Genomic DNA, 273,352 nt, shown 5'->3' with positions numbered 1-273,352 from the left:
GATTATCATGTAAAACAGTTACTCCCCTATTCATGTCAACCGTTTCCCTTAGCTAAATCAGAACTATCAATTATTAATATGTAAGTGCACATAAATATTAAATGTCTGCTGCTACTCCAGAACAGTTACTGATGGAAAAGTCAATGGGGCAACCGAGATAAAGGTACGTTTTTTCATGGGGCTGTTGTGGTTTTTGAAAGAAGCGTGCCAGGTACTGCGAGCCAGCTTTGCACAGGACCAACACAACCCTTTTTGTGGTTGACATATTGAAATGGTATCATGTCCGGTGATGCAGAATTACATATCCTTCTGGTATTTTTGCAGATTTAAATATGCTAAGGATGAATTAAACAGTAAAAAACCTCACTGTTATATGTCATTGGGGCTGTAGACTGGGCTGCTGCTTTTAATATATAAGGGAAGGAGAAGGGGCAGGAGCAGAAATAGGGCAAGATGAAAGAAATGGAGTGTGCCAGGTATTTTGAAAGCTTGCTGCTCCTGGGCCTGCTGGGAAGATGGGAATATTAGGGCTGGTAATGGCTGTTTTTTGAGGCGCTGACTGTCCCAGCAGGAATAGTTATCGCCTCACACGCTGCTGCCCATGAGTTGGCAATACCCGCAGTAGCAGTGACGCCAGCTTTCCAGCAGTCTGGCGTAGGCAGAGGGAGCACTGGACCGCGGCCATTTCGCAGATCCCAGCAACCTGCTGTCTTAAGCAACTTTGCCTGTGCCTAGAGAGAATCCTGCTTCTGGTGGTGGGAAATGAAAACATAAGCTAACATTTTTTCCACTTTATCAATTGTGTCCCAGTTTGCCTGGTGCTGGTAATTATCCTACTGGAAATTTCTACTTCATTTGGTATTGTTTATGTTCTTACATTACATGATGATAATCTAGTGTTCTCTCAAATACCTGATATATACAATAATTAAAGAGCCAATGACAGGTCTAGCCAAGAGAGATTTATTATATATAGCAAAATATAAATATTAAAGGTTTTATTGCTATGTGACCAAAATGCATATATGCAGAAAAAATCCACCCCAAAACCAACTGGCTTTTTCTACTTGGCGAACTAATCACAGAGATTATTTATTTTTTTTTTAACATATTGCTTGTGCTCCTAAAGGCTGTAGATTGTAGAAAGCCGCACAGTCACATTTACTCCCTTTACTAGATGTGGTTCAGGAAAGCATAAAACATTTATGAAAGACAATATCAATATTGCACGTGTAAAAATGAGCAATTGTACATCTAAATGAGCGTGTAATTGTAATTGCACATGATTTTAGTTTTGTAATGGATGGCACTTAATAGCAAAGTGGCACTTAATACCAAAAATGGCTTTGTGCTGAAATGAAAGGACTTCTGGGTCAGCCTGGGGGTAGACCTGTGGTTGCAAGTTCAAAAAGCCATTTTCAGTGTAATTTGTCATTCAGTTGTGCAGTCAAATGTAATCAGCCTATTTGCATATGTAATTGTGATTTATTTAGCAGTACTTTTTTGGGACTTTTTTTTTCTAAAGCCACTTTCAAAGTAATTTCATCACAAAGCAAAAAAAAGCATTACTTCCAATGTTATATGCTTTATTAGTCAATAGAACAAACACTGAGAGACAAGAACGTACATGTAAATGTATATGTGCACACAGAGAATATTTTAGTTGTATGTTTCTGAAGTGGCTACTTCAGCTAAACTAGTGACTTGTCCTGTGATGGCAGCACAGGGAAAGAATGCAAAAGCTTTTTTACCCCCTGCCTGTTCCTGAAGTTGAACCATTTACTATACTGATGCTGTTCTTTCAATAGATTTGAGAATTCAGAATATTAATCATGAGTATTAATTTTGTTCTTTTTGACTAGAGAAACTGTTAAATTAAAAGTGGGAAGCTATTGCTGTATTTAGTGCTTACCACGTGTAACTAAGAAGAGGTTTGAATGTTTATGATCAGCATAAAATACTATGTACATTAATATATGCAAATTATTTTCTTCACATACAAAACTTCTTTCACTTCTGTCAACTGTCATGCTTCTCTTGGATTAGGATTTTGTATTTTTCTGTAAAATTAATTTTCTGGGATCATTAATTATAACAGATTCTCAGCAGTTCTCTTCAAAATTTCATATTTCTGTGAATGTGGAGAAAAATCTTGACACCATGGATCAAAGGCACCATACAAGTACCAAAAAATCCCCAAATGGCAAATAAAACTAATTTTATAAATAAATATATAAAAGACACATCAAAATTAAACATTATTTTGGGGGAGAACTGCCTTGCTCATCTCTCATCACTGAGGGGTGGCAGTACTGAATTGCAGAGGTTAATCACCGCACCTAAACAGAACAGTGCATTCAGGATGTATGAACTGAATGTTCTCAATAACTGCAGACATCAAAATTTCAACTGACCTTATTTTATAGGCTCTGAAAAACCACCTGCACGTCCTGCTTCTCGGAGGGGATCCCAGAAGCTACTGGCAGGAGAATTAAAAGGCAGAAACGCCCATGGAACCTGTAGGCTCTGTTACGTCACAGAGGCTTTACCTGGGTAGCAGGGTCTGCTCTTACTGCCTGGACCAGCACAGGCGCTGCACGCTTCTCAGAGTTGCCCTTTTGGTTTTGGTGGGCTAAACTGTGCCTCTGTTGAAGGAACTAGCATGCGGAAGGCACATCTCAGATGCAAAGCTTTATTTTGCTATGATTGCATGGGATAGTGGAAGAAGATGCTGTGGGACAGTTGATCCCTAGAGAACAAAAACTACTAGACTGCAGCTAACAGCTTGATGAACTAACTTTGTACGTGAAGGAGAATATCACAAAGTATCAAGATATCTGCTGTTTGCTTATTTCTTTGTATTAATAAAAGCATAAGATAAAGAAGTTAGGAAAGATTTGTGGTCCTACATGAATCAATCAATAAAAATTCATCCACATCTATCATTATGCAGAACAACAAAGTTTTATAATCTATGTACACATACACTTAGCAGTAGACAGATTTAAAAAAAACCTCACATATATTTCTCTTGTGTGTTTTTATATATGCACAGGGAAAGAGAATCACGCATTTAATTGTTGATAATAATATCCTGGAAGAGCTCGATTTGCTTTGGGAGACTGGCATTCTGAAATCATGGCTTAAAGAATTTAGTGTGAGTTTTGCACTTTTTTTCTGGGTTTGGGCCAGAATTTCATCTGTTATTTGTCTAGATTCCTTTACGCTGAATTCTTACATCTTATGTATCTATCACAGCTGAATTACAAGACCTAAAAATCTTTATATATGCTGGAGTTAGTCTCTGAACCTGAAAAGAAGCTTCAAGAGAGATCAGCTCATGCTCCGATAGAATGCAGAATTTTGCTTTCCAGTATTTCAGTCATGGGAATTGGGTTTAGTTCTTACGCTGATTGAGATTGTTGTCATAGCTTTTAATACCAGGAGTATATATAGTGTCTATGACTAAGACATTGCTACCTTTAGATTCAGACTAAATCAGCATGATTCAGCAAATGCCACCAAAACTTGTACTGATAAATAAAGACACAGTAAAATGGGGATAGAAGAGTCAGGACCAAGAGCATAACAGGAAAAAAAAAATACCAGTTTGGAATGTGACACAAAGAAACACATATTAGCTGTGCAAAAGAGTAGCAATTATAAAAATTACACACATTAAAACTATGCATTCATGTTTCTCTGGATTGAGATAATCTGTTTATGTTGCAGCTGTAGGGAAAAACGGTTATCAAAATTGTTGACAATTTTAGTTTACATGCCAAATAGGAAATATGATTTCAAGATAATAAAACTGTTCAGATGTGTGTATATACATATGAGGGTAAGAATGACCTAAGTGCAAATTAATCCTTTGTAAATTAATCCATAGTCACGCACCCTGGGAAATCAGATTTGCTTTGTCACCTTGAAATATATTATTGTAAAATTACTAAATGCAAATTACCACATATTGGAATGGAATAATTCTGACCTTGTTCAGCTTTTTCTAGATGCAAGGTATGGCTGATTTATAAGGAATCAGAATAAAGTTTCTTACTTATATTGCCATTTAAATTTTAATTTACTTACAAGAGAAAGATTAATATTTCTATAGCTTTTAAGTTAGTATCTGTCTTAAGTCAGTTCACTTGTTCTAGGTGGTAGTGTGTAGCTTGTAACGATGAACTATCAAGACAGCAGTCAGTATAACTTTAGCACATATTGAGCTTTCTGCATTATGTAATGCATCGTCTCCATCCCTATGTTCTACGTGCATGTGTATCAGGGTTTTAAAAGCTTTGTACAGAAAATGTGCTTTCCAGCCCTTTCTGTCTTTGCACCTGTATGTATGCTGCAGGACAGATAATGCTTCATGTAATGTCCAGCAGATGTTATAATCGTGGAAAAGGACAGGGAGAACTACTGCAGCTTCTTTGCAGTTCACACTCCCCATTCCCTCTGGCAGCAGGACAAGGAAGAGGCAGGGGAAGAGCCTTAGTGTTGTCCTAAAACAGAGTCTGGAGCATACACCTGCCTACAGCATAGAGGTCATCTGGCTGCTGTGTGTGTTGTTGAAGACAGTGAAAATGTAAGAACATAATTCTCTGCTTCACTGCGTGGAACTACGATCTCTTGCCGTGCAAACTAGTGTGAGAGAACCAAGATAGTGCATTGAAGTCATCTGAGAAATAGCAGTTAAGAGGAATAGAGAAGAAAGTCTAGCACTGAAGTTTAGTCTATCCACTTAGCGGCTGCCTTTCCTCTGCCAGCAATAGCAGTTTTATAGTTAGTGAAATTAACTCCTGCCTGGGCAGAGACTCCTTGCAATAGAAACTAATTGCCAGAAGCAGGAAGGGTCTGCCAAGTGAAGACTTGCAGTGGGGTGCACCAAGGGAGAATTAATGCATTGTGGGGCTTGGTTTGGCATTGCCTACTGGAGATTACCCTGCTAATAGAAGCCAGAAACTGTACAGTTTATGCTCCGATACACTCATCGTTTACTTACTCTCAGTTATCTAAGATTGCCACTTCATTGTAGCAGTGGACTCATCAAATTTCAGCTGTGACTTGGGACAGCAGGTTGTTCTGGCCAAGAAGGTTGTTTTTCTCACCCAGATGCTCTGGATCTTATCCTGTAATTTACTATGTGCCTCTTAAACACTGACAAAGGTAGGGAAAAAGCAAAGGTCACCAAACAGCAAATGAGAATATGGAACAGGAGCAGTCCAGAAACAAAATTGTTGCTGTCGTTAACCAAACATAGGATTAATTAAAAAAACACAAAAAAGCAAAAATAGTGCCTAGAAACCCTGTTCTGGAACTGAAGCCCTACAACCACCCCAGGAATCAAAATTAATTTGATTTTTTGAATATGCAAAAGCCTCTTTTTCAGTATATGAATTGGAAAAAGAAATTCACTGCCTGCAAAATGAAGTCTTTGACGTTATTGAGAATAAGCAGACTGTGGCCCCCTAACTGGCAAAAACTAAAGGATTTTCAATTCATCTTACTAAAAATAAAAAGGCAACATCAAAAAAAAAATCAGATCAAGTTCTCCTTTCTATGTAGGAAATACTGTTTGTTCATCAGTCTCTTCTCTGAGCATATGCTTACAGAGGCATTTGGCCACACAAGGTAGTTACAGGTATTCCTTTGTTTTCATTTATAAATCTTATTTTCTGGGGCTTTAAAAGTATTACAGTAATAATATGTCTTGGTCTGGAACAAATTTACACCAGTACATCGTATCTATCTATTTTATATTATTATATCACAACTTATATTACAAGTTTTTAAAAAAATATTTTGGGATAAATATTTTTATGAAGATCTTTAATCTAGATTTAATGTTTCTCATGTTAGTGAAAGAAATTAGTAAAAAAATAGTCTCTGTTTATATAAGATGTAGCAAAAAAATGACATTTTTCCTCAAAGGTTGTAAATATAAAAAAGATTTTTAGGCAAGTATTTCACTTTTCATGCTTTTAACTACCACTACCAATTAAAACCAAAGTTTATGAGAAACCTGAACTTTTCTGGAATAGTCTTTATAAGAACATATCAACTGCAGTTTAATCAACAGCTATAATCAGTTTTCAGATTTATTTAGTTTTTAATCCAAAGTTTTTAATTAAGCATGAAAGCATTTAGGAAGTTGGGATTTTGAAGGGAGTCTTCTCAGCCATTCTTCGCAGAAGTCTATTACTACTCTTCGGAAATCAGTTTCAATAAGAAACAAAACAGCTTGTGAGCTGCTGCAACTCTCTCTCCACGCCTCCCACAACGAGGGGTAGATACGCATAGTTTGAAAGTTAAACACAGATGTAAGTGTCCCATTCTGTACAGTAAGCATGTGCTGCCCTGGGTCAGGAATTTGTTGTTCACTCTGATCTCACTACTGGAAAGCGACTTCCAAGGAGCCCAGTGGTATCAGTCTCTTATCAGCAATACCATTTTTGCAGGATAAGTAAATCCTAACTTTTGATGTCTTCAATCCCAGCAAAGTTAGCAATATGGCTGTCACTGAAACTATATTTTAGATGGTTGTACTAAACAGAAAATGTCATATTTTAACATCTGTTTAACATCTTTGTCAGTGACATGGACAGTGGGATTGAGCGTACCCTCAGCAAGTTTGCTGACGACACCAAGCTGCGTGGTGCAGTTGACACGCTGGAGGGAAGGGATGCCATCCAGAGGGACCTGGACAGGCTTGAGAGGTGGGCTTGTGCGAACCTCATGGAGTTCAACAAGGCCAAGTGCAAGGTCCTGCACATGGGTTGGGGCAATCCCAAGCACAAATGCAGGCTGGGCAATGAGTGGATTGAGAGCAGCCCTGTGGAGAAGGACTTGGGGGTATTAGTGGATGAAAAACTGAATATGACTCAACAATGTGCGTTTGCAGCCCAGAAAGCCAACCGTATCCTGGGCTGCATCAAAAGAAGCGTGACCAGCAGGTCGAGGGACGTGATTCTCCCCCACTACTCTGCTCTGGTGAGACCCCACCTGGAGTACTGTGTTCAGCTCTGGGGCCCCCAGCATAAGAAGGACATGGACCTGCTCAGGCGGGTCCAGAGAGGGCCACGAAGATGATCAGAGGGCTGGAGCACCTCCCCTATGAAGACAGGCTGAGAGAGTTGGAGTTGTTCAGCCTGGAGAAGAGAAGGATCCAGGGAGACCTTATAGCAGCCTCCCAGTACCTAAAGGGGGCCTACAAGAAAGATGGGGAGGGACTTTTTACAAGGGCATGTAGTGACAGGACAAGGGGTAATGGCTTTAAACTGAAAGAGGGTAAATTTACATTAGAGGTAAGGAAGAAGTTTGTTACTGTGAGGGTGGTGAGGCACTGGAACAGGTTGCCCAGAGAAGCTGTGGATGCCCCATCCCTGGAAGTGTTCAAGGCCAGGTTGGATGGGGCTTTGAGCAACCTGGTCTAGTGGAAGGTGTCCCTGCCCATGGCAGGGGGGTTGGAACTAGGTGATCTTTAAGGTCCCTTCCAACTCAAACCATTCTATGATTCTATGATATCACTCTAGTCAAAGGAATATCAAAGAAATGGCTATATTCATTAAAGCATATAGCCCTCATCAATTAGAAAGTATTATAGACTTAGAAGAGTGACAGAGATTCCATAAATAATAATGAAATAGGAAACTTAGGGTTCAGTCAGCTCACATAAATATCTCATTAAATCAGCTCACACCAAGGGTTTCCTTCAAGCCAAGATTAGGATCTGCTGTTATTTGAAAATTCCATTCAAGCTTTCAAGCTCAGCCAGCCTGTGCGCTTACAAGTGTGAAACTAAAAGCAGATAATCCTAGTAGGGAAGTAAATTAAATTTCCCAAATATAAACATTGAAATTGTAAATTTTAGCATTTTCTTCTTCCTCTGCCTACTTTCAGAAACCAAATCAGTATTAGCAACAGTCCAATACACTTAATGCTGTATTAAAAATACATGAGCTATTTTGGGCATAACAAGATTATAAATTGTGCTATGGCAATACTGTCTTTCCTGTCAGTGCTAGAAGTTCTTGCTCCTGTCACTATGCTAATGGCCGGCTACTGTTACAGCCAGGCTACTTCACTGGTGTAGAGAAGGGCAGTGTCACACCCAACACACTGCCATGCTGTCTGTGCATGACGGAAACATTGCTTTTCTCACATGCAGTGAAGCATGACATTGAGTTCTCCACACTCTTGACCTGCTCTGTCTTCTTAACGCTAAAAGCATAGGAGAATTCAATAGTTTGTTTGACAAAGCATGAATTAGAGGAGGCAACAATATTGTTTCTATAATTCATCAGGTAGGAAACTATGGAAAGCTTTCATTTACTGTCTCCCAAAATGAGATATATCCCAAGCTTTCAGTTTGGCTTTCTAAAAAACAAACAAACAAACAAACAAAAATTTAATTTTGTTTCAAGGCAATTGCACTAAATTTTTTGTTTTAAACTAAATTGAAACAGAAGGGCTGCAGAGTGGTTTTGTTCTGGTTTAATGACATTGGTTTAAAAGCACTATATTTAACAGATTGTTTTCTGCTTTTTACTTTAAAACAAAGATGAAGAAAAAAGGTTTATTCTTACTAATTTTTACACAAGTGTGCTTTTAATCTCAGAGGGGAATGTCTTGCTTCTACAGGTCTTCCAGCTCTGATATTACCTGATACAGGATAGACTGATGCAGACAGTGGCGGTGTCAAAGAGTAAGCCCAGAAGACCAGCTTGTAGCCCACGTTCTCTCCATCCTCATCCTTTTGCTGTGAAGTCAGGTAGGTAACGATTGGGAGTACTAAAAGCATCTTCTCAGGGATGCTGCAGCCCTTTGTGGACTAGACATTATGCCAAAAGGCATACCACGCAAAAAAGTAGCAGTCTGTATAAAGGTTGGTTTAAGCAGAATTTAATGTTGTTGAGAAATTGTTAGGCATTTCTTCCTCATTTTCCACAGTGTGATTTCCTCTGTTCACATTCCTTGGTCGACTCTCGCAGATTGTGTTTTCTGCCTCTGTTTTGCATCACTGTCCCCCTCTAGGCTGCTTCTTCATCCTGGCACTCCTTATTACTTTTTTTTCTTCCTTCATGTCGCCCAATTGCCAACAAAATAGTTCGCAGTACTGGAGGAGGCAGGCCTTTTCTTCTTTCAGGTATGGTAGGAAGAGGAGTTACAGGAAAGCCATGTGTGTTTCCTGCACCTCCAGAATGAAGGTACCAATTTGACCAGTTCAGAGGAAACAGATACCCACTATAAAACAGATGTTCTGAGATTTTTAGCTGACTGCTTCTAACAAACGTCTACTGAGAACACACAGGTGAAATTTTTGTAAGTCTCCTAACTCAGCCATATTTCAGCTCACTTTCTCAGGAGAGTTGAAAACATGCCTGACAATGCCAACTGATCCTGCCAAACTGCTCCAAAGCATGGGGCAGGGATAGCTGGAATTTTCTGGCTATGTGGTTTTATTTAAGCATAAACAAACAAACAGTTTTTCCCCTGCTCTCATTCCTGGAAAAACAGTACTATTTAAACTGAAACTGCACAGAAAATATGCCCAAGACAGACACCTGGGATGGAAAATTTTGATCTAACAGGTTAGTGTTTGACATTATAAGCATCAAAACAGAAATAAGAGACAATTAAAGCTCAGAGAATGGAAACATTAGGCAAGTTAAATATTTTTTAAAGCACACTTTCTAGTTCATTGACCTTTCCATCAAAATAACAATAGCATGCATTTATGTTAAAAGGAATGTAAAGTAGTTTTCTTACTCCTAAATAAGAAAGGTACAGAAACTATAAATAGCACTGTAGGCTCTTTCAGCCCTCTTCAGCGCTGATTAGAGCTAGCTGAGCAGTTTTTGATGAAAGGAAAAAAAAAAAAGAAAAAAAAAATCAGAGCATGCCAGTTGGTCAAACTCAGATTTCTGAAGGGAAGACTCCTAGGGTGATTGCATTTTCAATGAAAGACAGCCAGAGAACTCTTGTGAAAACCTGCATGCTCTCTGCTGGTTCATCTGGTGGATGTTTGGGGTTCCTTGCCACACAGCCTGCTCAGGGTGAGAGGCTCTAAGCTTGCAGAGCTTCTCAGGAGGTGTGTTCCACCTTTCAAATTGATGTTCAACAGAAATCCTGTTATTAAAGATTCATTTCTTCAAGGTGCTTTATGTTTTATCTCTTTGAAATGGTTAGAAATCACGTTCAGTATGTTGTAAAGGCATCCCTTAAATAGGCAAGAATTCAAAGTATTTCAAAAGTTTAACTTGAGAAACTGGCAGATACTACACACAGTAGTATCAGTTACAGATATAAAATTAAAAATATCTGAAGAAAAATATGGTAATCACAAAAATAAAGAGGACCCAAAATACTCCAGTAATACTACATAGGCAAAATTTTGAAGGCAAACAATATAAAAATCAAATTCTCTACCTACTTCCTATCTAGGCAACTATGCTAATTTTTTAAACAAATTGAAAGTATGACAAGAAAGATATGTTATACTCAGGTAAGAGACTTCATTAAGTAACAGTGAAAGTTTAAAGGTGTTGCTTTGGAAATACTAGAAATTCAGTCTGATCTTTCTGTGAAGGTAATATGCTGTATGTCATTTGCCCTGGACCACTAAGTCCGATACCAACTTCTTTCTCACACAGTTTTCACTCATCAGCCTTGAAATTCCATCAGCCACATCATTTTCCCTAGTAAATATTGAAAGAAAAATAAGCAGCATGCCCTCAGAGGTGTTTTTCTAACCTCGGTCTCTTTATCCCTCCCCCATTTTTTTATAAACACTAAGCAGCACGCTTGAATTCAAGTAAGCTGGAACTATAACCGTGTCACTACAAATTGATATAAAACTATGCAAAAGAGCTAATATTACATTTACTTTGAAATAAATTGTTGTTTCTCCATTACAAGATACACTGTTATTGCATAAAACCATAATAAACAACTGTCCTTATGAATTCACATTTCTCATCCAATTTTATCTTTTAGCCATTATTTATAATAAGTGTTCTTAACCCCATTTGATAATCATTTTACTAAATCATTGCAATGACATGCAACTTGTCATCTGGATCAGCAATTTCCAGTCCATACTCTGTCCTGTTACTTTTGTTCGCAAGATGTAGCTGAACACACTTCTTGCTAATAACCTGTTAAAAAGGAACCATAAAAACCGCTACACAGGTCCAGATCCAAAATCTGTTTAGCCCAATGTCCTTTTTTTCCCAAAAGCAGCCAACAGTGGATGCCTACAAGTGAATATAAAAGCAGAAAAAGTGATACAGGGATACCTCCCTGGTAGACTTCTCCAGCTTCCAGTGAAGTGTAACATGATGAGTTGCTAGCTAATAAGGCTAACAAGTAGCTTTATTGTTCTAAAATAAAAGCCCTTTTGTGGTTAAAGCTGTAGGAAACTGAGCCTAGATATTCTTTTTTTGTTGGCTCAAATAACCGTAACAAAATCTTGCAAATAACTTAAATCGGATTAAGTTCTTCTCTCCCCTCTCCTTCACGACCTCCAGCCTTTTGTTCCTTCACTGTCATGCAATCTGCTGCACATCAACTGTACCAATAAAATCACTGAAAGAAATCTGAATTAAGGAGGCACTTTTTAAGTTATTTTCAAGCAGGCTTTTTCTCCCCTAGTGATGGGTGTACAGTGCAGTCACTGACACTCCTCTGGCAGTACAGCCCTGCTGCTGAGCCGTGGTATAGGGATGGACACAACTGGAAGGCTGAGAAATGGGGACATCTTAATCTGATACGGCTACTGAGACGAACATGGTTTGTAACTCCACTGTAAAGAAAATAATCTTTGGTATGAAGGGGTATGTAATGAGAGCTCAACTTTCAAACATTACACAGTATACTAAATGTCATGATTACAACTTTCTATTGCAAGTAGTTAAGTGATACTCATTTCTTCAACATTGATCTACTTCTCCACAACAGATTTTTTGAAAGGGAAAGCTCAGTCCCTGGCATTGTAAATCTGAATCACACATAAGAAAAAGAAGTAGGAAAACAGGATGGGTTAACTTAATCCAGTTGTTCAGCTTGCTCTCAGTTTCTATCAGCTAGGAGTGAAATAGAGGAAGTAAACAGCACACTAACTTTACAAAAATATTAAATATTTCTAAATAGCTGGCATGTATTTGCCACATCCTCCAGTTTGATAATCACTATCTTTGAGTAATTTTACTGATATGTTTCTTAAGCTTGCTTGGAAGAACATTTGACAAATATTTTTAGAGGGCATATTGCATTCAGTGCAGTATTTTTGCCCTGTGAGAAAAGGTAGTTAGATTGATCTAACATGACAAATCATCTTTGCTGCTGCTCACCTATTTATTATTCAAGTCCTTCTAGTTAGTTACAGGGATTTTCTAGCACTTGATGTTAAGGTGCTGCCTTGACTTTGCCTCTGTTTGTAAAGGCATAAACTGTTTGAAAGACCAGGAAAAAGCAAATATTACTCATCATCCATTTCTCAGCAGTAACCACTAATGGCTCCATGGCTGCTTCAGCATCTTCTCTAAGCACTTCATGGTGAATTTCTTATCAGGCTGATTTGAAACCTCTAGCTTCTTTCAACATGCTACTCATGACAAAGACCTCCTGATAATCTAATTTTCAGAAACACTACTCTCTAGTCTTTACTTTTAAAAAGACAACATATCAACATGTATGAAGAGTACAAACAAAACTAGTAACACACTCACTCATCAGTAGGTTCCTAATTAAAAAATAAAACAGTGTTTAAGGTCTGAAGTGTTTCCTAGTCAACACCACTCAGTTTTTATATAAACTCTTTGGTGGGAAGGAGTGGAAGGAGAATAGGGAAGGGGGAAGATAAAACCTGAAAGTGCAGAAGCCCTTCATTGTGAATTCGGATAGCTCCTTCCCCCGTCTAACACAAAAATAATACATTGAGGAAAAGACTATCAAAAGTCAACGAAAGAAATGAGTGATTATAAAAGCTGAAAGTTCTTCTAGTGGTCAGTATGCACAGGACAGGATTTTTTAATTTATTTTTTTTTTAACTTGAAGTTTAGAGAAGTTTAATGGATTGAGATGTAGCTCAGCACAGAACATCATGACTGTCTGCAAACAAGCCTGCTCCACAAATAGCCAGAGCCATTCAAGTCCCTTGTAGAAGCCCGTCAGATTCTACCATTAATTTTCCTACATAGTTAAAATATCATGATTCTTATGTACCCAGAACTGGTTGAAATGTAATGACAGAACACATTTCATATTTTATAGAAATAACTACAATGGTTCACTTTGCAAAAGGAAGCAGTAGCAAATATCATGCTATTATCCTGATCCAGACAAAAATACATTACTTTGTCCATGTATCTTCCCTTCTGCTCAAAAAGCTTGAGAAGAAAAAGGAGAAACACAGATAGGAAATAAAGTACAGCTTAACACAGGGGGGGAAAGTACAAATTCCTTTGATTCATTAATATAACATTATACCCAGGCTTCCCACCCCCCACCCTCACTTAAGTTACAAAAGCAGTGGATGATTTTCTGTACAGCCCCAGCCTACTTTATTTCAGGATGCAGAGGGCAGGCAGTATTTTGAAATACAAGACAACTGGGAAGAGTATTCGAAGGTTTAAGATGCAAACGAGCACAGCAAATCCCTACAGTGAAGGGATGCAAACAGCCTTAGGAAAAGAAGAGAATATATTACCATATTCCCTCAATAAGCTATTGACTAAGAACACATAATCCCAACAGTGGTCTCATCCTGTATTTACTTCCACGTTCTTCCCACAACATCAAGAAAACAGCAATTTGTTCTTGCTGTCTTATATTCCTGAGGCTGCCATTTGGCAAAAATGCAGAGCTCACCTCTTCTGCATGATACCTTTGTTGTTGCTGTATCATACTAGGAAATTCTTCCACTTGTGTATTTTTATTTATATATAAATAACAAAATATATATTAAGTTTGAATAATAATCTTTATTTCTTTATTAGTTTATTTGTAAAAGGTACATTGTAATCCTGAGCTACTGCTTTTATACATTTAGCATCATACAAAGACAGTTCATTTACAGTTTGATCATTTACATTTATTGTGCTCCAAAATCCTTATCTGAATATCATTTTGTCCTAGCAGGAACACAGATAATTTAAATTACATGTATCCCTGAAACATCCACATTAATTTACCCATCTGACCCCCTTATCTAATTACTACAGTCGTCTAAATCACTCAGGACATTCCTTCCAAATTTAGCAAAAACTTGTTTAAAACTATAAAGATGGGCAGTGCAAGAACTGGTCCCTCAATCCTTTCTGAATACATCATTAGAAAAAACTTTCTGTTTCCGTATTCTCTTAGCAAGTCAGTGCTAAATTGAGTAGATGTACGTTGATGGAATGGTCCAAGTAATAGTTTACTCATTTTCTTATTACAGCAGTTACTGTGAATTTACAGTGTCTCCCTTTGCAGTGACCAGTGCATAACTCTCCCAAACAGGGAAAATCTGACATGATCAGAGGAAAGTAAGAGGCAACCCATCACCACCTTATTGTCACCTATGTGACACTGAAGTATTATGAAACAAGTCATATGAAATGCTTCCCTTAGACCCTGTAAAGGAACTTGTACGAATAACCAGAGTTAAGTTCCATAATCCGAGCATGGCTTTTAGGATTTGCCAGTTAAAAAAAACCAAAACCAAACACCTAAGTCCCAGGATCCTTGAGAAGAAAGCATTTATCCTAACTGAAATCCAATCCTGGATAAATGGAAATTTAATTGGACTACCAAAATAGCATCTCTCTACCTGAAAAATCTCAAAGCATACAGTGTTTACAAATGTCTCTCTAGCAACAGTGTCAGTCTTTTAAAGTACACTCATAACTTTCATTTTCTGAATAAGGTCACTACGATATTAGGCAAAAGATACAGTAAGCAGTTCAAGCAAAATGCTTATTGCTTAGGTTTTAAAGCAAGCCACTTTAATATAATTTTAGTTAAAATGTTAAGTACAAATGTGAAGCTACTGTAGAAACACTTATAAACACTCTTGCTTTTGAATTCTTACTGATCATCTAGAAAAGTGGCAGACGGATTGTAACATAACAAAGGAAATGTAAAACTTAATACTGTCTGTTGAAATAAAATTCAACACCTATGAAGACAGTTATGAACATGTAAACACAGCTTTAGTATTCAGAGCTAGGGAATCTAGCAGCAAAACAAACTATTTGCATATTATGTAGTGCAATGAACATTTGTTCTTAGAGACCCCCAGTCTTAAAACTACTTTGAACAGAATGGAATCCTTACAGGAAAGGTTTTAAAAGTGTCCAAGATGTAATATCCAGAATTACTAGATGTTCATCTGCTATAATCTAACAATTTCTCTACGCAAAACTGTGCTCTGGATAACTGACTTTAATGGCTCCCCAGTAGCAGGCTCGAATGAGGCAGATTAAACCTAAGAGATAAGCAATAGCCCAAGAAACATATGTTGCGTGAAATCGCCTGGCGAAATCTTGTGTACCAACCTAAAAAGAGAAAAAAGTGTCAAACATACAGCACTATCTGCTCTTCAGGGAAGAGCAAATTATATTAAGAAGCATTTCAGCACCTTTTTTACTCTGATAAGGATAAATCAGATATTTTATTAGCCTAATTTTACACAATCATAGGATAATTGGACTTGGAAGGAACATCAGGAGGTCTCTAGTGCCAGCTTCCTGATCAAAGCAGAGTCAACTCTAAGGTCAGACCAAGTTGCTCAGGGTTTTAGCCCAGCTGGGTCCCAAAAAACTCCAAGGATGGAGGCTACACAAGCCTCTGGGCACACCTCATGGAGAAACGTTTTCATCGTTTTCAAACTCAGTAAGGTTGTTTAAAAAAAAAAAAAAAAGAAATCTGTCTCTCACTTTTTTGTTTCTGGCTGTCACTGTTTTTATTAGGGAAACTGGAAAATCCTTCATAACTCATTTAAGCTCACACATAAAAAATTATTCAGGTTATAACGCAAGTTAGAGGTATAATGAGAATCACACAAATGAATTCAACTGCAGGTATTTCCTCATACGTACTTTTCTGGGACTGCCAGGTAGAAAGTTGGCTCTAGAAACCAATACCAGATACTTCAGAGCCAAGCAAGCCAGATAGTTTTCCAAGTAATAGAGTAACAACAATGTGAGCCTTTTAATTTGTAAACAGGTTATTTATCTGGTTTTATTCCTTATAGCTTGTACAAATTATAAAGGCATATACATGTTTCTAACTTTTGGAATCCCATTCCCCTCCACTGCAGTGGAACTTAGATTCCTGGCTATACAGTAATATGTATTTCTGGAAACCTGGAAGTTTTGAGAGCCCTAGCAAGAACAAGATGTTCCAGTATTTCTACAGTGAAGTAAAATCATTTTTCATAAAACTGAAGTTTTTAGGGAGATGAAGAGTCAAATTTAACATCAGGAAGAAGAGACTCTCAAAGCGCCAGAACATTTTTTTTAGGAACATTTCATTTTTCTGGCTAACTCAGATGATTAAGTCCATGGTTTTAACCCATGGTTTAAGTCCCATGTGGCAAACACCACACAAACTTAGGAGGTTTTACTCAAGTGCTGGGGAAAGAAGAGCTGGTTGACCAAGGGAGTTCCTTTGTACACGCACACCCCTGCACACAGTTGCAAGTATATCATAGTACATCACTCACAGTTAATCCAACTCCAATGAAGATGCATATCATTCCAATTGTAATATATGCACAGCAGCGCCTCCGTGGCAGCGCACTTCCAACAGAAGAACTGTTAGAAAATAAATGGTATTTTAAATTAAAAAAAAAAAAAAACCACACAACAAAAAACCCTACATAAATAGTAACTGTTTGGTCTAAATGGGGGAAGGGGAAGAGAATGGCAATGCACATGCACCATCTTAAGTTTATAAAGTTGTAGGCAAAGTCTACAATTATACCAAGCAGTAAAAGACACAGTCCGCATGTTCATTTTAAAGGGAAACTATTGGTGAAGATTATCTAGTATCTAAAAATCTAGGTGCTTACAACAAAGAGAGTGATGCCACACCTACAGTTTGAGCGTGTCTACCTCCTGTATCGGCAGCGTGCCCAGATAAGTATCTTGAATAGCTTTTGGATTGCAAAACCCAAGTTTGCTTTGCAGCTTCTATGTAGGTCGTAAGACACCCTTTAGACTTTTAATACATCAATACATGGCTTTAATACATTCACTGCATCTAAGCAACTGGAAATCACTTCTACCACCCCTAAATGTCATTAACAATAACAACCTGCACTATCTACTTCCTGGAATAGTTCACTCAATACTGTTGAGTGGCTAAACTCTACCCCATTTCTTGAAGATAAAAAACCCAAACTGTTTTAGTCACAAACATGAAAAATTTTTCATGTTCAACATTTCCAAAGACTGAAATTTTTGAGACACATTTAAGTCAGTTTTAGCAACTTCAAAAACATGACAAGTTCTTTTTACTTTCCAATTTTCTGTTAGAGTTCTACCACAAGTTACATGAGCTGCACAAATCACTGCTGACAACCAAGGTAAATAAATCCCTTGGAAGTTCTGTCACTCATCATCTAGACTATGAACTCCAAGGCAGACAGTTTTGTCTCTACCTGCTGCATTAAGCTAACTATTACAGTGCTTCAGTCAAACAGAATATAAAATGCAAATAAAACATTACATTCTTTACTACAGGTTAGAAAAATTATTCCAGAAGCTCAGCATTGTTTAGCAAATACATCTTGAGTCACACATTTGCGATCACATACAGCTATACTAATGAGGAAAATAGGAACATGATTTAATTCCATTGAAACACAGTGAACATGTGGTCCACTGAAAGGACTAGAGGGGCAGCGTTGCCTTCATGAAACATGTACCATCTATCTTAAACGTAGTTTTGAAGCATCCTGAAGCATGCTATCATTAGTTAAGTACTTCATCTCATTCTGGGAGATCAACACGCCTTTGGAAATACTGGCATGCTTGTACTCTGTGTTCAAACATGCAAAGGAAAGTAATTTTCATCCCATGATAGTTCAACATATTCAAAATAAATGTATAGCAGAAGAAAGCACTGCTGAACTATTGAAGTAGTACATCTGTCATATGACTGACCAAATTTCTGGCTCCAGTTAATTAACCACATAGTAAGGCCTCATACGCTTAGCATGTGACTAGAATTTTTTAAGCATTCATCTTAGAAAGCCTTCAAATAGATTGGTTTAAGCAGCTTTACTCCAATATTATTTCTTTACAAGGAATTTTTAAAATGCTCCAAGAAAAAAAAAAAACCACAAAAAACCAACCAACCCACAGTCCTCAAGCTAACACGCTGAGCTTCATCTTGCAAGGCAAGGGCTGAATACAGTGACCACTCACAAGCTATCTGTTATATATTTTCAGAAGAAGAGGAAAAGTCCCAAACCTGTTCTGGTCATTAATTTCCCCTGGGAAATTACTTCTTACCGAAAGGCTCACCATACACATTTGGGATGGGACTGGGGGGGTGGGGTGTGTGATAAGAGTGGGAGAATTCCCAACTGGGGAGATAATGGTATCTTATCGCACTCTCACACACCCCTACACTCCCCAAAAGCCACCCTAAATACTTCTACAGCCATTCTAGAAGAGGGATATGTTGTCTGATTCCAAGTTACACAGGGAAAAAAACCAAACAAAACAAGTTTTATAAAAGGGGAAAGGGAGGAGACTTCTCCAAAAGCTGAACCGATGAGCGCTGAGCTTGCCAAACTGACCTTAGGTTCCCTCCTTTGCAGGATTTCCTGGCTATGTACTCAGAAAGATAATTCTATTACAGAGCTGGATACCTTAAGATAAGCTGGTAGAAATGTCATGTCCAATACACCTAAAACACGCATGATATTTACTGCCTGTGTGTTTCACACAGAGACAAAGTTCATTTTGGGAAAGAGGCCTTCACTTTCAGAGCTGTCTGACTTATGATCTTGTTTTTGTAATCCTAATATTGCAGGTGCTGTGTGTATTTTCCATCCATATTTCTCTCAAGCTCTGTCCCCTCCTATCCACTAAGAAAGGCCGGTGGAGAAACCATCACCTCAAATACTGCAAAAAGGAAATGTAAAGCATGTCTTAATTTAACTGCCTTTCTCTTTCCACAAAAAGCAAAGATGAAATAAATATATTAAGTTTCTACGGTCACATAACAGACCTGGAAATATTTAGCAATCCCAATAAATCATAATTTATTTTTCATCTCCCGACAGTGATATTAGCCACTGGGCCACTCTAAATGGCAAGGTTTCCCTCTACCCACCCCAAATTACACATAGAAAACCCAAACTAACTTTGAATAAAGAAAGCTGAAACCCTACCCCAAAACCTACCAACTGTGGCAACTTTGACAGGCATATTCAGAAATATTAAAACTGGGGTCAACAGAAGATTTTTTAAAATTGCAGAAGCGTCTTTTTCCATTGTGAGACTAATGAGGGTGAACTCACTACAAAGCTATCCAGAAGGCAGTGGTTCGTTCTTTCTGAGCTGCTACTAAGGAAGCAAAGGCACCTGCCAGACCTTTGGGCAGCGGCAGCAGATATAAAAGACACCGAAGCCTATTTAGCGTCAGGTAGTAATTAGAAGAGGGGAAAACCGCCACAAGGGACAGAGACTATTAAAGGAGTAGCACAGGAAAGAATGTAGGGTCTCTTGTGCTCCAAATAGGAATTATTGCCAGGATTTCAGACATGCTTTTAGAAGGGTTTTTAAGAGGAAGATCAAAACGCCAGTATTTTGAAGGTGAATAGCACTGCTGAAACTAGCCTCCACAGTAGTGACGGGGTTCCAACATCCCTCTCTTTCCTAAAGGTCCTGCAGACTCTATGGGGCGAAAGTGTTATAAATTCATTAGGGTTCATCACTTTGCCAAATCTCTTTTTTTTTTTTTTTAAACCTTCTTATTTTTCTTTTTAAGGTCTGACATTCTGAAATAAAAACTTGTGACATTCAATTCTCTTTCTAGTAACTGAATTCATGATCCTGAAGTTTCTAGATGATTTAATATACAGCTTGGGAAAGAGAGCAGACAACAAAAAACAGTTCCTGCTTCTTCTCCATCCTTAAATGAGAAAAATACCAGAAGCCTTCCTTAAACCTCTCACTCTTTTGGGAAACAAGCTGATAAACATCTGGTATTTTGTATTTTGAAACACAAAAGAACACTAAAACAGTAGAAACAAACAGTTTCTCCCCCATTCCCAGGTGTCATCCTCTACACTATAAAATAAAACTATATTGCGACAATTTCCTCATTAGCTACATTTATTGTCCAAATGCAGCAGATAACGTGCAACTAAGGGCCTGTGTCAGGCAGAACCACTACACATCAGTAGGGCTTCTGCAAACACCTTACCTACACTGGCATGACCAGGTTTGTAGTCCATTTCCAAAGAGATTTGGTCATTTACCAAACAAGTGATTTTATTCTCTGCATCACAACTAATATCCTGTATTTCCCAAGTTATTTTGCAAAAAAATGACTCTTGGCGGGGGAGCATAAGAACATGGGATGATGACACAGACAAAAAAAAAAAAAGTATGTCACAAAATAAATTTGTGACCACAATGGTAACAGGTAGATGGGATTAAAAACAAACAAGAAACCCAAGATCCCGTTTCCCCCAACATCCAGATATGAAAGGTTCCTTTGTTTATGTACTCTGAGGCACGACTGCTTTACTTTCACTGAACATTGTTTTGTTATTGACCTTTTCGTGTAGTAACTCCTAACTTCCCCTGCAGTTTTACAAGGCATTCTTAGTATTAAGATCTAGTCTCCATCAACCAAATAGGTGGTCACAAACAAGCTATTTGCAGAGATTCACTACACTTTGAAACAAAATCATTAAAATTATTTGAGAATCTAAAAGTCTCAGCAGATGTCTTCTTGATAAACCTACTGTTGCAGTAATTCAAGGTACCTTTTGCCTCAGTCTACACTATCCTTTTTTCAGTGACAATCATCAACTGAGTCAACAGAAGGAATGAATAGTTTTGCATCTGACTAGTCAGCTACTAATGAAAGAAGTTTTGCATTAATAAGCTGAAATAAAGAACCCCATGTTCGCTTCTGACTACTTGGCTACAGGTACGACAACCTCTGACAAAGGGCTGATAGAAAGCAGCAGGTCACTGCAGTTATTTATTCCATCATCACAACTCAAAGCTCTGCCTCACCTATGCTGTGCCCTATATCCATGCATTAGAAATGTTTATGCTGCTGGAAATGCAGAACTCCTGACCATCGCATCTCAAAGGCAGCATGCTGGGATAGAGTTATTTTTTTCCATATTAGCTTGTATGGGGCTACATTTTGGATTTGTGCTGAAAACAGTGTTGATCATACAGAGATGTTTTCGTTATTGCTGAGCAGTGCTTACACAGAGTCAAGGCCTTTTCTGCTCCTCACCCCCCCCCCCCACCAGCGAGGAGGCTGGGGGTGCACAAGAAGTTGGGAGGGGACACAGCCGGGACAGCTGACCCCAACTGACCAAAGGGATATTCCATACCATAGGACGTCATGCTCAGCATATAAAGCTGGGGGAAGAAGAAGGAAGGGGAGGACGTTCGGAGTGATGGCATTTTGTCTTCCCAAGTACCCATTACATGTGATGGAGCCCTGCTTTCCTGGAGATGGCTGAACACCTGCCTGCTGATGGGAAGTGGTGAATGAATTCCTTGCTTTGCTTTGCTTGCATGCGCAGCTTTTGCTTTACCTATTGAACTGTCTTTATCTCAACCCACGAGTTTTCTCACTTTTACCCTTCCAGTTCTCTCCGCCATCCCACTAGCGGGGAGTGAGCGAGCAGCTGTGTGGGGCTTACTTGCTGGCTGGGGTTAAACCATGACACGCAGGAAGACACCAAGCAACTCATTCAAAGCAAAATTACAATATTCCATAGTTTGCATCCTCAGCCCAAGGACAGAAACACCTATATGTTAAACTTTGTTTTGTATTCTGCAATTCAGTTGCCACGCAAGCTGTAATTTTCACAAATTGCACTGCAGAGATGCTCCAGTTTTATTACATACAAATAGCATGCTTTGCACTTTATAGACAAAAATACTAAGAAATCCTTAGACTCCAGCTGGATTTTAAAATACAAGCAACATAAATCAACAGAAGACAGACCAAAAGATCACATGGTATGACTTTTGGACTGTTGCTTGGAGTGGGTTTTTTTTGTTATTGTTGGGCTTGGGTTTTTGTTTGGTTTTTTTTGTGGGTTTTTTTCTTTAAGGTTAAACAGCAAATAATTTTGTACCTAAGAAGAGTCAAGAAAAAAGCTGAGGTCAGCTATCAAGTGTGACATGATAAAATATAAAACATAATTGCAATTAGTTTAAAACCAAACAAACTAAACCACAAAACACCAGCCCCTCCCCCCAGGACTGAAAAGACTGAATGCAATTACAGTCAGTAAAAACACCCCTGCAAAGCAATGTCTCATCAGGACTGTGAGTTTATTTGACCTAAGCAAACTAGAACATATCCACTACTCCACACCTGATCGGTTACACTCCTGAGGTTAAACGTACCACTAGACTGACTTCTCTATCAAATACTCCAGTAAAAGATTTCAGTCACTGTTAGAGGCGAGGCCATGCCAACACCTGCACTACATTTATCCTAAGCCTTCTGCTTCCTAAGGGACCTGCTAGTTTTCCTACAACATGCAACACAGCTGTGGTTCTCCATTCCCAGTGGAAAACACATTTGCTCCTTTAACTGGAAGTCGCACTTGCCTATCAAAGGAAAACAAATATTTAAATAAATCAGCAGGACAAGAAAGTCTCTGAAGTAATATTTTTAACTCTTATTTCACACCCTGTGGTTGAGATTCCATACAAATTTGAAGTGTGTTAGTAGCGTAGCTTTTAACAACAATTCAAACCAAGTATTCCTGACCTCAGATAAGAAAGGCCAAATAGTCAGAAAACAAAAAGCCCCAAACAAAAAACAAAACACAAAAAGCTCTTACAGCTCTTGTATTCTAATTTTTCTCCTTATTGAAGTAATAGCAAATGAATAGACAAGTTATTCCATAGTAATTCATAAACATTAAACACGCTAATGCACTAGGATGCTTAACACAAGTTAGTCATTGAGTTTATGAAATCAGTAAAACCTCTTTCAAATTAAGACAAGATTATTTCCTTTTCTCCTTTTACAGTAAGGCAATTCAAGTTCTACATTTAAACATGACACCTGATTAACTGCATGAAGTGGTAAAATTCCAAGGACGTAAGTTGTTAATTTTAGCAACCCATTCCTGTCTATTGTTAGCAGCTTATTTTTGCCTCTAGCAATTCAATCGGAGCATTTTAATAAATGCAGGTTGGATTTGTCAAAGTTACTGATTTGTGCATAAAAAGTGGAGAATTCATGTGCACATAACATGCTCTTTAGCCTTGAAATTCAGATGAGCATGGCAAAATAACCAGCAGGGCAGACACATTTTACTCCAAAGACTTTCATGGAAGAAACACCGGCAACTTATTTAACAGTTAATTTATGTAACCTTGCTTTCAGAGAACTTACATTTTTTTGCAGTGTGGGCATTTTGCTAGTGTGTTAAACCTCAGTTCCATCCACTGTAAAGAGAAAAAATAAAAAGGTTGAAAAACTAGCCTGAGAAAATGTTTGTTGTACTTCATGCTAAATGTCACTGTGAAAACATTTTGCTTCTCAGGCTTTCTTTGACTTGTTTCTTGCTTTCTTCCATAAATGGGATGCCCTTTTGTCAGTGGCAACATAGGATTGGGATTTCCACATGAACACTTCCCATGACTTGCCTTAGTATTACAAGATTTGCTTGACGTAATGTGGTTTCATCCACGGGCGCAGCATGGGCAACATGATAATATTAATACAGTTTTTTCTCTTACTTCCACGACTATGAATATACCCTGAATCAAAATAAATGTGTTTTCTTTGGCACAATTACAGATAGATGCATTTTCCCATCTTTCCCCAACCCTTGCATCATTTCGGAAAACTAAGTTAAGTGTGCACAGAAAGATTAGCTAAAGAATATTTTAGAAAGTAGATGTCTTTGTAAGTTTTATATCAATAAAATACAGAACACTATTGGCTACTTACATGACATTTTAAAAAGGTGATATATAAAACCGTATGTGGTATGGTCATAACCGTCCATGCACAGACTAAAACCTGTGTGGCAAACAGCCTTAGTGAAAGTAATGCCTAGAACTACCCCAACCAGAGGATACAGTCATATACTCATTTAAAAACAGCAGTTTTTGTTAAACTTCATTCTGTGATAACAGAAGTATTAAACAAGCATTTTAAACATGTTTGCCTTGGACAAGGGGATAAGATTGTTTTTTCGCTCTGTAAGCAGTTGCAGAGCAGATACTGTAATTGCAGCTCTCTTCTGCTGCCTTTCTCAACTGGAGGTAGTTAGCAGTTTCCTGGTGAAATACAGTTCTCCTCTCCCCTCCCCTCTTAATTTATGCAAAAGTCACACTGCAAATTCCTGGCAGGGGAAGAAGCCACAGCACAGACCACCAATGCCTCCATTTGGATCCTCCTTATCTCTGTGAGAAATCAGAAGTCAGTCTACTGAAGTGAATAGTGTTGTTATAACTGCTACAAACACAAATCAAAATCAGAGCGCATCCTTGTATGGAGAACAGGACCCAGCTACAGCACAGCACCATTTAAACATTGAGAATGAATTTATGATTTTATGTGCAAAGAAAGAGGATGTGGCTTGTAACGCCTTGCCAGTATGAGCAGGTGTCCTGGTTTCGGATGTGACAGAGTTAATTTTCTTCTTAGTAGCTGGTACAGTGCTGTGTTTTGGATTTAGTGTGAGAATGATGTTGATAACACACTGATGTTTTCAGTTGTTGCTAAGTAGCGCTTATCCTAAGTTAAGGATTTTTCAGTTTCCCATGCTCTGCCAGCAAGCAGGTGTGCAAGAAGCTGGGAGGGAGCATGGCCAGGGCAGCTCACCCGAACTAGCCAAAGGGGTATTCCATACCATAGAACATCATGCTCAGTATATAAACGGGGTGGAGTTGGCCGGGAGGGGTGGATTGCGGCTCTGGCATCAGTCAGAGGGTGGTGAGCAACTGCATTGTGCATCACTTGCCTTTTCTTGGGTTTAATTTCTCTTTTTTTGTTATATTCCTTTTCATTACAATTATTATATTATTATTCTTAGTTAGTAGTATATTTTTATTTTACTTTAGTTATTAAACTGTTCTTACCTCAACCCACGAGTTTTACCTTTTCTTCCCTCCCTCCTCCCCATCCCACTGGGAGGGGGGAGGGGGAAGCGGCTGCGTGGTGCTTAGTTGCTGGCTGGGGTTAAACCACAACAGCAGGTTTTGCAGCGAGCAAGGTTCTGATCTGTAGTATTTAGAGTGCATTTTCCTGCCTCTTGAAGGTCTCCCTCAGTTTTATTTACTTGTATTGGGGCTAATTCTCCCCCAAGAAGAAACCCATCATTTTTTTCCTGGTTCTGAAGTATCCAATTACAATACCAGTTACATAGTTGTTCTTTAAAATTTATTTGTTTACAAAGACTTGGCCAAACTGATTTAGCATAGTTGTATTTTATCCCTTAATAAAATGAAAGCTTCTGTAATACTCCTCACCTGAGCAGTGTGTTTCAGGAACATTAATTCTACTTCCACATTCCTGCCAGAGGAGCAAGTTAGCTATTTGCGTGCATCCCTGTCAAAAACTACTCAGTTTTGCTTAGTTCTACACAGCAAAAGTGGGATAAGGTGCGGTTGTCAGTACCGGGGATGGAGACAGGCCTCTTCAGAGCTGTTCTTTCAGCTTTTTAAACTGCAATTCCAGAAATAGAAGCAAATCTAAATCCAAGACTTACATTTTAGGTATTTGTCATTCAACTTCACTTCTGTGCGCTAGTTTTATTCCAGGGGAGGCAACTCCATTTCCAAAGTTACTCATTAAATGATCTTTCTAGGGTTTTATTTATTTTAAGATCTCTGATTATTAGCCATAATTATTAACGGATACAAACTCAAATGCACTTGCGCTCTAAATATTGATGGAAAAAACAGGGGCATTGATAACCTGTTTTCATTGAGTTACCTGGACATAAGAGAAGCACTAACTGTTATGATGCCTCTGCACATACCGGAAATATTTGCAGAAAAAAAAGCAAAAATGTGACGACATTCAAACTACAAGAATTCAGATCACATTAGCACAGTACGGAAAGGTTATTTTCATGCACGTTCTAATACTTGGAGTTTTGGTGGGTTTAACAAGTAGTTTAAATCATGCTTAAAGCTGGTATTTTTACTTATATTCCAGAGTGCTTTAAAGCACCTAATCTTGTTTCATGTTGTTAAGAAAACCCAAGGTTACAGTTATGTGAAATTTAGCTCCTTGCTGACAATACAAACTGTATTTTTCCCATTGAAACAATACAGTAAAAGATAGCCCAAATCCCTGGTTAGATGTACTGAAACACAGATGAGGATTTCAGGAGCTCTTAAATGTTTCAACTGTGGACAAAACCAAACATCCATCAAGGGATTTACTAGAAGAATATGTCAAACTTTCTTCCTTCTGAGCCTAAAATAGTTCTCAATGCATTCAATACAAGACAAAGAAAAAAAAGACATATATACATATGTACACACATATCCCTACATATAGCTGCTTCTGCCAAAAAAAGCTTCCCCCCCCACTCCTCCCAGGTCCTTTGGGAAAGCAAAATACTTCTGCAGATTGAAACATTTCTTAGTTTTCTAAAGAACTTAAAGGGTTTTCCATTCAATTATTTTAGAAGAAATATTTTTCATATTTGATTAGTTTTAAACACATAAAATCAACAGAACACAACTGACAAACCACAGTGCTTAGCCTATAGCCTGTGGCTTCCATAGCTTGCTCCTGGCTTCTTGTCCTTGAGGGTCTCTCCGAAAGCAGGACGGTAGCAGGACGATGGCAGAGGGGGGAACAACACAGGGACAGCCCTCCCTTGCCCACCACCATTTCCAAAGGCAACTCAGCCTCTGACAGCCACAAATCATCACAGGCAGAGGCCCCTGGAGAGGGGTTGCAGGGAGTGAGTTACTGCTCGCAGAAACAGTAACTCAGCCACAGCCCAAGTCCAGAAGCTCTCAAAAAAGCCCAAACCAGATCCGATTGTGATTTAGCAAGACAGTTAAACCCTCATCCTGCCCTCCTTTTCTATTCTATGACTTTTTCCACTTGTCTGAACTCCAAGTCTGCTAGAAACAGTGGAAACCTTAACACAGAAAAGACCCCTATCAGGTTACCCAAGGAAAAAAATAATCTGACAAACAAAATGTGAATAACTAGTGATAGTTCAGCTACAGTATCACTTCAATACTAAGTAATTCTCCCAGCTGAGACAGAGAAACTTGAAGGCACTCCATAGCATGGAGGATGCTTTTAATAATTTATAAAAAACACCCCCCACATGCAGAGGCAGGGAAAGCACAGCCCATACTTATGCTTTCATATGGGAAAAAAAAAAAATATTGGAAAGGTGCTGAACAAATTGATATTCTTAAAAGAACACAGAACAAGCAACTGACAATTTGACTTTTCCACCCCAGGGATTCTAGTTTTGCTTGTCTATTTTATTTATTTTTTAACTGCCAAGTGAAGTAAAGGGGATACCTTACTGAGTTGCTGAGAGATGTATCTAGCATTACATATTTGCTTTACAATGTGGAGATCTCAAAGGGCAGAAATACCCTCACAGAAGCTGAGTTTCCAGGCTGGCTAAAGCACTTCTGTTTTTTGCTTCTCTGCTCACTCTCAAACCCAAGCAATTTTCTGATTTTTCTTAACTAAAAAATTTATTTGCAGAATCTCAAACTTAGTAACAGAAAAAGGTAGAAGCAAAAGAGTGGTGGGAAAGCTGTATAAAGTGAGAAAAAAGGGTTTGTTTCTTGATAACTCAGCATAAGAGAATACAAGCTTCAAATTTCTAATGATTTTGAGGGTTTCTTTTCAATGTACCATGAAGCGGTAAATTGGTCTTACTGGCAGATAGGACTATGAAGTTCAAAGTGATGCAGTTCCCTAAAGCAACCATCAGATCTGAAGTCACATGCACAAATTCCAAATTAGAAAACTTGGCCTTTTAAGGCATAATCTAGTAGTTATGAGCAAAACCAGCCTTTATGGGTTTGTTGTTTTTTTTTTTTTCTTATGTTCACCTAAAGAAGTTCATACTGTAAACTACAGAATTCATTTGGGCTGCACTTACAGAAAGTAAGTAGGGGATAAAGATAACTAAAATTCCCATGCTTATGAAAGCCCCCAAAGATAGGCCAATAATTTAGCAATGAGAATTTTACTTAATAACACTGATTCTCCCTAATAAAAAAAATTAATTAAAAAAAAACACTAAATCACATAGTAGAGATGGTCTTGTGTTGAGACCACATTAAAACTTAATACCATAACTCTTCTACAGCACTGCTTTTGCCTGTGCAGTTTTAAAGTTGTGCTAAAAACCATAATTGCATTACAAAGTTAAATTATGACTCCATATCAAACTACAGTGTTCATGCAGGTACTTAACAGTTTGTAACATGCTACTATATTTAAAAAAAGCTAAAAGAAAAGGCAACCTTTAATAAAAGATTCCTGGTTTAGAATATGTACTTGAGACGGCCTTTTTGTTCCATAGATCCAGTAGTTTTCTGTTAGTAACATTATTCTATATTGCATACAAAGTTCTTACTAGTTAAGGTCACATATAGACTTGCATTTAAAAAAAAGCAAACAGAAAACCCACTCCAGCTATCTCCAGTTACAGACTACTGTTCTTCAGCAAGGGCTATAATGGGAATATATATATATTTTTAATACATAGGCAAAATTAGTAGATAGAATATTTCTCAAGCATCTCTCTAATGGTTTCTCAGATACTACGTTACTTGTAAATTCATAATCAAATCCCTTGTTCCCCCTTTAAAAAAAAAAGTGTAAGAGCCATCTCCTGCTCCCTGCATTCATCATCTACTGTAGTAGTTAAGCCATTATTGCGCACCTCACTGATCCATAAACCTGAAGTAAAGATTTGAAGGAACAAGTCTATTCCATTATAGAGTCCATCACAAGCAAACCCTTCTCTCACTGCTGATACAAGGCAATATGGAATGCCATCCACTAAGCTTCCTTTTTCCTTTCACAAAATGCCCTTGAGTATTCTCTGGCCTTTACGTATCTTATGATCCTTTGTTTCAGGAACGTAACACCACTCTGGCGACTATGCAGGTCCTTCAGCTGTACTACTTATCTTAGCCATTTCCCATAACTCACAAACCTGACAAACATTCAAGCACTGCTACATGATGAAGCTAAAGCTAACTTACTTGTGTATTGCAGAGACTCTTCCTAAATCAAAATTCAAGTATGGCAGCCCCTTATCCATGTAAAAGGCTGCAAACAGTTCAACAGCAAGAGAGTATTCTTGCATCCTTCCACTTCAAAAATGGGATCAACTGTCAGCCTCACATATAAACCAAAATCTCCAGTTCTGTAACAACTGACAGATATGCTAATGGCAAGTGCTATAATGAACAGCTTTCAGGGGTCCATACAGCAACGGCAGAACTGCTCTCTTAGGCACTGCAGAACATAACCATCACTGCAAGCCTAAACAGAACCAGGAAGCATAACTTCCCTTTCCAGCACTGTCCACTCTCACATCACTAAGCAATAAGACTGACTCTGGGCTTTATCCATGCATGCACAGAAAGACTGTTAAAAGTTTTCTCGAAATACATGTAAAGATAACCAAATACAGACCATACATCCATAGCAGTATGAGCACAGAAGAAGCTTTAGTTCCTCAATGATGCCATGAAGTGAGGCAACATGCTCTTAAAAGCGCTTACAACAAATAGCTTGAGGGATAGCACGGTGAGGTAAGAAGGAGAAGCTGGTGCTTTACTTACAAGGAACGTATTTCCACAGTGCCCACATACCACTCTAGTCCCGTCTGGTTGAACTGGCAAGGCAGGCTGAGCTGGCTGCTCTTCTGGGATCAGCATTACTGGACCAAGAGTAATGATGCGTCTACTGTGTTAAGAACATTAGATGTACATGTAATTAAGCTAGCAAAAGAGAAGGATGATGCGTTTAAGCAAATAGTTCAGTCACTACCAAATATTTTACACTTTTAAACTGTAATCTGCTTTTTAAACAGATGATGCACCCAGTTTTGGTCTCTCTCCAAAGTGTTTTCCTTTTCAGTTTTGAACACATTCTCTTTCACTATAAGATCAGCCAGAACCCTGTAGAGATCAAAGACTTGCCATCATATGGCAGAAACACTCCTCAGGAAAATGAAATCTTACTACCCAGGCTGAGCAAGCCCATGAATTGGAATGTACATACCCATGTGAAACACGCAGGACATGTAAGGACTCTTCCATAACCTAGTTCTCTTTCCCAAGTCAGATACTCCTCCTTCCCACACTACTGACAACCATGTCAATATAAGCAGCATATCTGCATTTGTACAGTAAAAATTCCATTCAGATTGAGTGAACTAAAAAAGAAAACCACCCCAGGCTGACTAAATGCAATCAATTTACTTTAAAAAACAGTTTGTAAGTATTTGCTTTTATGTTCAATGTGTTTCCAGTTTAATTATACAATTTGTCCACCCAAAATGACAGTACCCAAATTAACCAACTCAACGCAGAATGAGGATCAGACTTGCTAGCATGAAAAAAGTGAAGGGAAAAATTAAAGCTTTATTTAACTTGCACTGCATCTCTCTCCATATACAACCAAAATTGTATTCTGGATGGCCTTCCTTCAATCTGGAGCCTTCCATTTAGGGCATACTCCCAACTGCCTCCTTCAAAGTACCCCAATTTTGCTCATCTTCTAGTAAGACAAATACATAGGCTATCTTAGGGAAACTGCTGAGATATATGCTTTTGAGATTATTTTAATAAAATTAGGGAGTTTCTGATTCAGCTTGGTTACCAACCTTATGATGTATTACAACTGAAGTATCCCATGAACATTTTTTCACTCAGAAAATATTTGGAATGTTTTGAAGTTTTCCCCAACACTGTATTAGTTAAAAAAAAAAAAAAAGTCCCCCCAAGTCTCAAACTATGTTTCAAAACCAGAACAGCCAACAGACTGGCGACTAGGGCACTTGGTGTGGTAGAGTTCCATTCATGTATCCGCAGACCTAGCCTTCATCTCAATTTCTCCTGTTAGAGCTGTACCACTTACAGTCAAATTACTCCTACCTCAGTGGGATATTTAACACCCTAAGCCCAACGGTAAGAACGCTCACTACGGCAATCACACCTGTTTCTTTTATAACAAATAGGTAAATTAAAGTTGAGAGGAGATTGAAAACTCAGTGTAACGAAGATGGGAGGACAGGACTGAAGCCAACCTACTGCTCCCTCTCCCATTTCATTCTGAAGCCCCGACTCTGAACTAGGCAAAGTGAGCAACCTGTCTGTTTACAATAATTAAGTTTGCAAGGAATTATGAATGTTAACTCCCAGAAACAAGAAGTGATTTTCTTCTCCATTGTTCTTTACACCATTTGTTCCTTATGAAGTAGCTAAAATGCGAAACACACATTTGAGACTACTACTAAATACAAAAAATAGAAAATTTTCTCCTTTTTAAAGTTAATGTCAAAAAATTGACACTAGCACAACCTGTGTCCGCAGTAATTCAGTAATGCTCTGTAAATGTCCATGTACAGAAGCCCAGGCTTGAACCTCTTTTAGTTTTAAATATTCAACACAAAGAGGACCATTGCTTTAAAGAAAACTATCTCAAAGCACTTACAGTTTTTTATTCTTACCAGTTTGGTCTTGGACAGCCTATTTTCCGAGATGTATCCTTACAGATAAGGAGACAGTTACATTGACATCTGACATACTTCTTCCCTGAAGGAGGGTTTTTGATTGGCTAAACAAACAAAAAAAACCCACCAGAGAACACACATCAGAAGTCATAGCAATTCACTTTTTTCCTCGTAACAGTATGACAAAGCAGAACAACTTCAGTGACAAGTGCTTACTAACAGAGAAATACAGTTCCTCTTACAGAGGAAACTTGAGAATTAAGACAAAATTAGAGAGAGTCAAGACAAAATTCGGAGTTTTCTCTCTCTTCCCAGAGAAAGAAGTGCAAATTTCCTCACTAGAACAAACAAGAGATTCTGCAAACTAATGGAAAAACCATTCATGTTTCAGCAACGAAGAATTCAAGACTTCAGTTTAGTTGTTTTTTAAAATGTGAGATTAAGTAGCGGTATATTTTTTAAAAAACAGTCAAAACATCAAACAAGCCTCCTTGCCTGGTACAATGGCTTTATTCAACAGTGAAAGAATCACACTCTGGTTCTCAGTCACTAAGAGACTATGTAGACATCACTGAACTGTAATCTTATTTTAAACAGTACCGAAATTATCTTTCTCCAACCTGGGAGTCAAGTTTCTAGGTCCCTTTCATACAGCAAATCAAAAGCTGCAAGATACTTTGTTTGGCTTGAAACATTATATATTGGCAGGGAAAGTGAGTAGTAATGGCAGGTTCTCTACTCTCTAAGTGGGGGGAAAAAAAGTTTTCCTACAGTTTTATGGCTTCCTGTTTTCTGGACATAATTTAAAGTTCTTTTTGTAAAATAAATTCAATCTAGTGTTTTTCATGCAAATGCCCCCAGTAGCTGTGGAGTGCTACAGTATCAGAACCCAAAACTAAAACTGGCAGGAAGGAAAAAAATAGAAGCAGGAGACCAAATACTGAAGACTTGAATTAAGAAAAGGGGAGGAGGAGCAAAAACGTCTGTGATCACTGGAAAAGAACCTACAATTTATGCATTTCAAAACTGTTGTGTTGTGGTTTGTTAGCAAGCTAACAAATTGACTGAATAGTATTGCAGGAGGAAAGCATACATCCAGGGAGAGGTGTCGGTTAGTTACTTTGTTTCTTCCACCTTAAAATAATTCAATTCTTCCATTTCTCTTCATCCCACCAAAACCAGTTTCACCCTTCTTTACAGAAGAGTAATTACTTAAACAACATCTTTGCTTTTTGTCCTCCTCAGAAGCAAACATCCTATGCAGTCAGCTCAACAGCACGAAGATTTATTCTAACTGCTTATGACCATCCTTGTGCCAGCAACCCTTGAACTTGCACGCTAGCTGCGCTAGCGGTCCGCTGCACTGACAGGTCCTTTGCAGGGATGGCAGGAAGGGACTCGCGCTTTGTAGGTAAGGACATGAATTCTACCGACGACATACTTCAACCTCCCCCCCGACTTCCCTCGACAAAAAGAAAACGCTAAAAATCCATTTTACCGTAGCTTCATTGCAAACTGTGCACTTAACAACATGTTGGTGTAGCTTGCCATCCAAATTGATTAGCGACTGGCATACGCGGCAGTTTATTACAGGAACACCGCTGGCATCTGGACTTGCAATGGCAGTATACGGAGGAGGAAGCTCTGCTGCAAGAGATCAGGAAATCTCAGTTGAAAAACCAAACAGGGGATCCTAAAACACCATCAGCAAAGATAGTCTCTAGCAGTCACAGCCTCAAAAAAGAAAAAAAAAAATACAAAAATAAAAATCTAAGTGAATGATTAGTATAAACATAAGACAAACCTAAGTTTGCTTTCCCCTTCCCCACAACTTCTGTGTACCCGGACATCAACCATAAAGCATACCAGCAACACAAACACACTGTAAATCACCACAGAAAAGTGGATCAGACAAAAGGCTCATCAATGTAACTTTATTTTCAAACCAACTTTTTATACCTTTTAGAAAGGGGGAGGGAAAAAACCCCAAACAAAGGCCAAACCCACCACAGATTAGTAGCAACCAGACACTGGCTTCTGAAGAAAAAAAACTAGAAGATAAAACAATACACAGGTAGGCAGAAGAGCCATAGCCAGCATTTACAAACATGTGGAGAGGCTGAAACATAGACAAGTGTTTATCATATAGTAACAAATGCTACAGGTAAAAATACAGAAAATTCCTGTTAAGGAAAAAGGTCTTGGATGGGAAGTGGCATGAAGTGCTTCTTTGAGTGCAACAACAGCAAATTTATGCTATCTTGAAGAAAAAAAGATGAACTGAACCCTCAGAGCTTCTGCTTTTAAGGGTTCCAGATATTTTTGTTGTCCAAGAGGCAAAGCACAGATGCACAAGGAGGTCTGTAGTCACTTAGGACAGGCTAACACAAGGGAGAATATAGTGGCCTCAGGCCCCCGTGGAAGAACAGATGTCAGCTTTGCCAGTCCTGAGCCCACAGCAAACTGGGGAGGAAACGCTCAAGATCCTTCTCGGTTTAAGAATCCATGGAATGAAAACAATTCAACACAGCAACCTCTCACAAGCTTATTACCACAATTATTTCGCATGTAATAGCATCGGCTTTTATTTCATCAAGAAGTTCAGGGCTCTTCAGGTAAGCAAATAAGGAATGGGTATATTTAGTAGTTCATAGTTAACTTTTTTTTATACTAATAGTTTGAAATACTCTGCAGCCTTGGACTTCGATAAATTATTTCATAATTACTACCAAGCAGCCAATAAAGTCTTCAGAGAAGCAAGGAGAGATCAGCCCACTTTCAGTTTACAAACAGCACTGAACAGAGCAGTATCTGCTGGAGGGGTGGTGAGGGAAATCACAGGCTGCTATCAAAGCTGACAAGCCCAAGTATTAAATTTAAGCCTGTAAGAAAGCACTCATCGCTCCTTCACTCTGTTTTAAAGTGAATGTCATAGGCTGGAGGGATATAAAAAACCTTGTCTGCCCTTCAGATCCAAAAATCATCACAAACCTTTGAAGCAGCATTGCTGTTCAGTGCTCTCTTTCTTTGCTACTTGGCCTACAAACAATCCGGACCTGTACTTGATTTTAACTCACAGAGGTGGGAGAAGGAAGGTGGACACTTTGAGGGTCTCAGAATCGCATCCAACATACTTGAATCATTTCAGACAAGAAAACAAATTAACTTCTACGCAGCAATGCAGTTCTGAAGCAATCATACAAAGTGATGCTCTGTTACCTGAGCAAGTGAACTTCACACCTTCAGCTTTGATATACCAGTTGCAGAAACCAACATCCTTAAGAAACATCAGGTAACTTAGAGCGTTGTTCTGATTTTTTTCTGTTTCTGAGGAATTACATTCCAAGAAAATACAGCATCCAGTCAAAAATTTTTAAGAATAACAATATTGTGCAGTACTGTGATACCCTATTTTCAGTACAAGGCTGCCACATGCAAGAGAAGAGATATTACAAGATATTAACAAACAAAACAAACACATACAAGACAAAACCCCAACCCCCACACACTTTGGCAACTGGAAACAATCTCAAGCTTACTAGATCACTGCAGAAACCAGATTGGAGATTTGGATGATGGGAACAGCAGTGTCTTAGCTGCGAGTGGCAAAGTCAAGGCTGCTGCAAGGGGGTTCTGGCTGTAAGCAGGCTGCTTAACTGCTCCTGCAGCCAGCAGCTGATGCACTTTCTGGCTAGGAGAATAGGTAGCTATAAAACAAAAGGCATGTCCAGCAGACCAAATACCAAACTCTCTGTCAAGACACCCCTACAGTTCAATCCCAGCTTTGAGGTTGCTGTTCTGAAAAGCAACAATCATGTTACAGAACTTCTTTGCTTTGTCCTCTCCATTTAAAGTGCGACTTCTCAACTCTATCAGCTGGGCACAGGGCAGCTGTACTATGGAAAGGCAAACAGTATCTTCAAGGGTTACTAGGAAGTAAACAGACACACACCCCGCCCCCCAGCCTTTCAGCTTTCCACGATCCTGGAATACTTTAAGAATCGGCAACTATACCCTTTTAGACATTTATAATATTCTATACCCTACTTGTAAGTGACAACTCTTGGGATTTTGCAAGTTAGTTAAATGAGGTGTGTTAGCACCTACAGACACTGCCAGCCACTTCTCCAGCCTCATACTGGAGCTGCTCAGCTTCCAGGTAAGCAGCCTCGCTGTTCCTGTCCTGCTGGCTCAGCAAATTTCAGATAGCAAGCAAATAATGGCTGCTTTTCAGAGTGGTGCTGCAGCAAATAACATTTGCTATGGAGCAGAAAGCCGAAGGTATCTTGGCACTGCAACCTTCATGCTTAAAGAAAAAGTACATTTGGAAGAGCTCCACAAAACAAACCAGCAAAAGCTACCAAAATTAAGTTTAAAGAAAAGGGGAAGTGAAAAGGAAAATAAAGGCATTGTCTCAGAGTTCGCTGCTCATTATCCCTTAATAAAAAGGTTTCAAAGCACATTAACATACTTTAGTATGACTTTTTTTTGACAGCTTGAATTTCAGGCTGACTATAACATCTAAAACCAGTTCATAAAGGTCCATCATGTTGGATGTGACTGGATGGTAGGCAAGTTTCACATACATGCCAGAGGTTTCAGGACACGTTTAAAGAGATACTGAATTCTGCTGCTGACATACCAGTTTACAGCTATGTTATCAGTTTTTCTTTACAAAAATAAAAAAATAAAATCCAACAGTAATTAGTTCAGCAAGATTAGCAGAGTGCCCTACCATGCAGTACATCTGACTCTAATCTACAACTCCCTCCTCATCCTCACAGGATAGAGATGCAGTGGAAGGTATCACATATTCAACCTTTGAAATTCCTTGTGGTGCTTGTGCACTTTCCTCCCTTGGTATTCGAAGGGCAGAAACCACAGGGAACCATTTGCAGCTTACCTGGGTCAAACAGAAATGAGTTTGTTTGGGGGTTTGTTTTATTTATTTGATTAAAAAAAAAAAAGATTATTTATCTTGACCTGGGAGGGGGTGGGTGAGGGAAAAAAGAATGATCAATGTCAGAGACAGGTAGTTAAGAACTGAGAAAGCCTGAAAAAAAAACGGGGGGGGGGGGGGGGGAGAAGCACTGAATAACCACCCTACTACAGGGAGCAGAGCTGATGCTCCCACCCCTTGTCTATGTGAAAAGTTTCTTAAATACTGTGTCCTGCGTCCACATCGAAAAGATTTTTCTTGCTTGCTTCCATCGTTAGGAACAAACACCAAGCCATTACCAGGATTCAACCACCCACCAGCTTACACTGAAAAGGGTCAGCTGGGTCTCAGCTGCAGCCCAACAAGGGATAGAGGAAGGAGGCTGCTTTCAAACCGTGGCCTCTCTGATTTAAAGCTCAGGATGACATATTGGGCACAGTAGATAATTACAGAGATAAATCTATTAATGTACATTCAGGTGGTAGTTTGGAGGGCAAAGGGCTCCTTCCTCCTTCCTCTGCAGCCCCACACCAATCAGGTGATATTAAGCAAGGAAGCTCTGCAGAAAGGGGTTGGGAAGCAAACCCCATCTCCCTACGAGAATGCTTCTTCCTTCTACATCTAGACTTGCGCTAGGGAGAGAGATGAAGACTGCCCGTTAGCTAAAAAGGTGGTTTAGCTTGCATAGATCCTTTCACTAAGGATAACTGACAGAGCAAGGAAACTAGAGCTACCAGGTGTATGTCACAGCTCTGCAAAATTTTGTTCTGCAGATATCTTTTTGTAAGTTTTTGTAAGCAGTGCTACCTAGTATGCTTGCTCATGGACTGCTCAAACAAGAGATCCTCAACTTGTGAAGAGATGTTGGACATTTAAGAAAGCTCTATGGTTTCTCCTCACTTTTGGGAACAAGCCACTTAGCTCAAGCACCACACCCCACCACTGGTGCGAAGCCAGTTAACAGGAGTTAAGACATGCACTGAAGGTGCAGCAGGACATGGCTACCAACTGAAATGAGCATTTGGGGTCCAGCTTGTTTCCAGGTCATGAGTTTTACCCTGGGTTCAAGCAAGAGACACTGATCCGATGCATTTTCATTACTTTTTAAATCTATAAAGACCTTTTTAAAAACCAATTGAAACGTATGCAAAAGTAATAGTTACAGGATAAAGACTATTACGAATAAAAACATTGAATACCAGAATTTAAACTAAGAATTTCTAGATTTTTTGAACTACAAAACTTAAGGGATGATGCCAATCCTATACAATTTGATTCAAAAAAACCAAAAACCCTCTGCTGTTTTTCAGGCTGATATTTGTTTGTGCAATTCAAATGAAAGTGAACAGTCAACACCAGTTACAGGACTAACTGAAATACATTTTCATATCAAGGCAAAGAGGACTACCTTTCCATGAGCTTAACTATTATTCAAAACAGGCAGATGCTCACTCGTAGCATTCTAATTACATACATATGTAATAAAACTATACAATTACATAAAAATCCTTAAGAAAGGGCCAACACACTGGAGCCAGTGAGATCAAGACTGTAATCTTACATTTTAAAGGCTATTGCTAGCAAAGCTACACTAATCTTATTTAGTCTTGATTCCTTCAGCTTTCTCCCCCCCATCGCTTTCTGCTCTAAAATGTTTAACTGGGGGGGAGGGAGGGGGGGAAGCTATTAATGTATTTTGTAAACCTTCTGATTTATATTTTCTAAGTAAAATTTTTTCACCTACTTACTAAATATTCAGTATTGATCAACAAGATGATTTTCCTAAGTCTGTGCAAGAAAGTTAATACCATATTGTTAAGCCACGATTCCAGATTTGTAACCACAGTATCTGACTTGCTTTAAAAATAAAGCCAAAACCAGCTATGGCCTTGAAATGTGTTTACAAGGACATCCTAGTGGTTTTGGACTTCAAGTATCACACTGCACAGAGCCCCTTCGTTATCTAAGCGTGACTGCCAGAACAGGAGCTGCTCAGCTACCACCTCCGGGTTAACGCACTTCGATGCTCACCGCAGATGAAACAGAGCTCTGCGTACTTTATTCTGCTTCCACGCTTCTGCGTTACACTTCTACTAGCTGCCACCCTGCAGCTCGCTGTACTGAGTTTAGCTGTTCATAGCTAAGGATCTTTTACTTAATCCTGCTCCTAATTAATGGGGGAACCGAAGTCCAACAATTACCTTGCAAGCTCCGACATGCGAGTGTGTTATAATAAGCAGACCGGTTCGGGCTTGTTCTGCCACTGCAAACAATTATTTTCATTTTTTATTTTTTTTCCCTTTTGAAGAGTTCACGCCGGAGCGCAGAGCACGGCACGGAGCACGGCCTACCCGGCCCGCAGCGGCGTTACCTGTTGTTCCCCAGCTCGTCTTCCGCCGCTGAGGCAAGACGAGGGCGAGGCCCCCCCCCCACCGGCGGCTCCCGGCCCGGCGCCGCCGCCGCACCCCTGGCCCCGCAGCCCCCGCCGCAGCGGGTAACTTCGCCCGCCGACAAAGGCGAAGGAGGCCCCCGCGCCGCCGCAACCGGGCGGAGGCGCCGCGCCCCCCCCGCGGGCGCAGGGGCCCGGCCCCCCCCCGAGCACCTCAGGGCCTGCCCGCCCCGCCCCGCCGCCAGCCCCGCAGTGCCCGGGCCGGCAGCCGCCCCCCTGCCCGGCGCAGCTCCGGGGGCGGCGGCTCGGCGGTGCCGGGCGAGCGGGGAGGGCGACGGCGACGGCGGCCGCCTTACCTCGAGGGCTGCTGTCCGGCAAATAGGGCGGCGCGGTCGGGGTGACATTGCCGGAGCCGGGCGCGGAGAGCAGGGGGGAGCGCTCGTCCACCCCCTCGGCGGCCATGGCTGCGACGCGAAGAGCCCTTCCCGCTGCCGGGCTCTTGGCGTGGGGCGGGGAGGGCGGGGAGGCGGCCGGGCCGGCAGCGCCGGGAAAGGGGAAGGAGCGCAGAGGAAGGGGCTGGGAATGAATGGGACCGGGGCGGGGAGGAGGGACGGCGGGGCGGGGGCTGGGCTAGCCGGGCCTGCCTCCCTCCCTCCGTCCCGCCGTCATGGGCTAATGAGCGGGGAGGGCCGGCCTTCCTCCGGCGGAGCAGGCAGGGGAGTGCCGCTGCGGCGGGCCGGGCTGCGCCGCGGCGGGGCCTCCCGGGCCGGGGAGCCTCCCTGCGGCGGCCCTGCGGCCTGCCAGCAGCCGCACCGCCGCCGGAGGAGGATCCGCGGCGGGGAGGCGCGGCCCGGCCCGCCACTCGCTGCCCCGGGGAGGCGTGCGGGCTCCCTCCTGCCCCGCCGTGCCCCGGCCAGCCCCGAGGGGGGAGACCGTCAGCCCGTCGGTGATGGCCGGTAGCACGGAGCGGTAAATCGAGGGCGGGTTCAGCAGGAAGGTGTCTGGAGGAGAAGCGTAACAACCTTCTTTTTAAAATATTTTTTTTTTTTAAAAGTGCCTTTTTTTGTTTGTTTCCCCCCCCCCCCCCGAAACGCTGTGGTTGTAAATGTCAATACCAGGGAAGTGCTATAGTTGATTTAACGGCTACCAGTCACCTTTTCCAGGAGTCTGAGGATGCAGACCGGCAGTGAGGGACTCGACTGAGGCGGTACCCATTGAGGTGTGAAAATGGTAGTAACCTTTAAGGGCCCTCTAAAGGTGAGGAGATAAATCTACATGTTATCAAATCTGGTGCTCAACCGAGAAATCTCTCCCCTAGTGTCACTGAGCTCTCTGAGGACATAAGGACTTAATTTCCTTCTGCTAGACAGCCCACTCGGGCACCATCTGGAAGTCTCCGGCAAAGAGGGAAAATAGCCTTCCCTGATGAATTTTTCAGCCTATATTGAGATAAGACAGATGTTTGTCACCCGTGTGCCGTGTCCTTCCATTGTCCGTAGGTCAGAGATTGCCAGGCTGTGGTAATGCCAGAAGATGAGCAGTTACTTTGTACACGAGCAGACATGACTGCCAAGTGCCACCCGGCATCGCCACGGCATGGTTACCCAGAACCAAGCCGCTTCTTGAAACGCGTTACGTGGAAGGTGTGCAAATGTTTTCATAAGAACTGGGTAAAGATGAGATCGTGGCCTGAGAGTTCACGAGCTGTCCATATTCCTTCTTTAATAATACATTCTATAAAATAAAATAGTATTTCTTGTAGCATGTTGAAAATTTTCTGCGGGAGCCTTTTTTCACCAAAAAATTTTTAATCTAGGAAATCAAACTGTTCTACAAAAACCGACTGATGTATTTGAGAGTCTATGAGAAATAATCAAAACATTAAATTAAATGGAGGCTGATGTATTTTATTTCTGTAAGATCTAAATGATTCATTTTTACTTTAATAACTATCATATGGAATTAATAAGCTATGGTAATATTGTGATGGCAAAACACAATGTTTTCATAGATTATTTTAATGTTTCCAAAAAAGAAAAAAAGGTTTATTTTGAAGCATATTTTGAAGCAAATTTTGAAATATTGTCCATTCTTTCTCATTTGGGACAAAATTGCGTTTTTGAATGTGATTTCCTGCAGAAACAAACTCCGAATTTGAGCGAGCTCTGATGTTACCATGTAAGGAATAATATGCTACAAGGCAGCTGGTTGTGTTACGCCAACTGTCTTCATCACGCAAGAAATGCAATCATGACATGTCAAACTGCTCTTCCCTTGGAAAATGTAACTAACTTGGAAGATGCTTTTTTGGTATAAATTACATTGAGGTTTCAGTTTTCAGTCAGCTTACAAAGAACTCTCTCAAGCTCAAATCAATACTTAAAAGCTTTTTTGGTGAGGATTTTTAGGGTTCAAGGTGTTTTGTGCACCCAAGTCCTTCATCTTGATGAGGTACTGTGAGGCTGACCTTGGCAGGTCAAAAGTAGATCATCAATATTACTACTCAGGACGTATCTTCAGCACATCTTAAGCCCATGATCTTGCTATCACATGCCCCGTTTTCAACAAGTACAGAACTGTAGGCTTTCTTTTGGAGTCCTAACGCAGGAACTGGCATTTGCAACCAGATTTCTTTACCATTTTTCTCATTTCGGAAGACAGAAAAGATTTTATATCTTGTTAAAGCTGCCAACTAGGCAGGACTGAGTTCCACCAACGCCCGGTCCATCCCACTGCAATTACAGCAAATGGTCTGTGTGGGACCTCCTTCTCCACTGAACTGCTGTTCTGTGCCTCAGAAGAAGACTGGAAACCTTACAATCACTCCCAGGGGCCCGCAGGGAAAGCTATGTCACAACTCAGTCTGACAGCTCCAGCCTGCACATACAGCTGAGAATTATTGTTATTAAGCATCCCAGCATACTGACCTATTCTTGGAAATATGATTGTCATCTAAATAAGTACCCATTTGGGATAAAAAAAAAAAAGCATTCCTCCAGCCCCTGTGATTTGACTTGTCAGAGTCCTTTAAACCCTATAGTCACCTGAGCCGCTAAACAGTGTAAATAGCAGGAATTTGGTACTAGTTCAGTCATCTGCCTCTGTTTTTCAGTATTTTGAGTCCATGTGTTTAAGGTAGCCAAAGGTCTACAGGACTTTCCAACTCAGATGTTGCAGCCTGACGTGCAGATCTGCTAGCATTGTCTGCAGTATTTACGTGAAGTTGGATGGACCCAGCTAGTAACAACAGAGGGTACCAAAAGGTGTACCGGGAAACAAGGTGATACACTCAGCTGGTAGCAAACCTTCTTTGGATGTTACTCGGGCTGTAAAGGGAAGAATTCAAACATCAGATAATGCCAGGCTGAAGACAACTTAGGCAGTGAGACCTTGCTGCTTTCTTCCTGCTCTTCGTGCTCTGGACACAAATGCCTTGTGATACGTGTTTAATTACACTGCTGTGCAGTTTTCCTTCTGTGAAAGTCCTGCCTTGTCCGCTGGCTAGGATGCTCTGCCCTGAGCAGCCCTGCTTGTGACTGAACTACCCAGAAGATATGTCACTACTTGAGTTCAGTGCCATAGCACAAGCCACAGTGCATGGCACATCCCCGTGGTTTTCTACACTTGGCCTCGTCGCCCCTAGGCTCCTTTGACTGGCGAGTCACAGCACAACCTGCGTATGCCCCACGTTTGTACTATGGTACCTGTTTATGCTGCCAAGGCATCTCGCGGGTTCCCACCAATAAAGGCTGATAGACTATGGATCCAACCATGTGCCTCTATGGGAAGTGCCTCCGTAAGTGCAGGTAAACTGAAAACGTGCTACTACACAGCTTTGAAAATGGCACAAGCAAATGAACCAACTATACCCCTGAGAACAACCTTACAGAAGGTTTCTCAAGGTGTCTTCATCTGTGTCACAGAACTGAATCACACGTGTACCTCTCCGTCCTGCCCCAAAGTTGGGTTGGTTCATATAAGCTTCTGTACCAAATAAATGACGGCTGAGCAAGACAGCACATCAGTTACTAACAAGGCTTACATCAAGTAGAGACATAAAATGAACAGGGTGTAACATATTTTCTTCTACTATTTTTATTAATTTCCCATGCTTAGTGTGATCTTTTGAGAAGCTTGGTAATTCTCAGGTTTTATTTTCCTTCATTTTGAAAATATCATCCTCATTGGTTATTTTCTTTTTTAATTTTCCCTAGATAAAAGAAAGAATCAAATTAGTTTAGTATGAGACAAACCACTGCAAATGTTGAAGCTCATTGTCTAGCGCAAAAGTATTTGTGTATCAATACTATAAACAACTACAACTCTTCGTTAATCTTGCCTCTTTAATTAGTAGTAAGTGCAAAAAAAAATCTTAGGGAGTCTGTTTGTGTTCTGCAGACTTCTCTTCAGGTAACCTTGTAAATTTATGTGTTATATTTAAGAACAAATAACCTCCAATAATGACTTTTTATCTGTCTATTATTTTTATTTTCATAATAATGCTTAGAGACTGCAAGCCTAAATCCATTGTGATAGGAGCTGTTCAAAGACACAGGGGAAGACCCTGACTGTTTAAAAGATAAAAAAGAAAAAAATAACAATTCAGGCATAATACAGGTTATGCAAACTCATGTAACATCTCACTCGTAGCCTAAGAAATGGAATACAGTTTTACTCAAGTCCAGTCAAAGGGCTGTTTGCTAAGCCAAGTTTCTCCCTAATGGCTGAAGGAAGAGGACAGAAAAGCCTGGGATCATTTGTCTCACACATGGCCCAGCTCCATCCCCCACCATGGCCTAAGCACAGTTTTCAGATGCTATGCAAAGAGTATAATAATCTAAGTAGACAGAAATTAAAGTCGCATTATATGTCTAAACCTTTGGATGGTAAAATCTTACTTGAGAGTGGCTGAAAACAATGAAAAGCCTAACTACTGCCGGTTTTGATACTGAATAAGACAGTAAAAGAGAACAATAGAAATCTGCCTTAACAAGTTTGCAGAATTTTTGTCAGTTCAAATAATTTTTGAAGGATCTGGCTATGGTCTATGGCTAACTGGTAAAATAACTGAATTTCTAGAGATGTCAGATATTGAATATGGCCATGCTGGGAAGGAGAAGGTAAATTGCGACTAAAGCTTTCTGAGATTGTTTTCTGTGCCTTTGTATTAATGTCTCTTTCCTGTGTTACTGAAATACGTTAATTTATCTTCTGCTACTTGGTGAGTATATTGAATAAAAATAGAAGGAAAAGTGCTTATTTCCCAGATCTGCCTCGTTAGAAAGAGGCACAGTAAGATAACACAAGACCTGGCTTATCTTTTAAAACTGTAATACAGAGAGGTGCATAGGAGCAGCACATACTGTGTACACAAAATCCTCTCATGATTTTCATATGCAGAGGTATCCTGTGCTGCAAGATCAAGTCTATGACAAGATAAAATTTTATACTGTACATAGTCTGAGAAATGTAATTACATTACTGTGTACTATGAAATGCAGGATATAGTAATTAGCACCAGTTATAAAAATAACTAACTATAGGTTTGCATATATGGTTTCAGGCAAGGTAATGCAACATAATCTAATATAATAACTATGAAACAGTATCCAGGATAGTATTTGAGAGCATATTTTGACAGATGGGCAAGTCTTTTGAAAACACTTCTCACTTCTGTCCTTTGTGCCGTGCCACAACCTAGCGCAGACTTCTGACTCAAGATAGGATTGTAACTTGACATTGATATGCACAACCGTGTGATAACCTCTGGAACTGTTAGTATGTTGGGATCTTTAATTTTTTTTTCTTTTTTCTTTTAATATATGTGTCTCATTTATTCACATGCAAAAGTATACAAGCACCATGAAAATGGGAATGTCATACAATCCCATATTTATCTGTACTTGGGAAAGGGCTGATTCCTCTCCATACAGCAGAAATTAGATAGTAGATCTACAGAGCACAGGAATTAAATAGGAACCTCTTATGTGCAGAAGAATTTTATCTCCAGTCCCATCAACACTGCTCATCCTGTTATGGTTGTGTGATAAGTCACCCTCCCACTGGCAAAACACAGACAAAGAACATTATGTTATTCAGTGATGACTTAGGAGGTTGACAGCAGCTAATGTTGCAGAAAGTGGTTGTTCTTCCAACCCACTCTTTCCCACCTGCAGGGCTACGAGGGCAGGAGAGCGGCACACCAGAGCAGCAGGAAGGGTCATGCTCGCTGCACTGACAGCATCTGCTTGTCGCCACCCTCTGTTCCCAAAAGTGATGGGTAGCATTTGGCCAGTGACTCCATAAGTCTATTTTTGGTAACTTTTTATCCCGTATATTCTATTCCTGTCACTACAGAGCACTCATGCAAATGTATGTATGGAGGCTGCAGTCACAAAGCTGCAATTTACTGGATTGCATTAATTTTACTACAGTAGATTGTGACAGACAGAAATTATCATGGTAAAGATGTCTTCATTTACACAAAGGGAGACCTCTTCTGTTATTCCTAACTGGAATTGCGATTCTTGTAAAGCTTATTCTTGTTATCATCTTTTCCTGATTGCACATCTGTCATTTCTTTTACAGTCTTGGTGCTATTTCTAGTTAACCTTATTTTTAGAATAATAGAGGAATTTTCAGTCTCAATTCAGAAGCAGTTCACATTGGAAAATGTAATCTTGATTGGCAGGTAAATTGTTTAGGGGTTTTAAATTCCTTTCCAGCCCAGCTCCGTATCAGTGTATTACCATAAATGCTAAGCACTTTCTTGGTCATCTTGAAGACATCAGCTGCATTCAAAAATCTTAGTTTAATATATTCATCTCCTCCTAATCACATTACACATACTCAAGATTCCTTTATTATTTGTCAGAGGTTGCAAAATAAATACCTGTATCTAGATCCCTTCCTTCTGTAAAATCATTCCGTTTGTTTACCAATGTTAGTCAAATGGTATTGTACTAGTACCATTTGAATAACCTTTTAATTCCTTTTTTCTACTTTCTTTTCTATTCTTGAATGGATGAATATTACAGACATAATTAGATATTTCTAAATTTGTAGACTCTAAATGTTGGCATCATGTACGATTTTCATTTGATCTCTGATTTTTAGTTCTGAGGGTGGGGGTTTGGGTGGTACAACAGGGAAAAACTTGCCTTACACTTTTATATGAGCATTTTTTTCAGTTTCGATTGGACTTACCTTTTAGCCAGAAACACCTCTGAGTCTTTGGTCACAAAACCAAGCAATATCAGGCTTAGTCAATACCTAGATAAGATACATCCAAGAAAAATAGGTAAAGATGTAAAGTTACTTCTGGTGCTTCAGTAGATGGCACCCTTTGCTCTGAGGAGGAACGGAGCTGCTGTATCCTCCTGGTACCAGGTGGAGACTTCAGTGTAAAGAAGGAAGTTTAAAATTGAATTCAAGGTTACAACAGCTTTTGATCATGAGCTATCCCATGACATATATCACAAGAATAGCAGCATCTTGGTCAAACTTCAGTTTGGATAATTCATCGTCTGACTTTAATTCCCTTTGTCATTTCAGTCTCAATGAGCAGCCTTCTTCACTTTGAACCAGAACTCGTTTCATGTACCATGTTCATTAAAGAGTTGCTCCATTTCAGGAATGGATGAAGCAATTAACATAAAGTTCATGATTTGTCCAGGAGAATAAAAAAAGAGTAACAAGGCCTGTTACTCTAGGTATTTTTATGTGAGCATCGATCTCTATTTCAGATAAGTAACAGCCTTGCTGATGATCTAAGGCTTAGTAGATTCATGACAACATTGCAAATGGTATTGCAAAGACTGTTCCACATAGATATGGATCGTGTGGATTGAAGTGGCACGGTGCTGCTTTTTAAACTTAACTGCATTTGTTAACATAGTGCTCAAATGTGATCAAGACTAGTCATATTGAACTGGCGATCTCTGAATCACCAGCACTTTGGAAGTAAACATTTGAAATCAGACTGGGGGAGTGGAAATGCTGGTGATGGCCTGTCTCCAAGATAAGCTTTACTACTGGGAGGTGCCAAAAGAGATGTTGCTGAGGAAGGAATGCGCAGATGTTGGAAATCCGATTGAATGAAATTCTTAAAGAGCGCCGGGTGCCTCAAGCTTGGCTCCGCTACAGCTTGGGGTTCTGCAAGACCTCTGTGAGTTAGGAAACCTCCACATAACTGGATGGGAAAGAAAAGAGGTTGAGGGGGGATGAGTTTACTGTAGATAGCCAGAAATTAAACTGTTTGCATGTTTGCATCTAAATATTGGCTGCACCTGCAGAACCTCTTTAATTGATTCTTTTCATAAAGAAATAATTTAGTTTTACAGATATGGAGTCCTATTGTGTGTCTCTCAGCATGTGATGCAAGGGTAGCAACAGCTAGTCTAATCACAGCCACCAATAAAGAGGAAATTGTAATTAACTGCAAAATATAGTAACAATGAGAAACCAGACAAATTAGAAGCCTGGAGGGACTCCAGCTACTATAAAGCTGAATTTCCTGCTATAAGAATAAAAATAACATAAATATTTTTTTTGTCTGTATCTAGATCTTATCAGTACAGATTGAAAATGGAAAAGTGGAAACATACATTATTCTTCCATTGATGGAAAAGATGTGAGAAGCATGCCAATAGTATCGTGATCTTCAGCAGAAGAATAATTTACAGCTTTTTGATACAAAACCCAATATCCTCCTGGGAAAGGTCAAAACAGAGCTGGGAGCTACTTATCCTTATCAATCGACCAATCTTAAGATTGTCAGGAAAAGATGCAGGATGCATAACAAGGAGAAAGAATACAAAATGATGCAATTAAGGTAACAACTGAATAGAAAAAAATCCCTTTACCGGTACTACAAACAAGTTTCAAGATCCATACAATTGAAAAAGGTGCAATGAAATGAGTGTACTTAATGCCATTGCAGCATCTTTATAAGTAGTTCTCCTAATGAAGAGCTAAAAAATTTGGAGTCTTTGCACATCGTTACTCAGCACATAATGCATGAAACATGATTCCTTTGATCTTTTTATTTGGGAAAAAAGAGACTTAGTTGCTCCAGTGTATCTCTGCAAAAGCTATTTTGATGTGCATCAGCTTTGGGAGCCAATGACACAATTTTCTTGTGATCTTGCTATCACGTTACTCACTTAAGTTATAATATTTTGCTCTCTCCCTGTAGAGCTGGAAGACCTTGCATCATGCTCCTATTTAATGTGCATATAGCAGTATGGATAGCTTCCACTTCCCTTATTTCCTGCAGGCAGCTATTACAATTCCAGCTCTGCCTTCCTTCCACAACCCCTCCCAGATGACCTGCTATACCATCTGAGGTCTCTAGAATGCTATCTATTACAGATCACAAAAAAACCCAACAACCTTCTGTAAGAAATTTATAGTATCTATGTTCTCCGATATGTCCTTAGCATCTAACAGCAATCAGACATTGCATCATCTCTGGGCACATTGCTAGAACAGATGACAGAGCAAGAATGAATACAATTCTCCAACATATTTTTGAGAGCATGCTATTGGAAGTTGAGGAGTTTGGATTTCAAAGGCACTGATTTAGGATTTCCAAGGAAATGGCAAATTCAGTTCTGCCACAGATTCAAGCCCTAAAAGCAGCTTTCCTCCAAAAAAACCCCCCAAACCTAGAAGGAATAATGTAATTTGTTTCTGTAAGTATCACTTTCTTGCAAGTATGGAAAAGGATTTTTGTTAAATGTTTAGTAAGATGAATGGAAATACACATCAGCTTTGTTTATTTATTGCTTTGGTTTTGGAGAAACTGCTGGATTTTCTTTTTTTCTCCTGCATGATACACTGCAAAGGTATAGAGAGCTCTGGCAGGTGCTTATTAATAGGTTCTATAAATCTAAAGATAAAAATTCATGAAGCAGTTTGAGAGAAGGATTGAAAGATGGCTGATGTTAAGTACCAACACTGGTTTGAAACGTTTGAAGTAGTGCTTTTGTACTTACAGCCCCATAGTTGTAATGTACAGCTTTATGAGTCCTTTGACCTATTCTCTTCATTTACCAAGTGCTGTATCCTCCATATGTTCTGCACCTTTTCAAATAATTCAATTGTGCTTGTCGTCTAATCATTTGTTGTCTTACTCCATCTCACCCCTCTCCACAATTCAGTCATAAATCATTCCATGTAGAGGGTGTTCACTCCAACACACTGCAAAAGCAAACAAAAGTCTGTTGCCAACCTCATCAACTACTTAATCAGCTCTTTGTTTGTAAATGTTGAAGGTAGTGTGATAGTTTTCTTTGGAGTGTGTGCAGCAATGTCTCTGTGTGTTAATCAGAATATTTGTGCAGCCCACTCGCTTTGGGATTGCACTGCAGAGTTCTGGAGTTCGTCCATCTGTTTTGTTAATCTCTTTTAACCATTTCCTTGCCCCGCTACCCTTTTCCACTCCAGGTCCTTACCCTGTTTTACCTCTTGCTTTTGTCCTCCACGTGCACGATTCCTTGATTCTCTCTGGCTTCTCACTCGGCTTCTCCCAATTTTCTTTTGCAGCCTTGCTTCTTGCCAGAGCTATCTCCCAAATCCACCCATCTGTGATAGGGATCAGTGATTCTCTGTTTCTTTCTCTGACTAGTCCCAGTCCCATTGTTCATCCCCTATTTTAAAATTCATAGAATCATAGAATGGTTTGGGTTGGAAAGGTCATCTAGTTCCAACCCCCCTCCCATGGGCAGGGACACCTTCAACTAGATCAGGTTGCTCAGAGCCCTGTCCAACCTGACCTTGAATGTTTCCAGGGATGGGGCATCTACAACCTCTCTGGGCAACCTGTTCCAATGTTTCACCACCCTCATCATAAAAAATTTCTTCTTTATATCTAGTCTGAATCTACCCTCTTTTTGTTTAAAACCATTACCTCTTGTCCTATCCCTACAGGCCCTATTAAAAAGTCTGTCCACCAAATTCCCCCCGCTTTGTCAAACACACCTTCTCCAATTCCCTCTTCCATTTTCTGTACTAGCTCCAGACCTTCCTTCCTCTTGTCACAGCCATGATCTCTCTCTCCAACCATCACCTCTCTAGGCCAATGCTCCTTTCACACCTCTCTGTCAGAGTTTTCCCTTTCCCTTTCCCTTCCCTGTGTCTGGGTCTCCAGACTCCTTTTCTGAATCTTCTGCTTGTCTTTTCCGTGTCCTTAGGGCACTTAAGTTAGGCAGATTCCTTTCTTCCCTCCCCGGGTACCCAGCAGATGAGAGCACTAGAGGTGGGCTCCAGTACTCAGCCCTGTGGAGGGTAGTGGCAGCCCAGCATTGGGATTAGAGGATGGGTCTAGCTTGGTGCTTCATCCCTGGCCAGACTGTGCTCCACCAGCGTGCGGGACCAGTCGTACCCAGCTGGAGCAGCGCCAGGGCTGCTGACGCAATCTCACATGCTGACAAGCAACTTGGAAAAACATTAATCTGAGAATAAAAATTTTCTGGTAATCATACTATCTGCCATGTCCATACTGAAGATGTTTCTGGTATCATACCTAATTAAGGATCTGTTTTGGCGACTTCCTCATTTTTGTGCTCAAACGTTAAATTAGTAGGGCAAAAACTTACTCCTAGCTACGAGTTCTTTGCACGGCATGGTAGGTGAAGGTCCTACTTACAGGTCTAAACATGTGGGGGTCTGTACACTAGGTGGGATTTGAAACTATTCACAGACCACCAGGATTTAGGATTGCCACCCAGCAAGTTTACTCTTGAACCCCCCTATAACCCCCCCATTGCTGTTGATTATGCATGCATGTGTAGGTTCTCTGCTCAAGTACATCAGCAGTTTGTCTGACATGGACAAATATTTTTGGTTGAGTTGTGACAATGATGGAGAGAATTAACCAGTCGTCTGTATGCTGGACAGAAATGGTCTGGACTAAAGTGTAATTGTATTTTATTAATATAAGAAATTATATTGCACAAATCACAGTACAAATATTTAGTCATATATTTGTCTTGAAGTCTATGTACAAGTAAAATGTGGTTTTAGCTGGAATGCTTGCTATTGAATGCCACTTTGAGAGTCTCAGAGATTATAGTAACTGTCCAGTTATACTTTTTAGCAGTTTAAGGAGTACCTATGGTCTCTCTTTTCTTCTCTTTCATTATCATGAGATCTGGGAAGATTACCTGGAAAAAAAATGTCTGCTTAACATGTGACACTCTCTTTCATTGTTTTATAGCAGTAAGATGAGCTATAGTTGGCAACTCCACAGTCTAGAAAGTAAATAAAGAGCACAGTGAAAATGACAGCAGCTTCAAGGGGTTTAGCAGAGCGTGGATTATTGGCCAAGATTCTTGCCAAGACTACACCAGCAAAATGTGATGACATTCAGTGCTAACCCTGTGAAACCTGATTGACAGTCTCTGCTGAATGCATTAAGTGACTGTACTTAAGTACTGGAAATCCCAAGTGTTCTTTTTTTTTAAATTTTTCTACTGAAAAGCAGTGTGAAGACCTGGAGGTGGGCTTTTTCTTTTTGCTTATTGTTTCTGAGCATTTAGGATGCATTCAAGTCACCTCTTGTCAAACATAGGTCACACCTCTCAGTCATATAGCAAGAAAACTGCTTAAAAATCAAGACTCGTGGGTTTTCATGAAATCTCACCATTCCAGCTGCTGAGATTTAAGAAAGCAAAACACTGCAAAGCTCACAATATATTTGCAGAGGTTGGCAAAATTGTGCTAGCCCTAACACACACATTTCCCAATAGCAGTCTTCATAAAAATCAAGGACGTCGCCAGGTAACAGCCACAGTTTCTCTGCATCCCAGCGTTTGTAAGATAACTGTGAATAATGAGTGACCCTGAATTTGTTTGCATTAACAGAGACCTGAGATTCTTTTACACCTTCTGGTGCTACAAATAGAAAAGGTAAAGACATTGGTCTTTGTGAGCTCCAAAATGTCAACTCCAGAAATAAACCCCACTATTTTGTTTAACCGATAACTATGACTTATTACAGATTTTACTAAGTGATTGGATTTGTATTAGGTCCTGACGCTTGTCAGATTTGTGTTGAAAAATTATTAGAAAACAGTTTCACAGATGAGGGATCTTAGCTGCAGATGTCCTGCTGCGAAAATCTGTTAGCAGTGTTACCAGCAAACATAAACGAACAACAGGAAAAGCTCAGCTAGTTCATTTACCGATATAAGTGAACATTCAGACAACAATATATAGTACATATACCATGCTAGGAGATTTTAGGAGCCTAACAGAATGTGCCATATTGATCTTCATGTTCTGTGGAGGCTTCATTGCAAGGTCATGTATACTCCTTAATTCATGTAGAATAATTGCAGATCTTACTACCAGCCAATTTTATGGCATAGAGTAAAGGAAAGTTTAGCTACTTTTGCTTCAATATCTGGGATCAAGTGACCCAGATTGACTGGTTATCATAGAATCATAGAATCATAGAATGGTTTGGGTTGGAAGGGACCTTAAAGATCATCTAGTTCCAGCCCCCCTGCCATGGGCAGGGACACCTTCCACTAGATCAGGTTGCTCAAAGCCCCATCCAGCCTGGCCTTGAACACTTCCAGGGATGGGGCATCCACAACCTCTCTGGGCAACCTGTTCCAGTGCCTCGCCACCGTCACAGTGAAGAACTTCTTCCTTACCTCTAATGTAAATCTACCCTCTTTCAGTTTAAAGCCATTACCCCTTGTCCTGTCACTACATGCCCTTGTAAAAAGTCCCTCTCCAGCTTTCTGGTAGGCCCCCTTTAGGTACTGGAAAGCTGCAATAAGGTCTCCCCGGAGCCTTCTCTTCTCCAGGCTGAACAACCCCAACTCTCTCAGCCTGCCTTCATAGGAGAGGTGCTCCAGCCCTCTGATCATCTCCATGGCCCTCCTCTGGACTCGCTCCAACAGGTCCATGTCCTTCTTATGTTGGGGGCCTCACAGCTGAACGCAGTACTCCAGGTGGGGTCTCATGAGAGCAGAGTAGAGGGGGAGAATCACCTCCCTCGACCTGCTGGTCACGCTTCTTTTGATGCAGCCCAGGATACAGTTGGCTTTCTGGGCTGCAAGCACACATTGCCACGTCATGTTGAGCTTCTCGTCAACCAACACCCCCAAGTCCTTCTCTGCAGGGCTGCTCTCAATCCACTCATCCCCCAGCCTGTATTTGTGCTTGGGATTGCCCCGACCCGTGTGCAAGACCTTGCACTTGGCCTTGTTGAACTCCATGAGGTTCGCACAGGCCCACCTCTCAAGCCTGTCCAGGTCCCTCTGGATGGCATCCCTTCCCTCCAGCCTCCCTGTGGCCACCGCACCACACAGCTTGGTGTCGTTGGCAAACTTGCTGAGGGTACGCTCAATCCCACTGTCCATGTCGCTGACAAAGATGTTAAACAGTGCCGGTCCCAATACTGACCCCTGAGGAACTCCACTCGTCACTGGTCTCCACTTGGACATTGAGCCGTTGACCGCAACTCTTTGAGTGCGACCATCCAGCCAATTCCTTATCCACTGAGTGGTCCATCCATCCATTAAATCCATGTCTCTCCAATTTAGAGACAAGGATGTCATGCAGGACAGTGTCAAATGCTTTGCACAAGTCCAGGTAGTTATATACAAGTTATGTACTACAAGTTATGTAGTACATATATCAGAAAACTCTCAACAAAACCTCAGTGAAACAACAGAGCCACTTTAAAAGAGTTTTGTGTATGGCTACCAGTCTATAATTCACTTTAATGCTCAGCAAGAAACATCTTGGAGGTAATGGAGGGGAATGAGATACACACTGACCTAAAAGTAGTAAGACAGCTTCTTTGCTTGACCAACGTTTTATGTCATTTAGTTGAGTAAGATTTGGATATTTTTTACTGCTGTCATGAAAACTGTCTGCTACACAGCATTAGTTTATTAGTTTTGCAACTGAAGAAACAAAATCATGATTTTTAGAGAGTGACAGAAGTAGCAGGGGTCCCGCCTCGACTTACTTATAAAATACCAATGAACAAACGACCTTCCTGATTTTCAGCATGCTTACTAAGCACTGTAAAACCACTGGGAGAAAGATACTAGAAAGGACGTCAAAGTGTAATACTTTAAATAGCCATGCATGCTTTCCTCCCCAGAAAAGAAATATCAAAGAAAGAGAACACAGCAGCTGGTTAATTCACTGTCCAAGTCAGCTGGTATCAAAGGTAACCCTCAGTCATTGACTTCAGTGACTAACTGACAATGTTCAGTCACATTTCAAAAGTACCCCTTAATTCTGAACGTTTCAATGTTGACAGTGTGTAAGACACAGACTGTGCTTAGTACAGAGCAACCTACAGTTATCATTGATTTCAATGGGAGGTTCAAGTTCCTACAAAACAGATTAATGAAGTCATAAATTTTAATACCAGAAAGGGCCATTATGGTAATCCAGTCGGACTTCTTTGAATTCTGAGAGAACGTCCGTAACTGTTGCTTGCATGGAGCCTATAACTTACAGCTGAGCTAACCCATATCCATAGGAAGGCTTTCAGTCTTGATTTAAAGACTTGTATGACAGTGAACCTATCACATCCCAGATAAAGTGCTTCACAGTTAGTTACCTCAGATTCCAGTTCTCTTTTTTTTTTCATTTTAGCTTCTAACTATTATATTTCATTATGACCTTATCTGTTAAACCACCCTTTCTACCCAGGAATCATAATTAGCCAAGCTGAGCTTACATGCAATAAGGCTCTGTTTAAGTGTTTTGTTTTAAGAGTGTCAGAGAGGAAAAACACACAGAATTTGTGGGGGAAAAAACGCATGTACACAATCCTGATGTACATGGTCCTGATGGGCTGGCAGGTCAAGAGGTCCCTGAGGAGCCAGGGATCCTGGGGCAAGCAGGCAGGGAGAGACAGGGGCCCCGGAGCAGGCAGCGCAGGAGGGAGCGTCAGGGCCCTTGGCGCAGGCAGGGAGAGCAGGTGGCGCACTTGCAGCCCTGGCAATCCCACAGAGACGTCATGAGTGCAGGTCCCCACGATGACGGTTTCCCCAAATTCAGAATTTTTTCCTTTTATAGGAGGATTTCTGAACAGCCAGCAGCCTTTGGTCTCCACCCTCTAAGCCACACACATACCCTGTGATACTGGAGAGCGTTACTTTCTCAGGTCTTAGCAAATGCCTCCTCCTGTTGCTTGGTTGTTTTTCTCTATATCTCAGCTGCCGCTTTCCTTTGGTATGCTCAAAGCAGTCGTCTTCATAACTTCCGATGTTGTGGTTTTTTCAACCAGTAATTGGCCATCAGTTTGTTGTTTATAATTCTGGGTCCTCTGTTTTCAACGATATTTTCAAGGCCTTTCTGTTACCCCACGTTAAACTCCAGTTCATAATAGCTGTCTGGCACAAAGCTCCAGTTCACAGGGCAGGTTCTCACCACAGGTCAATAACAAGCCCCGCAGGCCAGGACTGGGGCCTTGTGAAGTTGGCACTGAGCCTGTGGCCTGCTGCTAGCAAGGGTAGTGCTCTTCTCAATAGCTGTCATTTATTCTAGGTTTCATGGCAGCAGAGGAAACTCATCTTTAGCTGGCTGTGCAGCATGACCTCCCCAGCATTTATCGTACCGCTATTCTCTAAAATGTACTCCCTCATACTTAGTGTGCCCTAAAATCTGCGTTCCTGCGTAACTTTTGAGTTCAACTGTATTAAGATATGTGTTGTTCCAATGAGGCTAAGATCATTTTAATCAATCTACCTTCATCATCACTTAGAACTTCACATTTGGTCACCTATTTATTTATTTGGTCATTGGTATTTATTCTATATTCTTTTGGATTACTGCTAAAGATATGGCAGAAGTCTGGACTAAAACCAGTAGCCACTACAGGGACCTCACTGGATGTATCCCCTTTGACTGGGGATAGCTGCGCTGGAGGGAAGGAGCCTCTGCTACCTTTTTTTCTGAAAGATTTAAGCCTGTAGTCCCCCAAAACACTGGAGGGCTCAGCCTGCTTGAAGGATGGATTGGGTCCTATGTTCAAACATCTAATTGCAGTGTCTTGTTATGGTAAAAAGACGATGTTGTTTTTCTTTGCTGTAATTTTATAAAGTTCTAAAAGAAACTAAAATGCAGAAGGTATAAGGCAGTATTTATTATTTTTAAATAGACAGCATTTTTAAGAACATGTATTAAATGTCAGCATATTCATATATACATACATGTGTGGACAAATATATGTCATTGACAAACTGATACAGAGCACATCTATACATTAGTCAAGGCAATCTAACCTGGATTTGTCCTTATTCTGGATTTGCTGGTAGTATACAGAAATATTTATAGGGCCACCCTAGTCATTTCCAGTGCTAACCTATTTTCCTAGGTAAAAGCCAACTGTCCCCCTCTCATTTTTTTTGGATGAGAGACTTTTTTTTTTCCTAGCTGGTCTGTGATCTGTTTTATTCTAACAGGTTGGAAAAAGCAGGTGGAGGTAAGGGAAAAATATATTTCCAGGTATTGATATACAAATCTGAAAATTATTTACATTTCAACAGAATTGTAAAGGAGATCTAAAAATTGGGTGGTTCTATACAGCAAGAGAGTTCGATCCATCATTTTATGACTCTGCTTTAGATCTGTTTCCTTTCTTTGCACTTGACAGTGTACTTCACAGAATCCTAGAATCATTTAGGTTGGAAAAGATGTTTAAGAGCATTGAGTCCAACCATTAACCTAATGCTGCCAAGTCCACCACTAAACCATGTCCTTAAGCGCCACGTCAACACATCTTTTAAATATCTCCAGGGAGGTATTCTTGTAGAGGTTCTGTGGATAAAAATGTAAAAGAATAATAGCAATGCTGTAACAGTTAAGCACAAACTTACTGTTTCCATTACCAATATTTCTGCTCAATTTGAGTAATTTTAAACCCAATTAAAATATTAAACTTTATAAATTATTTTTCCCACATGAACTGAATGTTCCACAAAACAATGTTGGTGACTGCACTGAACAGAAAAGCATCTCACTCCACACTAGCATTCAACAAGAATTTATAGTTCCTACTCTGAGGTCGGGATTTGACCCCAACCAGGAAGTTTGGATTTTACTGTAATAAAAATGTAACACTTTATTATATATCATGAGACATAATTTCACAGTGGTGAGGAGACACAAATCACGAACATCACAACTTGGAAAATCGGGAGTCTTTCTGGGTATTTTTTAGCTTTAAGTAACTTCGGGTAAAAAACTTGCTCACACAGGGCACTGTGTATCTTGCACGAAAGTGAACAGGTCAAATAATTTTTTTTCCTTAACGTGATAAATCACATAAAAACCCTAACCAATTCCTTTCTCACCTCTAGCCTTCCTCTTTAATAGGATTTACCTCTCGTTGAGCTAAACGTGCCATTTCTTCTTAGGGAAGACATGTCCACAGAAGTCCTTTATTGGGCAGGAGATAGGAGCAAGTAGCTCCGCGGTTATTTTTGCCAGGGGACAGAAATGAGGAGGGGGGTCGCCTTCCCCGTAAAAACGGCCTTTCCCTCCCCCGCTGTTCTCGTGCTCTCACAACCCGAGAACTAAAGAAACGCTTCCCTTTCCTACGACGACCCGAGCTCACGGCCCGTAACGTGCGGACTCAGGAGCGGGATCAAAAGCCGCCTTTCCCGCCGGCGAGGCGCACGGGGCGGCCCCAGGAGACCGGGGCGGCGGCGACACGGAGACCAACCGCTCCCGGAGGGCGGCAGGCAGCACACGGAGGAGCCCGACCGGGCGGGGAAGCCCGCGGGAGGGCCGCGCCGGGCCTCCCGTCCCCCTCACGGCTGCGGCGGCCGCCGAGGGACTGCGGGCGGTGGGCGGGGCGGCACTGACGGAAGCGCGGCGAGCTCCCGCCTCGCGCCGGGGTCGGGGGTCACGCGCGCCGCCGCCGCGGGGTGAGGGCGTCCCGCGGGCGCGGGCCGCCGGGCACCCATGGAGGGCTCCGGCGACGAGGAGCCGGGGGCCGACGGGCCGCTGCAGCGGCTGGTGAAGCGGCAGCGCAAGGAGAAGCGGGAGCTCCAGGGTGAGGGGCGCCACGGCCCGGCGAAGGGCAGGCGGGGGAGAAGGCTCGGGAGTGGGGGAGGGGAGAGCGACTCCCTCAGGTGCCCGCCTCGGCGGGGCGAGGTGGCGGGGAGACGCGGGGCGGGCTCGGCGTCCCGCTGTCAGCCTTGCCCTGGGGGACGCTCCGCGGAAGCGAAGCTGGAAGCCCCGGACGTCAGCGGGAGTAGCTGGGAGGGGGCGGGAGGGCCGGTGGCGGGCGCGTTGGCCACCGGACGGCTTTGGAAAAGGAGGGAGCAGCCCTTGCGCTGCCTTCGCAAGGGGAAGAGGACGTCGGTAACGAAAACGTTGCGTCTTGGCAGAGGTGTCAAAGCCACGCTTTGCTGCTAGGTGTGGTTCTTGTCATGCAGGCGGTCTGCTGAGTTCCCCTTGCTGTAATCTTGGGAGCCTAACGATGCTTGAGAGCCGTAACATAATGCTAGACCATTAACATTATGTTAACGTTGTGGTACTCTTTTTCAGTTAAAGAAGGTGTGTTTTTGTAAGGCATTTTAGATTGAAAAGCCTGCATAAGGGTCCTCGCTGCCCAGGCAGCTACGTTTCTTCGTTCAAAGTGCAAATGATCTGAAATGAACTTTCACATTCTGTCCAGCCACAGTAAAGTGTCTATAGTAGAAGACCCATGTGGCCTTACAGTGCTATGTATGAACTGTTTGTGAGCCATGTTTTACCTACCCTATTACAGTAGATTAATTAAGTAGTTCTGTTAGCTAGATTCTGTTGAGTTGAGTTTTATAGTCAATTATAACCTTTTTGTTAAGCCTTTCTTATTGCTGGTATATTGATATGGCCTTTTTGCTTGTGTGGCTTTTTTGGTATGTAATGAAATAGGCCCATCGGCAGCCTTTTATCAATTAGAGGGTTAAAGAAGAGGAGAGACACTATTGGGCTGCATATTGTCATTAAACCTATCGGCACTTACTGTTTTGAGGTGCCTTTTCCTCCCTCAAATTTGGTTGAAATTGAAAAGAGGGGTAGGAATCAAGCATTGTGGTTAGGTGGCTGGAGCACATGGCACATCGATGGGGAGAGGCTGAGGAACAGAGGGGCTTTCCACCTACAGAAGGTGATAAGGGAGTATCTAGTTGCAGTTCTCCACTACCTAAAGGTGGGAGGGGTATACAGAAGACAGAGCCCCGGTCTTCCCAGTTAGGAGAGGCAGGTGACCTATAGGCACACATTTTCCTACTTGAAAAATACATTCCTCATAGGTGCAATGGTTAACTGTTTGACAGATAGCAAAACAGTTTGTTCGTGTGAATTAACATAAGGTGCATCTCAGCCTCTGAAAATCCAGCATCTCCTCCAGTTGATGATCCTTGTCTCCACCACCCCTCATATACTCTCCTTGTGTATTTGTGTGTGCCTCTTAAGTCCCGGATTTCCTTCTCCCCAATTATGTTAATTTTTATGAAGAGAACTGCTTTTCTGCCTGTCAGACTCAGCTGATTCATCTGTGAGGCTGAATCCTTAACATAAATCTTGCAGTGTGAGCATTCTTGCTGCCTCCTCTTGAAAAGTTTCATTATCATCACCATCATCTTCAGCTCAACTGTGTCAGTCAAGGGTGAAGGACAGGAAAATATACAGGTGATGTTAAATAATTGATGCTGTAACTCTAAAACAGTGAATACAGAAGTAACAAGAGCTAGCAGGGAGTGTTCCTGTAAGAGCACAGGCTTGTTCAGCCTGGAGAAGAAGAGAAGACTATGGGGGATCTGGTTGTCGTTTCCGCTGCGTAATGGATGGAGCCAGACTCTTCAAAGTAAAGTGTAGGGAATGGACTAGAGACAATGGCTGAAAGTAGTAACAAGAAAAAAATTCGTGGGAGGAAAAAGGGAAAATATTTTCATAACAAGAATGGTTAAACATTGGAAAAAAACTGCCCAGAAAGGTTGCAGAATGTCCATCCCTGGCGACTTTGCACAGTCATCTGAATAAATTCCAGATCAATCTGAATTAATGTAACCGGATGTAGCTTTGAATTCAGCCCCACTTTGAGCAGGAGGTTGAACTAGATGACCTCTGGACATCCTTTGGAGCCAAACTATTCTATGATTTGAGAAATGGAGCCTTGACTTACAGCCTAAAAATACTTACGGAATTTAAGCAAGTTGAGGGGTATTTTTCTGCTTGAATACCCGTTTTGCTTTTAGAAACTTTATTTTAAGGACAGGTAAATTCTGTTTTTACTTTTAATCTGCTGCTTGTGTGATTAAAAATTTACACATCTTTCCTGTGATGGGGTTTGAGATCTCAATGCCCAAATAATCTTTTTGAAGGCAACAGGCTGAGGTCTGCTGTGTTGATGAAGTTCATAAGTATTTATAATAGTAACCTGGCACAAGTTTTTCTCTTCTTCAGGTATAAGGTTTGCATCTTTCAAGAAAAATACAGCTGCTTTAAAATGTGATGATCGTAACAGGCAGTCTCATAGCTAGACTGTTAAAACATACTGATATGTTGATATTTGTAAATTTTTTTCTGTATGACTTGCAGTTGTATTTTCTGCAATGACCGTGGAGTATCTATATTTAGAGGTAATGTTTTATTACACTACTTCTCTAACAGCAAAAATTCAAGGCATGAAAAATGCTGTTCCCAAGAATGATAAAAAGAGACGAAAACAGCTGGCTGATGAAGTTGCCAAGTTAGAGGCAGAACTTGAACAGAAACACAAGGAGGAATTAAAGCAGCTGAAGGAAGCTTCACCTGAGCAGAATAAGGTAGGTGCCCTAACTTGAGCTGAAGTTGTACAGATATAATTTGTGTTAGGCCTTCTTTAACTTTTAGAAATTATAATGAAGTAACACTTTAAAGTATTTCTCCTTTTCCTCACAGTATTAGTAACTCTCTTCATCTTTGGAAAGATTCAGCTGTTACGGTGGGTGGGCATTGCTGGAAAGGGCATTTAACAGTGGTGTCTTTTTGTTGCTGCTGTTGTGCAGTATTTGATTTTGCTCTTAAGGCTACGTTAGTAGCTCAGTTGTCTTAAAGAATTTTTTTTTTAAAGTTGCTGTTATATTGTCACTCTATCTTATGTATGTCACTAATTATTTTATGTAGACTACTAGAGTATTGTTGGCCTTCAATAGGCATTTGACTGATGCAGTATGTTTGGTCTTGCAATTCTGTCAACAATGTAACTGACCTTTTTGTAAGAAGACACTTTCTGTGATGATGAGAATTGTATTCTTAAATGCTACTGTTCTGCCATGTTGGCAACATAGCTACGTACTTAAATGCTTCCAGTTTGCTGTTTGATGGCAAACCACTTAATTTTTAACAGAGGCTTAGCATTGTTCGAATTTAGCTGCAGGAAATATGACCACTTGAGTAAACTACATACTATTAAATACTTGTGTGACATACAAAAATTCACCTATGTTTTAGCATTTAATTAATGAGTAGAGTGTTAGAAATTCCCGTCATAGTGAATTTGCAATCCATAGACTTAATTCTGTATATCCAATACTGAAAAGAACTCTATTTGTATCCTGTGCCTGAATTTAAGGACCGTTTGTGCAAGTAGGCCTGTTCGTATGCTTTCTCCTACCTAAATGGGAATAGAGCTTATGGCTAAATTGGTTCAATACAGTTATCTGTGAATGATGCTAATGCTCCATGCTCATACATCTCCTTAAGTGTTTCCCTAACAGTGTGTGTCTTTTGGCTGTTTAAATCTTGTAAAGAAACAAACAAAAACCTGTCTGCCTGATGCTTTCTGGACTAGGAGTTTTCTGATGAGTGACCTAACAAAGAGTTAAGCAGAATGTACTTTTCTTTGAAAATGAGAGTGAAAACATTTCTGAATGACTTTTAGGGGAATAGACTGGATTGAGAAGCATCTGCTGAGAATCCTTGTGAAAAAAAAGTTTTCAATTGCGGGAGTTATGACCCTATAACAATCTTCTGTAGTAGTTTTCAGATGCTTAAGCATGCATTAAAAATAATGCTTCTGTTTACCTGTATCTTAGATTAGTTTCAAGAGTTTCTTTTATTTTGTGAAATGAGCTGTCAAAACTTTACAATAGAGGATGTTTCAAGCTAAAATCCTTGCCCTGGACATAGCTTTGCCTGAGAGGATTTTGAGGTGTATGGTTTCTTTCACTTCTCAACTTTTTTACTTGGATTGAAACATATCCATGCTTCCAAGGGTCCAATCTAGTTCCTACCATTATGGGGTTAGCATTGTCATTTTTCTTGAGAAGTGTCAACTCACTGTCTTTTCCAACTGCTGGTTATGCTTTGGTATGGAAGGTGGAGCCTTCTTCTACTTTAATTGTCACAGAACTTGATAATGGCTGTTTGGGTACTTCGGCTGGCTGGTATGGTGAGGAAAACTTTCCCTCTTAGCCAGTAAGCAGTGTTCACACTTCAGTGTGGAAGCTTGTAAGAGAACATAAAGATTAAATTTAAGCTGTGCAGTTTGTAACTGTCTCTCTGTTGAGACTACAGAAAAAGTAATAAAATGCATGACAGTGGTTTGCGATGTGAAATGCTTTACTTTTGGCTTTGACAGGTTCTGTGCTATACACAGATCTTTGTGGTTAAACTTCATAAATAAACCCTGGAATTACCTAGGAACAGAACTTAAAACTATTTCAGGAGATGCACGTCTCAGTTATCATTAATACTAATAAGAACATTTAACTTTTTTTTTTTTTTCTTTTTAGATAGATTCCATGGCTGATGGGGTTGCAAATTTAGAGCTTGAAGGAGTAGAGCAACAGATTCAGCATCCTCGAATATCAAAAGCACAGAAGAGGCGGGTATGACTTAACATTTTAAAATTTTACAAATACTTGATTGAAGTTATATTCACTTAACTGTAATAACCAAAGTTAAACAATTTTGCAGGGGACATTACCTGGCTAATTCAGTATTGATGCTGTACCTACTGGGTTCCTTGAAAATCTGTAAAGCTGCTACCTAGAGATATGTAAGCATTTTATAAATAGTTGTACTTTTTTTGCCCTCAGCCATGAGCTGGGAATCAGAATAGGTCAGGAGAGATGGGAGCCAGAAAAAACAAATTATGTAAAGCAAATGATTTTAAAAGAATTTCACTAAAAACATTAATAAAGAAATAAAGTAATTTGAATTAAAATAATGTAAAATACTATGTGGAAAATATGCAAGTAGTAGAACTTTACACATTTAACAAAAGAACATTAATACTGAAATTCTTGTAAACTTTTGAGTTGTTAAGAAACACTACCTGGTGTCCAGGCCATTAGGGTTAAATCCTGTTAAGCTTCAGATGTTAAATTGCGATGGATTAACATTCTCATTGTACCTGCATGAGTGTTGGTTCGGGGCCAGAGGAGCACTGCTTTATTGCAGAGTCCATCCCCTGTTACGTGATCACTACTGCAGAGCTGCCTTGTAACAAACATGATAAAAGGATGTTCTTAATTCATCGCACCATGTCTAGGCAAACTAGAAACTCTGTAGTCTGGTTTTCCTATATTGTGGTTGCCTAAATCAGTCTGGTCTTGATTTGTGGTGAAATTTAAGTGTGAAAGTGAAAAGATCATTCTCTGTACTGCTTCTTTTTTTATTTTCTCATTTACTTTGACTCTTATTCCCTTGTTAACTTAAGCATAAACTTACGAAGCATTCTATGAAAGTCATTTTTATGTTATGTATTATTACATCCCCTCTAGTGTTCTCTGTATGCGTTCTTATCCATCCTTTAGGTTAGGAGCAGTCTTTTAAGATGTATAGTACCTAGCCTGAGGGAGTTTCAGTTTCATGACATGAGCGCCATTATGCAATCATATGCGTAAGTGGTAGTTCTCACACTTATTATGAAAGAGCAATATTTTCTGTTGTTTAATTAGAATTCCCATACTTGAGTTGTTTGCCAATGTGGTGAAATAGGTGATCCTGAAGAAATGACTACTATTAATAGCCTTTGTACAGGTGTTGTAAAGTGTTATTTTGCATTTTGATATAATTAAGATTTCTCCTGTCACGTAATTTCGGGTGTGGTGTCAGAGGCAGTTAGGATATATTGGTCACTTACCATTTGCTAAAGTTTGGGTTTAGGAGGTCTCTAAGATTTGGTAGTACTGATTCGGGAGAACATTTCACGGATATGAATGTACTGAGAAAACATTTGAAGAGTTAGAAGCAAGCACTAAGCCAAGAACTGTACAGGCATCATCTACATTTTAACATTTGATGTAATTTTTATGTGTTTTTAATCTAAGGAAAAAAAAGCTGCCTTGGAGAAAGAAAGAGAAGAAAGGATAGCTGAAGCTGAGATAGAAAATTTAACAGGTGCTAGACATCTTGAAAGTCAGAAACTTGCCTCCCTGTTGGCAGCAAGGCACTTCGAGATTAAACAGATCCCTTCAGATGGCCATTGCATGTACAGAGCTATTGAAGATCAGCTCAAGGATCGCCAGAATTCCTGGACTGTGGCAACTCTGAGGAACCAAACAGCAAAGTATATGCAAAGTCACTTTGATGACTTCCTGCCATTTCTTACAAACCCTAGTACTGGAGACATGTATAGTAGAGGTAAGACTTGTGGCATAAGAGATTTTAAAAACTGTTAAAACTATTTCTGATAATTCTTGATCTCAGTTACAGCTGAATTGGGACTCACCCATTATGGTGTTTGTTCCTGAACTTGGTTACTTTGTTGGTTTGGCTGTGTTCTATGGAACACAGAATTATGATCTGCTATGAAACTTGGTACACCTGAATCTTTGTAATTTATCTTTTTTTTTTTTTTAAGTAATCTAGCAAACGTTATTGCCCATGTACAAAAAAAAAAAAAAAAAAAAATCAGAACTTGCTGGTTACCAGATGGTAATCATGTTCTGGGATGTGATTTAAGTTGTATTATAAACAGCTTGTCTACCAGGTTAGGGATGATTTTTTGTCAACTTTTATATTGGTGTTTTCAGTTTACATAGGAAAGCTGTTAAAAAAATGAGTGTGAAATTCAAGCAAATCTATTTTATAATAGTTTGCATAAATGCTTTTTCTTATTCTACCCTTTATTTTCACTGTTTACGCTAGGTCTTTTGGAGCTCTTTCTTATAAACAGACTAAACTGAAAAATATGAAGGCATTTAGTGTGGAGCAATGGTGTAGGCTGAGTAAATGCAGATAAATGGAATTTATATACTTCTTATTTGAGCAATACGTAGTTTATTCATTTCTTACTGCATGTCTGGAACACCATGCAAATGACTTTATACATTTTTTTAACTTACTGCTGCATTCATTTAATGGTTATTGCTGTGGATTTCATTTGGTGACTGGGGGCTGTTGTGAAGTAGGAGGCATCTTTCCCGTGTTGACAGAGATAATTGTCACAGGATAAATGTGCCCAAAAGAAGACTGAATGAAGTTCTGCAGAGCAGCAGGGAATTGTGGTTTTCTTATGTCTCTTAATTCTGTTATGAGGGGAATGTATGAAAAACAATTCTGAGCAGTCTTCAGAAAATCTGTTCTTTATCAGAATCTATTCGTAGGGTTCAGAAGCCTGAAGGGTTGTAATTTATAAATTTGAAGGCTTGGTTTCTGTAGAACATGATCTGCAAAAGGTTTATTTAGCTATTAACAAAGGAACTATTGGCAATAAATACTTCAGAGGTTAAAAACAAGGCAGCTAATTTGGAAATTAAAAAAAAAAAAACCCACAACAGTTGAACTACATACAGTTACAAGATTTTAAAAACATACCAGACACCTAGCTAACGTAAGAACTAAGCATACTACTTGCTATCACATTCTTTTCTAGAGTCTCAAAACTGCACCCTCTGAAACTTACCAGGAAGAAAACTGTAAGCGATTTCATACTTGTTAACAGTTCCCTGAATAAACAGTTTAAAATATAAACCTGTACTTCTTTTTATTCCCATAATTGTTTTTATTCCTGTCTTCAGTCTTAATTTTTCTTTGTAAAACAATTATTGGGTTTTTTTTTGGCCTCCGGTGTTTTTTCTTTTCCTTTCCTTCTGTTCAGTGAACATACATGTTTTCCTGTATAATGTGTTTGGACTTTTCAGGTTCTAGGTCTTCATTGTGCAATCAGTATTTTTCCTCAGTTGCTTGTTCTCAAATAAGAGAAGTACTAAAAGTTGTCTTTTCTTTCCCCGCAGAGGAATTTGAAAAATACTGTGATGATATAGCAAATACAGCTGCATGGGGTGGTCAGCTGGAGGTAAGTATCGTATTGATAATTTTTATTTGTGAAATTCTGAAGTGGGTGTATATACCTTCAAAAAAGGGCTTCTTAAGAAAGAATACCTGAAGGCATAAGGAAACATAATTGTAAATAGTTTATCGAGAGCTTTCTCCTATGGTTATAAATTGTTTTCCCAAATCAGTAGCTTTTCTGATGGTGTGCCGCTGTTGCGATGTATTTGACAACGTGCAAGTTAACAAATTCAGTAGTTCTAAATATCATTAGAAAGTCTGACAGTACAAGTAGGGAAGACTTTCTAAGGAGAAAGCGTTTTATTATGCAGACTTAGATGGTAGCAAAGCTGACTAGAGTGGAGCAATGTTGGATTTTTGTAATGTAAACCAGAACTTGAGCTTGAGAAAACACGTATTTATTTTAGTTTATGTCTTATTTATTGTTTTATGAAAGAGTAGTTACCAAATTACTGAAGCTAGCCCAATGTTACCTGTGTTGTATCATCAAAACAATGATTAATTTAAGGCAGCCTGTTTTCAATTAAAGTTTAAAAAGCTAAAATAATTTTGCTTATTTTACTAACGTTTATTTTCTAACAGTATTTGAAATGTTATGCCTGAACTCATGTCTGCTAAAACTAAATGCCATGTCTTCCTCTTTCCTCCCTACTTTGGATTTAATCCTATTATTGAATTGTTTTTTGTGCCTTCAAGCTAAGGGCTTTGTCACACATTTTGCAAACACCTATTGAAGTAGTGCAAATGGATTCCCCTCCCATTATTGTTGGTGAAGAATATTCAGGCAAACCAATAATACTTGTGTAAGTATGTAACTTTATCCCTTCTTAAAATTAGTGCACTTATTTCTATGGCAGAGGGCTCAGCTTTGATTCTCACGTGCTCTTTTATTTTCTGTTATGTATCTGACATTGAAACACTGCTTGAGTAATGATCTTGCAGGTCAGAAATTATGTTTGTGATTGACACACTTAGTTTAAAGATATTGTAATTAGAGTTCTTAAAATGCTGACAGTCTGAATTGTGATTCAGTCACTGCTTTATGGAATGGTACAAGGTCATTTTACTTGTTAGATAATTACAAAATAATAGTGAAATTGATACAAGATGCAGCAGGAAACTTTTTTTTCCTCTTCAGAGTTTATGTCAATCTGTGCCTGGAAGTCACCAGAATTAAAAACTGTCTTTATTAATACTCTCCTGTTTAATGACCCTATATATTTTCTGTGCTAAAACTTGAATTTGTTTAACCTGTCTTCCAGTGCTGTTAATGTTTGGCATGACATAACTTTTTTTTTTTTTAGGTATATGAGACATGCCTATGGATTAGGAGAACATTACAATTCTGTAAAACTTCTAACAAACACTGCTACAGAAAATGGCAGCTAGCATACAAAAGTCATAAATCCACATGGATAACAGTTGCATCTTGGTGTGTTGGGTTCCAGACAATTCCCAGACAGACTGGAAAGTAAAACTAAAAGGAATGGATTAAAAATGAAAAAAGACACACAAGGTTTGACTATAAATCAGAAATAACTCTTGATTTAAACCAAAACCATACGACAGTATTTTGAACTTGTTGGTATTAATCATGTTTAGAAGATCTTCTCTAAAGTGGTGGCTGTGTAGATCAGATTTTTTTTTTTTTAATAGAGCTTCATCCCATGCTACAGTGAAAATACCGAGTAGTAAATGTTTTGGTTAATCTGCATTTCTGCCGAAGAATTAAGGTTACCTGAAGGTTCCTGTTACATTATTTCAGGCAGATTTTGATGATCATGGAAGAGTTAAGGCATTTAAAATAATTGATTTTATTGTGATTGATGGAATACCCTCTACAGTGTTTCTTTAGTTCTATCAGGATCTAGCTTTAATGCTGTAGTAGGGATCCCCTTCTTTATTTGGGCAGAGAAGAGCTAGAGGCAAATCCAATAGTAGAATATCTTGCTTGGCTGAAGTAATTGCACAATCTTATTTTAAAGATTTTAATCTGAGATTTTTATCAAGGTTTGAGGACTTCACTTTTTTTTTTTGCAGTTGACAGTAGGAACTGAATGCTTGATGCTGTTCCTAGTATTGAATCTGTAGGAAGAGCATTGTTGTTTATGACTATACGTCATAACATTGATGCAAGTTAACTGTGCTGTTCATCCTTCATAGTCTTTCATCTGTGCATTTCGATGATCAGAAATCTTACAAACAAAACTCCTCAATGTCCTCACTTCAGGTAGTGAAACCTGTCTGAACTCATCATTTATGGATCTGCTGATCTAAGCACTTCATGATCTAAAGTGTGATGTTTTTTAATGCTTAAAACAGCTGGTTGCATACAGGTGTAAAAATAACCACCTTGGGTTTTGTCAGTAACTTTAAAGGTGATCTGCAGAAGAATTAAGTTTATTTTCATTGCTCCTTATGATGCACAGAGACTTGAAAGGTGGGGTTTTCTAATACGGCTTGACTTTTTACATTAGAAACGTAGGTTTTTGTCTTTAAGTCACTGTAAATGTGACTCCAAAATTAGCAGCATACTGAAACCAAAGTTGTAATGCAATTGTTTTTTAACAATAGAAGTTGTTTGTTGGTTTTTTTTTTTAAAGCCTTAGTCAATAACGTGACAATTGTCTGTATTTTAGTGCTGATGAGTTCGTTTGGAGAAAAGCGGTTCATGTCAAGTTTAAACACCTTTGCCCTGATTTGAGGATTATGAGCTAACAGTGTGCATCTTGTAAAGCTAGCCAGCAGATTGACGTTCCTGGGACTTATAAATTAGAAAGAAAGATCTGCTCTTACTTAAGAAGAAGGAGATAAGTGTTCACTTTATGGATTAGGTTATGTCTGATTTAAAGCACTTTGAGAGAGAGGGAGGGGAAAAAAATAAGACAATTTTTTGGGGGGTTTTGAACAAGCAGAACTTGAATTATGAGTTCTGTAGACTGGTGCCTGCCAGGAAAACGAAGTATTAATGAGATTAGGAGTTTTTACATCCTTATTTATCTGATACAGTATAGCAAATATAGCCGTATTTATAGCAGCTGGTCTACTGTAGAGTTTGATTTACTACCTTGATTATATAAAACGATGTTTTTAATTTCAAACAAAAAATTGGATACTACAGTATGGAAAAAGTGTCTCTATTCATAATACCACTATGAATTTCACTAAAAATAATAATCTGAAATACTCTTCTCTGTGTTGCTTAGAATTGATGTGATATGAAATGCACATGCTGCATTTTATAGATATCCTGTGAAAAAAGTTCTTTGGTTTATTGGGTTTTCATTCTTGTTTGATTAGCTGACAGAGAAAAGATGCCAGAATCGTGGAACGTGTGTACCAACAGTTTGTCCTGTTGAAGATGTTTACAATTTGTATAAAGCAAAATAATGTTTTAATATAGTGAGTGAAAGATCCTTGCTCATGCTGTATGGGACTTGCCAAAAAGTAATAAATCGGTTTATTTGTGGCAAATCTTGTTGTGGTCACTTTTTATTTTGTACTTAGATTGTTCACTTGTTAATTCCTAGTATTAGTAAGTTTACTCATTTAATTGTTCTGGCTTTAGGGTCCTACTGTAGTATGAATTCTCCAACAACTGACTATTCCTATTCAAGCAGACAAAGCTTTACTCTTTATGAAATGAAGTTGTTTCTAAACAAACTTTATCCTCAGCGTTTTAGCAGTTAAACTTGAACTTTTCTGAAAAGCTGTATTTGAAAATACTATTGAACTTCTCCATACAAAAACTTGATCAAGTGAAACTGAGAGGTTTTTTTCAGAATTTAGCTTTTAACTTCTTTGTCAGATTACATTTTCTCTGCGAAATAGCACTACTGATTTTGAGTTTATTTAAGTACCTTTTCTGGCTTTTATCTGCAATTCATTGACATCAGTTTCTTCAGCCACTATTTCTTTTAAGGGCTCTTAGGTAATTTTGTTTGCAAGATTAATTGAGATTAGTTTCCAGTAGGAATGCTCACATGAATGGGAGGGAGACTGTCTAGTGGTCTGCAATAAATTGTGTACAATATTCTTAAAGGGAAGAACTTATTTGTTGTTGAAAGCAATGGGTACAGTCGGGCAAGTCAGGGCACGGAAGAGATCAGCCTCCTCTCGGAGCCACACACTGCATTTAGCGTTCATCCCTGTCACCTTCACTTAGTCTGCACCCAGTCTCTGCTCTCCCGTGCGTCCCCAGTAGTGTGGGCTGCAGCCAGCCCCAGAAAGTGGGTGTGAGGTGGGTGGCAGCGGGAGGGAGCGCAGGCCTGTCATAAATTATTTAAATATTCCATGACTTAAAGGACTTTTAAAAGAAATAAATAATATAAAATGCAATGAAGCAGTGATGTTCCTTGTGCACATTTATACAATTCTCATAACCTGTTGTGTTTACATATTAAAATATTACACTGAAGCTAAAGCACCATGAAGAGGGGAATTTGCTTCACAACCACTTGCCTCCAGGCAAAATTGTCACTAGAGGCACTTTTTGCCTCCTGTAGATGCTCTGTCCTTCCTGTCTCCTCTTTTTAACAGGCAGTTCAACAGGAGCTGTGACAGGCCCCAGGAAAAAAACAAGGCTGAAATTTTGGGTCTATGCAGAACACATCCCCTCTGCTCCTCTGTCTTGAGGAGAAAGCAGCGCTGGCAGCGGTGTGACTGGGCAGGTCTGATGCTGTGGGATGGCGGCCCCCCCCTGCTGTGTTATGCTCAAGTGTAATATTGTTACGACTTACAACAGTGAGAATTACTGTAGCTAAATGTGCTGGCAGCAGATGGGGTAGGGGCATTGCCTCTTGCGGTTGGTACTGGGGCTATGGGTTTTTCCCAGTTCTCCAGCCTTCTTCCTTCGCCAGTGCTGGTCGCCTTGCAGCTTATGAATTCACTGATGTGACAGTTGTGTTAGTGGAGACAGGCAGCGACTCTTCCAAGGAAAATATGGGCGGTCGCAGTGCAGCCAAATTGTGGTGTATGTTCTGGGAGGTCCTGATCAGACATACTGCATAGGTGTGCTGGGTAAGTGGTGTCTTCAGGGGTGCAGCAGCCTTCATGCCAAAGGAGCGAATGCTGAATGCCCCGGAGATACCTCGAAGGCTGTGGTGAGAGTGGATGTCAGAATGTCCGATCTGCATCATCTGGGTAGACAAGACAACACTTTGGGCCATCATCTTTCATAGGCCATGGAATTGTTGCAAGTACAACTTTTTATTTTTAGTCCTGAAGACGCAATCTGCCCTCTCCTATCTCCCAGCTGATCTCCTGGGATGTATTTATGACTGACAAGCAGCCGGTGTTCATTACTTAATCTATGTGAGTAGCTGAGCAGATTTAAAAATAGGATCTGAAATACAGAAGGCATTTTGTGTGCTTTCCTTGGTTCCAGTAAGAACACTAACCCACCAATTCCTTTGTTTTGAGAGACTAATAAAAGCAGCAGATGGGTTACGATTAATCACTAGAGGCATATGGTGTATGTACTTTTGAATACAACTAAAAGCAATTGCCTCTGTATGTTATAAACAGGTTTATCATAAAAAGAATTGTTCACACAAAAAAAAAGTTTGGTAAAATTCAAAATAAACTGATGTAGTCTCTATGTTCCAGATTAAATAAATACATCAAGGTGTCAGTTGAAAAGCTTTATCCTCTTTACAAATTAGAAAAATTGGAGTGCATAAGCTTAAATAGTAAGAAGATAAAAAATATTCCTAGGGAGCTACATTCTCTGCAAAGGCTCCCTGAACTTCATCAGTCCTGCAAATATTTTGTCATGATACCCGAAGAGATTAGATACATGAAGAGTCTGAAGATGCTGTGTTTGTCCAGAAACAAATCTTCTAGATGTGAGTAATGCTGTTTTATTTTTTAAAGCTTTTTTTTTTCCTTCTGAAGAATAATGTCTTATGAAAACATTTGAGCAAGATATCTTTTTTTTTTTTTTTGAGGTTATTACATAACTCATAAAGATGCACTTTAATAATTGCATTCTGGAAGGTATTTGAATACTCTTCCGAGGAAGCTAAGGACGTGGAGATTGTAATAATTCTTCCTCATATACTTATGTATCCTATAAAACTTAAAATATGAATAAAACCTCAGCAGTATAAATAGGCAATAGTTTGTTGTGAAATCCTAATAAGGGTCCACTGACTGGGAAAGAGCGAGGGACAAAAGATGGCGTATCTAATGAAGAACCATTTTTCTCTTAGCTGTATGCAGAATGTTGGAGTACAAAAAGCCAGAAGCGGAATCGGGAACGTTGTTGCTAACTGGGGGTACCTGCATGAAATGCACAAAAATACCCGGGCTAAGAACAGTGAGGCGAGAGAGAATACAAACGTAAGGGCTAGAATAGCTAGAGGAGTAGCCAAGCAGAGAGATGGCAAACTAAGCTAGTAGCCTGTTTTCCAGAAACAAAACACAGATGGATTGTGTGTGACTCCGTGGGATCTGTTCTTATGCTAAAATATCTTTCTGAAAGAGGAAAGAAAAGAAGGTAAGTATTTGCTGCTTTTTCTAGCTCATAATTTACTTAATAATATGAAAAATATCAATATACATTTTTGTACAGGTCTTACTTGCGTGTGTCTTTACACTTCATGTGCTTCTGAAGAATTGCACCGTATAAACAGCGGTCTCAAACATTCAGGGTTTGGTGAGCTCCCCGAAAGAGAGAGCTGTTTTGTAGCTTCACTGGCAGCTTTCATTGCACCTTCTTCAACTGGTTGGTAGAAGTGCCGATCACTTCAACGGATTTTAAAAACTTTAATTTATTTTAATCTCTGATATATTTATCAGTATTTGACATACTGTGTTTTATGTCACTGATCTAGTTGCTGTAGTTGCTGTCTGCTTGGTCTGCTGCTTGAGTATGTTATCCATCTGCTTCTGAACATTTTATCACAATTTTTGCAGACAACTGCAGACTGAGAGTCGACATGGAGATCTTTGAGCAAACCTACATGGGACAAGAAGCTGGAGAATAATGAAAGAATGCTTTAAGTCCAACTTAAAAAACTGTGCTGTTCGGTAAAAACAATAACGAAAAGATTCTTAAGGAAAATTACCCTGCTGATATTCCAAACCTTTACATTTTAGTTTTTCTGTTTTAGTTGTGACAATCAAGTAAAAGTTTTGTTTGTTTTTAATAGAGAAGAAACTGAATGTCACACCTCTGATATTGTACTCAGGTTTTGCAGACTCTGTTATTTCTAAAAGAATGGTAGCTTTCCCCGACATAACAAGTGATATGCCCCCTCTAGTGCAAGGACACATTACAAAAATTATGATAAGGGTCTTTTTCTAGTTAGACCATTTTGAGCTTCTGACATTTTTTGTGAAACATCCTTGATGCTGTGTGTAGGAGTAGAGCTGTTCAGTTTTTTTAATTTAAAAAAGTGCCTTTAATGGTGGGAGTCTTGAGGGGGGACAAGTAGGACACGGATTGCTTTCCTGAATTAGGCTATAATTGAACTGAGACATTTGGGCACTATGTGGGTGTATCGAGAAAACTGTGTATTTAAAATCTGTATACCACTGTAACTTCTAGACTGTAGGGTATGTGCTGACTTGTCCCACTTGATAGCCCCTTTGGATAAAACTTCTTAGCTACAGAGTTTTGGCACTGGAGCTGGAAGACTGTGGACTGTAGCAGATCTAGGACATCACTGGGAATAAAAAGAAATGTGGAATAGCTTGTGTGACTGGAGCAGTGCATTGGATGGTACAGGCTCTTTAGGAAGGACAGACTGGGAAGGTGAGGAGGAGAGGTTTATCTTAGCGCTCGGCTGTGGGAGAGGTGACAGGTCTGTTCATAGCTTATGGGTCGGGATCAAAGGGGTGGCCTACGTGGGGCATGTTGTAGTGGGTGCCTGCTACACACCAACCAACATATTTTTAATAATTTAATAATAATAAATAGTGGGGGTTTTGCACAGTTTGAGTTCCCTGGCCAACTCCAGAGCCTTAATCTAAAAATAAGACAAAGCAGGCTAAATTCAAAAACTATTGCTTAGTAAATATGTTTGATTATGAAGTCTCTGTTAAATCCTGTGTATGAAACTCAGTGTCTTTTCTCTGCGAGATTTATTTATGTATTTTAAGAAGAACAGACAAGGTCTCGAAGTTGGGCAAAAAATTCTTGACAAGGTTATCAGTGGCCTCAATAACACACATTATTATAAAACTGAGCAAGTACCTTCCAACAGTTGGTTTGCAAATCGTAAAAATTTGACCACACTTTTCTAAAATGCAGTGCAAAACAGATGAGTAAATATGAAGCATGATATTCGTAGAATATTTTAGTTTTGAAGGGATCTCTGGTGGTCTTCCAAACCAACACCCAGCTGAGAGTGGCACTAACTTCAGATAGATCAGGTTATTCTGTCTTTCACTTTATGAGCACCATCCTGTATGTGGAAAAAAGGGAGGAAAGGCTACTGAGAACCTGTAGACGTGGACAGAAGAGAAACGCTTGTTCTGTGTGTTTGCTTCAGGCTGCAGGTCCCTTAGTTCCTGTGGCCATGCTGGTCAAAGGGACCACACTTCTCAGAAATTCTTTAGCTGAGGATTTCCTCAGATTGAGTTCAGTTTTACAGCTGCTTCAGGTTCAGCCTCCTAGGTCACAGTGAGGCAGACATTTGTTTGGGGGTTTATGCTTACTTTGCCTTTGATTGATGGAGCCAGCCGACAGACTAGAACAGCTTTAAAGGTATTTCTGATTATTCAGCCTATTTATGATGCTGGTGTATTGTATTCAGTAGGATTAACTCACCTGATGCTTATTCCTTTAGACAAGTCTTCCATTCCATTCTTATGCTTAGCCGTGCATTTCTCATATGAGCTATCATACTTAGGGCTTTTCAGATAAATCGTCTTACTGGAAAATAGCTGAAGCATTGCAGTGACGGACTGTAGTCTCTTGCTGTTGGGGCTGGGGACTGTTGAAGTCATTACTGAAGAACTTCGCCCGTTTCACCTCAGTCCTTGCTTGAGACTCCTGGAGCTCTCGCCTGTATACCATGGGGGCTGTGAACACAGCCCGTGCAAAGAGCTCTTCTTACCACATTTGGGCAGACGGTGAGCAACGCACCCTTCGTTTTCCACTTGAATTTCGGTTTGTTATTTTTCGTTTGTATTTCCAAGGATCTTTTTATGATTGCACCTCCCTCCAGTTTAGCAGCTGCTGCACGTTTCATTAAAGCATTTTCTACTTCCTGCACCTCATTAAGTGAAGGCTATGTCAGACTGGACTGGACAGCAGTAATGAATTTTGTCACACAGCATTAGCTATCTCACTCAGCGGATGCCTTGAACTTCTGTAATTCACCCTGAGTCTCTCTATGTCACAGAGCACCAGTCCCAACAAGTATGGGGTGTTTCTGGCAGACTTTGTTATGTGGTATCAAATACTTTGTTAGTTGGACATAAACTACACCAGTTATTACACAGAAATCACTTATTTCATATGCCTTTCACCTCTTTTTGAAAGGCCTTCTCCATCTCGGAGTAGATGATGATTTCTCTGCATGTGCGGTTCTTACTGCCTCTGCTGCGACTGCCAGTAAAAGTCCCAACCATATGATGATTTTTTGCAAAATCTAGACTTCATCCATGAGTATCTGGACTCAGGCCAGGGAGCTAATGTCAAATAGTTTGTAGTAACAACTCTTGATTATTACTCATAGAGTACATAATGAAAAGAGTGACTTGGAAATGGAAGGTCCTAAATTCCATTGCCATCTCCCTCAGCCATCCAGTCCTCGAGATACACTTTCATATATATTTACTTTCTGTAGTGCTGATAATCCTAGCTTTTCCCTAGATCCTCTTAAAGTTACAGAGTTTTGGGAGTAAACGATTTGTGTGTTGGATAATGAACTTTCAACCCCATATTAAATGATGTAATGCAGTTAAAAATTGCTCTTGAAAGAGACTGAGGTGGATATGCCTCATTCCAAATGTGTGTGACTTAAAGGGTCCCATTATGGAAAAATAAATGCAGCTTCATAGCCATAATTACTTTAGCTGACACGTTTAGCTGAGCAGCAATAAAACATACATCATCTTAATATGTATTGTTAATCTTGCCAATGATTTATACCATGCAAGCTAAAATTACCTCACCAGGTTAGATAGAATGAAGTCAGTGAAAAGCAGCTAAGCTTGATAATTAAGCTAGACAAAGTGGCAAGTAGGGTTTTTTTACTGCTTAATATATGTTATTGTAATTTATTTAAGTACTAAAAGACAACATGAAATTCCTTTCTTTTAGCTATGATTGGTCCTGCTGTGGATGTGTTCAAACAAAACAGATATTTCAGATATTTCATAACAGTAAATACACAGGGTTTTATTTCATTTGGAGAGCTGCATTGGAACGTGCTAAGATTTTAGGTTAAGAAATACCTCCGGCCTTGAAATTCTTCTGATAACGCATGGAAGCAAAGCAACAAACAAGAGAACTTCGCTGTTGGTTGGAGGTTTTTTTAATATGTTTCTGTCTGTACTGCTTGGGAGAGGACATTTTTGTTTAGGTGTTTTTCTTGCTATCTTTTATCATCTGAGAGAAGTCAGCATAGTGGTGACAGGAAGTGAGAATCTTTGTAATAACAGAAAAATCAAAATGTGTATTCATCTACCTTTTCCATTTGAAGATAATTATTATTTAGATAAAATGTACAGCATTTATACTTATTGGGATATTTTCAAGCACTTTAGCATAAAATGAGATAATTGTATTTCATCAGCCAACAATATCCTTCTTTTCAATTTGGCCTTCAGAACAGTTTTTGTAGCATCGTTGTGCAAGATGGGCTTGTCATTTTTTTTAAGTTTAATTTTTTTAAGCATTCCATAATGGAAATCAGATGAGCAATTTAATTTAAAAAAATAGAAGCAGTAATTCAAACCTAAAATTTGGAAGACAAGAAAATCCATATGTTTTAAATTTTTTTTTCTTGTTGCTTGACATTCTGTAACAACTTGGAGCTATATCTTAGTCCAAGATTTCAAACAGAACACAGTTGGCTTTTTAGTCATGGCTACACAGTTGCTTGAGGGCACTAGCATGTTCTGTATGCCAGTGAATATAGTCTTCAAATGCCAGTAACTGTCTTCAAAACGAAGGCCTAATTTGATAACCTATAGGTGGTTACTCTTAGTTTTTGTTTATGACTGAGTTGTAAAGGATGTGCTCTTACACAAGCCTAATTTTTATGAGACGTTGTGAATTAATGGTTGCTCTTTCAATGCTATCAGTTGAACACAGGTGCATCTTTGTGCTCGTTATACAGGCCACCGATTTGCTGTGGTAGATAAGGTCGTAGATGTTAAATGGTTTGTCTGTAATATGATGAATCGTACAACAGGAAAGAGAATTGGGTTACGCGTGGATGCGGGATGAGAAATTGAGACGGAATTGTAAAGCTCTAGGAAGCATTTAGGTGTGCAATACTGAGAAACAGGAAATCCTGAAGGTGTACTGTTCAGCATCAGCATACATTTCTATGGAAGTAAACAAATTTTAAAGTGCTAAAGTATTTGGATTTTAAAGCTTTGTTGTTTTTCTGGTTCTAGATGATCCTAGATAAGAGGACGTGCAGTGCTTTTCACTGAAGGACTTAATATTTAGTCGGTTTCTTATACAGCAGCCTGAACAAAGGCCTTACTCTGTTTTATAATTTATAGGTTTATAAAGCATTTTTAAGACATCAAGTATGAATGCATTTTGGGTCCCAATGCAGGTGATGGAAATGAGGGTTGAAGATGGTCAACACCTTGGAAAACCGAATCTCTTAAGAGCCATTGGAAAGTGGAACTGCTCCCAGCCAACAATAACAGCTGGATTTCACAACAGCTTAAACAACTTCCCAGCTGGATGTTGCTTCTGCTCTCATTTTTGTAGACACAGGTAATATTATAAAAAAAGAGTGAGAAACTCGAGGATCAGTTTTACGGCATCTTTGTAGTGCTTGCTTCATTATTACTGGCAAGTCATCCGTTTCATGCAGCTGGAGAACTGCAGAATCGTCTCGGTTGGAAGGGATCTCCTGAGATCATCCTGTGTAAACTGCTGCTCAGTCAATTGAAATCTCTTGGTATGTTAACTATGGACAGAAATGGAGTTAGGTTTTTAAAAATGTTAAACTGAATGTTGGATAGGGAATAATATTAACAGTATCTTGAATTTTGAATTGAGGAGTTACTAACCTGCTGGATGCATCACACAGCTAGACCTTGACTGGGAAAGCAGGGCAGCAGACTGCTGCAGCCCACTGCCAGGAGTCAGGGTGGTCTTCCTCTGTTGCCACTCTGACTGTCTGTCTGTCCGTCCTGTCTCTTCAACCTTAGGCTCTTCAGGATCGAAACTGCCTCTAGTTATATGGGTAGACAGCCCCTGGCTGTGAAGCCAAGTGGCACAGGCTGGCTGGTGTCAGTGTTGCTCTTCGCAGCAGCCTGTCCGACGCTGCGTGGCACAGCAGTTGGCTTTGGCTCTCTGCTGGACCCTGCGTGGTGTGCCTGTGGCTCTAAGAAACAGCCATTATTCTTTGTGTGCTCCTCTCATTTTAAAGTTTCTGAAATAAGTTCAGGGCTGTTTGTCCAGCTCACCAGGGCGATGTTTTTATAGGATGGAAGTGAAGGTATGTATGCATGTTTTAGAGTGCAGCACGAGGATTTTTAGGGCTTTGTGGGGATGGAAATACTTCTGGGATATAGCATTGAAGGACTGGGTATGCAGAAAAAGATGGAACTGATGTAACCTTATCCATACTGCCTTTTGGCCGTGTTTTTTGAAGTGATCCCTCCTCCAAACTTTGCTCAGTTACCTGGAACAGCCCAAAAGATCCAGGGAGTGAGCAAAAACTGAAGCAGTGTGGACACTGAAGGGTCTGATGCATAAGTTCATTTTCTGGCCCTCAGTTATTTATCAGTGTAGATGTTTTCCATGAAGTCCAATCCCAGTTAGTACTGTAGTGTGGTACAAATAATAAATTAATTCCTTCTTCCTAAATTAAAAATAATCTAAGTGGCTTTTGTGGTCTCAGAAAACTTCTGTTTTCTGCAGCAACATTACTGTCCACTCCTCACTCAGTGTAGCATATGACGCAGCAGATAACAGTGGTCCCTGTCCTAAGGATCTTTACATTTACATAGTAGTCTTGAAGACAAAATTTGTCTTTAAATTGTGCCCTTGGAAGCCTTTGCGCCTTCTAAACCGTTTGAAAAAACCTAACACTTTACAGATTGTTTGACAGAATAAGAATTCAGCAGTATTTGTGGTACAGCTTTGTGGAAAGTGATTTTGAAATATTGATGTTGCAGCTTTTCTTCAGAAGGTATGTACAGTGTCTCTTATTTTCAGAAGAAAACAAAAATAAGCTGAAATGTACACCTGCTACCTATAGGGACAGTGCCGTGCTCCTGCCCAGCATGGTCACAGACTGGTTGCTGTTGCTGTGCCATAGAGCAAGCAAGGAATGCACTCAGTAGATCAATCAGATTGCTCTCTTTGGTATTGTTTACAATAATTGTTAATTAGTTTCCTAGGATAGTACCTCATTTGTGGTCAAAATAAAATGTACACCAGATGGAGAGAAAATGAATTCCGAAGCAGTAATGTATTCATATACATAATTATTCCTTGTAACTCTGTAATGGTGGTGGTTTTGGCTGTTTAAACTCCAGCAACAGACAGATCAAGCAGATGACATTGCTTAAACATTATTCACGGTTTTATTGGGTAAACCATAAACAATTGATATATGATTGCTTTTTGACTGGCTTCTTCCATGTGTTGTAATTTGATATTGTGATTAACATTTTTTCGTTTAGAGACTTTGAGTTCAAATTTCAAAGTTGCAGAAAATGTTCGGATATGCATAAAGTGTTACTTCTAATACGTTTCAGCATTTTCGTTACAAGTCCTGCTTTACCTTAGTTTTGAAATTGGCTTTTAAAATGTGTATAGATGTCTTAATATAGCAACAGATACATTCTTAAAAATGAAGAAAAAAGATCAAGTTTGAAAAGTTTGGAGGTTTTTGGGTTTTTTTCTGGAACAACTTTAAAGAGGCTCTTATACCTCATGGAAAATATTGAGAAAGCATGAATTACTTTATCTTTAGAAATTTTATATTTATACTCTGCCTTTGTTTTTATTCCTATGGATGATTTAGTGTAGAAGCAAGATTATTGTTACTTTCTTTTATGCTGAGAATCTGATTATTCATGTTATTTCTGTCCCCTGAAATTACAGTCGTTTATTTCTCACCCTTTTGAAATGATCATGATGTTACAAAGACAAAGCTGATTCAGGAAACATATTCCTAAACGTAAGTATATAATTAGTCAGTAATTTCAGTGGGATTCTCAATGTGCTTGAATTTAAGGATGTGCTTAGTAACCTTCTTCAAGTGGTCCAAAGTTACTTATTTTGAAATAATTCTACTAAATCTACTATTCCTATAGTAGATAGTTGTAAGGCTTAAGAATAAGTAAATAAAAGTTCCATAAACAGGTGCAGAATTTTTTTCTATGGGTTTTCTGTTTAGAATAAAGGATCGCTGGAATGCAAACATTTCTGGAGACTTTTGGCTCTGTGATGGAGCCAATGGAGGCTTTTGACATGATCTTTTCACTTTGAACAGTGAGAACAGCTGAGAGATGATGAACTTCTTTTATACTGCTGCGCAAACTGCGAGGAGTATCTCGGTAATGCTCCAAATATGACACCTTCCTGAATCTGAACATTTCAGCAAGAGGGTGTTTTAAAAGTACTTAATTCTTTTCTGATTTTGAGGTAGAATAAAAATGTAAGCATGGCATACTAAATTCATGTCCTTATCACGTTAAAAAGATGTTAAGAAGGCTATGGGAGGTGCCCAAATGTATGGAAATGACAAAACCAGAGTTGGTTGGGGGGCCTTAGTTGTGCTTTCCCTTTAAGGTTTTTAGAAAGCAAGGTTTTATGTGCAATCAGATTGTATTTCCAAATACAAGAAGATCAGAGTCAGACTATTTTCATAGCTGCCTAGTCTAAGATATAACATTACGCATGATATAGAAGCCAATTATTTCAAAAATTTAAAAAGAACCTATGCAGATTTTATTTTTTACATTCAACTAATTTATGTAATGTATATAGCGCTTTTCCTTTGGGTAGGGCATAAATCAAAATCCATTTATGACGAGGAGAAAAATATATTACTGAAGTTTACACAAGTGCTGTCACAGAGCAAATGTCCATGTGGGCGCTTACACAAACTTTGTCTGTATGTAGGAAGACATCCACACATACAGGTTTATCATTTAGAAACCCTGGGAAAATATATATATACATAGAGAATTTGTAGAACTTCCAAAATTCTCTGTAATTTATATAAAATTTTATATTAAAATGTATTAATATAAAATATTAAAATGTATTAATATAAAATATATTAAATATATTTATATTAAAATATATATTTATATTATACATGCAGATAAAATAAGTCTTTGATTGCAGACGAGGCCCTCATTTATCAGACACCGGGGTCTAAGATGGCTCGAGGCAGCAGGAGGTAAAAGAAGAGTTGGAAAATGAAGTCATGGTACGGCAAAGTGGGTACCGGCTGTAAGAGGTGCCCAAATCTTTGGTCTCCCAGTGTAGGTTCCCTTTACTCCTTTTCAGTTCTTTACAGCCTGTGTAAAGGAAGGTCATCAGGCATCTCACTGCTTTACCTTCTCAGGAACTTCTCCGTGACATTCTGGTAACTAGGTTTTCTGTAGAAATTGTCCCAAGATGTGTTTTAAAGCAAGATATTTTTTTAAAATTATTGTATCTTGGAGAAAGCTTCCCCTCCCTCCAGTGAAATCGTATTACAATTTCAGCTTTGGCAAAATGTACTCAAAGTAATTACAGTTTGAAACAACAAATCTGTGCTACATATGCCTTATTTTATGCACTGTTCTGCCTAATGTCTAACCTACAAATATTGCAAATTTCTGAATGAAAGATTAATTTGAGGGAAGTAATTCTAAACTGGGACAGCACAAAACTGATCTGTGATAGAAAAAAAGTCAGTAAATAACTGCATCGGCGCATTTGAGCACATGGGACAGGTTTTAACAGGGTGGAAGGGAAATGCCTGTATGGATTATGAGAGTCAGAACGTAGAAATCTTGCATAAGAGGAAGAAAATGAATTGTAAACCAGTGGAAGAGAAGGCAAAATCAACACAAGAGCTAAAAAGTCTAAATTTCAACAGTAGCAAGAGAAAAGGAACTATGAGGGAAAAAGGCAAAAGAAAATGGTTTGTGTCATTTGCGAAAATAAGGAACTAAACAAAAGCAACTGCTAAGAACCTGAATCAGCAAACTATCCAGCCATATGCTCAAGTGCATTTTTATTTAACAAAGCACTCCACAGTCAATTAAGCAGTCACTGGGGTCAGGAGAAATCTTTCCATAACTGCTATGAGAATTAGTTTAATCTCTTAGACTTTTTTAAATTCAGGAAGATGTAGGTTTTGTGTTCCCATTGTTTATGGGATTACAGAAAACGAGGCTGAGAAAATGATAAAAAAAGATGGTTAAAGTTTCTATGTAAAATTTTAAATGCATATACAATGAAAAGCACAGTCTTCCTGATTACTTTCCAAAACTTAATTGAAAAATTTGCATATAATCAATCTGTTTTCTGTTTTGGCAATACATCTTAAAAGTACAGGTTTTAAAGTATTTAGGAGAGAGCACTGGCACGTAACGATCTCAGCTGTTTGTGCTCCCTCACTGTGACAAGGGAGGGTGACATTTTCATAAGATTTGGAGCTGTCTAGAGCAGATATTGATTATTTTGGAAAACAACTGAACTTCTGCAACAGTTGTCCAGTAGCAGTGGTGTATTTCTCTTGCCCGGATGAGCACGTTTCAAACAAACTTTTCAAGCATCCTAAAAGCGTGATTCAATTAAAGTGTGCACAATTCAGTCATAATAATGAATTAACCATTTCTTTTTAGTGGACCATGGCTGAAGGTCTTATCCTTCCTCCCCGCTCCTTCAAGCAGGATGGGACAGCGTATGCCGCAGCCACGCCAAGCACATCATCCCATCTGTATCGGCTGTTCTCCACCTTCTAGTTGGTGCCATGTTCGTATTCCTAGGAAAAATGAGACATACAGTGTTGTGCGATGTAGATCATTTCCCCAGAACCCCAGGAAAGGGATCATGTTTCAAAGCCGTAAGGTCTTTACTGAGACTACCTAATTTACTACTATCTAATGTTAAACCGTCTAATCTGAGTAACAGCTAGTACTTAAGAAAGCAGCAAAACGACAGCCTTTTCTTTATCAATGAGGTCATTAGCAATCAGATCAGAAGAGAACAGGAGTATATCTTAATTAGCATGTGAAGCATAGATATAAAGACAGAATGCATTGCTCAAGATCACCTAGAAGAGATTTTTCTGCAGGAATTATAGACCAGTAACAATTAGGGCAAAAATGTCCAAATAATAGAGTCCAGGCCATGCAAGTCTGATTGTATATGGAATTAATTTCTTACATCATCAGTTGTATAAAATGTACACAGTTGCATGAAATGTGCAAGTAGCTGCATTTCGTTGGGTTGTTGTCTCAATTATTCTGTATTTTTTTATGCAAATTAAAATGGACTATGGCTTGGGAAGCAGGGAATATGGATCTGTGTAGTGGGAACTTTGAATAAAATATATGGACTCGTCTGGATGGTGTCTTTGAATGAGCAATCTCTTTTTTTAATATATTTTCATGGCTTCTCAAGAAGCTGGCATGCGAGTCACTGTGTTCTGCGTTACTGTACACAGACTGGGTTGTTTTTGTTCCTGACACTTTGGAAGAAAGTGCTGGAGACGTAGCAACAAGGTTCCTGATTTCAGAGCACTTGGCAAGTACACTGGGGGATTTAGTTTGACTCGTTTCTAAACTGCTGGAATTTGGAATTAATTTTTTTTTTTATAATCTGTGGATGCATGTATGGGGTAGTTTAAAATACTTTCTTTCAAACTTAAATATTTTGTGTGTGTCTAGTTCACTAAGTCCCAAGCAAGGATGAGACTTTTTATTAAAGTAAGCAAGATAGTTCAGTGCAACTGTTTGTTGCGTGAGTTTTCTGAGGTTACTATCCTTTTTAGTAGTAAAGTTGTTTAGAAAAATAAAGTTCTTACGCCTCTCTATATCTTTCAGGCTTATTTCTGGAACCGGTAAAAGTTGATGTTACAATTCAGATTATTATTAGCACAGAAGTTTTTGTCTTCTCTCTAACTTCTTAGCCACGAGGGTAGCATTGTGTACAATACACTGGATTTTCATGTGTTCTTGTTGATGATTATTAAGTCAGTTTGGCAAACAACAGTTTTGGGGAGGGAAAGCATTTAAGTCTTTTTGGGCTCATGTTTAAAAAGTAACCCCTTTTTTTATTTAGTATGCACTGTGCTTTCTTCATGTGAAACTTTCTGTAAAGTATGGAGACTACAAGGTAGTAGTCTCATAAAATATCTTTTCAGATACTTTAAATTAATATGAGGAAACAAAGGACTATGTGAATATGTTAATGCTTTTAGATTGGGTTTTTCAAGAACTGTTTTAGCTGTCCCGCAGGCTTCATGGAATTTGCTTGGCTGTGGCCCTGGAATTCCATCGGTTTGCTGTCTCTGAGGGCAGGAAGATACTGGCTATTTCAATACTAGACTTTAATTATTACACTTCATAGGCTTTCCTTTTTGAATGGCCATATTTTCTGTCGTATGTTGTAAAATCTATTACCACAGTGATTTATATTATGACAGCCTACAGATCTGGGTTAATATGCTGCTTTATAAATACACTGTTAACTTAGTTTCCTCAGTGAGGTGATTAAGTATCCATTTCAGCTGGCTGAAATTAAGCCAATGAGTAAAGTATCTAGACAGTCTAAAATTGCAGGTTTTCCTAACTAACACTTGCACCGAATGATGTGTCTGTAAAATACTTAGCAGCGGCACAGTGCATCATAAGAGTGGGTAGAAACAAGGCATTTAGAGGCTTTCACACAGAGAAAAAAGAGTGTGATAAGATTACCATGGGATGCAGAAGAAGGGATTTTATCTGCTGAAGGATCTGGAGGCAAGGTATTGCTGATTATTCAGATAGTGGTGTCTTCTCTCTGTAAGAGTGTCAGAACAAAAACTTACGATTGAAGGAAGGCTGTGTAAATTGGGATAATCTTCAATTTAGTATCCATTCCTCTGCCATAAGATGACGTAACGTTCAAGAGAATGCGAAAAACTTTCTACGTTGCCCACAGTGTTTAATGTAGTGTATGTTTTTGGAAAGAAATGGTAACCCAGAAGATGCTACAGGAAAGGGATTCTTTCTGCACCACTTTCGAAGCAAAAGGACAGTGATATCACATTTCAGCATTCTTTTCCTCTTACTTGAAATTTGTTTTATTGCTCTATTATATGACTATTAAAACTATTCTTTTTCATGATCCTGATGGTAGCTAAGGTTTTCCTGTTTTCAACATACTCACACACAGTAGAGTTACTGTGGCACAGGGGTGGCTTTCTTTTTAGTCACACCTTGCTACTGCTCCACTAAAGTGAAGTTTGTTGCACTTACCTTTAATATACTTTTTGTGTCCGTAGGCTTGGAATTAACTTACGTTGTCTATTGATATAAAAGACAATTAGCATTTTTATTAGCTTCATGTCTGGTTATTTTTCTAATAAGACTGCCTTATTTTCTGAGTCCACTTGAAAACGAAGTTAACTGAAGCAAGGGAGTCTCATGTCTGAGGAACAAGTAAAGGAAGGTAATAGAGAAAAGAGAAGCAGCCCCTTGTCAGAGTTGAACAGCAGAAGGACAAGAGGCAATGCTCACAAGCAGTAGCAAGGGAAATTCTGTTTGAACACATGGCGGGGGGAGAAGAGAGGGGGGTTAAGCACAAGAATAGTTTGTCCCCAGGGCTTGTGGAATCTCCATCCTTGGAGATTTGCAAAATGCTCCTGAGCAAGGTTCCGAGCAACTTGATCTGGCTTTGAAGTTATCCGTTCTTTGAAGAAGTGTTTGGATGAGATGACCTTCAGAGGTCCCTCCCCTCTTAAATTATTCTATGATTCTAAGGATATCTGGAGGTAAAGTTCTTCAGGAATGTTTGTTTCATGATAGTTGTTCCCAAATAATTCTCTCATGAGACAAACCGTAATCAGTGAGCACCTAAATGTTCTGTGGTTGACGAGAACATTATATTCATTCAGGTAAAATATAACTTGATGTATGAACCCTTTGGTTGCTTGGGAACAGTGGGTTGTACTTTTTGAACATAGTTATATTTTAGACCTATCTGCTGTTTGTCTAACTTGCAAGGCTGTTGCACCTGGATTCCAGGAAAAACAGAGCCCTGTCATGGGAGGTCAGGTTTGGTCTTCCCAGCGGCATCAGTGCCTCAGTGTCCCACAGCCTTTGGTGGGCCAGGTCTCAGCACCATGGTTTACAGATTAGGTCTCAGACACGAGGATGGGTACTTCTTCAAGATGTGTTTAAATGCTCAGCACCCACCGATTTGAAATGAAAGGAGATCTGGAGTGAGCAGAGGTTTTGAACCTCATTCTCCAGTGGTCAAGGCTAGAATTGAAACCAGTGAAGAGCTGCTTCTGTGGTGTGGCTGCTCCATTCTGCAGGCTGCTGAGCATCCGCCAGCCTGTAAGGTACGCAAGGGAAGGGGGTCACTTGAGTTTGGATCTGTTGGTTTCCAAAGTTAAAATGGTCTCCTTTCATTGTGTGGCTTATAGGCTGGTTTGTGCACTCAATAATCAGAAAACCTGGTTTATGCACTCTGTCTTAACATGTAGATAAGTGAAATAATACAAAGAAACTGATGCTTGTGATTTAAACATTTTTCATCATGTGGTTTTGATGTTGAGACCTTAAACAGCATCTCTCTTGCACAGATGAGTCTGTGTCAAGGCTAAGGGTTACCACAAAATATTTCTGTGTTTAATGTCAGTGTATGTGTATACATATTTATGTATTTGGGTTATGAAGATGTGTTCTCAAATGTACGAGTTCGTAAATCTCAGTTTCCAGTCCGTTCCGTGACACTTATCCCAGTTTAAAAAGAAAAAAAAATAAGCTTTTTTTACTAATTTGCAGATAAATTTGAAGGTAACCTTCAAACAGCTGGTAGAAACAACCTTAAAAGAGAATGAAAAAATGAGATTTTCTTTACAGATGTTTTCTCTAAGAGATGGACACTATTGGGTTTCTTATGCTCATTTTAGATGTGCTAAAATTATTTAATATAACTTCCCAATAATTTTAATTTTTTCCTCTTCATTAGCACCTGTGTGACAATTTATTAGCAGACAGCTCTAAGTATCTCAACAGGAACGGAGTTTAAGAGGAGGGTTGCATTATCAGATTTTTTTTTTGCCTGTTCTGCACTTGCATTTCTCATTCATTAGGTGAGCTGAGAGCAGACTGTACCTGAGCATTAGGAGCTCCCATGGTTCAGTACCTTGCTAATCTATCAGTCGACCTCCTGTCTTAAATTTCTGACAAGTAAATACATTTGAAATGTTAGTGAGTAAACCTTCTATTGATGCTACAGATCTTTGATTTTTAGCATACTGTGTTATTAAACTACATACTCAATATTATCCAGTTCAAAAACCATCATGTTATGAGGCAGTATCAGATCTAGACAGTGCTCTTGGACCCTGCAATAACCGAAGACAAATACCAAGCAAAGCCACTCGATGTCAGTGTTGCTTCACACAGTTTTGTGCGGCACAGCATCATTAACAGTGCCGAAAAGCCCATTTACAGAGAAGACGTTGAAGTCGAGCCCAAGCCATTTGAGTCAGGTCTGTCTTCTATGTTGCCTGGATGCTCACCTTTATCTTGTGATAATTCTGATTACTCTGTGGCAAAGGAGGTATTAGTGTCATCATAGTGGCTCCTAAACGTCCTGTATGATGAAGGGATGGAGATTTTAGCTTAATCTGTTTTGTGAAGGGCAAGAATCATATCTTTTTCGATTTAGGTCCACATTTAAGTATTTGATGATTGAAATCAGGAGTACTTTTAAAGCTAGGTATTACTGAAAATAAGTGCATTGCATCCAACTGTGGAAGATATATTGGCAAGCTTCGGAGTTTGTGAATTATGTTTGGGTTTGGTGCACCAGAATTTCAGAGGGGGAAGTTCCTTAAATTTCAGTAGTAAATAATTTGCATACTTAAATGTATGCTTCTTCGGTGGCCTAGTTTAATATTTTATGTAATACATGTGATTGATAACCTATTTTTTTACAAATTCTCAAAATTCAGGAATGCTTTTTTAAAGGTGGGGATTTTTGTCACTGTTTTTGTGTTATTCCATTTGTCAGCACTCTCTTATTATTCCAGTAGCTTGTATAATATTCTCATGTGCTGTGTTCTGCGATGTATGAACTGCAGTTTGGTCTCTTTGAACTAATACCTGTCACCCCTTATTTTAAATCTGGCTTCCATTCCCATCCGGCTGTGCTTTGTCAAACATACTTGGAATTTTTCATAGGATTTCTCTTGGAAATTTAGCCATCTTTCCTAAAGACACAAGCTTTGTGTGACCAAGATTTTTGCCTGTCTTTTTTTCTTAAGTCTTTCATCTAGTATCCTCTTAATCCTTTAGCCATTGTTATCTGTATTTGACAGAAAGATAGCAGTATCAAAACTGAGTTCGTAGAAATTTTTGGTCAGGATAGAGGACAAGGATGAACAGAAATTAGTTTCCCCACTGAAGAAAAGGTGAGGAAAGCTCAATCATTATATATTCAGTATATATCCAGAGCTCAATCATATATATATTCTGGCAGTGGCCAGCCAGCCAGAACTGTGCATGTAGCTTTGGATTAATGATAGCACGTACTTTCCCTTGCCCAGTAGGGGTAGACAGGAGAACATGGGGAAGTGACTTGGATGCACTGGCTGTTCTTGGGGAGCAAATGATGTACATCAACAGGAATACAGGTTTAGTTAGTCCAAATTGGTTTAATATTGGATGTTTGCAGATATTTAGTAAGTGATCTGTTTTCCTGAGAAAACTTACAAAGAGCAAGTCACATTATTTCCATCATGGCATCTATGCCTGCCTAAGGTACGAATAACTTCATTTAACTTCTGTGAGCATATGTAAACATAAGTATAGTTCTTGAACTTTCCTGTCAGTTTATGTGAAGACTAAAAGTAGTTCTCATGCAAGAGTCCACTGATTTCCTACAAAAGCTGCTTCCATATGAAGTGGGGATTAAGGCTTCTGTCTCAGAGTTTGCCAGAAATTTTTCTTTTTGAGGTCTAGGTTGGAGTAAGGTGTTAGTTTTTTTTTTTTTTATTATTATTATTATTTTTAATCCTTTGAGGCCAGAGCTAGAGAATCAAACCTCCTACCTCCACTTATCCACCATGTATGTAAATATCCAATGTATGTAAATGTTAGAGGAGCTGATGAAAATACAGACTGCCCCCACAGAGGTTACCCCATTTTTATGGAACCTATTACAAATCAGATTTGAAAAGCCCACCAAATCTGATCTATGATGCAATAATTCTTTCCTTTTATATACTATCTGTATTCTAAATTTTGACTTATAGCAGTTATCTTTTTATCATTGTATATATGTACATTATTAGAATCATACTTTTGTGTATTTCCCAGAAAAAAACAGCTATCTTATCACTTGAAAATAGGCTTTACTTATCTAAGATCATCAAAAGAGCTATTTGTAAAAAATCTGTACCTTACGACAGTGTGTGTGAGAATACACTGACTTAAATGTATAAAAACAAAGGTTCCTCACACTTATCCTTTGGTGTTCCAGAAAACTAAGATTTATACGCCTGTTTCAGGAAAGGAGAGGGTCTCATAGTCCTGATAGCTCAGGTACATCGTGATACAGTTTGAAGTATGACAAGTCTGCATAGTCTGGGAGTTTATAGATTATAGGTTTATAGGTTAATGAAAGCCACCTGATGGGAAAATGTTTAAACACTGTGTGTGTGTGATATAGTATGTGTTTCAGCTAGGCTATTGATGTGTTTTAGGAAAGAGTTTTTTGACGTTTCTTTAAGATTCAAATGTCGGACTACTGTGTGGTCAGGTATAGGCTCGCTGTTACGCATACCTGTACATCTGTTTTCCCTTAAAAATTTTGATTTCTTTGGCTGGGGGTTTGTAAATGGTATGTTGCTTCGTGTCATTGCTAACTAAGAGTACTTTAATCTCAAAGTTACAACAAAGAACAATGTTTTTCAAGACTAGTGATGATGTTATCAACTCCAGATTTAATGATAACGCAATTTTTCACTCATCAAAGTAATTGTTGGAGTAAAACAAAATTTCCACACAAATTCCACATCAGCATGGACATCGCAAAGACTTTGCATATGCAGTTCTGTCTGTGTCTAACAGGGCTTATTTTCAAGTATTAGTTGTAAGATGTTTGCACTCACGCATGCACACACTCATAGAGAGAAACCATCCCTTGTTATTGGTGAGGGACAAAAGTCTGTTGACACAGTTAATCCTGGGAGTTCAGATACTAATCTGGGATTGATGAAAACTGTCCAGATTTACTGACTCTGCAAATATGAGCTGGGAAAATCTCAATTGCAGACTTTTTCAAACAGCTTCAGCATTTTGATGCGAGAAGTTTGAAGAATGGAGAATATATTCTTGTGTGTTTAGTGACAGTTCTTTGGTTTCATAATTTTTTTATTTTGACTGTTTCAGAATATTCAGAGCTTCTAGAGAACCATGATTTAAAAAAAAAAAAAAAGGAACTAGTCTCTTTTACACAAGTACGCATATTTAGGTACATATTTTGTACATACATATCTATGTGTAGAAATGTAATTTGATTTTTCCCCCCCCCCAGTAAATGTTATTACAGTTAGAGGTACTGAATGTTTTATCAAAACTAAGCAGCCCCCGACAGCTGAGTAACTCTCGCTGTAGCTACGAGGATTCCTGTCCACTTCTGATCATTGAAAGTAGGGAAAGGTCTGTGTTGTGAAACACTTGGCAGCTATAAAAGCCTTGATTATTAAGTCCTTGAACTGCACTTTCAAGCTAAAAGCAGGGACACACAAAACCCAAAACACAAGCCCTACATAAAAAAAAAAAAAAAGAAAAAAGGAATAGATGCGTAGAGGTTTATTCCAGCAAACAGAAGTAAGATAAACCTGTCTTGTGTTTCTTCTATTCTTTAAAAAGTGTACGTGGTTAAAGGATGGGCAGGGCATAGAATAAGTATGCCTGGAATAGTTAAAAGTGAGGGTCTGTCTTAAGTAATCTTTTCCTGCTATTTCCTTTTTTTTTTTTTCCCCCGCTTTGCACTTCTAAGGGACACAACAGTGGACACCACCTGAACATCGCTCAGTAGAATGAACTGTGGTGCATTTACCCTTGTGCTTTTCTCCCTATTGCATTTGAAAACAAAGACTCATTTTTCTAAAGTTGTTTTGGATGGGCAATGCTTCAATTTTGTTCATCTTAATGTAAACAATAAAATGTAAATTAATTTATATAAATAAAATGGAAATATTTTAAATATATATTTCTTTCTATTGCCTACTGCAGAAGAGTGATTTGGAATACACTTCACCCATCTGATGGATCTTACGTTTTAACTTAAATTTCTTTGCTATCCAGAGATACAAAAAACTTAGAGGAAAGCCACCGTGTCCTTGCTCCGTATCAGACAAGGCATTTAAATGTCTTGATATTTAAAGCTCTTCCATGCTCTTATCACTTTGTGTCTGAGCACTTTGTATCGTACACAAGGTGCATGACGTTATTACAAGATCAAAAATTACTTGGTGAACTGTCTTCGTTGAGAGAACCTTTGCTGGGTGGACTACCAAGAGCAGAAAGGAGTAGCTTTGAAAAAGAATGATTGTCACAAGCATTTTTGGCACTTCCCACGTGGAGCTGATAGCTTGCAGTCCTTCACTGCACTTTGAGTTTGTTACACTTAAGTCTGAGGCTTCAGCCTACAGAGAATCTGTATGTTTTCAGCAGGACTTATTGCTATCTAATGATGTTCTGCATTTTCTACATAAATGAGCTTTATACTGTCATTTAGAAGACAAAATGTTGATGGGGTAAAACAAGTTTGCTAGCACCAGGGTTACTGAGGACTTCATGCCTTCTGACTGCGGCCAGAAAAGCTCCCCCCAGGAGAGGTAAGGCTGCTCTCCTGGGCTTGGCAGGGAGATGCCTGCTCTGCTGGGCACTTCCCGCTCATATTAGCATAGCCCAGCCTATATCACACACCCCCCCAGTAATACCTCATTTTGCCACTGGACTGAGGCCAAAAGCAGAAGCATTACAGGGAATATAAAGCAGGAGGTTACTGGAAAGAATCACAAACTAACGTGAGACTAGACCAAATTTTTGCAAAGAGCAGAAAATGTGATCTTTGCTATAAAAGGGTCTTGCATTTCATGTAGCTGTTTATATGATTGAAGCATTTAATAAGTGTTTTTATTGAGTATAGTTAGAGAGCAGCTGCAGAAATCTTAAGTGCTTCTGTTCATTTTTTTTTTTTCCTCTGTAGTTTTGGAACTGCAAAATCTCAGAAGAAAACTGGAGACTGACACAGATCAGGGTGATTCCTCAACTGTGCGCTCTTCTGAAAGAGCAACTGCTTTGGGGGGGGTGGGAATGATGGCAGGAGCAAAAAGGAAAAGAAGTGCAGTCTGGAGGAAGATCCAGGCTGTTCGCTTTGAAGATATCAAAGTCTGGTGTATGAGAAGGCTGCCCATCTTGAAATGGGTGCCCGTCTACAACTGGAAGGAAAATTTGATTCCCGATACGGTTTCTGGGACAATGCTAGCCATCCAACAGGTGACTCAAGGTACAGTTAACTCATTTCAGATTAATATTTTGAAATCTGGTCATGCTGAATCAGTCTGGTCTTCCTTTTCTTTTTCATTTTTTCTTTCTTGTTTAATATTATCGTAAAGCTTTGGTTAAAACAAAGGCATGCTTATGTATCTAATGTTGATTTAATCTAAATAAAAATACAAGGAAAAAATGTATAGTTTTAACTCTTATGTGTATATAGTGGATGTGCAAATGCGGATGGAAATGCCTTGTGTTATTGCAGCTAATTTCTGTGAGCTGGAACTTTACTATATATCCCATCCCTTTGACAATTTTTCAAAGACTTAATATAGAAGATAAGAGAGCAGTAACTTTATTCACACAGCATATGGTTATATACAATGTTTTATCAGTTAAATGACCACCTTTTTCCCTGTTTCATATGGAAAACAAAATATATCTACACGATAATTACATTGTAAGAGATGCCGTTCTGGAGGAAACATTGGCATTATACTATTACCTGTGGAAGCCCAGAGCACAGCAGGAAAAATTAACAACTTTCTGTGCATAAAGGGTGCTCCTGCCAGAGACATTACCCACGGAGAGGATCTGCCTGCATCCGCGGCTTGCGTACTTCAGCTTCTGTGTTGATTGAATGCTGTATTACATTACCTACCACGTCTCTTTTCAAGCAGCAATACAAAGTAGGGGTGGAGCCAGACTCCATTTGGCAGCTTACAAAAAAAAAAAAACAAACAAAAAACCAAGAAAAAGGAAAAGGAAAAACTCCCAAAACCAAAAGCCTGCACAATAGCCTGCAGAAACCTAAAGTCCCAGTAATCCGGGTTTGTAAAGAGATTGCTACTGGGAAATAAATGCTTTTATCGATTTTCATATGTCTTTGATAGTGTCACCTTCTTTTGGCAATATTTTATATTTGTCTCAGGCAAATCACAGCTTATCATCTACCTCAGATGGACTTTAACTCCTTCCCTTATGTAAACTACATATATTATTTCTTAACCATTTCCCATATTAGCTATGCTTAACTATCGTTCATGTTAAATTATAAGCTCTCCTTTAATTGAATTATGCTGGAGCTGGAAACAACCGATTTGTGTAAGTATTTGTGCTTTTAAAGTAATTAGGAACAGCTGCATTGGCATGATTTAACTTTAAGAACCTTAATACCATAACACTGCAAAGTATCTAATTTCACTGGTATGTGCATATACAACAATTGTAATTAAAACGCTGCTAATAACAGTATGTTGAAATTCATCAAAAATATTAAGTTAAACAGCAGTTCTGCACTGCTGGTAGTTTTAGCCAGGATTTTCTTGTTTCAGTCTTGTACGAAGAAGTAATTTAATGTAACAGATAAATTTAAGAAGATCCAGTGAAGACAGAAAATATTGGTTTTGTTTTTCTAGATTATTTTTAAGAACTCTAGAAATAATTTTATCCTTATTTTATGCTGTTTAAAAACAAATACATCAAAACTCTTCCCTCCTACTGACCTGTTTTTCCTTTCTCTCTCCTTACTGCTTCTCAAGATTTCAAAATTATTTTAGGGGATGGAAAAGGAGGAGAGTTAGATACCAAAGCTTTTTATCATGTTTGTGGTGCTTTAACTTGAACACAACGTATTTATTTAGACCCTGTTTGCATTAGCTCCTTTCCTAGTGTTGTAAGCCTTCCAGTTACCAGGACTATACTTTAATGCTTCCACAGAGAGGGTTAGGCAAGAAAATAAAAAGTCCCATTTGTTATATAGCACGAAGGGAAAAGACCCCAAATTTTGAGAGGTCTTATTGTGTCTGTTTCCTTTCACCCACAAAATAAAACAAGAAGTTTTGTAATGAAATGAAAGGCAGAAATTCTAACAATGGCAGGAAAAAATTAGTAACCAGTGATAATTGACATGCAGAGCACAGTGTCATTTGGCGTTGCAGCAGAATGTTTAAGTAAATTCAAGTATATGGAAATAAACGTGAGTTATGGAAGTATATGGAAAAATCCACATTTGTATTTGTATGCAACAGTTTTCTGAGTGATGAAAGCTGCATACTCCAGGGTAGAGAGCAGTCCAGTAGCTTGAGAATAATTAAGAAAGAACTGCCAACTGAGCCATGTTTTTCACAATTTCCTACTGTGAGATTTCTTACTCATCTGGCGTTGGCCATGTTCAGACTATTCAGGTTGGCAACTGCTCTGATCTGGTGTAATGTGTCCATGTTCTGACTTCTAATCTAAATTTTAGATGATATAGCTGGCTCCCCTTTGTAAAGGAAGGAAGGAAAGAGGAAAGTCACTGTTCTTAGTGTGTTGTAGTGAATGCAACAAAGATAATGCTCGTAACTACTCCTCACAGAATTTTCAGAAATTGTTTCTAGAGAATTCCTATGCAATAGCAGGTTTTGGTGTCTGCCTTATAAGTGACAGAAACAAAAGAGCAAATTAAAAGAAATAGCAGCGATCAATATATGCAGATGTTTGCTCCCAAAAAGTCTTTTATAAAGGTATAGGATAGTTCAGAATAGCTGTTCTTATGCCATCTTTTATTCTGGATAAAGTTTTAAAGAGCTACTACCATTCATCTTCTGGTTTTCAGGGTCAAAATTATTAGTTTCTAAACGTGACTTAAGCCTTCAAACTCCTGTAAGATACCTTCAAGTCAGCTACTTGAAAATTGAAACACTTGAGCTCATATATCAGTTTAGGTTTAAACGTCTTCGATCATGACACACATACACTAGAAACTATGTCCTGGGGTAACAGAGTTGAGGAATGGTGTGCAAGAAAGGCATGCTTACCTGAGTATTTAATTGTCTTTACTTCCATGTACACTGTGGAAGACATGGATCTGTAGAAGGTAAGGTGTTACCTTGCCTAACACTGAACTGAGGTAAAACCATATGCCTCTCTGCCTCAGGTGTTATCCTTACTCTCTCACAATGTTATCCAATAAAGAATATAATAATTATCAAAGAATCCGTAAGAAATTATGTAATAATTTTCTGCAGAGAGTGAATCTCCTGATGCTACTTTTCAAATGCTTTTGAAACCTGTTTAAAACATGCCCAAGTCATATTTGACCATTCAGAGGGAATCCATTGATCAATAGGATTCAGTACAACGAATTGATCCAGTACTGGGGTGGGAGAGAGGAGACTGAGGAGTGTAGGGAGATGGGAAGGAAAGGCATGGGGTTATCATGATGTGCTGCTTGGCATTTGTGATGAAAGAGTCATTGCTGAAACCAAGCAGTCATTTTCCAAGTGTTCCTATAGTTGTTTCATTGTCTGCTAAAAATGCCAAATTAATCTTAATTCGTGAGTCCCAAAATTCACTGCTGAACTCTTCTGTCCTATTTACCTATTGAGACAATACTTGTATGGTCTCTGTGTATGTCCTCTAATTTTAGATTCCTTTAGCTAATTCCACAGAAGATGGAGAAAGAAGTGTTAAAGATAATTATGTTTCTACAAATTTTGTGAAAATGGCCAGTGGAAACAGACCCTACAAGTTCTAAAAAGTGATAATAGAAACTCATACCTTGTTAGGCAAAAAAAAAAAACCCGCACCAATTGCTGGAAAGATTCAGTTGGAGCTTGCACTGTCTGAGGCTGCAAAGTCAGTCAGCCACGAGTCAAAACCAGTAAAAGAAACTAGGCTTCATTAGTTCCAGCTATCATTTAATAATACAGAACTCAACACCTTATTTTTCAGACATAGAATCCTTATTCTTACTCTGATATATAAGGTTGAAAAAAAACCTTTGAATCTAAAATGAACTTTGTCATCCAGTCTTGAAGGTTGCTATATATTTTCACAGACAGATAAGAAATTTGAGCTTTCATGTTTTGGTAATCACTACCGAATTTGTGAGTGTTTCTCAAAAATCTGTTATTGATAGACTAGAGCAAGATGTCTCTAAATTAACAAATAAATCCTTAATTTGCTTCTTGAACTAGCACTTCATTGCTCTCTTCCCTTTCCCTTTAAAACTTATTAATACCCCATCAACAGTCATCATATGAAGATTCTTCTTTCCGTTTCATTCTGTGTTCCTCACCCATACACACAAATTCAATTGCTAGGTCCATGTAGAAGTCTCATAAGTCCCTAATCTGTTATTTTCTCTCCAAATTGAAATTGTGCTAATAAAACAAAGGTTCTGCAGTGTAGGTATCTAGTTCTCAGCAAGCCGCTCTTGCGTTCCTTACTAGTCAATGGAGATCTAGTTGATAAGAGTTAGGGAAATTTATGGTGTTCAGTCTGCCTGCAGGAGGTGGTGAATGACTGCCTTTACATAACTTTTTTTTTTTTTTCCCTTTCGTTCACTTATTAAACTGTCTTTATCTTGACCCACGAGTTTTCTCACTTTTGCTTTTCTGATTCTCTCTCCCATCCTTTGAAAGGGAGTGAGCGAGTGACGGGGTGGGTGCTTAGCTGCTGCCCAGGATCAACCCACCACAGGCGTGATTCATCTCACTAAATCTAATCATCTACTTTGTTAAGGTTGATTGATTATATTGGTAAGATTTCCATTGAGTGTAACAGGGGATTGGGTCAGGTGTAGACACTGATGACGTAGACATCAAAATTTAGGTGAGATGTGTCTCAGCCATTATATCTGTGGCACTGTGGGTAATAAACAGTTGATGTTCAACATGGTTAAAGGCAGGTCTTACTGTTTCATTTCCTGTAACTCATCCATTGACCTGTCACAATAATACCAATATTCTTTTTGTGGCTTTTTCAAGTGACCTGGACACCACCTACTTGTATGAGAAGCATTCTTTGATCAAGCTGTGTCTGAATTTTTCTCAGTTTCCTTGCATGATAATATTAAGATGCATTATCGTGCAGTCTTTCCATGTAGCTAAATCTCATAAAGCTGTCACCGTGTTTTTTCTGTAGCCTTCTAAATATGTGCTATAGCCCCTCCATACCTCTTCAGAATGCAGCTGCTTAGCTCATTTTCACAGTCTGTGGTAACTTTTTATTGCACCAAGCAAATTATTCATCTTTACTTTCAAGGCCTTTCATAGGTGATCTTTCCTAGCATCATTTATTCATTAGCAAGCTGTTGATCCATCTCTCATTAATCCATTTTGCTAGCCTTCTTCATCCAATCTTGTTTTTTCAAACAAATAGCTTTGTGCCTTCTCTCAGGATTTAAATTATGCAGTGTATGTTGGTTGGTACATCACATCTCAGTATATGCTTTTGGATTGTTATTTAGAATGTGTTTCTTTGTGGTTTGGTTTTTTTGTTTGTTTGTTTGTTTTGGTGTTTTTTTTCTGGGCAGAACTACGCATACTGTCCACAAAGACTAGCATCTAGAAGCCATGTAGGTAATGCTGCAACCCATCAGTAAGCTTCTCTGATTGTCATGGACTGTAAAAAAAGTAAAAGCCTGAGTTAGTCTGAAAAAGTCTATACAAATATACCCTCTGTCATGCAGAGGTTATATATAATATATAATGTTCATTGCCAGAGAAATTATCCCCAAAGTTAGTCTGCTTAAATATGTGTATTAGTGTACATAATTATTTATGTATGTCAGTTCTCTGTTTAGTTAGGGGACACAAATGTATCCGAAGTATTTTGGTTAGGACATTACATAATGTGAAAATCAAGTGCTCTGCTTAACACCTGAAGTTGCCTTACTCTTTCTGGATGTAAATTCCTAAGGTAGATACCTAACTTCAGACAATGTCAACCCTTCACCCCAGGCTTCTTCCAAGATCTTGCTTGAGGTTTTGTTAATAAGAATCCTCTTCTGCAAGCCATTAATGACCAGAGGGATTCCTGCTTAGACAAATACATGACTTAATTTCCATTTTGTCATTCACTGGGTGATGATAATACTTGCACCCTGCACTTTTCATTATAGCATCTTGAAGCTCTTTACACTGTCCAGTAATAGAAAAGTATATGAGGAGGGAAATTGGAAACACAAAAGTGCTTTTGCTTGAAACGCAGAAATGACTCATGCAATACTGTATTGACAGTTTATGGTGCAAAGAATACAGGTTTCAATTGTTTGCTACCAATATGAATGTCCAACATCACAACTGAGTTAGACCCTTCCAAAAAAACCCCAACCCACGAATGTTTTTCAGTCTTAGAAAAAAAAGAGGACAAAACAAAGAAATGGTACTTTCTGCTTAAGTATTTGGTCTAAACTGAAGCCTCAGTACAAAATTAGAACTTTGTCTCAGTTTTGCTGAAGGATGATGACTTTGCCCATGTGGGAAATTGTCAAGCACATGGATATGTAACTGAGATTAAACACAGAAAATGAAACACACTCAGATCAAGGGCTGAGATGGGTAATTGCCATCTTAGAATTCTGAAAGAATAGATAAGTGACATTGCAGATGCAGTAACAAGTACCTTTGATTCTGTCAAATTTGGAATGATAGTCTATGATTGGATCATAGTGAGTATAGTGTTGTATCCAAGTTACAAGTCTGCATTGCAGATGAGGGACTGGACCAGATGCAAGCAGTAGAGGTGTATTTCCCTTTAATGATAATAAAATAATATTTGCATGTATAGCAATAAAGGATACCAGAGCGATTGATTCTGCTACCCAATTCTGAAGCAAGGCTCTAGGACAGCTAGTGGGTTTTGCTTCAGATTTATGTACGACTTCTAAAGACAACTCTGCTGATGCTCTCAGTTAGTGGTAGTTTTAATGTTCTCCTGGAAAATAATTAACCTATTTGAAAAAAATGGGTTGTTAGGTGGGTTAGGAGCTGCGAAGAAGATGATGACCCCAGGTAGTGCTGACTGTTGATCCATTATCTGAAATATAGTGTGTAATTTTGGTTGCCTCTGTTCATGGAAGATGATTTCAAACTTCAGTAAGAGAAGAAAAGGCTAGAAGGATCAGAAAAACAAAGATTATATTTGGGAGAAGACTTAAATGGCTTGGACAGGTTAATTAAAACCTGAGAAGGTTTTTCATTATCAGGAAAGGCATTTAAAGCAAAAGACGGTTGCAGCACATGAACAAATGAGCATAAAGTAGCATGAATATTTTTAGGCTTAACATTGGAAGTAGTTCTAAAAATATTCCGTTAAAATATTGGGATAAGAAGATGTATCTCCTTATTGCATAACTCCATTCATAGATGTACTAAATTACATGTTTGCCTGTCATAAGAGGGAACAGAACACAGGGCACAAGGGAGTTCCTTCACAAGTTTATGTTTCATTTCAATATCTGCTGCTGCCCAAAAAAACTGGAAAGTTTTGAACTGAAGTGTATCTATTAATAAGTTAAGACGAATATGTGTTCTTTTTTCAAACTAAAATACTGTCGTCGTACTTCTGGATTCAATCTTTATCTTGCGAAGTTCCTGGTATTTGGCTGGATTAATAAATAGTATGCTATTTGTTTTGAAATAAACATCTGTTCATGTGCTATACTGCATATACTCAAAAGTTGCCCATATGGAAGCATAAGACTATAAGATTTGGACTTTCAAATTTATCAGATTTGGGACTATGGCAGTGTTTGTAATTTTTTAAAAAATATATTTTTTGTAGTCAGCTAGCACATGGATATACTTCATATAGAATTTATATGTAGTGTTACACATTTGCTGCCTTTCCTATGACCTATCATGAACAAGAAATGCTTTGGCTCAAGCAGGTTTTAGTGGGCTGTTTTTGGGGGGGGTGGAGGGCCCTTGAGACATATTTCCTCTAGAAGTGAAATATGTAGATGGCATCTGATGAAATCAGTATTGTTATTCCTGCCAACTTCTTTTTTCATTCTGCAAGCCCAATAATAACTCACTGAGGATTGGTGTGTTTTGTGTGTTTTAATTAAAATTAATTTAGTCTCTAGCTGGATTTATTGCTGAACAACTAATTCCTTAACACTGGCTGGAGACCTTGCCATTAAAAAAATGAACTATACTGCCTTCATGCAATCCAGAACTGGTGCCCCGTGTTTTGGAAGGCATGGCGCCAAAAACTTATATATATATATATTTTTTTTTTTTTTTTTAGCTTTTCATGGAGGAACCCCAGCTGTGTCTTCTCAGGGGTGATGGTTGCCAGGGTTTTTTTTTCAGGCTCTGACCATAGATGTAGACAAAAATATACGCTGAGCAGACTAACTGGAGCTAATAAATTTATTAAGGGGTAGAGCTGTCTTGTAAATACACATCTGGTATACAAATAGCATGTGTAGATGAAATTGAATAAGCACATTTGGAAACAGAGCCAGAAAAATCTCCTAGAGAATGTATTGGAGAATCCGTGTAGTTCATAAATGATTTGTGGAAGAGAGTGTCCAGCTGAACTCTGTTATAGTTCTCCCATACAAAGAATAATGATGTAAGCTGATCATGAAATGTAACATGTTAGTAAGTAAATGTAGGGCAACGTTTCATATTTATACAACTTTCCGGCAGAGGAGGAAGGCACTGATGCTGCCCTGCATGCGATATTTCATTTCTAATGTCTATTGAAATTCTTCCAAGTTACACGTGCTAATACAGACCTATCTGACAGACTATTAGAAATGTGAATTCAGCTTCTGAACGACCTCTGAATCCTTTGGAGCTTAATGTCCAGGTACGCTTGTCTCAGTATGACCAGATAGGCTGTGGAGCGGTCCGATCCCTGCACCTGGGGGGCGTCTGAGCACCATGGACAGAGACTGGCAAACCCAGGAAATGGTGATTCCCTGAAGGAAGAAGAAGAAATGACTTCACCTATAATCTTCCAGGTCAAAGAGGTCAGGAAAACTCTTAGTGCTGAGATCCTTGGCCACCAATTTGTCAAAATGGATGCCCTTTTCACGGATTTCAAAAAGTCCAGTTCATCTTGATTAAGGCCTGTCATCAGTCATGATTGGTCTTTGTTTCTCCACAGCGTTGATGCTTCTCAAAAGACTACCTCATAGCTACCTGCTTGCCAGAAACTTGTTATGGGTTTCATTCTCTGTTTATTCTTACTGGGATGCAGAGGAATTTCCCTATAATCCACTTTCAAAACACTTCTTTAATTTTATTTTGGAGATGGCCAGATTCTTCAGGTATTATGGCTGACCAGTGTATAATAGTTCATAGAATTCTCTGTATAATAGTTTATAAAATCTCTGTGGTGTTCTTCTATTGTGTGAAATTCATCCTAAAGAAGTCTAAATATTCAATCTCTGAATGCCTGTCAAGAGTCATAGCTTTTTTCCAGGAGCTCCATTGAAATAAAAGAAAATACTAGATTTTTTTTTTTCTGTCTGTTTTTGGGTGTATCCAAGCTTTTTTTATGTACAGAAGAGTCAAGCTATCTCAAATAGAGAATTCATAAATGGGTCACAGAGTCCACTTGTTTCTTCTACCATGATACTTGCATATCCTTTCTTTTGAACATCAAGATACAAGTGTCAGTATCTGAAGATCTGCAAAGTGGCAGAGTAGAACAGTGCTTTCTCAAACACACCTTTGATGTAGTTGTCAGATGGTACACTGGCAGAGCTGCATTTCAGATACTGTGAAATACTGCGAATTCAGGTACTATGACTAATACAGTTGAGATGCTTAATTGTCACCAGGCTGAAGGAGAGTTGCATGGGAAGGAACTGCACTGAAGCATCCTTCAAAAAAAGAGAGAATGGTTGCTAACTCAACGTTGTGTGGTCTCTGAAAGATTTATGGTACATTTTTCAGAATCTGCCCTCCCATCTTGCTTTTACATTCTTCACTTGTCTCAGGCTTCGAATGATGGGAGCACTAAGGAATGATTGGTACTTTGGTACTTTGTCTTTAAATAAGTCAGACAGAAGGTACAATCCACATGTGGAGCCCCAGCAAATGGTGCCGTTAGGAAACAGAGATCTTGCAAGCATGAGGTGTATGTGTGCACCATTGAGAGAACCGATACTGAGCTTTCCAGTTTTTGGAGGTAAATGACATTATTTCCAAAGGATCATTTTGTGTTAATAGCTTTTAACAAGCCAATGTCAAAGAATCTTCTAGAACTGTAGGTTTGTATAGGAAAATTGTTATGAAATATAATATTAAAAATGTATTCTGTAGTGGTTTTTTTTTTCTTCAGTAAAAGTTAGCTATCCTGGAGTTAGAAATTAAAGCCTGTGGTATGAATTGTTGAGTGTCTGATTTGTTGGTTCTCCAAGAAGGATTGGTAGGGTACTCATTAAATATGTGTTAATTCTACATTTTAGGGCATCTACAGGAAATACCTTTCTTACTACATAATTCAGCTTTGTAAACAAAGGGAGAAACTGTCTTTTTCTGAAGCATCAGAGAGTGACCACAACTGCAGATAACATTTTGAGTGGGATATGACGTATTAGTGTCATTCTGGGTTCTCTAAACTTGAGGTCTGACCATCTTAATATACTCACATTTAAGAATAAAAGGTTACGATAACAAAAAGTTATTTGAATGTGTACACTACCAGGAAAACTTTTAAATTTATAGCTTTTCACAGTAAATAGTAAATGATACAAATTTTGAAACTCCTCAAATTAATTATACACTTACTACTTTTCCTGCTTCTTCATTTAAATTTCTGGTTTGCGTATCATATTTCCAAAAGACATGGTATAGCTTTCCTCAGAACATATGTATGTATCATGAGCGTGTTTCCAGATGCAGAAAATTGTTAACTTGTTGACCGTACTCTGATGATTCAGAGCTCTTTCTATGGAAAATATTTTTTTATTGCTGTAGTTTTGGCACTAGCCTAATTAGCAGAAACTATTAACTTAAACTGAGACCTTTCTCCTGTGGTAGGACACGGCCTTGTTTCTATTTGTATCAAGCTTGTTATTTTGTAGTTATCTGCATTTGACATTTACCAAGAGTGGTGCAACATCTCTTGCTTTTCAGTATGGCGTGCCAGAGGATTGTTCTGCATCTGGTGCGAGCCAGAGAGCATGGTTTTCAATGAAACTGTGTTGCACAATGTTATCTTATGATAAGGAGGTAGTTAAAACAAAGAACCACAATATTAATGTACTGTACCTGAACTTACTGTTCATTCTTTGTTTACATTTCTTTCCATGGAATTTATATTCTTATTTGAAAACCTTAATGTCACTGCCATGGAGGCTTGTCCATATTACCAGTGAAGATTATGTGGGATCCTTATTTTATGATCTATTTCTTTTGAGTATTATTACTGTTTGGAACGAAAAAATTAAAATAATGTTTCCTGTCTTTTGACTATTTCTTGAGAATATGGAATGCATTGTAGCGAAGTTTAATATGAAAATTAATGAAATGAGCTGGAATATACTACTGATTATATCTTTAAAAGTATTTGAACCTTTAGAACATTATATGCTTAATCAGAAAGCCTTAAGTCTTTACTAATCCTGTTTTATAATGCCTCTCTGCTCTTGCACACAATTGACATGCTTCAGTAATGGAAGCAAAAAGCACACAAACAGAGCCAGGACTAGAGTCAAAGGCTGGTAATTTTAGCTCTGTCCTGACTGCCATGACCTCACCGTGAAAAGAACAAGACACCGCTTCTAGAAACTTAATACAAAAAGACTGTGAAAGGGAAAAAAGAAGGGCCTAATTTATGTTTAGATTATCTGCCTGTAAACAAGAGACATTTCTCAGCGGCAAGTCCGTGAGTAAAGCAAAATTCCTGTTGGATGCTGGGGGTTTGCTGGGCAAGATAACACCTTTTCCACAGTTCAACAGGACTTATGCCAGATTTTTGTCGGCCAGTTCTTCTTGCCGTAAGGGTTCACTTGTGTTGTGCCTCTCTGTTCCCCTCAGCCCTGTTCAGAGAGCTGAATTGAGATGTTGACACAGTTTATGTGTGCGTGATCTAGGGCTGGGTTCAGCTTCTTGTGCTCTGCCCACAACATGTACAGTTAATTCTGGATCAAACACAGTCTGGCCGTAATTGTCAAATGTTTCAGATTCAGAAGGTCTTAGGAGACATAAAACCAAAGTAAACACATGTAGAGAAGCGAGAAATGGCTTTTACAGCCAGATGGTGATAGAATATTTTGTGGTAGCTGAACCCTTGTTTTCTTTGTAAATGTTGAGAGGAAAGAACAATGTATACTGTTCTTAATCCTGTATTAATTGGAAATATTGAATAGTAAAAGAGCTAGCGGTCCCCCTTCTGCAAATATTTTAGCTTAGCCTGTGGTGTATTACTGTACCCTTCACTTTTGTTTTGTAACCACCTAAGCTAACCTCCTCTTGAACTGAGTGATAAAGTTACTTAGGGTGAAAACCTATTAAAAGTGAACTGCGTAGATTTTATAAGGAAAACGTCAAGGTTCAAAATTAACACAATGCAAGCGCAAACTTAAAAATGATATGAACATAATCTGTTTTCTGCAAAATGGATTTGATGTTTTAAAACATATCTTTCAAAATTGCTAAGCTTTCCTAGCAAAAAGGGATTTTTTGTGCTTCCCTTGTAATAACTGATAGAGTTCAAACATTTTAAAAAAATATGCAAGAAGGAAAGCGTACAAAGGAACTAACTGAGGTGAATTCTCTGTGCATTGTGTAGCTGTTCTGCAGTGTGTGAATAGGAGGTTTTGGAAATAGGAATGTTTTCAGATGAAAATGTTCTATATTTGTAATTCTCTCGTTAAGTGTTAGGGAATTCCTTTCACTTAATAAGTGAAGATCTTAAACATATAGAATTTTGCAGATCATCTTAACCAGGATTTATAGACCTCTTCCCAGTGGTGCTTGTAAAGTACATACCTGGCTCAACATTCAGTCATTTCAGTTACACTGTTATAATTAAAATGTGGCTGAAGTTATACTGGTTTTGCTGGTTTAATTTTTGGAGAGGAATATAAACTAGCCTTGAATAATGCTCTTTTGTAAAACTGGAATATCTGTGTGAGTGGAATTCTACTAGGTAGTTAATTACAAAGTTTTTGTTTGTTTTTGTTCATAAGATGGTTATAATGAAAGAGCTTTTCAGTGTTGAACAAACCTTAAAAATCTCTTTCTCCTTTTCTCTCTCCATTTTTTTCCCCCTATGTTCACTTTTGTCTGCACTGCTCGTGCAGTTCTCTCCTCTGCTATTTTTATTCTCCTCAGGCACACCCTTCTGTGTTGCTCTTGGGTCAGAATCTTCTTTTACATCTGTTGATCATGTGAACATGGATGTAGAAATATAACTTCTTTTCAGAGGTCTTCCTGGTTCATGATAATGGTGTGCTAAGAGAAAAGAGCAGAAGTGACGATCAGTAGATATGCTTATTAAAAGGCAAAAGAGCATTGAAGTCCATTTCTGTTTAAAAGAAGGCATCAAAGTTTTCAAACAGACATGTTTTAAAATATCTCCTCTCCGAGTCATAACTGATGGTGCTGCTTTGCTGAGCGCAGTGTAGATGAAGATGATCCGTTTAAGATCCATATCAGCAAAATCTTCACCGTGATGTTTTTCTAAGAGCAGGTGAACTGCTAGGCCTTGTCTGCTTCACAGGGAACTTGACACTTCCGACCTTTTGGCATTTTATTGCCTCCCCCCACCATGAGCTCTTTGTCACAGACTCAAATCCAAATTCAAGAAGAGAGATCTTGAATCAAAATGTTCTGAATTGCCACTGAAAACCTATAAGCTAAGATACTCTTTGGCACTCTCCATATTATTAAAACCCCATATACTAGTGCTTCAAGTGAAAAATGCTTTCTGGAGTGGTCAGGAAAGTTTGGTGAGAACAGTGAATCCTACATGTTTAATTTTCTTTGGAGATTTCAAATGTACACAGAAGACAACTCCATTTCATTGATCTGAATCACCTGTGTCACAGACCATGTGTGGTCTTTCTCCCAACACACACATGTATACACTAGCTTAGACTGGTCACTCAGGTTGAAGGTCACAGGGCTTCAGAAAGGCACCTTGTGTGTTACACAAGCCAATCCTGTCTTCACTACTGCACAACAAGGCATTCACCAAGATTTACAGAGAAACCCTGCCAGGCAATTTCTCCTACTCTTAGTTTCTAGGAGAAAAAACTGTGAAATGGCAGGAGAGGCTGCTGGTCTGAAACAGTCTGGGGAGTCTCTTTCTGCTGACTTGTAAGAAGTCAATGCAGACTTAGGTATCTAAAGTTGAACACCAACCAAAGCTGCTTTGCAGGAATGTCTCTGTTAAGAGATAATTTCTTGGCATATTCTGAGACTTTCTAAGAAGAAGATGAATCCTGTCCTCTGCAGCTAAGAAATGAAAGCAACTAGTAAGTCTGTAAAGCTAAATCCTAACCAATTCAGTTCATTCTCCATCTCAACATGAAAGTCAAATACTTTCCATTTCTGGACCAACAGCTTTACATAACAAAAAAAAATATTAATATCTAAAGGATTAAAAAACCCAGGCACCTAAAGACAACAAACTCTGGAATATTTTTTTGTTTAAGAAATTAGAAGAAAGCAGACTGAAGGGGCTCCATCCAAACCAAAATTATAGGTTTTCAACTGTTTGTAAGAAATAACCATCTGACTGCCTGGAGCCCTGGCAGTCTCAAACCTGTGCTTGTGAGGGTGGGGGTGAAACAGAGCTGCCTCCTCCTGTGAGGACTGGATATTAAAAAAAAGTTTGGAACCACTGATGGAGACAACCTGGAAAGGTGGTAGCTGGTGCCATAGATTGTATCTGTGACTCATTTGTTTCTCCTTGTGACCAAGACTCAGAAGAAAGTGTGAGGATTTTGATGACAGACAATAGATAAAAAACCTTCCACAGTTCTTCCTGATCCTAATTGTACAGTAGTTGACTTATGCTCTAGGTTTTTGTAAATGAAGGTGGGTTTTTTTCCTGCTCTTAATAAAATTGTAGACTTTTCCTCATAAAAAAAATTGAATGCAGAACAGTTTTATCTTCATATAGTGAAGTAATTCCATTTAACTTTCTATAGGGCTGGCCTTTGCTGTTCTGTCTTCAGTCCATCCAGTTTTTGGTTTATATGGCTCTTTCTTCCCTGTCATTATTTATGCCATATTTGGAATGGGACGTCATGTTGCAACAGGTAAGTGTCTATTTGCTAAAAACATTTTCAGAAATAAGGAATTGGAAACTGAATGGGGTTTTTTTGTTATAAGATCAATGGAAGGAAAATTATCTAAGACCAAACAGAAATAAGATGTTTTTGTGCTTCTTTTTACAACTATTTTTTGCCAATTTAAGTACTTTAAAGGCCTCATTAAGAATATATTGGAGTTACTCCTGCCATTATAATTTAATATTGCATTGACGCTTCCTTTGTAAATGTAGTTTACTAAGCGCTTTTGTATTTTAACTCTATTTTAGAAATCTGCTTCAGGCTAAGTTTTTAACAAAGGGCTCAGCCAACAAGATATATGCAAATAGGAATGAAAAAGGCTCAACTGCTTCTTAAACCATAGAAAACACACATTACTTCTCACCTGTCTAAAAGACAAACCCTGCATTTCTCAGAAAAAAAGCTTTCTGTGCCTATTACCTGCTATTGGATTAAAGCTAGAGATTCTCCCTATGAGTTCAGTATAACTCCTGTCCACTTGCAGAGTAATTAGGTAGGCAGCAAAAGGTGCTCCCTGGCTACTATGCTAGTAGCTATGAGTTACTTGTTTACCCTCAGCAGAGCGAACAGCAGCTGCAAGAGTTGAATCACTTTGATCTCCGAATAGGTTGGCGAATGCTCTGTTTCTGACTCCAGAGAAACCAAACTAGAGATGGAAGTTGGAAATAATACTCATGAGATTGAACCATGAATTCTTTGGTGTGCAAAGTGGGCACTTGGTGGCCTCTGAAGTTTGCCAGAAGGATGAGACAGGCCCAGTAGTAAAGCACGGTAGGACAGGGTAAAGGGAAGCAGCCTCTGTGATTGTCAGAAGATTTAGGCAGGGAGGAGGTATGTTTTCCTTGTGGAGGAGAAAAACTCCTGAAAGGAGGAAAGGTGGTTCTAGGTAATCACACACAAAATGAACTCTGCAGAATCTGATTGCTCGTGTGTATGCACTTTAGTGTATGCAATGTTTTAGTAAGAAGCTAGCCATGTATTTTGAGCACCTTTTTTGTTCAAAAATATTCAATTAAATTATTAAAAATTGCTGAACAGCTATAAATTGTCTTAGAGCAAAAGGAAGGCTGAAAGTTTGTTTTCCCTAGAGACACAGAAAGTATTTGAGCCCTTTGGTGTCCAAGAAGGATCTGTGGATGCTGCTAGTGATCTGATGCTGTAAGGAGGGATGGAATGTACTCAGCTTATGTAAAAAAAAAGAAGCATTCAAAAAAAAAGTGAAAATTTAGAATTTGGAAAATAATTTTGACTCGAGTAGAAATAGATTAGTATACTTATTAAAACATGAACCTATATTAAAAAGCTGTTTCAAAACTGAATAATTTAGCAGTGTATTGTCAATAGTTTATTGGTGTAAGATTATTAGGAAGACAAGAATCCATCATATGATCATATGTAGGAAAGTAGATATTAAGTATCTGGCTGACATAAATTCTAGTAATGAAAACAGATGATAAAACGGGTAAGTACAAGCTGTTAAGTCTGATGGTTTATCCTTGGGAGGGAATACTGTTCAGAGAATGATTTGCTGAGTCCCACAGCTCCATGGCTGCGGATTTCTGCACAGTCCTTGGTCTGGAAACCTGTTCCTTTCACAGGTGTCTATTCCAGAATTTAATCTTACGGAAAAAAAGCAACAAAACAGTTCTCATGCAGTCATGAAGATTTTTTTTTTTAATAAATGTGTGTGACACATGCTGTTGATCCTTTCAGTAGAAATGTCTCACGCACTTGTCCCACCAGCCTCGGTGTTGTGGTTTAACCCCAGCCAGCAACTAAGTACCACGCAGCTGCTCGCTCACACCCCCCATCCAGTGGGATGAGGGAGACAATCGGAAAGAAACCGCAAACCTTCGTGGGCTGAGATAAAGACAGTTTAATAGGACAGAAAGAAAGAAAATAATAATAATGATAATAATAATAATAAAATGACAATAATGATACTGAAAGAATTAGAATATACAAAACAAGTGATGCACAATGCAATTGCTCACCACTTGCCGACCGATCCCCAATCAGTTCCCGAGCAGCAATCCACCCCTCCTGGCCAACTCCCCCCAGTTTATATACTGCGCATGATGTCATATGGTATGGAATATTCCTTTGGCCAGTTTGGGTCAGCTGTCCTGGCTGTGTCCCCTCCCAGCTTCTTGTGCCCCTCCAGCCTTCTCACTGGCTGGACATGAGAAGCTGAAAAATCCTTGACTTAGTATGAACACTACTTGGCAACAACTGAAAACATCAGTGTGTTATCAACATCATTCTCACACTAAATCCAAAACACAACACTGTACCAGCTACTAGGAAGAAAATTAACTCTATCCCAGCCAAAATCAAGACACTTGGTTAAGGCGTTACGGTGTGCAGGCTGAACTGGAGCTATACTGCCTGCCTCAGATCCCCAAATGCTCCGTAATTCCTCATGTACATTGGTGACAATCTCTTCACTTACCAGCATGTTCTGTAGGATCAGCGGGGCTCTCCATATATATACAGGCTATAAAAGTGCCCTTTGTTAATGAAGTCAGTCATGTTAATATGAAATGGAAAATTCATCAATGGCCCAGTTCTGTCAACTTTTACTCACTTGAAATGTCTCTTCTGTGAGATAGCTGATCTACTTTAAAAGATTACTCACCTGAACAACTAACCTCTACTCCTTTTTCTTGACTGTTTCTGGTATAATTATTCTTGGAGCGTCCTCTGAGGCAGCTTCATCTGTCATAATACCACATATAGGTCTTTGATTTCAGATAGAATTTTATGTAAACTGTTATCAAACACGATTTTATGTAAACAGTTTAAAAAAAAAAAAAGAACTAAAACTGAGCGAACAGGTTTAGAAGAAAAAAGAGCAATCTGAAAAGCAAAATACCTACAACTGTCCTGAGCGTTGCTTCAAAAAAATGTATTATAGGCCCGTTAAAATGTGCATCGTGATTCAAAAAAGAAAATGTGATCAAAAAAACCCCTTCATGGCTCAGTAGGAAAATTAAGGGGACTGTCATAGGGAAGAGTTTGGCACTTGAAAAATGGAAAGCTTGGCCAAATGAGGTGAGCAGGAAAGCCATGAAAAGTGGCTGGTCAAACATATGCAGGAAGTTTAGAAGGCTAAAAGAAGGAATTTGAAGAATGCCATGGAGAAGATGATCAAAGTGGTAGTTAAAGGTTCTTTAAATACATCAAGATCAGGATGCCAGGAAGGAAACTGGTGGGACACCTTTCTGACAAAGGTGTAACAGGGACATTCTGTTACAAGGCTACAGGATTGTCAAGTTACCAATGTAATTTCACTGTCAGAAGGGCTTTGGAAGGAATCCTGGGAACTGCAGACCTGTCTATAATAAAAATAAGAATACTGAAAGATATGTATAATCAGACTCTGTTGGAAAGGAGTTAATACGACTATTGTAAAGGAAAATCCTACCTCACTAACCTCCTAGAGTACTGTATGAGTGTCAGTAAGCACATGGAAACAGGAAATACTTCGAATATAAGATATCAGAATGTTCAAACAGCTATTGATAAGGTTCCACGCCAAAGGTTACTAAAGAAGCTAAGTTGCCCTTGTGATAGAAGAAAAGTCCTTTTATTAATTATTAGCAGGTTAAAGGATAAGAAGCAAAAGGTAGGACTCAGTGGTCATTTTTCAAGGTGGAGGTGTCCCTGGTAGGTTCCCAAGGAGTTCATGCTGGGAAGTTTACTCTATGAAGGCCAAGGCAAAGGTAGAACTGTGTTCACCAGGTCCTGCAACAGCAGAAATAAGGACAGCTCAATGAAACTGGTGAGAGATGACTTTAAAAAAGACTTTTAAAGTATATATTAAAGAGAATACTACAGCAGATGGTGAACTTCTGGAACCTGCTCCCAGAGGACGTTGTGGAGGCAAAAAATACAGGCAGGTTCAAACAGAGCTTTGACAAATTCATGAATGCTAGTTCATAAACAAAATCTAAAAGGGCCGGATAAGGATGCACTTCCCTAACACAACAGCTATGGATGCTGGGGGATTATGGGGGGGGAATGGCCTGCAGAAAATGGCCAGACTTGTGTGCTTTCCCTGGGTAACACCTCCAATTGCCACAGCTGGAGGCAGAGTACTGGGCAAGATGGACCATTGATCTGACATAGTAGGGCTTTTAGAGCTCTGCATGAATGTGTTTGTGCTTTTTAATATTGAATTATCATCCTTATTTATTGGTGTGTCATTAAACTTGCTTTACCTCTCAGCAAATAAATGTTTCTCTCATAATCTGCCTCCATTTATTAGAGTGCAGATTGTTGAGTTTTCGAACTTACACATCTGCTAACTATAATGGGCTAGGTACTATATATACAGCGTGAATTAATTGCCCTAGAAATTTGAATGGTGAACATTTGGGATTCTCAGACAAAAAGCTGTTTCGTCACATCCAGGGTGAGTTAAAAAGCATTTCTGATAGCTTAAATCATTGTGAATTGTTGTGTTCGAACCTCTTTGGTTAACATGTCTAAATGAATGTGCTCACAAAAAAATTTGCATTTAATTTGCCTGTACAAATGCTATTTTACATGAAGAAATGTATGTTACATAAAAAGATTACCTTAAAAATTTTTCTTATCATGACAGCAATGCACAAAATGGCACTTCTACTCATAATGGCCAAGTTTTGAAAAGGAGACCATCAGTGATGACTACAGACAGATATAGAATTATTGGTGACTAACGTGTTGCTTTTTTTATAGGAACTTTTGCTTTAACTTCCTTAATATCTGCCAACGCAGTTGAGCGTCTTGTTCCTTCAGTCAGTACTAATTTCACTGCAAACAATAATTCAGGAGTTTCGGGCCTATCGGAGTTTGAAATGCAGAGGATTGGAGTTGCAGCAGCAGTTTCATTTCTAGGAGGAATCATTCAGGTTGGTGGCGAACACATATTCTCTGTACTACTGATGCATTGCATTTGTGACAGCTATGACTTTTGTAATACATTTTTTTTCACTTCTCTCAGAAAAACTGAATGCCCAATGTTCATGCCCAATGTTCATGAAGAATGAAATTAATGTGTTTTAAGAATTTGCTGCTCCTTTGTTGAAAAGTAGTAATTGTCTGTATACATGCTCCTAGGGTGTTGCGATATGAAGTAAAACCACATTCAGTCAGCTCTAATATAATATTCAGTTGCTGTTGGTGCTCCCTTTCCTTCTCCTTCAGAAACAAAACATGAATCAGCTCCTGGTAAGCACTGACATATTCCTGAGGTTTTCTATTGCTCTTGGCTTGAAGAGAAATACTATACAATATTCAATAATTAAAAACAGTAGGGAAAACATCTTTAAATTCTCTTTAGAGTTCACACACCCATCATTAAAGCAAAATAAATTAGTAAAACAGATGTCTTCAAATGATTCGCCAAAGCTTATTCAAATGATCAGAGGTCTTTTAAATTTCTTCTCTTTTCCTAGTCTGACCACAAGTGCTGAGTTCCTTTATCCATTGCCAGTTGCTTAGGTCTTCAAAGAAGGCTTCCCTCTTTCCTTGTAAATATTAAAATGGAAGAAATGTTCCAGCACTCGACATTGCAACACGTCCTGGGTACCTGGCCTCCTGAAAGAAACCCAGACCCCTGCATTTGGTGCTTTGGATCCCTCTACCATGCAGAAGATGAGTGAAGGAGCCCAGAATGGGATCTCCAGTGCCTTGCACACTTGGCAGGAACTGGGGCATATGCTTATGTTAGTCAGTAAGAAATATCAAGAAGCATGGTAATTTCTGTTGCATTTTTTCCTTTCTGTTATTGGTTACAGAATTACAACTTGGGGTAGCAGCATGGGGGAAACCCTACAGACAACATACGGAGTAGAGCTGATGCTGATTGTGCCTGGCTGATGCATGTGTTGTCCCGTTGCACCAGTGTGTGCAACACAACGCTGCATCATGTGGAGGGTGCTTGTAACAGCAGAGTCCTTTGAGCATGCACAGAGCTCTTCCTGTGGGATTGCTGTGCTCACAGCCTGACAATCTCCTACATCATTCCCAGAGAGGCCAAAATGCCTCAAGCGGGAAGTTGGTGCCTGCATTTGATCTAACTTCAAAATCCGATGCAGAAATTTTTTGCTTAGCTGCTGCAGAATCCCATTAGGTGTGTAAACCCTCTAGACCTCTTACTCTTGCATTCTGAAAAGTTCTGCTTTTTCATATGCCTTCAACTGCACCAGCTGACTTATCTCAGCCTATGTTCTGTTTAAGCCTGATTGGAATGAAAAGAACTAGAAAATCCTCTGCCTGCATCTTCAAAGCAGGTCTGACAGGGAACTGTGCCACATGCATGGGCTCCTCTCCCAGGTCAGTAATGTCACTTGCATTAGAGTCGTACTAAAACAGCTGGTGCTTGTAGTGCTGCCACTAGTCCTTTATGCGAGTTTAATGGTTAGAGACCAGATTAAAATACTTATTTCATAGAGGAGAGCCTTGAAGCTACTGATACGCAATATGCAAGTGAAAGTCTGGATCAAGGCTGTGATTAAACTTTGCCATTGTCCCAGGTGCTGTTAAGCGTGGGAATCCACATTTCTCATCATGATTCCAGTCTCCTGGCTAACAGTTGCTGTAATTCCCAGATAAGGTGACAGGGCATATCTTGCTGGTAATGGAGAGCTAAGTCAGTGACCTGCTTCTTCTTATCAGATTGAACTAGAAATTAACGAATAGCCTGGAATAGATGTGGTATTCTGGGACAAGAAGAATAATGTGATGCATTCTGAGGCAACGTTTTTCCATTGAAGACATCCTGAAACACAAAAAGAAGTGGAATTGTCAGTGTGGTTGGTAGTTGGGACGGTACTTCTCTGGGAAGGGAGCAGACCTGGGTTATGGTGTGTACTATAAGACTGTTTCTTTCTACTGAAAGAAGTCAAAATGCAGTGCTCTAACCAGCCACTGATTACACAAAAACGACTGATGCTATGACTATTCCATACCTTGGGCAGCTTCCACACAAAGGATGAAATATCCCTCTCCAAAACAGCTGGTTCCTTCTTAGAAGTAGTAGGTAAAGACCTGAACCTCCTTGGCCAGAAAAGCAATTTGATGCTATTTTTCCAGTAGTCTGGCTAAGTACTCTAATCAGCAAATAATGTTAAAGAAAAAAGGAAAAAAACGTACAAAACAGTGAGTCACAGAGTGAAGGCAAAGGGAAGAGGTGTGTTTTTGAGATTAACTGCTGTTGGCTGCTTTGTGTTTTGTGAAGACCCTAAGTGTGCAGTTGTGTGTGAGGCAAGCTCTGAGCAGGCTTTGTGAATCTCAGTGCCATCTAGACATGAAATAATTTAGAACTGGTTTCTGATCATCGGATAAGAATAGGTGGAGCTTATAAGATTTGAAATTTGGGGCTTAGCTGCTTAAATCTTTTTCAGGTAATAAATTTCAGATTCCTAAACTGCTTTTTAAATCTAACGTTTGAGGGAGTATTCATAAAAGAGGGAAGATATTTAGTTATCTTAAGAGGCATTCTGATGAAGATAACATAGTATTAAAATAGAAAATAAGTAAACATAAAATAAAAAATGTAATTACCAAAAATATTTAATATAATGCATTCACAGAGACTATTTCATTTTTGAAAGCAGAATGGAAGGTATAATGCAGATTTTTTTATGTTTGTGTAACTGCTACTCTATAAAGATAAACACAGCATGGAAAGCTAATCAAGTTAATGGAATTATTCCCTGATATTAAATACCTCAGAGGTATTGATGGGGAGAGGAAATGACAGAACATAACAGATGCCTATAGAAGAATTTTGTAATTAGAATTGGATGATGCCTTTATAGCATCAAAAAATCCTCAAAAAAAGCTTTTGGGTAAGATTTTTTTTTCCTATTAGTATATTATATGTGCAAGAATGCTTGCATAAATATATTTGTCTATAAAAACCCTCAGCATACTAAACAGAAGTTCAACATTGAATTTGCTGAATAAATAGAGGAAAGCTGCTTGCAGTTCAAAGTGAGAAAAAAAGATTTTTATCCTAGAAAAAAAGCTTTATTCTCTTAAGGAGCACAGTGCTACATACTTCAGTTGTGCTACTCTTCTGTAAATGAGAAATAGCTGGTTATTGCATTCCAGTCTTCTACATTTTTAATGGTAAGTTTTTCAGCTACCGTATTTTTAAAACTTACATATAATTAGTTGCTGATGTACAGTATTGGAAATAAAAATGTTTCTGATTATCAGGAGAACAAATATACATGGTCTATTATCAGTTTGCTTAATAATGAAGGAGTATATTTGAATATGAAGTGTGTTTTTGTAAGGCTAATATTCTTGTCGAAAACTTTGTTTCCCTGTGGGGAAAGTTATGCTGCATTATTCTATGTTATACATAGTTTTTCATGTGGTACAAACATGAGTCTTTATTATACAGTGGTAATCAGGAAAAGAGTTCAATTTTCTTTCACAGTGGAAATAACTTCTTGCATGCTCGTATTCTGTATCTTGAAAAGTACAACTAGGCTGGAGGGGAGTCCTGGCCCACAACTACGGTGCACCATGCTACGTGTTAGTCCAGAAAGACCACGGAAAGAAGTCTCTTTCAGGTCCTGGAGTGAGGAAAGCTCACTCCACACACCATCAGAAACTACCAAACACTCTCAAGCCATCCACAGTGAACTTAAGAGCTGTAATTCAAAAGACCAAAAGCTCCCAATTATAATATCGATTGAAACAGGCCAAAAAGAGTTTTAAATTGGTGACTCAGTCAAGCTGAACTGTCCATGTCTGACTGTTGGTCTCCAGACAGTCCATAGATGTCTTCACTTCTGCAACCTCCGATTTTGAGATAACCAATACAACATACTAAATGAGAGGCTCACAGTCTGTACTGTTTCCTTCCAAGAGATATTCCCCGTGGCTGACCTCGTCCTCTTAGTCCGTGCAGCAAATGATCAGAAAGAGTGCCACCACTTTTTGTTTGGTTTAACAGTGAAAAAAAGCTGCACCTTCCAGAACATGGAGTTTTGAGGGATTTAAAATTCATTCCCCAAAACTGAATTCATGCAGCAGGTAACATGATATCAGCCTTTCAATTACTGTGGACAGAAAGTTTGAGATTAGTGATTTCCAAAGTGCCTGTTATGTGATAAATTTTTTTACTGGCCATAAAGTTAGATTGACTACATGGTGAGAGTGGAATTTTAACAATAATAAACTGAGCGCATTGTCATGGGAAGAAAGTATTGAAAGTGGACAAGAACCAAAAGGGCTTGAATTAATGAACATGAGGCCTTTGCTTTTTGCAATTACTCATTTCTCTTCTCCTGGCTAAATCCCCATTCTCTACTTGTCAGGGTAAAATTATGGAGCAGTAAAGACAGCTGCAAGCAAAGGTTCCCTTTGCATTATGTTTCTTCCATTCTCAACTTTAGTTTCCTTTTTTTTTTCTCTAAATTTTTTTTAGAAATCCCACCTTCCACCACTTCTGTCTAATCACTTGGTTTTATAATTTGATTCCGTGATCTTTTCTTCTTTACTGTGCATTAACTCAAGGCTGCTTTCCCTCACTTTCTCCTGTGGTTTTTTTCCTTTCTATGACAGCTCCTGATTTCATTCACATGAATTTAATCAAGACTGTATACCTGGTGAAAGCAAAATTCATCTCAAGGTAGTTACTTCTTAATGAGCCTTTTAACATAGTGTGATGTACTGAAAAAGCTGCACAAAGAAACTGTAGCCATGCATCTTTCAAACCATTTTTCTTACTGTGATTGTTCTCTCTCTGAAATATTCCTTCATCCCCTAGGAACTAAATTTTGAAAAATGAAAAATGCTAGAGACAATCCTAAAATATGTGAAAATTTTGTTCCTTTTACAGTTTAAGAAAAGCCCAGTATTAGTACAAAAAAATGAAAAGAGAAAACTATTTGCCTTTAACATTTTTTTGTATTTTATGTTTTTGCTGTTCTGACTCTTCACTGTCAGTTTTCCCTGTAGTTTTTCTGTGTCAAGAAGGAAGAAGAATCATACAATATATCAGAAAATAAGATGGGAAACCCGCAAAAATGAGCATCACAACTACAGCGAAGATAAAGTAGAGTATTAGAAATTTCTTTAAGAATATTGAACTTTCTATATTTTGGTTATTGCTTAGTGGATGAAAGATTTTATGACATAATGCAATGTGATGCAATTGTGTGCTGTCGTCTCAGCTTAGTTTCAAATGATGTCTATCCAAAAAGCAGTGGCAGCCAAGCTATATGCCTGTTGCCCAGCATGGGGGGTTAACTGGAGAGTTGATCTGGGCCTCTATAAATGCTAAAAATTTTAAGTATATCTGTCAAGAAAACTCACATGCAGCTAGATTTGGGAGGCTTGTTTCAAAACAACTTTTTACCCTCTCTTGATTTAGGCAGTTTCTGTACATGACTCATGTTGCAAGGACAGCAGGAGTTTCCCATACCAGCTTATGCTGAAAATTACACCCTCCTCCCCAGATGTTTTCTGTTCTGGTTGCTTCATTGTTAGATCTTCATCACGGAAGATATATGGATGCACATTATATTTATTTAACTATAATGTAAATAAAGAGTAGGATGTACATGCTCATGAAGCATTGCTTTTGTTTCTGGAAGTCCTGAGCTACCTTCTGTGGTAAGAGACGGGGGACTAAGTGTAGGCTGCCGTTTGTTTAACTGAGCGGCTACAGAAATTGTCTACCTGAAACCATATTCATGGTTTGGATGTATTTTACATAACCCACAGTTATAAACAAACAATAAAAAGTGTGTTTGAAATGTGATGTTTTAGTTACTACCTGTGAAGCATCCCCCTGTAATGCTGAAGATTTAAAGTAAAAAAATTAAAGTAAAAAAAAAAAAAAAAAAAAAAGAGTGATGCTGCAGTTGCTAAGTTCTGCAATCATGACACCATTTCCCTGTAATTCACGGTAATAACTTTCTCTGAAATGCTAACATTAACTAATATTTCTCTGTGATATTATGTAGTTCACAGAATTGTCTCTGTGGTTTTGATCCACAGCTGAATAAACATCCACCTTATTCTCTGGAAACTAAGCTATTACACAGTTAGAAATTTCATGTCCATACAATGCAAACTGATCTTCGAAAACAACCAAAATTATCTAGGAAAGGGAGAATTTAATTCTTATTGTACTTTGCTACTGTGAACAATGTTTTAAATATAAGAATAGGCACACTGTTAGAACAAACAGCTAAACAAAATATCTGAAATTAGTAATTATCAGTTTTAGGCCTGACTAACTAAATTACTACTCACTGAGGGTATAACAGTAATTATTGTTATTGGGGTCCAATCTTGAATAGCAATCAAAGTTCTGATTGTTCATAGTACAGAGCCGTTTGCATGCTATTACTGGGAAATAGAAAAAAAATTCTCAGATTTAATCTCTCAGATGGAACACGAAATTGCTCACTAGAGGTTTTTGTGGTAAATTAAAAGCCACTCACTTTGGTGTTTTTGTTTCTTTTGTGCTATTATACTCATAGCTAACTGCATACAGGTGAGATTTATGGTGAAAAAATAAACGGTGTTCAGGTGTAAAGAAAGATAACATTTGGAAAAGAGTCTTTTACCTTCAGAACAAAACAAAATAAAGCAAACGAGACTGTGATATATTCCAAAAGAATGATATTTAGTATGGTAAACACAAAACAATCCTCTTCTTAGAAAGTATTGTAACAAACAACTCTGTGCCAAGAGCATGTAAATTTTCAGGTAGAAGAATAGCAAATACAAAAGACTAGAGAAGTAAGAAACTGCTGTTTTATCTAATGAATCTGCAGAACTCAATGTAAGGGGAGATACTGTAAATGTAATTTAATATCTTAATATGGATCAGAAAATGATTAAGTGTTATGCAAACCACAGTAGCATCTGTAGGTATGTAACAACCTTGTTCAAAGAATTGAGAGCTGTCAAATCTCATTCTTCAGAGGAAAAGAGTGATTGCAGTCTGGGATAAGGGGAGAAAATGCAGTAGGACACAATAATACTTTGGGTATTTTTCCTATATTCCTACGAAGTATCTACAGTAGTTGTAGATTCAGCTGTAGTCAAGATTCCTGGATTAGAGAGAAATATTATTCTTTCATTATATGCCTGTACTCTGAAATAACTTCTGTAGAAGTTGCAACAAAGCTGAAATAATCTTCAAGGTCAAATATGGCTGAGCCAAAGTCTACTCTTTTTTCTAGCAGAGAAATCCAATTTGTATATGGGATTGTGTTTATGAAATTGGATGTTGAATTTTTCTTCTTGTTTTAAATTTTCTGATTGTATACAGATAGTCTACTTTGAGTTAGTTCAAGTATTTCCCAAATGCATAGGAAGTAGATTTTAAAGGTCTTTAAAATAGTTTACTTTTACTATCAGTTTATAAAGTTTGTTCATACAGAACACATAACGATATCAACATCCCTGTTTCTCTATGAAGAAGTATTTTTATATCCTCCATCATCGGAAGCAACTTCTGTCGCTCCCTTACCTGAATACCTGCAAAACCAGAAACCTCCATGTGTGAAGCTGATGTAACTAGAGGTAGTGGACTGGCAATACTTGATGTATTTGGTATTATGACATTGCAGCATGAGACCACCAAGTATCATGGTATATTGAACCGTATGCACAGGGTCAGTGGGATATCAGGAGGCTAAGGGTCCACAGGACGAGCAAAGCAGCTGTGTGACTGTGTGGGAAGGGAAAACTGATGGCGCAGCACCCTGGGGCAGGGCAGAGCTCCACGGATGATGGAGCTCTCATCATGAGACTCATCTCTCCGTAGTTTTAGCATCTAATAAATTTGGTAGCTGTTGAAATTACTAATGTTGGGAATCCTGATATCGACATGTTGGCAATCGGTAAGCTGGACCAAGATACGGCCCTCTGCCTACTCAGGCTGAAGAGCAGTGGTAGCAGGAATGAGTCTTAGCACCACCCTCACCTTATGGGTTGCTTTACTTCATGTTGCTGTGTTGAGTTGATGTTTTTATAGTGTTTATTTTGCTCACGTATTTGAGCGGGAGAGAATACTAAGCATTCCATGAAGACAGTTTCTCTGAGTCTGCTTTTGTTACTAAACTAATGTTAGAGTCTGGTAAATTAGTGATGCGAGTAAGATAATGCAGGTAAACCCGCAGAGCTTCAATGGGTTCCATTTTCAGCTACAGTTGTCCTTCAAAGGACTTTTGCTTTTCATCTTTATCTCATTTATCTTACAGTTTATTAAAAGGACCCTGGCTCATTGTCCTATCACCAGGAAGCTGCATTTTATTATAATTGCTGATACTCATGCCTTTGCCTTTTAGGTAGCGATGTTTATGCTGCAGTTGGGCAGCGCCACTTTCTTGTTAACAGAACCAGTGATAAGCGCGATGACAACAGGAGCAGCTACGCACGTTGTGACTTCACAAGTGAAGTATCTGCTGGGAATGAAAATGCCGTATATATCGGGACCACTGGGATTTTTTCATGTGAGTTCAGTAAAAGAGAAGGGTTATTCCATTAGCTAACATTTTCTTAAATAACTACGCTATTTGGCTATATATAAGTAAGAAATTTGTTATGCATGCTTATGAATGCGTACTACCAAAACCTTCGTCTTGCTAGGTCTGTATGTAAGAACAGGTTAGGAAAACTTGATGAAGAATAAGCAGGAACGGATCTTATTTTGAAAGGATACAGTAATCAATTTAAAATATGTGTATTACAGCATCAATAATTCCATTTATTATCCTGAGCAATTACACACTTATACAGGGAGAGTTAACTCTGCATCAGCATGTGGGAGGGATATATCCAAATATCATTCTAAAGATATTTTCTTCCTATTTTGCTGAATGAAACCTGACCATCATTGTGGTAAAAGCAAAATGACCCATGATTTGTGGATCTCCTATGCAAAAATTACCCTGGATATGTTACTTATTGCTTTATGATGTAATATTACTTTGCCATAAACACAGAAATTGTACAGCTTTAAGGTAATTTTTATAAAAAATATACAGCCTTTTGTACTGTATCATGGTTACTCCCTTTGGAAAGTAGATATTGTTGGCTGAAATCTTAAAGGGCAAAGTTGTGTAATCTTATTGCATAAAAGATATGAGAACATATTCTTTATGGTAACTTATTCCAGCAGACCCTGGGTTTAGGTGCTGTGAGCATAATCTCTTGGCAGAAGTATTAGTAGTATTACACTAGTATCTGTCAAAATGATATTTTGCTCATAATAAAAATTTATTTACTTGCTGAGGTGATATTTACATTGCACTGATAGCAATAAATGAATTGATTACCAGATGAAGTGAAGCTTCATCTATTTAGCCACTAAATTAGGACTCCTTATTTAAAAACACTGACTTTATTTTCTTGCACTGCTCTGCTCTTTATTTTTTCCTATTATTTTGGGAAATCTGTTAATGTGAACTCTGTGATAAGATGTTGCTTTTTAGAATGTTATTTCACAGTATTTTATAAATTTGATAACATTTCGTATGGATAATCCATTGGTAAGTTTTTTACAGGACCAATTTATTAATGAGAATGAGAGGCATGTAATAAATACAAGTAATCTATCTTGTAGGGACATAACTAAAAGTGTCATAGCCTTTTTTATGAATAGTCAGTTGGCCTGTGAGACTATTACAAATGATTCACCATATATTAATATTTTTTTTAATGCTTTAAAAACCTTTTCATAAATACTTCTTAATATAAAATGTGACTAGCCTCTTTTTCATGGCGTTTCCATGGAGACTATACTTACATATAGGAATATTGTCATCTTGTAGAGATGACTGGTGTTAAGTACCACAGCCAAGACATAATCAAAATATACATTATGAGCAATAATAAAGAACAGCAGTGATACGAAGAAATATTTCCACGTTGGTGTGCTGATGATATCATAAATGAGGTCATTCAGATGCTTTGAAAGAAATATGTTCCCTTATCCCTTGTATTTTTTAGTGTATCTGAAAGAAGTTCTTTGTCCTTCACTTCACTTTTGAAATCAAACGTCTTTGAACATTTTCCAAATAAAAATTTTCCTGATTTTTTTTAGGTTCTGAATTGCTCTGTAGAATTGTGTGAAAACAAATGAACAAACAAAAAACCCTCTTTACAACTTAAAAGAATAATTAAAAAGTCTCCTTATTTAGAAGGGACAATTTTACCATACCAGTATTTTAAAAGGTTTCTGGTATCTGTTCAGACTTATGGGTTGCTTTAAGAAGGTCTAGTATCTCATTCAGAAGCACCAGATTTAGATTTTAACAATCATTTTTTTCTGTGATGGTAGTTTTATATGAAAAATATACTAATTAGATATATGTTAGTGTTCATATGTAACCAGAGAGTGAAAGGTAAATTTGGCATGTCTCTCCGGACGTGTTCTTTATTCCAAATTCTTGAAACCCAAAGACTGGTATTTTTGCTTACATTTTTTTTCTTTCTCCACTCCAAAACACCTCCCACTCACAAATCCGGTTGCTTTGCCTCAGGCAGCCTTTGGGTTGGCAAAGCAAGAATAAGAATGTTTAATAAAGTGTGATAGGAGAGTTGAAACTAAAGCAAGCCAGTGAAATGGATTCTTTATAGCAAGTGAGATCATGATTAAATATGTAAAAATGAACTTTGCATATGGAGAACAAATCTACTACACTGGCGCTGAGACTATGGGATTTTTGTGTTTACACATAGTTTATGTAATTTATTAAATTTCATTTTCCCTGTACATGGTTTGTAACCCTGCAATTGAGCTGCACATTGCAGCATCAATTGGTATTTTGCCAATGGGAAAGGCAAGGTGAAGGTGAAGAAGAAAAATGGTGAGGGAAGACTACATGTGAGATCTAATTTTTACAAGGGACAAGAAAAGTGTCATCAAGTTTTACTTAGTATCTGAAAACAGAAAAAGATATCTATATTTGCCCTTTATCCATGTGTAGATATATTTATCCTTCCACAAGTTTCTGAGAAAATGCAGCACTGCAAAATGAACTGCAATGTAACAAACCTACTTTGCAAAACGAGGTCTTTTGTGGTTGTGTTGCAAGTTTGTTGCAAAATCCTTGTGGGTGTGCTGCAATTAGCTGAAAAAAACCTTTGTGTTCATGCTATCAATCCTTTTTTTTCCTTTTTTCCCAGTTTGTTCCCTATACAGTTCACAGTAGTTGCCTGCACTTTTTTCCCACAGTGTGTTGTATTTGTCTAACAAACATCAGAATGAAAGATTTTTGAAAACGCAATGAGGTCGTCTACTCTTAAACTGTATTAAGTGTTTTAACAAATATGGTCCTTTAATTGTTTTGTTTCCTTCAGCCTCTATACTCATTTCAGAACTAATCTTTTGGGTTTTCAGGTATATATTAAAAAAAAAGAGCTCAGAGCATTTCATTAATACGCCAGAATACACATTCTTTCTAGAGTATAAACCATTACAATGTTTATTATTACCCTATGAAAGTATGTGAAAATATAGTGGAACTCAAAGCCATTAATTTCCCAAGAGAATAGGGACATTCAGTGTCTGTATATATATGTATGCAAAGTTAGAATATTGCTTTTTCACTTACGTGCAAATTTGCATCTATTGCCAAAAAGTTCACTGATTCCTCATAACATTGCCAGATCATTTCCATTGAAAATCTTTACACAAAACTAGAAATAAAAATAAAACACAAGAGGCAAACAGCTCAATATATTATTGCTGTACTTTTAAATTTTTTTAATTATACAATGACACAAAAAATTGCTTCATACTAAATTCTGCTACATAATTTCTAAATTATTTCAGAAAGTGCATTATCAAAATATGTAAAATACTGCATTCGTAATGATGTTTGTGATGAAAACATTTGTAAATATTTCTTTTGAATCAAATGCCAGTGGTATTGCAAGCTTGAGCTTTAGGTGCTTACATTTAGGATTTACACTTTCACCTCGGACGAGTACAGTAACTGACTAGACAGTATAACGTGTGAACTGTATCGTATAGAGAGATGTCTATAGTATATGTTAATCACATTCATGTTATGAGCCACACACTCTTTCTTTCTGAAGAGCCTGTGAGTGGTTTGTGAAATGATCTCCTGGCTTTGCTGGTCATATAATGAAACGGGTGTGTTTAGGTTTTCAGAGAATGGTTACCCGGGAACAGACAAGTCAGTGGAAGCTCTTTAGGCTGAGGTAGTAATTGATCTAATATTTATGTATTACTGCCAGAATTGTTTCAGTGTACCACAGACACTTTGGGGACAGGGCTGTTGGTGCTACTGAACTCGCACAAGCTACGAAGCATTGGTAGTCCCATTCTTTTTCATTTATTGGCTGATGTAGACTACATACTGAAGGGTATGATTTGAAAAGAAACACCAAAGAATACACTAGGTAGTTCATATAAAGTTTGTTGCAAAGTCTGAAAAAGCTGTGACAGAAGTCTACAAGATTTGGCTATATATTTTAAAAATTAAATGGAAGTTTCTTTTTTAGTCAATTTGTAAAGGCAGACAGAAATTCTAAAAGCTTATGCATATTTCTTTGTAATCCTTCATTAAAATTATATTTATTCACCCAATCTTGTGTCTTACTTTGTCTAGGAAAATTAAATTAAACACCATAAACACAGATAGCTAATGCTGACACTTCAATAGACACTGTTCATTTCAAAACAAGCCCACAACTCTTTGACTTTGACAATTAGGAATCAATCCAATTCTTCCCTTTTCTTACTACTTCACCTTAGATCTAGCTCAGCCTTCGGTGAGTTTGTAGGCACAGTTTGCAATATAGTTTTCCAGATTGCCTCCTTTTGTCCTAATTAATCACACCTTCTGCTTGGGCACTGAGCCAAGTCCTGTGCTCTCTTGAAAATGCATTCTTGGAAAATTGTGGGTACAGAGACTAGTCCCAAGCCGCTCAAGACACAATCCACATATTATCTGATTACAGTGGGGCAATATGTGGCTAAAAACTGTGGTTTGATTACCATTCTTCAGATTTATGACATATATAGATCATATTATTTAAGAAGTTGATTTTAAAATGTTTTCCTGGGTTCTGAGAAACGTTTGTGCTGGGTTATACTGTGCATCCTTAATCAAAAATCCAAGGGCTAAATTTCAAAGGACTGGACTAAATTTTCCTCTTTATGAGGATAATTACATTGTGTCTCTTTTTCTGTAACCATTTTTTTTTCCCCTTATAGATTATGAAAATATTCGTAGAAAGTATGAGAGAGGAAAAATCAGAAAGTTATTTTAATTTACTTATTCTTCAAAATGAGCATCATGTCTTCAAGGCGTGACAGAATCAGAACAGTAGAAAAAAATGTTACCATCATATTGACCACCTTTCTGCTAGAACAGGGATCTTTCCTAAGATAATTTTTCTAGTACTTTTTCCTGTCCAATACAAATATATGTATTTAAGCTCCAAACTGTCAAACCTTGTTAGCATTATACATATATTTGAGAATAGGTTCTCTGGGGCAGAAAATTATTAATCTTTATTTTTATAAAACTACAAGTGTCACTTTTCATTTATTTTAGTGGTCTTCTTAGTGGTTGCTAGAGAAAACACCTTTTTTTACATTATTATTTCAAGCCTCAGTTGCTTCATTTTATTATCCTTAATGTTGTGGTTTAAAAAGAAGTTACTTGTGATGTAGTCTAAATCTTCATCCTAGATTTTAACTTCTGTTCTCTCTATGGTTTACATTTCAGGCTACACAATAATTCCCAGAATATAAATGCAGTATTCAAGAGACTGAGCCTACCTTGTTTTTTTTCCCCTGCAGCTTTAGTAAGCATGTGTATTATATCCATTTTCATGCCTCTCTGTTCCTCCAGGCAATAGACTATTGCCTGTTATTCATGAGGCCTGAAAATAACTTGTGATAGGGATCTGATTATTTCTTTGTTTATCAGGACAGAAGTTCCCTCTAACTTTCTTCACCCCTTCTAGCCATTCCAGTAAACTTGTAAATTTTTTCATTATTTTCTGTTAATCTGTTATCATACTGATTTATGCCTCATTTTCTGGACCCTCAAACTCAGAGCAGAACTGAAATTGCAGTTCACTACATCATCTGTGCTGGTGTGAAGGCAACTGCATTCTTCTGAGTCTATTACTTACAACATTGTATTCATCATCAGAGATCCCTGTTACTCATCACCATTGATCATTCTATTCCTATTCCATGTTTCTACTTCACATGTTCCTTATATTCAGCACCATATTTCCTTCCTTCATCATAGACCCAACTATATTTTTCTAACCATGTTTTACAGCATGTTGCACCACACCTTAACCTTAGAAAAGCTGAAGGCCTCCCATTTGCAGCTCCATAGCTCTCCTCCAGTCTCTTCTTTCTCTTTTAACACTGCAGTCTCTCACGTGCAGCGAAGTAGCCATTCCCCAACATCCCAGAGCCCGCTACGGCAGGACTTTGAACCTCGTGGTCCAGCGTGCCCCACCCCTCTCACCCTTGCACCTGCAATTTCTGCACCTTGCCGTGGAGAGTTTCCCCTGGAAAGCACTTGCCACTGATGTGTGAATCACCCCTTCTTCCCCTGCCCTCTTTTTATCTCTTGCTCTGCAGCTTTCAACTTACCGATTTATGCTAAGGAAAGAAACAGGACTTAGTTGATAACATTAGTTATTTAAATAGCATATAACATATGTACACAAGTTTGACAGCGAATTAGTGTGTGCAGCATTTGAACCTGATCAAAGCAGGCTCCATGGAGCACTGTTTGTGTAAAGGGCAAGAGCAACCAACCGGGAGACTCAGCACGCCCTGCTGAAGCTATACAGTTACTCTGGAAAAATATTTGGATGGCCCCCCTCATGCACTGGAGAGGATGTCCTGAAGAGGATGCTCATCTAGGAAGATTCCTGTTGCCTCTCTTCCCCTCCAGCCACTACTGCATTTTTCTTTCGCTTTTCGTTCTTCCTCTCTCTCCTTCTCTTTCCCCCTCCTTTCTGACTTTTAAAATTTTTCCTCAGAAGTAACTTTTACTATTAGAGTTGATGGATGTTATTAGCTATGGACACTGAAAATAAATCTTTGTGCACGGAAGCTTCTCTCAACGTTTTTGTGCAACACTCATTTATCTCAGTAAATTTAATGGGACTGGAATTTTCTTGCTTGCTCCTACCAATAGAAATTTGTAAATTCATATATACAGATACTAGCTGTATTTTTTGAGTTTTCAAAATTCCATAGTTATAGTAAATTGGTGATTTTCTTCCTTGCAAAATCTTAAGTGTAGGCCAGTTTCTCAGATGACTCGGCTCCTGCAGTATTGATTCAGCTCTCACAGATTATTCAAGATATCTGAAGTGGTGTAGAATATGCCATAGCATGTGACCCAAAATGATAAATGTTTTGATCTGTGATTTTTATTTGCCATTCACTGTAGATTTATGCCTACGTATTTGAGAATATCAGATCAGTTCAGTTGGAGGCTTTACTTCTCTCCTTGCTGAGCATTGTGGTGCTTGTTCTTGTTAAAGAACTGAATGAGAAATTTCAGAGAAACATTAAAGTTGTTCTTCCCATCGATCTACTTTTGGTAAGTACAAAATCAAACATCAGACTTTTTGCTTACAAAGCTTTCAGTGGTTCAACTAATCTGCTGAAGTTTACTGTGTTGTCTATAGTTACCCACAGCCACACCTGCCACTTATTAAATGGATAGCTAATTTTCATGGCTGTATGTTAAATGTAAGAACAGGAAAGAGTTTGGCTAAATAATTAAGAAAGAAGAGACATACGTTCCCAATTTGTATAATATTTTTCATGTGTTTACTACTTTTTACATAATCACAAGAACATGAAGCCTAGAATGTTAAAGTGTAAGAAGTTTGAAATAAAAAATGGAAAGTAACTGGCACATTGTAACTCCAGGCAAGTCTTGTGCTGGGTAGTTGTGGCTTAGATGTTGCTTGTTATTTGTCTGCAACAAAGTTAAATAGCTATGCTATTGCTTTCTGTAATTTTACTTACAGTTTTCCTTTCACATGGCATAGGCTAAATTGAAATTAGCTATTGCATTGTAAATCCCTGCTTTAAGGATTAAGCTGTAGTCAAATAATCAGCACCAGGACAGAAAGTTTCTGGTTTTCTCTAGACCTCTAAAAGAAAAGAAAAAAAATTAAGGGCAGGTGCTTTTCAGAGTGGATCATCACAATTACTCTTCTTTTGCTGGAAAAAGTTATTTATAAAAGAATAATTTTTCTTGGGCAAAATGCTGGAAAAGGAGGTAGTGTCGTTCCGGTCCTTGCTCTAAGATCTGTTTCTGTGTTACCTTTTAAACAATACTGGATAAAATGTACCAGCAAACTGAGGATAAGGGACTGGAACCTGTGCCTGTTCTATTGGGCTTTGTGTCTTCATCTCATAAAAAGTATGGGAAGTGAGTTTGAACCTCCTCAGGGCCAAACTTTCCACCCCCTCAACAAGATTTATATCTGTTGGAACATAAAAATAAGAGGTAGCCACATCTTCTGCTGTGTTTTGTGCCAAAGTTGACGCTGCCAGTCTGGATTAGCTGGGCTCGGAGAACATCAGCTGAATCGGACCACTCAGGAGCACCTAAATTATGGATTATTTTAAGCTGCTTATGTGAATGGCAGTGGTCTGGGGTGCGTGCTGCATAGAGGCAGTTTGGACGCTGACTGGCAAGGTTCCTGAGGCTTTACAGAGACTTGTACAGATCCCTTTCATTAACATAGAACGTACAAACTCTACCATAGTCCTTCTTCAGCCATCCTTTCTAAATTCATTGTTGTGTCCAGATCTTAGTTTCTTTTGACTCTCTTCTATATTTGCAAAAATTTTCGTAATAATACTTCCCTGTCTTACTGGATTGATCTGAGGATAAATGCACGAACACTGTCATGTGCTTAGGTATGGCAATAATAGGGACCATGTGAGAAGTTAAAAGCAATAGAAACATAACATCTTTTTCTGTGTTGAATCAATAGATAATTGCTACATCTGTTGCTTGCTACTATGCTGATATGGAATACGTCTACGGGCTAGAAGTTGTGGGACATATTCCTGAAGGGTAATGTGTTTTTTATTAGCTTGTGGGTTTTAAATATGTTTACTTCTGAGAACAGTCTCTGAAGAGGTTAAAGTAGTTTTCTCAAATAAGAAATGGCAAAAATCTATTATGTCCAGTTCCAGCCTCCTCAAATACTTTCTTATAATTCAGCCCCATGTTAACAAGGTATACCTGTACAGATATCATCATAAAAATGCAGACTTTCTTGTACATTTTCATAGCTTTTTTAATACTTTATGGAGTAAAAAGTAGGTACTAAGTATCTGATGATGGCTGATGGATGTATGACAGGAGGGCAGAGCGCTTTCTACAAGATTATTGCAACCTGCTTTTTGAGGATTGCCTTGGGTTATTACAGCAGAAAGTATTTGCAATGAGATAAGGCTTGTAGATTACTACACTTCGTTCTTCTCCACTCACTTATATAGTAATTTTAGAAAACGTAGTTTCTGAGGAAATGTAAAGGATTTAGACATGCTTAACCTAGAAAAGAGCATTCAGACCACAGATAGTGATACATTTTTCTCCATGACCTTGAAGAGAAGGAAAAAAAATATTCAGTATAATTAGCTGGAAAGAGAAATTAGATTAGATGTCAGAAAGAATGTTCAAACTCTAAGGGTTGGTAAGGAATAGCACAGCTGTGTGTAATCTCCCTTTTGGAAATTGTAGGGTTTCCCTGAATCTCACAAAGTAGACTCTAAGTAGTCCAAGACAGCATGAGTGCATGTGTGGCGGCTTGCACTGATAGAAATAAAATAAGGGAAGCCACTGAGAAATAAAACTGTTTTTAAGTATATAGGGCATGCTATTACATGCTATGTATCTGAGGTTAAAACAGGGTTAAGTATCTCCTTTCGATATGTGTTATGAACAGCTAAATTGTATTGGTGCAGCTTTAATCAGGAGCTTATTTTCTGTCTAACCTCACATGAGAAGATTCTGTAGTGTTGAAAAACACAAGCAGAAGCCTGGATCATTCCTATGTATTTTTAGGCACTTACCTGAAATATCTACCTACCTTGTCAGTGGAGAGTGTTAGAAACCTTCAGAACGCAGTTTGGCTCTGAGGCGGTGTGATTTGTGCTCTGGAGAGACTGACGTCTTTTCATGGAGTACAGAGACAATCTGGAGTGATTCAGTTCTTAACTGGTACATTTCATTGCAGTCCCCATTAGAAGGTCTCCATTAGATGGAATAAATGTCCACACTGTCCATAACCTACAGGAATACTAAATTGTTTAAAAGGTTTAAATTAAACTTTACAGGAAAGCCAACTATAAAAATGAAAAAAATATACAGTAGAGTTTCTTTTATTGCATATTACAAAATTAGGGAATGGTTGGTGATTTTGTCTGTCAGTGGGGGAGCTAATTTATAAAGATGCCTTCATAATTTCTCAAATAGAAGTTTGCAAATGGAAGGCTCTATCTGAAACTGTTTCATCTTCCTGTACAAATTCTCCCCCACAGTTCCCCACAGACCGAGATCTTATTAATCTAAAATATTGAAAAATATCACTTCACAAGTATTAAAAAAATTAGCTGTGCATGCAAAGATAGTTTCTCTTGTATTTTCATGAATTGGAGGTATATGAAGGCTATGTACCAGGCTTTGCAAAAAGGATTGTCTTTATTTTTTATAGGTTACCATCACCGAAAACACCACCCATGAATGTCCTGCCTGAAGTAGTCACTGAAGCTTTTGGAGTAGCACTGGTTGGTTATGTAGCATCACTAGCTCTAGCCCAAGGCTCTGCTAAAAAGTTTAAATACACTGTGGATGACAACCAGGTAAAGCTCTTTCTCCTTACTGTCAGTAAGTCTTGAAATTTCTTCACCATGCTGGAAGTGTATTATAGATGAATGCCCAGTAGGAAAGGGTGAGTTCCATATTGCTTCCTGAGGCCTTCCACTGATTACAGTAAACGCCAAATCTAGTCCAAATCAGCTCTGCAGAATGCCCTAGTTGGTTGAGCTGCTCCTTTTGGGGGAACACATCCTTCAGGATAATCTCGTAATGCTGCGTTTGGTGCAGCATTTGGGTGTTAATGCATTTTCTAGTGCTCTAAGATGAGACAGCTTCTCCTCTGGCAGCTGAGCTCTTAAAGACCAGCTAAGATGTTAAATCAGCCACTGACTAAAGAAACAAAGCAGTTCTAAAAATAAACCAGGTACTTGTAGCCCCAGGACATATCTGATGTTATAAAATGAAGTTATGCAAAGTAGAAGTCTCATTTGAAATAAAGGTTTATTTGTATAAAAGAAGCAGGGCGGGTTCAGAATGTGCTGCCAAATTTGCAGCCATAGGAGCTTTCTGTGCAGAGTTCTACTTCACCGTGGACATGCTTAAATAAAAGTGGGATGTTAGTTTCTGCACTACCCCACTGCTGGTCATGGCAGGTGGGTAACTCCAAGCCAACTGGAAATCTGTGGAGACAATAATTCAAGCACTGTGGTAAGAAATGGTCCGTTTTAGATAACTGGCAATAGTGCTGTGTGATGAAAATGCTGCCCTCACCTTTGTCTCAAGTGATTTGGGATAAATGACATAAGGAGGAATGAAGAACTGTTGGTTTTGCAGCTGGAGGTCTATTTGAACACCCTATCTAGACAGGTCAGTCTTGCTATGTTAGTTCACGACTCTTATGTCCTTGGAAAATATGGTGGGAATGTTCTTGTCTAGTCCGGTCTCTAAAATATTTTTCAGAAGGAATATATTGGGCCATGAATTTCTGTTAATGCTTCACAGCCATGTTTTCTACGGAGCAGAGGGAAAATGCTTTGAGCTTAATACAGGCCAGGCTTCAGGGTGATATGCTGCATTGTCTCAAGGGCACTAAATGGAGCACAGCAATCTGTCTGTCCTTCTGCACCTTTGGAAAACTTGTAGCTTACACAGCTTAATTACTGAGGTGTTGGAAATGATGTGTATGTCTGCATCAAATAATGGAGCAAAAGAACAAAACCTCCATGAGAACAGAGACTACAATGGCAGTGGGGTGTTGTAGCTGTATTGCATTCAGGGGCCAGGCACAGGGCTGTGCATGGTGGCACGTGGGTGTGCGAGGCTGTCTGGGGAGCCTTAAGGTGGTGTGCTGTGAAGGCAAACTTAGGATCAGGTGTTGCCCTGGTTGTATACTTTTTTTGTATACTTAGGACACACCATTTGTGTCCTAAGCTCTTCTAGTAGTACTGAGGTCTTTTCTTACACATTGGCCTCAGCAGATGAATGAGCTCCTCATGGTCTGGGGAAGGAAACTGGTTCTGGGTAGCCAAGTTGGGGCACTTTCGCAGAAAACCCTGTTCAGCTTAGGCTGCAGATACTAGGTGGCTTCTCCACTTTTTCTTCTATAAATCTTTGCTCAGACTTGTCTGCATTTTGACTGTGAATAAACACCAAATACATTTGTAATGAAAGACAGCATGCAGATAGTATTGCTACCATACTTCACTTTCACTAAAGCATGCTCTAAAAGAAAAAGAATCAGTGGCTGCCTTTTTCCAGTACAGTCGTAAGCCAGAAAGAACCTGGACACTGTCCAGATCCCACTACTCGAGACTCTGGCCTGTTAAAAAACAGATGTGGATCAAGATGTAAATATTTTGGCTGAACTTCATCTTCAAAACTTAGCAATACCATTTATTCTGTGAACAAAATGTGCCTCCTGCTTTTGATGAATCTGGTTCGGCAGCTCTATCATTCAAATTAGTTCTGAGTTGTGAGAAGATATATTATGTTGGGAGATCTTTTATCATGTACATATGTGATTTTTTCCCCTCAAAAATATGGCCATCCTTTGTCATTGCTAATATTTACATCGGGGACTCCTTTGTTGGCAAGAAGCATCGAAATGACAGAACAATAGGAAAAAAACATATTCTATTTAACAACTTTGCAGGAGTTTTTGGCTCATGGCCTCAGCAACGTGATTCCTTCATTTTTCTTTTGCATACCAAGTGCTGCAGCGATGGGACGGACGGCACTTCTATACAGTACGGGCGCCAAAACACAGGTAATGGGTTAGAGTGAAGTACGTAGGAGAATTAAGGCTATGATACCGCTCACTGGAACTTGTACTGATTTATCTATTGTATTTCCCTATTCTCCCTTTTCCTCTGTCCTGGGAAATGACTCTGCCCTGTCATTTTTAACAATCTGCATGGAATTGCATCTAATCAGCAACTGCCTTGCTAGAAAAGCTAATGGTTCCACTTATTCATTTTTACCTGTTTAATTCAACGTAAACTCTAAAGTCTGTGTGCCTAAACTGTCTAAAGGCAGTAAGGAGGTTAGGAGTTGTGTTTTCAGACTGCAGGAAACTACACACGAGCCCTTTCAGTTTTATGTGAATTTGTCAGCACCGTAACAAAAGTGCCCTCTAATGGTGTTAATGGATTTAATGGTACAGGCTAAACTGAAGTTTTAGAAAAAAGTCAGATTTAATTTAGTGCTTTTATGAAGTGAAATGAACCTTAAAAAAGGTTCGCCTTCACGAAAATGAAGTGAAAGTAACCTTAAGAGCTCCTTGTTAAAAAACCCAAGTAATCTCCCAACTTCTGCCTTGTGACACGGTGTACTTGTCCTCTCCCTCAGTGTACACTGAGCCCACAGAGATGACACTCAGATTTTTGAGGATTTTTTTGGCTCTTTCCTACTGTTGGAAACTAAACCCACAAGTTCTTACTCCAGTAGCTCAGAAAAGAGGGAACTGCAATTAATGAAAATGATAATTGTGACCCTGTGAGGCGGTTACCTGTCCGAATTGCGCTCGTGAACAAGAGAGGTAGCAAACCACTCATCTGTGACCTTTGTGTGTGATGGCACCACGTGGGCCACCGCAGCCGGGCCAGCCCTGGGGCAGCCCCCTAAGCACTGCCTCTCCCTCCGTCCTCTGAAACTCAGAGGTTGATCGGTGGCATCCTGCCGTATAAATGTTATGTCCTTTGGAGTTTGTTGCTGTTGTCTTTTTATAACTGTTGCTCTTGCCTGTGTACAGGACATTAATTGCAAGGAAAAGGGTAACAAGGTACAACTGCCAAGGCTAAGTACGGTCTCTAGGTACTGTTTCTTCTTGACCGTGTCCTGCAATTATTTCTCATGCAGATACAATACTAAGAAATGATACAGGGCTTTATTTCAAAACTCTACATGTTAATTACTTGCTAATCAGCCTACGCAGTACTCTGAACTCGATTAATCATAATGAATAATTTATCCAATAATATCTTTTAAAGCATTTATACGCAAATAGTTTAGCTACCACTTTGCTATTAGCTATTTCATATCTTTGAGTTGGATTCAATGTCACACCTTGTGCCCTCATCCTCACAGACATCCTCTCTGTTACCTGTTCACGTATTGATTGTACAATTTGCAGTTGTACTGCAAACTCATGGCTTTTCCAAGGAAGCTTTAAGGTAACCTGAAGACCTATACCTGAAGACCTATACCCAAAGACCTATAACTTGAAGGCATATAGGGTATCTGAGCACTTTGGCTCTGTTACATGTAGGCAAAGGCCCCGATAGAAGGTTATTCAATATATGAAATGGAAAAAGAAACCACCACAGTTTGATTTCAAGGTAGGAAGTACATGGTAAAAATAACAAGTATCTGCTTGGGTTTATCCATTGGTTTCACAGTATAGCAGCACCTGCATCCAAAAGTTAGAGTGTGGCCATGCGTTAGCACTATGAGACTACTTTAATAAACATAAAATTCTCTCTCCTGCCTTCTTTTTGGAAAGCAACACATCCTCTTAATCCTCTACTTTTGGGGCTGTCTAGGCAGAATGAAGAGATGAGAAGAACATCACTAACAAATGTTGGTCAGATCATAGGCAAAAAGAAGAGTGAGGGTTGCTTTGACTACATAGAGAGAAGTCAGTTTACTTTGGCATACGTCATGAAAGAAATGCAAAGAGCCTTTCAGGGGCTCAGAGCAGCCCTTTTTTCTCCAATGGCTATACCTGGGATTCAGTGATGTCATTTATTCTTCAGCGATATCTTTTCCTGGGAGAAAACAGAAGTGAGGGACTGTATCATGGGACAGAAGTGTCCTTCAAATAGAATCAACACTTTTTTTTTTTTGCTTTTTGGGAAGGCGGAAAGAGGGAAAAGTTCCTTGTGACTTTACCAGCAGATTTTGTGTCCCTTTTTCTGTAAACACTCTGTCTATCCTTCTTGATGGTATTTTTAAGTACACCATGGCTTTAATTTTCTAGTGTTCTAACAACTTGTCTGGTTTTGTTTTTAACAACTTGTCTCTTAAAATGAAACCTAATTATTTTAGTAAAGAAACATATTATCAATATAAAAATAAAGTGAGCATCTGTCTACTTATCGTCAAAAGCCTTCTGTGAATCTGGACTGTATCTTAATGAGACCAGAAGTACTCTACTTTGTGAGCAGTCAGAGTGGAGTAGGAGACTGCAATTTTACTGTAGTTTTCCGTCAGATTAATACCATATAATACTGTGAAGAAACATATAATTCTTAGACCTTATATTTGTCTGGATTCATGTCACCTGCATTAATTATGATTTTTAATATATATAAAAAAAAATTGTTCCTACATTTTCTGAAGTAAAGTCCACTGATATTAACATGAAATCATTGGTGGTTTCTAACTTAACACAATAGTTTCCTTTTAGGGTTGATCCCAGTAAAAGAAGTTAGAAATCTTCTCTTGTGCAAAAATGACAACACAGTTCTCCATATGTAATTTTTGCTCAGTGCTGTGACAGATCTGTTATTTAGTGCAACATAGGGTGCATGGCTATAAATGTTACAGAATGACAGTGGGTGCTGCGAAACTTCTGGGATGAGATATTGCACACACATGCTCCGTTTAATAACCAAGTGCGTAAGTGATGCTGTGGTCTATGTGTGCTGTCAGCGGGGTCAGGCACAGATATTGAGATCTCTTACTATGTTTTCAACTGTAGCTGGCTGAAGGTAATCACCAGAGATTAAAACACGCATCTGCAGTCCATAGATACATTAATAGTTAACATCTTCAACATCTCATTCTTGACTTTGTCTACAATATTTCATAATTAGTCCTTTTCACACATTTTAATATATTTTTTTTTGTTAGACTGAATGATCTGCTTTTCTTGTTTATTGTTTTAGGTGGCTTGCCTTATCTCTTGTGTATTAATTCTTGTGGTGATCTATGCAATTGGACCTATGCTGTACTGGCTGCCTATGGTACGATACTTATCTTCTTTTTTAAAGCTTATGTCAAACATTTTCTAATGACTTAATTTCTTTCAGGGAAAGACAGTACTACCTCTAAAACAGCTCTAATTTCAATGGGAGAAAGAATAGTAAGGGCACGGCATTTCTCAAAACCATAAAATACAGAGGTGACAACAATACGTATAGATTTTACACATATATAGTTACATATATAAGCTATCACATAAGTATATAAGAAAGCATTTCTCCTCTACTTACTTTTGGCACATAGTTTATGAAAAAAATACACCCAGATTGCTGTGGTTTTGTAAATTGACAAAGTGTGGTAGAAATTAATGAAAACCCACAATTCTCCAGTTATGCATACAATGTATGACTTTGCTTTTCAAATAAATTTGACACAAATGATTGTAGATAGTGATCTAAGCTTAATTACAGAAAGATTATGAGGTATTCTTATATCTCTGTCATGGAATACATCTTCTACTTTAAGACTCTGTAAAGCAACGTGGTATGTTTTCACATAACCTGTATCTAGCTTTGGTATTACAAATTAATAGTTAATTTTAACTAGAGGCATGTCAAAGACACAAAATACAGCTCCAAAATGATCCATAATTCTGCCATGTTTGTACATGAAATTTTAACACAACTGTGTTTTAAATTTACTTTGTGCTATTGTTTACATAGTGTCACATGAAGGTTCTCACTTTTCAAACACAGAACCTTTTATAGCTTATTTTAACCATGCAAAGTAAGGACACTTGAAGAGGGGTGCACAATATGTCCTTTTTCTTACTATACTGCTTTCCTCCCTTCATTTTTATGTGGATTATATGTAAATTTTGACTAGCTTCTTATAGGCTTTTTTCCCCATATTTAAAAAAAACCTTTTCGTATGTTGCTTTCTTGATATTTTATTTCTTTTCTACTATGCTTTTTCAGCCCTCCCCACCTATGCACTGCAAGTCTATCGCTTTGTACTCCATCCTTTTTGGCTCCAGATGATTTCTTCATCCATCTCTTCCCCCTTTCTGATTTGGAGAACAATACATTATTTTGTTTGCCTCAAAGTTAATGGTTTTTTTGCTCTAGAGGCCTTCTCCAGGTGATGAAGAAAGTGAATTAAAATTCTTCACTGTGTAGAAGTTGAGTGCTGATTTGCTTCTGAGTCCCCCAGACTATGGCAGAATGTCACTGGTCTGGCAACGTATGGAGAGTCTTGGGAAGTCCTGAAGTTTCTGTCATTTTTCTCACAAATAGGTGGCCTATAGATTGTCTTCAGGAATAAAATTGGGTTTGATACTGTTATGTTTGTGTCACAAGGATACCTGTGCTTATCCCATTTTTGAAACACTTAGTGTGTTTTTAACTCAGCTTTTTGATAATTTAATTATAATATTGGCTGCTAAATTGAAGAAAGAGCATTTGTTTTCACTACCGATTCTGCAAATGGCTTTTGTTTTTTATTTCTTTGCAGTGTGTGCTAGCAAGCATTATTGTCGTGGGCTTGAAGGGGATGCTAATGCAGTTCCGTGACTTAAAAAAATATTGGAATGTGGATAAAATAGACTGGGTAAGTGAAACTTAATCTAAGGCGGTTTTCCTGAGACCCTTTAACAAATACCTGCTAAATAAACTTTAATGGTTCTGTGGCCCTAGAAGAGATAAGTGCAAGCCATTATTATAAGGGATTTTGTGTACTATCAGCTTATTTTCTATCTCAGAATAACAGCATCTGTAATGTCAATTGTGTTAAAAAAATGGAATTTTAGCAAATGATAACGAATCAAACCTAATTTAATGATTTTGTATGCCTTCTCTAGCTGGTTAGCACACTTTTGCTATTGTGGTATTACTGAAAAGATTCTGGTATCTTTGTCCTCTGGGGATATGGAATGACCGACCGTACAGGACAAACAGAACTGGAAACATTAGAGATGCAGAAAGATACATGTCCTAGGGTGCTGTAGGTAAATTGCCTTAACTCTTTCAGATTTTGCAAACAGATTATCTATTGTTTGAACATAATGAAAGATTCTGTAGTATGAGAGGAGGAATACATCAGAGAAAGCAGATAGATGGAAAGAGACAGTATGAAAATCTAGTTTAATGCAAAGTCTGAATAGTCTGACATACATTTGCACAGAGTTCCTAGCAAATATTAAAGATGAGTCCATGTTTAGGAAGACTCAAAGATTTCTCTTCTGAGGGAGTTTTTGAATGTGTTGGCCAATTAGCGGAACCAAAACCTCTAACGGCTTACATAAATACATACTGACATCCCATAAAGCTTTTGGAACTTCTGTTTATGCAGTTTCAGTTAACAAATATTCAGAAAGGTATTTCGGCCATATCCTCCTTCTCTGTGGTGGGAGATATAGGTTACTGGAGGTAATATTGGACTTTGTTGAACTCACCAGTGACTTAGTATTCTACAGTATTAATGGTAAGTCTAGACTGAATAAAACATTTTTTTTTTAATAGAGTACTGGATTTCAGTACGGGAAGCAGAGCTGAGTAAAGAACATCAGGTTTGGCTATGTGAGATTTTTCACATTTCATCACAGAAGACTAGAGGTTTTTTTTGTATCATCCAGAAGAAAAACTCTGTCTTTCATGAAATCTTACGTTCCTCAAGCAGCAAAATTCTGAAAATATTTTCTGCTACTTGTACTGTATTTGGTCTTCAGCTTAATCTATATTGCCAGTGACACAAATGGTGGATGATGTGTATCAATAATTATTTCGGGGACAGTGGACTTAAGAAAATTGGTAGTTATGGGAGGGAGATATAGCTTCTCTATCAGTGCATTGAGATAATAAGTAGTTAAGTTTTCCAGCAGGATATTCTGGAATCTCACTAGACTTGATGCATCTTCACAGATAGACTGGCCTGATTGATTTTTGCTTTTGTGGTTTTGGCAGAAAAGGATGGGTGAGTCGTTAGTTATTACATCTCTGACATCTGTCATTATTTCTAAGAGAGGTTATAGAAAGGGGTAGTTTGCTGGGTTTATCTTTTTGACTGAACATACTTGAACAATGATTTATCTTCAGGTAGTTGTACCATCAGTCCTTAGCCTGACAGGGTAAATCATCTTGCTTTAAATAGCATAATCTAAAGTAAGGCAATACACATTGATCTTACATTGCTGCTTGGTCTGAGGAGCCCCACCAAGCCCAGTGATTTAAGTAACTACACTGGTGTTGATTTTGGCCTGAAAAAATTCACCCCAGCAATTGACAGCACACTGGAAATGAATCGGCTCCATTACCCAGGTTATCCAAAGTGTTTTGAAGACAGAAACTCTAACAAAACATTTGGAAATAATTAGCAGCTGTCCTTTCTGGAAGTGATTCTTTAAAGGGTGTGTGTCATGTAGCATAGAAGTTGGGTTTGTTATGCTTATAGGTCTGGCAAAAGATAGTGCATGGAAACGGAATATTATGTTACCTTGCTCCTTCACGCTTCTTTAAGCTTCTCATTGAACACAAACAGGATGAGTAATATTTATTTGTTGATTAGTTCTTTATAAAACATAATCCTTTTAAATGTAAAAGGTACAGCTTGAAAGGTACAGCTCAGGAATTGGACTCGATGATCCTCATGGGTCCCTTCCATCTCAGGACATTCTGTGATTCTATGAAATCTCTCCTTTCAGCCATGGATTGCTTTTTCTTACAGATTTAATGTTTAGGAGCAGCTGAGTTCAAAGAAGCAGCTAGGCTGAGAGACCTAAGTAGCTAATACTAAATATTATCAGCTGAATAGTATTGCATATATTTGTTTCGGTTTTCTTTCAACTTGTTTTTTATCAACCCTCGGGAATGTCCTGTTTTTACATCCCACCTCTCAAATCACATTCAATTTGTCTCCAGGTAGAACCCCACTGCCCTTACTCCTAAGAGCCCTTTCCTCCCATTCACAGCATTCATATGGACTTCAAAGGTCTCTTGCTTCAGTTAAGGTCTTCTGTCAGTCCCTACACCTTCTTGGATGACTTCAACAATTTCAGATCAATAATTGCTCTATTCCACTATATGCATAACTGTACGCAGAACAGTATTTGTCCTCACTCTACTTACTTCATCTTTTGGCTGTTTCCAAGGTGGATTTCTGTGTTATCCGTGTTTTGTACATTAACCTGAGAACGATTTGTCTTGAATTTTTGCCTCTTTTTTGGGAACTACCAGGAAGTTGATCTGGAATTTGTCTGTAAGTGTATCTCACTTTTCAGGTCCTCAGATCAAAAGTTGATTTCCATATCCTTCCAGCAAGCCTAATTTCTTCGGCAGGCCTGCTTCTTGACTAACTTCCCTATTTTTATTCTCCAGCTTGACAGTGCACTTTCCTAGTATCAATAAGAAGGCCAGTGAAGTTCCTGTTAACTCTTGTTTTTAAGGCTGAGCATCCCAGATGCGCTGCAGCCATTTAAACTAGGCAAAGACTACTGCCTAGTAATGGACTGCTGAAGAAAAATGTTCTTTTTACTGTTAACAGTTGGACTTGAAAGTGACAAAAGATGGGGAAAAAGTATTTCAGAAGGTGACATTCTAAGTGAAAAATGACAATAGAATAAGGATTATTTTCGTGAGTTAATTATATAACAGGGATTTTGAGTATTCAACAGAGAAGTACTGTGGCATTTAAAGAGAAAAAAATGTTAAAAAATTGTGCAAACTACTTGGCCAGGAAATGACCGCAGCTGAGACAAAGCTAAGTTGTATGCCTGACTTGTAAAGCAGAAAGAATGGCAACAATTTGTGGTAAAAATGACACGTTCCCTGCATGGTGTCGTGATGTAAAAGGCAGTTATGGATGTATGAATTGTAAGTGTATGCACATATATTAATATGTAAGGATGTAAAGAATGATACTAATTCCGCAATTAAAGTAGATCCAACAGGAAGGGTCTCATTTTCGACAAGTATCCTCCAAGATCTTGCCAGTGTGAGTTTCTGAGACATGGATCCACCACCCTGTCAATCTATTTTGTCAAAATAGTTTGGAGGAGGGGGCCCAGGGAGGGTCTTCCACGGAATTTTGAAGCTCACTGGTGCAATTTCACGTGTTTTTAGAACTCTTTAACATATTATCCTCAGGAGGGAGATGGACTTTTAGATTTGTTCAGGTATTCATCACGTAGGGACCCTGATTCATGAGAGGGCTCTAAGATTTCTGAGGGCCTTGCTATATAAACAATTTTCCACAGAGTAGGGAGCCGTCTCTTCTATGATAATAAATTCACATGAATACTTCTAGCTTATGACATCCTAGGGAGATTTTCTATCTTTCTTGCAGTAGTGAATATGCTACCCTGAGTTATATTACTTTTACTGTAGTTAGTCTTAGTGGGATGGGAAGGAATTTACAAATGCTTAATCCATTGATTGCTATATAAATTCTTTTTAAAGAACAATATTTATATCAGTCCTTCTGTCTCTAGGGCAGTTTGCAAACAAATACCCTCTCAACCATTGTGTATGGAATGCTTGTGAAAAATTATGTTAAAGAACTACCATACCAATTTGCTGTTAAGCAGTTCCTGCTCTATGGCTGTGGTGGTCTTCACTTCAGCACTTGAATCGTAAGTTTTGATGAAGGGTGCCCTGAAGATGCATGCACGCATCAGTCATTTGTCTGCAGAAGGACGTGGGAGCATGGGCATGCCGCTCAGCCTCCTTGGAGCCAGAGCCTCGTCCAGGACTCCAGCATCTTCCCTGCTAAGGCACTCCCTGAATGAACAGGACTTTAACAGGATTCTTTTGGCTACATGCTGGTGACTGCAGCATGGGCCTCTATTTGAGCAAGTCATCACAGCCTCGCATTATAGACAGTACAGAGCTGGTCAGTCAAGTCATATTAGGGTATGATTCATCTCTTCCTCAAGTAGACACCAGCGTAATCAGGTAGGAGTTAGGTGAACTGAATCCTAAATTCCCCTCACTCTGATAACCAAATCTTCATTGATTATGGTGGGTATCCAGATAGCTTGCCCAGCTGCAGACATCTGTGTTGTAGATAGTTAATGCCGAGTGGAATGAACCCTACTCATTCAGGCAACAGCTGATCATCTCCTCAGTTTGTAACAAAAAGGAAAGTTTATAATCTGGTTTCAAAGTGGTGCAGAAACATTTAGTATCACAGTACCATAGTATTGCATTGTTTAGCCATTGCCTCAGAGAGTATTCTCCCACTTCTCTTACTTATACGCTTTTTTCCTACTAAGTTCTTGTTTCAGACTTCCCTCAATGGTGGATGCATAGACCCCATGAAGTGAAAAGGTCTAGATGGAAACATACTGTCCACAGAGTTTTGGAGGCAGCTGCTTGTACAGTCACTGTACCTCTCAATGCTTCCGATACTTTCTGATATATGCAGGATTCAACATAAATCCATATCTTCTGATTGTTTCTTTTCTCCCTCTTTAGATTTTTTTTTTAAATTAATACAGTACAAGCATACTTTGAAGGTGGATTTTGTTTTGACTTTTGAGAATAACATGTGCCTATAACACATTATTGCTAAGATTTGAAGAATGATTAGATTCTATCTGTCATGGAGTATACAATAGCCATCTTGAAGTAAGTTGCCAAAGAAAACTGATATTTTTATGACTTCTTTGTTGAACCTTGCGACAACCCATGAATTAAAAAAATGTCTATCAGATCAGCATAACTTCTTTCTACAAGTTTGATGCTACTCTACCTAAAAAAGTACTGACTCCAGGCCAATACAAAGCACTGAAAGGGTGATTGACAAATGAGTATATGATTGTTTTGGCTCATCCTCTAAAACAATGGCTGTCTCTGGTTACAGTTAAGATGTAAGATACTAGGCTGCTAAAGAGGCACTCAACTAGCTTTCTCAGTACTCAGCAGTACTTAAACATTTTTGGCTTTGATTCTTCCTATGTAGACTTTGTATTGGGTTCTCATGCTTTCTGTTTTCTTCTGAGAAAGAAGAATTTTGCAGGTTTTGCAGCAGTGATTTAGTTAGATGTGATGAGGCTCAGGTCTGCAGCTGAAGTGGATTGCTTGATCTCAGGTGTTGTCAAGGGTTCAGCCTTATCAGGATGGGCTAATTCTTGATCCCACCTGAATTTCAGGTTTGTAGTACTTCTGTTAGCCCTTTCATGTCCAGTGAGCCTCTTTATAAATACATATCAGATTTGTAAATCTTAGAATTACTTTCGCACTGATTAATCAGAACTCAATGTTTGTTGCTCATAAAGGTATTCTTTGCAAATATATACACAACAATTTGTATAAGATGTCATTTTAAAATATAACTGGAGATTGAGCACCATTTCAAAGAATGAACTACCTATTTATCTAGCAGCCGTGATGTTAAAGAGACTGCAAAACCTTTTGTAGGAGTTTAGAATTTTGAAGACGAGAGAGGAAAAGGTTTCTTGGTACAGTCATGTAACACTCCATCCTCTGTGAAGCACAAATTAGTACGGTATGACTTACATTTTATAATTCATAGAATAACAGTTCTGAAATCTACTCAAGCAAAATTCCTGTGGTTAGGCTGAAAGTATGCTATTGTCTCTGGCTTTCCTGAGCTAAGTGAAAGCATCAGAAAGGATAATTTTAACACTGATTGTGCCATTGTAATGTGATCTGTTCCTCTGCAAACATTAACAAGAAGCACTGTAATTGTTGAAACAGGCACCTGTGGAGATCAGTATATCCAGAGGAGTGAAAATACTTTCCATTCTTCTTTAACACTTTTTATATAAAGATTAGGTGGCAGTCTTTGCTTAAGGCTCCCTCAAGGAAAGAAAAATGTGCTGACATTATGTTGGTATAAGAAATCACGTAATTTGTACTTTTCTCCTTTTAATTGTAAAATCTGGATATCTCAGCCATACACATTATTGTAGTATGGAAATATAAGTGATTGCTACTGTTTAGAAAATAATTAATAAAAAAATTTGAAATGTCAAAATCTTTTGTTTTTTTAATATTTTAAATTCCTTTTCAAAGTGACTTTTGTTTCAGATATGCTTCTTTGTATTTTTTTAAAATTGTATTTAAAATGAATCCAAAGTTTTGTTGATCAAATATTCAAAGATGGGGAAGCAATCTGAAATCTCACCATTTCCATGTGAAGAAATTCATTCCCCAATAATTTTTATTTGTTATGGAGTTGGTTTAGTCAGCTGTACTCTGATAATTGCCGCTTTTAATTAATCTCCTTGCAAATTATAATTCCCACTTACGCAATTAGTGGGAGAAGAGCTCTCTGTATGTGACCTTTAAAGTACCTCATTGTGAAAAGGAAAGGAGGGTTTTAAATGTGTGCAGTGAAGAAAGTGACAAAAACTTGCAATGTGAAAAATAAAATACAGCTGTTTTACAAAACAACTGAGTTCAGTCTGAATTATGCTGTTAGTGCAACTACGTATGCTATTTTAAGTAACTCTGAAAGGAACCTCTGTGAGCATTGGGATGAGTAGTGCCATGTCAAATGTGTTCTCCCATGGGGAGACATTATTTTAATCGCTAATTCAGTCTTCAATATTTGCCAGTTCAAACATCCAAATGTTCACCTCTGAGAAACTACCTTCATTTTGAAAATCTTTATTTCTAATTCATAAAATGCACATTGTTACAAAAATTAAAACTAATCACCTCTTTCTGTTTCCCTCCTTAAAGAGCATATGGGTTAGTACCTACGTGTTTACAATATGCTTTGCTGCTAATGTGGGACTGTTGTATGGCGTTGTCTGCACTATAGTAATTGTGATTTTCCGCTTTCCCAGGTGAGAAACAATTTATTGAAATGTTCTAGTAGCACATCATTATGTCTTCTTTCTGGCATGTTGCTCCACAGTCAGGATAGACATACGGTATACTAAATTTAACAATGAAACTTCAGGTTTTTAGTTGCAGAAAATTACAAGACAATTCAGAAGGAGAAGTCAAACCTGTGCATTTACTGTAGGCTAAGGATCTCTGAAAAATTTCATACTATGGCATCATTTTGTGATTTCTCTTAGTATTACAAATCTGTATGATTCATTAGGTGAAGGTAGCATAAGATCAACAGAAAGATCAATAATAGAATTTTTTTCCCATTAGATATTTTTTTGCTCCTTAAGGAGAAAGTATGTCTGGCAAGCCTTAGTAACTAAGCACCTTTACTAGATACTTTGTTGCACAGGAGTTGATAGTTGACGTTTGCACTGCTAATATGTATTAATGAAACATAACTGCACAACTATTCTAATGTCTAATGTAAAGTATAAATTCTATGTATGAAATAATTAGAAAAGCCAGGACAAAGAAACTAGAGCTAACACAAATTCATATTCTTTTGCATATATTACAGTTGCTAATTTGGATCATGAGTAAAGGAAAATCAGCTGAGGTTCATGATCATTTTGTGCTACAAAATTAATCCATAGCTCACCAGTCCTGGAAATTACTTGCTGCTTGCAGGCAGTTGTTTGCATGAACATTGAATCCCACTGAAATTAAGCACAATATAGACAGCTCGATTTAATGCTTGTTAAAGTTAATGGTGTTAACCATTTGTGCATAGCTCTGTTCTCATAGAATAAGTTGCAGAACTAGTGTGAAAATAGCTCAAAATTGCAAGGCAATTACAAATTATGGAAGATGGTTTCTGCTTGAATCACTCACTACCTTTTTGGTAACCTTCCGCTACTCAGCGAACTAAAATTTTGGTAAATTCTGTTAGTAAAGGAAAAGGCAAGTTTTCATGTTGTTTACACCCTGTGCCTGGATGTCTGAGGTTCTCCAACAGCAGAAAGGGAGGAATAGCTGACACAAAAAAGCATGATCTTCTGTTGTCTGATCTAACAGAGACCTCAGTCTGAACCTGCACTAATTAAAGTAAATAAGACTCTTCCCAGTGATTTCTGTGATCTTCAGTCAGGTTGCACATGATTGTCCATGCAATCTAAAGGCACTGAACAAGCTAACAGACTTAAAATCTGTACTGTGCAGATACGGTTAGCAAGAGAATGTGTAGTAGGCCATCCAGTCGTGGGCAAAAGTGTCGGCAGAAGTGAAGCAAGAAAAATACCATAGATGATTTATAGTGAAGTTTCTGTTCAGATGCCAAAGTATTGGACATGGTACATGTATCAGAATGTATTAAAACCAGCAGCAGCTACAGCTCGATTTATACAAACAGGAGAGAGCAGCTGACTTTTGCAAGCCTCATTTAGCCAACCCCAGTACCTGCAAATACTCCTTGCACATTGATGCATCTATTAAATGTTTGTATTCTGGGATTATTTCCATTGCCTAGCTTTAGGCACAGAGCTCAGTCGATAGCTAGTTTCATAGTTGTCTTGTTCTGCAGTTAAATGTGTTCCTGCAAATGATGTATTGAAGCAGAAGGTCCTACACTTAGCTGCCTTTTCAAGGCAACTTTCTCTTTTCACTGACTGTGTAGAGAGCAGAGGGATACTGGCTTTTCCAGTTAAGTCCTCCACTTTCATTGCTAGAGTGCAATGTTCTGCTTCATCATACAAAGATGAGTCAATTTTAATGACAAATAAAACATCCTTAGTTTTCATGACCCATAGCTATTTGATATCTTTTTTTTTTCCTTTCCTTACAATATTTTCTTACAGGTAAAAAGTATTAATTAAACCTCTGTACTTTTGAAGCTGTAGATTATATATTAGCTACCTTGACTTGAGAGTAGCTCTCTGGCCAGCTACAAAACAGTAATGAAACTTAAAATTAAGATTTTATTTACCAGAAATTTCCATTATTCATATTTTCAAAGTGAGATATTATAATTTTAAAATGTGCTTTTTACTCTTTAACTGGATCATTATCACAAAAAATAAGCTCTATATGCACAAAAACACGTATGGATTGCATCGTCGCAACTTTAAACTTCTCTGCTGTAGTTTTGGGGTGTGTCTCTTCCTGTTTCTGTTCAAGACTACTAATGATTTGCCTTACAGATTTTCTCTGTGTATTGATTACAGAGCAAAGACACTGAATTTGAAAAATGTGAAAGAAGTGGAATATAAATACAAAACAGAAGATAATTGTGTAAGTTAAATTATCTTTTTTTTTTTTTTTTTTTTTTTTTTTTGCAGCCCACTATTTCAGATTTGTTTGTTTTCTCTAGTTGGCTACCAGATTGTAATCAGTGAGTCAAGGGAACATTTTTATGATATGACCACTTGAAATCTAAAGCCAGTATGACATAGTAAATACAAAGCTAGTCTGGGCATCAGAAATTGGAGTATTTTCCTGGTTCTGCTGCTGGTCTGCAAAGTGAAGTTAGGCAAGTCCTCTTAGATCTGTCTATCTTAGAGTATTTGTTACTTTTACGTTAGGAATTGCTCTTTGTAAAAGTTTTCTAATTCCTAAGTATAAGGAAATCTCTTGGCAGCAAGGGACATCTGAACAGGCAAGAGCTGCCTCTATATTCTTATCAGATTTCCTCATTTTCTGAAAGTCCTTTGATATTCTCATCATCTAGAATCTCTTTTCTGACCCCTTTTCTGCCACCAGCCCCTTGTGATCGGACTGTCCCAGAGGACACCGTGTGTGGCTGGGGAAGGAGGGACAGCAGCATGAAGTTATCACAGACTACTTCACACATCTCACCACCCTGTACTCAAACAAGGGTACCCTCATGTGAAAAACGGATGGAAGAATCTCTCCCAAAGACCGTGCTTTTAAAATTTGGCTTCTTACAAACTTAAACGTACCAGTCAGAGATTTTATATTCTTTCAGTTATTTTCATTGCAGTTATCATCAAAGTTACTTGTGGTCAGGCCTATGGTAAGAAGATAAGTGTAATGACCCAGAGAGATGAATTCCCTCCTCCAAGATGAAATGGTAGGTCAGCAGCCAAGAGAGAAGTAGAACCATGTGTCCTTTCAGCACAGAGTCCCATCACTAGGCCATCCTGCCTTCTCCACCGTGGCAGTTTCTACTATGTCCTCTTTCCTTTCCTGATGCTTATGAAGGGTCTTATGTATCAGTAAGTAACATGCTCAGCAGTTATTACCTCACCATTAAGAAGCTCTCCTCTGAAGAATTTATTTTTTCTGGCTGATGTTTTCCATCAAAGCTATCTTGGGCTCAAAATCTGGACTTGGCTCAGGGGCGTGCAAGGTACATGAGAATGGGGAGGACTCTGAAATGTGAATTAAAAACACTGTTGTTGAGGCTTGCCCAGCTGTCAATTATTATATCACTTTTCATTCTTAAGAAAAATGATGGAGTAACTTTGTCAGAGATGGGTAACCAAAATCTGATTTGCCTGCTTCTTTTCATATCAGTTCATAAAATATTTTGTACAAATCTCTATGGGTCTTTTTTTTAAGCTAACTGCTCCCCTGCTTTTTTCCCTTAATCATTAAGATTAATGCCAGTAACCAAGTAATAACAAACTAGTGTCTGCAGACAGTGGGGAAAATAACATTTTGTTAAGAAAGCAAATTGCTCAAGAGCTTATTACACAAAACAAAGAAGGAAAATATTTTTAAGATTTAGAAAAATGCCTGTAATTGAATTTAGAGTCACTGGGTTGTAGCAGGCATTTAGGGTAATTTCTAATGTATGAATGTTAGACTGATCCAAGTTCCCCTGGTAAATAACAGCTTAGACATAAACAACAGGACTTTTAAACATGAAAATATGCAAGCTTAATGATCTACCCTGCCATTAAGGTCTGTGGATTTATAGGGGTTATTTCATCAATAGAAGAAAAGACACTTTAATGTGGAAAAAATCAAGAGGGTATTTAGAAGCTTATATGAAACACATTGCATCACAGGCATTCACTGAACTGAACTCTTACTCAAGCATACACAGTGCTATGCAGAGTGCACGGGGCAATTGCCAGTATCCTTCTAAGTGACAGCGGGCATAGGCCACCTGAGATCATTTTCTTTCTTTCTTAGCAAGGATACGACAAAAAGGAAGTCCATTTTTCTCAGAACAGTTCTTATTAAGAAAGGAGCTAGAACCAAACCAGAGCCAGGAATAGCTGAGCCGAATTTGGCACAGCTGTCCTTTCCCATCCTGGACAAAAGATTATACCTAAGTCTACCAGCTGCTTGATTTGGCCTTATGATTTGAGCCTTTCAAGTTTTCCACCTTGTATTTTTGGAAGCTTATTAGCTTCTTGATCATCACAGGCTTTGATCTTTGTACATCAGTCTTCTTTTTTCTTAGTTTTCATCTTCCACTTTGCCGGTTCTGGTATGGCACCAAAGTGCCCACTTATCTCCACACCAAGCTGTGTATAGCATTGTTTTTATGGGAATCTGTGGGATGTCGGAGTATTTCTCCATTCAAGCATATATTGCCCTCTGTTTTGCTCTTATTTTAGAGCTTTCTTTCATATAATCTTAGCCATTTTAATTGCCAGTTAGGCTTTGCCACTTGACTGACCGAGGTATGTTGGTGATGTGATATTTACCACTGTCACATTCATAGGTAAATTGCGCAAAGTCCCTATACGTAGTCTGGGGTTCATTGCCTCAGTTTCGGATGTTTGAAATGTTTGCTTAGTCTGTATGATGGTTGCTGCGGTGATGTCCGAGAGATCGTCTGGTTCCCAGAAGTCTGAATAGCAGTCTACAATAAAGGAGGTAGTTTGTGTGGTTTGTGGTGATGATTTCCATTCCTGTTTTGCTTGAAGGTCTGTTGGGAAAACTGCGTATCTTCAATGCAATCCCACGCTTTTTTGAACTACTTAAAAAATGGTCTGTGTCATCTCCACTTACTTGTGTTTGAGTGTGACCTTGTTACATGTCTTTGACTTTTGTTAGGAAGAAGAGAGGCTTTTTGAACCTATATTCTCTTGCAAATTCTTGGTTTTTACTTCCTGTTACCCATTGTCACAAGTAGTTCATTTTTGACAGCTGATACTCACATAAATCAGATATTTTATTTCAGTAGTAAATGGATATTTTCTGTATCCAGACCTCTTTTTGCACTTAGTGATAGGTTACTTTATTGCATATAGCACTTTCGTGAACTGAAATCCTTTTGGAGAACTTCTCAGAATCAGATCTGTTGATCTGCCCTCACGGTCTGCTGCTGAGCTACTGAGGTGGTGTCAGCTGCCGTGTTTGCCCATTAAAATCAGCAGAACGGTGTCTCTCATCCTGTTTTCGTTCTTTCAAAGTGGGCAAAGTTTTTTATGAGACTGTTGAAGATGACACTCGGCGATACCATGTTTTGCCTGTGAAAATACCTAGTGGGCATCATTGCTGTGCAATGTTCAGGTGGTGCATTCAAGGATCCTCTTTTCCTCTCACCTGGAAGGAGAACGCTCTGAACTTCCACATGTAACCTAGAGATTGACAGCTTCCATAAAAGACATGCCTGAAAGGCAAATTAATCCTATTACTTTTTTGGCAACTGGTGCTTATAAGCAGTGTTATTGTGGCTATTTAAGATTGTCTAGTTGCATGCATGCATGCTTGTCAGGTAGAAAAAGTAGAAAATGCTACTGAAAATATTGGTAACTTTTACAGGCCACACATGATCCTGCTTATTCCTGTTTACAGCACTAGATGTGTAAAAGCTTAATACAGTTATTTATTGGAACATACATAAAGAACTTTACAAGTAGATGTAATATCTTTTACTAGATCAAATAGCGCAACTGGAAAAAGTAGAAGACCCTAACGACTGACAGACTTTTCCTCAAGTCTGAAATAGAAGCAGCAGAAATCAAAGAAACTGTGCTCCACATCATTGAATTTTGTCTTTGTCAGACCTAATTTTCCTAAGGAAAAGAGAGACATGGTTCACAACCTGTGGAAAATGGAAAGCTCAGTAAAATTAGCTTAATTCTACCTACCTACAAAACCAGTATTTCAACTGAGCTTGTGATTGCTGATATCCAATATATTTATGCATAAATATTAATTTTCTTACTGGCTTTTGAAAGTGTTTTATAAGTCCACCTTGAGAATGAAAGAAATAGTGCTTGTTTGGGGGGGAACGTTCCCCACTGGTACCTGGGGATTTCTGACCTTTATCTGATGTCCTTTAGAAATTGTTCTGCTGTGTAATGTCTATTTTTTTAAGTTTTAAGGTTTTAAGCAAAGGTTTTAAGCAAAGTTTTAGAAGTGTCACTCAAGCTTGGTCTGGATCCACTAAGTATTTCCATGGAGAAATATCTATTTTGTAGTGTTGTAAAGTGTACTAAAGTCACCTTCAGGTGACTGAGATGAACATTTTCAGCATTCCCTGAATGACGTGTAGTGTTTGCCCCAAAACCTTGTGTACTTTTTCCAATACATGTATTTGTCTAATAAAAGATATTCCCTGCCTGCAAACCTTGTCTTGCCTACGTCTAGGGATCATACCAACTGAAATAGTGCTACTATTATTTGCCAGACAATAGTATTATACATCGTAATGAATATGATTTTTCTTTCATGCTAACTTGAATTAAGGATAATTTTCCTTTTAAGTTACTTACATTTCCTTTTTTACTTCAGTTGTGTGTGAAGACTGATCAAGACAGCTATCTGTTAAATCATTCTCAAAATCCAAAGCTCCTTCTAGGTTGATTTACAGGAATTTTCAGGATTTTTAAAGAAATTAGTTTGGTTTTTAGTCTCTAAACCCAAGATAATCTTTTCAGCATTATGTTTATTTCATTCCACAGGAATCATTAAAACAGGTAAAGATAGTTTCAGTCAACAACCCTTTAGTCTTTCTGAATGCCAGGAAATTTCATGTTGACCTGATAAAGACGATCCAAAAGGATAGCACAAGCAGCCAGGCATGTGAAGATGTAAACAAGGTAGGATGTTCTATATGCTTTAGTAATCATGGTGACAGTGTTGAAGATCGTGTTTGCTTTCCTTACATTTCTTAGAGAATGCAATCAGGTACTGAAACAGATATAAAAAGGTAATATTGCAAATGATTAATTTAGTATAGAATAAGGTTAATCCTTATCTTAATCACATTCAATATGGCTTATTTTTTTATTATTACTTGAAAAGAATATCTCTACTATTTCTGTATATGATCCTGTAAGAGACATTAAAGTACTGATCCAAAACTCTTCAAAATTTCTGGCAGAACTTACATAACCTCCGCTAATATAAGGCTGTGATTTTAAAAAGACAATGAGTAGCTACAAATCTGATTGAATAAAATGTGATATTTTTTGCTGGAGATGAGTCCATGAGAGATAGACACTTCATTTCTTTTTCTAACTATAAATAATTCCAGGAGAATTAGGAAGAAGGTACAAACTGGCTAAAGTTTTTCTCAAAGGTAGTGTTTCTTTTTCTTTTTCTGCACTGATTGTGTTGGAAAAATAAACAGTATGCAAATTATGTATAACTTGGTTTTGGAGAAAATCTCCATAAGTATAGTATTTTTCGAGTTTATCTACTCGTAACTACTGCCTACAACACTCCCTAAAAGGGAAAAAAAAAATCTTATTATTTTTCTGTCATTACAATGAAGACATTCCAATACCATACAATGCTTACTGTAGGCAATTTCGTCCCGTTTGGCAAATTGGGCTGAGAAAATCACAGCCATTTCTTAGCTGGGTTGTTAAGACAGTGTTCAGCAATGTGTGTCTACCACCTCTTCTGTCTCTTGCCAAAGAGCTGTGCTACCCATACCTGCTTTAATGGGTGGCTTCTCGTTGTTGTTCAGAAATTCAGCTCAGAAATTGTGCTGCTTTTTTTTCCTTGGTTCTGCTAGGCTACCTGATTTGGATTAGTATGATAACAAACCCCCAAACAGAGAGAAATTACTTAGGATTTGCATGGAATTAATTTATGAATTAATTTAATAAGTATAATAAGTTCATAAGTTAATTTAATAAGTTAATTTATAAGTTACTTAAGAGGGAGATTTTATCCTTTCTCTTCTGTAAGGTACTTGGCAGTACAGCTGCCTGAAATACTGTGCATAAATTTTTTTGTTGTGGAATAAAGGTCTTTCTGTAGCACATAATGGGAGTGAAAAAAATTGCAGTTTGGGTTATGTTTCTGTGCTGTATTTCTGGTTTTAACTCATATTTCTACTGAGAACTAACATTCATATTGAAATCATTACAAAAAAATTTCTCCAGATAAAAGTAATTCTTTAATAAATTTACACATCAAAAATGTTCTCACCAAAATACTAGTGTAGCATTTAGATTGCAGCAAGTAGAAAATGAATCAAAAGTTAATTTTATAAAATCACTGGCTAGAATTTATCTTTTCAAGAACATCTTTCCCATCTTTTGACCACTTCTTAACCAATCCCTGCTTCCCCAAAAGCACTGTGTTCATAATATGCTTTCGAGTGGATCCAAACATGACAGAGGTTGAGTCATCTAAAAAGAAAAGTGAAATATCAGTTTGGTATCACTTTAGAAGAATACTGAGAGACATACTCAGCAAATATTATATATGCAATAGGCTGTTGCATAGAACACAATTTTGGAGAGAAGGAGTTAACTTTGATATTGAGAAACAGAATTCTTATGTATTGCATTGATTTTCTCTGGTTACTATGCATTGGACTAGTTTTCCTTGGTATGTTAATAGTTTGTTGCTTTTATTTCAGTGTGAGCAGAACACATTGCTCTGTTCATTTTCCAATGGAAGTTGTCATGGTGAGTTTATTATCTATAAATGATATTAAAACCAAGATGGATGTAAGTGTGCAAAATGGCTCCATGCTTTTCTGTTTATTTCTAGGTTGTCTGGAAACTAATATTTTCAGTTAGACCAAACATTCAATGAAGCATGAGTGCTAAACAGTGTTAAACTCTGGTAACCTTGGCCTAACAGATCCTATTTTTATTCTGTTCTTGACTGACTTTTTAAGATTTCAAAAGCGGGGAACCTATGAAAATACCTTTTCTGCAGGAGTCCCTGCTTATTTCGCAGGAAGCACTGTGTGCATACTGAGACAGGTACGCAGTGGGGGGAACCACTTCCCGCGTTACTGCTCGGATTGGTCTTCAGACAAAGGCCTAAGAGGCTGTTTTGCTAAGCTCTGGTCTTGTTTTTTTGCATTCACAGTGGGACTTGAATATTAGCATGCAAAAGTAAAAAAAAGATAAGATCAGAGCCATGTTAAATCTTTGTGATCTTTAAAGCCACTTTTAGGAGAAAATCTCAGAAAATGTCAACTGAATTATCAGTAACACGATGGTCACCAATATTGTAAAGTATATCAATACAGTATAGAATACAGAGAAAACCCTAAAGGTTTGCTTTCAATTAAGGATTAAGCTGGATAATTCCACCCTTTCCACATTTTATAACACTTACATCAAACCATAGCACATACATTCCCATAGGAGAGTTGCAGCAACCTTTTGCAGAAGATACTTTATACAGATGACTTCATTGTGGATGGAATTAAAACACTGTTTTTATTTAAAACACTTATAAGCATTAAGACCACAGTAGAAAATCTGATTTGGAGGCTGTTGTCTGAATGTTTACATTTATTAACTAGACTCATGACATTTTTATGATACTACAGTGTTTAGTTTACCGGGGGGTGACAGAGTGCTTTGCTGTAACACATAGTGACATAATGGTAATGGCTACCGAAGACTATTCAGTGCTATACTGTAAAATACTAAAAGAGTGCACAGCATCCTATGTGTGAGAAGCTCTTGCCAGTACATATTTCAGTCTTCTTTTAGATGAACTGGTTTCTCATGTTACAGAAGTGACAGACAGCACAAGACCTCTTTTCTGATTGCTTAAGTCCTGCCTTGAGGACTTAAATGCTCTGTTGTTCCTTGTACCAACCAGTCTATTGTGACTCTTCATGGGGACTTTAAAATAAAAACCAGAGAGAAAAAAGAAAAACCCCTATAAAATGAAAAACGAAATGTGGGGCTTAAATTTTCAGGAAGGAGGGGAGCAGGAGGACATAGTCCGTAATCCTTACAGTAGTTGTCCTGGAAAGCACGGCAACTTACATTTTTGTCAAAATCTTTCCTTTCTCGCTCTGGACAATACCCGTTTGCCATTGGTCTGTATCAGCACCAAATTAAACAGCTGCTGTTGCCCTTGCCACTGGTTCAGAGAGGGAGCAGGTCTGTACCTACCCCCCCATTTAGAAGCCAGGCAGCCTCTACTGCAATGCAGGATGCCAGCTGGGTGGGAAGGTAGCAGGAGTAAGTAACAGGGAGAAAGACTTAAGTTCTTTTGTTTTGGAGGCAGAGGAGGTGCGTAGAAATTATTACAGTGAGCAGCCTAGCAGATCACATATATCTTTTCTGCGTTTCCATCACAGTAATGTCAGGCAGGAGGTTTCCTTTAAAATTCCGTATTTTTGTTTGGTATGTATCTATTAACATACCTTGGACAGTACAAAGACAGTAAATCTCTGGAGATGCAAGTCCAAAAGGCTCTGGCTCTCAGACTGTTATCAGAAAGGAATTAGCACCATTATAAATCTACACCATGGGGAAATTCTAAGTCCTCTCAAGAGTTTAAAATCTTTACCTCTGCTCTGTCAAAACCATTTAGCTTAACCCATCTTTACATTCAGAATTCCTTTCCTTCATCTTTTTTTGAGTTTTGTGCATTATAACTAATATTTGTTCACAGAGCAATGTAAATAAGAGGTGCATTATTTTCTAGTTTTCCCTTTATGAAAGCCAGGAATCATTTATCTGTGTGCTAGTTCAGGATGCATTTACAGCACAAGATGGCCTGAGGTTGAAGAATGCATATAAGACCTTTGCAAGTCTTACGAACATCTTTTTTTCTCCAGCATCAATATGTGATAGTATATAAAAAATTAACCAAACAAAAACCAGCACAGTAAAACTTTAGGAAGATGAAACACTCCACTTTTTACATATTTTTCTTCCTTATGGGCAGATATTAGTTAAGCCATAGGCAGGCATTTAGGTACTACAGAAATGAACGTCATATCAGAACCTGAGAGAGCTATATTCTCTGTGTATCCCATGTAAACTCTTCCAAACAAGCCAAGACATTATCCTGACTCATTTAGAAATTCAAATCTGAAGAAGCAATTCTTTAATTCTTGAGAGACTATTCCTGTCTAAAACATCTTACTAATAATATGTTCTGCCCGTCATCACTTCATCCCATTGCTCTGAAGGTCCTTCATTTGTGCATCTAAAATGTGCCATTTGCTTGACTGATATCCCAGTACATAATAGTAAAATGTTTATTGTGATAGTTTGGACTTATTTTGTTGAACTACTATTATTCTTATACGCATTTCTTGACTATTCTCCCTTTTAATTAAAGTTTTTCATTTATCAAATGTGTAGGTGAGTCATTGCACTCATGTCACAGTGAGCGACGTGTTTTGATATTAGACTGCAGTGGACTGAATTTCTTTGACTACACTGGAGTCTCAGTGCTACTTCAGGTATTCATGACATCAGACAAATTCTGTACATAGAAATATAATTACACATATGACTTATTGGGGCCAGCTACTGGTCACCTCACCTATATCAATGGATAAACATGTCACTTGTGGAAAAGATGAACACAGATTTGGTATTAAACTATACTGTGTTTATATATAAAAAGTATATAAAAAATAATTCTAAAGATTTTGGGTCACATTCAGTGCAAACGTAAGTATCTGTATGTAATGGAGATGAGTTTCTGAACTTTTTTTTTTTATTTTAAAACTGTTTTAGGTCACATTTGACCCTGTCGCGTCAGTTGCAGTGGAGCCATGTGCAGATTTACCCCTTTAAAGTTTCAGCTTTTAATTCTGTGATTTTATCTGTATGTCCTGCTTTCTGCTAAGCCAGAGGTCTTAATGATCTCCGTGTTTTCTCCTGTGGATTACATACCTAGCAGGCTAGGTTCCTCAGGCATTGCAGGAGCTCCAAGAAGCTCCCAGAAGACTAAAACCAGTAACCATTGGTTACTGTGGTGAAAGGAGTTAAATCCAGTTGGTGGCCAGTCACAAGTGGTGTTCCCCAGGGCTCAGTATTGGGGCCAGTTGTGTTTAATATCTTCATCAATGATCTGGACAAGGGGATCAAGTGCACCCTCAGCAAGTTTGCAGACAATACCAAGTTGGGCGGGAGTGTTGATCTGCTTGAGGGTAGGAAGGCTCTACAGAGGGATCTGGACAGGCTGGATTGATGGGCCAAGGCCAGTCGTATGAGGTTCAACAAGGCTAAGTGCCGGGTCCCGCACTTGGGTCACAACAACCCCATGCAACGTTAGAGGCTTGGGGAAGAGTGGCTGGAAAGCTGCCTGGCGGAAAAAGACCTGGGGGTATTGGTCAACAGCCAGCTGAAGATGGGCCAGCAATGTGCCCAGGTGGCCAAGGCGGCCAAGAGCATCCTGGCTTGTATCAGAAATAGTGTGGCCAGCAGGACTAGGGAAGCGATTGTCCCCCTGTACTCGGCACTGGTGAGGCCACACCTCGAATACTGTGTTCAGTTTTGGGCCCCTCACTACAAGAAAGACATTGAGGTGCTGCAACATGTCCAAAGAAGGGCAATGAAGCTGGTGAAGGGTCTAGAGCACAAGTTTTAGGAGGACTGGCTGAGGGAACTGGGGTTGTTTAACCTGGCTAAAAGGAGGCTGAGGGGAGACCTTATTGCTCTCTACAACTACCTGAAAGGAGGTTGTAGTGAGGTGGGTGTTGGTCTCCCCTCCCAAGTAACAAGTGATAGGACAAGAGGAAATGACCTCAAGTTGCACCAGGGGAGGTTTAGATTGGATATTAGGAAAAATTTCTTCACCAAAAGGGTTATCAAGCATTGTAACAGGCTGCCCAGGGAAGTGGTTAAATCACCATCCCTGAAGATATTTAAAAGATGTGTAGATGTGGTGCGCAGGGACATGGTTTAGTGGTAGACTTAGCAGTGCTAAGTTAATGGTTGGACTCGATGATCTTAAAGGTCTTTTCCAACCTAAATGATTCTATGATTCTATGATTCCACGTGATGAACAGTTCCATATAGTGGATGAAAAATTATGTTCAAAAGCTGTTACTTACATTTACATTCTGAAACCAGGACAAGTGATTAAGCAGTGAAGTAAGTGCTGCCTTAAAAATGTTAAATCAAAACTACATATACAGGTGGGGATATAGTCAAAAGGAAAACTGGAGAAATAAGGTTAGTGGGAGTTACTCTTTATTACATCCCCCCTCAAAATATAGGGCATTCAATAAAGCATTAATTAAAAAAAAAATTATGAAACTGATTTCCAAAAGATCTTAGAGACCTCAGAACTACAAATTATGTCAAAGAAGTGTTTGACAAATTTGTGAGAGGTAAGTCCGTCATGGGCTGTGAAGTGCACAGGTTGGGAGTGCAGCCTCTGAGTGAATGACTGGTCCAAAACTGAGTTACTCAGAGGAGGAACATACTCAACGTGTCCTCGTTGTTACACTCCTTCCTGAAATATCATCACTGCCGCTAGAGTTGGAGGGATTTTTAGACTGAGTCAGGTTTTTGGTTTATTTTTAAAAATAAGGTGTTCTGATGTGGTTCTTATTGAATCTCTTCTCTCAGAATTGTTCCACTTTACATGGATTATTTAAACATATTTTGAAGCAGGGATTGCTGTGGATGTTCCTCATCTGCCAGAAAAAGGCCCTGCTCTGGTTCTAGGTTATTTTAACTTTTTTTTACTTTCTAGCTTATTGGATATTTAGTCTCTGTGAAGTTAAGCATTTTCAAAGAAAGAATAAAGAACAACTTAATGCAGAATGTAGCATGATGGTTATGGTGCTTTTCTGATAGACTGCTGGAAGTCTTAAAGTTTCCTAGGTCCGATTCCTGTCTTTGTGGACTGGTAGGTAAGCATATGGAGAGGAGATGGGAAAACTTGCTGAAAAAGGAGAACTGGAAAAAAAAACCTAAAAATACAGTAAAAAAATGCGGAATTGTTAATCAAATTCAGCTTTAATTCTCAGCAGAGCTGTAGAGTACTTTGAGGAGGGGGGAGGAAATTAGTGCGGTTTTGTGGTGTTTGCATTATAGAAGGGCTCACTCTGGCGGCTGCTGGCAGTATAGCTTCAACAGCAGCACTCCATGCTCTCTGCCTGCTTTGAATACGGCTTTTGGGGTATTTTATTCTCTGTCGGTATTTTAAACAGTTTTTTTGAATTTCATGTTTTCACACATATAGATTTACATGGACTGTAAAAACAGACACATCGATTTGTTGCTAGCACACTGCAAAGGCAAGTATCAGCTTACAGCAAAATTTTTAAGATGACAGTTTATATATCCTCACTACCTTATCAGTGCTCATATGTTTGTTTTATTGCAGCTTCCTTGATAAAAGCAATGCAGTACGGTGGAAATCTTGAATCTGAAAATCCTGTCTTCTTTGACTCTATTTCTTCAGCAATCGATGCCATTCACATTCACAGGGTGAGACTTACAGCACGAGTATGTGAAGTCTGGAGGGCTTCTTGGATGCTCACAGCAATTTGTTAAAGTCTGGGGAAATCTTATTTACCCAGTGAACCTTTTGCGTAGAAATCCTTTATCTGTCTATTGTCTACAACTGGTCTTCAGCCTCTGGACTGCAGTTATCAAGTTTTTCCTGCTAGCGTTCTCTTCCCGTCACCATCTCTCCTTTAGCAACAACTTCTCGGTCTTCTATGCTAGATCCAGAGGCGCTGTGTTGTGGTGCATTAATCTGGGTGCATTCTCCACTGGAAAGTGTAATGTCATCTAGAAACACCTAACATAGCCTCTCAGTGAGGCAAGTTAGCTCACACCCAGTTCTGCATTACTGAAACTACGCTCCTCCATTCCTCAGCCTGGGTTGCTTAAAGCTACTTCACACAGAACCGCACTGTTCTGACCGAAACACTTCTGGATCCTTAGCAAGTTTGTTCTGAGCTAATAAGCTTGTCTCTACCCTGCACCATAGTGTGCTGTGTTGGCTCACTGGTGGAAAGAGGGGAGAGGAATTACACGAGGTGGAAGAGAGAGCTAGAGGGAGAAGGAAGGCTTGGCTCAGAAATTGAGGCTTGAGGCTTGAACATGCATTTGCTTGAACATGTATTTACTCGCTCAATAATTCCTGCATTCCTTGTTAAAAGGCTGTAAACCTGGGCTTTCCTCATAAACCATGTGAGCCTTTTCCATTGTAATCCCAGCGTAACTGAGCATGCATTACAAGTAGTGTGCTTTCCCGTGGTATTATTTATGATTCCAAACATGGCTAGAGCTTGGCTCAGAGCCTTCTCCAAGAGACATTAAACTCATCATGGTCTGTGGTTTTGAGGTTTTTTTTTCACTTTATATTTTACTAATTAAATTAGAGTTGCCTATGGACAAAATCACTTTCCATTGATTTATCCAGATAAGGTGAGTTGGCACAGTTGGTCTAGTGGATTGACCAGAAAAACATGTTCTCTCCAGAGCTTTTCAACATTTTTCATTTTGTTGCCCTGCAAAAAATCATTTACTGAAATGGTAACTGCAGGGCAAAAATAATGGGGATGACTATTGTATATTTTGTCTGGGTCTGATTAGATGAATTAGGATGATTGTTGTGTTATAAACTGTCTGCATTCTTTATAGACATTAATTAACCTTCCTAACATTCTTGGAAGATAGTTAGGTACTAGCATTCCCATTTTATGGGAATGGGACATGGACAGACCATGACAGATGTTCAAAGTGAAAAGGGGGAGTTAGAGCTCAGAAGCCCACTTTTCTAAGAAGTGATCCCATGTTTCTACCAGAGCTGCTAGGCAAATCAAAACTCTCAATAGTGTCTTAGCGGATTAGTCCGAAAGGTTTGCATGCAACCTCAAATTTTAAATGTAATTATAAACAGTGTATATATGCTGCTGATGCTTCTTCAGAGTATTCAAAGTATGTGCTTTGGGTTTTTTTATGTGTTCCTTGGGTTTAACCCCTGAAGATCAGATGATCAGGAGTAAAAAGGCAGGGTGACCGCAACAGCAGCACCACACTGTAACTAACACAGTCTGTCTATGTATTCTTCCTGTGCCTTTTTAAGATGCTGAGGTCAGTAGGAATTTTGAGTGTTAGGAAAAATGGCAGGATGGGACGGGATGGGATGCGATAGGATAGGACAGGACAGGACAGGACAGGACAGGATAGAAAAGAATAGGAGGAATAAGCTGGAGATTTACGGAAAGTGATTCGTTCCAGCTTACATTTCAGCTTCCCCGCACAGCAGGAAATAGTCTTTCACTGGCAGAAAGGTAGAGGCAAGAGGGCTTCATGGTTCCTTTTCATCTCTGCTGCTGTTCAAACGTGCAAAGATGCTCTTATCTACGTCCTCCAAGGATAATGTAGTGTAATTCTCATTTTTATGTTGAATAAAGTTGATAAGAAATTCATCTGTTGCTTTAGGCAGTTCATCCTCATCATAAATAACTTTTTGATTTATTAGTCTTTATAATGGTGGCATTTTCAGGCTAGCACTGCTTCATCTGTTAATTTTATATTATATTCTAAGAAAACATTATAATATATTTTTTTTCTGTTTCTCTCAATTTAGAATTACAGCAAGTTCAGTGAACAGAGTGAAGTGTGATGTCAACCCATTGAATATGACTAGTTTCATCTGCTTATATTCAGAATGAACTACACCACGGTTTCTCCTTAGCTTTTTTCTCCAGGGAATCTCATAGACGATCTTTTGTATGCCATATATATTTGCTACATTCAGTAATGACAGATCTGCCATTCAGAAAAAAAATCTTTCAGCTGCCATCACTCAGAGAATGTTCATGCAATTGTTCTATACTGGTTTTATATAATATTTTTATATACATTTAGATACAAATTATTAGAAAGCAGACATGAGGTACTGACTGTGTTTACCAGTGAGGTATATTCCTTTAGATATCTTCTATTGTAACATTAGTTGTAATATGCATCTGTAGTTTTGTGTATGGAATGATGAGACATTATGAATTCTTAAAAACAGTGTGTTATAATTGATACAGTATATGCAGGAAGCCATATACCAGTGCATACTGTTTCTAATGGCTTTACTTTTACCCTTTCTTCTGTTCAAGACAGCCATTTGCAATAACAGCATCATATCACAGCTAACATATGCTTCCATTTTTCATACTTGGTTTTGTATGCTTTTTAATGTCTGCCAAGGTCAGTGGGAGCACTGTATATTCAGAGAAGGCAGATGTATGTTGGCTAAGTGCACTGGATTGTCTCCCCCTCTAGTAGTTGTCATGAGTTATTGTTATGGTTTGCTACATTTTCAAAGCCACAGGTATTCTTTAGCTCAGATCAAAGAGGAAAAACTGGTAATATTTTTCCGAAACTTGTTCTTGTTTCCAGCGTACAGTAGCCTGCATTTCCAGTTTGAGCTGTGATTTGTTTGATGTTGAAATCTTCAGCTGTGGCAGCTGAGAAATGACAGTAGAGACACATAACGTGTGTGCCACATTTCATCCCCAATCCTGATATGCAATACTGTGTGTGAGCACACAAATGGGGTGGAGGAATTCACGGGTTGAGTATTTGGCTTGTAATTATGGATTGCCAGCAATCATATTAGATTATGCTATCATATCAGTATCATGTTATGTGGCACCATGTATGACTTTTTTCCTCTTGTCTTTGTTGCCATGCATGAACACTAGCAGTAAAATGTGAGTTGAGCAAAAAAGAATCAAAATATGAGAAAAGATGAGGAAGCAGGATTTTTCCTCACCAATTTAAACTATGGAAGCTAAAAGGTAAACGAATATTGCACAGCTGTAATGGTCATCTTAGTACTACAGAGAGGAGAGAAGTACAAGGGTGCTTTGTGCAGCTGGAGTGTATAGGCAAAATCTAAAGCTAAGGATCCTGTTTTCAGCAGCAGTTACATATGTATGCTTGTCTGGACTCTCCTTGCTCTGTCTGCCCAAAGCAGCTGCCTGCAGTAGATGAGGTGGCTCATGGGGTGATTTTCACATCTCTGCATAGTTGTGTTAAGGTTTCGACAGGCTTTTCTTCTGGTCTTGGTGATTCTATACTACTCGAGGACAATGGAAGAGAGCCATGGGGTTTTTTACCCTTTCAGTTCCAGGTGACTCTTGGAGTTATTCCCCACTTTGTCCCACAGATGACCAGAATTGTTCTGTACATGTTCTTCTGAGACTACTTTCATAATTACTATGCAAAGGGTTGATTAGTAACTGTGAGAAGCTTGTTATACAGAGGAGAAATAAGTTCTGTACATTGTCCCAAGCACATTCATTTCAGATGCTGTAGTTGATTGCAAATCACTCATTACATCCTCGGACTCAGTAACAAATTATAACATTTGGTTAATAATTTCCTCAAACAGTTTTAGTAATTTATTAACACTTTAGAAACTATTTACAATGTACTTTAATTGTAGAAGCTTCAATTTTATGTCACAGTTGAACGGAGATCTCTACTTAACTGCAAACTGAATAAATGAATAAAAGGTATCTTTTCTACTAAGTTCAGTATTTATTCTTTGATGGCTAAATGTTTTTTCTGAAAATTTACAGATAAGTAGATTAATAAAATGTTAAAAATAGGGTCTTTAGCAAAGATAGCATCAACCAGGAGACTTTCGGTTTTGTTCTGAATGATCTTGTAAATGGAACAACACAGATACTTTTAAAATTCTTTGTAGTGTTAGTCCTTGATGAAACCCTCTCCATCTCTGCATTAAAGTAACAATTTTGTAGTGCTAATCAAAACGGCTTCCAATTTCCACTGCTTTCAACAGGAATAACTTTTCCACAGCTAAACTGCTCTTTTGGGACGGACATTTACCTCCCATTAGCTCAAAGACCTTCCTGTGACACAGTGTCATTTTTAAAAGTGTTTCATTAGTGTAAGACTTCAAATTCAGACTGTCTTAATGCTGTGATTACTGCTTGATTGTCTCTCAGGGCAGAATCAAGGATGAAATACATTTCTTCCCTTAAAACATTTAATCATAACTCTGAATTTCCTAATCTTCCAACACTGGGCTTTGGGATACTTGTAATATTCCTGTAATGTATTTTACCTTATATAATTAGCTTAAATTTCTTTCTGTTTCTAAGAATATACATTGTTATTTAGATTCCCTTTCTGTCAAGCAGCACCACTTAGGATAGTTGTTTCTGAGCAGAACAGAGCGTTCAAGGAACCCATGAAGATAGCTGCCCTTCCAATTGCTTCTAAAACACCTGTACTAAGTTTAAGCTCTGTCAGACCAGAACTGCTTTACAGAACCATGGTTAGTGGGTGATGGAGGGTCATTTCTTTTTTACCATTGACCTAGGAGGGCAAATTACTTCACTACTGATGCAGTTTCCGTTTCTCCACCCCCCCCCCCCACCCCCCCAAACTACTGATGTTTACTATAACTGGTGATTGCATGTTGCCTGTCTTCAAATGACCAGGATGACATGCCATCAGATCTCATGCACCGGTGACCGACTGCCAGGAGATCACTGGTTGCTCTGCTGGTGGGCTGGGAGTTGCTTAGCATCTTGCCTGAGTTGCTCTCTGCAAGTCTCTGGTGACGGTGTGTTTGCTTCACTTGCAGAGTCAACTGACAAACAACTGCTCAATTCTTTGGTGAACAATTAAGGAAACGCCCTAAACCTTCTAGATTAAGTTTTGGAGTTTACTATCACTTTCATCCCTTTCCTCAGTGCTTCTTTCTATAGGCTGTCCAATGGCTTCCCTCTGGCTCTCAGGAAGAATTCCTATGTAAGTATATAGGAACTTAACCCAAAACATCCCAATTAGCTTCACTAGAATGGAATAGAATAGAGTAACATAGTTCAGTTGAAAGGGACCTACAACGATCATCTAGTCTAACTGCCGTTATTATAAAATAATAGAATATTATAGAATAGAGCAGAATAAACCATATTTATTCTTCTGATTCAGAAGGGCGAAGTGAGCCAAACTCACCCTGTAGCAAAGGGACTGCACAAAGTCTGTGTCTCCTTACGGTGGTGCAGGCCCTGGTCTTGCTGTCCACACGGAGGTGAATTACAGCCAGTAAGAATAAGGGTTTTAGTTATTGTGCCCTCCTGAGGCAGACATTCATCTTTGTACCTTCCAGCCTTATTTACTTGAACATCCCTAGGGAGTTTTCAGAATAATGCAAAGTTTTATTAACTGTGCTTGCATACATAAGCTTGTGCAGTGTTAGCAATAAGGGCAGAGCCCTGCAAAGTGCAGAGCTCTCTCTGTTCTTACTGATTTCTAAGGTGTGAGAGAGAGACTGCGCCTTCCAGCAGAGGCTCAAGGAAGTCTCTCATTTACTAACAGGTTTCAACTAAGGAAACCAATGAGTTTACTAGTCTGAGTAGTAAGCAATTCTGAAAATCTAACCATTTACTGTGATTCCTATACATATACTTAGGTGCTCAGATTTTACATTCCTAAATTCAAAATGTATGAATCGTCTAGCCTATGAAAATCAATGCTTCAATTTTGCACATTTTGGTGTATTCTGCACTTCATAGGAAAACATTAATACAAGATTGTTTTCAAGAGATGGCTCAGTATTTTCAGAGATGTTCTATTTGCTTGATGTGTTTAGGAATTTTTAGCTATTTTTAGGAATTAATTCTAAATGTTAGGTAGTACATTATGTGAATGAAGAGTTTTCTGCAAAATTTAAGATGTGCTAATCAGAGTATATTAAAATGGGGATCTGATCATATGCTTCTTACAGAATTTGTTTCACACATTCCAAAACAAAGCGAGCAATGAGGAAAAAAAATAGAGTGCAAACTGATGTTAAGAAATGAATATAGTGACAATTATAAATTAGGCATAAAATATGTAATAAGGAAAAGACTGTTAACATTATATTTATGCAAATTAAATGTTTCTAATTCTCATCATATGTCTTTCATTTTAAAGGTTATTTGCCCTGATTCTATGATTCAAGTGTCACAAGGTCTGGCTTTAGCTGCTTTGACATAATTTATTTGACAGCTCTGTGTGTCATAAATATATAATGTAACAAGGAAAGGTATCTTCACTGTTGAATGAAAACATTAATGCGTCAATACTGTGTATGAATACTGTTTGACATTTACTAGTTACAAAAATAAAATATACAGTATGCCTTGAAAATATGGCACTCGTATTTTTGGAAGATACTTTCTTTGTCTACAGAAAGTAGTGTCTCATAAATAAACGGAGTGCAGTTCCAGAGTGGATGCTAAATGGTGCTTTCATCATTAAGATGGATTTTATAGAAAATATCACATAATCTGTATGTTTCCATATGTTTTACAATGCATTTAATTATTTTTTTCTTGTTTCAATTCTGTATATTAGCATATGCAACAATAAATTTACACAGAAATAAATTGGAATGTGAGACAATTTACATGTAGGAGGAAGAAAATGCCTTCATTATTTCAATACTTATCACTTTTTTTTTTTTACATTCTGTATAACCAGTCTGTAATGAGATATGTTGCCTTCTCCAACCTCAAAATGTATTAAATCTTAATAATGAAAAAGGAGAAATTGCATTACATTCAGAAGTTTAACTTCCTCACAGTTCTTAGGGGAGTATGGCATCTAACAGACGTTTTTACCTCTGTAAGAGATGTAGAACTCTTGGGCCAATTTTTCCAATATTGTCTCTATGCATGTACAGTCATTTGGTTACGTCTCTTTTAATTGTCATTTGCGTCTACAGATGTGCACCTCATATCCAATTTGTGCATACTGATGGTATTGCTTATGTACAGTCTGTGGCTTAACCCAGCAGAGAGGAAATTATGGGTAAACCCTCCCACCCCCCAATAACTGTGATGGCATTAATGGAAAATAGACTGACATATCTTTAAAAATTTGGCCTTGAAAGTAGCAGCTTAATTTTTCAAGCCTGGTAATTTATGAAAGCATTTGGCTCTACCAAAACTAATGCAACGTCTACATTTTTTATTTTACAGTGGTTTGCAAAAGTATAAACAATTTGCAGTGCCATAAACTCCTAGATGCTATACAGCTAAATATTCTTAATGATATTCTTAACGATAAAGGCTATTTTCTAGAGCTATGCTTCTCAATTACACTCACACAATAGCAAGGAAACCACTCTGGAGTGAGATGGCTGAGCAACGTCATTCCTTTCATTCCCAGAACAGGCGCATAGAAGTCCAAGATCAGCTCTCACCAGGGACTTGAAAGGTAACTTGAGGAGTAACTCCTTCCCTAATGGGAATCCTCTGGTTCCACGGCATTTCTGGAGATCATGACATGCAAAAGCAGAGAAATGGCCGTTTGGTTAATTTTTTTCTGTGTTTTCCAATAGTCCTGGTTTTGGCTGGGACAGAGTTAACTCTCTTAGTAGCTGGTACAGTGCTGTGTTTTGGATTTAGTGTGAGAATGATGTTGATAACACACTGATGGTTTAGTTGTTGTGAAGTAGCGCTTATCTTAAGCCAAGGACTTTTCAGTTTCCCATGCTCTGCCAGCAAGCAGGTGTGCAAGAAGCTGGGAGGGAGCATGGCCGGGGCAGCTGACCTGAACTAGCCAAAGGGATATTCCATACCATGGAACATCATGCCCAGTATATAAACCGGGGGGAGTTGGCCAGAAGGCACGGATCGCGGCTCTGGCATCAGTCAGCAGGTGGTGAGCAATTGCATTGTGCATCACTGGCATTTTTTTCCCTTTTTTTTCCCCTCTTCTTTTTTTTATTATATTCCTTTTCATTATTATTATTATATTTCATTATTATTATTGTTAGTATTATATTTTACTTTAGTTATTAAACCGTTCTTATCTCAACCCACAAGTTCTACCTTCTTTCCTGATTCTCCTCCCCATCCCACTGGGAGCAGGGCAGGGAGTGAGGGAGCAGCTGTGTGATGCTTAGCTGCTGACTGGGGTTAAACCACGGCACCAATAAAAAGGTCTTTTGTGCTGGATACATTCAGGTGGTTAAGAATTAAGAAAAGAGAGGCTCACAGTGCTGCACAGGCATCGTGGTTTAACCCCAGCCACCAACTAAGCACCATGCAGCCACTCACTCACTCCTCCTCCCTCCCAGTGGGATGGGGAGGAGGATCAGAAAAATAAGTAAAACTCATGGATTGAGATAAGAACAGTTTAATAACTAAACTAAACTAAAATAAATAATAATAACAATAATAATAATAGTAATGAAAAGGAATATAACAGAGAGAGAGAGAGAAATAAAACCCAAGAAAAGACAAGTGATGCACAATGCAATTGCTCACCACCTGCTGACCGATGCCTGAGCAGCGATCCGCCCCCTCTGGCCAACTCTCCCCAGTTTATATACTGAGCATGACATTCTATGGTATGGAATATCCCTTTGGCTAGTTCAGGTCAGCTGTCCTGGCTGTGCTCCCTCCCAGCTTCTTGCACACCTGCTTGCTGGCAGAGCATGGGAAACTGAAAAATCCTTGGCTTAAGATAAGCGCTACTTAGCAACAACTAAAACATCAGCATGTTATCAACATTATTCTCACACTAAATCCAAAACACAGCACTGTACCAGCTACTAGGAAGAAAAACTAACTCTATCCCAGCTGAAACCAGGAAAACAGGTTGTCATAAAAGTCTGTGTTTTTGCTTTGACTGACCCGGTGATGATAAATACTTTTTATCCCCATTGTGCTTTGATTGTGATGCTGTCACAGTTTAAAAATGCAGCCAAATCTTAGGAATTCTTAAAAACTCCACAATGCTGAATTAAGATGCACCCTGTACATTCACTTAAATCCCACAAAGTGTATCCCACTAATTGGATACACTGTCTTATATTCCATTTGAGAGACAAAATTATTTGATCCCTTAATTGTTACTTACAATTAATAGTTTTAAGTTTTTGGTGAAGGTACTTTTTGCACATTTTTTGCTTTGTTGAGTAAATTACAGACTTTATATAAACAAAGCCATCAGCAAATATGAAACTGAGGCTGTCATTTGTAGACGCAGGTAATATAGTTAAAAATGCTTGCTGCTCACCAGTTCAGGAAATGAGGTCTCTATTAGTCCACAAGCAAAGTGGTGGAGTGTCGCAAAGTGATACATAACATCCCTTGGATGGCTTCAGATTTGTACCACTTGCAGCTTCTGGGGTGATTGAATCAGTAAACTGGAAGTATAAAAAGTATATGATTTTAGAAACAGAGGACTGGAAAGGACCTGTTCCATCACTGAGTTGCATTTTCTGTGTGATCTGGTAACCATGCTTTATCATCTCAAAGAATGATCTTTAAACTCATGATTGCTTGGGACATGACTTGCTACTTCAAACATTTGAAGCCTGAACAGGCTATAGTGATTATAGTAACAATTCATTTGTGGTAGTCTACAGATGGAGAGATTTTTCGGAAATGAAAAGTAGTATTACCCAAAGAGCAGTCGTACATCTCCGCCCTGAAGTACTTCATACACCTCCACTTGTGATTACCTGCCCTATTCCTGACTGACTTTCATACACACGTATTCGTCATGCAACCTCTTCAATCTGTAAACTGCTGGGACAGACCGTAAATCCGCCTATGAGCTGGGGGGAACGAGATCCCTATCTTTTGTTCTCCTGTATAGAAGCAGGAAGGAGCAGATGATATTTGCTCATTCAGCCTTCAGAATAAAGTAATTGGCAGATCACTTCCACCCTGCATGCTCTCTATGACAAAGGGAGAAGTGCAGTGTTTTGTTAGTCCTGCAGTTTCGAGGAGAACTGTCTATGTCTATACATCATACATCAGACACTGAACATGTCTACCTTAAGATCCAACTCATCTGTGGTATCAGTGGTCATTATTTTGCTGTAAAATCTATAGCTAATTTTCCATTCTGCCTCTATGGACCTTCTGTGTTTACATCTCTATTAGTAAAGTCCTTCTAAAATATATTTTAGAATAACATCATGCCATTTCCTGTCCAAGAGAGTTTAGTAGTCACAGTACTGGAATTGTTAGTTGATACTCCGGTGTCGTTAGTTTATACCCCAGTATAAATTAGTAATTTCAAACACTCAGCATTTTGCTTCAAGTTCCTTTTTCTCTTTGCTCTCTCTGTGACTGTTTTTAAATCTCTGGAACTTCATTCCTTTCTGTTTTAGCTTGGTTCCTATAGCCAAATTCTTAATTCAGAGTACCTCCATAAAGGAAGACATATTTTGGAAGAATGAGAGCAATCCTAACTGATAAGAAAAAAAGTGCACATTTTTGGTCTTGGAGTGCTTCCAGATTTGAAACAGGCTTTGGAATATTACATTTGCAGTCTGCAATTTGTGATAATTTTCATTTTATTTTCAGTAGTAAAATTGTGTTTAAATCTGCCAATCATAGCTCAGGTTCAGTGCTGGCCTGGCTCCACTGTTGCCCCCATTTCACAGGTCTCCAGTATGCCTCTTCTCTTCAGTTCCCGATCCCACGAAACAGAGATGGTGACCTGTAGGGAACCCGTGATGCTCTGCAGACCAGGGCATTGCTTGCTTCGCTCCTTCCTCCTTCCTATCTCTCCTATCAGGAGATAGTCTGCTCTACAGACTGCACAGCACAAGTGCTGGCGGGTACAGTATTGACCGAACTACACGTGAGACGGTGCAGATGCGGAGCTGGAGACCAGGGCTAAGATGCCGGTGGGCTGTGAGGCTGTGGTGCATGGGACTGGGAGGAGAAGGGCACTAGGGTGGGCAGCGGGGTGTAGGAAGAGGGTATACGGGGGAAGAAATCTCAAGGGAATGAGACTGTGTGATATTGTGCATGGATGAAAAAGCTGAGCAGCACAGGGTGCAGCTGGGATGTCAGGCTGCATGGAGGTGCTGGATGGAGAGGCGGACTATAAAAATTTGAACCAATTGCTATTGGCAGGCCCTTGATCAGCATGCAAGGTCATTTTCTTCAGAAGTGTAGTTTACCTCACACAAGGATAGTTTCCCCACGCTGTCATTGATCCTGCTAATGTGGTTTTAACAGCATTTCAATTACTTCATCTCAATAAAAGAAGAGGGTTGGGTTTTTTTCTAGAGTAAGACTTCTTTTTCAGACAAAATGCAGCATTTATAGGTGTTTCATCCATATAAGCATGAAGTACATGTATAAGCAAGTTCACATCTGCCTCTTTTCAACCTCACAGACTACACCTTTTCAGAGAGACAGGAGGTCCATAAGGAGGAACAGGTGTATCCTGAGCATTACCACCTCCATGTTATGGACAGTCATTGCAAACACTGTGCTCAAAGTACTTCAATCATTTCTCCATCAATGTCACCACTCAGACACTTCATCAGGAACCTGCAGGGATAGTGGCAGCTCCTTTCATGGCATGCGTCCAAGAAAATTTAGGATAGGACTAGAAGTGTGTTAACCAGTCAGTTAGGACTAGTCAACAGCTAGCTATGAATGATGATGATGATAGAGTTTCACAGGGACATGGCACCCTATACCTTGGTGTGTGCCGCCACTCTGCCCATGCAGGGGAGCGCCAAACCAGGCGGTGCAGTAGAGAGACGTCTTTAGTACTCTGCATGCACCCTCAGAGCTGCAGTGGGGTACCCCTGGAGATGTGCAGGCACTATGCAGAGGATAACTGCGACCCACTTAGCACAGGGCAACCAGGCATTAGTGTAGCCAGAGGTGTTATTGCACCATTTATCAGGTGTTGTGGTTTACCCCCAGCGGCAACTAAGCCCCACACAGCTGCTCGCTCGCTCACTCCCCGCTGGTGGGATGGGGGAGAGAATTGGAAGAGTAAAAGTGAGAACACTCGTGGGTTGAGATGAAGACAGTTTAATAGGTAAAGCAAAAGCCGTGCCCACAAGCAAAGCAAAACAAGGAATTCATTCACCACTTCCCACCGGCAGGCCGGTGTTCAGCCATCCCCAGGAAAGCAGGGCTCCATCACACGTAACGGTTACTTGGGAAGACAAAATGCCATCACTCCGAACATCCTCCCCTTCCCTCTTCTTCCCCCAGCTTTATATGCTGAGCATGACGTCCTATGGTATGGAATATCCCTTTGGCCAGTTAGGATCAGCTGTCCCGGCTGTGTCCCCTCCCAACTTCTTGTGTGCCCCCAGCCTCCTCACTGGTGGGGTGGTGTGAGGAGCAGAAAAGGCCTTGACTCTGTGTAAGCACTGCTCAGCAGTAACTAAACCATCCCTGTATCATCAACACTGTTTTCAGCACAAATCCAAAACATAGCCCCATACTAGCTACTATGAAGAAAATTAACTCTATCCCAGCCAAAGCCAGCACATCAGGAGAGAGACTGAGCACTCTCAGGAGAGAGTGTGGGTTTGGACAGCTGCTGAATCTGTCTTCTACATAGTCCTCAGCTTAGAATAGCAACATCCTGCCTGCCTGGGCTGTGTGCACCAAGGTGTGGTCTGAGAGCTTAAACTGAGTGTTGTCAGATCACCAAAATCTACTGTGCCCTGGTCTGGGCTTCCCAGTAGAAGAGATGGCCGTATAAGTGAGTCCAGCAAAAGCCACAAAGCCTGACACAGGAGGAGAGGCTGACAGAGCTGGGGCTGTTCAGTCTGGAGAACACAAGGCTCAGGGGGATCTTATCCGTGTGTATAAATACCTGATGGGTGAGTAAAGAAGACAGAGTCAGACCCTTAGTGGTGCCCAGGAACAGGACAAGAGGAACTGGGAACAAACAAGTACAGGAAATTCCATTTAAACGTACTTTTACTGTGAGGGTGTTCAAACACTGGAGCAGGTTGCTCAGAGAGGCTGCGGAGTCTCCATCCTTGGAGATATTCAAAACCCAGCTGAACATGACCTTGAGCAACCTGCTGTAGCTGACCCTGCTCTGAGCATGGAGGTTGAACAAGAGACCTCCAGAGGTACCTTCCAACCTCAGCGACTCTCTGAGTCTGTGTGCCTGGGGGACCACAACAACTTTGGCCAATTAAAGTGTGTGTTTCTGCTACGTGTGCTGGCTGCCACCCTGCCTCTCACCAGCTCTTGTACAGAGACCTGCATGGCAACCCTCTCCCCTCTCCAGGCAGGCAACAAAGGCTGATGCAGCTGATATTGCAGTCTCAAACGCTGGCTATCAGCCAGTATGGAAACAAGCACACAGGCAGATGGGGTCTGGACAGTCTTATGTGAGTATTGCTCAAATATAAAACACATCCTGGGCTGTGGAAGCCATGGTGCAATAGCCCCCATTTCCCAGCCCCGACTTCATGAAGGTAGGTACTGAGGACTTTTCTGCTAACAGAGTAAAAAGGGCTCACTCTTTCCTTTTCAAAACATAGCTGGAGAAGGTCTTAGGCTTTCTGTGCCCTTTTACGTGTCGTTGTGGTTCAAACAACCTCCTGAGAGCTGAGATGTCCAGATTAATCACTGTTTCTGGCTGGATATTTTCAGCCATGCATTTCCTGTTCCTCCTTCGGGAAGGTGCCCTAACTCTTCTGTGATTTCTCCTTCCTATGGACGTTATCCTGCTGCATGGAGAAGAGGGCAACAACATTCACTGGGGCCAAGGGCAAAGGCAACAGAGGGCATGAGCTGGCGATCTAAGGTGAAGTTCCTGGGATCTGGTCTTTGTAATGGTGGTTTAACATTAAATATATAAATTGTCCTGAGAAGAGGAATTGGTGCCCAGGATGTCCCCACTTGTATGACTTCCCCAGGCACTAAAACAGAGTCTCTCCTTTTCCCAGACTGCCCAATTCAGGCTTAAACTCTTCTTGGTATAGCTTTGGTGGAAGGTGACCTCACCCACCAGTGTGACGGGTATTCCCCTGAAGGTAAAACGGTAGATTTGAATCTTATCAGCCTGAGAAGGAGGTTGTTTCTGGATTTCTCATCTTATACTGTAAAGACTGGACTGTTGTATTGAAGGAGCTGCCCTAGCTTATGTCTGAAATGAGGGCCACCACTATGTTTTGTCAGCTTTCTGCTGTCAAAACGGTGGAAACACTGAAAGATCGATGGGGAGCATCTTTATATTTCTGCCAGGAGTAAAGGAAACTCCTCGCTGCTTGGCCTGGTCAGTGGTGGGACAACTCTGGTGCCACCAGAGCCACAAGTCTGGGCACCAGGTAAAAACAAATAAAGTGTTCTAATACCGCAGCACCCCGCAAAGTCAGGAGCAACTGCCAAAACCTTTACCAGGTGTTGGAGGTACTGCCTCTGCCCCTGCAGTTGTCAAAAAGGATCTTTCCACAGAAATACTATTTCTTATAGCGAGTACCAGCAAAAAAAAAAAAAAAAAAAAAGTGATGTTTAATTCTGTGGCATGTAAAGTGTGTCTGCATCAGTGGTTTCTTCCCCATGGAAAACAGCAGGTAAGTTTTGGTGACAGTCAAGCTTAGCTTTTTTTTTTCCCCTCCAATTTCCTGGCATTTGTAAATCTAAGATAGGTCTTTAATGTTATATTAACATAGATTTTTATGCGTCAATTAACAGATAAATTCATTATGAAAACTCATTTAGGAAAGGGCTGACACCAGACAAAGCCTTGAGGCAGCTGTGGAGTGCCGGGATGCAACATCTGCTCCATCAAATTGCACTCAGATGCTCCCATTCCTCGGCTGTTCGCCGCTGCTCTGCGGTGTCTCAAGCAGCTACTTACCTCCCCGGGACATACAAGTTCGGACACAGACCCACAAAGGCCAAATGTCTCCGTTAATTCTCCCAGGCATAACGAGCTAAAGAAAGTTGTCAAGATACGCAACCCTTTGATGTCGTGAAAGAAACAAATCTGAACAAGCTACATGCCATGTTGATTTGTCATGTGAGATTTGCTTTCATTGATTTATTTACTCAGTATTGAATTTGACATCCATCTGAAATATTGAATCTACCTTTGGAGCCCACCTATTTTCTATGTTATGAACCTCATTTGGTAATTCAGCTAATGTAAAAATACCTTCCATTACTAGCAGTGGTGCTTCTCATGACATAACAGAAACTGACTCAGAAAGTAGCATATGCTGTTATCACCCATAATAGATCAGCCACATCTCAAAGATTGGAAGCCAAAATTACCATTTGGCATGTCTGTAAATTCAAATATACCGTCTGTCCCAAGTTGAAAACTAATGGAATTTTATCTATTTTATATATATATATATATATCAAAGGCTTTGCTTTCACTACTGCCATAAAAGATTTTTCATTTAGTATTTGTATTACCGTAACTCTCCATGAGTGTTTAATGTTGTTGAAGAGCTCATCAGGCTGCAATTTGTAAAACACATCCCCTTCTGCCTCTCTGCAGATTGTTTCCTCCACATTGAGGTTCAGTGCTTCCAGAAACACAGAGCTGGGAGAAGGACCCTGAGAGGTTGTTCGTCCACTTCCCTGTCCCAGGGCAGGACCCACTAAACCATTCCCAATAGGTATTTGTTAACAAAATAAAAGGCAATACTAAAATATTATACATATATACATATATACATCTCTCCATATATATTTAGTGTATGTCAAAAATTCCTCCATATGGGCTGGCATTATTTACCTTTAGTTTTAAGGGGTCAACAATTCAGAAAAGGACAATTACTGAGGAGGAACCTTATCTGCACACTTTCAGAACAGAAAACTCCCTGACAGCAGGCAGATTTCCATACATACACATGGCAGGATCAGACCTTTCACGGGTAGCTCATTTCTATACCTATAGTTGTGGTGCATTTCCAGCCAGCACACAAGCTCCTTTTGAGGGTGTGTGGTGATTTTTTTTGCCCAATTGAATTCACAGACATTTTTTCAGGCAGCCTCTGCCACTCGAGTGTTTTTGATGAAGGCTTCTTTTCGACAGCTACAGTTTCTAAAAGGGACAAATTATGCGTCCAGTCCTGCAAGCCTGCCTGCAATGAACGCCTCTAGAAATCAGTGGAGCTTTCACATGGCAGATGGCTCCCTAGGATTGAGCTTGACACAATTTTGCGATATTTTAGCTGGGGATATTTTAGTGGCTTTTTCCCTATGCATGACAGCATGATTTGCTGGCTGCTAGAAAATGTCATCAGACCCTTTCTCATTCCACAGTGAAACCTTTGGATTTTTTTTGAACGAGCAAAAATGTTTTCTTTCCCTGTTGTAAAAGACACTCCTACCTGATGAAAAATATTTCCAGATAAAAGCAGTGACAGTAGAAGGGTAGAAGGGCAAAATAGCCATGTTATGTTTCAAAATAGACCTAAAGCCAAAAGAAGGGGGGAGAGGTTTTTCTAAAAACCTTTACATAATGGTACTACTATTGAAAATATGTCTGTCCCTTAAAATCCTTGTGGAGGACTCTCTCATGATTTCATTTGTGGTGTCACTTGATTTCTCCTACAATACAATAAATGCAAAAATGTGATAAATTGAGCAGGTTGAGCTTTTTTGCATTCTCTCAAAAAGGGTAATTGCTTAAGTGTAAATTCAATGGTTACTGCCGATCGGTCCACAGCCAGCCTGCCTCCTACAAAAACACAGCAAAAGAAAAAAAATCAGTGCAAACCTCCCTCTGCTTTGCCAGCATTTGTCTCAGTCCCAGAAAGAATTCATTCATTATTCCTGGCCAGACCTATAGCGGCATGCAGAGATTGCAGTGGATTACTTTGCACTAGTTTTGCTGATAGACTTTGCAGTGCAGATACTTCTCGTTGAAGCTGGTCACACAACCGGCTAGTGGTAACAAGACATATTCTGACCAGCTACTATAGTGCTTAAAATGGACTTGCATGCCCAAAAGATGTTTAAGTTCAAGATACTAGTTAGTGAGTGAAGCAAAGGTTGTCTGGCTCCCTGGGCAGTCTATAGAATGACACAGGAGCCCTGTTCAGACAGTTTACATTTCCCAGCGTGCCATTGCCATTGAATGTATATGTAACTATGACTTACTGGCTCTGGCTAGTAAGATTGATTCTGCCATCAATTTTTTTGAAGGTAGGTGTAATTCTAAGCGTCTATGTCTGTATTATAGACCAAAATAGGTAGTCTGAATACATCTCACTCCTCCCTAGACTTAGTAGTCTGTAACATCATTTACAGCACACAAAAATACACAATCTCCTTTGTAGTTTTTTCATTATGATCTTTGTGAATAATTATTCCCTTGCAATGTTTCCATTTGTTTTCATTAGGCATTCATTTTTCTTTGACTCTTCACTATGATGGGTATTCAACAAAACTAAAATTAATGTGGCTTCCTCATTTCCTTCTTTATACAACAGCGTAATCAATGACATAAGCAGATCTCTGGAGACAAGAACTGCTAGTTAGCTTTCCTTGCCACTCTTGGCTGAACAGTTGCCTAGCTTTGCAGGGCGTAAGACATTGTAAATTACAGAAAAATAGTGGCTATCCTTAAAAGTATGGTGATACAACAGTGATATTAACAGCAGGATGTTTTGATTCATTGTTCACATTCATTGTTCACATAATAAACGCTTCAGGATTTGCGTCTGGGCTATTGAAGAGATTTTTTTGTTCAAAATTATTCTTAACCATTGGACCAACGACACTCTGAGCCAGACACTAGATCAGAAAGGTCTGGAGGCTTGGAGGAGTATTCAGAATCCCACCTGAGGTCTCCATGCAAATTTCTTGTGCTGCCCTGCCTGAGCCTGGAAACGCAAATGGGAAAAACCTCCCCAAAAATACAGTACTAAGCATGATATGGGATCAGTCTTTCCTTTGCAGGATGATAGTGTATCAAACGGACAAGAGAAAGTTATAAAAAAGGAGAATGGATAACAAAGAATTTGCTTTGGCAGCTGAGTCATGCATGTTTTTTGCATCTGGTAACCAGCATGGCCAGGGAGGAAGAGTGCTCATTACTGCACCAGTGACAATGAGTCAGTATGTGAAGAGTTAATAAACCCACGTTTAGAAAATTAGGGAAATAGGACCTTGAGGAAGCACTCTAAGGCATAACATGCAAAGCCATTTTTGCTAATCAAAGAGGCATTGCAAACTTGGCTGACATTTGCTTTAATGAAAGACTTCAGTTGTTGTCCAGCTCCTCCACAGAGTTCAAAACTGTGTAGCTGAACTCCAAACTGTCTATTTTGTGTTGAAGGACTGGACTTCTTTTGCCAACAGAGAAATCAATGGATTATGAGTTCTCTTTTTCCAAACTCTGTCCAGCCAGCATGGGTGACCTCTTGCTTACATTCATAGACTTGTAGACCTAACTTAGTTCATGAGGATGAAAAGGGAATTAATTTTGTTATAGGATGAATACATCAGAATTAGATTCTTTGTACAAACTTACTGAACCAGACCAGTGAGATCCTCTATATGTTTCACTTCAAAATGCCCACCATTTCCTAAATACGCAAGCACTCCTCTCCATATTTTGGAGGAGCCTGTTTTCTGACATCTTAACATATTGTCATGTAAGTAGTAACTGTCACATACACATGTGCTAAGCAATACTCTAGAAAAGAGGCAGTCTCTTAGTCTCCTTTTATATTCCAAAAACTAAGTTACATATTGGATTATAACATCGAAACGGATATATTCATTGAAGATACTCTCTGCTGGGGGTCCTTAAAAAGTTTAGTTAGTGTAACTTACATCAAAATTCAGTCACAAAGAAGAGAAAATAGGGAATATTTGTTATCAGAGGTAACATTTTTTGGAAGTGTCATAATTTTTATAATAATTTGTTTTGTGGAGTCACATCTGGAATAAAGGCAATGGTGTTGTCTTTTCCAGTCAGGGATTTGAGGGGAGCTAGTCCTTGCAGTTGTAGAAAAGGCAGAGCATCCCTGAGACACCAAGGATCAGTTCATTGGTCATCAAAAAATAGCATCGAAGAAGTGCCAGATTCATGGATTAACCCCTGAAGAAGAGTTGACGTGCCTGAGATATTCTCTGCCCTGTCTAGAAGGTGAATTCTGACACTACCCAGCAGCATCACAAAACAGAGATGGTTAAAGAGAGGACAAGTATGTCAGAACAAATTAATTCTTATATTTTATTCTGAAAAAATCTTTATTTTCATTCTTTTAGGATGGATTGGGGAGGGAAAAGAAGCTGTTTTGATGAAAAAAACCCCTTGTTCCACTGGTTATATTGATTTGGTGCCTAAAACATGAAAGTAAAGTGCTTTTTGTCTGCCAGTGACAGAAAACATATTTAGATATTCCATTTGAATTTTTGTACCATTAATTAAAAGGATGAACATTCTTGAATTCTTTTAGTAAAGCTTTCATGTTAATTGCAAAATCATTTTTCACAGGGGAAAATATTTAGATAGAAAATTGTCAATTTAGCCTGATGTAAATGAGAATTAAATCCTTCCATGTTGGTGGAGAATAACAATGATGTAAATGAAATTATTATCTACTGGGGAAAAGCAAGTATAATTTATGGGAGGCAAGAGCCTCAGTGGCTGTTCAGCTGAAAATCCTTAACATCCTTCCAAAGGCTCAGTCTGAGTTGCATCTGATGTTTTAGCTGCTTACGAGATCCAGATTTTAATTCAGAAGACGGAGCTGTCTTGACCAAAACTTCTGTGGTGTCGTGTTTCCAAGTTGTTACCCATTCCAGGATATGCTAACACAGGTAGATTGTGAAGGGCTGACACCTTCCAATACTTCGATGCTCTTCCATGAACATTAACTGAGCTGAGATGATTTTATTTTTATTTTTTTCATCTTCCAACCATGATAAACAGGAAACTCAGTTAATTAATCCATGTATTTCACGGACTGTCAATATTGAAAAAAGATGAGTTTTGGTCAATATTTTGCATCTAATTCTTACTGAACAGCAGACCTGTACAGATGCTTTACTTCATTGATAGTGAGTTTGAAGTACGCACAGCTGTGCTTGGACACTATTTCCAAGAATGAAATGAAAAATAAAAGTACTCTTAATCTAAGAACAGAAAAAATGTCATTTGACTGCTCTATTTACACTAGATGCTTACAACAATAATGTTGATTATACAATTCATGCATTATTATACAATCATAATTAATATTATTGGTTCCATTAATTTGTTGATATTTAAGTAGACTCCTGCTGAAAACTGTTTGCACTTGATTTGTGTTTGAAAATGTTTAAAAAAAGCTGAACTAAAACTGAATAACAAACTGTATGGGAATTTCACTGACTAATCAGACTTGTGACTTGCTATCTAAGAGTAGCACTGCCTGAAAACAATTTTGTAGAACAGCTTCCTGATCGAAGTGCAGTGTCATTATTTTCAAAATACTTAATCTATTGATTTTGAGAAAACGTACCATGAAAAAAGTAAAAACAAGATTTATTTCTTCTTTAACTGGTTTAATTTACTATCCTATTCAAATGAATTGAGTATTGTATTATATATAATGAACATTTTAACATAACATAAAATCCAAACAAAATGTCTAAAATGATAACTGGAAACTCAGAATTTTTACAATTTTAAGCTGAGCGATTTTTATGTTGTTAGAATGATGTTGTTGAGGTCAGAATAAAATAATACTAGATAGATTGCTGAAATAGATTGCTTCAATGAGCATGTACTAAAATTTTCTGGACTTTTTGTTCCATGAGAAATTTTGGAATTTCAGCTCACCATTTCAGTTAATTCAGAGCAGAGAAAAAGGAAAATATTACTCAAAATTGAATGACACTGCACAATAAATGGAATTAAAAACTATGAAAAAAGAAGATGGAAAATCTTGGTCTGTGAGGTTGCATAAGGACTGATGTTACTTATTATATTAACAAATCTGCATATATGCATATGTTAAATGAAAACAAGGATTTTGACATGACAGTTAAAATATTCAGGAGTTCATCCTCTGTATTATTACCTTAGCTTGTAGAGTATATTTATCACTTGTGTGAGGACACATAATTTATACCTACTCTTCACTTGACCCGAGCCACTAAAGCAAAGGGATTACCATCAGTTCAAGTCAGTTATACAAAGACTCTTTTCACTGACAATGCGCTGCTCCAGCACAATAACCTAACAAAGGCCCCACATAAAAGACTTCGTAGTGTATTTTTAGGATATTTTGTATAATTCTGATCTACTTCGGTATACTTTGCATACCTTCTCTGTTGTGATATTATTTGAGTTTTAACTACAATGGACTTTGTACAAAACTACAGAGGAACCAAACAGGGAATTAAACTAAAAAAAAAGAAGAATCCCTTCTATGCTTTCATTTGTGGTCAGTCACCACTATACTCCCTCTCATTTCTTTTGAGATTTGTAGCCAAGAGCAGATCTATGGCCATCTGTTTTTAATCTGCTATTCAGGATGATACTCTGTGGATCAATGAACTCTAGCCATAGTCTATAGAGAAACTGCAAATCTTTTGGGGATAATTTCCAGAGGATAATAATATTCACAAGAGACTTCTTTTGCCTTCCTTATCTCCAACTACAGTTTTTCATAAAAGAATGGTATCATAGCTGACTGTTCCAACAATTGCTTCTGTCATGATACGTTATTGCCAGTGAGCTAAACAATTGAAGTCATAAATCTTTGAGCTTTTAACTATGCTACCACTGCCCAAAGGAGATTTTGTGAGACAGCAGTGAGCTAAAGAGAGTCAAGCGACTAAATGCAAGAGGGTAAAATGGGACAGGCAAGCTTTCCTTCTAAAATATTGTTTGGATTTTCTTGCAAGAAGAACATAGCATGCAATAAAGATCCTTGGCAAGTCTGAAATTAAACAGGGTGCACTTGCTTCAGTTAATGCTCAACAGACACTAACTATACTGACATAAATGAGTAATTCTACTGACTGTACATTACACTGAGAAAAACATTTCAGCAGGAAATAAAAACTACTGCTTACTGTCCTGGTGCCCATTGACTTGGCATCTGCTGAGAATAAAATGCACAAGTGCATATGCTGAAAAGTGCTAATCTCCCTGGCTATCGTACAGTTCACCCAATTAGCACTCCCCTACACACACACTTCTGTGTGGGACCTGCAGCCATCCTGCCAAAGCTGAAAAATACGTGGCTTAGTAAACCCCTGAGAGGGGTCTGCAATGCTGCTGCTTCTCCCCTCCCCTCCCCTCCTCGTCCTGAGGAAAAAGTGGCAAGAGCAGTTTGAACTGAAGGAGATACAGGTTCTCCATTCCCAAACTGAATTCAGTACAATACTGCTGGACAACACAGTACTCTCCCCGGAGTTGGCTGAAATCTCTTGACCCTGAAGGATGCTCATTACCGCATATGCATTGTCATTCCTTGCAGAGAGGCATGAAGGCATGACAAGTCAGCCTACCAAACTGCTCCAAATAAAAATAAATAAGCAGCAGTCCTTAACAGTTAACTCTCCCAACACACTTTGTTATTTCTTTCAGAAATCTGTCCAAAATGAAACCAGCACAAACTCAGGAAAGCTTTCTGATCTGAAAGGCAGGCCTACTATCCAAATTGCATCACTGCACTTAAAAATCCTTGTTGATATGAATACCCATCTTTTCAAATTATTGTTATATACCCCATGTAAGGTGCAGCATCTTCATGTCTCTTGAGAAAAACCTAAGCTGACCATTCTTTCAGATTCTTGCAACGTTATTTAAGTATGTTGAGATTCTGCATTTTAAATATGAACAGTTGAATTCTCCCCTTAGATACATAAATGCAGTTCCCACTGAAATCAATTAAAGCTGTCTTGAAATCTCACAGAGTACCCTAAGCTTTATATCCATGTATATCTTGGAAGTAATTGGAAATATATCATGTGAATTGTCTAATGGAATGATGAATCGTCCCCATTTCACTATCTGGAAGGAGAGTTTGGATACTTGATCCACAGCTTTTCACTTGCTGTAAATTTTCAGAACCACAGCTTCTCTGTACACCTCCATTTGTATAAATTATTTCAATTTCATGGTGTTAATCCTCTTTTTTGTGAGCCTTATATGGATTTCCTGCCAAGAAATAAAGAACTATGGGGAAAAAATTGTATTTTAAGTTTTAACCAAGGCTACTTTTATATAAAACGTTTCTACCCCATAATATGGAGAACATTTTACAACAAAACAGATTTTATAAGAAAACAGAAAGGCTATAGTATTAACCTGGGAAGTATTTGCCAGGGAAATGACTACAATGATGGAAATTCTAATTTTTGGAGAGTAGTGCTTGCCCCATCCAAGTCAATAGAGTTTTTGCCACTGATTTTTGTGCTGGGTGGGATTTCACTCTGCTCAAGGAGTGGGACTTCTCTCTTGCCAGTGGAATCTTTAGAGCATCTGAGAAAAAAATGGAACGGAAATTTCTTCCAAAATATTATTTCAAGAGTGCCTACAAACACTGATAAGCATGTTGCTGACTCTAAAATGACTTTTTACTTCCAAGCTATCTATATATTGTATTAAAAATAGTAGGAATTCTAAGCTTATACAAAATATTCCAAACTAATTACAAAATATTTTATCTGAAGCAATTTCTGAGATATTACTCATTGTTCTAATAGAAAAGTTTTCTTGGTTTTAAAAGTTTTAATTTATATTCAAGTAAAGTTAGGTTGGGGTGGAAAATCCATTTTTAAAGACATTATCTGGCTGGGAGATATAAGTACAGGTCAGAATCTATCAGTAGCCTTTCTAGATAGCCAGTGCGAGGTATCGTTGTTGAGAATGGGAGTGTGAGGAGTCGTATAACCAGGAGGTAGCACCCAGAGCCAGGGACACGGGGAAGAAGCTTTTCTGTCTTCCTTTCATTTCTACCACAGAGCTAGTTAGCTTCAGCTTTACACAAGAAATTGCCTGCCTGACCATACTTTTAATAGAACAGCCATAAACTTTTAATTAAGATATAATCTGAATGAAACAGAATATTTCCGTAGAGTAATAGTCGCCTGCTGTCAGGCAGGCAAGACGTTTACTGAAATGAGATTTATCTTCAAAGCCAAAGATATCGATCATGTGCTATTACAATAATGGTATTATTTCTTTTACCAGGTGATTGATGGTGATGCAATGATTTTGATCGATGGATGTCAGTACACAGGAGAGACAGTGGATTAATGCGGTTACTCAATAGCAGACCTCTGAATAGTTCAAATCATAATTGCCCTTTCTAGGGGTCAGAAAACTAGGAAAATTGTAGAAAACAGTGGATATTTCTCCCATAGAATGTATTTTCCATTTAAAATAACATATGATTAGGACACTTCTTAATCAATGGGCTTATAGGTACTTAATTACAATAATTTTAAATTCTTTCAATAAATTTTTTCTAGCGATAAAACAATTTTACTAATAAAGTATAATAAAGGATAAAGAATAATTTTTTACATTCATCCTCAGAGTTTCATCCAAGATTCATGAAGTGTTTCTATGAACACAGAATGCACCTGCTGCAGTCACCCAGTTGTGTATTTTTGGGTGTGACTTCATTTGTCCACGAATTTCCTACCGGGGTTTCCAGTGCCCCTCTCCCGGGGGTGTGAGAATCTCAATTCTCTCTTAAGATTGGTGAGGAATTGTGTGTATGTCTGTGAGGTGGGGGGAGACGCTCTGCCTCCTGGTCATCACTCAGGGCACAGCCCTGCCTAATCTTACTTGTGTCATCCGTTTCCCCCTTAAAAACATCCACAGTTCATTCATCCTTTCTCAACATATACGGAAAGTATGTGAAAATATACTCCTTTAAAGACAGGTGGGAAAAACCAGTTTTCTTTTACGCTGGTCGTTTTGTGCTGAAAGCTGTAGGCAGGATATCCTTTTCAAGAAAAATGGTAAGAACTCTAGCTATGGTTTCCCCTCTTTTTTTCAGTTTGTTTTATGTCTTGTTCCTGAGGACTTGGTATATCCCCCAAACCACTGAATCTGCCCTAAATATTGTGGTTTATTAGTTTTCCAAAGTTTTGTGCCTTTCTGCCCTGAACAAAACAATACAATGATATTGGGTAAAAGTGCTTAGGCATTTATATCTTTATTTCTATTTCTTTAATTAATTTACTGAGGTTTTAGCAGCTGTGGAAAAATGTTTGTTTCCTGTAGCCTGTTAGATGTTATGGTGGGTTGGGAGCCTTACAGAAAAAATGAGAAATGGTACTCATCTCAGTTTTCACAAGTTTATTTGATTGACTGCAATTCCTCCTTACTTTCAAAGAAACATAGATATAAATATGAATAAAGCATTTTTAAGTTTGAAAACAATATTTTGCAAAATATGGGGCATGACAGGTCTGGCACTGTGTGCCAAATGTAGATCCATGTTGTGGGTACATAATGAAACAGTCCTGCTAAACTCAGTGCTTGTATTTCCTGAACAGATGACCAAGAGAGGTAAGGGGCTTTGAAGATCTCCAGAGGCAGATTTTTTCTGGCAAGTTGAGGCATCTAATGAACAACAGCCTCCCCTCTGGGGGCCTTAAAAGGAATCTAGGGTTTCCTATTGATTATACAGAATATTGCTTTAGCCAGACAGACTATGCCAAAGTTTAGGTGCCCATCTTTGGTGACCCTTTTGACCAAATACTGCATCCTTCCTGCTCCTGCTATAAGAAGGGAAGGACAAGGACAGGGACAGGGTGCATGAACTGGAGTTTTGGTTTTCACCAAGTATTTTCTTGGCATACATCTTGCTCTCCATGTCTACTCTGGTATCGACCCCAGTGAGTGTGGGCTTGTGTTGTCACATAGTAGCTATGCTATAGTGAGATACAGGGATGTACTGAAGTTTGGGCATGAAATGAGGAGCTAGGATACAAGTAAGAATGAATACAGGACTTCCTTCTATTTTTAAAGCTATCTTTGTTGTCATGCTAGGTAGGATTGAGCAATCTTGGTGTTTCAGAGCCTCAGAGAGCTGCATATTTTACCTCCCCCCTTGCCTGGCTCACAGGGCTCTCCGCTGCAGCATCGGTAAGGATGCTGCTAGCACGTGATGGGGCTTGGGCAGCTGCCTGTCCCCTGAAATCCCATAGCCGTCAACCCTGTCCTGATCCTTTCATCCATGGGGGAAAGGCAAAGCAGACAGCTCTGTGTCCTCGGGGGGGGTGACGAAGGCGAGCCCCCTCCCCGCTCCTCTGCTCCTGCCCGGGCAGGGGCCCTCGCTGCTCCGACCACCTCCCGTGCTGCCGGCCGGGAGCAGCGAGGGGTGTGTGAAGGTTCTCGCCCGGCTGCCTGGCAGCTACGCCGGCTCTGGGGGGCCGCTGGGCTCTGCGTGGGGGCCCAAATGCTTCCTGGCGCCCTGTCGTTCCCATCTCAATCGGCGCCGCCGCCGGGGAGGCCGCCTCTCCCTCCCCAGCCTCTCCGCCGCTCGCACTGCAGGCACAGCTTGTCCTTCATTTGAATAAAACCATCATCAAAACCATTCGGTTGAGTCAGCTATTAAACCACTTAATTCCAAAATCCATACCATGGGTGATTTAGAAAGGACAATTAAAAAGCCAGAGAACAGTCTCTATGGTTTTTTTATTGTGAACTTCATCAGCCCGGAGTGCCGCCTGCCATCCGCTTTGCTAATAAAAGTCTTGATACACAAATTGAAATAGTGTTTTATAGGTGCCTGCTTTGCTTCCCCTCGTCTACCCGTCTGTCAGAAAATGCTTTCTTGGATATAAATCACTCATTTTATTTTATTTTGTTCTGACTGCAGATTTAGGGCTAGATTAAGAGTGGCCATGACATAGCCAACAGAGAGAGAAAGGCGATGAAACAATCACCCAGCGGGAGCTGTGTGGCTCTTCGCAGCTGGGTGCAAGACCAGCCCTGGCTGTGCTGGGAGCTTAACACCTTTCTCCTGGTCAAAGTAAAGCTGCAGCAAGGCTTGGGAATGAGCCAGCTCCATCACAGCTCTGCTACTGCGACAGCAAATGCTGAACACAACTCCTCCTCAGGACTGGGACCAAGGGTTCAATCTCACCCTTGCCAGTCAAAGGCAAAGAAGATAGGACTTAGATCTGCAATTAAACTGGACAAAATTCTGCTTTAATATCTATTAATTCCAGAGTAACAAAGCTGAGAGGAGAGTGACTAAAACAAGAGTCACAGCAAGATTAATCTGAAGTTTAATTTTTTGTTGTCATGTTGTCCTCCTGGCTGCTCAAAAAAAAGCTAATATCATGCTAATGTTCCTTTTCATAGACACTGCTTGAAACTTGCCTGTTCACATCCTGCAGTGTCTGAAAGAGAACCTGGCCCAGATCGTACGTTCTGCATCTCCATCTGTGCTGGTGGGTCAAACTGCTCTGTGAAAAGAACTCTCCCATAGCTCCTCATATTCAGCTAAACCGTTGAGAATCTGAAGTGCCAGGAATTTGGATTGAATTCAGATTTCCTTTTGATTAAAAAAATCCAGACAAACACACAATTGAAAACCTTCCCCTCTTTCCCCAGGTGAAAGGGATAGTGAGTTGGAGCAGTAAGCGGGAAGGGCTTTGCCCTCGCTGCCAGAGCAGAGCGGGAGGCCAGTGCTAGAGCAGCAGGAGTAGGAGCTGCCTCTCATGCCTGGAGTGAAACTTAGCAGACAGAAGTCCCCAAAAAAGAGCTAATTTAGCCCACAGCAGAGATCCCTGGCTGTGCTGCGTCCAGTGTGTGGGCCTTTGTGAAGACATTTTCTCTTGTGTTCTTCTCTCTGACAATTTGCCATCTCAGACAATTGCCAAGGCAGTGCTCCTTGCTGGATAGCATTAGTGGAGGTGTGTTTCCTTGCAGTTTCTACAACCGTCTGGTTTTCTACTTCTCTCCCCCTTTCCGTTTCCTGTTGGCACTGCATCCTAAACTCCTAACCTCTTACACACATGCACATTTTTTTTTCACTTGCTAGGAGGTGCTGCACAATGAGATCCATGTAGTGAGAGTTCAGTTGCTATATGTTGGAGCACCGCATATGCTAGCCAGTTTTCTCACCCACACCCCTCTCCGTGGGATTTCTCAGCACACTTGCTTCCCAGCTCCCGCACTCAACATGTGGTGCAAAGTGTAGTGGAATATCCGGGTCTGAGGCCCTGCAGTGTACAGGAGGACTCTTCCTGACTTGTATTAATATTGCTGCCAGTGAAATCTGTGGCATTTTGATTGCTTTGGAGCTCCAGTGCCGAAACGCGTTTCTCTCTGCTTACCCATATGACTCTCCTTTCAGCTTTTTGTCTTCACATGAAAGAGAGGGCAAAAAAATTCTTTTGATGTTTTTGAGAATATTGCAAGATATTCTCAAGAAAACACCATTTCATTTGCTGAGGCTCTTGTTCATACAGGCTTTCATGACTTCCAGGATTGACTATTTTAATTTGTTCCTGGTGGTGTTCCAGACTGTTTGCTAAACTGGCTGCAGATGGTTTTGAATGTTGCTGCTGCCAGAATTGTTACTAGGACTTGATCTACAGATCATATTTCTCCAGTCTCACGTTCCCTCTACCCTGGTGCCTGTTAAGCAGTATATGGCTTTAAAATTCTTTTACTGACTTACAAAGCTTGCACTGGCCCTGATTCTCTTTACCTTCCTGACCTTTTAACTCTTTAGACTTTGGCTTAGGCTCACAGCTTATCTGATGTAATGTCCACTGACAGTTCAGGGCCAGCATCCAGAAACCAGGGTTGAGTATGGCTTTGGGTTTTGCTCCTTGTCATGCTTTTCTGTAACTTCAGTGAAGTGAAGGAAGTGGGTTGTTTTTTTTGTTTCTATTGCCTAATATTCAAATGATTACCTCAAGCTTTACACTAAGCTTTTCTACATAGATTCACACACAGACACAGGCACACAAAAAGTCAACATATAAACAGTACACTGCTCCTTTAAAATTAACAAGTGCAAACAAAAGCAGTTTAATTCCCAGCTGATGTACAAAAGAACTGGTCTAATAAATTCTGGAAAGCCACTTCCTTACTACACCGGGTGGAGAGGGAGAACTCCTTCTATGTGCATAGCATGAAAAAATTGGGACCACCACCTTCTTTTATCTGCATGCCCTTCAAGTACTTTGCTTACTGAAAGTGACTCAGGAGAGTCACTCTTAGCTTTCTGTCAACTTTGTGTCGCCTCAGCTGAAAAGCAGGTATGCAAAAACACTACCTTGCCTGGGTGTATTTCGTCACACAGTATTTGGTTCCCCCCTAACTAGCTAGACCCTGCTGCTGGTTTTCAACCTGTCAGATGCAGAACCGAGGACAACAGAAGGGAACTGTGTTCTTTTCACCTGTAACTGGATGTGCTCGTAGAGCTTTTAACAGTGGTACAGCACAAATGCACAGTCAGTGAAGTTTTATATTTACTGAAATCTATGGGAATTTTGTTGGTGGCTTTGTTACAGCCAAGGCTTTAAGGAGTGAGGTTTAGAAGCAATCTTGGACTAAGGTTGGCAAGTGCATGAAAAGAGTTCTTGCTGTCAGTAACCTAAGTCAGGATTGCTCTGGGGGCCACTGAGATCTAAATCAGGGGGTGTCATAGTTTTAGGGCCCCCTTCCAGAGAAGAGCCACTCTGCAAGCCTAACCACTGGTATTTGTTCTTCAAGGGTTAGTTCAAGGTGGGTTACTGTCCTCTTGCTAGCCTTAAGCCTCTCTGGAGCACTCAGATGTTTGTTTCCATCTGGAAGGAATTCCAAGGGCTCCCTTCTGCTCCCACCTGAATCTGCAAGACCAGACCAGGACCCCAGTGCATTCCACTCCTCTGCCTTCGCTGACTGCAACGCAGTTATTTCTGAGAGGATACATAAGAGTTTCTTTCATCTGAGTAGCTCTGACTTTACAGATCTCTTTTTCTTCTTAGTCTCCCCAATCTGATTCTCTTGGTGAGCTCCTATATCTTTTGTACTTATTCCTTTTTATTCTGTCTTTGTACAAAGTATAAAGTAGAACAGAAGTTCTACGTTCCCTATGGAAAACCATCCTAGCCTTTTTTGCTTCCTTCGCTTCTTCCACAGTTGATCATAGCTGCATATTATATTATTCTGTAGAAATAAAAAAAAAAAAGGAAAAAATGGACTAGGAAAAAAAAGGGGAAAAAAGAAAAAAGAAGGAAAAAATAGAAGAATTTGAAAACCTATCATCTCCACTGCCCTTTAATCTGACTGCATTCTGGCTGTTTTGCTTTTGTATTGTTCTGTCAAAAAAAAAAAATGGGGAGGAGAGGGAAGAAAGAATGGACACATCAGCACTTCTTCATAAAAATCCTTCTCTCAAGAGAATTGTATATTTTATGGAAAAAGAAGTTGAAGTTCAGATTCCTTTTTGGAGCATAGAATATATTAAGTTTATTCCTGTATGGTAAATTCGTCAAGGGAGAATTGTAGTACTCTATAAAAAGTTAGAGTGCCCTAGTAGAGTTTACGAAGTATATGGAAAGGAACTGTAGCTATAAGGCAGGGAACATAAGACATAGAACATGGAAACTCATTAAACTTCATGACAATTCACTGCTGTGATGTTGAGGCCAAATGATTTATGAAGTCCCCAGGTACACAAGCAGGTCAGCGATAAGTAGAAATTAGGAGTTACTTTTCTCCTCTGTGTGCACTGTAAGACTAATATGAGAACATGGCACACAGGTCTACAGTCAGCTTTTTAAAGAAGATGTTGAGCAATTGGAAAAAAAGAGTAAAGGAAAATGAGGAAAAAGAGTAAACAAAATTATCTGAGAGCTAGAGAAGTTACTTTGCCTTCACAAACTTGAAGCTCAGTGTGTTTATTCAAGTGAAAAGATGGATGTTGAAGTAATCTTTAATCAAACAGATACAGCCACAACAAGAATTATGGCTGGAAGCTCTGGCCAGATGAAGTCAGAAGAAAACATGAAACATCCTCTGAGCAGTGAGGGCCAGTAACTGCTGCAACGTAATACCAAAAAAACAGTGATATTGCCACACATAAAGGTGGAACAACAACTCCAAGACATTATTTGCCTTTACTTTTAAAAGGAGGAGAACAATGAATATCAATCCTTTTACAGAACTAGTTAAAATGCATTTCAGCAGATCCTTTCAATTCCTTTGACTGAAGTTAAATGTCTTAACATTTCAAAATAAAAATGTCTAATTTTGGTTTGTTGACTTGAACGTTTTAGTTCAGGAGTCCGAGCGACTCTGATTCCTCATGGGAACTGTAGTTCAAATGCAGCATTCCCATTTTTCCAGTGTGGTTTGGGGTCTCCAGCTCAACTGCATCTTGTCTGGTGTTTCACCTTCAGGAATGTCTATGGTGTAGCTCAGACAAGGAAGCTTTTGCAAAAAGAACTGGGGCATGTATTATCTGAACTAAACTCCCATGAGGCATTGCTATGACTTTTGTGACCATGAGGTAAAGTCTAACTGATCTGATCTGAAGTGTTTTAACTAACCAAAATGTTTCCCTTGGAGTCAGTGTTGCCCAGCGAAGATTCAGAAACTTCAAGGAATATTATTAATATTTCCTTGCAGTAAAGTTCAGTTTTGCAGAAAATGCTTTTTCTATGAGAAAGCTTTCATGGAAATTTCCTGACTAGTTTTATTTAAGAACTAGAGAACCAGCTCTTAATTGAAAGAAGGAGAGTGCCAAATATTAACACCCCCAGGGACAGGAAAACTGATTAAATACGTGTCTATGTTCTGTTTTTAATCCAAGGGAAACTGCATCGACAGCATACATGTTGTTTTAAGGTTTTTTCATTTTCCTGAAAAAGTATCTAAGTGAAACAGCATGTTCTTTATGCTGGGGTCCCATTCCCTCGGGTTACTCTCATCGTGCTCACGGCGCATAAGCGCTGCTCTTTTCTCTGAGCAAGCAGACACGCCAGCAACGTGAGGGCTAGAAGCAGCAGTGAAGAAAACACTGAAGTGGTCCTTGTGTGCGCCTGGCTAACTGCTAGGTCGTGAGCTGCCGTGATCTAGAGACCTGAACTTTCTTACAAAGGCACGGTTATAATTTCCATTGACTTCCCACACGGTGCTCACTTTTACCCTCTTACAGTGCTGGCAGTGAAACAATCAGGCCATGGTGAGGCCACAAAAAGACAATCGTCCTCAGTCGACTTGTCCCTTCCTGAAGCTACAGCTGTTACAAACAGTCCCACTTGACGACTAAAATGAATGGTATGGGATACTAAAAATGGCAAAGTTTTGCTGCTGAAAAATCCAGCTTTTTTCAGAATCATGTAATCACAGCCTTTCCTCATCGGAGAGATGCTCCAGTCCCTTAATCATCTTTGTGGCCCTTCATTGGACTCTCTCCAGCATGCCCACGTCTCTCTTGTACTGGAGAGCCCAGAACTGGACACAGCACTCCAGGTGTGGCCTCATCAGTGCTGAGTAGAGGGGAAGGATCACCTCCCTGGACCTGCTGGCAATGGTTTGCCTAATACAGCCCAGGACACCATTAGCCTTCTTTGCCACAAGGGCACAGTCGGATCATGTTCAACCTGGTGTCCACCAGGACCCTCAGGTCCCTTTCTGCAATGCTGTTTTCTAGCTGGGTGGCTCCCAGCATATAGTGGTGCATGGAGTTGTTCCTTCTCAGGTGCAGGACTTTGCACTTGCCCTTGCTGAACTTCATGAGGATTTCCTGATAAAACTAGGTGTTACCAGATAATAATCTTTGCCGGACAGACACAAATTACATTAAAATATAGCAGATAATTTAAAGAAAATAATTCTGATCTTCTGCCAACACTTACTGCTTATGTATCCATCAACAGCACTATCAGAGTCATTAAAATATCTTACCTCCTGCTATACCAGATCCACCTTTTCCAGAAAATGAGCATGTCATTGATCAATATACTCTAACAACAATGAAAATCTAAAGATGTGGAGCTATTGAGACTACCCTTAACACTGAAATAACATTACCAAAGCTTTCAAATCTCTGCTGCCAAGAGGAGAAAGCAAACATCTTGGTTTTTATCCCTTGACTTACTACCATTGCTGCACATGCTGAGAGGCACAATGTACCATCTCTGAAAGCAAATCCACATCTCTGTAGTACAGACCTTTAACTTACTGACAGTGATCAGATGGTCTATTGCAATACAGCCAGGTGACATAAGGAGATATGGATCAGAGTCAAGATTGCCTTGGTAGCTCTAGCTTCTCAATGGTTTTAAATTTGTAGGATGAGTTATAGCAATGTTATTGTAATAACTGTAATATCAGCTGTCGTAGTGCTCATTAACCTACATCAAACTGCATGACTTTTCTTGAAATATATTGCATGTTTATATGTGTGTGTGTGCATATACAGTTTTTTAAAATCAAATTCTTAAGATGGCCAGCTGACATAAATCTAGGTACAGTGCCACACTCTTCACTGGTACTTATTTCCTGGAAAGGCTGATGGATAAATGTAACTCTGGCAAATACATTTGCTTAGGTGTCTCTAAGGCTGAAAGCCATCTTTATAATCTGGAGTGTTAAATACCTTTTAAGAAAAAAAAATCTCATCCAAAAGTCACATGTAAACGTAGGCAAAGGTTAAACCAAATCTGAACCTCTTTTGCAGTACAGAAAGGCAGAGCTGAGGTCACATTAAAACCACAATCCGGTTCTGTAGACAACACCCTGAGAAAAAGCAGAAATTCTGAGAAAAACTCATCCATCCATAACAAGCAGGTTCTTCTCATCAGTGACCACAAAACCAGAGAAGCAGAAAAGACCGGCAAAGCATTAGTTTACTTTTACCACTAATTTGTGGATGACTAATTGGAGAGCACTGTGTGACAGCAAGCAACAAATGCTCAGTGTTTATATCAAGTAATCCAGTGAAATGGTCAAAGACAAGCCAAATCATTTACAGGAGGCTTTCAGCGTGGCAAAGTGTTTCACAGTGCCTTTGCCAATACTCAGCTAAGCTCTGTTGGAGACATTGCGTGTAACTGATTCTCAGCGACTGATCCTGGTCTCCACATACAAGAGCAGTAGCGACCATGTCTGTCTGCACAAAAGCATTAGGTTTCTGGCTGCTGCTCTCTCTCAAATGGTTAGGAACACGGAGCTGGAAACCCCTCCCTGGGAATGCCAAATACAGTCTCTAGCAAATAAATGCATTAAGTATTTCCTTTCATAAGGACATCTTCAAAATATGATGCAGAGCTAATAAATCTTGAAGTCACTATAAATTAAAAATGGGAAAAGGAGGGAAACCTCTTGAATAGCACCATTAGAGGAAAGATAAACATAACAGTTCAGTGTGATGTGGATAGGTAGTACATCTCTGATCTGCAATGCCAAAGACATGGCTAAGGGAGGAAGAGGAAGAGCTGCAGTGATTGGCACTTGTTTCCAGATCTGCTCCTGGATTAGATTAGAACTGCTGTATTTTTGACAAGGGTTTCCTGGCCAGAAATATGTGTGCATGCACCACCCAGATGGCCTACACGTGGACTGGAAGTGCATCCCAACCTCAGCATGTCTGATGTACTGTGCATGTGCTATGCAGCTGTGCACACACAGTCAGTCAGATGGATCCAGCACACGCTGCGTTTACACTGTCATCTGTACAGTCTATAAACTACCGGGGGAATCAGGCATATGGCATATGTACACAATGTAGGATTTCTGGTTGCTTTTGGACTTCCTACATCCTAAGATTCATCACGGAGGAGGACATGCCTGGGACAACCCAGACAAATGGGGAACATTCTTTCTTGCATACGATCTACCCAAAAGGTGATTTTGTAGAGGTTGGAAGATACCTGTTGTGCATTTATAGACTGGGACACAGACAGAATGAGCAAAACCAATGTTTTGTTCATCCAGTGAAAGAAAGTAAGTGTTTAATACATGACCCCTGGACCAAGCTGAGAATGAAAACATATCAAAGCAAAAATGCACCATTCAAGCAATGCAACATAGCTCCCAGATGCATAAACCTTTGGAGTAAAATAAAACCACATGATCCCCATTCATAAAAGCAGCCTTTGGTGACATTTGCTCTGCCTTTGACTCGCAAACATTCAAGTGTGAAAGCTTTTGTTCATGAGGATATCTGCAGGGCTGTGAATACTCCTACACGTACACTGCTGGTATTAAAAAATATATTTGTATGCAAACCTCTGTGTAAATAGGCATCTACTATAGTGATTATCTTGAATGCTTCTCTTCATTTGGGGAGTCAGGAAGCAGGCAGTATATGGTTTTGATGAGCAAATGCAGAGTTGGAAGAACAGAGCAGATATAAGCAGTTCATACAAACTGCTATTATACAGAATTTGAAGAAATGTGTGAAAATCAATTCTGTGCTTTAGTAAAGCACTGTCTAGGAAAGAGAATATAATAGAGATGATACATTGCTCATAGTGATAGGTGTGCACAGTTTTCAGCTGTGTGGAAGTTAAAATTTTATTGTGCACAAGGAGAGAGGCTTGAAAGATTTACAGAAAGGAAATTCACAGTAAAAATGCAGTAAGCATTTTTGCCAATAACAGAACCTCTTGCAGAACGCTTCTTTCCCTTGTCATTTCAATTCAAGACCTAAATGTTATTCACTGACACGCAAACTAACAATGACATTTTAAAGCTTGCACGGTGCACATGCATCCAGCTCCCCTAGGAAAAGTCAGGCAAACACCTGATGCCTGCTGGGAATTTCGCTGTGGGTGCCAGACAGCTGCTGCCCATCAGTGTTTCCAGGTGTGCTTATTCGGTTGGGAGGTCGCTCCAGCTGCAGACACAATCATGGCAGGGACCCAGGCAGGCTGGAGAGACAGAGGACATGCTCAGATTTTGCTGCTTGGGCTGCCTTGGTTTTGCCCTGATTTAGAGCACCTGGCTTGTTGCAGGATGCAGATGTTTGCTCTGTTGCCCAAGAACCAGCACTTCATTCCCTTTATAATGAGCACTATGACCTGGGGGAGTTACTAAATCTCTGGTTCAAAAGAGTCTAGTTTTCCTCTCTTTTTGTTTCTCAGCTGATAGTCTAAAGTTCACAAACAGATTAGTGGAAGGAGTATATAGAAATTAAAAACTTAATTTTCAAACTCCTCTGAGTCAAATCTAATTGACAATTTGAATTATAGCTTGAGTTGTTCTTTGTTTCATTTTTCTTTGGGGAAATCCCTGGTTACAGTTTTACTTTGTCCTTTACTATAATTTTACCAGCCTATATTTAAAATTTGTTCTGAAGCAACTTCTAGAGTCTGAAGCAATTTTAGGACTACTGCAATGCTGGTGTGAGACCAGGCTATATTCAAAATTGATGAGATTATACCTTACTCAGGAGACTGGGTACCATTTTTAAGACCATCAATTTAATTAAAAAACACAGGCACTATATTAGCAGCAAGCTTATGGATCACCATATGCCAGTCAAACATAATGAAATACATGCAAATGTTAGACGGCATATTCTTTTGTCTCTGAAATTAGCAATCTCAGTGAACACTCTCCAAACCGTGTGGGGGGATTTACTTATTTATTTGGCTGTATATTAAAAAAAAGTGCCTATCCAAGTGCGTACCTTTTGAATGATAAGAAAGGTTATAAATAATCCATTGGCAACAATGCTTTCTTTATAGCTTATGGTTTGGTATTCGCACCTTCCATCAGGGATGTCTGCATCCTGCACAGTGTAGACATTGAGTCGAGGTGCCCCCTTTTCTATAAACACGCTTTTGCCTTTGGAGGTTATTTGCATTGAAGGGGAAAAAAGTCATGAAATTGAAGCCCTGGAGAAAATCACTTATGCTCAAGAAACACATTTCAACCTTTCTGTCTGAACAGGTTTGTTTTCCAACTTCATTCTTCATCATTGTCACCCATCCACTCGGCCATTTGTATTTGGGAAGTCAGGGGACAGGAGAACATTTGCCCTTTGTATTGCTGCCACCGTCAAGAGCTGTAGCAGAAACTGGAGAGCCATGATATAACAGTTCCAGTGACGATGTGTCTCTGGGAATATTAATAAAAACAAACTAAATTTAAGTAAAAGGGACAACCTCACAATTGAGAAATATGCAAATAGCACAAAATATATTGGGAAGAAAATCCAGAGCATGAATCTGATATGAGGAAAACCGCAGAAATAATCTTTCTGTTCTATACATCTGAAAAGAAAATAGAGTCTTAAGACAAGTTCTTAAGGATGTCACCAGTATATGACATTAAGTTTATGCCAAGGGGAAGAAATTCTGCAGTTCTTTTCTCCTATAGAAATATGATTTTGATACTATTGCAAGGTCTTTGTGGAGTTCTGTTGGCATCATTTTTAGTACATTACCTTAAATTGTTACAGCTCTGTCTGAAGATACTACTTCTATCAGTACAGGATCATCAGAAGTTCCATAATGACCAAAGTAATATAATTTAAAAGGGTCTCATGTGAGGAAATTACCTTTTAAATCAATATATCAGAATAATTTCCTTTTTTTTTTTTCTTCATGGATATGACCATTCTTTGCTCAATTATTACATTTGCTAGTGCTCTCAGCTTACCCTAGAGGTATGCCATCATATTCTGATTAAGGTCTATTCCTTCAAATACATTCTGGTAACAGTGGTTATCAAAGTATTTCCAAAGATGGTAAGTCCTAAAGGCGTTTATGAAAAAAAGGGCTAGATTCTAGGCCTGATGTGACTTTGTTTTTCAAAAGCCACTTTTCACATCTATTTTAAAATTATTATTATCTAAATTATTTTCTATTATTATTATCTATTTTAAAATAGCCCTAGTCTGTTTTGATTAACATGAAACTAAAAATAAAATGTCACATTTACTAAATGTCTTCAATTTCCTGACACCTGTAATCAGTATGTATACAGAAAGCTTATTGCACTTGTAAAGTGCTGTTTGGGACTATCTAATCAATAATTTTTTTCATAGCCAAAATTTAGATTTTTCTTCTTAAAAGTTATATAGAAAAAGAGAAATTACATCCGAGAAAGGGTGATGATAAAATATACACTTTTCCTACAGTTGAACCACAGGATGTCACTGTTTCTCTTTCACAAGAAACAAGCTTCAGACATGAAAGTAGACCAGATTCTTCTTAAAATGACAGAAATGTGCAGAAATGACATAAAAAGCACAGAAATTAAGTCAGACGTTTCCTTTTGTATGTGTGAGTCAACCTAGGCAATGTGTTGCCTATGTAGAATAACAATTTAATATTCAATTCAGTCTCATAATGTACCAAGATTGATATATTTTTGGTACATCCCTCCAGACAGAACTGACACATATCAATATGTCCCATATTGCATAAAGAGTCAGGCAGAGCTGAATAGAGTTCAAGAGAAAGTTAATGTAAGACATTAAAACTTCTTGTAGCCTTCCCTATTTAGCACTGAATTTCTAAAATTTAGCACCCTTCGCTACCACAAAGCTGGATCTTGACAAACACATGCTGCTTCTTGAGATTTAATATGATCCCCCTACAAGATCCTTCATTGCCTTCGTATGTAGGGTTGCACATCCTAGATGCCCCAGTGGGATGCTGGAAACTAACTTAGAGAGGCTTTAAGGGGTCAGTGTGCTTCAGGCAGTATTTTTCAGGAGTCTCCAAGGGCATTGCAGAATAAAGTCCTTTTCACATGGTCATCGTGATGCTTCCTTTTACACATGGAAGTCTTTCCTCATTACAGTACATGGAGGAACTCCTTCACTCTTTCCAAATCTCCGTCCGAAGTACCTTGTTCAAAGCTCCAGTAATATCGATCTGCCTGTTCACACAAGCCAAAATGCTGTTTATTTACTTACTGTTGGCTGTTGATTCCACTTTTAGCTTTCTTGGGCTTTCTTAGGGAGCAGACTTTTTCTTTCTGAATGTTTTCTCTATCCTGAACACACTGCTTGCACATGATAAATAATGAAGGCATTGTATTAGTGTCATAGATTTTTCTCATACTCTAAGGTGTAGTGGCATAGGTTTTAAAAAATATTATGTGTGGGAGATGACTGCTCCCTGTTTTTTCCGGAATGGCTTGTGTAAAATGGAGGCATTCTGGCAGACTTTACTCACCTCTCTGATTTCTATCTTCTTCTCACAGCTTCAGTAAAAGGGACTCTTCTATTTTCGTTCCTTTTGTGGGATGACATGTGAAATATATGGAAAACGTGTAGGAAGATTTTTCACAATCGCCAATTTCATCCTTGCAACCCACTGAGATCTCAAACTGAATCACACCCCATCTTCTACATGTCTGAAATAATTCCCATGCTATTCTTTAAAATGGCAGTCAGGAGTCAGTGAGAGGCGGGTGCAGTGACATGAAACAGAAGAGAGTGCAGTACCTGCGCAAATCTTTTTTCTGAAGTCAAGGACTAGATCATCTGGCATCTCTCTCTGAAGTCTAAAATTTCCTATCACTGAGGAGCTCCAAAAATAATTATGCTTTTAATCTTCATTATAAACACTGAGGGTACTTTGCATGAATCAGTCTCACTAGTTCTCCTTCCAAAAAAGGGAGGAGCTAGCAGTTTGGGGTGAGGGATTGTGTGGTGGTTAGCGAGACATATGGTGTGCAGCATAAGGACCATACTGGATGCAACTGAAGGCAGTAGCAAAATTCCCACCCACATCAGCAGATCTGAACCTGGCCCATAAACACTTTCTTTATTTGACAAACCATAGTATAAATGACTTTCTATTTTATAAATGGACTTGAAAGAGGAATTGTGAATGCCATTGAGCTCTCCTATGCCAATGGCATCCTCGTTGCCATAGGAACTAATGTACTTGAAAGGTGGGTCAAATGTATGGAGATTAAAAAGGATTGTCCTACCTGTTTGTAGGACAGGTACCTAAACCAAATATGTGGTGACAAGCATTTCCTAGAAAAATTTCCACTGTTTTGGGGAATATTTAGCTGAATTAGGCAGAGGTATTCATAGGCTGGAGGATAGGGATGTGGTACTTTATCTATTGATACGAGTTGGCTGGGTGACACATTTGTTCCTTGAGTTTCCTGTTTGCACAAACTGTTTGCCTCCAAACACTAAATTTGTGCTCCCACTGGGGCAGCTTGTGCTACTCTTGCAGAGTAACTGGGCATCTGACAGTCAGCAGTGTGGATGGACACATCTTCAACAGCCTCAGCGAGGCTAAAACGTGAAGCAGCAGAAAGGATGATGCAGCAGCATGGATATCTGCACAGGCTATGTCGTGATTTAACCCCAGTCAGCAGCCAAGCACCACACAGCCGCTCCCTCACTCCCCCTCCCCACTCCCGGTGGGATGGGGAGGAGAATCGGGAAAGAAGGCAGAACTCGTGGGTTAAGATAAGAACAGTTTAATAACTAAAGTAAAATAGAATACTAACAATAATAATAATGAAATATAATAATAATAATAGTAATGAAAAGGAATATAACAAAAAAAGGAGCAGGGGGGAAGGAAAAAACCCCAGTGATGCACAATGCAATTGCTCACCACCCAATGACCAATGCCAGAGCCGCGATCCACCCCTCCCGGCCAACTCCTCCTGTTTATATGCTGGGCATGACGATCCATGGTATGGAATACCCCTTTGGCTAGTTCGGGTCAGCTGTCCTGGCTGTGCTCCCTCCCAGCTTCTTGCACACCTGCTTGCTGGCAGAGCATGGGAAACTGAAAAATCCTTAACTTAGGATAAGCGCTACTTAGCAACAACTAAAACATCAGCGTGTTATCAACATCATTCTCACACTAAATCCAAAACACAGCACTGTACCGGCTACTAAGAAGAGAGTTAACTCTGTCCCAGCCGAAACCAGGACAGCTACCAGCTAAACACTCTTCTTGTATGACAAAATATAACCCATGGTCTTCAATGCAGTATTGCTGGGGCTGGTTAAAACAGGGCATCTTTGCTGCGGTCATAGCTTTGGGTGCAGTAGTAAGTTGCTACTTACTAGCACTTTCATTGGAGCTTCTCTCCGTATACACTGTTGGCAGAATATGCAAACAAACACACCAACAGCCCTAATTCACACCAGACAGTGGAGTTGTGACAGTAATATTTTTTGCCTTTTCTGGACCATGTGTTGAATTTTACTTTGCTCTGAATGAAAGGAGAATTTTCTCCAGAAGAAAAGGTTGGGGAGATCCTATTAGATAGAAGACAGAACACCGCAGGGAGAGAGAAGGAGTTACAAAGCCCTCCAGTGTCTTCTTTTTAGCTGTATTGAATTTTTTTTCTAATTTCTATTTCATTTTAAATGAATAAAAATAATTTGTAGGCCTTAGGACCCTCAGGGATACTGAAGCCTGCAGCAAATTTAAGCATACTTACCACTTCAAAGTGAACTGGGCTTTCTCTTACAGCAGACTAGTTAGCATTTCAGGGGGAAAAATTCCAGGACATTTCTCACCAGAGATGAGTGTGGAGGAAATGTACTTGGCTTCCAGCAGAAATAAGGTGTTTTTGAAATGTTACCTTTTTTATATAGAGCTGTTCCCTTTAATATCTTCTCAATCCTCTGTTGTCCAGACAGTCACAGCTTCAGTCAATACTGAGATGCAACGTTCAAAACGTCTCCAAATTTGGGCAGATGGACACTCTGAGGGCTTTCAGATCCAATGAGTTCTGGTAATCTTAAGGATTTGTGGAAAGCTGTTCTGGTTTGAAAGGACAATTATTATAGGGTTTTTTGATGTGTTATGGCTGAACTAGCAGATCCCAGCAGAGATCTGTGCTCAGCTGTGCCATGTATCTCTCTGTGGGGCCAGATGACAGTAGATGTGAGGTCTTCATCAGTAAGGGAGTATCTGAAGCTACGTACTTAGTGCTTTCTGCATTGTTTACATATTGTTCTGGCAGTGGAGCAAATTAAGAGCTTGGAAGGAAAATCCTAAATTTAACTCATAGTCCATCTGAGAGTGATGACTGAAAAAAAGATTTCATGGGGTTTTAAGTGGTAGAAATGGGAGGGCCAAACCCTCTTTTGTGCAGCTGGAGCAGTGGTACTGACCCATGGAGGCCACAGGTGCTTGCGCTGCCTCCTTGGGGAGTTCTGCCAGAACTTCAGAGACAGAAAATTTGTTTGGTGCTGATGGCAGGTCGGCAATTCACAGTATCAGACACTTAGTAGCCTCAGTACTTCAGGCACCTCCAGGATAAAGCAGCAAATGAGGGCAGTAGGTCTAAAGGAGTAGAGAGAGATGCCAAGTCTCTTCATGACTCTACCTATAACCGAAAATTTCACAAATTTTTCCCAGCTCCTTTTTCTGCAATATCAAGACTTACATTGGATCAGTAAGTGATGTCTTAAAAAAACCTGATTCCTGTTTAAATCTGTCTGAACAGCTGAAAAATGCCATTTCTATTGTGCTGAATGAGATCAGTTCTAAGCTGGGGACAATTAGCAACAAGAACACAGTGAACACCTTGGTTCACTTCAAAACCCATGGTGAAGCCACATCAACAGTTTCTCATATTTCTCTCCACTCAGAAGTACACAGGCTACATTTCTGAAGAACTTCACAGGCTTCCTGAAATAAACAGAGTGCAGAAGAGAAGGGGAGAAAATGGGTGGCTGGAGACTAATGTCCTTCTTGCTTAAGCTAGCGGGTCTCATTATGATTTTGCATAACTTTCAGCTAACTCTGAACAAAGTTCAGCACTCAGTGATATTGTGCTCATTTATTTTATGGGCTAGATCTCTATGGGCTCATAAAACAAGGACTGGATAATGCTTATTCTTAGATTTATTATATTTCATTTTCTAGTACAAACGTACAAGAAAATACATCTAGTACTCCAGGCTTCTTTTTGTCATAAATCTAAAATAAAATCAACCTAAACCCCAACTAATTTCAACCATCAGCAAAAACCATCTTTCATTCATTCTTTCAAGACCTTCCCTGCAACAATCCCCAAGTCTTTAAAGGCAAGCACTGCACTGGGAAGATCATTAAAACCTTTTTTTTTTTTTGACCAAGTGGAGGAAGCAGGTTCAAAGGAGAAGGCTTCCCACAGAGAACAAATTATTCTGTGAACATCTGAACTACCGGAGTCAGAGTTTCTACTAAGCTGTGTCTTGAGATTGACTTTGGTGCCTGAGAAGGTGTTATTTTCATTGACATTTTGGGGAAAATTGTTTCTTGTTTGTTGGGTTTTTTCCCCCTTTTTTCCCCTGTAGCGAGAGAATCATGAAGTCTCTGTCCAGAGTAGATTCACTGGTTGCTTTCACGTGACTGTCTTGTAGGGTCTCTCTCTCCTTAACTGCTCATATTCTTTAAAGATGTTAATTACCTTTGAAACCTCTGCATCTGTGTTAAATTTGATAGAATCGATCCAGAACGGTCAAAAACCTTTGTGTCTGTGTGGGAAGCTGGACTTGCAAAACACCTGCAGACTCTAATGCAGCAACCCTGATTCTTTAATAATCCCCCTTTCTAAGTGATAAGGGCTGACCAGTCTCTGCTGATCGTAGCTATGGCAGTATCCCACAGGTGTGGGTTCCCGCCTGTACAACAAGCGTGGTATGACTGTGTCATAGCTTGATGAGCTATCCAGATACAAAATGAGAGGTAACTTGCAAGTAGGATCATTTTACACAGGAAGCCAAGTTTGCTGTCACTCACATTTACTCCCTTTGCCCGGTTGTGGTACCAAAGCTGACTTCAAAGGTAGCTCTGTCAGGGATCCCATCATCAGTGCTTCCCTGGACGAAATGGTTTCCTTTCCCAGGAGGCAAACTGCTGAGTGACTCAGACTGTGCAAGATCGTTCCTTGTCACCTACAGATGTTGCCTTCCCTCCACATTTGTCTCAAGACTATATTTTCGAAAAAAAAATACTGACTTCCCAAACAGCCAAGCAGAATTCTTCTTTCCACTTTCCAACCTCCCCTGCCCAAATGTCTGTTTTAGCAATCTGACAGCAAGGTTGGCCCAGAGAGAAGTACCACCACTTCGCTTTCCTCGTGGTGTAGCACCAGCTTATGACTGGTGGCTAGAATTTGACAACACCTTGTGAGATCCAGCGGTTTATTTCTGTGTGGGAAACAGAAGGAAAAGTGGCAAATAGGCAAATAGAAGGAGGAGGTGAACTCCAGGGGGATCACCTCAGGGCGGAGCATAGCAATTCCCTACTCTTAAAACCGCATCCAGCCCAGAGTGACTTGTTTTGAAGCACTTAAAAATGCAACTGAGTGGAAATTGCTGAACAAAACATGTTATAATGAGCATGGGTGTTCCACTGAAGTGAGAGACATGTTGCACTCTGTTTTGCCTACTGACTAATGCCACAGTCTAAGGGACAGGCATCACATCAAACAGACGAGAACAAGAAAACTCAGTGGCAACCCCCACTCACCCCAGCTGTGCTCTCTTGGCTCCATACTGAACACGGTGATCATAGGCTGGCAGAGCTGTTGTAGAAAATGAGGTCTGGAACATTTAAAAACATTTTTGAGTGAATTCTGTTTATTAAACACCACTGAGACCTTTTATATTAATTTTCAATCCTTTCAATAACTTGTTTCCCAACAGCACTAAATCACCCACCTCTTCTTCAGATCTTAATTAGGCCGTCAATTAGGTAAATCACATCTGCTTGTCCTTTTCACCATGGTTCCCCACGTACAGTAGCTCTGGATATTTTAGAGTATACATCCACATTGGCAAGGCAAGATTGGCATTGCTCCCACTGCTATTGCCACCCACCCTCTGTTTTCACAAGGGTGCACACAGATGCAGCAGAGTTGAGGATCACTTCTGCTGCAAATGAGTTGGGTTTGAACAAGGGAGTTACTCTTGGCTGAAAACCCCTTAGTATACGCAAGTATAAACAAAATCAGCAATAAACGTGATCAGTTTGCATGACTGTGTACTTAGACTAACGATGAATTAGTTGCCTGGGCTTAAACGGCTGCCAACTGCTGTCACTCTGCATATTCCATGTTGTGTACAACTTTTCCAAAGCACGGAGAAGCAGGCACCGTTTCAAAGAGGATGCAGGTGTGGACTCACACCTGGCATGTTAGGAGGATTTACCTCCTTCGCCCTGCAGGCCCACCATGATGCTGGCAGATGGAGTGTCATGAAGAACTCCCTTTGGCTTCTTAGTCACACGCACTGTGTGCAGGGTGCTGGGGACATCCCTGCAGAGCAGGCACTCGGTCCTGCCTGCAGTCCTGCTGCAACTCGCTTTAGCTGTTGTTGCAGGCACCCAACCATTTACCTCCCTTGTTCGCAATGGGGCTGAGCCCACCCAGGTTCCTTCATCAGTTTATTAGTCTGGACCAGCCTTACATTGTGTGTCTTAAACTCTTGTTGGTGTAGATGGTATCAAGAGATCCCGAATCCTCCTGGGCTGAGTCTCTCTCACTCATCAGATGGCTTTCACTTCAGTACCTCACAAATTCAGGTTTCTTATGTTACTGGACACAGGTGAGGAAAGAACATTTAAGTGGGTGGAGGCTGCAAAATCTGGCTTTGAGATTATAGGTCCTGACTCTTCTCTTCTGAGCACCTTACAGAGTCATTGCCACTAAGAAAATGTAAGTATGGAGTGGATGTAAAACACTACTACTCAAAACTCCCCCCTCAGAAAGAAATGTATTTATTTCACTTCCCACACTTGGAAATTACTCACCTAACATGAAAGGCAATGTATAATTGGTCCTTCATAGTTAATTTGCTTGTGGAACATAATAATAGCGTGCATATTACTGAAGAAGGCAGATTTTACAAGTATTCCTTTAACAGCTTAAAACAGTTGGATGAGACATTTTAAAATTATACTACGCTTTTCAAAATCCAAACAATAGGTTTCAAATTTTAGCCTTCAAAAGTTAAAAAATTACTATATTAATATTGCATATGAGACTATTTTGCTGATATATGTGTGCACTTTGAAGCAGACTACTTATATGAACTTAAAACTTCACTGCTAGATCCATCTCATTTGATGAGCAGGATCAGATGCTCTGGTGTACAGTTATGATGCTGTAGTGAAGGACGGTGCCGTTAGCTGGAGGATCCTTGTTAAAGAATTTGGGAATCTGATTCAGTGGGTTGCAGGCAAAGAAATTATTTCATCATTAGTTTAACGAAATGCAAGTTTAGACAGCTGGATCCTAAATCTATGGCACAGGATTCCTCTGTGATGCTAGGCAAGTCATGTAAAACCTTGTTTTCCTCCGAGGCTCACTAACCTGTCCGCTCCTTGTTTTCTGGACTCCCAGTGCAAGTTTCTAAAGGCCAGGTTAACAGAGATGTCAAGTGCTCACGAAGGTAGGACTGGTGGATTGGAGCCATGAGAGAACATGCTATGGGCTAAAAATTGCTGAGTCATCTGAAATATCAGGGCCTCATCATCACCAGTGTTCATCCAAAGGAAGGAGTTTGGACTTGTCTGTGATTCAGTTTCGCGAGGGTTAAATAGTTGGTGCGGCAGGAATGCCATGTAACTGAGATTGATAATGCCTGTGGAAGAACCAGAAGGAAGAGCTCCGTGAGAATTAACACTGTTTTCAATATATAATTTGAGTGATGTCTGCTAAAATAATCCTGGGAGTGCCTGGCTCTGTGTTGAATGGGGAATGCTGAAGGTACTGAATGGGATCCTCCAGAGTGAAAACCATGTGGCTGCTTCTTTAGAGTGCTAAACCTGTGCAGTGGGTGTGTGGAGAGGAACATCACACCTTCACAGGCAAGACAGACATCCTCGGTGTTCCCCTGGGCAAGATCCACACCCCCAATTCATCTGGCCTTGAGTAAGTTAGGGAATATCTAAGGCATTACCCAGTTTCTCTTTCCAAGGTAAAAGAATGACACACATATGACATATGCCAATCACATCACTCCATCATCTTCTGGAAAGCAGCAGGAGATACTACAATGAGGGAATAAGCTCCACTGGGAGCTGCAGTACACTGATGGTCCCAGGGCTCATGGCAGCATAATTTTGGCAATTAATTAATCTCTCATTTTCTTCCATGTTTTCTGCCCTGTTGATTACCACCCTCCAGTCTTCCCACTCTTCTTTTGAGACTGAATGGATCACAGGAGCCAAAATCACACACAATGGGAAAGTTACCACCAGGCGATATGGCATCAACAGTGCTTTTCCTTCCTCTCCCTTTAGCAAAAGAAACGCATTCCCAGCAATCCTTACCTGTCTCGTGAGGGGGCTGTGAGGACTCTCGGAGCATCCTCCTCCGGGAGGGTCTGGCTGCCAGCTCACGGCTGGTTCAGAGACAGGGCAGCCTCGGGCGGTCCATTCCTTTGGTGACATGGGGAGGTACTCCCAGACAGCCTGACCTCCTGTCCCAGCCTTGGCCCATCCCTGTCCCCAGGGAGGTGCCCGATGCTCAGGGCTGGGGTTGCCCTGGCTGCCCCCTGTCCTGCCCTGCTGCTGGCTGGGGTGGTGGGACAGGACGGGCTGTGAGGGAGCACCCAGCCTGTGCAGTGTCCTGACAGGAGGAGAGAAAATTCTCCTAAAAAATATCTTGCTCATCTTTTCTTTTGATTTTTTTTAAACTAGATTTCCATTTTAAAATACCAGCAAGAAAATGTTCTGAGAGGGTGCTACCGATATATGTAACATACAATTTAGAATTAAATGTGAGCGAGAAAATAATTTGCAATAGCATTGCCTCAGCCTCATTTTCTGCACCTATATATAAAACCAGAGCACAAACGTTGACCTTTTCTGATAAAATTAAGTCTTTTTTCCACTCTGAATCAATTCATCATGCTCTCCCAACCACAACTGTGTCTGGCTGAGCTCCTGTTTGCAAGGCTGAACACTCTGACACCATTTATTTTTCTGGTGAGGACAGCATTCCCCAACTCAGTGGATTGCCACAAAAGTTCATGATTGTGCAACAAGGATCAGTCAAGCCACAGCCTCCACAAGTTAAGCCTAGACCGCTGCACTTTTCCCAGAGTGGGCTGCAGAGTTCTCCTATCCCCACATCAGATCTCCCCTGTGCCATTTAATACAGCATTTTTAAGGAAGCACAACTAGTTTTAAAGGTTTCCACCTTCTTCCCACCAGCCTCTCATCCTCATCTGTCTGCCCCCTTGCCCTCACTTGTGCTGATGCAATGGGCTGTGGAAGAGTGATATCAAACAAATCAAGAGAAGGATTCAGGGCAAAACACACACACACACACAACTTCCCTAAAAGATTTTTTACTTTTTTTAAACTCAAAATCTTCCTGTGGGCCCCACGCTGGGAGCACTGGCTTCAGCATAGTCAGTGTCACAACCACAGAGATGTTGCCTTCTGTATTGTCATAAAGTACACTGCTATCCTGAACCATTAATTGCCTTCTTGTGGTCAGGGGCTCCTCCAAGCTCAACAAGCTCCTCCAAGAATTATCACTTCCATCTAGTACTAAAAAACTCTACAGTGATAATGGGAAAAATCAGGGCTACACATAATATTCTCAGAAGTGCTACAGTCTGTTTTAACACCCTTCCTTCACTAACTAGTTATATGCCCAAGTCTTTTTCATCCCTTGCCTCAGTATTTACTGTACTTTCCAAATGCTCGAAGTTATGAGTTGCACAAAATCAAAATGTTTCTCCAGCCCAGCTGCTTGAATTCTCCAGAGGTTTTTTCCTGGCCTTTCTCAGCTGCAGAAGGGAAGAAAGCCTCTTCTTTAAATTCCCAGATGAGTCATGATAAAAATAGTGTGGCACTTGTATTCGTACTAATGCACCTGCAGTATCATCTGTCTCCCAGCTATGAGGCTGCAAATTTCTGCACTTATCTGTGCATAAGTTAAAATGCTTATAACTCTGCCAGCATAAAACATGCCTGCAACTCTGCAAGCTCTGCAGAAACTATGCAGAAGAAAGTGTATGTCCTGAACAGTTCTGAATGATGGGAAATACATACAACATTATACAAGTTATTTAGATTCACATGACTAGATTTAGATTTAAAATCACATGATTTAAAACTTTTTAGACCAGTCTCCAAAATATTTTTGTGCTCATACTATATTAGTTCCACAGTAATGAATTAGTTTCAGTTATTCTTTTTTTTTGTTTGCAGCTACTTTGTTCTAGATCTCATTTGTCAGTGCTAGTTCTAGTTGCAGCTTCAATAAAAATATTTAATTATATTTTTTATAACATTTTAAATGAATTTTCAGTCCACTGTGCCACAGTAAGACATCAACTGAATATGTTTATCTAAAATTAATAAATACGTGATTGCTGAATTTTGTATTTGGTTTGATTCTGTCTAGTCAGTGATACCACTCAACATCGTTCTTGTTCTCCTCCCATCCCCACAGGGCTCAGCCTGCTGCTTGCGGTTCTGTTCCGGTTCTGACAGCTCTGTGCAGCTCTCTCCCTGGGCCCATTAACAAACTGCATAGCTTTCATTTCTAATACACAGCTTTTGCTTCTGGTGCTACTTCTTGCTAACTTAAATGACCTGCTGGTTCTGGGACACATTCTGAGGACATTTTCAAAACCATCGTAAGTTACTTTGGAGCCTAAACCTAATGGAAAATGAAAAAGAGTTGGACAATTTTGAAAAGTCATTTCCTCCTTTATCTTCTAGGTAATCTTACTGCTTGCCTCGATGTCTCATGTTCATTTATTGAATCTTGATGCATGCAGCAGAAGTGGATGTGGAGACACTCAACTGATAGATTCAGTAAGTGTAGATCCTGCTTACATAAACAAAGACTCAGGTGCAAAAAAACAACCAAAAGCAGCTTTGGGGGTGCTTAAGATGTATGTCACGATCTCACAATCTCCTCCAAGTTAACAAATTGCATTTTAGAACTGTGTTTGGTAATTATTGCATTCATACCTCGGAAGTAAGACCCAGGCATTATGGTTGGTTGGAATTCATCTGAATAAATAGCAGTTTGCCACATTCTTAACAAAAACATTATTCATTAGAACTACTACGTATTAGCAGCACTGAATAACATTTGGCAATTGCTTTGGGTATACATTACTAAAAGGTCGATAGACGCATACAAATTGCTCAGTGCGCTAATATAAAACAGCGGCAGTAATGAAATAGTAGAGCAAGAATTTTATTCTGCAAAATGTTCCTCTTGCAATTTGTAAACATCTTAGAAACTTGAATGTTTTTAAGCTATTTAACCAATGTTAGTCATAAGACTTGATTTGTATTTGCTGCAGGACCCGCCTGCCCCTTTCCTTCTGCAAAAGGCATTAGTCACGGGCTGAGTTGGTCAAATGATTTTCAGGCATGACAGCAATAACCCCTAAGGTCTTTAGAGTTTTTTGAACACATATTCCTGCAGTGTGTTGTCATAAAAAGATGCTTTGAAGCAAGTAGCCAAATGGGTGCTATGGTTAGTAGTGCTGACTGGTAGGGTAGTAGGAAGTGCATAGATAGGATGGGAAACTTTCTTGGCAACTCCTTAAAAAGAAATGGTATCTCTTCAAATCATGTGTGACCTGCCTCTGCCCCTGTGCATGGCTCTGGATTGTAGGAAAAGGAGAAGACACTTCTAATGAGCCAGTAAATGACTACTCTTATAAGCTTATGTTTTATCCTACTCAGAAGAGGTGTAGCCAGGAAGAAAGCAGTTTTTCTGTACATGCAAAATTTACTTTATCATACACAAACATAATTTCACAAAAAAAGAAAGAAGGCTCTAACAAAAGATTTTCTGGGGTCTCAGTAGAGTATCTGGACATTTCTGGACCACCAAAGAATCTAACTATGAACGGTGCTGTGAGATAGTTCTACTGTCCCAAAGAACAGAAGAAGCTAGACATACCTCCTCAAAGGTACTGGAAATGCTTAACTTCCGTATCAGTCTAAATTACTTGCTCAAGATCTTGCAGAAAGTCTCTGAACAAGCAAGTAGCTGAATTCTGTTACCTCAAGTTCTAGTTTTATGGCTTATGACTCCAGTCCAACCACTGAAATCTGCACATAATCTATTAACCAAATAAAGGCTCCTTCCTTTATTGAAATCCAAATGGTTTCCAAAGCATCTGCTTCCAGTTCTGTCAGCAATCTGGAGGACATGCTGCAGCTACTTTAAGATAGAAATAAGGTTCAAGAGTCATAGATTTGTATACATGTTACCCATCACTGTGACAATGTATAGGAAATGAATCTGTAACGGAGCCAGCTTTAAAAGTTGGAAGGAACAATATATTTTCTATAAGGGAAGAGGACTAGAGTGCTTCTTCTTGTGCTATCCATTTTAAAATGTTTTATAGAAAGTTAAGACAACAGCAAGCCTTAACCTGATTTCTGATTCATTGGTATGAGACGATACTTTGAGTGGAGGGAAGGACTAAAGGAGGGAATGTAGAAGGAAAGTGTAACCACAGTCAATTGTTTCTTGTGTTCTGGATGATAACGGTCTATGGGCATGGACTTGTGGAAATGCATTTGGGAGAGCAAAAATGCCAAGAAAGAAATCTGAACAGATTTCAGACTGTTAGAACTACTTGTTGAAGCAAATACATATTGTCTTCCATTAGGAGGCCATGATATATACTCTGAATCTTTCTGGGTTGGCTGAAAAATACAGAATGCATAGAAGTTCCTACTGTCCTCTATAGAATGTTTTTATAGAAAAGTAATTTATGCAAAAACATACTTATCCTCTCTACATAAAAATCTCAATTTCAAAGAATCTTTGTATATTCTTTATGGAGTCAACAGGAGAATACATTTTTCTAGAGTTGTAAATACCCTCTTTTAGAAGAAATGCTTGATATCTTTGGTTTGCTTATATTCTGGATGGAAAAAAAAAAGTTTTAAAGGGAATAACTACCTAGTTACCTGAGGTTCATCTTTCATTTCTTCTAACATGAACTTTGGATAAGATTATATTAACTTTATAAGATATTATATTAACTATATAAGATGATATAAACTTTTCCTCTGGTGTTTGTAACAGTCTTTCTAATATCTGTTAGGATGCTTTCAGGACAGCCAGCATTTCCTTGTTCTTAAAAGCAATGTGTCACTGGGGTTTTGGTGTCTCCAGACCAGTTCAGAAGCAGTCAGGCATCAGAAAGATGGCATTTATCACAAAGACTTCCTCCTTTATATTGGAAGTTATGATTTGCTCTTGCCATCAGTAGAACACATGGCAAATGAAACGTGTCCGTGTGCGCTGCTGTAATTCCTTGATGCAACTGTCTTGTTTGCTTGCCATCAGCATTTTAGGAAAGCATCTAACAGAATCCAGAATTTCACATTTCATAACCAACACTTGATTTATGTTAGGCTTAAGAAAGATTTTTATAAGGTTGCGGTAACAGAAGACACTTACTTAGCCTCAAGAGAAAACACATTAGTTCCATAGCAGAACAGTAATCATAAAAGGGTTGGGGGTGTGATACAGAGTTGTAATTTATTGCCTTTGAGCATCTACTGTGAACTGAAATTAGCACATTCTTATTATGGTTTCCAGTGATGAAGTATTTAATTACTGGGAACAGCATCACCTAACTGTATTTTAGAAATGGACATAAACTTGCCGTCTGTGTTTAAATTATTTGAAAGGCTTTTTGCTTTCTAGCAGCCAATTTAAATAGGAAGAAGAATCTACAGTTAAAGACTGGCCTGCTCAGTTCTTCACAGGAAGCCAGTGGCTTCACCTGAACTTTTGCACTAGCATAATTCAGCTCTAATTCACATGTACAATATTATTCACTCTTTTATAGTTAGGCCATAGAATCAACAAAACAAATTTTAAATGCAGCCATGAACAGAATAACTTCACTGCCTCTTGAAAGGGGAGAGAAAGAGGGAAACTGCTTGATCAAATGAGACTGCCCTTCACTTCGAGGTGCTCTTTGGAAAATGGGTATGCAAGGCAAATATGTGACACACAGAGCTCATCTCTCATTCCCTATATTCTTGGCTAAGCAGGCTGGGACAAGCACAGGTCAGAGCTGCCTCCAACAACAGCTGGCAAAGTCATTGCTTATCTTTTCTTAGTGGTGGCTAAGAGGCTTCTTTGAGCAGGAGCTCGTCCCTCCAAGCCTCTGCCTCTGCTCTTTCAGTAGCACAACACAAGGGAAAATGGGAGCCCTCCCTTCCTCTTCTAGGTGGGTGTAAAAGTATGGTTGAAAGGGGAGACCTTGGGTTACACGGGCAGTAAAAATGGCAAAAGGAGCGTGTAGTTTTTCTGTCCGGTGAAGGTTGATAATTATTGCTTTGGGATCCCTTTTTATTTAAGGAATAAAAAAATACCAAGGAGAAATGCTATTTATGATATTAGATATCCTTTCTGTATTATACAACATTGTTAAAATGTTGGCATTGGAATTCATTTCACTGAAGTGTGGTCATATAGAAAATGCTGAGAAACCTGAGGTTCCACTTAAATACTGCTAATTACATGCATCCATATACAGTAAAGTTGCTGGTAGACATATTCATAGCATATATAGTACATCACCACTGAAAGACTGGCAACCATGTAGAGAGTATGAACAAGCCTGTCAGTGTATTTTCTCTCACTGTACTGTGAAGCTAAACAAAGAGCATTGTACTGCATTGACTAACGCTTGAAAAGACTCTGGGTTATATAATAAACACTATATTTACTGAGTTTCAGGTTAACATGGGGCAGCTGAAGAAAAGGATGATCACAGGCTTGCCTGTCTTTTAGCTGTAGGTAAGAGGGCAGTAAAGAGAAGGAACTATTCATGCTTTTAGCTTGAGTATCATTGAATTTAATAAGGGATGAGTAGCTAAAACCTCATGCAACACTTTGAAGATACAGGTGTCACTCTGTCTTCTAGTCTGTTGGAATGACTGATAAACAAGCCAGGAACTATATATAGATTTTGAAACAAGTAAATAAGTCAGCATTACAGTAACACTGGTATGTTTGGCCAAATAAATCGAAATATTAGGGAAAATTAATTATGCAAAAATAGGGCAAGTTATAACTGACTACATGACAGCTGAATTGAGCTACTATGGATCACTTTTGAAGACATCTCCATCAATTTACAAGATGACAATAAATACAATGGCATAATTTAGCAAGACAGCAGAGCTGGCATTTAATTAATTTTGTTTAATGTGTTTGTTTAGATGTAAACATGATATTAGAAAGCACCTATCATCTGAAGTGCCCTTTGATATTCATTCTAGATACGAGCCGACAATGTACACTCACAGCTCAGAAGGCCAACCGTATCCTGGGCTGCATCAAAAGAAGCGTGGCCAGAAGGCCAAGGAGGTGATTCTGCCCCTCTACTCTGCTCTGGTGAGACCCCACCTGGAGTACTGCGTCCACCTCTGGAGCCCTCAGCACAGGAAAGACATGGAGCTGTTGGAGCGGGTCCAGAGGAGGGCCACAAAAATGATCAGAGGGATGGAACACCTCTCCTATGGAGAAAGGCTGAGAGAGTTGGGGTTGTTCAGCCTGGAGAAGAGAAAGCTCCAGGGAGACCTTATTGCAGCCTTTCAGTACTTAAAGAGGGCTTATAAGAAAGATGAGGACAGACTTTTTAGCAGGGCCTGTTGCAATAGGACAAGGAGCAATGGTTTTAAACTAAAAGAGGGTAGATTCAGACTAGATATAAGGAAGAAATTTTTTACAATGAGGGTGGTGAAACACAGGAACAGGTTGCCCATAGAGGTGGTAAATGCCCCATCCCTGGAAACATTCAAGGCCAGGTTGGATGGGGCTCTGAGCAACCTGGTCTAGTTGAAGATGTCCCTGCTTATTGCAGGGAGATTGGACTAGATGACCTTTAAAGGTCTGTTCCAACCCAAACTATTCTATGATTCTATGATTCTGTGATTCAACTCTCAGCACACAAATAATTACAAAGCTAGAGCAGGGATGAATGCAGTCCTTGGCAACAACATAATGGTGCTGACCAACAAATAATTACAGAACAAAATGTTCTGCCCACAGATTAGAGCTACCCAGTTATCAGAGTCTGCCCTTACCTTCTCACCTCACATCTCCGACACTCTTCAGATGGCTATTTCACCAGCTTGGCTTTGCCTGGAAGCATTCCTGGAGGCCAAGAGACTCAAGATACTCAGTACTTGCCTTTGTAAACAAGGACAGTGTCAGCTGCTGTATTTAGGCTGGTGTTGCCTGGAAGAGGAACTTGAGGCAGGAAAGGTGAGTGAACAGACTCTGAATACATATTTCCTATGAAAACAATCTTCAGAACACACTGGTAAAGTGAATGAGGAGTTGGGAAGGTTGTTGGGCACTCTTATCTGGCAGAAATTCTTTGTTTTGCCGTTTTCTCCTAGGAACATTGCCGTATGTATTATTGTCACCTAGAACAGCCACCCAGTCTTGAACTCCTGGTTCACTATCCTTCACTCCAAATCAGGGATTTTTATGGCCATCACTCCCTGAGGCTTTATTAGAATTTGTCTTTCCATATGAGTCCTTGAACAAAGGAGTGGAAGTGTTGCTGCAGCCATGACAGTCCAAGGGAAGATAAGATTTCTAAGGAGATGTTTTTCTTTAGACAAACTGGTAGAGTGTGAAAGATGAGACACTTTTGGTGCACCAAAGTTCTTCTGCTCTGAAGAAAACACATTTGGCCATTTGTGTGTATTGAGCTTGACAGTTTTTACACAATGCTTCTCTGAGTGTTGTTTTTAACTACTATCCTGGTTATGCAGAAGTAGCCATCAGCATTTAGTCCTGCATTAGTGTTCATATGAGCATGTTCTTGACTATAAAAAGGGTGGTGAGGGATTCACATTTATTGTGCCTGAGTGACTTGAATGACATTTTCTCAGTTTAGAAGCATCTCCACTTGCAGACTCAGCTTGGGATCTGAAAGACAAGCTGTGCATTTTCTGGCTCATACAGCTTTGCCATTAAAACTTCATTACATCAAATTCTGCTCACAATTAAACCTTTGCAAATAAATTGTCCTCTGAGTTTGCAAAGGAATAGTTGAGGAGGCAGCATTTGGTCCTGGAATTGGAAAGCATTTAACAAATCTTTTGGCGATACATAACCAGAACAGAAATCAGCTTTTTCTCTCATACCTTTGTCAACACTAAGAAGTGAAAGAAAAAAATGTTGTAAAAATTTATTTTAGTACTAAATACTTTGGATAAAAATACAGACAGGGAATAGATCAACTGAGTGAAAGGATGCAATTTTCTGACAGTTGCTTTTCAGAATAAAGACACATTTTAAGAAAGACACAGGTGTGTGTTGGAATGAAGAATTTTCTTTTATATATGAAGGTGAGTCAGACTGTCTTGAGACTTCATTTGCTTAACTGACAGACAGAAAACAGGATTCTGACTAGTACTGCAGCTCCTCTAGCTTCATATGGGAATTGAAATTGAAAGTAATAAACTGTAATGTTAATCACTCCTTTATTAAAGCAGGGACTGAGGATCAAGGGGCCTAAGTTCTTTCTTTGACTCTTTCATTGAATCTTTAGCTGATCTGAAAAATATTAACTTAAATATCAGTTTGATGTTCACGGGTTGGTACTACTTGTTCCTGACCCACAGTCTCAGGGCCAGGCAGTTTCGGCTCCAGGCCAGCAGCTCAACATAGCCAGCAAAACTGGCACGTATGCCCATACACAAACAGGGTATCCCTTCATATTATTTCTCACATAAGCACAGTGCCAAGACATAAGACTACTGTATAGAAAGTGCAAAACACCATTTCAAAGCACCTCCTGGTGTCTGAGAAAAACAACAGTCTCAGCCAGTCCCAGCATTTTGTCCTATGGCAGCATCTCTGTTTCCTCCAGAAATGTTTTCCAGGTCAAATGTGATAGCCAGGAAAAATTGCTGTATCGTGCAGGGCACAACTCCCACATTGCAAAGGAGGTCTAACCTTGTTAGAAATGAAAGGACCTTGTTCTCCTGGGATCCTAGGGACTGCAAGGCGACCCACATCACTGGGGACAGTGGTGAGCACCAACAGACTGAGAAAAAGTTTCTCTTTCCATCACTATTGTTTCCTGAGGCTGCAGCAGCAGACGCCGCACGTTGTGACTGCTTTCAGAACAGATCTTTCAGCCAGGCCTGAGTCCTAGTGTTATTCATCCCTCTCAAAACTCTTTCCTAGCATTGACAGCTAAGTCGGATATCCTGTGCCTGTGCCTCTGAACAAGAAGCAGTCGATCTATCCAGTACGGCTGTGTTGCGGCTCCTAGAAAGCTGAATGTGGTAGTATTACCCACTGCAAAATATGTCGGCTCATGCATTTTTTCAAACTTGTGCAATGGTTAGGCTGACCCACATGATAATAAGATTTATAATGAAAGGAAAGAAAACAAAAATATTTCAGAGAAACACAACATAATTCTTCGTGCACTCAGCACTTATAAGCAATCTTTTTACTTATTCAGGCCTGCAAATTGGACCCTAAAATGCTCTCCAGGCATGATCTGAACTGAGACTTCAGAGGATGCTCATGTTTTGATCCCATTTCAACTCACTTGCAATCACATGTCAGCCACCTGCCTTCCTTGAGTCTCTATTAACTCAGCTGGAATTTTTTTTTTTTTTTTTTTGGTAAAATTGAGGATTTAAATGAAAACCAGATGTTCCATCTGATCCAAACTTTCCTGGGTAAATAAACGCTCACTCTGTTCTGTCCACTTAGTTATAATATACCAAACCATCTCTAATGGAAATGATTTCACAGGCCATTTAGTAAGAATAGGGTCCCAGTTCTCCTAGAGAGACGTTGATCCTGTGCGCTAATGCAGGAAATAGTGGCAAGAGTCACTCTGCCCCGGTCGGTGCCTGTCCTTCCTGTGCGCTGTGGTGACGTCTTCTTAGATGAGAAAAGAGCTTAGCAGAGATCATGAAAGTCAGGGAAAAGCCTTGGGTGGACTCTGCAGCCCACAGTTTAGTGTAAATGTGAGGAACACAGGAGGAGATTGTGCATGGAGGTGTTTGGAAGGGAACATGAAGCAGTGCGGATCAACCATGTAAAAGAGTGGGGCCATGGCAGCAAGCAATAACAATAGGAATATTTGGAGAAAAAACATGCTGAAGAACAGCATTTTCCTACCTTGTTGGCAGTCCACCCTTTCCCCCACCTCAGGCAGGGAAGCCAGATGTTCCCGAAAAACAATTCATTAAATTGATGTAACAGAAGACAATTAATTCTCAGTGGCAACATTTGGTACTGCTGTTGGTTGTGTTCACATCACAGACACCCTGCCCCATGGCAGTGGGGGATTGCTGAGATCTCACAGGCAACCAGTCAGGTGAAGCAGTAAATGCAGGGTCCCCAGTACACAAAACAGTATGTTCATGTGAATCCACCCTTGTCTTTTGTTTCTCCAGCTCTCACAGTCATCTCCAGCAAGGGGTGACGATGTGCTGCTTCTGGCTAGGAAGCAGGAATCAGGGATCTAACAAAACAGTGCTGGGGTAGTTGGGGGCTGTCTCTCTGGTCTTTGATGATGAGACAATGTTTGGGATGGCTTCATCAGCACCTAGCCAAAATTATTTGTGTACGAATAAACAAATGCTTATTATTTTAGGAAGAACGTGACAGTTCTTTGTGGAAAAAAAAAAAATTATTCTGGTTCCTCTCTGTTAAGGAGAGACTGTGGCTTTTATGGCCATCCCTGACCTCAATGCTCTTTAGCTTGAGATAGAGCTAACCACGGCATTTTTTTGTAGACCCGTGAAAATATTTTTTATTCCCTTAGACTTCCAACATAAACAGATTCTGCTTAACCATGTTTATATCACTTTGTACTACGCAGAACTGAGAATCTTAGAAGAGTACAGCGGGCTATTCTAGGCATCAAATTAAAATCATTTTATATAAAAAAAGAAAGGAGGAGAACATATACCTTTCACTGTATTTCAAGTGTAGATGACCATAGTCCACTTGCCGTTGCTGGCAGCTTTTTTATTTTCAATATTTAAAAAGGCTCATTAAGAGGTTTGCAGACAAAGGCAGACCATCTCCAGGAGTCCCCAGAAGAGCTCCAGTGAGAAGCAGGGTACTGGCTGAGCTCTGCTAGTGGTGGGTAGCAAGTCTGCCTGTGAAGGCAGGGCATTGCTGGCCCTGTGTGCCTGACATCTTGCTCCTGGGGCAGGCAGTGGCTCTCTGGGCAGAGTTTTGCTGGGCTCTGAGCTCATGGGAGCTGGTGAGGGATTTGCCTCTGGTGAGGCAGCAGCTCTTATCCCACATCTCCCATTGACTTATGGCAATAGCAGGAGTTGGGAAGGTAGCTGGAGCTGGAAATCCATGAACCTGCACTCCCTGGAGGCCAAACACTCCCAGTCAGCTTCAGTGGGAAGAGTCTGGGTGAACCTAAAGAGGTCTGAATGATGTTACTCTTTTTTGCAGCTCTTCACGTTGCTCCCTCCCCACATTTCTATTTCAGAGCCCCACATGGAGCTGATATGTACCAGAGCCTGCGCTGGTCAGTATGTATTTGATCCAAGGAATGGAGAATGGGATGACAGTTAGTAGGTCATGCATAATTCTGAGTGATAATCAAGACCCAAGCTGCCTGTGGTGGGTCGCAGGAGAATTTTACGGTAGAGCATTGTCGTGGTTTAACCCCAGCGGCAACTAAGCACCACACAGCCGCTCGCTCGCTCACTCCCTGCTGGTCAGATGGGTGAGAGAATCAGAAGGGTAAAAGTGAGAAAACTCATGGGCTGAGATAAAGACAGCTTAATAACTAAAGCAAAAGCCATGCACGCAAGCAAAGCAAAGCAAGGAATTCATTCACTACTTCCCATTAGCAGGCAGGTGTTCAGCCATCTCCAGGAAAGCAGGGCTCCATCACACGTAACGGTTACTTGGGAAGACAAAATGCCATCACTCCGAACATCCTCCCCTTCCTTCTTCATCCCCCAGCTTTATATGCTGAGCATGACATCCTATGGTATGGAATATCCCTTTGGTCAGTTGGGGTCAGCTGTCCCGGCTGTGTCCCCTCCCAACTTCTTGTGCACCCCCAGCCTGCTCGCTGGTGGGGTGGGGTGAGAAGCGGAAAAGGCCTTGACTCTGTGTAAGCACTGCTCAGCAATAAGGAAACCATCTCTGTATTATCATCAACACTGTTTTCAGCACAAATCCAAAACATAGCCCCATACTAGCTACTGTGAAGAAAATTAACTCTATCCCAGCCAAAACCAGCACAAGCATCTTGGCAAGAACAAGGTGAGGGAACAAGGGAAAAATAAGCCAGACTCTATGTAGGCTTTCAAGGAAGAAGTCTTGGAGGCACACAGGTGGCTGGGACCTCTTAGAACAGTTAGGAACAGAGAAGAAAGCAGAGAACAACTTTATACAGTTATATCCATCCTTGGAGGGAGCTCTTCCCCTCTAACCCCTAACTTCATCTGTCCCTTGCCTCCAGTGGGACAGAGTAAAGCTCAGGGACCAGCAGTGAGAGAGAGCACAGCCTCCGCACACTGCTCTGAAGGTCTTGAGCCCTGCCGGCTGCAGCCTGTCCTCATAGGCAGTCTGAGCATCCACTCTCCTGCCCTGTCCCCGCTCCCAGAACTGCTCCATTAAAACAGGCATTTGCAAAACACTGTCTGCTGAAAGCATGTGAATTGATCTCTCTGCACGATATGCCTTAAGGCCAGTAAAAATGAGTTTTCCCATTCTGCAAAGAAGGAAATGAAATGAAAATTGTTAAGTGACTTGCTCAAGAGCAAAGAGGGAGCCCATACTGGAGCTTGGAAGAGATGGTGGAAATCACACAGTGCATTTCTCAGGATGAATCCTTTCTGAAGGACCCACAAGTCTTGTGAAGCTCTTCTGCTCAGAGAGGGACAATCACAGCTTCAGCCAAAGAGGCAGAAGTGTTCAGTGACATTTCTCTTAGTACTGAGGTCTCAAACCTCTTCAGGTTGTCTGAAAAATATCTGGAGTTGACTTAAAAACAAAGGGAGCTCTGCTTCCCACAGAACACAAAATCCAGCCCCAGAGACCCCCAGAGAGGCCATGAACTAAATGTGGTCTTGAGGGGAAACAATGACAGGTTTTTAATCTAAGGCTTTTCTTTTACCAGATCCCAAAATGCTGGTTTAAGGTCGATAAATTGGAGATTAGAACATATACAGAGTTTTCAACAAATTATTCAGTCACGGTATATTGAAGGATTTTTTAAATAGAGAATTAAATGCATTTTTAGAAAATATGCAACATCTTAGAGCCACTCTGGAGTTGGAACAGGACATGTTTTCTTTATTTAAAATGTAATTTTTATGGATGCATTAGACTTGGAGCCAGAGAAAACATTTTTAACTGCTGAGGTTTTACAGTCACTCTAGGGTTAGGAAAGAAAGCTGAAAAAATATTCTGCCTGGCAGATTTTTTAACACTTCATTTAGAAGTAAAATAAAAAAAAAAATATTGTAACCCTTCCACCTGTACCATAGTTCATCCAAGTGAAAGAGACACCTTTCTTTTCATCCCTCCCTGTTGCAATGAGCCCAAATGTGGCACAACTTGTCTTGTATGAAAAGAACGGGCCACCTCTGGGCTGAGGACCACAGCAAAAGCATTGGGGCCAGTCCTTGGTCCACAACAGTAGTGAGCCTCTTTGCTTAACTGTAAGCCTCAATTTCTTGTGTGTAAAATGGAGAGAAAATGTCCTTCCTTCTACCTGATTCATTTAGGTGACTTGGGAAGCAATTTGGGCTGTCACTGTGTCTTGTTTGTATGATGACTTTTGCAGAGAAACCTTCAGAGAAACCTGCTTTTTGACATAATTCAAGGCAATTGATGGCAGTCTGAAAATTTGCTTCTGAAGGTTAAAATGTGATTGTTCATTTGCTTAATCAAGTAAACAAAAAGCCATAATATCTTGATTTGTTAAAAATAAACAGTTCCCCTCTCCAAGTAAAGTGTTACCCCCAGGAAAGGACCTAAAGAAAGTCCTAAGCAAACAGGATCTCCCACACATCAGCATGTTGGGAAACCACAGGGCCTGACACAGTGCTTCCTGTATCGCTAAGAGAGAAACACATGCCAGACTTGTGTATAACTTAGTGCCTGGTGAGTCAGAGTTAAAAGAGGCTTTCTATCTGCATTTCTATCCACATTTTTTTCATGTTGAAATTCCTGCATGTGGAACCTGCAGATCCGTGGGTGAGAGCAGGTCCTACAGATGAACATACCCCATATGAAAAGGCAGAGGAACAGACACACTTTTTGTTTACGTGCACAAAGAGACTAATCTATCCAGATGAATAATGGTGTGCTGTTCTCCCTTGCTCATATGAGGACTTGTCCTGAAGTACTTGATTTTCACGTGCAGTAAATCGGAAGTCTGGCATCTGCTCCTGCACTGTGTTCAATATAGGGTGGCTGAGGTTTGATTTCTGCATAGAGCTCTTAGAGGCACTTTCTTTGAAATATGAGTGCTCCTGAACTGGGTGGTTTTGTCTGTAGCACAGGGCAAAAGGCCATTCTCACAGTATGATTGTGTAGCCCACAGAAGCAAAGAAAATAGGGCTGAAAAAGAGCAGGAAAAGCCATCTAATCCACTCCCTTGCTTCATGGGAAGATCAATGTTATCAAATTAACACCTCATCTGACTATCTGAAAACAAAGAATAGTTATGTGTAAGCATGATCAAAATTTTTCTCTTTCAACTGTAGAACTGACTTCTGAGAGGTGGTACAGCCCACCAGCCCTCAGGATTTGCAGTCCACAGCAAGACATGAGGTAGTCCTATCATCTTTCCATGTTTCCATCTTGCACTTTCTACACCGTGGGCAGTGCTGACTCCTAGTCTTATCCTAGGTCCTATGTAGATCACTCTTGAAATCAGTAATGAAGATCTGGTTTGGTTTATCTTCAGTCCTTAGTTTGGAACTATAGACCATGTGCTGAATTCATAGTACAGCCTTTTGTAAAGTACTTGGAGATGTCTTGACATGGTGAGGTGCCAGACAACTTTGGTGTGATGTTGCTAGATGTGTAGAAATTGTCAGTCTGCACACATTTGCGAAGAGGACACTTATTTTCAGACATTAGTTCATGAAGTGAAAGTTTGCAATTTTGAAGAAAAAAGGAGAGAAAGGAATGGGCCATCACGTTCATTCACATGCAACACATTCCTTTTGTTAATCCTAAGTGTGTCAGTGGAGTCTGTTATTCCAATTTCTCTTGCATGGTCAAAAATGCCTCATTGCTACTACAGGACTTAGCCTCCAAATTTAGAGGAAAATGAAAAACACTAACAACAAGCACTTGGTTGTGGTGGGAAGGAAAGCAAGTGATGAAAAGAAAATCCTCTGACAATGTCAGCGTGAAGTACCTGAATCCAGGATTACATGTCAAAGATCAGCTCTTACCAGCTCTGAGGAGTTGTTCTGCAGGGGTGCTTTAGGAGACAACCATAACTGCCGAACAAATGCTCATTGGGATACCTAGGAGCACACATGATTAAGGGTCCAGATAAAGCAGGAAAGAAATGAAGCAGCTACACATATAGTTTGGGAGAGATGGATAATTTAAGGAAAGAGAGGAAGGTGAGGGTGAGGAAAGGTCCAGATGAGTAACAGTCTTTAAAATCATGGAAAAGGATGGAATACAGAAAGGCAAGCCACCGGAAAGATTTGCTGGGAGACTGAAGACAACCAGAGCAACCAAAGGTGCATGCTTTTCCCAGCAGAATTTTTAGACAATGGTGAGAAGAGGATGAGGTTCATTGTGGGAGCACCAGGGAAAATGAGAGACCCATGGGTTTCACTTACAGTATGACTGCTGCCCTGACTGAAGACCTGCTGCAAAAGCTGAACCCAGGACCTAGAGGAAATGGCAGCCTGGATCACGGAGATGCTGTAAGTAGTTCTTAGGAAAAAAATATGAAAATTTATAGGCAATAATATGGGAGAAAAGAAGGGAAACAGGGATTCAAAAGCAGCAGCAGTGAAGGGACAAGGGCAGTGTACTTTTGGGGCTACATATGAATGTTGTGTCCTTTGCAGTTTAAGTGCCAGAACTGCTCAGCTTTGCTTCATGATTCTCACACCTATTCTGCTCATGAGACAACACTTTAATATCACCAGATGTAACCCAGATGGTACATATTAATTTATATATGGATGCTGGAAAATACATATATACTTTCCATTTGAATTCTTTTAAGTATGATTTTTATATTCATTTGAAAATTGTTCATTTTTATTTGAGCCATAAGGCAGCCAAAATACAGCTCCCAGGTGAATGAACATTTATCTGTTCCACCCTGAATGATTCCAGGTTTCTGTGAGACTACTTTTGAAGGTGTGTGTTCATTTCATTTCAGAAATGATTCTCACTGGCTCAACAACAATATGTTACTGTCAAACGTCCGTTATTATGCTGAATGGAAATGCTGGGGAGATAAATTTAGAACATCTTTCATCTCATTTTCAATATTAAGAACTGTTCCATAGACTTGCAAGCAGACCCAAATGTGTGACAAAGTATAATGCCTTGATTTAAGCATTTAATTATTTTTCTGTGTCAAACTTGATTTAATAAGTAATGATAATTGGAGTCGGACATGATCTTTAGATAATCAAGCAATTGAGCTCGCTCATCCGACAGAGCAGGAAGAAGTGGTGGTGGTGTTTGTCATAATAATCTATGCAACATAAACACCGGTATTTCCCCAATGTTTGGAATCACTGAGAAAAGATGGTGAAAAAAAGAAAATGTACAACAACTACAGGTAGAATATCAAAACAGTATTAAAGAACAAACTATGCCTCTCGGTTGGTAGATCCCAGTTCCTTTCATCCCTCCACCCCATTTCTTGTCCTCTGCTTCTACCCCAAAGTGGACATCATTTCTGCAATTGCATTTTCTAGGCTCAAAACTGGAATCCTAAGTGCTGTGTTTCTGCCAGAGGTGGACCCTTTGCACCAGAGAGCAACAATAATTAAGCAAGCACTTAAAAATATCAATAGGTAAATAAATGCATTCATTTTTTAAGTACTAACCCACAGAGTAGTCTACTATTATTTCTGTTGTGTAAAAGTGGGTATACAGAAATGAAGATAAACCCAAAACATGAGCTTTTTACCCTTAAGAACAACTGGAAAAGGTATTTTCAGGCCAGTCTGGTCATTCTTTGCCATAATACGCATTATGCCATGAGACTAGAGAAAACCTTTTCCTGGGAGGACCACATTTCCATCAAGAGAGCAGACAGTGGGGGTGGTGCAAGGGTGGAAGGTAGTCTTCAGTGTGTGTGTCCGAAATGCTCAATGTGGGATGCTCATCCCATCTGTTCCCTACTGCTTCTCTCCCAAAGTCCCTCAAACCTCAGACGTACCCCCTTCCTTCCCCCCAGCCCATTCAAAGTTGTTTCACTCCTACCAGCTCCTCTCCCATAAGCAGTCCATGCTTGCCAAAACTGGTTAGTTCTCTTTTCGTAGCTAGCAGGTGCAAATTTCCACTCTTACTTGAGGCAATGCCAGACAAATGAAACATATTCAAAAAACAATAAGCTGTGCATGTGGTGCATTAGAATGTGTGATTGCATTAGAACAAACAATGAAATGACAAATCATTCTTCCTACTTCAGGGTGGAAAACACCACCTCTTCTAGATCTAAGGCAGAAACTTCTCCTGCAGACACTGTTCTATCGTTATCTGGTGTAAAGATATTATGCACTTTGAACAATTTGCTGTTGGGTGCTGTCAGAGAACAGTCACTGGATTAGATAGATTGTTGGTCTGATGAGATAGGACAGTGCCTTTACTCCATCCCACCTGTCCCCTAAGTAATCTCCTACTGAAATTATATTTAGCTACTTCCCATAAGTCCACTGCTAATTCTAGTTGTTATTCTCTGAGTTCTTTCTGGTTTGTGGCATTCAGTATTTACAGCATCCTTTTGGTAATGCCAAACTCCAGCACAGTATTTCAGGTATATTCATAAGGTACAGTCACATCTGGAGAAAGTACCAAGGGACTTCTCAGCAGTAGACAATTAATGACTATGACGAGGACTGTAAGGCATCCTGCAGTAGCAATGGCACAAATTTTCCAGCGATCACTGCCCAGTGCTTTGGAAATAAACACTCTCGTGTTATGCTGCAGCCTGTTAAATATCTTGGCATTTATCTCACAGCAGAGACCATTCGCCTGTGCCAGGGTTCTGTTCCACTGACAATGTCTCTTAATTGCCTTGTTGTTTAAATAAACAAGACAAGATAATTAAGAGATAATGACAAAGAAATAGGATGTTAGTGATAATGGGTGGTAGATCCCTCTTCCACTCTAACTTCACTATCTAGAGCAGCCCAGACTCCCTGCCTGCATTAAAACTTACAGCAACCTTTTGAGTTTTGAAAGGGGCCTTTTGTCCTTGATGTTTGTCTGAATTAATCAGTAAAAGTGAAAAAGTCTGGAGGAAGAACTCAGGATTGGTAATCTGAGGGGATCGGGTGATGCAAAGGTTTTGGAAATGTAGAAGGACGGACCTGTGGCACAAAGGAAAGCGATTCTATGCAGAGAATGACCTGGCAGAAGGAGCTGCCTGTTTGCTGCTTCGGTGGTCCTGGTAGTCCGGTACTGGCCAGCCTGAGTGGTCCTGTTCCTGCTCCTGACCAAAGCTGTTCCGCCATGCAGCCTCTTTAAGGGCTGCCCAGCAGGAATACCTCCCTGCTGATGCCAGCTACCTGGGCTGCTGTTGCACACATGCCTTTTCAGTGTCTCTGCTCACACTTTACCTTGCTATTCCCCCATACTGAGGGCTAATCAAAAAGGCTGCAGTCATCCTTTGAGCAATCCACTAGGCAAAAATTAGCTGAAGCAGGATATTCAGCTATTCAGAGCTAGGAACAAAGCAATTTTAAAGTGTATTCATACACTTGGGACACTAATAAAATAGATCAGTGGTCCTTTCCATTCATTACCTTGTTTCCTCAACTGGGGCTAACAGACGAAGATACAAATCCCAAAAGATTTGATATGTAGAGGCCTGGGAGTATTTTTTCTGACTCAGCCTACTAAGAAGCCATGAAGAGTGCGGACTGATGGATCTCATTGCTCTTCTGAGATTTTTGATTTATTTTGATACTTAATTGTGTATATAGTTGACAGTGAGCAGTTCTGCATACGATGATGCCATTGTACATTTCACGGTATCAGAACAGATTATTCTGGCAGAAACACATAGCTAAAAGCCGAGTGTATGAACTTCTGCTGAGCAAAGAGTGGTAGTGAAAGGAAAGAGAAGTTTCTTTGAACTTCTTTGAAGTTCTTGTTCTCTCTCCTGGCTTCCAGCTTGGCTGTACACTTTGCTTCAAAGACTAAAGCAGTATCATAACAGATTTGCTTCCAATTGTCTCAGTTCAAACATCTTTCCTGCTGGTTATTGATATTGATCTGACAAGCTCCATGAGAGGTTTTCAGGGCGTTCTTAAAGCACTTGTGTTGGCCTCAAACTGTTCAAGCCAGCTGAATGTAAAAAAACACCATGTAGCCTTTGAGCCTGATTTTCTGTCTGTCCTAGAACAGATTACACCTTACCAAGAAAGTTTTAATACTGGGAATAAAAAGTGAATTTTTGAGACAGAGGTGCAATGTTTGCTGCACAGTTGTGTCTGCCTATATCCTGAGTCAGGAGCTACGATGGACTTGAAGGACTGGCTATATGTAGTCTTGTTAGATACTCAGACATTGAAGAAGAGAACAGAAATGTACAGCAATCCTGCTGAGTGCTGGTTTCTTCAGTTATTGCATACAGCTTTACAGTCAATCAAAGGAGGGGTTAATTTTGGAAATGAAGGAAATATGAAAAAGATTGCTTCTCATGTAGTGGGAGTTCTACCAAGACACAAACACTCATCAACAATTTCAAGCCTGCTTCTGGCAACTGTGGCAGTGGCTTGTGTCAGGCTGGCCTGGAGCAAGTTGAAGAATGACTGCTGGCTTCTAAATATTTTTAGTAAGACTGAAGTACTTACATGATGTTACAGAGACATTAGGAAATTCTGTAGGTCTCTTGAGCTTTGACTTTGATTTTTTTTATTAGCTGTTATCTTCAGGGTTACAGACTAAATAGGTAGGTTGATGAATAGGTAGCTTTTATAAGGGCTGGGGTTGTGTTAGAGAGGTAAATTATACTGCAGCTCAGGAAAGACTGAATTGTGTAGTATTTCCATATAGCAGACCAGGAAGCTGGTTTATTGACATTGAAGAATTTGATCAAATCAGTACAACGGTCTCATGGCAGAATCAAACCTGAGACCTGCACCCTTAGGATCCCAGAGACAAACACTGCTAGCATAGCATGTTTAGCTTGTTCTTTAAAAGATAATGATTAAGATGATACTTATTTCAGGCACTTTGGTCAGAGAAAATGAGGATATATGGTATGTAAAAGTAAAACCCATGAGTTTTACTTTTTTTTTTGCTCCTCCCCTCCCCACTGGGAGGGGGAAGCGGCTGTGTGGTGTTTAGTTGCTGGCTGGGGTTAAATCACGACAGTGGATCACCGGTACATATATGACACATGCATGTTTGTGTGAGCTGGAAATAACAGGCAAAGAGCTTTTACAAAAATACAGCATTACAGTGTGCTACAATGCTGCCCACACCAGCACTGGTTTCGTGAAGAAGGCCCTGATAGACAAATGCCTGCTTCTGTGATTTTTTTTTTGTGATAAGAATAGTATTTTTGTCATTTCATATTCATATATTTGATTCTGGCTTGCATTTTGAAGTCGTTCACAGGCAAAGACATGGGTTCATTTTATTCATGTGAATAGGAACTTGGTATGCCCCTATCCCCCAGGAAATCTCCTGGAATAAAAGACGCTTTGAGTTTTAAAATAAGTGTTGAGCATCTGATCAACTAACTATGCCACTATTAGAAAGAAGCAAAGAAAAGACAAATAAATGGAAGCTTATTTGCATCTGATTTACATTATGCATGTGAGCATTGATTCCATTTTTATTTCCTTCCTCTTAATACTATTCAGATTGCAGACTGTAACCTTGCTGCAAATTTACAGCTGAGTTTCATTGTTCATTTAATCATCTCAGGTGTTACTGAAATAGGGAACACTGCTGCTTGAAAGATTTCCCCAGGGGTTCATGGGAGCTGCTTGTATCCTGAGGCTGGAGGAGGGGGCCTGCAGATACATTCTGGCAGTACAGCTCTGAATTTTGATGATCATCTGTTGAAAAATCACATGGGCCATCCTGTGTCAAGACCGTCATTGCTGTCTCCTCCTTTTAGTCAACAATTCGTCTTCAAGCTTGCTGCTTATGTTATGTCTTTTTCTTCTCCCTCCCTAAACCCTTGCTTCAGCTTAAGTATTTGCAATAACATGCATTCACCTCTCCCTTGTTCCTCTTGTAGGCAGGAACAAGCACACAGTGTCAACGCTGTGCAGATATGCTTTAACCCAGCAGATTATTTCAGTGAGTTTGATGGTGAGTTATGAAATCTATGTGGTGAGCTCACAACACAAGAGGATTCTTTGATAAATGTAAGTAACTGGAATTTACCATGCAGGTATCTTCATCAGGGACTATTTTTCTTTCTGTTTCCTAGAGCATTGCTTGCTCTGGTTCAGAGATCCAAAAATTTAACAGTCTCAGGCAATAGACAGTAGTATCCATGATTTGAAATTCTGTTTTAACTAGTATTTTATAATGTTTCCTTAAAATCTACTGTGTCTGCAAGCAGCCCTGCCTGTAAAATTATTTACCATTGAATATTTACTGAAAGCAAACACAAAAAGCATTATCACATTCTAAGTTAATTTGTTTGAAAATTTAAACAAATAGTAGTGAAAAATGTTTTGAAATCTTTGTTTAGCTGTAGTCTGCTTCTATTGACATAGATCTACAAGAATCTTGTGGCTAGGAGCTCTGATCTGATGTTTCCATTTGAATTCTTCAAATCAAGTTTTTTTCCCCCATTTTTGACAGGCGAAATTGTGCTCAGATGCTTACGTGATGGCATCATAATGAACAAATGAATGAATAAATAAAAATGTAAAAATTTCCCCTCAGGCAACAAATTTGCTGATTTTAATGCTGGAAGTGAGGATTAGGTGCTATGTGACAGAAACTGTACTAGCTGTTGCAAAAGGAGCTGCTCATTTTGATGAACAGCAAAACATTTGCCTTCGAATCTTGAGACTCCAGTCCCAGTTGGAGCAGCAACCTTTCCCCTATAATTAATTTTTGTGTGCTGTAGTCCATTAGAGAAGAGAGTGACAGCCTCTGGACACAGATTACTGTCTTATGTATGGCCCAAAGGAACATTATGGTCTTAATTAAAGGTGGCTCAGTATGTCAGCCTTTGCAATAGTTTGAGCATTTTTAATACTGTGTCAGTATCTAACCACCTTAAAAGAATCCTGGTAGCAAGCAAACTAAGTAATTTAAAGGCAGCTCATGTTCTCTGTAAGTTTTGCAGGACTGCTATTGGGAATACTTGATAATTTATGAAGGCTTACACCACCAAATTAATTACATTTTCCTGATGCCACATGTCTTTTTCATACAAGCTAGCTCTGAATTATAAGTAACAATATTGTCCTTGTTCATTCCTTCAGTACAGAAGACAGCTTACTAATAACACCAGTAGAATTCAGTTGCTGCATTTTAGAAGTGTCATTTATTAAAGCATCGCTACAGTTAAGGTGGTGTATGCTCCTCTAATATTAACCCTGATTTCTGCTATATGTATTACTGAATCTCGGTTCTGAGCCTTCGGCATGGATTTGATTTGGGAGCATTTTTTACACGGTTGGAAAAAATAAGTTTGCAGGAAGTGGCCAATGCAGAGATTTGCTGTGATATGCAGGAGGTACAAAGCCACTCTACTGTTTTGTGTGGGAAAGAAGTTATATTTCAAGCCTCTGTTCTGACGAACAAAAACTCCTAGGGGTCCTTACCATAGATAACTCATTGTTTTCTGTTGTCAGTGGGCTTCCTCTGAGGCCCTGCAATCTTGAATCATGCTTGGGTTTTGCAGATACTTCTTGCAAAGTTTGACAAACTCTCCTAATGAGGTTGGCTTAGAAAGAATGAACGTTTTTCCTTTTTTTTTTTTTTTAAATTAAAATAAAATCAATTTGAATAGATGATATATAAATATGGCTAACCTCTGAACTTTCTATTAGTAAGGAGAGAAATAAATGGAAGATCTATTTTCTTGAATAAGATTTTAGAATATTGAAACTTTCTTTTGTGCCTCTTCCACTTTTTTTCTGATTTGTATGAAGATGATAGAAGATAATCTAGGGCTGCTTTTGGAATCATTTTCAAGAGAGTGATTTGTACAATGAAACATACTTCCATGATACACTATTACTTGAAATAAAAACTGGATTGGAGATAAAATTCCAGGAGGAGAATTTTTCACAGGAAATCTCACCTTCCTGCAGTTCCTTTAAATGCTGGTTTGGTCCGTGAAAGAAACTTGCTGTTGTGAAGTTTCAGCAGACTCAGGGGAATTCAGTGGGCTGGTACACTTTAAGGTCAGTCTTGAAAGACAAAGAAAAAGCTGCTTCCATCCAGCAAAGAGCAGAAGTAAGAAAAGAAGAAAATCGCTCTCTGTCCTCAGCCCTTTAAACAAATAGCGAATTTCAAAGCTAATTGAATTGTGTAAATAACATCATTCTAAGGCAATTTATTCTCCAAACAAACATGCCACAGCCCCAGTCAGAATAGAAAAAGAAATAAGGAAAATTAAATGCAAATAAACCCTCTTAATGTAACATTAAGTGCTAGATCTTGGCAAACTATTGGCACTCAGAATGTATTTTGATGTTAGGCCTTTTCAGAGTGGGCCCCAAAGCAACAGATCCCAAAGCTAATTACAATCTGGTTACTTTCTATTTTCAGTTGTCAGTGCTGGGTGGCCCTGTTGCTGCAAAAACTTGTAGAAACCACGTTTAAGAATTTGCATTAAACTTCATAACGTTAATAGTAGGCTTTACGTAGATCACATGAGTAAGTGTTTTCAGAACCTGGACATGAACACTACTAATCATTTGAGCTATTACAGTTATTTATACTTCAATTTTTCATCAAAAAAACAACTCGCCCTCTCCCAAACCAGCTTTATTTCAGTGCATGTTGAAGTCAACTTTGAAAGACAAGGCGGGGTGTGGGAGAGTCATGTCCTCTTTTGGCTTTTTCTCTTAGAGGAAGTTGGCAGGTTCTTATGGGGACAGGGAGAAGTGGGAGTCAGAAGAACAGATGGTTTGAGGAATGAATCAGGAATGCTGAAAAATTTGCCAGGATGGGAGGCCTGGAATTTGGTTATCTTGGAGGTGGAACATGGTTTAGGTTGGAAGATAAGCCAAGAAGGAGAGAACAAATTAACATTGGAAAAAGTCAGTGGGCTCACAAGAGTTCTGCCAGAAAAGTTTTGTTAAAACCATGCAGGACTGGAGGGACCAAATATAGGGATAAATCAGGTCTGACATTAGCAGTGCTGACCATTAGTGTAAAAAGGGGTAAATGAGGGAGAGCAAAAAATGGAGGGGAAAAAACCCCACATGATGGAAGGAAAAGCAGGGAACAGAGAGGATGAGTTTAGTTTACTGATGCTGATGAGCTAATGTTCACCGAAAGGCCAAGTTATAGGATATTGATGGCTGACAGTCAAAGAGACCAGATGATGGTTGGATGCATGATTGAACGTCATAGTAAGGACAGATAGCGGAGACAGGGATATGGAGGGGTTAGCTGTCAAGTCAGTGGCAGCAATACAAAGGAGAAGTCAAATATTGCATGATTCTGGAGGCGAGGGAAGAGATGGAAATATGTAAGAAAGCTGAGTGAAAGACGTCTTGCACCATAGCCATGGCTTGAATCAGTTGCCCTGTGGATGGTGAAAAAGAAGGCTGCACTTGCTATCTGCTACCACTTTAACCTGAAGTGTCTGACCCACAGCAACAGGGTCTCACACCCTTTTTATCTCCTGCTAGAGTCTTGCTTGGTAATAGAAACACTGGAAAGATAGGTTCAGGCAAAGACATCCAGACCTCTGTGAGAATCAGTAACTTGGGGGAATGAAGTTGGGAGAAAGAAGGAAGTGAGAGAAGGGGGTTAGGCTAGAATGAGGGTGGGAAAGTTAGGGAAGAAAAGGTGGAAAGGACAGAGATGTTAGGATCAAGTCTAGGAGGGGAAGAGGAGCAGATGTTGCAGTAGAATCTGTATTTGCCTTGATGTGAGGAGCAGTAGTGCTGGGAGAGAAGGAGGAGGAAAAATCCCCTGGAGCTAACAGGAACATAACAAAAGTGTGATGAACGAGGGAATGGAGCTGTAGGATGTAGACGACAAAAAAGAGCAGGACAAAATTCTGCAAAATAGGATTGGGATGAAAAGAGCCTATTTCAACACAATTATTGGGAAACACGACCGAGAAAAACCCAAAAGGTACCACAAAAGCAACATGTATAGATGTACCCCACTTGGAACATGTTGGAGGATCTTGCATCCTCTTCCTAGAGGGGAGTGAAAATGTTATTGGACAATGACACTACAGGATCAGTGCAGGAGAAATAATCTTGGAGCTAGCAGCTCTCCAGCAGTTAGACTTAACACTTCTCCTGGTGAGGTCTTCTGCTCCAGTATTTTCCTTTCTGATGCATTATGGAGCCATGCTCCACTTTTCAGCTATATCAGTGACACATGTATTAAAGGTCAGGCTCCAAATATTAGCAGTTCTGCAGAGAAGACCATGTTGAACTAATGGTGAATTACATTTTCTGCTGCATTTAGTCTTCAGCTCTGAATAATGTTCGGTCATCTTCACATTATGTTAAGTACAATGGATGCTGAAGGCCTTCCAGGTAGTGACATCTGGTTGTGCTACTTTACAGTACAACAAATGCCTCAAGGAACTAAGCCTCGAGTAGTTCAGCATCTGTTTCAGGTTGTTTCAAGAGATGGTATACTCCTTGTAAGCTTGCCCATGAAGAATTCTTACATGAGCTTTGACAGCAGCAACATTTTTCTGCTTTTTCTCCAGCATGCAGTTAGAAGTTTATTTTTTTTAAGGATTTGTTTGTGCTCTGAAATTTAAATCTATCTGAAAGTGGCTGGTAAAAACTATGTTAATTGAACATCAATAATACTGTAAATGCTTGTAAGGGCAAAGGTATGTTCGACAGCCCTTCACGCAGTCAGGACTTTTTAGCTGAATGGTACTGAACGTGTTTTGTCCCCATCTCTGCTTAAAACTAAAGGAAATCCACGTCTTTGTCAGCCCATTCAGGAGTTTGCCATCTGTTCTCACACTCTGTCTTCTGATAGCAACAATGTCCTTTAATTTCTCTTTGTCACTAATAGCAAAAGTCTCTGTAACAGTTGCACAGCAGGCAATAACTTGAATCAAAATCCTTCCTAGAAGAGAAAGGACATTTGATTTCTGACCAAAAATGAGATTCTCCATCTTTTGCTCTGTCTTGAGCCAATGACTCCGGAGTTTACAGTTTACACAATCCAGATATTGTTTTATTTTGAACTAAACCTGAAATCTAACAAATTGGAAAGAACATCAGTTAAATAGTATTGTAACTTTTTAGTGATACAAATATAAATTAACAACAAATGTCTGCCCTAAGCCAGGGCATATTAACTGGGAACCACAAGATGGTGCTGCTATAATTGGCCTGGTTTTAGTCTAGCTCAGCTCAATAAACAAGAAAATACTTTGCCTTCTCTCCTAAAGAGGCAACAAGAAATGACTCAACATGAATCAGTTACTCTGTTGTTCCCCAACACATTTACAGCAATGTGGAATTTGTTTTCAAAGTGTCAGGATGACAGACAGAGCTACATCCTCTTGTTGTCTCCCCTTCAGCACCTCCGATGGTTGGGCAACTCTACCTTGTGGGAGCTTCTTCATAAAATATAGTTATATTGCAAGTAATTGTCCGCCGTAGAACGTGTCAAGGAAGAAATAATGTGAGATCCCTGATGACAGCATATCCAGACACAACACTGCAGCCAGATCTGTGCATATCCCAGAAGCTGTTGCCATAACTTTAATAGGTGAAACATCCTACGCTTGTAATCGATTGAAAGGGAAGGCCAGAATGGTTGGGTATTTGCCAGCCACACCAGGGTGTGAATAATTCTCTCGGCTCTATACATATTCATTGCAGTCCTCCTTAGAGCCACATAGTATTTGGGATCCAGAGCTGATCCCTAAGAAAATAAACAGTCACAGACTTTGTAGCAAAAGTTTCCAAGGATTATCGTAAAGGTCTTCTAATGCATCTTGCTGGGAAGCCTAGAAGGTAATTACCTTTACCTGCCCCCCTGCTGAGTTCATATTCCTCCAGCCGCTGCCCCTGTCCCCTGGGTGCACCAAGGGATATGTGGAGGTCCACATGAGCAGGAGGCTGCTGTGCTGATTTAAACATTGCCCCTGTTCCCTCATGCCAGTTTTTCTCTGTCAGGGCTGCTGTGCTACAGCGGGAGGGAGCACATGCCTGTGCCTCGGGGCCACCAGTCCCTGCAGTTGGCACACTGAAATGCCCGGCAAAGGTGACTTTGCGCTGTGGCTGAGGGCGGTGCTTGGGGGCATTCGTTGGCACACGTTCCCTTCTGCCATCTCTGCTGCAGGGTGATAACTGCTGGCAGATGACTGTGAGCATCTAGGAGCTTTAAAATGTCCCAGAAATTTCCCCACGGGCTTTTTGTCGGAGTCTTTGCATTGTGCCGCCCTCATTAGTTTCCCTGTATTGCTTGTCCTAGTCCAAGTGAAACTGCTGAATGAAAGGGACATCTTTTGTGGTAATAATAACATTAATCTCTGCTGGATTACGACTTCATTTATCTATTAGCAAAAAATGACAGCAAAAAGGTGTATGCAGGAGCACCTTGAATAGACCCGTAATAAGAATGTCGTTATTGTTACAGTGAATTTAATAAACAGCCTGTTGGCCGCAGTGAAAGAGGAGCTTAGAATAAACTGTGCTGAGAAATAGCATGGATATGTCCATATCAACCACAAAGGAATCAGGCAGGACAAATAAGGAGAGTCCAATCTTTTCCTGCAACTAAGATGTAGTTGTTTTGAGCACACACACACACAGAGTAGTAGTGCATTCTTTCTTTATTTATTGCATTTTCACCAAGGAGTACTGCTAAAATGTTATGAGAGACAGTTCTCGAAATATTATATGATTTATCTGGAAGCAGAATGAAATCGATGTGTTGTTATATAGTCTGAGTTTGTGTGAATACGTTCCTGTTTTAGCACACTGAAGACTGATGTTGAGTTGATACATACACACAGAGAGGTCTTCACAGCTGTTTAAACTGTGCCCTCTTGGTTTGCTCTGCAGACTTCCGTGAACGTTTAGATTTATGTTGCCTCCCTCATCATGCCAGTGCTGTTGGTTGGGCTTGTGATGCTGAAGGAAGTGGTTTGGTTTTGCTGGGTCTGCATGAATAGCGTTTTAGGAGAACTCCTTTAAGTGGGAACAAACTCTTTTTAAAGTCTCACATGTGATCTGAGCCTTAGAGAGATGCTGGAATGGACATGGAGATATTAAGCAATTTGGTAATGCCCTTGCGATAAAACAGGAGAAGGCCTTTTGGTCTCCTAGACTCTGGGGGTTTTTTTTAAGTTAAATTGGTGTGGCATAGATTACTGCTGGCTACTCCCCCACAACATACTAGTCCCATGGATTACACTCAAGGATTTTAAGAAGGAAGAGTAAGGATTTCCTCAAGCCTCCATTTTGTGGTCAAAAAATGTACTTCATTACCTTTAAACTATTTGTACTAAAGTTGGGTTGACCATGCATGAGTAGCTGATGGTTTCAAAACTTCTTAGAACTCCTTGCTAAAAGAAAAAGCTACCACTCCATTATTTGTTTTCTGTAGCTGTATTATTTCTTATTGCTCTTTTTGTAACATTTTTTCACTACAATTTATATTCAGTTTATCTAGAAGACCACTGGCACCTGCAGCACAAATAACTCAAGTACATATGTAGTTCTACCATGTCTGTCATCAGCAGTAAAGAGCTGTTTGAGAATAAAGGTGAACGCCAGTACCAATGTTTTTTCCCTGTAAATGTCCCACATGAGAAACTCAGAGCACAGCAGCTTTGCTGAGAACTCCCCGACAGGCTATATGAAGATTTGTCCTGTATTATTATTTCTGGTTGCTGGTCTGTGGGCAGTTCTGAAGAGGTCATTGACTTCTACTCCATCAGACAGGGAATGGACCCCTTGGGTTCAGGATGAGCAGTTGGATTTGCCTTCTTGAAAAGATGGGTGAAGAGGAAACAAAGCAAGATCTGGTCCTGCAAGTTAGTCTGTGGGGCAATCCCAATGGCAAGAGCACAAAGGCAGCGTAGTCTCACAGCATTGCTCTTGGAGCCATAGGAGCCCACTCTTTGCTGGGTGCACAGCCGGCTGACATGCCTCAGTATCCTCTCTACTGCAGCACCATCACTCAGGATATCCTAATTTCTCTTTCTTCAGTATGTCCCCTTCATAAAGTAATAATCTGTGTTTTCAAATGTGTGGGCATAATCAGCTGTACACTCTGACAGTGCCAGCATCCCTTGGATAGAGGTTAAGAACATGACTTGTGGCGTTTGGGCATTCCTGGGGGCTGGTGGCCAGGCTGGCCTGTGCTTGGCAGCACAGTGCAACATGGCTGTTGGGTCGGTGAAGAAGTGCCTATGCTTGGTGACCTCCCCTACCCTTCTGCATCCTTCCCTGCCATATTTTTTCTGTCCCTCAGCCAGGCATCATGCATGCGCTGGAATAAGCATGTGAGAAGAGGAAGGTCCCCTGCCAGCAAGGTACTGTTAGTGTGCTGGGGAAAATCCACCTCCAGCCTTAACCGTTGACCAAGAGCATTGTCATTTCAGAATTACTCCTTATACACTGATCTCTGGTGGGTTCAGCACCATACAAACCCTCCTTTCTGAGTGGCTCTCACCTTTGCTTCTCCTCTGCGCTTGGGCAGAGAAGGATTTCTTTCTCTTGCTGGCTAGAGGAGGTGAGGTCAGAAGGAGAAAGAGCTTGGGTGGCCGAGTTGCAGGTGGCGAAAGAGCTGGGAAGGGTCTCCAGATGGCTGACGTAAGGGTTCATAAAACGATGAGGGCCCAGCCCTCATCGTACCTTTAAACCTAAATGTTTGTATGTGTTACCAAACCATCATGTAAAACTATATAAACGTTTTCACGTGTTGAACTACAGATTAACTGTGGTGCTTATGATGATAATTAAACCCACAAACACAACATATTGTGAAAAATACCACATGCACATTTAATTATGATTCAAATTTCCAGGCATGCAGTCAGGGAAAGGAATTACTGGGTGCCTCTTGAAAGTTGTTCTTTGTATTCAACAGATCTTAGGCAATGCTGAGTATCTTGCAGAATTGGACCTGATTATTTGTAGAATTTGGAGAAGATCTTTCATTATTTCTGGAGTTATTGTTTAGATCTGGATTTTTTTTAAGTACTTTTTAAAGTGAAAGAAACTGACATATAGGCGTTTTGTGTGATTGGTATATAATATTTCAGATCAAATACCTAGAAAAAAACCTTCAATTTTTGACTATGTCAAGCCATTAAAAAGAGTGTAAATCTTCAGGGGTGGGGGGAAAAAGGGTTTTACAAAAGTATGTTTTCTTTTGGGCTTGTAATTCTTTTTATTTAATGCTTGCAACATCAAGACAAATGTTTCTGAATGTTGATTTAAGTGTCTGCTTTTGGGGGTGGTTTAGTATGTTTGTTGCCTGTCCCACACACTTTGCTGTGCAGCACTGAGTCTGCAGCTAGGTCTCAGAGCCAAGCGAGCCAGGACGTTTACTTGGGGTAGTGCCATTCCATGAAGAAACACCAATTACTCTGAAATGCAATACCCACATCAGCAGCTGAAGAAAATAAAAATGGACCCTGAATAATTATTTTTATATGTGTATTTTTGAATTTTTTAACCAGCCTCATAAATTTTTTAAAATTTGAGATGTGTTTTTGAATGTTGGTGGTAAGCGAGACTAGAAATGAGGCAAGCAGCAGTATCCTCTCCAAAGCAATCTAGAGGCCAAGACACAGAGGTCATGACTCTTACCAGCACAATGGAGACGGGAGAGTAACTGCCTGATGTAGGTGAAAATATAACCTGTTTTGCACAAACTGCAACACAAAATGGGAGAGTTTGGTCTTTTGACTTCTCCACCCTCATTGAAGGGCTTATATTCTAACATGATCCTGCGCTGAGCTTTCTATTCACTTGCAATTTTGGGCCTAATTCTCCACTAAAGATGTGTCTGCACAGTGCAAAGCGGCGCTGCAGGAGAGAGATTGCGACCAGCTCTGAGCAGGCAGGAGTATCTCCATTGCACACCTCTGCGACATGCACAAAAATTGTTGAGATAGTTGGGACCACTATAATGTTAGCACGGTGTGAATGGGGCTATTTGAGGGATCTTTACACCACCCTGTACAAAGTAGTAGAGATGTGCCCAAACTACATGTGTGAAACAAGTAGTAGTAGAAGCTTAATGACCCAGGGAAACCATTAAAAATACTGAAGTTGGGGTTTTTTTCCCAACATTTAGAAGTGTTTGAAATTAGCAATAATGAATAAATAATACAAAAATTTAAAAAAGAAATAATGACTTAAAATGTCGTAGGTCATGTTTAAGATTCAGACAGCTAGAGATCCTGGGGTATTTAAAGAGGCAACTTCTTAAAAATATTTTTTTGTTTGTTTTAAAAAAGAAGCCATTTTTCTGCTATAAAATGTTTTGCCAAAATTGAGCCTATTTTTTTATTTTGTTTTATGCAGTGTTTTCTTCTTCTTTGAGTTTCTGAAAATTTTCAGATGAATTTTTTCTCCATTTAAATTCTCCGTAAAAAATCATAAAAAATGAGCCATATTTCTTTCCATTAAAAGATTTTTTTCCCCACAAAAGGTAATATTTTAAGAAATCAGCAACAGTTTTTGTGAAATATTACACTTCAGGGGGGAAAAAAAAAAGCCACACAAAAAAGGAAGCGATGCTTCTGGAAAAAAAGACATGATGTTAAATTCTGAGCAGCTGCAATCCAAAACAACACCTTGCAGACTGTTGAGAAATTATAGCTACGGAGTCAGCAAAACACAGGTGTAAAGGGCTCCCTCTGTGGAGCACAACTAGCTGTGATGTTTGCTGCGTATTTGAGTTTATTGGGATGTTGTATGGGAAGTCTGGCTGGCAATCTTCTCTGGGAATCTGAATGCAGCGTGAGAGAAACATCACCCTGGGCTGTTCAGCTTGAACCTTGCGCTATGCCTGCCGTGACGCATACCATTATTATTACTATTATTTTTAGGGTTGGTTGGGGTTTTATTTTTTTTGCTCTGCATTAATGTAACCAAGATCATAACAGCAGCATATGCACAACAAAGCTGCTAACCGAGGAAATATCAGGCTTACAGCATTTCTTTGCACCACAGTTGCTTATCAATGAAGCGTATATATAGCCTAATTAACATAACTGGAACGACTATAATTATGCTATCATTTTGTTTACTTTAGCACATTCTGTTGAGGTATATGGGTAGCAATATTTGTTATTGAAATATTCCCCCTTGCTACATTCAGGCTGTTTAATTATCCTGTTAGTCTATTTTATTTATGGTGTGATTTAGTTGCTTAAAAGTGAGGAAAGTGTTAAAGTCCACAAACTCTTGGCTTACATATTCTTCTCTGTTTTGGATCTTGGACACAATCTGATAAAGCTTTGAATAGTTCTTAGTCATGCAAGTAAGGCGGTCCTGTTATAATTAATGTCACTATTGGCTTAAACAAGACTTTGGAGGATAGAAGCCTAAAAATAAAAATAATCAAGAACATACACAGCAAAAAGCCTTTCACGCTTCCCATTTGAGAAAGTGCAATGCAAAAGCGAAGCTGCTAGTTTGGGATAGCACTGCTAGACAAAGACAATGGAGGAAAATGATAGCAAACATTTCTTTTTCCCTGGCTTAGATTGCCCTACTGAAATGAAATTGCATCCGTTTTAGGTAAAGGCAAGATACCTCTCCCGCAAATGTTTCCAAAGAAGGTTCCTTGTGCAGGCAGGATGATGTTTGCCTCAGCTTTTGTATAGTCCACATAGACACCTGCACCTTCAAGGCTTCAGCAGTGGCGTCACCAGTGCTCTCTAGGTCCATGAAAGCCTGAGCATCCTTGGTGCGTCGCAGTGTGACCACAGCTCAGGAGAGGCGACCACAGCCCATTCTTACCCCTCATGCCCTTGTCTGAGGGCAGGAGGGGAAGGGAAGGGCACACGGGGCATCGGTCCTTGCTGGCAGGCAGTTCTGCAGGTCTGAGGTGGCAGAAATCCTTGTGATGCTGTTGCCTTGAACTTCCCTCCCCCTCGTGCACCCACAGCGCCCGCACACAAAGCCCTTCACTGGCTTTCACCAACAGAAGTGGTGCACAACCAGCTCACCCTGCAGAGACCAGGATCATCTGCTGCCTTGCATTTCAGCATGGTTAATGCCTCTCGCTTTACAATGGCATGCAGAACATTAATAAAGCAAGTCAAGTTTGTACAGCTATATGATTTCCATAATTAGGAATGTCAAGAGTATATTTTAAGGTAAGGATGTATAAATTAATATAGACATACTGAGAATGTTGGCAGTTTACCACACCTTTGGGTGTAGTCCAGGGCCTTTCTTCACATTAAAGGAATAACAAAGGTTCTCTCAGGTCTCTTGCTGAGTTTGCTGGTTGGCTGGAAATGTCCTTTGGGGTTTTTTTGGCTTTTGATAGAGCAAAACTGTTCATGGTAGTGTTTTCTTTGGGAGAGTACCTCTTATGTGCAAGCTGTCATACTTACAGTCACTTCTAATAGGGGACAAGTTTACTTCTCAAGCTGACACATAGCACAGATGAAGTGCCTTCAGCATGTGGCAGGTCAGAGGTGTCTGAATCTTCCCAGGGATCTTCTGATGAAAACCGGATGGCCTGAAATCTTCCCTCTCCTCTCCCTACCAGCCCATTTACACAAAGACAATATAGATGTCTAGTTTAAAGACACCAAGTATAAAAGGGTGGGGCGAATGTACTGGGGTTTTTTTCCTGAAAATTGCAATCACACCACAGTCAAAAGAAGAGGAATAAATGAAGCAGCAGCGCATTTCAAGCCGGCTGTTAAAGAAGTCTCATAGCGTCTTTGCTGCCCGCCTGCATTTCTTTACCACTCTTGGTCAGGCACCATATGTAAATGAACACTTCTCCCTTAGAGTTACATCAGCTACTCCTAATAAAAGCTCAATATGTGGAACTTAATCATCTACCAGATGTTTTTATTTACCAGTTCTTATTTTTTATTTAAAATTGCTCATGGGGTTTTCTAGTCACTTGGATCTAATTTAAATGAGTAGGCCCAAATTCATCTCTGACAATACATCATTAAAGTGACGCAGTTTTACATAAGAGATGAATTTTATCCACAGAGCATATTTTTTTAAGAATAAAATAATCTGTTACTGGAACACAACCACAAGTACACTCTTTCTAACCCCTGGCCATCCCCATGAATATGAACAATTGAGGATGTAATCTTTGGAGCCCAATACACACATGTGCATCTCTTTCCATCTCTTTCGCTGCCATCCCAAGGTCTTTAGCATTGAAATGATAGCTGATTCTCTCTCCTTTTCTTATACAAGCACAAAGACAGAGAGAGGACTGAGGCTCAGAGCCAAGTATCTCAATGTCCAGTGAAAACAGTGAAAATTGTGGCTTAAGAACTGCAGGATTGAAGTGCTATGGCAGGGCATGAGATGAGTCATGATTTTTATCCGTCTCCTGCTCTCTTCCTCTTACATACTTGTGGCATTTACTCTCTCACTGTAGCCCATTAGTTGGTAACAGGGAGCACAGAAGCATTTTGTGGGCTGTAAAGAGCAGAGACCAAATGTTGTGACATGCCTGCCAATGACCATGGCTGGACTTGCTGATCCTTGTCTTCCACTTTCGTGCTCCTGTTTCAGACACTACATATGCAAATGTCTTTCTGCTGCTTGCTAAATCGTCCTTGAAGTCTAACCCTTTCTATTCCCAGCTTGGCTTCTCTTAAGTACACTGTCAATCATGTTAGGGTTTTCTAGATGTGCAATGGTTTAGTGGGTTTTATACAAATAGACACTAGTTTCACTTGCTAAAAATATATGCTTTAATTTTCTACTGTGATTTCTTAAATTCAGAATGAGGAAGAGAAATCCTTTCTGGTTTAAACAGCTTTCTAGTATTCTGCAGTTGTGTGTAGGAACAACAGCCTCACAGTGTCTGGACACGGGGCCCTGCCACCTGAGAGAGGTGACGTGAGACCCTCTCCCCTTGTACGAAGAGAGTCTTGCTCTATCTGCTGAGGCTCTCAGCAATACTATGCTGTGAATGATTTTATCATCGCCATCTGGGAAAGCAAACAGGATTTTGCCCTTTATTTGGGTGTTGTTTGTGCTTGCTGCTCGAACTCTTGGCCTCCCCATCCCTTTTCCTACCATAAACACTGCTTCTGCTGCCCTTCCCCTCCCATGCAGTCCCTTTGCCTTCGCCCTTTCTTCTCCTCTCGTACAGCTCATGTTTCCCTTGTACCGGGTTATCTCAACAGTTTGTATTAAACTCCTCTGCTAACCACATGGCATTTGTGCAGCTGCACACCCCACTCAGGCTTACTCCACGCCTTCTTTGTTTACTCTAGGTGCAGGTGACAGCAGCGCCGGCTGGAGCGACCAGCCGGCGCTGTCAGGAAGAGCAATAGGTAAAGCTTTGCTTGAACGAGCCTACACTCCTGTGGTCACTAACGCCTTGTCTGTGTGCCCAACCTTCAGCCTGGAGAGACCTATTGTTTATGCAACTGGGAAACAAGTAACGTCTTCCTTCAAAGAAGGGGATTTTTGAAAAGTACCAGAATGAGCAAGGAATGAAAACCTTGTTAAAGTGAGCCTGGCACACTCCATGCACAGCTGACAGTGCGTGTGGTTTTGTGAGGATCCCCGAGTCCTGTCCACTGCTGTGGTCCACAGGGAAGCACCTACAATGGGCAAGGCAAGAGCAGCAAGCAAGGAAAATAACTGCAGACAACCAAAACTGCTGTGAGAACATCCACTGCCCGACATGTCTTCCTAAACTGGGATTACAGCAGGGCACTGGGACTCTTGAATAAAGAGCCTCAAGGTGGCAGAGGTTTATGGTGTACTTACACGTACACCTTCCAAACATTGCTTTTCTAAGAATAAGAAGATGTTGACCACTGCAGTGGTGGAAGTATTTGTTCATGTGCATTGGCTACCTCAAACCACTGCCTTTGCAGAGGACAGCTGCTATGTAGAGAGCTTCTTTACCTACCTTAGTCATTTCCCAGCAGACAAGAAACTAATCCTTTTCTCAGACCAAAGTGTATATCTCGTAACCCCAAACTGGGACATGTCATGAAAATATTCCATTTTTATTCAAACCAGCCATTGTTTAATGGTGTTGTTTTTATCAGCAAATTGCTTTCTTTTAAAATTTCCCACATGTGACAAGTCACGTTGTAATGCATTACTTCAGGCTGTATCTTTCATGTTGCGTTAGAGTGAGACGGGCTTAACATGATTTGATGCTTGCAACCTGCTTCAAACATGGCATGTGAAAGATTTGAGAGAGATGCATCTTTCAGGGGAAAAAAAAGAGTTTATAGATTTCTTTTTTCTTTTATTTACATTTTCATCCCTTTTTAGTTTCAAACTGAAGTTAAATAGTGGGACTGTTAGAGAAAGAGTTCATCAACGCATCTATTTTTCTTACTTGTAAAAATTGTACCAACTTCCAATTGTTTGCTTGATTTCTGCCTTATATTTTCCCAACTTTCTAACTGAGAGGAAAAGCTACCTGGTTGAATATTAAGAAAAAGTTTTCTAACAAAGCAGCAATTGCATTGGAGAAAGAATGGATATAGGTTCTCTTAATGGGTGCTGATAACAGAAGAAACAATTCTACTTTTGAAAGATGAAGGTTTATACGGCTAAATCCCACATGGTCAGCCTCTTATATGCTAAGATATTTTTAATTCTCTGATTCAAAGGTGAACATAGCAACTCTATCATACTAATGAACATATTTGCCTCACAATAACAGTAAGGAAAAATAAAAGAAAAATAATCAGAGTTGTTAGAGTAGCTTCAAATAATTTAATTTAGCATATTTATTGTAATCGATTTACACTTAAACATAGTAAAAAAGCGTAATTTTCTTAGGAAAGTAACAAAAGGAATGTTGTAACATTTGAAGTTTTGGGTTCTTTCTCCTAGAAAACTGTGTTGTCAAGAAATGTTTTCCTGAAACATTTCTGAGCACGTTAGTTTCTCCCATACCTTGTATACAAGTAACAGTATAAGCATGTTGGTGCTTAGAGTCTGCCTGAAGAGTTTTCTGCTTTCCTCACTATTTGTATTTTATTTTCTCTGAGACTATTCAGATGTTGTACTTACAGCAAGAGACTACAGTTAAGTATGAACATAAGCAGGTTCATGATTCACACTGGGCTAGACACTGATGTTTTTATTCCTCCTGAACCGTCCTTTTTTGCCCCATGAGATCACAATAATTTCAGTGGGATGACTTGGACTATGAACTCAGTTCATTATACGCATAGGTAACACATTCTGGTTTTATGGACTTTTTCAGTGTGAGGATCTTTATTTTAACTGCACATTTCATCTGGTACAGATGCTAATATAACTGCAGCAACCTAATTCTCCCTCATTTCAGGTTTTAAAATTACAGTTGTAAGAGACATGCTCTGGACCAGCCAAGAAGCCAAATCCTAATGCAGGAACCACGGGGTAACATTATATAACTCCTGCGTACGAAATCAGAATACTTGACCAAAACGGTATTTTCTGGTGTCAAAATCTATTAAACTGTAACTTTACCTTCTGTCCCAGCAGCATGGATCTGATCAAGAATAACCTCAGTCGAAATGGGCATGAATTGTTTTATCTGTGTTTGCTTTTAACCTGCTTTAAACTAGAGAGTGGTTCTAAGAATCCCCATAACTGTACTTCCAACACCTCGATTTAAGCAGCTTTTCTGATTGACTTAATAAATTACAACAATTAGGTTCTGAAGTAGCTCTCCAGTAGATGAAGCAAAAGGAAAGAAGAAAACCCACCTTCAAGCCCCAAAACCGCTACTTAAACAGAAGTCTAGCTTTAAAATACCCCTCTTCCATTTCTGAAGAGTTTCCTGTAACACAGCTGTTGGAAATAACGAGAGACTAACCTTAGTACAAGGGTCAGCACCCAGTGTTTCTTTGTAAACCAAAGGGTATGTTTTTGTTGAGACTCCCTGAAGTTGCCCAAATGGCATGTCAAACCAAGCAGCGATGTTATGAGCAGAGGATGTGGTCTGTATCTCATGGCTGGTTGTAAATGATTGGGGACAAATTAGAGATAATACCAATAAAAATATTTTTGTTTCCAAAATGGAAATATTTTACATGCTCTTCTGGTTTCACAAAGACTAAGTACTTGGTGCACTCTTTCACTGGCCTAAGAAGTGGTGGAGATAGAGGTAATGGTGTTTTCTAGCTCATCACTACCTATGCGTCTGGATTTAAACAGAAAACAAAGGTAAATGTAATGCTCTTTGCCTATGGTTAGCCACTCTTGCTTCTAAATGAGATTTTCACGAGCTGGCAAGATATTGAGTTTCACTGCCAACATTTTGATTTAGTAATACAACTCAAGTGGTAATGGCTAGCATAACCCATTGATGTGCAAGAAGACAGTATGTCAAGAACTTTTAGTGCAATGGATGCCATGATGCTACCATATGCACCTGGTCAGACTGTGGTAACATCCAAATCCTTGAGCAATAGTTAAAGCTCTTTACAGCAAGCCAACATAAATCTAGAAAGTCAGCCAGAATCTTGTGCTAAATTTTTCCAGAGCATGTGCCAGAAGGTGTCTGTTGTGCTAAGCACCTAACTAGGTATCCTGATTCACAGTGCTGCTAAACGCTTTCAGTGCCAGCTCTCTTCATACAGACAGCCGCATGAGCAGCAGTGGAAATGGCTTACTGTAGGTAGATTTGCCACAAAGCCCGGAGGGGGTCTCTGGGAGCTTCCCACTTCCTCGCTGCACGCTGATGAGTCCTCCTGGTTGTTGCCGGTCACCAAAAGGCGCTTCCCTTTACGACCCCTAAAATACCAGCTCTTAAACGGTCTGTGCACATCTGCGGGGGCACAGCTGAACAGCAGTGTGGATACAGCATGCTTCATACGTTAGTTCCCTATTTTTCGGATTTGCCACCCTTTCAAAGAAAAATGCCTTTATGTAAACTAGTTACCTTCAAGTCACCCTTAATGCAAGTCACGTTGAGGTAAAAGGCAGACAAAAGTATAAATTCACAACAACCAAAGCAGACTAAGAAAACAAAGGTTTATGCAAGGTGTGGGCAGAATGAAAGAAAAAACCCACACAATCTGTACACATGAAGCTGAAATCAAAGTTATTTCTTACTACAGCCAGCTGAGATGCTAAAGGTGCCTCAGTGCAAACCTCATCAGTGATTTTGGCCTCCATCATGCCCACAGTGTCAGCTTGCATCCCTTGGAGAGGAGTTGTCCTGGGCGAAGCCGCCAGCTCTAAATTGTCTTTCCGGGGGTCCTCAGGATTGGCACTCACGTCAGGCTTCCCACGCAGGCGGCACAGGTTGTTCCTTCGAAATTCGAACTGGCTGCTCCCTTTCAGCCCTCTCATGAGAGGCACGATGGAGTTTGGCTCTCGGTGAACCTTAACCAACATTTCATTTGTTATGTATGCAAATTTTCCTTCCAAAAAACTAATTGGAAGTTCTAATCTTTTAAGAGACAGTCATGCAGTGTGCAAAAACCCTTGATAAAATATCTAAATAAATACATCATGGAAAACAAATAAATCCTGGTGATGATAAAAGGCTAATCCAATAAACTAATCTGATCAAAAGATCAGTCTTGTAAAATCAATTACATTTGTCTTCAAACACAAAGCCATAGACAAGGTTCTTAGAAGAAATACGTTCTCTGTAGGGATTAAACCACAAATTGATTTATGAATATACTCCCCTAAGAGAAACTAGAATATAATTCCTAAAGTATCTCTATCAAGAACCAATGGGAATTTTCTCTTTTATACTAGTTTAGCATCTCACTTGAAAACATGTAAACATTGTTTGGTATACAGCATGTGATTTATAGCATACACTGTTTTGTCTCAGTGCTTTCAAGGAGAACAACAGCAAGCTGTAAAACCTTCTGCTCCAGATCATTCCTTCAAAATAAATCCAGTTCAGATGCTCTGTGAGGACTGGTATTTCAAAGTGATAACTGACAATTTATAAATCACCCACTTTATTTTGCAATGAGACAGCACATCTGTAATCCATATTTATTTCCCGTTAATAACTGTGAGGGTGCTGCTGCATTGATTGTTTCATATCATGTACATTTCACCTTACTAACTAACCTTGAAGAAGAGCAAAGAGGGGCACTTTTCCCCCTTTTTTTTCCCTACTCAGGGAATATTCTAAGATGAACTGTTTCAAATAAATTCAAATAAGATATTGAACCAACAGAAGCTCAACATTTTTGTGAGTTTATTAATGAAATCCATATTGGCATCATTTATGTTTCATTCCCTTTTCAGACATCCACATCAAATATAAAAGCTGAGCAACACAAAAAGGAAATACTTTATTTCATTTTAAAAACCAGTCAAAATGTTGAGTCACTTCAGGGTTGACATTGGTAACAGTGTGACTTTGCATGCCTCCAGGATTTGTAAAATTGCCAAAACAGATTTTAGGAAACTGGTGGGACTAGACTACCAGGAGGGAGATTTAACAGCAAGAAGATTGATTACAACCAACTCTGCTAAGGGACGGTTATAACAGGCGAAGGTGCGTTCCCTGCCTGCCCTCAGGCTACACTGCCTGCTGAAATCTGCAAAAAATGTGTAACCTGGACTGTTCCCGTTTGCTATTCTAGCCTCCCTGCCTTGGGAAACGACTACACAAATTGCAACTAGGTTTGTCCCAAAGCCCTGATAGAAATGAGTCAAAGACAAGGCTCCAATCATGCCACCTATGGAAGTTTCTTCTGCATGTAGCCAAGGAGCTCATGGCTAGCTGCGAAGAAGATTCCATACAAAGCATGTTTCGTTGAGCAGAGCACGTTTTCCACTTTGCCCATGTTTTCTTTTTCTTTTGCCCAGTTTCATGTTTGATGCAAAGGTTTCTGTGTTAAAAGGCATCCTGTTTTGACATCTTTTAAACTTATACTAAGGTTTATATTGAGCCTTTGATTATTGAAGCATAATAATCCCCATTAATAAATCCTATATAGGTAAGCCAAAAAATCAACCTCCCAGGCAAAAAGACATGTGGAACTGCATAGGAAATGTTGGATGCATACACCACCTACTTTGTAATGCAGATCCTAATCACCACTAATGGCATAAAATTGGCATACTGAAAAATACCTTTACAATAGGATTCTCTCTCCACTCCTGCCTAATATTGCTCATAAATCAAAAATACTGATGATGAAATCATTGGCTTCAAGTCACACTAAACATTCAAAATCATTATCCCAAAATCCTTTCGGGAAGCAGACAAGATGCTCTCAGTTCAGCTCCCTGTAGATTGCAGGTCAGTAGCACAAAGACATAGCATATAATTGGACTCAAGTGGTAGTCTGAGCTCATAAGAGGCCAAGCACAAATTAGTCCGAATCACTTCCTACTTTAAAAAGAGACATTTCAACATGGGCACAGTTCAGATGTGCAGCTGCCTGACCTACGGATAAATACAAGGCTTTAATGCTTCCAGAAACTGAACAGTGAATAATTTGGATGTCTGAATATGACAGGAAACATCAGCCTTTTTGATCCAGGGCATTTCTGTGAGCATTTTGGCTTCAGGATGAACTCTGAATTCTTGAATTTATATTGGAGAGTACAAAACTCAACTTTAAACTCTAGATTATAAAGGGAAATGAAGACCAAAATGAAAGCAGCATGCAAATACTAACAGTGAAATATTTCCAATAAATACCAGGTATTGCTTTTTAATGTTATATGATATTTTGCAGATGCAGACAACAATCAGACATCTATTATCAGCCAATTAGTACATTAAAATAAATGCAAGTGCGAAAATCACTGACCTGATATGAGTTTTGATATCATGTAAACGGTATGTGTTTAATTTATTTTACCAAGGAAGGTTTTAAATGACTAAGCACTCATGCTGAATAATGGGAGAATAAATCAGGAAAGAATCAGTCTATATTTGCCCTGTTTCTTATATTCTCCAACTATCCAATAGCAGCTGCAGCATGCAGCAGAAGATTAGGGTTAAGACTCATCTGACTTGAAGTGGCAAATGTGTTCCTAAAATTCAGGAGACAAAGAAGTTGTCTGGATTGGAACTTAGGTTCCCATTCACATCTGACTGTCAGTCAATACATGGCAACACTGAGCACATTTCACACGTTGGGTAGAACAAACAAATATTTGCTTCCTGAAAAAATGTTTGCAATGCATTAACATTACAATGCATTTAGTAATAACATAGCATTTATAACACAGTCAGGCTGGGAGGGCGAAGTGACTAAGGTATGAGCCCAGGACACAAAAGAATCTGCTTCCAAGCTTCACCCCAGGCTTTCTCAGTGATGTTGGACCAGTCATGTGGCCTCTCGTGTGCCTCAATTTCCCTTCTGTATTACAGGGCTAATAGCATCACTCTCCATCAAAAAGGAGGACGGTCCTGTAGGTTTGTGATTCAGCCTAGGCAGCCTGGCAGGAAGAAACAACACATTGTGCTTCTCACTCTCTGGGGTTATTTTTGGACCTTTATAAGGAGGTAAAAGAGAGATGAAAGCACCGTCTGAATTGTGCTTTCTGCTGCTGGAACAAAAGTAATGGTGTCTATCAGATTTAATCAAGCTGTTTGCCTGCTTTTACTCTCCTATATTTGAAACACTGCAGCACTTACGTTTTCTTTGTAGTGTTTTGACGCAACACTTCTTCATTGGTTCAGTTTATGCTCAAAGAGATTTAGAATTGGACATAACTTTTAAGTGGTACTTTTAGTGTTTGTCTCAAGGGCCTGTCTCACAGAATCTGTCACATTCCCCCAGTGTGCTAACATTTCAGCTGAAGCATTGCAGTCACCATTGTAAAGTAGTGGCCATATTTTTATATATATTGCTCTGTAATGAGTAAACGGTTCCTGTTGAAAAGAAGCTGGTATAGCAGGAGGTGGCAGGTTCCAGTTTTGCCTTCAGAAGGCACAGCAGCTGCATCTGGCTGGAGGCTTGAGACCAGCCAAGGACCCCTAGGGCAAACCTCTTTTCCCACAGCCACATGAGTTAGGAAAGGGAACATGTATCTACCAGTGCAGCACAACATGAGGCTAAGCAGCAGGGTGCAATTCTGGTACACTAAAATCAACAGCAAGCTCTTGTTGACTTCTGCTGCAGGAGAATTTCATCCTCAAGAATACAGCATTTCCCAGCAGCAGGAAGAGCAGGTCTTGCACATGCCTGCTCTTTCGTGGTACCACCCCATCATTCATACAGTGACTCTGAGTACTGGCTGTCTTCTGCAAGGTGCCCACACTCACCATGCTCTCTCAGCTGAAAAGGAATGGAGATGCACACTGTTTGGATTTTTTTGAAACTGGTATTTCAGCTCATTTCTGCCCTTGCCTGTCTTTCCCATCTCTTTTTTTTTTCCCTCTCTTCACACTCTTTCTCCTCTCTCTAATATTTCCAAACCCAGCTTTGAAGTCATTGACCTTGAAAACAAAAAACAAAAGAGCAATTCACTTGCCAAATGCAAATACCTTGACAGATGCAGCATATAAACCAAGCTGTGAAGTCAAACAAACCTGTAACATCTCACATCAGAAGCCCTCTTTCTCCCTCTGTCTGGGTTTCTACACTGTATTATTTTTCCTTGATTGCATCATTCCTTTGTGAAGACTGAAACTCTTGAGACCATAACTACCCTAGTCTCTATAATAAATATAACATAGAATGGTGTGATTTGTGGATTTTGGTAGTATTTTTAACAATCCTGTTAGATGTCAGCAGGGATTTATGACATGGATCCCTCAATCTTGTAAAAACAGCCACAACGACCAAAAGCACAAGAGCCTCTAACTCTTAGCAATCTCTAATGCTGTTTTGTCAATAGGGAGGATTAAGAGTGCACACTGTATTAGTACGGGATTCACGCTAAGGCTGCCCAGGAGATCCTGGGTCCCTCAAGGGCCACAGTTGCTCAGCTCCACACTGTGAGGACTTCTTGTAGTGGTGAGGCTCACAGTAGATATTTAACCCTAGACCTATACTTCAAAAATGCAAAACTGAACCTGGAAATACTTGAACCTCAGGGTCAAGTCCTTTAGCACAGAGGCAGCAGTAGATTTACAATTTCTATATGTAGGTAAACCACTAGAGGGAGGGAGAGGTCCACAGTGCCCGAGCAGCCCTTCCCGAGCCAGCTTCTCCATCTCCTCCATCATCACACACAGGCTAGACCCTGCCTTTTAACAGCGGGTGGGGACTTCGGTTTTGACCCTACTCATAGGCCAAATGAAGGTGGCAGCAGTTCCCCAAGGTCTTCAGTGTTTGGCCCTCCAAAAACTGCCTCACAGCTTTTCTTCAGCCCCAACCGCTGCTCCCACATGGATGCAATTTCTCAGCGCCAAGGCTGCAGGCCAGATGGACGTGTCCCGTGGGCTGAATGCGGCCCAGGAGCCATCAGCTACAGCACCATATGTAAGCGATGTTTTACATACATATCAAATGTCAGGCCTCAGCTAAGTCGCAGATGAAGTATAATGCTACTACTGTAGCACAGTGCCCTTAATATCATCCCGCAATGTGGAAGAGTCCTTCCTCCAAATCATTAGCAACAGATGAGCTCTGTGCTTATTTTAGGCCCCCGAGTACTTTGTAGCAAAAACATACCCAGAACAAAGTGTGTCTCCATTCCTCCTCAGCTGAGTTTTAGCAAAGAATTTAATAAAGATTTATAGGTTTTCAGAGATTGTTTTGAGCTTAGCCAAGGCCTCTTTTTTTAATCAGACTTTTCCGTGGGGGGCAGGGGAGGAAGTGTTTCCAAGGTTATAGAAATTGAAGCAATATCTCAGGTATCTCCAGCCTCACTCAACGTGCTACCAGCCCTTTAACTTATGAGAGAGCAGACTTTGTTTTTACAAGTCTCATCCAGAAAAGCTTTGTGTGAGTAATAAAATGTTAGGTCCCATAAGCTTATGCTAATACTCATGTCCCTGGGCTTTATTACGTTTGGAAATCAAAAACTAATCCCATAAAAATTCCAAAAATAAAAAGAAAATATGCTGAGGGCAAATAGGTAAAAGTTATCGTGTGTCATTATTCGTTAATTAAACTACTGAAGGTCGTTTGGATGATTGGAGATGGACAAATACCAGAAGAGAAGTTTCACTCCTGCAAGGAGCTTGAAATGTTGCTAAAAAATATTACAGTTTGGGGTTTTGATAGACATCATTCTAGTGTGAGTAAAGCGAAAGTCTTCCTTCCTGCTAAATTAACGTTCCAAGCATTCTGAAACGCTTTTCAGAGAAGATACGCAAGATTTCCCGGCAACTTGGATAAAGGCATTGAATTCAGGGAGGAATGGCTTGGAATCAGCATTTAAGCCTGAAGAGGACTAGTTTGGTGGACCTTGGATATGATGATCCCTGTCAGCCTAGAAGAAACATCCCAGGTCTACTCATTTTTCCCACATAGGTTGTGTTCCCTCAACTACTGAGTATTCAAGTTGGTTTCCTGCAGACTCTTTTCAGTTAGACCATACCTTTCCTGAGACACAGCAGGCAAAACAGGACGCAATACTCAAGATGAGTCATCAAAAGTACGGAGAATAACAAAAGAATTACTTCACATGTCTAGCATACTTTTTTGTGTTTACATTTGCTCTGGCTGGGATTGGCTATCTTTTTCTGCAGACCTGCAGTCCAGCTCACATTTTTTCTCCTTTAAGCACACATCTAATTGTGCCTACATGTGTTTTACTTACCCTATTAAACTGCATCCTGTTTATCCCAGGGCTTTTTTTTTTTTAATTTATCAAAGTCATTTGGAGTTTGGAGACTTTGCTATATGAACTCCTCATGTCATCATCTAAGTCTTTAACAAAAATATTTGTTAACTAATGTCAGACCCAGACCTCTACTGCAAAATCCTGCTTACTAGATCAGTCCAGTTGCCAAATATTAGGGATTTCGGATTGAACATGAATCCACATCTCTTGGAGAGGGCATCAACAAGCGGTTGTGCTGTTAAAAGAAGGGGCAGAGTTTTCATGCTCTACCAGAACAGACAGTCCAATAGTCTGTCCCTAACATTGGCCGGTTTCAAGAGAAGATTTAAGAAACAGCAGAATGGGCAGCTGTGGAACTAGGGAAGATTATGCTGTAACCAGAAAATTACAAGTGACAGTAGGATAGCACATACTGAATTTCTGCCAGACAATATTATCTGGAATTCTGAACAAGGGAGAGTGAATGAATGAAGAGCTCTTAGGGAAGATAAATCTCGTACCCAGTGAGAGAAGATGGTTTTGTTTTTAAGCCCCTGCCTGCTCAGCTTTGCAGGGGATCTGACGACTGTTTCTACCACAGACTTTTCTTATGGACGTTGAACAGATCAGTTAATCTCTTTCAGCATCAAATCTCTTCCTGATTCTGAGGGATACAGGTGATTGAGGTGTTTGAGGGGCTCCTTGATATTGTAAGTGCCGCTCCCCCCCCCCCCAAAAAAAAAAAAAAGGGAAGCTCTGGAGAGGAAAGGATGAAGCCCGAAGGAATCAAAGGTCAATAAATGCCTTGACTGGAACATAGTTCGTGTTTGGTGAGACACTCACACAAAGTGAGAAGATACATTGCACAGCTTAGATAAGAGAAGTGAGGAAGACAAGAGCTACCTGTGGTAAAAATAGATGGGTTTAAAGACAGTCAGGGGAGGAGGAAAAGGATTTTGTTGTTTTATTCAAAGCATTTGAATCCCATATAGAAAGTGTATGCAAAGTGAGAGTTGCCAGTCATCAGTAATGTAAGTAATAGTCAAGTAAGAGACTGACACGTGAGTTCCCTTAAGACAAAAGTCAAAACAGATTTATGATCTAGATTAGGACTCTGGTGCAATTTAGGCAGCAAAGTCTGATGCTGAGATCCTGAGACTCATTACACATGACTTTGGGGCTGTATAAACCCCAGGGAAGCTGAAGTTCTGCTTTGTGCTTAACCAGAGTGGCTCAAGAAGCAGCACAGCTCAGGACTTAACTCCTGCCTGCATAGAAGCAGACACAAACAGTTGAATCTTTTGCAATACCAAAGGTACTATCAAGAAACCCAGTGTTATTACATCTAAGGGGTTAGCTGGATTCATTGTGGCTGGAAGTAAGGATCTCTCTCTCCTCACTAACTTCCTTGCTATCCAGATGATCCGACCTGGCACAAGGAGACTCCATCTCCTGGAGTGCATGTGAACAACTCTCCCAGAATAAGACCCTTCCTTGCTGACCCTCACTGACCCCATTATACAGCATCTCGCCCTGCTCCCCCAAGTGCTGGAGGAGAAAGTGGGTGCAGAAACAGCTGAAATGTTGTTTGACCCTAGCCAGTGGAAGGGACGACTCCGTGGGGAGCATGGAGGCAAATGTGCACAATGTGGCCAGCCAGTGCAGATCAGGGCTAGAGCAGCCCATACAGAACAGCACAGAGTGGGCACTAGTATCATAGTTGTACAATATTACTAGAATCTAATAATTTTGAAATATTCTGTACTGCGAATCATATTTCTACCACATGTTGATACCAACCATCACTGTGCTTGAGGCTGAAAGGATCTATGAGCAATGAATTCCTTATGGTAAAGTCTCTCTGAGGGGCTGGATTCAGTAGAATTTCTCAGTGTCACACATGTGCACACGCATGCACACACATGCACATGTGTGCACAAGCCATATCGGATTCTTTACAAAACAAGGTCATAGCTTCTGTTTTCTTTGGAGGTGGATGAATGAGGACAGGCTAGCATGTATGTAAGAAGCCAGCAAGTGTTTAATTCACAGCAGGTATGAAAGGTGCAGTGTCATTTCCTTTCTTCAGGTTCAGGTCCTTTCTTTGCTCTGGAGAATCCGAGCTCAATCTCACTCTTTGGTAGACAGCTTTCTGGTAGAGAATGGTTAGAGGAGAATGGATGTGATGAGGTACAATAACAAAAATTACTTCCTTATGGTCTTAAAAGGAAAGACTAAATTTCCTTGCTTCTTCTGAAGAAGGGGAGTTGGCTCCCACTTGCACAGGACCTGTTCAAGCAGTTCAAGTCTAGATCTCAGCCTTGCAATACCCATGTCCCCTGCATAGCTCTGAATGCCCTTGTACAGGTCCAGGCGACTCATATTCCTCAACAGGTTTTGTGCAAATGTGTAGAACTCCTTCATCTATATGTGCCAAACCACTGAGTTTATGAAGCCAGAAAGTGAAAGTAATTTATAAACCTAATTTCAGATCTCAGAGGAATAATGCAAGGCAAAATGGAGAGCTTATGTATCTCCTCTTCTTGTGCATTCACTGGGTACAATGTAACCTACTTTTAAGTAAAAATCATCATTTAAAATAGTGTGTCTCCTTTGTTTAAAAGAGCTTTTAAAGGAATCCATTTGTCCTGTTTTCCTTCCTGTTTTTTCCTTTCCTCCTCCCCTTTGAATACTACAGGTCTTATTTCTGACTTACAGGGGTGGTCATCTGCTCTTCTCATTCTCATGTGGTCTCCCTGGATAGAAGAGAAATGATGAACCTTGCATTCCTTCACTATCTTGGTCCCCAGGGAAATAACTGTAGCCACAGATATAGAGCAGAAAAAATGAGTGAGCTGGGCTTTTCCACCATTCTTTATTTACACTTTTCATGGTTTCTTTTCTTTCAATATTGCTTATGTATTTATGTTCAGCTAGCAGCCCAGCAGGGATCGAAGTCTTTACTCTCACTAGTGGAGTTTCTTATCACAGCAAAGAAAGGGTATAAGAGTCCAGATAAAAAAAACTAGATAGCAACCAAATTTTTGTAACTTGCAACACCATTTGGAACTGCTAAAATTATGACACCAAATACTGTTGTCTGGAGCAATCTAGAGTAATCTCGTCAGTCTTAGAGCAACTCTGAATGCACAGACTCTTGGTGCCCACTAGTAGCAAAACTCCCTTTATAAAGTAGCACACCCAAAATGAGGAAGGGTATGATACAGTGCTCTAGAACTTTTGTACTTGGCACAAATAGAGCTATATAAAGGGGGGGGTGGGGAAAGAATTGATGTGCAGCAATTTTGTAGCATAAACTGTGATAAATATATTGGCAGAGATTAGTAACATTTGCCTGGTTTCAAGTTTCTTCACAAACTAACTCAGATATTAGATGAGATTTAGCAGGAGCTTTTTACCCAAAGGCAAATGAATTTTTGAATAGCTCTTGTAAGTGTCCTGGTTTTGGCTGGGATAGAGTTAATTTTCTTCCTAGTAGCTGGTATAGTGTTATGTTTTGGATTTAGTATGAGAATAATGTTGACAACACACTGATGTTTTTAGTTGTTGCTAAGTAGTGTTTATACTAATTCAAAGATTTTTCAGCTTCTCATGCCCAGCCAGCAAGAAGGCTGGAGGTGCACAAGAAGTTGGGAGGGGACACAGCCAGGACAGCTGACCCAAACTGGCCAAAGGAATATTCCATACCGTATGACACTATGCCCAGTATATAAACTGGGGGAAGTTGGCCGGGAGGGGCGGATCGCTGCTTGGGAACTGACTGGGCATCAGTCAGCGAGTGGTGAGCAATTACATTGTGCATCACTTGGTTTGTGTATTCTAATTCTTTTAGTAGTATTATTGTCATTTTTTAATTCTTCTTATTATTATCATTATTATTATTTTCTTCCTTTCTGTCCTATTAAACTGCCTTTATCTCAACCCATGAGTTCTACTTTTCTTTCAATTCTCTCCCCCATCCCAGTGGGTGGGGGGAGTGAGCGAGCGGCTGCATGGTGCTTAGTAAACCACGACAGTGAGCAACAGGGAAAACAGATCTTTTCCTGATTTTTATTTGCCATTTATAATTCTTTTTGATTGCCTGAGACAAGACCATGCACCCAGAAACACAAAACTGCTAGGAAGTTAATTGGGTGAATGTGCAAGGAGAGGGGGAAGAGGAAGATGTTTTAGCTGGCTTCATGGTGTCGGTGAGCCACCAGCCAGCCCAGTGTGGCTATCATGAAACACACAGCTAGGATGCAGCAGGTGAAACAGGGAACTATTGCAAGGTAACGTTGCGTAGGATTCAAGAAGGATGGAAAAATTACAACACAGTTTCTAGAAGCTTCCTTAGAAGCTACTTCACTTCTATTTTACAAATAGGATTTTTCAAAAGAGGTTTTTTTCACCAAAGATCTTGGACTGATAAGCCTAGCAGAGGCTGAGCTGGAATATCATTACACTGCACCATTTTTACAGATAGGTAAATGCATGGGAGAAAAAAGAGCCCATGGGCGGGGTAGGCACTATGTCTGCACAAAGAGCAGCAAGAGGACTCATCCCACCTCTCACCTTTCACTCAGTAGCCTGGGGTTTGTGCTTTCACCTGGCATCAGGGAAAACCATTTTCAAATTTCCTCTCTGTTGGAGGGAACCTGAACCCACATTATCTCCTTCACCAAACTGTCCTTATGCTTTCACTTGCTCTCAGTTTGGACCCATTCCAGAGAACATAAAGTACCAAAGTCTGTTCTCAGGTGAGTGTTATAACCACTATGCTCTTGGGTAAATAAATTAATTATCTCTTATTTCACCTACGCATCCAGTCTGAAAGCTCTTACAGGGTGGGATCTTATGGCTAAATATCAGTTTGTGGGTCCTGGCACTACAGGTTTCAGCTCAGCATCCAGTTATGTGATGATGCCCACAGCACTCCAGTTGTTGGCTTCTGCTTACAGGAAGAAATGTATGAAACTGTACCTAAAAGAAACTGTACCTCCTCCATGCACCATTCATCCACTGTACTCAGTGAATGAAAGAGTCTCAGTTAGACTCTTTGATGAAGAATTTTATTGAGGCAAAGTCTTTGATGAGGCAGTTACCTCACCTCCTACAAAAATTGGTAGACAATTTGTGACTCTACAGGAAAGAGAAAACTTCTCAGCAACCACTTGTGGGGGTACTCAGAGGAGTCTGCAGCCAGTCTCTTCAAGAGGAGTTGACGGAGCTATGGGAGCACAATTGAGCACAGGTGTGCCTATGGGTCTGTATTATTTTAAGTTGGTCCTGCAAAGAGATGAAAGGAAAAGTGATGGGGTAACTTCAAAGGCACTTGCTTAAATCTAGTCAAGGTTTCACTTAGTTTCTCTTTTTAATAAGAAACAAAAATACTAAAGGAATTACATAGAGACAAAATAATCAGGGGCACTGTAATGGACTTCAGTGCCATGAGTACCAGGGGCTAATGTGAGAGACTGCAGTAAAGATGTGTATTGTGGGGAATTACTCCAGCTACAAGTCATTATTTCCAGTAGAAATAACATATAGTACCATGAGTCACTGATGTATCTCATGGGGAATTTGCAGGAGATCTCCTTTAATTAACTTGAGTCACTAGTGAATGCAAGTAAATAAATCAATGCAATCTTGATCTTCTTAGAATTGAATGGGTAGAAGGTTCCTTCGTTGCCTCAGGAGTCTCTCTCATGTATTGTTTCTTGGTTATTCAGATTGATTGGGCTATTCACTGTGGAGGTCCAAGTTTCCCTCCTTATGCCTGAGAAGTTGCCAGCAAACAGAAGAAAGGAGGAGATAGTCTTCCTCGGAGCTAGCACTGGGTTTCAGTGGTTACCTGAATTGACAGTGCAGTTAGCGCAAGTTCATGACAGCTCCTGTTCCTCGAAGCCCGCTCTTTTTCCCTCTCTGCATGCATGAATTAACACACCAAAGGCAAGTTAGTACCAGGATCTCCAGGAACTTTTTTTTAGGGAGTCAGCAAGATCTGCTAAGGCAAATGAATGAGTGTCAGAATGAGGGTTTCTAATCGTGGTCCTGTTCCCAAGATGGGTTTTCAGTTATGTTAATGGCATTAGCTGACTACGGAGGGAGAGAGGAAAAGAGATCAGAAGGAACTAATAGCAAGTACTGTGTGTACGTAGGCCTCTACTCGTCATTTTCTGCTTGTGACTGAGCAGGTAAATCATATTTCACACTATTGTTTGGAGTTCCCTGACTGAGCAAACGCTGCCTGATCCAAAGCCCACCCAAAATTTCAGGCAGAAGATTGACTGGCTCTTTTTCAGTCCTTTTACAACAAATGACTAAGCTAGATTTGGAGCCGTTTCCATACCGGGCACAGTCAAAACAAATGCAAGGACTGAGAAGTAATTCTATAGCTTTGTGCTTCAAATTCACATTCTCTGCTGAGGTCAAACATCTGCTGACTAGCGACAACAAAATCATCTTACATTACGTGTCAAGTGTTAGCATAGCTTAAAAGACAAACCAATTTCAAACATCAGAGAACAGAATAAAGTTTAAACCGTAGGAGCAGTAATTTCTTACTCTGGAAATCAATAACATTGCACTGAGGAGAGCTGCAAAACCTCTCGTTTCTATTGCCATAAGCCAAGGCTCTGATTCCCACTCTAAGCATTACTCAGTTTCAGCAGACTTTGATCCTCTCCAGGAGGAAACAAGGATCCGACCTCTGCCTGAACTTGGGTCCTGCAGAGAAAAAGATTCCCCAGTTAGAAAAATAGAGGTTTCTGAGCTTCTCATACATCTGTTAGCTTCCCACCAGGCAGCGTGTGCACGCGCCTGGGTAGCATTCCTGAGTATTCTCCCCTAATTAACCTCTCAGAGAAGGTTGCCAGCTAATTTGCTGACCAACCCCAAACAACTAAAAAAAAAGACGGAAATATAAAAAAATGCCAGGCAGTGGTTTTAAGCATGATTCTTGAATTAACTTTGCCAGCTAGAGCAAGAAAACAGCCCTGGCTGCTGCGCAATAACCTCATTCCTCAGTCTGCTTCTAACACTGGTCCTTCCTCACCCCCAGCCTTTCTCACTGGGAAGTTTCCTGATGGGATTAAGTCGTTATTAGTTTCCTTGGGAAGATATAATGGAAATCTCCCAAGGGGAAGGAGCTGTAAACATAGACCAAAATTCAGCTCACTGCAGCTCCTAAAAAACATACAGATAAAGCAACAACCTGAGTTACTGTTTTGGATTTGTGATGAAAACAGTGTTGATAACACAGGGGTGTTTTAGCTATTGCTGGGCAGCGCTTGCACGGCGTCAAGGCCTTTTCTGCTTCTCACGCTGGCCCTCCAGCGAGCAGGCTGGGGGTGCACAAGGAGCTGGGAGGGGACACAGCTGGGACAGCTGACCCCAACTGACCAAAGAGATATCCCATACCATATGACATTGTGCTCAGTAATAAAATGAGGTGAGGGAGGAAGGTTGGCCAGGGCTGCTGTTGCTTGAGGACTGGCTAGGCATAGGTCAGTTGGTGGTGAGCGACTGGGGTTTTTCTGCATCACTTGTTTTTTGGGGATGGGGGTGGTTTTCTTTCTCTTTGTTGTTTTCTTTTTTTCCCTCTCCCCCCCCGCCCCCCCCCCCCCCCCATTATTAAACCATCTTTATCTCAACCCATGAGTTTTTGAACTTTTACCCTTCTGATTCTCTCCCCCATCCCACTGGGTGGGGGAGTGAGCCAGTGGCTGTGTGGTGCTTAGCTGCCTACCAGGATTAAACCATGACAGTTAGGCTTGAAACCCTTCCAGGGATTTGCTGAAACTCACACATTAGGCTACACGAATTTCTCGCAACTTCCATAAAGTGGTAAACCAGTATACTCCGTCCCATCTGGCATAATTTTTCATCTCTGATTCCTCCCAGGTCCTAAAGGTCTTCCAAATACATACTTCCACTTTCTCTCACTGGATTTGGATTTCCTTCTCTTTCTCCTGATGCTTTCTCCTGACACTTCCTCACACACACCAGCCACAAACCAAACTTCAGCCCCCTGTCTCCTGTCTCCATCCCCACCCGCTTTCCTTCCTCTGCTTGCATTTCTTCCTCCTTGCTGATCCTGTGGGCCAGTCTCAACACGGGGTCAAGGTCTGAAAGCACATCAAGTCTGCCAGTGCTCTCACCTTGCTGCAACCCCATTTGCTCCCTGCAAGCTGCCCCAGTCACAGCATGAGCTGCTGTGGCACAGCTGTGTGGGACACAATGGGAGGATGCCTCCGTCTTCCTAGCTCGCCTCTCTGACCTCAGGCTGAGGTTTGGTTCTCTCTTGCCCCTATCCTGCTTTCTTCCACTCTTCCTCACTTTTCCCATCTTGCCAGCCACTTCAGGATCAGTTCTCTCTCATACAAAGGAAAGAGGGTAAAATACCTAAAAATAAGTACAGCTGTGAGTGGACTGGCTGTTGTTCTGCTTGCTCTCCATGTAGCAAGGCATAGCAGGGGGAGATTACCAGGCACGTAGGATGGAGCTAAGGAGATGTAAAAGTGAGGGGCCCCACCCAGCCAATGGGGATTTTTCTTCACGGGCTTGAATGCTGCTCACTATGGGGCTTCAAGTGCATTTGAGCTGATCAATTCATGAAGACAACTATATGACATGGCTTGCCTGTGATGGTTAGAGGTTTTTTTCACTGACCCAGTTCTTTTCATCTCTCTGTTGCTCCAATTTGCTGTCCTGGAGAAAGGGATAGGGTAAAGGTATAACAGCTGTTTTAGGTAAGAAGATTTTTGATGTTTAACATAGCCTGGCATCCTAAGTACTATCAAATTAGCTATGGTTGACACTAATATGTTGGACTGTAAGTTGCAGTGTCCCACAATGCCTGTATATTCCCTTCAGGATACCTACATCTTTTCTGACGAAGTGGGTCAAAAAGCTGGTAGGACTGCTTAAAGTTTTTGCACCTTGATGGTGACCTGAACACTGTACTGCAGGAGTAAGAAATAGCTAGTGGCTGTATAACAGTTCAAGTCATGGATGTTAATAATAACATATGATAAGAAAGCAGCCAGTCTGGGATGTGGAGCTGGACCACATCCACAGCACCACAGAAGAGACTTCTGGCAGACGGTGACTCCTCATCCTCACCACGCTTTGTTCATGACTGAAGGAGTCAAGCCCCTGCCTTAACCAGCAAGTTATTGCTAAGGACATTGCACCTTTCTGTCTTTTGGGGGGAGTTCCTCAATGTTTCTACCAGGCCACTTAACCTATAGTGTGGGGAAAAGTTTTATGTATCCACTGTTCTCCAAAAGTTGTGAGCCCTTGAATAAATGGTGCAGTACTGAACACCTCAGAGCAAACACAGCAGCTGGGAAGCTGAGGAGTGGCCCTTTCTTGGACAGCTAGGAGTGGAGTACACACCACGGCAAGTAATCCCCTTGATTTTCAGGATAGCAGGATGTGATATGAAGCTCCTGTCCCTAGAACGGCTATCTGGCAGGAATCACTGGTCTTGTTAGATCTGGGACCTTATTACCCTCAATCCAACTGTGGATACTGGTCCATCTTTCCCCAGAGATGGCTGTTAAAATGATAGACCAGCATCTTCACAGACAGAGTGGTTTTCATAGCTTAATGACCTTCTATCTTCCTGGGATAAATCAGGTTATATCAGAGGAGATTGCTATCTATTCTGGTTACTTGCTTAGAGCCCCTAGACATAATCAAGTTCATTTCTCTGCCTCCTTGTTTGAGGGCAGATTTTCTTTTGTGCCCTCAAAATACTGTGTTTCAGTTATTTATAAATGTTCATCAGATCATTTGCCTGTACAAATTACAGCCTGAGTATTATCTGTGAACTGTGTATTTCCATTATTCATCCTGGTCTCTGCTCCTGATTGGATGCCTGAAACTTTATGAATAGAGAAAAAAGTGAATGATGAATAGTGAATCATGAATAATAAACAGAAGATGAGTACACTTTTTCAAACTCCTATTCCTCCATGAATATATGTACCCCTCTATATCAGTTGCCTTCACCAACATTCATATGCAGAGAAAATAGATTGAAACAAGACTAACAAAAAAAGGGCAGGAATGCAGCTGAATCAAATCAGGAACTGTGGTTTTTTGTGCATAGTTGTGAATGCACTACTCAGCAGTTTTTCAGCTCCAGTAAAATCCAACTGTTGTGGGGACAGAGTTAGCTGGAGAGGCAAGAGCAGGATTTTTCTCCACAAATCCCGCACTAACTTGTCCAGGAAGGTGGACGTGTCGCAGTGCTTCTGCTTTCTTCTGCTTCCTCAGCTGTAAAATAGAAATAATGATGCCTTTCCTTCTTCCTGTAGCACCCTCAGACCTCTGAATAAATCGTGCTAAGTGAGAAAGAAGCATTTTTAAAGACTCATCAGTAACTGGCATAAATCATGTCAGCCTTTAGATTCTTAGCCTTTTAGGTAACTTACAGGTATGTTCAATGCAGATGTTGCTTAGAGATTATCCATAAATTATATTTTTCCCATGACAGATAATTGATAGGTTCTGTGTGCCTGACTTGCTAAATCATGTTACACTTAAAAAAAAAACTTTGTTCATTTAAACAAAACTTTATTTTCTTGTGCAATGTCCAAAACTTAATAATTATTACTTTCCTAAATGGCAACGATTTGCCCTCCTAAGCCTGTAAAAAAGTCTTCTAATTTAAACCCGTAGAAACATCTTGGCAGTGAATGGGGGCAATTACAATCATTCTTGTTCTAATTTATACAATTATAGGAATGTATTTTTTCTTAGCTGTGGGCTCCAGCTGTCTAAAGTTGCTGACCAGAATGGAAGCTGTGAACATACTTTTTTGAAAGGAAGAAGATTTTCTTTAGATTGTGAGATTTGTACTTTCCTTTTTCATGTTTTTAAGAATGGTTCTGAATGAATTACATGTGCATATCTAGCTTCTTTCTAGTTAGGGATTCTACATAACTCTTGAAGCTTTGTATGAAAAGGCAGCAGGATTTTCATCTTTAGAAGGTAAAAACCAAATCTCTAGGGTCTCACCTGTAAAAGAAAAAATAAATAAGCCTGAGCCTTCCATATGTGATCTAACAGTTAGTAGCTAGTTATTATCAAGCCATTTTGAACATTTTGAAATTCAGAAAAGAAATGTTCATAGCTTGAATAAAAACAGCCAAGCCTTTCAGGAACTGCTGGAGGGTACTCAGCCAAAAGCATCCATTAGTCACCCAGAATTACCCCTCTAAATCAGACAGAAGAGGGACTTAAATCTGCTTTTCTCATAGAGTGAGTGTCTCAACCTGCTTCCAAAGAGCCTTTTGCCAGCTGGGACCCAAGATGGTTATGCTGAAACCAGCACTCTTAAAATAGTTTTGGTTTTGACTTTGGCTTTCTTAGTCACAAAAGTCAATCACATCAAAAAATTCCCGGTATGCTTTAACCGCTCTAACTGGTATTGCGTAGGGTGAAATACCTTACAGATATGCATTAAACAGACCTGTACAGCTCTGCTTTTTAACACTTTCCTGCAGTGAAATGCCAGAAATTTCTGCATTTATGGGATGCCAGGATTTGAAGATTTTTCTGGAAGAGCTTTTAAAATAAAAAGTGTTTTTAACAACATTTTATACTATTAAAGTACGTAAGCTTTTTTATAAGTACTGGATATACTTTCCTCAACCACAGGAATAAGTGGTGTGTCTGTTTAGATTTTAGCCCTGACTCTCTAAAAAACTATAATCAGGAAGTTCAAAGTACCAGTCTAGCCTAAAACTCAGTTAATGGAAGTTTTGTGACCATATTTTTGCCACTTTAAAAAATAATAATACAGCTTTGCTGATGTTTCCTTTGGTGTTCCAATGAACTGTAAATTAGGGTCGCCCGTTTAGTGTCCTTTTGAATCATCAAATTATAAATGCATTTCATCTGTCTCAAGGTATCACAGCAAGAATTACAAGATGACTTTTAAAAATGGCTAGTAAAGCACTGTTGTTTGCTTTGTTCTAGATCTCACCTCAGACAATCTCTTGTCTCTGTCACTTTCAGAGTTAAATTACTATTTCCACTGTGCCTACACTTGTAATAGCAGCTGCCTTTTCACTGCCTGTCACTCACTTTTCTAAGCCCGCCCCATTCCTGCTTTTATCTGTCTGCCTACAGTGCAATTCTCCGTTTCTCCCAAGGAAAAATTATATATTTAATATATAAATACAAAATATAAATATACCCTGACCTTCCTTTCCTTTTCCCCTTGCCTCTCATAATGCAGGCAGTTCCTCTATGCCTTTTCCTCTTAATCCTCAGTTGTTCCAGTAATCCCATGCCATCCCATTCTCCTCCTTAGTCTTCTCCTTAGCTCCTCAGTATGCTCTGGCTCTTTTTACATCACCATTGTCCCGGTTTCAGCTGGGATAGAGTTAATTCTCTTCTTAGTAGCTGGTACAGTGCTACTAAGAGAATAGCAGTGTGAGAATAATGTTGATAACACACTGATGGTTTAGTTGTTGCTAAGTAGCGCTTATCCTAAGTTAAGGATTTTTCAGTTTCCCATGCTCTGCCAGCAAGCAGGTGTGCAAGAAGCTGCACATAAGGGAGGGAGCATAGCCAGGACAGCTGACCTGAACTAGCCAAAGGGATATTCCATACCACAGGACATCATGCCCAGTATATAAACAGGGGGGAGTTGTCCGGGAGGCGCAGATCGCTGCTCAGGCATCGGTCAGTGGGTGGTGAGCAATTGCATTGCGCATCACTGGGGTTTTTCCACCCACCCATCCCTCTCTTTTTTTGTTATATTCCTTTTCATTACTATTATTATTATTATATTTCATTATTATTATTGTTAGTATTGTATTTTATTTTAGTTATTAAACTGTTCTTATCTCAACCCACGAGTTTTACCTTCTTTCCCAATTCTCCTCCCCATCCCACTGGGAGCGGGGGGAAGGAGTGAGGGAGCGGCTGCGTGGTGCTTAGCTGCTGGCTGGGGTTAAACCACAACAACCATACAAGCAGGTTTACTCTTGCTCTGGCTGCCTTGGACTTGAACACAAATGAGCACATACTTTTGGAAAACTCATGCTTTTTTTGGCTTCAGTGAGGTTTTTCTTCTTTCCACTTTCTTCCTGCTTCCCTAACTGCTTGTTCAGAAAGTCCTCTGGAATATTTTCTTGTTCTCCTCTCTGATTACTGGGGAGAGAAGAGTGGTACTCAGTAAGGCCATAATTTTTATAGTGTTTTGATTTGATTCTTTTCACTTTCTGCTGTGTCTTATCTGTGAACACAAGACCAACCAGTGTGTCTGTGTCAAAAAGATGTGTCTTTCATACACATCTTTACTCCAAATCTATTTCCTTATGTCCAAATGAAAAGCTTTTCATGTCTCTTAAAATTGAACAATCAGGCCAAGCTGAACACAGCTAAAACAAACCTCTTTTAACCTCTCTTCCTTGTAAACTTGTTTCTCAAACTTTTTGCAATTGCTTTTCATTGGCACAATATTGCCATGCTGCTCTTAAATGGATGTGATCTTCAGTTGAGATGTCTGTAGTTCCCAACTCCACATCATACCTCGTTCTTGCAGTCTTTCCATCTAACTTCTCTAAGATACATTTCCTACCCACCCAGACATTTGAGACTGTCATATAGATCCCATCATCTTATTTCTCTACGAGTACACTGACATTTTCCCTGACCTTTCTCTGACTTCTCACGATAATGAACAGCTCCCCAAAGCACCCACAGAGCCACTTTAAGGTGGGGGTTTTTCTTCTGTCAAACCTGCTTGGCTAGCACCATATTGAGACCATCATCATCTTGCTGATCAGTATGTCTGTTTGTAGGGGTTATAGCTGACTAGGTGCAGGCATCTTTAGATACAGGTGTCTGTGAAACAGCTCATTTCGACTTGCTTTTTAGTGGATAGAAAGAAATAAGGCATTGCCAGATCAGATCCGATGTGTTGATACATAAAAGTGTCTGTTGCCCTTCACTGGCTGTAAAGGAAGCTGGGGATCACTAGCTCAGATGCCAGTATCTGCAACTGAGATATCTGAAACTATTGAGAAGAAACCCACTTTTTTGTGTTTTTGAAGTATTTTGTCTTAGTTTTTAAATTATAAGCGGTTGGGAGCAATTCTGTATCCATACCTAGATCTGTGCAAAGCCTAATGCAACAGGGTTCGAGGCCATGAGTATGTTCTCATGGTGCCACTGTAATGGTTAGACTCCAAGTTATCAACAGCATCAAAATGCTGTCCAAAAAAGACTGAAAAAAACATCTTGCAAAGGTTAGAGGAGCCACAGTGATGTATAGCAAGAATATGGAGGCATTCAGAAACAGTTAATTGATAGCTTGTGTGGCTGGTATTCACAGTGCTGCAGTCCCAGTGACTCTAAACATATGGCAGCAAGGATAATGCTGAAAAAGAACAATGGCATTTAGTCAACTGCAGTATGTAGCACTTATTTATTTATTACTAACAGTGGTATGTAAAATTTTCTTGCTTTCCTTTGGAGGAGGTTTTAAAATTAAGATCTAAGCCACTGGGAGAAAACATGAAGTCCTCAGACTTGTATAACTATGGGTAACTTTTAGTGAGAATTTCGCCTTTGTTTTGCTGCATGATTGTCTTTTAGCAATAAGTGAAATTCTAGGGCTTGTGCTAATTCTTTTCACTTCTTCTCATGTCTTTGATTTTGCAGACCACAATGACCTTGTTTGGGTAAGAGATCACTTAACAGGGATATGACTGAGATACATAAAATTATGAGTAATATGGTGATGATGAATGAAGAATGTTTATTCAGTATTTCCCACAATATTCTTATTCTTTTCAAAGAGCATCAAATGAAATTGCCAGGCAGCAGATTTAAAGCAAATAAATGAAATACTTTTCCCTACATGCTGCAGAGTTAGCCTGTGGAATTTGTTACCAGATTGGAAGAAAAATACCAGACATACACACACACAATACAGTTTTCCGTGGAAAGCTTGTTGTTTAGTTCAACATACAAATCCAGAGTTGCAGTAGTGTTATTCTGCTTATGCAAATCAAATGTCACTTTTTGTCTCACCTAACTCTTGGTATGTATGTGTTAGATGGAAAAGTAGGAAACCAGGGAAGAAGGCTACTGGTTTACCTTTCTTGGCTCCTTCACTCTGGCTTAAGTGGAACCTCTGGAGCAAGGAGGAGACTTTTCCTTCCTGTAGAGCAACCAAATACTGCCCAAGCAGAAAGATTTTGAAATGCAACATGGGATAGACAAAATGAGCCCAGACTGGGAAACTGCTCCGAAGATCAGGGAGCTAACACAAAGGCAGTTTTCAAAGGTGATGGAAAGAAAGAGGCTTTTCCAAAGGATCCATAGAAAATTTTCTAGAATTTGTTGTACCTTGGAAACTCAAATAAAAATTGCTGGATTAAGGGAAATTCTGGAGGAAAAGACTTGGCATGTAAGGAACAAGGGGCAGGGCAGAGAGAATTGGTTCCAAATCGATTTGTTTCAATTCAGTTTTACCCAGCACATCTGGATTTTTGTCTGTTTAAAAAATGTGTGCTCTAAGAGCTCTTCACTTTTCAGATACAAGTTCTTTTTGGTGCTTTCCTAGTGTTCCTAAAGGAAATTATACTAGCAGATGTACCTCAGAGTTTTGGCTTTTGGGATCATGTCACATCCCTGTCACAGAAAGTTTCTGTAGCCAATGGAGAGTGGCAACCACCATCAGAAAGTGACTCATACCTAACTTAGGAGAAGATAAGTGACCCTTTGGAGGCAGCTGTTTCTCCAGTGACTACACTAGGAGCCTCATGTTTAGACTAGGCACTTGACTTTCAGATGTCTATATTTATGGAAGAAAAAAATCTTGCCTTTTTTTTTTTTTTTCTGTTGGAAGGGGTTGGTATTACAACCCCCCAACATGTACCCATGTGAGTAGGCTGGTGGACGTAGTATTGTATGTGCTAACCAGTGTAGTATGCCGAGCATACGCAAGCTGTCAGCTCACCAATAACAGCAATAACCCTCGCAAGAGTCACATCTCTAAAGAAGCATTATGGTTTGGTTCAAAATGCCCTGTTTACATTCAGCTCCATAACGAAGCTCAGCCCAATTTTTCCTTTTAGTCACTCTTCCAAAAGTGCCATTGGCTCTTTGACAGGAGAGAGCACTTCATCATCTCTAAGAGCATCATTTGACAATAGGCTAACAGGCTCAGAATGTGATCTGAAGTTGTGAAACAATTGCTTTGATGGCTTTCCTCAGCTTGGTTACAAGAAACCTTGCTTGACAATTTATTTTGAACATCTGGCCTACTATTATTGAGCATCTATTTATAAAGCTGGCCTCAACAAAACTCTCATAGAAGTGTCTGTCTTCAATCAGTTTGTGTGTGTCTTGTGGCAACAGAATATTTTACAGACATTAGTTCCTAATTGTCCAGGGTTTTCTTATACAAATCAGCATTCCTTTCTGGAGCTACTTTATTTATATATGGTTTTTATTAACAGAGCTGTTTCTGCATACAACATAAATGAAAACAACTCTATTAGAGAAGCTGTGAGTCATTGCCATCATTTTATCAAATAAATTATTTCAAGATCTCAGACAAGGCATGAAAAGTCTTTAACAAACAGCTAGCAATTCCTTAAAATACATACAAACCACTTTTTTTTTTCTGCATTTGTATTAAGTTCATTTAAAAATCTTCTGGTTTTACCAAAGGTAGAGAAGCAATTGTAAGCACATTTGGAGATGCTATGGGATATCAGGGGGAGGGGAGAAAGAGGAAGCATGATTCTCATTCAAGAACAAAGATACAGCATGGAAAGGTTTGATGTACTACTGTTATTACATGGGTACATTACGTATCAACTCAAGGCATATTGGGGAGCGATAACAGTTCTGTGTCTATCATATTTTACTCATCATACATTTCTGCTTTCACAAAAATCCTTCTCTTACTTTTCTAGAGATCACTGAAGTTTGATGTTGTTGAGTCAGAAAGATGCCTCTCTTTAGGAGCATTTTCTTGCTCTGCTACATATGACAAAACTCTTTGTCCTCTCGTCTTCATTCAGCTGTCCTGGTTTCAGTTGGGACAGAGTTAACTCTCTTCTTAGTAGCTGGTACAGTGCTGTGTTTTGGATTTAGTGTGAGAATGATGTTGATAACACTCTGATGTTTTAGTTGTTGCTAAGTAGCGCTTATCCTAAGTTAAGGATATTTCAGTTTCCCATGCTCTGCCAGCAAGCAGGTGTGCAAGAAGCTGGGAGGGAGCACGGCCAGGGCAGCTGACCCGAACTAGCCAAAGGGATATTCCATACCATAGAATGTCATGCTCAGTATATAAATTGGGGGGAGTTGGCCAGGAGGGGTGGATCGCTGCTCAGGCACCGGTCAGCGGGTGGTGAGCAATTGCATTGTGCATCACTTGTCTTTTCTTGGGTGTTATTTCTTTTTTTTTTTTTTGTTATATTCCTTTTCATTACAATTATTACTATTATATTATTATTATTATTGTTGTTGGTTAGTAGAATCTTTTATTTTACTTTAGTTGTTAAACTGTTCTTATCTCAACCCATGAGTTTTACCTTTTTTTTTCCTCCTCCCCATCCCACTGGGAGGGGGGAGGGGGAAGCAGCTGCGTGGTGCTGAGTTGCTGGCTGGGGTTGAACCACGACAACGGGGCTCTGAGCAACGTGATCTAGTTGAAGATGTCCCTGCTCATTGCAGGGGGTTTGGACTAGATGACCTTTAAGTGTCCCCTCCAACCCAAACTATTCTATGATTCTATTATTCTATATGTGACATAAAATTATATATATATATTTGTAATCATTTGTATGCCTCTGTTTTGGATGATCCTTGGAAGTGCCTTAAAACTGAGAATGCTAAGTAAGTGATTCAT

At 39.5% G+C, this 273,352-nt stretch overlaps 3 protein-coding genes across 5 annotated transcripts; 2 read left to right on the top strand and 1 right to left on the bottom strand.

The window, feature by feature from the left end:
* Positions 1–13,968: 13,968 nt before the first annotated feature.
* On the bottom strand, positions 13,969–39,809 carry PIP4P2 (phosphatidylinositol-4,5-bisphosphate 4-phosphatase 2). Of its 2 annotated transcripts, none has more exons than XM_050891465.1 (7): positions 39,615–39,809; positions 33,429–33,577; positions 31,928–32,034; positions 30,036–30,159; positions 23,623–23,675; positions 16,715–16,805; positions 13,969–15,545 (listed from the first exon to the last, which is right to left on the bottom strand). In XM_050891465.1, the coding sequence occupies exons 1-7, from the start codon at positions 39,718–39,720 to the stop codon at positions 15,402–15,404; spliced, it is 774 nt and encodes a 257-aa protein (XP_050747422.1). In that variant the 5' UTR covers positions 39,721–39,809; the 3' UTR covers positions 13,969–15,401. The 2 variants fall into 2 exon arrangements, with proteins under 2 accessions (XP_050747422.1, XP_050747420.1); XM_050891463.1 differs by having other exon boundaries at positions 33,429–33,574.
* Positions 39,810–58,209: 18,400 nt separating this feature from the next.
* On the top strand, positions 58,210–69,984 carry OTUD6B (OTU deubiquitinase 6B). 2 transcript variants are annotated; one of them, XM_050891393.1, is made up of 7 exons: positions 58,210–58,300; positions 60,907–61,061; positions 63,012–63,107; positions 64,554–64,866; positions 66,462–66,523; positions 67,216–67,322; positions 67,824–69,984. In XM_050891393.1, exons 1-7 carry the CDS (start codon positions 58,210–58,212, stop codon positions 67,906–67,908), a joined length of 909 nt encoding a protein of 302 aa, XP_050747350.1. In that variant the 3' UTR covers positions 67,909–69,984. The 2 variants fall into 2 exon arrangements, with proteins under 2 accessions (XP_050747350.1, XP_050747351.1); XM_050891394.1 differs by having other exon boundaries at positions 60,907–61,065; positions 63,016–63,107.
* A 23,244-nt stretch (positions 69,985–93,228) lies between these two features.
* Positions 93,229–163,262, top strand: SLC26A7 (solute carrier family 26 member 7). Its single transcript, XM_050892306.1, has 18 exons — positions 93,229–93,421; positions 108,305–108,415; positions 113,174–113,346; positions 121,768–121,932; positions 128,887–129,039; positions 130,454–130,536; positions 132,182–132,329; positions 134,438–134,551; positions 137,673–137,750; positions 139,222–139,317; positions 146,412–146,518; positions 148,730–148,796; positions 153,395–153,511; positions 155,311–155,359; positions 158,021–158,121; positions 160,863–160,917; positions 161,007–161,110; positions 163,227–163,262. Exons 1-18 carry the CDS (start codon positions 93,229–93,231, stop codon positions 163,260–163,262), a joined length of 1,950 nt encoding a protein of 649 aa, XP_050748263.1.
* The last annotated feature ends 110,090 nt before the right edge of the window (positions 163,263–273,352 follow it).

The sequence above is a fragment of the Gymnogyps californianus genome, chromosome 2, assembly GCF_018139145.2.
Source record: "Gymnogyps californianus isolate 813 chromosome 2, ASM1813914v2, whole genome shotgun sequence".
NCBI classification, from domain to species: domain Eukaryota; kingdom Metazoa; phylum Chordata; class Aves; order Accipitriformes; family Cathartidae; genus Gymnogyps; species Gymnogyps californianus.
Note: the sequence above shows the minus strand (reverse complement) of the source record. Positions and strands in the feature narration are given on the sequence as shown.

Coding starts and splice junctions, on each gene's coding strand:
- OTUD6B (XM_050891393.1), top strand. CDS start 58,210: ATGGAGGGCTCCGGCGACGAGGAGCCGGGGGCCGACGGGCCGCTGCAG. Junction 58,301..60,906: donor GGAGAAGCGGGAGCTCCAGG/GTGAGGGGCGCC, acceptor CTTCTCTAACAG/CAAAAATTCAAGGCATGAAA. Junction 66,524..67,215: donor CATGGGGTGGTCAGCTGGAG/GTAAGTATCGTA, acceptor TGTGCCTTCAAG/CTAAGGGCTTTGTCACACAT.
- PIP4P2 (XM_050891465.1), bottom strand. CDS start 39,720: ATGGCCGCCGAGGGGGTGGACGAGCGCTCCCCCCTGCTCTCCGCGCCC. Junction 30,160..31,927: donor GGCTGTCCAAGACCAAACTG/GTAAGAATAAAA, acceptor TTCTTAACACAG/TAGACGCATCATTACTCTTG. Junction 15,546..16,714: donor TCATTGGAGTTGGATTAACT/GTGAGTGATGTA, acceptor TTCTCTTTTTAG/GTTGGTACACAAGATTTCGC.
- SLC26A7 (XM_050892306.1), top strand. CDS start 93,229: ATGATGGCAGGAGCAAAAAGGAAAAGAAGTGCAGTCTGGAGGAAGATC. Junction 132,330..134,437: donor ACACTGTGGATGACAACCAG/GTAAAGCTCTTT, acceptor ACAACTTTGCAG/GAGTTTTTGGCTCATGGCCT. Junction 148,797..153,394: donor ACAAAACAGAAGATAATTGT/GTAAGTTAAATT, acceptor TTCATTCCACAG/GAATCATTAAAACAGGTAAA.